The sequence below is a fragment of the Lathamus discolor genome, chromosome 3, assembly GCF_037157495.1.
Source record: "Lathamus discolor isolate bLatDis1 chromosome 3, bLatDis1.hap1, whole genome shotgun sequence".
NCBI classification, from domain to species: Eukaryota; Metazoa; Chordata; class Aves; order Psittaciformes; family Psittacidae; genus Lathamus; species Lathamus discolor.
Window position 1 is genome coordinate 79,135,920 of NC_088886.1, and position 265,607 is coordinate 79,401,526.

The following is a 265,607-nucleotide window of genomic DNA, read 5'->3' on the forward strand; positions in this document are numbered from 1 at the left end:
GCAAACTGATGCAGCGGGGTTATGTATGGCTGCTGTAGTGTGACCAGGAACCTCCTAGTAAAGGAAACATTCCTCTGAAGGGACCCAATTCTTCTGCCAGCTACTGCAGCATCCTAGCTCAAAATATATTTAAATATATTTAAAACCATACGGGTTTACTAGTTTTAAAAGTCTTTAGTTGGAAATTGAAGAATACTTGTCATGGAAGGTGTTCTGAACAAGATTGTATTTAAACATCTTTGAATTTTGGGACTGTCCACATTAGATTTTGCATTTTAACATACAAGTGGCTGTTGTGTCAGGACTGAGGCACACTGGATATGAGAGCACTGGTGGGGTATGGGTTCTGTGGCATAGGTGGAAAGCGTTGATGGAGTAAGTGATTTATGGTTGCAAAGGATAAAGTATTTCAGGATCTTTTGGCAGAATACAATACATGATATTGCAGACCAAATGAAGTTTTGGATGGAGCTCCAAACATCCCAATCTAGTTGATGTCCCAGGTCATTGCTGGGGAGTTAGACTAGATGACTTTTAAAGGTCCCTTCCAACCCAAACTGTTCTGATTCTATATCTGAAAAATTTTGTTCTAAATCTTTTGAACTTTTTAAATAAGTCTACTTTAAATTGGAAAATGCTGTTTTGAACAAAGCTATATTCAAATTTGAAACATTTCTTGTAAACCCCCCTACTTTCTTTGACTGAAATTATTTGCCAGATTTGCAAATACTTTTAGCTTCCTAAAATGATAATGAGTGACAAATTTCCTGCTCAGCAAATACAAAATTTTGCCTATCTCTTTGCCAAATACCTTGAAACTCAGCAGAAAAGATAGATAATTACGCTTCCTGCAAGCTCATCTTTGCAATTAATTAGGTAGTAAAGATGGGCATGACTCCCGGGCCTGAATTAAGGCAGCCTGGATTTTTTAGCACATTTTAGTACCATGACAGAGATGCCTTCTGGCTTTCCGGATTTTTTTCTCTTTTTTTTTTTTTTTTAATTAAAGGCTAGAAATACTGTCTTGTTTTCCTATTTCCAAACTTGAGATTCTCATGTAATCATGCTACTGGCTGCAGGTGCTGGTTTTGAAGGCTTCAGTATGTTCTGCTTATCTGGTTCTGACAGCAGCCAAGATAAGTTATCCAGTTGAATATTTTGTGCAACTGTCTGGTATGGTTACTTCTACTCTACAAATGAGCAGGCATGTGGAATTTACGTTCCACCGGATCAGCTCCTCCCCACTGCCCGGCCTTACAATGTACAGCAGCAGGGGGGGTTGGAACTTGATGATCTTAAGGTCTTTTCCAACCCTAACTCTTCTGTGATTCTAACCGGTGGTTTGGAGCTGTGTAGCAAAGCTGATATCCACACTTGAATACATTAATGCAGAGAGACTGGGAGTGGAAATCAAGCTGAAAGGATGGGCCCTGACCGGAGGAAGGTTTGTAAAAGTACAGCTCAGAACTCTTTTTTCCAAGATAGTTTTGTACTCTCTTGGCTTGGCAGGTGACAGAGGGAGAGCATAGGGAATTATTCCTCTCCCTGGGCTTTACCGCTTAGTTAACCGCTTGCAACAGCACTGTTGTGTTTTCCATAACAAAGGGAAACCGCATATTTTTGATCTAGCTTTTATTAACACTGTGAAAGAAACAGGATTTGAGGTTCCCATGAGGAAGCGTTGCATGCACAAACGCAGTGAACCACAGTCAGTACAAAACTGTTCTCCTCGGTGGAAGAACAGCTGCTCATAGAAACTTCAGATTCAAGTTCATGGAATAGAAAGAAATCCCAGTTCACATTTACTGAATGCCACAGTAGCTATATTTATATGAAAGCTTGTTCAACTCATCAACCCCATAAGCTTCCATGTCCAATAAGGGTGGAAGGACTGACATATGATAAGGAAGACATACCTTTATTACAGGAACACTTAAAAATGTGAACTAATTACTACTAGGCTGAAACTTCCAAAGGCACTGGCTGAAAACACATGGGAATATAATATGTACTGCAACCGGATACACCTATCCAGCCATGTTGCCGTGCACATCAATCTTCCTTCTTCTTTCGGCTGCATGTATGGGAGAGAACAACTCCAGCCTGTGTTTCAGTGGCAGTTCTCCGGGTGAGGGGGAAATGCTGTGGGAAGTGCTGAGTTTGTGGATAATAGTCCTGTAAGGTGGCAAATTGTGGTTTCCAAAATCAAAGAATAGTTTTGAAAGTTTGCTGCTACAAACTTTAATGAGACCCTGGCTGAAGCCAGAACCACTGGTACTTTTGGACGCACTCATTCTTTGGGCTGAGCATACATGCTGTCACACTGAAAATCTCTGTCTTCCCTTCTCTGTGTGCTCTTGGGGTGAAGGGAGAGTGGGGGCCCAAAGTCACGTACTGCTGCCTTCCAAAAATAACAAAGTGTCCTGTTTAGAAAAATGTGATTACAGGGGGTCAGTGGGGGAGGACTGATTTTCTGATTTTAGTTTAAAAACGAGGTGTTGGTCAAATTTAAAATTCTAAAGCACAGTCCTGAACCACTGTGCTAAACAGGAGATAAATGGGAAAATAGGATAAGCATATGCTCTGTAAAAGACTGCCATTTTGATGAGATGCAACTAATTGCTTTTAACCCTCTGGCAAACTGAAGAAAATAGCTGCCTCCAAAATTTATGACATTTCTTCCTGTTCCATGAAGGTATCCAACAGAACTGTAACCTGCAGGCAGTGTTAACATGCAAGCTGTGTTATCTGCGCAGCAGGATGCAGTGTTGCTGATAAAGTGAAACTTTCTTAACACTAATCTGATTTGTAAAGAGATAAAAAAAGGAGTCAAGACAAGAACAAACACTTGGGTGTATCAGAGCTGGAGTAATGGAAAAGGGAGTTTGGATTGAGTGTTCTCGCTGTACAAACAGCATTTCTTTTTCTTTTTTATGGAGTAAAAGTATAGAAATGAGTAATTACACTAATGTGCTTGGTATTGTTCATAAAAGGTCCCACAAAATTAAACATCTCTGAAGAGTTAAGCATTCTTCCATTAAACAAATTCAACAGCAGAGTAGTGGAAGTCTTCATGTATTAAAACACATCTGTGCAAAAGGCCATGCCTGCTTTAGGCATTTCAGGTGTGTTTTAGTAATGGACTTGCTTTTCCCCAAACCATCTCAGGACTTAAGTCCCTCTTCATCAGGAAAATATATTACTGGTTATAAAATCTTCAGAAATTGTGTTGTCATTACAAAAACCATTTGGCCTGTACAAGCTCAGATGCATGTAATCTGAGCACCCACAAAGCCTCTCCTGTCTTTGCATAGTTAATCACCAGGCAGAGTTTGTTAGAAAGCCCTTGGGCTTCTCTGGATGCTGTCTTTAATACCCAACTAAATGGGATCAGAACAGTATCAAAAAAAGACCAAATAAAATCCAAATCATTACCAGCATATTTAGCTGTGTTACATGCATTCTTGCTTCATGAATACACTGTTATCTGACATCAGCAGTGTTATTTTATCCCCAGAGCTGTCCTTTTTTGAGACGGCTACTCTGAAATGCTACTTGGAATATATCAGATTTATTGGTGTCTGGCTGATGCCTTCCCATGCAAAGAAATGCACCTTGAATGAGATTGTGTCTGCTCTAGTATTAAGAAAAGCAGACAACTTAGGTGATTCATGATTCATTCTCTTTCTGCATTTGACTCTACTAGTAAACCAGCCTGTCAGTAAGGAACAAAACAAGTATCCCAAATTTCAATGCTGAGTTTGATATATCAGATACATGTCCACAATCGGAGGATTTATAAAAAGTCAGTGAGAAATGAAGGTAACTATTTCACTGAGAAAGGTTACAAAATGGACAGAAACCACATGGAAACTTTGGTTCAGCGTTTTATCTCAGGTGAGAGGCAACAGGTAACTAATGATTTTATGGAGTGCTCACAGCCGAAGTACAAACTGAAGGGAACCTTCCTTTGTTTCTGAATTTACCCTCCCACAAGAGGCCACGTATTTAAAGAAAGACACATTTACCAGTTGTCTCTATATGAAAAATATAATAGTGCAAAAAAAAGAGTGGAATACTAAAAGCCAGACTAAGTAAACCTGCGATGATTTTATAGCAAAGGATTCCAGTGGAGCCTCCAAAATACCAAAGTTGCAGAAGAATCATAAAAAGAAATTTAGGAGCTGTTCAGTGTAAACGCTTCTGATAGCATTCTTACTCACACAGCTGCACTATTTAAAAACAATTCTGTGAGAAACTAGGGTTTTTTTCACATGATTGGAATATTCATAAATCACTGACTAGTACAACTAGATCTCTTCTAAATGAAATCCTTATAGATTTACAATGGCTGTCTCTCTGAATGGAAGTTGCCATGGTTACAGCACAATTGTGCATGGAGCACACTTTCATCACAAATTGTTACACATTTATATACAAATAGTTGGAACACATTTTTCCAGCTTACTTTGAAGTGAGACCTACAAGGATAGTTGTCAAGTAAACTTCCATGTTTGAGCACGGGTACAGTGCCTGTCCAGATGTGCTCTGAGTCATTGGACACTTCAAGTTCGGGTGGAACCCAGGAGGTCTCTATTGGATCTCTTCCTCTGTGGCTATCACGGGTTACCTGGGGCTTTATCCAGTTGGATTTTGAAAGTTTTCAAGGTTGGAGACAGCACAACTTCCCTTACCAACAGCCTTGTGTGCAAGAGATGGTAGTGCTGCTTTGAAAACTCATATTCTTTCCTTCCTATGGGTAGGGTAAAAAGCACTTTTGTACAATCTGTCTCAGAAGAAAGACATTACTGATGTACAGTCAGTCAGCTTTGCTCTCCAAGCCTGCAGTAAGACTCTCCAATTTCTGCTGTCTTGCTTACAGTATGGAGTACAAACAGCAGAATCCTTGCTCCAGTCTGCTTTCCTGTAGTGGTCCTCAAAGGCAATTTTAAAAGCCTCTTTGTGTAAAGACAAACGTTCTCTGGGCAGCCAGTTGTCCTGCTGAGGAAATGTTATTAAAACATTTTTTTTCTTTATTACTCTGCTGCATTTTATTGCTCTGGCTGCATCAGAGCGTGCTGCGCTTACTGAACAGAATAGTAACTGCTGTATAATCTTGTCACAAAATGCCCAGCATTCTTCATCCACCCTTTCATGATATCCTTAACTCCTGTAAGGGATTTCTCCATTTGCATAGGCTCAGACATAGTTGTTTAGAATGTAATGTTTGACACAAGTCTGAAAATGAGGGAGGACTCTTTCTTTTAACCACTTTGAAAAACTGAGAAATAAACCAGCCTTTTGAACGACTTTGCCAATGATTCTCATGTGACTAATTTGGCTCAAGGCTTCTTGGCATGGTTTAGAAAGCAGGGTACAATCTTTTTTCTTCTTCCCCTCTCCCTTACGAGTGCCTGATAAGTAACATAAATTAGAAAAACCTGCAGGAGGCCTAAACTCTTCTTTGAATCTGAAACAAATTTTTGAATATATGATTCTTAATGTTTTAATGCAAATACAGATGCAGAGGCAAGACGGAAAACTAAGTTTCTCAACATACTGACTTGTAATGGAAATCATGCCCCAAGTGCTGTCTGTGCCTATTCCTAAATCTTCCTGTTGAAATTTTTGCCTATTTACAAATATGTCTATATACTGGGATATTTAATGCAAGGTTGTCTCACAGTAGTGCTGTGAGGAACCCTGATCTTAGTGATATGCTTGGAACCTAATATATCTCTCTTGAAAACTTAAGTTTCCCTTTTGCTCCTCTTTGGGGCTTGGGGGTTTGAAACAATTCTACAAACAAAAGCTGCTTATCACTTACTGCATCTGGCAAAAGCCGTAGCTGTAAAACATGTTATTTTATATGTGTGTGTCTACACAGCACACACAGCTCTTTCCTCATATTCATCAAAAAAGAAACATTGCCTTTGTTGTTTGATATGCAGGGTTTTCAAAATACTCTCTGGTCAGTAAATGACCATTTGAAAATAAATCTCTAAGCTTATTTAATGATCTGACTGTTGAACCTCTCATTCGTTGGCACCATTTCCACTACTTTAATAGTCTTTCAGAATCTTCCAGTAGGGAAGAGAGGATTTTAGTAGAGTTATTTTCTTTATCTTTTAGCAATTCAAAAATCTAATCAGTACTAAAAATCTTCTGGGCTTTTATTAAGTTAGCTCTGATTTATGTAATTTGCCATAAAGTTCATTAAAGATTTCATTAATTTTTCACCAATCTGTAAGAGTCTTATCACTGCTGTTTTTATTAGCTCAGATATAATTAACTAGGTTTGACTTTTTAAATTTGGGGGCAAGTCATTTACCTGCCCTATCACTACTTTTATAATAATTACATTTTCCTTCGTCAGATGTGAAATTGTTCTCTTCTTATCCATCAGTTCCAGTGATTAGGAGACCCTATTTCAGACTAAGTGCTTGCACTGACATTTTGATCTGAGCAGTTTATGTTCTCATTAGCTGACTGAATCTTTGGTCTTTCCCCTTTCCAGAAGAATCAAGGAGTTTGATACTTCCAACACTAAAAAAGACAAAGAAAATTCCCATTGACCTGTACCTCAACCATGAATCCTGAATGGATTGATGTCAACCTGGAATTCACTTGGTGTTTTTCCACTGCCTTCCTTAGTGGTCCTTCCTTGGAGCAAGGAAATATAATAACTCTGCAGAGTTATGTTGCATGTCAGACCTCAAGTCAGGGCACTGATCAGAAGTGTCTTGGAGAATATTATTCTTTAACAATATTCTGTCCTCTGGTAAGACTTTTGCACTCCATCTGTACTATACCATCATCTATTTGACTTTTAATCTCTACCAGTGATTTCCTAAGAGACTGTCATTCCAGTACTGTTGGGTGTACAGACCCACTCATGCCCTGGCAGATCAGCTGGACCATTCTGTTATGGACCAGTATCTACAAATTCTAATCGGCCATGTCTCAATGTATGGTAAACTATATACTCTTTTATAAATTTGTAGGAAGTAAATAATAAGGATAAGTAGATATTAAAGGTAGTATTGAGAGGTGAAGAGGGAGTGGAAAAGCGACAGTTCTGTGGTTTACTTCAAAGGTTATTGACGTTTTTCATCCAATAATCTAAAAATAGCCACAAGAAATTAATAGTAAGTGAATTTTCAAAGGAAAAATGAAGCTGGTACCCATTCTCTTTTTCTTTCAGAACTGGCACTTCATAGTAATTTCCTCTAATACTAATTAGTAGTCATTAGAGAAGAAACATGATCTTGCAAGAAAAACTGTTCTATTCAGAATTATAGTTTCAGATTTTCTTCCTTTGCCCCCTTCCATTTGTACTCATCCTTGATAAAGTAAAATGACTGTGTAAAAGATATCAGTGTGATTTGTATGATAACTCTGAGCCTTCTGTCACTGCAGTATTAGGAGCCTTTTGTAACAAAGGAATGTTTCAATACAGAAAGCAGAGCAATGCACTTGGTAAGCACAGAGGTTGTTTGACACATTGAAGGGAACTCCATTGCAGACACAGTAACCTGACAAATACGTATATTGTCTCCAGTACCTTAAATTCAGTGGGTTTACTCCCTACCTTTGACAGGATTTTGACAAACCCTTCATCTGAAGGACTTCTGGGATGCACAGGTGATGCTAGTTCACATAATGATTTCAAAGCTATGTTGCTTGTGTTTACTTTTTAATACAAAAGAGAATGCATTTTTGCATTTGATATCCGAATGCACATTTGATATCCGAAGCAGGAGTATGTTCTGATATTTCACTGAGAGTTTATTCAGAGATATGTCCTTTAAAGGTAAGCTTCATTTAGGAGCAAAAGAGTGAAAGCATCTCAGTTAACCATGCTCCTGACTTCTCCCTCTTGACAGATGGGAAACTATTAATATAGCTTATTTCTAATTCTCATGATTGTTACAAATAGTGCTTTCCTCCCATACAACATTTTTCATCTGAAGAGCTAGAACAACCTGTGTCAGCATGGGAAACAGAATCACCATCCTGCCTTTAGATCTTCTGATCATAGCCTCTGGAGATTATACAATCTAAAGGGCAAAAGCTTGAGTAGCTACTTATAATTTCCAGCACATGAAAATGAAATTAGACTTGATTGAATGTCTAAATTAAAATACTTTGCTCTATTTATGGTTCTTGATTAATCTTTTTAAAACTATTGTACCGGTCTTAAGGTTTTCTCTAAGTTAGCAGTATTTCCTCTTTAAATTGCTGCTAAGAGGCAAGTCCTGTATCTGCACCAAGCAATATTAGCTCCAGTGGGACCAGGAGCTTGCTCACACAGAATTCACAGCTTTGATGACAAAGATTTAACCTTCTGATAGCGTACATGTCAGATAAATTAACTTGCCTGCAAGGAAACTGCAGCACTAGGATTTCTTATTGTATACTTGAAACTCAAAATTCACAAAGATGAAAAGAAAACAAACAGAAAGCAAAGCTAAACAAATGACTTCCAAGAAATGCAGAAGAGAAGGAAGTGGGTATTTTGTCTGTTATTTCATGACTTTTTTTTTTTTCTAATTTGAAGGTAAAACAATAACATTATTGTTATAAATTTTTAATAAAAAAAGAAAATCTGTCAGTTTGCAATGAGAAAGAAGCAATCTCAGCCTTGAAGTTGAAAGATAATTGAGTTCTTTTTACATAAATACAACGTTAGGGAGATTTATTTGCAATTCCCTTTGAGACTGATTGGAGTTTCAAGGGCTGAGCACCTCCAAAATCAGAATTTAAAAGCTTTTTAATAGCCAGCATCTTTCAGGATCAGGAATGCTGAGAGCCTGAAAAGCTAGAGAGAGCTGCCTGTACTGTGTGTCAGTTTTTGCAAAGACATTCTCCAAAGCTCAGAACAGACATGAAAGCCACGGGGGAGGAAACATCCCTACTAATTCAGCAGCACTGTTCTTTGTTCTCTTTCTGATTTACCTGTGCAGCTCTGCATTGTTCTAGCCACTGAGCAGCTATGGTTTATCTTTTTTGATGGCCATAACAGGGCCTATCTTTGTAGCAACTGACCAGAGGTGGATGAAGTTATTTAACAGCAGCTAGTCCTTTCTGATGCATTTGGCTGTGTGCCTGTGACTCCTGATGCTGCTTTTTAACACATACTTCTCAAGCTCCAATGCAGTTGCTGCCCACTGTTCTCCTCCCAGCTGCTGCTGTCCGTGGGTTTACACTGTCTCATGCTACCCATAACTACCCCACCATTGCTATCTTAATCTGCTTCTTCCATCTGCTACTTCTGCACTTCAAAAGTCCGCTTCCCACTCTACACCTTCAGAAACATTAATCCTTACTGCCACTGTTGTTGAAAATAGAGGCATGCACACAACAAATCGGCACTTGTCAGCAAACACTAGCTTGGTTGTTACTCTTTTTATTGTCCTTTTCCTTAGTGGGCATTGTGCAGGTGGAGATTTGAGAGTGACCTGAACAAGTTTGTGTTGGAGGCTTTTTGCATGTCCTGCATTAATCTGTTATTGCAGCCTCACACTTGTTTTTCACACAGGCCACCAAATTGCTTGCTGATTTCACTCAGGCACACCCACATACAGGCAAAATCCTTTAGGGAATATAAAAAACTTACATTCTTTTGAAACAAGATATATAAAGTGTGGTCTTTAATGGGAGCAGCTGTGATGTTACTCGCTCTAGCTGTTGGCTTAAGAGTAACAGGCTCTTTCTCCAATGAACACTTCTCTTCATCCTCATGAAATTTTTGCTTAGCCTTCTTTGAAAGCCTTATGAATATTTTAAACTGTCTTCTACCAGCAGTACTCCTCTTATATACTATTTCCCCTAAGATCAGTTCTCAATTTATGCGCTACTCATTTGGCAAATGCTTGCTTGGAACAGTCATGCACTCTATAATTCAAATAAGCATTTCAAGAGGCGTAAGCTTTGAACATGTGCACAAGTATCTTGTGAATCAAGATGTAGTAAAGTAAGTGACCAAAGTCTGTCCTGTGTAGATGTGTGGGTTTTTTCCTCAGTATCTTCTGTATCACCTGTGTTTTCAATGTGTTTTGTGCTGGGACTTAAGAGCAGAAGAGCATGGAGCAAACTGCAGTGTGAGTTTGTAGCAGTTAGCTACTCCCTTATAAATATCAATGCATGATCAATGCATAGTAAATTATAATTTAGACATTTATCATGAGCCACTGTCTGTACATATATTTCATTGTAGCAGAGATGTATGCTATTTTTCCTCTTCTAATAGAATTCTGTCTCACTCAGCTTTACTGTCAATTCTCATTGTCTATAAACAGTAGCAGTCTGTAATATTAGACCATCTTTCATTGGAGGACCTTAGAAGTTAGTTACGATATATAGCACCCAAGAAAGTCAGTTAAGATATCTGTTCTCACAGGATTCTCTTCAACCATCACAGAACTGCATCTTCTTAAAGAGGGAGTTGCAAAATATACAAAAAAAGTCACAGCAGTATGCATAAAGGTTTCCAACAATATGAAAAGAAAAAAATTACACGGAATTGAAGCTGATACTGTCAATCTCTTTTTTTGTTTTCCAAATGATTCCCTGAGAATTTTTATGCATTCCTTCAAAAGCAATAAATCACCTCATGTTGTCTTCAGAATTTTCCTTGGAAATTAAAAACAATGAAAAAATGGTGAAGCCAGTACACAGTGCATTATACATTCATTGCCTGACCTACAAAAGCAGTAGGTTTATTACTGTTAGTCTCGTAAGCACTTCTGTTATTGTGTGCACTTTTTGTATATTTAAATCTGTTGTTAGATGTGAAAGCACTCATTTCACTTAATTTATAGGAAGAAAAGAAACTTGCATGTTTTTGACAGATCTACCTAGAAACAGCAGCACCAATGTATTTTTTAAATAGGGTGGAAGATAGAGGGGGGCCTTCGGACCAGTAGTAAAGGCATTTTTGTATTCAGTGTAATTTAATGAAAACGTCTGTCTCAACTTGTCACTAATTCTGGGCCTGTCATTAATTCTCTCGGGTTTTGATTAATCTGCTCCCTACTGGTTTGAGTGATGCATATTCATTGCTTAGAATTCAGAAATAACTACTTAGCTCAGAATTTTCAGTTATTAAAATTAACATTTTGCTAATGTTTTCTCATTCCTTTCTCAGTCCATAATATAGAGCTATAGTTAAAGCATTAGAACTAGCTTTTTGAAACAGCTGTATGTTGTGATTTTTTTGTTTCAAGGTGATTTTTAATCTTTATGTAAGGTGTTCAGTCTAAGAGACAGGCAGAAGAAGGCTTTGTTGCTCTGGTTCAGAAACAGTGTGCTCCCACTACCAGCTCAATGCATTTCTTTCCACTGTGAGTGTCAGAGAGACATAATGCTTCAATTTATGTACTGTGTTTAGACAGCAGTCAGATAAGGAGTCTGATATAGAGAGTATATTCTCCAACACTTGATCAGCCAGTAAAACCCTCAGGCTTTGGTGATTTCAAGTTACTAATTTATGACAGGGACACTGAGGGAAAGCAGCTTCGTGAGACTAAAAGAAGAAAAAACTTCCCTGACACATTTTGGAGGACAAAAAGGATATGGAGCCCTGATCTTAGTAAATTGTTTGGAAGGAACAACAAAAGTTACTTATATAGACATGATAACAGATGAGTTGCCAACTGGCCTCATGGAATTCTGATGAAAAGCTGGCAAAGCACTTGGACTACAAGTGGGAAGTAAGTGACAGTACAGCATAAACGGAGAACAAGTCTTTTTGTCTGTACATTCTGTCATCATTCAGGATCTGGATTGTGTTTCTTCTCCCGTCCTTATGCTGTCTTCTGGGTATCAGGTTGAAAAGATTACTTGGATTTCCTGTAAGAATTCCAGATTCAATCTTCCTTCTGCAGAGTGCTTTTCACAGGGCATTTTTTACATTAGAGATAATGAACTGAGTCTGGGGCTTTGTCTTTTTTAATTCTAATTGAGGAGAAAGAGAATATCAATATTTTTTAGATGATAACATCTGCAAAATGCTGAGTTGGCTTTTTTCAAGTGCTGTATATTTTAGCAAGACTATTTTTCATTTCAATTCAGGGTAAAAATAATCATTTAAATGCATGGTGTGACACAGACATTTTAACATCTAGTGCTTTATTTGTTGAAAAGCATGTAAAAAAGTTTTCTGCAGGTATTGCGGAAATAAAAAGTATTAAGAACATATATTTAAAAAAAGCTATGTTTTCTACTCCTGATTCATTAATATTTTGATATTTGGTGCTGTGCTCCCAGTTAAGTGGAACCTTAACTTCTCCTGAGTAAAGCGGTGATGAAATTCTGTGGATGGAACTCAGGATTACAAGATTCTTTTTAAGCTAATGAACTGATGCAATTTCCAAATATTTTGGGGAGTATTTTGCATGTTGCATATAGACATATGCCTGAGTTTATTCAGGTCCTGTAGTCCTGAAATATTCATGTCATGCAGAAACTTGTCTGAATATAAATGTCATCAAAATCTGGTGCATTCAAATCACAGCTTCTCAACTGACTGTTATTTCTGTAAAGAATATCAAAACTCAGATCTAAACACATTTAAGCTTAGTTTAGATCCAGACCTAAATTTCACAGTGGAAACTGATCTGTCCTATTCTTAGTGTATCCTGTCCTTATAGTGGATCAGTCTCAAATCTGCAAGAAAAAGGATTAATTTTAAGTAATCACGTCTAATAGTCCCCAGTGCTGCTGATTTTGAGAGCCTTTCTTTACATTTCAATCCTAAAAATCCAATTTTAAAATTTTGTGCTGTGATTAAATTGCTTCTCTGACTGAGCTGTGTTTGAATAATCAATCTGTTGTATTCAGTTCGCGAAGTTATAATTCCTGGCTTTCAAAAGTAATTTTTCCTCAAAAATTATGTAAATCCCAGTACAGACGTGACGTAAATCCAAATCAACTGGGATCCTGTCAGATTTATTTTTGAAATGTCTTCTCTTTGTTCTTCATAGCTGAAACGAGAAACATTTCTCTTTTCTGGTGTATCAGAATAAGCTGGCTTTTGTGTCCTCTAAGAGGGAACCTACTTCCAACATGTGAACCTCGCTGTGATTTTTTAAACAGGAAGAGGTGAAATGCTCAGTTCAAGTTACCAAAATGTGAATGAAAAGACAATTTTAGATTTTTTTTTACTGTAATATATAGTTATTGCAGTTGCTATATGCACGCATATATGGGAATAGCCAGTGAAACAGAGCAGAGATGCTGATGCATTTGCATGTAGCAGACCTTTACTGTTCACTCCCCACAGCTAGATTTCTTTGGGTTCTAATCTAGTGTCTTAAGCCCCTCAGCAATCTCAAGCAGCCAACAATTAAAGCTTTGTAAAAATATTTCCATTTCCCGTAAGTATGGAATTTCCCCTAATCTTGCATATGTTAGCATAGTGGGTGGCTTCCTCTTGGTGTGTCTTTAGAGCTAACACCTCAAAAGAATGGCGATCAAATTGTAAATAATGAAGCAACTTGTGGAAAAAAGTGGCAGCAGAAATATTCTGTTTCCCCATAACTGAAATCTAGAGCCCAGTTTCAGTTCCAGACAGTGGGAACTGAAATGTTGTCGGAGCTGTAACCCCATCTGCTCCATCCCCATTTCAAGCTTGCCTTCCCTGCCAGTCTGGTTGCACTTCTCTGTTCCTGGTCCTTGTTCAAATCGTGTTTAATGCTTCACCCAAGTTCTTCATGAGCTCCCATGTGCTCCTGCAGGACCTTGAGATCTGATTGCTTCAGCTCACCTCCAAATATTTGTCTGTTCCTTGTCTCTTGCCTTCTCATATGCCTGGACATTGCACATTAATGCCAAAGTAAGTAACTTAGAGACTACATGGCAGTGCACCTTACTGCTCATCAGCACCATGGCAACTATACTGTGAGACTCACTCACACAAAATAGAGGTAAGTTGCTATCTTTTCTTTGATAAAGGTTAAATGAGCAGCTATCCTGGATAAATCTTGGTCCATTTCTGAATTTCAGCATGACACAAAAGACTTGGCCATATAGGAAATGCAGCTCAAGATAGGAAATACAGCTTCTGTTGATTTAATGAACTGCAGAATTCTGGCAGAAAGCTATGAAATGGAATAGGAGGTTTCTCTTATAAAGCAGGCTATGAAAAGAAGATATAGAAGATTATTCCAGCTATACAGCAGATCCTGGATTTGAATTAAGCAGTGACAAGGGGCATATATTTCTTAAACTCATGACAGTTATTTAACAACATTTGCCCTCTGGTTGGATAAATCATGGAAAGCAATGCTTTGTCACAAAGGCAGTCCATGATTAACATTGAATAACTGCTTTACAAAGCACCTCTTGCTACTCCTAAGATAACAGAAGTAGCTGCTTACTCTCCATTATACAATTATCAGGTTCTAATCCCTTTATAGACCATAATCTAGCTTTAGGCCTTTTCCCATCCATAGCTATGCCTCTAATTAAGTTTACTTAGGAAGTGAATATGCACTTGTCAGTAACATAACTGGCAGACTCATTTTTCTACTTTTCAAAGAGCTAGCCATGCAAACAGTCACAATATCTGGTAAAACCTTGCTCTTTGTGAGCTAAATATTTCTTCTTCATTATATGTCTAAAATATCTTCTATCTCAAAAATAATTTGCGTGTTTCTATGGCTTCCCGAACGGTAGGAGAGTCTGTAAAGATGCTGTCATTGTGGTGTTCAACAACACAAACTGATCTAGTTAAGATATTACTCTGAGGGGTGGTTCTTAAAGGAACCTTATTTACCTAAAACAGTCTACCCAGAATCTAACAGGACTTGGAACTGTTATTCTGCCTCAGTTGAATTCAGAGAAATGGTGTAAGCAAATCAGAGGAAGACTACTCCTGCCTTTGAAGCCAGTGTTGAACCTGGAAATGGAGATAGAAAACACAATTTTTTCATTGATTCAAGTTGAAGTATTGCAGATCCAAAAGGCAGTTCCTGGTCTCAAGGAGCTTTCAAATGAAATAGCAAGAGGGAGCAGTTACATACAATGGCAGGATTATATCTTAGAGGAACCATTTAGAAAAACTAGCATGGTTTAGACATGGCTCTGAACCAGAAGTGCCTGGTTAATTACATGATTGATACAAAGGATGTTCACAGCACTGCTAATGGGTACACAGTCTTGCAGTGCCCTCTTCTTAGGTGGCAAAGAGGAGAATTAAGGTAACTCAGCCTACAGTTCAACAGAGGCTAGCAGTGATTGCCATCTTTAGTTTGCCTCTGGATGGACAGGGAGTTGCAGCCCTCTGGGAGGGTGTCCAAAAAGTGGTCATCAAAAGAAATAAGGGGTGGGATATTAAAATATAAAAGGTGAAAGTCAGACATGACACGTCATCATCTTTCCGATCCACATATCCCAATGCATCATCAATGGCACAGCCCAGAACTGATGAAGATCTCACAGTGAAGAAAAGTTAAGTAATGATTCAGAAGCTGACAGACTCACAGTGAGGCATGATGTGATACACAGAAAGAGAAGAAGAGATAATCCTTTTGATTTCTCTGAATTGCTACTTTGAAAGGCATTGTTCTTCTTTCAGGGTGGAAAGATCTTTTAATTTACCAGTATTATCATTTCAGATTGATACTGCCAGGGTTAAATTCATTATGTGCCTCAGATGGAAGTTTACAAATAAAGCCCAATGGATGTAGGCATACATTTCCTAGAAAATGCAGGTGTAATAAAACACAAGCCTCTCTCTGGTGTTTTCAATCTCAAGTGCTTGGTGTTGATGCCTCATACTCCAGTAAAGCTGAGGGAGGAGGATGAGAAGTACTGTAAGTGGCTGTATATCACTGATGCTGTGGCGATAACATTGTATTTGAATGGGGGAGCAGCTCAGATTTTAGTACCAGCACATTCGATACACAGCGTTTTGTCCATTGAGATTAAATAACGTGTTTGACCCTCATGCCCATGCAAAAGGAAGTCTTCCTCTGGGTGAAAGTTTATTGCAGTATAGGCCCAAGTTCTTCTCTGTTCAGAAAAAATCATGTTTCAGACTGCATTAACTTCCAGCAAGTGTTTATATTTTTGCTTGTATTGCAAAAGTGTAAAAACAATGTGAATTTCAATACTTACTTCATTGCTTTCCTGAATGGTGCCACAATGCCATTAAATAAAGCTGTTTTCACTGGGGTTTTAGCTTCTCTGAGATTAGTTTCACTGTATTTCATAACTGAGTTAAGAAGCATTTCCACAGAGTTATGGTATAACACAAAATCTCCTGTTCATCTAATCTAATCATTTCAAGTATGACTGGCACTCCTAACACTTGCCAGAATAATAATAACCTTTGTTTCCTGGGACACTGTTAGTGTCTAAAATGAGAAATCTCAGCTCCTGAAGAGTTTTCAAAACATTTTTTTTACTTACAAACTTTGAGAAACAACACAGCAAAAAAGGCTGTACTATAAAGTGTGTGTCTTTCTAAGTGGCAGTTTATCTGACTAGCCATGAATGGTAATTAAGCACACACCAATATTTTCCTCCTAATATCACCTCTATTCCCTTTTTAATTTCAAGTGGCTTTCCAGTGCAAGATAAATTTGCAAATACAAAAATCCCAGAAATTTCAAAGCATAATTGCTACAGACACTGAACTTTTCCAAATTTGTTTATTCTTATTACTGTAATTAATAATAATAGCAATAGATATGGTGTCCTTGTCATTGAAGTACAGAATTTCTTAAATAAAGCTCAGTGTATGTAAAATATTCCTTCATAGTCAGTACATGAAAGTATTCCTAATGAGTCGGAGAATAACCATTGCAGTTCATTTCACTTAATGATGCCACCGCTCAGAATTAGCTTACATTTCATTTAGACAGCTAAATGAGATTACCTCAATATAACTAAAATCAGAATTTAGTCTCACCCAAAACATGCAAAAGAGAAAGTTTTTTACCTAGGATATTACTTGTGTTTAGTTCGTGCCATTGAACTATTGCAGGCATCCAGGAGCACCCACTGAGCGCATAAGTACTTCTGAATATCAGTGGCTTGGGAGTACCAGAGAAATAGGACCTTCAGAGATATGGAAAACTTACTTAAACCAATAGCTTGTACAGGACTTTTTTATGTTACAGAACCACAGCAAACTGCAAATCTAGATACGAGTTTTATGTAATGATCAACATTAAAAATTCCATTATCGGAGCTAATAGTTAGTGGTGGATAAGGCATGATGAGAATATGCCATCTTTATTGTCTGTATTAATGTCACCATTCCATTTTCTGATCATACTAAAACCTTTTTTTATTAGGAGATTAGGCAGAAGTGGCTTGGAAGATATTACATACGCTCTGATACATATGACATTGTTGAAGGTGCTTTTTCCTCCTTAAGTTTAAAATGTGGTTTTCCCCAGTAAATTCCCTATGGTATATGCATTTTTGTTTGAAACATGTAGCTCCTTTTCTCCTCTGAGGCAAAATTGCTAGGATTTTTATTTTAATTTCCTTTTGGATAAAACTTTAATCTATACCTGCTGGAGGCACAAGAAGCTCTAAAGTGGGATTGCTGGAGAAAAATTCTTTTGGAATTATTTTTTTCCAGAATAAAGTTAACGTTTGGGGATCTTATGTAAGAGAAGAGGCACCCTACTACAGCAGATCTTCCTCCTGTTGCTTTATACAAGCATATCAAAGTAATATTCCTTTAACTTTGTTTTTTGTGTATATAAATGTTCAAGACACACCAAAGGCCAACATAATTTTTAACTCAGTTTTCCAGGGATAACAAGGACTGCATTATTCTTATTTTGATGAGTCTAGTATCTAACGCTATTCGCCTGATGAACCTCAAGCTTTTGTCAGAGAAAAATACAGAATACAGATAGATCAAACCTTTCATCTTTGAGCAGAAAACACTAGGAAAGCCAGCTGTTCCTCTTAGCCCTTCACAAAAGAAGTCCAGAGAGGTCCCGTTCTTTTCTTTCTCTAATTCACCTGTATGAAGCTATTGCTGGAAATGACTCTGAAAATGAGCAGCAATGAAGGGACACAAGGAAAGAGGATCACCTTAAAATACCATTGGCAAACTGAAATTTATTAGAACCCCATTGAAGAATGTGACTGAATTTGAACACAAAAAGAGAGCTGGTGGTACGAAATTGACATAAACACAGCTAAGCCACTGTACCAGAGGTATGCTGCCTCTGCTCACATAAGAAATGTGCTGCGTGAGATCTTTCCTGCTGCATCTGAACATCCACAGTTGTGGCTCCTAAAATGTCACCTTCTTTCTACAGAAGATTGTCCTTTCTTATCAGACCCTAATTTGGCAACAACGATGCACACACATAACTTCTAGGCCTGATTACTGCAATTCATTATAGCTAGGAATGAAGTCATTTGCCTTGAGACAGCTCCAGTTATATCAACCTACTCATACAGCAGCCAGAGCTGCCAGCTCCCTGCTATCAACTTTCCACTCGGTTCTCTGTCCCAGCTCCCTGTAGAACACGCAATCCAATTCCAGGGTCTGATCTTTCCTGATGGGCACGGGATAGCTAATCAGAAACCATCACTGAAGCTGGCACTGACTGGTGCCTGTGTTGGCACCAGCTGCTGAGCACTGGATGCGCCTGGAGATTGAGCTGACCTCTCCCTTACAGATGGGCTGTCTCCACCTATTTTCTAAGCCAGCTTCTGCGTTCTTTGCCTACACAAACCACCCACTGAAATGAGGATGTTTTGCATGCACTCACAATGAGCAGGATCCCAATCTCTTTCTTCTACTGAAGAATATTTAGTTAATTAAGGTGCCGAAATAGAACTGAGGCATTTACAGTTATTATCTAAATTATTGTTATATGTCAATGTTTTTATCTGAAAATAGTATGTTATTTGGGTTCATAAAAGACTGTGTAAGTGCTGCTTGCCATTGTTATTATACAAATATAGATTCTGTGATCAGAGACTGAGCTCTCACAGGATGGACCAAAAGTCTCTGACAACAGTTAGTGGGAGGTAGTTAGTGGGAGATAGTTAGTGGGAGATGTCTAAACAAAGAGCACTGAAACTGGGTAAGCACATGGGGACAATTCCCTTGACATTCCTTCCCAATTTCTTACCATCTTTTTTTTTTTTCAGAAATTCCTGAAAGGATTGTCTGTGTTTTTGTGTTTAATACATTTTTGCATGTTATATATAAATTATATATATTATGTAGAAAATGGTTATGAGCAAATAGTCATTTTCCTTGTCAAAGATGTGACAAGAGTGGATATAAGCATGAGACTAAATTAGTATTGTAGAAACAAATCTTAAAGGGTCATCTGGTCCACAGCAAGCCAAACAGAGATCAAAACTTCAATTTGTTTTCTTCATTCTGCAGTCTGTATATGTAAGCTATCTTAAGGAATGGAAGCTCTCTGACAATGTCCAAATTCTCTCCTAGGAAGGAACAGCAGCAAGTATATTGATCCTGGTTAGACACACAGTTCAATCATGCTGAAGCCAAAGAGAGACCAAGGTAAGTATTGCTTATAGATACAGCAAGCCCAATTGTGTTAGTAATTAGAAGAGGAATTTCAGTCATAGTTCTGTCACTATTCTTTATGTGCCCCATATACAAATATCCTGTCTCTACATATTGATGAAAAGAGGAATGTAGCATGGCTGTACTAGGTCACAACAAAGTGATTTCTCTTCTGTCTGTGATGCCAAGGGAAGAATGCAGGAATAAGTAGAGTGTATGCATATGTACAAGTGGTATTTCCCGGCCTGCAGTCATTTGCAGTCCTGGGGCATTTTTAGGTTATCATAGTTCTGTCAAGTGTTTTCCACTTCTAGAGTTCTCTTTTGGATATGAAGGCACTAGAAGAGCACCTTCATTCAGTTTGTCTTTCTGACTGCTACTGAGCACTGTTGTCTTTTTCATGCAGCTGTCATAACACCGAGATTTCTGAGTCAATGTTCAGCTGGGAGCTCATCATTTCATGCATGATTATTGTGCATCATTTATTTATATTCAATTTCACCTGCCATTTTATTTGCCTACTCAATCTTGAAGGATCTTTTGCAATTCTGGCTGTATTTTTGCCAACTATGAATCTCAGAACAGATAGGAAGTATTGTATGGACACTGAAAATGGCAAAACAAAAGCCACAGCAGAAATGTCCTGCAATGAAAAAAAAAAAAAAAAAAAAAAAGAAAGAAAATATGTCTTTGCATTTTGTGAAATAAATGGAGATCATTAAACAGCACCAAAAAAAAAAAAAAAAAAAACCAACAGATTTTGCCTGATTAAATCAGAGCAGATGGTTTACCATGCAGCATTGCAGGAAGAGTAAATGTGATCCACTGTGTTTGGATCAACTTTTTAAAGGGTAGTATAAGTAGTTAAGAATCTGGTAAGTCCATATTCTGATCACATTATAGGAAGAAGGACTGGAAATCTGGTGAATGACCTGTCCCATTTTACCCACTCCACGGCCATTTAGCTTTAGATGGTTTATCTCCAAACCTTTGGAAATTCTTCTATTACTAATTTTCATACTGGTTATAGAAGAAATAAGCTTTCGTATTTTAAACCCAACTCTTTAATATCCTAAAGGACAAAGGATCTTCTTTAAAGCAGTTAGTACCCTGTAAATAACTCCTTGGAAATGTGGCCATTGAAGGCAACTCCCTGTCACAAAGCTTGGACAAAACACAGTTCTAGGAATATTGCTTGTTTTTTCACCGCACAATTGGCATTTCTCAGAGCAAGGATTTTGAATCAGTGACTAAGCGGCACCAACCTCCTCAGGTACCTAAATATAACTACAGATGCTCAAGTGAAACGTGAGTTATATTTCTCCTTTGATTGCCCAGGTGTTATAGCACACAAGCAGGTTAAAGGTCTCTTCTGCTGTTTGGCCCAATTTCAGCAATTGCTGGGCCTTCTTTAGTGCAGCTTCCTGGCAAAATCCTGTGCAGCTTTCTCCCAAAGTCCTGCACTGAGGCTCTAATAACCAAAACTAGGCTAGGCGTGAGCTCAAATGATAAGATTGCGGCTATGGAAAAGCAGCTGTTTCATCATTACTTTCCTCAGTGGCTAACATGGAAAGGAAAAGAGTGCGGGATGTTGACTGCAGTAACAATGGTCACTTTAAAGGAAAGCTGAAAAATGTCAAGTGTGACTGTAAAGTAGCTAGAGAAAATAAAAGTGCACTTTGAAATGTTAAATCATAGAATCATAGAATAGTTAGGGTTGGAAAGGACCTTAAGATCATCTAGGTCCAACCCCCCTGCCATGGGCAGGGACACCTCACACTAAACCATGTCATCCAAGGCTCTGTCCAGCCTGGCCTTGAACACCGCCAGGGATGGAGCATTCACAGCTTCCCTGGGCAACCCATTCCAGTGCCTCACCACCCTTACAGTAAAGAACTTCTTCCTTATGTCTAATCATGCACACTTGCATATTGAGCTGAATTTCCTGCTGAATGCTTTGTGGAGATACTGGACCACAAGATTTCTTGGTTCATCATAATTTCTGGTGTAATTTATTAAGTTGTCATCTGTGTTTCTAGTGCTAGAAGCAGGATTGAATCTGGAAGCAATTTTCCTTTAAATACATATTAGAAATCAATATCCAGAAGACTTTTCAAGGCTAGAATATGATGTGGTTGTAGAGCAAACAAAGGAGCAATTTTATGAATGACAGCTTTACTAAAACATTAGGCTTCACCTAAGGCCAAAATCATGCGTAAGTGGAATAAAATTGCCACTAATGATCTTAGTCGTTAATGTTTAATTATGCATCTCATTACGTAAAGTTCTTATTGTAAAGGAGTTCATTGTAACAATTAAGAGTGCCTCTCTTCTAATTTATGGGCACCTGTTCTTTATTACCATGGTATTGAAATCAATACTGAAAAATGCTTAGGTACTTTGCATGCTACATAATGTGCTGTATACAACTAGGATTACACCACCTTCACTGAGCTCTGCTGTCACTGAAGATACCTTCTGCTGTTCAACACCATACAGTTATTAGCTGCAGATCAAGTTGACATCTACTAAAATATATTCTTCTGTTCTAAACTGAGGTCAAATCATTCTTCCTGTAAAATCAAGTTTCATAGTGAAGGCAGAAGTTATCTGAATTAGTATGGAATTGATCTTTGTAATCCATTTTAAAATGATATTTTCTGGTTTCTATATTTTTAACTTCTCCATTCCAAAATCTCTGTCGCTGTTATATACCACTGCTATATATAGTATACATAACATAACTGTTAAGTCAGCTTTCATGGCATTCATTACCATAAGATGTCGTGACAGAAATAGTTGCTAGGGATAGTAACTGTGTGCCAACAGCAAGAAAGCTAGCCTCAGACATTTCATGTGAGATGACAGACTAAAAGCCCATTATCAATGCACAGCACACACATGCCAGTTTGACCCTAATCTTATTCTTTGTAGTTTTTCATACATAGCCATATAATCTGTATAGAAAGTCCAGTTTATGTAATATTTAACTTCAAATGAGCCATGGTGCTTTCTTGTGTAATTACTAAAAATTTTTCTTGATATGTATTGGTGATTATGTTTAACAAGCAACCCTTCTACAAATATGCAATGCTTAAAATAGTAACCCTTTTAACTTCAGCAAAGCATCAGTGAGGTTAGAGAGCTCTGCCCTACAATTGCTCAGACCCAGCAACAAACACAGGAGTAGAATGAGAACCCTCCCATGTTCTCTTATTCCTCTAGCACCTTGGCTTTGAAACCATCCATCCCACTGAGATTTCAAGCATGTTGCTACTTACAGCTATTAAAGCTAAGAAATGGTTTGCGGTAAGTTGAACTTCAAGCGTACTGGGCACCTGTAGGAAGCCAGGCGTGGCTTTCTAGATTCTATCTGATTCCTCAACTGTCAGGCAGATATTAGGCATGCCTCAGGCATAATGTGGCTTAAGGTGTCCTTCCAGGGACTAGGCCTGTTCTGGTTTAGTCTTAGAGGTACTCGAGTCAGACCAGACACACTGCCTTTCTCTCTTTCTAGGCCATCCTCACATTTATTCAACCTACAGCAGCATTAGAGCAATGGCTCTATGCAATAAATGGACTTTAAACCACTTAAATCTCTGATCTGCCCCTTGTGGTCACTCATGTTCTAAGCAAAAGGATTTTAACACATGCTGTCTTGCACCTATCCCAGAATTCACAGTACTCTCTTCCATTGTAAAAACGAAAACAAGGAAAGAGGGGAAATATTGCAGCACCAATATGGTAACAGGAAATATTAGTTAACAGTCCATGCAGACTTTTTAGCACAACAAAGAAAACTGGCCCACGATACACTAATACACAGGAATAGCAGAATCAACCTACTTATCATAGGAACCCAAATGAAAGTTCATTCCCAGTTACTGCTTAAAGGTATGATATGCCCATAATAAACTATAGCATCTTTTTTTACATGAGAATGGAGTTCTCAGACACATTCTCTTACGCAAATTAATGCTTTTCAGTGCATCCTGTACTAGATGTACTAAATATTTGCTGGTATCTCGAAACAATGCCACAAATATTGCCCCTGAGATTCAGAAGAAGGCGAAAGAGGGCGAAACTGTCTTCATAAAATGAGTCTAGCAGGAGGAACCTTCAGAGAAAATCTGACTAATGTAGCAAATACACTGAAAGCATAAGAACAAAGAAATACTCTCAACTGTGGAGACGTTAGGATTTGGATCTGAGCATTTCAGACTCAAGAAAACACTAACAGCTAGGGCTTGCTTCTAGTGCAAATTAAAGGCTATTCTTTAGTAGGTTTTTTTTCTGAATATGATTTACAGATGCTACATATGCAAGCCATATCTTAATTACATTGCTCTGATGGTCTGACTTTAATGTACTTTTTTAAACATGAAGTTTGACAACCCAATAGCACTCATTGAAAATGTTTATTTAAATTACTATTTTGCATCCATCTATTTATTTATTTATTTTAACTTAAAATAGCCATTCAAATGAACAGTCCTGAAAGATTGCTTTGTTCAGAAGGATAATACCAACAGTGCAGAAATGTCTGCAACACTGTCAATCTATTTTAAATTATGCAGATAATTACAGTTTATCTTCACAGAAAAATACTCTGGACTAAAATAATTGTCAGATGTAATCACAGAATCTCCTTAATTCACTTGCTCAAATGTGGCAACTGTTTTAGGGCTTGGTTTAGGCTAGGGAAGAGAAGCGAGTAACATCTTTGCTTTGGACAAGCATTGCTGCTTTATTCTCTAGTTCAGTAGAGACTGGTTGTTTCTATTTCTGTGCCTTTTCTGTGTAAAGTGCTAGTTATATCGACCTGTGTAGCAATTTTGTGACATGCACAAATTATGTATCAGTCTCTCTTTGTACAGAATCCCAGCTTTGTGTTGCAGTACAAGGCTTTTGTCTGGTTTGGGATCAATCACTGAGATTCTGCTGCTGTAAAGCAACTGGAATTGTTCATCAATCTTCCAGTCCAATAGCTTTGTCTTTCATGAGGTAAAATTGATTTCTTATGTAAGCTTGTGAAGAACTGGAATGTGCACCTCTCTTGATTCATAGCTCATGATGGGCAGTAACGGAGAAAGTATGAAAGCAGCAGCTTTTAGGACATCAGAAATGAGAGTTTTAAATGCAAAAGTCTGACATTTACACATGGGTGGACTGCATACTGCACAGTAACTATATAGCACTTTGAAAATAGGATATTTAGATTCTGAGAGATGAGATCCTTGGGGAGCATTATGTGTTTTGCAGGTTTGGTTTGTTTATTCTGTGCTGGAGAGCTTCACGACAGTTTATATACTTCAGTTCCAAGAAGGATAAATTTATTCGACTCTGTTTGAATCAGCTGCAAAAATTAGAAGAAACTTTGAGTTGAACTACTGACTGAATTACAGCATCTTTTCCAAGGACCAAAAAGGACTCCAAAACCAAGTCAAATCTTGGTTCTCCTCTTTGAGAGAAGACTTCTTTAACTGAAGTTCTGTGACAGTCTTCTACCTAGCAACTAACATTTGAGGAGCTGTATTGTTTCCCATTCCTTTTGAATGTAGTCCAGGGGTGGCTGTACAATCCTTGCATAGCCACCAACACAAATTCTTGAATCAAAGCCTGAAAACGAGGGTCCGTACTACTGTGAATTTAGTCTACACTGAGTCCGCCATCCTCATCTACTTTGCAATAAAAATGCAAATTATTTAAGCCTAGAATACAAATAATATTCCAGACCTAGATCCCAGTTCCATATGGCTGCTCTTTCACTAAGCTCTTATTTTGTCCAGTTTCTTTCCACTGAGAAGATAATCAAAACACTGCATTAATGTTCTGTAGACAGAAGAGAAACAGGGATAAACCAGCCAACTATATCACAATTATTCCCTGGTCTGCAAAACAATTGCCTTGATAGCCATTTTTCTTACTGTTTGCTCTGACTTTCAGAACTCTTTGCATTAATAATGAGGCTGTGCATCTAGATACTAACTATAGTAGGGCATAAGCTCTGCTAAAGGGAAGTCTAATAGTCACTGTCTGTGCGAAGATCATCTTATCTATGGGTTCTACCCACATGGTTAGTTAGGGGTATAGAAATGAGTGCGCTTGCATCTGTATTGTATCAATAAACAGGGCAGGGAATTTGTACCACTAATGACAAAATATCACACCCACAAAAGGGGAAAATGTAACACAGACCTTTGATGGTTCTAGTTTCTACTCCTTACTCATGTTATGTAGTCCTTTATCCCATATAAATACTTGTGACTATGAAAGACAAACATTTTACAGAGGTGTTACCCACCAGATGGTGGTGTCACTGTGTATGATTGTTTCCAGCAGCTGGAATCAATATCTGAAATGTAAGTCAGACACCGGAAAACTTTAAAAGTGTTTTTTACTGTGACTTGGAATTGCAACACTGGAATCTCTGACCCTTGGACACTTGCAATTTAGGGTCTCCCAATGTCTTGGTGCTTCTGTAATTTCATATAGCATCAGCAGAACTTAGCTATGCATGCAAGGAAAGAGCTTGAAATAAATACCCTTCATGTTCAACACAGGCAGAGTATCAAGGTCACCTTAGGGAAAAGAAAATCAATATATGCCGAGAACAAAGGGCCAACACAAAATATAATATACTGTTATTGCAATGCGCAGTGCTGTACACCGTTTACTGTCAACAAATGCTCAGATATAAGAAGAGACATAGTTGTTCAGAAAGCAAAGCAACTGGAAACAAACCCATTCCACAGGCACAAGTCTTGATCTCCTCCTATGAAATGGCTGGCAACTGAGTTGTCTTAGACCAGGGCACAGGAGGGGAACCATAGACAAGGTCTGCTGGTTTATACATTGCATAGTTATTTCTTTGAAATAAATGTTTTGCATTAGTTCTCTCAAGCTTCTTATTACCATGGGATTTAATACATGCGTATGGTTTATGTTATAAGCTAGTCGTGTGCTGGATGTAGTTTGAAGGATCCGTTAAAATGCCCCTACATGTAGAAGACCCGAACTAGATGAGGTTATAATAAGTAGTGTATTATTCTGGATCACTTTCATTTACCACATTCTTAACTGACTTTCAGACTGTGGTAGAACTGATTGCAGGCTAAGGTCCCTGAAGGGCAGATAGGGTAAACAGTTCATTCAACTCTGAGATATTGAAAGGATTAAGCAACTGTGCTATTCAGAAGGCATTACCCAAATTCCTCTCTGAGGAGAACTGCATGGCTAATGAACTACACAAAATCTACACGAGATTTCAGAGGGCTAACTTGCTTAAATTCAAAAAAACATGTTTTGTCCATCACTTCTGGAGGGATTAGTGAGAATGGGTGCTTTTGGAAGTACTTTTGAACAAAAGAACAGATTAGTTGAGAAAATAGAACTTTGGTGCTTTCCATTTGCTTTGTCATCTTAATGGAATCGAGCTAGAATGAGGTATTAAGTATCATTACTTTGAGGCTGAAGTGGAAGGCCTTTATTCTACAAATGCCTGCACTAAGAGTGAAGGGAAATCCAACTAGCAATGTGAGGTAAATTCATGCATAAGAGAAGAAAATCAATGAGCTATGGCAGTTGTCTGAAAGCCTTATTAGTTCAATGAATCACATTTATATAGACACTAATAATTATAATATAAATGAGGCAGTCAGAATAATGTAAAATAGCCCATCATATAATACTCTATATGTCAATGTTATTACCATAGTGTTACAATTACTGAAGTTTAATAGAGAAATGTAAGACACACAGAAAGTAATTGAGATAAAAGAGCACAGTAAATTGGTGGAGTACTGCAGAGAGTGATGAGCCACAGTTATTAATTTCAACAATTACAGACTTATAGAGCAAGTTCTGCTTCTCTTATCCCAATGAATGATTGTGTTAAAGCATAGTTCACACTCCTAATATAATCCCCCTACCTCATAAATCTGTAAGGTTTGTTAAACATCCCACCTGGATTTTCTGCTATGCTGCACTGCTTGTTCCGTAGAATGTCTCTGCTCTTTAAGGTACCTTTTCTGAATGTAGCAGACCTGCCATCAGCCTGCCTCAAAGCCAAGGACATTCGTGGATCTCAAACGAAATTAACTAATTCTTTTTTGCGCCTCCCCCTACGCTATGAAATAAGAAAATAATCCAGGAAGATTCAGTAGTGGTTGTTTCTACATTTCAGAGAGAAAAAGCAGGATCAATGTTTTGCATAGCCAAAGTAATTGCCATTTTAAGGAAAAAAGTTACATCCAGAGAAATACTAAAAGTCTAGGAAGCAAGTCAACCTGGCAGTGCCTTGGCACGATTTACATCACACATTTCCTGGAGAAGAATTTCCATTGGAGATGGGCAGGGAGAGGCTCTGCTTGTGGTTTAAGGAGTAAAGGATACTGTCTGCCTCAGTTGGCTTTGGAAATCAGCTGTATGAGATTTTATGATCAATCAGAAAATGCACATAGCGAAGTGCTTATAGGGCAGGATATCCAGCAAAAACCTTGCTGAGCTTCTCCTAGTTGAGCTCACACATCCTGTGAGCTCTCACACTTGTTCAGATATCAAAACTCTCTGGCCTTATCACACTACTGGCTTGTGAATAGTTGTCTGGTCTTAAAATAGCCTGAAAAATTAGGGTGACCCAATTTTCCACACACCCGCAACATCCAACAGTTAATTCTTTTATCCCCAAAACAGTCTTCCCTCCTCCTAGTTGCACGTGTTCCTTCTGCAGCTTCTTCCTCATGCCACCTTCTAATCCCAGAGGGTTGCAGAGAACCCTCACCTTGACTGCCTTGCAGATTAGGAAAAAGAAGAGAGCATAAGATTTACTGTGTCGGCTGCGGGGAGGGAATGCGGGTATCCTGAGACACTTCAATGCTTTGAATGGATGAAATTGCACTGTGGATGAAATGCTTTCAAAGAGAAGGAAACCATTTTCTGAATGTTTGCAAGTTCAATTTAGTAATTAATGTTTTGCATAGCTATTAATAGGGGAACAACTAAGGCTGGATGAGACTGAAAATACCTGTTCTGAATTTGAATTTTTTGCAGGCAATCAGGACAATTAAAAACGATACTGTGCAAATAAAAAGGGAAGATAACAGCTTGAAAATTCATTAAAGGAGAGGCTCAAGAATTTTTGATTTGCAGAACCCCTTCAATGTAAGTTCTGCATCATTCCTAGGATTTACACTTGGAAATATTTAGACTGGGAAAGATCAGAGGTTTGTGCCTGTTTAACAGTATCACCTATGAGTCTGAATATAAGGAAAAAACATGTAAAGCTGTGAATGGGAATTACTGCTGGGACACACTTACGAGTTTTCATGCCACCATAGGAAAGCAGAGATTATAAATCTGGGTCACTTTGTCTCTGGAAGAAACTCAAGAATTCATCCATAGACCTTGTTTTTCCAGCTGCTTTTCTTCAAAGGCATCTAAGTGAGCTCTGCCAGCATAAATCCTTACATGAAAGAGCAGCTTCTACATCAGTCCCCATACTATGCACACCCATTTCAGTCTGCTTCATGGGAGGTGTCATGTCTGATGAGGGGAAGGAGCCGTGTCAATTTTATGGCTCCTATGGAAAAGGTATTTCACAAACACCAGAGTAACTTCTTCCTGTTGCGTAGATGTCTACGTTTCTCTGCGTCAGCTTAACTACAATGTGGTAGCGCTAGTTGCTATTCATATGAAGAACTATTAAGAGCTATTCCAAGTGTATACTTCCATCTCCTTTGATACAGACCAGTTAATAGGATTTAGTAGAGTAAAATGAAAAGTTGAAATATACTTTCTATTAAAACAGACTCAAAGTCAAGAAAAAGCATTACAGTTTCTCAAATGAGCTATTTCAAGTTTGAGGGCATTTTCAGAATTGCGTTTCAGATACAGAAAGTCCAAATCTTAACTTTTTACACTGGTTTATATTCAAAGGGATGTAGAAACTTTGAAATGTTTCCTATGATGGAAATCCTTTTCCTTCACTAGATATACTTTAATCTTTTACTTCTCCTCCTGCTGCCCTCCCCCGTTTCACTCCCCAAAAAAAAAGAGGAATTAATAACGTTGGTCTTTGAGGTACTTGTATAAAAATCAAAAGAACCTCAAGCTTTTCTAATATAATGTGTATGCATTCACTTTAAAGTCTGATCAAGTATCCACTGACATCAATGACTAGACCTCTTTTGGATAAGACTAGTCACTGATGAGATTGGATGATATTAGTCACTGAAATGAAGATGCTGTGTTACCAAACTCTCTGCCCATATTATGAATCTTAGGTAAAGACCCCATTATTAGTTTGTGCTTGCATCAAGCTTTACAAATCACCACAGTATTACTCATTTTCAGTGGTATATTTTGTCTTTAATGTTCAGACCTCTTCACAATTCTCTCTTTTGTTATTAAGAGCTATGTGTAAAAATACTGTTAGCTCATAATCAGGCTGAAAAATTTATATATAGAAAAAATGAGTAGAAAAAAAAAAAAAACAACCAAAATCTGTTTACCCATAAAATTAACACATGAAACTTTATGATTCTAAAGAAAATGTCATAAATATAGAAACTTAAATAATTTGCATAACTCAGACAACAAATTTCTGTAACCTAATGCTTTTATCAGTATTATCAGTATTACGTTAAATGATCTTTTCCTGCATTTGCTTCAGTGAGCCCTGATAACATTTGTCTGTCTTTCTGAATTGAAATCATGTTAGCATGACAAACACTAGAAGAGGAATCCACTGGGAATGATTTCTAAGGAGCTTGGTAGAGCAGCTTATAACGATACCTAATCCTAGAACCTTAGCTATGGCCTTTATTAACCAGAGAAATATTTCCAGTTATTAAAAAGATGAACTTCAAGCACCAAATTTTACTTAAAAGCACTAAAAGTAAAACCAAAGCCAAAGAAAAGCAGGTTTGGGAAAAGGAAACAGGAAATCTGCTTATGGGGGAGAGAAAAGAAGCAAGTTTCCAAACCAGCACTGAGTAATTATCTAAGGCCAAACTCTGGATGCCAAAGCCGAGACAAAAAACCCCAATGTGACATGACAGGCAGTTCCCCAGAGGTCACATCACCAACAGTGCCACTGTGCCTTGTCAGTCATATAGCCTTCCCCACGGAGCACCGAAGTCAGGAGACATCAAGTGGATCAGAAGCATTCCGTCCTGCATTCCCTGGCTGAGACAAATTTTTACACTATCATATATTTGCTGTGTTTGGTTGTTTGCCTTCTGTCAAAAGAAAGATGTTCCAAAACTGTTTAGAGTACAAATGAATCCATACTCCATATGTTGCTATTTATATTTATATACTCTTAGGGCACCCAGTGGACCTGGTTATGGAGCAGGTCCTTGTTGTGTTCAGTTACTATTCTGCTCATAAACATTTAAGTGGAAACAACTAGATATTGCCATGTCTGCACTTAAATTGCGCATTGTAATTTCACATCAGCTTCTATTCCGTCTCAATTTTCTGTGCAAAATATCAGTATCTGCTCATGTATTTTGTGCAGACTGTGTAGCAAGAAGTTTAATGTAAAACATCTGCAGCAAGACAAGATGATCTCATAAACATTATTTCTTGCAGAGGTTCTGACTATAAACTACACTGAAGTATGTTTCCACTGCATCAGCACAATCCTACCTTTGCATTTACCTTTTATCATCCAAATGGAGAACAGAGGAAAATAAAACACACAGGGGAAAGTCAAATTTCCAGGCACATAATCAGTGTGCTCAGACAGAACCTGACAAAGCTCTGAAAATTATGTCCCTAATCTGTAAACCTATTCAGTAAACTGCATTAAATATCACTGCTGAGTATCTGTTTATGTGCCTAAATTCCCAGTAAGCCATATTGAAAATTGCTTTCTAATGTGGAATCACTAGAGCTTTTTGATAGTGAAAACTCTACACACATGCTAAACTGTTCCAGAGTAATTCATGTAGTCAGCGATTTGCAATTTTCAGAGCCTAATGGCTACAGTAGACACTTAAGGGATGTCTCCACTTCAGCAGCAGCATTGTGCTCCATCACATTACCCTGCAATAAAAGCAACAGCACACAACACAGTCTCGTAAAAACCAGTATAAATTATCCTTGGAGTTGAGATTTAACCTTGAAGGCTGGTATCCATACCCAAGTAATTTCTCTTCAATCATGCCTGTTAGGCATTTTCCAACGGATAGGAAAGTTGCTCAGTATCAGACATGTTTAAGCTCCAAAGGTACTTACATACAGTCTCATCTGTGTATAAAATATAATAAGGATGCTGCTTGCCATCAACACACAAATGGCTTTTGTCAGCAAACATGCTAATTACAAAAATTTGTGTTCCAAGACTTTCTGTGTTACTGCTTTAATGGACTAAGCACATTAGCTGTATTCTCATTACCTCATTTTGGATATGAGGAGGAATGCAAGTCCCAACATAGGTTTCAGGCACTAAGGAGTGCAGATTATGAAGATTCACCTAATAGATGATAAATTTCACAAACAAAAGAGCCATTTTTAGGCAGGAAAATGCTCTGAATGGAGTATCTATTAAACACTTAATGCGTGTCATTTGGAATTCAGTGGAGCACATGGATCCCCCCTTACCTTGTGAGATTTTATCAATAAAATCTGGGCAGTTTGCGTGATTTGTAGCCTCCTATTTGATCATTCTAGTTCAGAATGTTCAGCATCCTCAGTGGACATAAGTAAGTAAGCAGATAACTTATATATTTGTTCTTCTTAGATGCTTACAAGGATTTTTCCCTTTTATTATGATCAACCAAAATGGAGTAGGATTCAATTAATAAAATATGCTCTTAACTCCAACTGACCTATAATATGACAAATCAGAATACCAGAGCCACTGCTGTATATGCAAACATGACAAAACCTGAATGTCTAGTGACAAGTAGTTCTTTGGCTTGTGTAACTTTAACCAAAGTAAATTAATTTTGGGGGGACAATTTACTAAGATTTTCCTAGCAAACTATAAGAAAAAAGCTACCCTGGCTTCTGCTGCTGAAGTAGCAAAAGGAATAAAAGCACCATTTATCAAACAGGAAGTAAAATCGTGGGAAGAGGGCTCATTTTCAAGCCTCGAAACTTGGTTTTATGTACATAAGTAAATTGAGGAATACAATACTGTTAGGTACTGGTGAGTTCTCCTCTTTAGACTTTAGTAAATCTAGGGATTAAATAACAATAAAAATCCATGGATGGCGGGATAGTCTTTGTTTCAGATGGTAATGCAGGAGAAACACAGCCCTGTGGTACTGAGTTCAATCCCAACTCACAGTGCAATCAACACTCCTGTACTTAGTGCCCAGGCAGAGCCTTACTGACAAGGAGAGGTTCCTACATGCACAGGCACAGACACGTCAGCAGATCACAGGTATAATCACTGCCTCTTCAGTGGGGGGAGGAAAGAGCTGTGAGAAAAAAACTTGAGGCCAAAAACTGCCTAGAGCCTAAACACTGGCAATGACTTCACTTCTCTATTTAGGACTGAAAGGAAGGTAGGAAGTCCTATCATGTGCAGGGAAGGAAAAAGATCTTGAGGCTCACAGGTAAAGTGTACGAATTGAAAAGTACTAATTTAATGCATGAGTAGTAAATGGAATGATGGCATCTCTTCAAATGAATTCATAAATTAAAAGGTATTTCACATTAAGGGAGCATTTTTGTTGGTCATAAAGAAATTAAGAAAACTTAAAACCTCTGAGTAATACATTGTAATTGGATCCACAGGTTATCACTGAACACTTGTGTTAAATGAGGAAAATAACATCTACAAAGGTTTTGAGCTTAACATGAAAACTGTAGCAAGTCATTCTCAAACACAGTTTAGTTCTTGGCAGCTCTTCTAAGAACACATTGACTGATCTCTGCCCACATAAAAGAAGAGCCTATACTTAGTGCATTCAATAAATTGAAGGTTTGGTTATTCTGAAAGGGTTCGGAGAACATGGGGAAAGGTAGACTTTCAAAATAGACTTTTAAAAAATCACAGGTATTTCCTTCTGTGCAGTTACTGTGCTCAATACAGTGAAAGTTGGTTGAAATACACTGCATATGGGAGTCAGATTAGGTGAGCCCTTCTGACCTTAAAATGGAGACATAACAGTTTTATGGGGCTCAGTAACATAGGCATTTGGCCAAAACGAGCTTTGTGAGAGTATTCCTTTGCATTATAGTTGTGTATTTAATCAGACTTCATACTTTTACTGTGAATTAGTATCTGAATCAAATGACTTTATTTACCTGGCTGTTTCCCCATCTGCTTCTTGTTCTTTTTTGCTGCAAGTTTCTCTTCCTTCATATCCTTTCTGCCAATTGTTTGTCCTTTTCCACTTTACTGTCCCCTACTACATACATTTTTGAGTTTTTACTGGCATATCACAATTCCTGCTTCTTTCTCTTCCTGCTTCTTTCCATCATCATCATCAAAAAATAGATAATGTGGCATTTTGCTGCTTTGCCTGCATCACTAAACATATTTTACAGCTGGGAGATTGACACGGGTTGTAAATAATTCACTAGTTTACTGCCTTTAAATTATGTGTTAGTGCTAAAAAGAGAACAGAAATTTTCTGCATTACTAGACAAAGCCCTAACTTAACATTTTTCTTCCCTTATACAAAACTGAAAGCAACTTTATTACAATTATAAATACAGCATCCTCTTTCAGAGATATACATACCATTTCATCTGTGAGAAATCTGGTAGAACAGTTTTTGAAGGGCCTTTCTCTCATTCCCCATCTCTGCTTTCAAGGGGCAGTCACATTAGATACTCTGCCAGTGTTCAGGTTAGTCACTAAGCACATCAGCACCACTGCCATTAAATAAAAGTTCTTTTACAAAGCTACTACGCTTCTAAACCCACTCCCACCTTTTTCGTACATCAGTTAAGTTTCACTTCTGTGGTTTTGTCCTCTGCATTAACTTGTCATGTCATGCCCCAAATTACACATCAGACTGGCTTCCAGTGCACTCTCTACAGAGGATGCAGAAAACACAGAAGTGTCTCACAGAACTCACTGATCATGCTGTGATTTATGAAGAAATAATGAAGAAACAGATTGGCATTAGTTTCAAAGCTTTGAATCAGGCCCTTTGAGAATGGATGAAATTGGCTTGTACGATATTATAAGCTAGCAGATTTAAAGAATCCTTTAAGTTTGGGTTGTATTACAGAAGATCCTAAAAAGATCCTAGCTAGCTTCCTCATCTATTTTGTAGCTAATTAAATAATTGTTTATACATGTGACATTCTCACTACAGGATTAAATCCATAATTATTCATTGTACAGCAATTCAAAGTAGAAACACTCATGGAAAATACGAAGGCTCTAATCGAAACTATTTATAAATAATTCGTACTAAAGTAATTTTTCTGTAACAAAAATTTACCAATGGGAAAAAGGAAACTCTCTAAAATATTTATAACAACATGATTAACTAGTTAAGCAAACAATAATTAATTTGCTTCTTTTGTAACTTTAATTGCTAAGAATTAAAATGCACAGATATTAAGCAGGGTCTTGGTTTATGGCAGTCACAGATTTTATAGGGCATGAGAAACTGACTTGTCTTTAATTTAAACTTTCATGGCATCCAACTTTTCACTTCAGCCTGTACAGGATCAGCATTTCCTTTTTTTTGTACACCTCTATGAAATTACAAAAAGAAAGCCATTTTATCTCACAAATGAGCATTAATTCATCTGAAAGCAAATGGTTGAGGGTACACCTTGTTCATTAGCACTATTACTGACCTAACCAGAATTAAGTGAACTCTGCATTTAAACTCATATGATCTCAACAGCAATGAATAAGAGTACCTAAACAGCAATTTAAATGCATCCATTTCAGTGGAATGAGTACTATAAAAAAGCGACTTAGTTCGTATTAGAAATAATTTCCTGCCCAACTCAGCATCTTTATATTATCTCCTGTGTTTATTTACGTTCCATATCATTACCACTTTTGCTTTGCCAGATATGTTTTTTTAATTATAACATCAGTTTCTCTCAACCAAGAATCTTATTTTCCATATTTGCTTCTCATCTGAGAACTCTGCAGAAATTAATGGCAATTTGGCATTAGTTGTTGAGGTGATGCTGAGGACTTTCTAGACATTCAGAGCTAAAAACACCCTTCCAGAAGAGGTAGTGGGAAGTAGTCCCACTGCCAAATATAGGTTCCTAATTCAGCTGGTGACACTGACCTACACTAAGCCAGTAAATCCATTCAAGGCACCTCTGAATTCAGTGGGCTTAGAAAGGTTTGGTTCACTATTGTCCTCTGTGTGTAATTTAGGCATTCTTTCTCCCTGGTGAGACACTTGTGTGCTGCTCATTAGGATTCTCTCTCTTTGATTTCAATGTGCATATGATGACTCTTAAAAAAGTTAGGTATCTTGTTGTAAAACGTAAATGACAGTATTGTTAGAATTACATAATGCAGAGTGTAAATAAGGATTTCCCAGAATGGCATTCATAACACTTTTGCACTAAGAACTGACTTTTCAGAGAAGAAATCAGTTTAAGGCCAGATGAGGTAAGAAACATTTTACTCTTTTACAATCATTGTAGTCAATTCTGCTTTTTTTATACTCTGAGCAGTCAGAATTCTGTGATAAATGCAATCACTTTTTTTAGATGTTTAGCTTAGCCTGTCATTTACTTTGTGTAAGACAGATTTCTTCGTAGTTAGAATGGGACAGATGAGAGTTATACAACTGCCACAAGAGTAATTACAGATTCAGAAAGCTGATGATGAAAAGACATTGTAGATGTGGTAAGTAATCCTACCATCTTCTCAGAGCTGTGGAAGCCTCAGAGTAGCCCTACAGGTGGACTGGGACACTATATTCATTGTACCAATTTAGCCATCTCCTCTCCTGACCCTCCCCAGATCTCTTCCACCTAGAAATATCCATAAAGACTATAGTAGGTATTTGTGCTGGTTTTGGCTGGGATAGAGTTAACTTTCTTCACAGTAACTAGTATGGAGCTGTGGTTTGGATTTGTACTGAAAACAGAGTTGATAACACAGGGATATTTTCATTACCGCTGAGCAATGGTTACACAGAGTCAAGGCCTTTTCTACTCCTTACTCCACCCCAGCAGCAAGCAGGCTGTTGGGAGAGGACACAGCTGGGACAGCTGACCCCCACTGACCAAAGGGATATCCCATACTGTATGGTGTCATGCTCAGCACATAGAGCTGGGGAAGAACAAGGAAGGGGGGGATGTTCGGAGTGATGGCGTTTGTCTTCCCAAGTAACCATTAACATGTGCTGGAGCCCTGCTTGCCTGAAGATGGCTGAACACCTGCCTGCTGATGGGAAGTGGTGAATGAATTCACCTATTAATCTGTCTTTATCTCAACCCACGTGTTTTCTCACTTTTATCCTTCTGATTCTCTTCTTCGTCCCACTGGGGGGAAGTGAGCAAATGTCTCTGTGGTGCTCAGTTGCCTGATGGAGTTAAACTACGATGGTATCTTATCGGTTCTCCTCTGAATGAGGTGCCAATGGGCAAGTTGAAGCAACTGAACTAATATGACCAAACACCATTTAATTTTCCATGGCAGTGCCTTGAACCCAGTTCTGTACTCGATTATACCTGTATAAAGCCAGAGAAGTTCTGCTTACAAGAATGTGACCGAATGCAGAATTTGATTGGTTGTTTTTCACATCAAGTTAGTAGGAAATGGCACACATGTGACGTTCTAAATCAGTGTCTCCCAGCAATCCTTTTTGCACAGTGTTTCCTTACAAACTTACAAAATCAATATTTATGTCCTATTGGGCATGTATAAACTGTAGGTTTCTGGAATAAAAGGTGGTGAAGAAAGTTCAGCAACTATTTAGAAGCCCTAAGAAACAACAAATGCTGAATGAAAATATTATTATAATAGTGAAATGTATGGGGGACAAACTGGTCATCCTCAGACCTACTGCAGTATAGTTCGATGAGTATGCTGCTTATCATACAGTCCGTACGTTCTCTCTTACAACATCCACTGGCCAGTGTCAGGATGAGAGAGTACCCCTTCCTGGAGAAGAACTTGGCATCATGCGCTACAGGGAAGATGAGTTTTGTGCAGCTTCAGTTCAGGCTGCTGCTGGAGCAATGTGGAATTGAGGTCCTGAAAAACAGCTGCTGTACATCCAGTATCAAGGATATGCGGACTCGTGTTTGGTTTCTGTCATCAATCAAAGTGTAGCCTAAGTAGTTTTGAGAATAGCCAAATATGTGTGGGACTACTGAGACATTAAAATCACCCTTCTTAATTTAATTTTTATTAAAGAAATTAATTTAATATAAATTAATGAAAATTAATTTAGAGTAGCATAAGATCAATCAGATCAAAGTCTAACCCAGAGATTCTCTCTGGGAAGGCTTCCCCTGTGATTTCACTTCATGTTTAGGTCTGTTGAGCTATGCTAGAGAAATTGCATAATTGTATTTTGGACTTTAACAAGTGATCCACATTCCCTCACAGCTCAGATGTGGATTTTATAAAGTTATTCACATACTTTAGACATTTTGATGAGAAACCCAAACGCAGGGGCTAGTGTTCTTAGGCTATCTATAAATGTTGGCAGAGGGTGAGGGCTATTACAGGACGTGTTTCAGAATAACATCTAAATTAGCATTCATATCCCCTCTTCCTTTGTGCCTCACAAATTGCAATTTAGATGTCACAGTCCAATACTTAGGGAGGACAAAGTCAGCCTAATATTAACTTTCATGGATGCTCTAGGGACTAAAATCATAGAATCACAGAATCATAGGATAGTTGGGTTGGAAGGGGTCTTCAAAGGTCACCTAGTCCCACCCCCCTGCAATGAGCAGGGACATCTCTAACTATACCAGGTTGCTCAGAACCACATCCAACATGGCCTCGAGTGTATCTGAGGATGGTGCATCCACCACTTCTCTGGGCAACCTGTGCCAGTATTTTACCACCCCGATCTTCACATCCAGCCTGAATTTCCCCTCGTTTAGCTTATAACCAGTACACCTTGTCCCATCACAACAGGCCCTGCTAAGAAGTCTCTCCCCATTTTTCTTACAGGTGCCTTTTAAAAACTGGAAGGCTGCAATAAGGTCTCCATGCAGCCTTCTCTTCTCCAGGCTGAACAACCCCAACTCTCTCAGCCTGTCTTCATACGGGAGGTGCTCCAGCCCTCGGAGTGTGCTAATGGCAATACTTGTGTAAGCCTGTCTCATTTTATCCAGTATTGAGAAAGAGCCTACTATATTTCCTGGCACTGTGTGGTTTAATTGTATGTGTCTTTTTTTCCTCTGACGCTTTCAAAATGAAGAATGTTATTTCCATACATCCTTACAGGCTATATGCCATTAATGATCATCCAGGCTGTATGTTTATTTCTGTGCATGATTTCACACTGGTTTTCTGAAGTCTTTAGTTTTCAAGTCATTCAGTCTTCTCTTGCAAATGTGAATAAGAGCTTATTTGTTCCCAAAGATAATCAAACTCTGCAAGAAGTGCCTGTGCCAGTTTTTATACACTACTCTTGCTCTTCTAAGCACAGAAGTACTTCTTAAATAGAAGTGTTAAAGCAAGTCAAAGGCAGGAAGGTGAATCGACTAGGCATTCACATTTAGGATGATATAAGTCAATGCTATTTCACGATCTTTTGATTGCAAAGGGGAACAGCAGTTGTGCTTAAATGTGGCTTTATCTGTGCTCTTTGTAAGCATCACTTGGTGCAGATGCCGGTGCGATATGGCTAGGTTTTGAATGCTTGTGCTTAAAAGACTTGTATCTTTAAGGCCAGTTCCTTATGTGGATTCTCTCCTAATTAAGAGCACCTGCAGAGGCCTGACCAGAACCTGTGGTTCAGCAGCAAACTGCCGAAGGGCTCCAAAAAAGGCAGAAACTTTGTGTTGTCTTTTAGACTAAATTATAGCAGGGTTCAAGCCTGTGCCAAGCAGAGTAAAGCTGTATAATTTATGAGCTATGAGGGCAGCTCTGGGGCCCTCCGAGGTGATTTTTATCAGTGTAGTAGCATAAACAGCGCTACTTGACTTGAACGTTGGGAACGGGGAGCACTGGAAGGCCTGCCATATAAAGGGGATCCAGCCTGTGCAAGTATCTGTGTAACCCACGGATATTCAGGTGAGTGTGTTTGAATTCCTGTTCTTTTGTGAGCAACAGCTGAGAAAAAGGTTATGCTGAGCTCTTCTGCAGTGTGCTAGGGATGAAGCATGGGCTGTATGTTGTACGTAAGGTGCAGTTTGAGGACAACAGTTTGGTTTTTGCTGTTAAAGCTTTAAGCCTGTTAGAGAGGATCTCTTCTACTTCATTTGATTCATTGTCTGCCTTTTCTTTCGGAAGGTCAGTTGTGCCAAACCTCACTAGTGGTGTAATGGGACTCCCCACAGTCATACAAACTGTGTTCGGCAGTAATGATGGGTTTGTGCCCTTGCTCTGTCTTGTGTTTTGAAGTAGTCTTATTCCTATGCACAAACAGGTGTAATTTAAGGACTCGTCCTTGAGTTCAGTGGAAAACTATTAGCTATAAGCAGAACTTGTAAAGAATTACTTTATTTGCTTGCTATATATTACTAATGTAGTTAAAGCATGAAAGATGGTTTGTAATAAACTGAGAATGATTGTATAGGACGGAACTCAACCTGTCACATTTTTTCTGTCAGGGTTTGAGGGGCTTTGGGAGACTTAAATAATAAGCTGTTACTGCAGCTGCATGCTCTTCTCAGCAAATACTAGGCAGGAGGTGAGAATACCCTAAAAATATTAGCTAACTAGAAACAGAACTAATGCAATGTCCAGTTGACCCACCTCCAGAAACAACAGATAGGTTCCAGGAGCATCTGGCTTCTGTTTGTGTCTCAGAAGATTGTGTTTTTGTGGTGCAGAGGTTTTAAACCCCTCCTTGGGAAGGGTTTAAACTGTTATTTTGACTCTAATCATTACAGGAAAAGGGATGCCTTGAAAATCTGAGTGCTATGCTTCCCTATTGCATATCTCCAGCAAAAAAAATTAAATGTAAAATGACTTTAAAAGCCTTGTTGGGATTGGTTCTTGATGGTTACTCTGAAAACAGCTGCAACAGTTGATGTCTTAATTTAAATATATATGTGTATAAAAAGAAAAGGAAGACAGAAACCACTTTGAAGTTGCCCTATTTCTTATTTTCCTTGTAATGTTATGTGCTGACTGCTGCAGAGAGAGGGATGGGGAGATAACATTTCAGGCTCAGCTCACAGTAGAGGGGGACGTGTTATTTAAAAGCTTCTTCTTGATGGAAAGCTGCAGCCCTGCCCCAGTTAAGCACCTTCAGCTGACATAACTCTCTTGTGCTGCCCAGTTGTGCCCCATAAGTCTGGGATAAGAAGCACATTTTGCTAAATGAGACTTTCAGAACTGTTTTACAACATTATGTAAGAATTGAGTCAAGTTGTAGGTTGTCCTTGGACTTGAAACAACCAGGGCCACGGTTCCAGCCCAAACATGAGCTAGATGCTCTCATCTTGGAGTTCTTCAAAATTTTAAGCCATTATGGTCTATGACTAAGTCTGCCACTTAGATTGGCACTGTCTCAAAGGGAAGGTATTTCCCTGCATCTGGAAAAAAAGTGGATGCAGTTAATGGTCTTTTAAAGCAGACTGCAAGAGAACTATACAACAGCTAGAGGCGTCATGTAGTTCCTTTAATTTCTTCAGAATCATTATCCTTTTAATAGGTATATGTGTGTGCAAGTACCATAATTCTCCTTTCAGAAATCCAATAGAAGACTAAATGCTTCACTAGTTCAGGCCAATGACTGTTATGGGATCTGCACTGTTCTTTGTTGTATATTTGATGCAACGGGTTCTTTCTGTAAACAGAATATCAAAGTCTTGTAGAATCTGAGCATCAAGAAAAGTTAAAGTATCTTTTGATTAAAAACTTTTAATATGTGAAGGATCCTATCTAATGTCGATGTGGTTGTTCTTGGTGATTGATTAACAGTACAACTTCATACGAACAACACCTTCAAAATATACGAGTGTATAAAACACATGTGGGTTTAGTTTCATTGGGTGATTATGCAGTTTGTAACATCCACTGCGGCTCATACTTCGCTTTTGTTGTACCCTTCTGCTCATTGTGAGTCTGTTTAGCTTTGGAAGAAATATTATCAAAGTCAGTTTGAAAGCTTCCCTTTCTCCTGGTCCCTAAGACTAAATCTGAGATTGATATTCTCCTTTGGTTGAAAGGAGAAACAGAAAGCTGTGCCTTTGAGCAATTTAATGCTCCATCAGACATGATTTGTCCCTAAAATAAGGTGTGCAAGTTATAATAGTTGAGGTGGTCATGCTGTTTCTCACTGTGAACAGTTACAGGATACTGGTCAGATGAACCAGGACCATTCTCCTTAGATATTTGAAATTATGTTGCTACCTGTAGTGGATTTTTTTGTAATACCTCATGGGATGTCTCCCAGAAATAGAAGAATGTGGAATCTAACTCTTTTTTTCCTATGTTGTCCATACTTAGCCTTCTGACAGATAACAACAGATCGTGTATAGGTTTTTTGTTGCTTTGTTGCAGGTCTTCATGAACTACTTGTTCTTAGTCAGATTACTGTGTGAAACAGTTCTTGTCATAGGTCTGAACAGAGGAAGTCTGCCAGAATCCTTCAGTTTCTTCAAAAGCTTCTGTTGGAGATCCTCTGTCTTGTCTTGATGCTGGGGGCACAGCGTGCGCATCTTGTTGGTCATTGTATTGCTCTGACTCCTCCGGATCAGACAGAATAAATAGCTCACCAAACTGAACAAGCAAGCTCAGAAACACTAAGCAGACCTCACACTGCAATATGCACTATAGAGAATATGCATTCTGCAATGTGAATGATGGACAGCACTTACATGAGAAGGTAATATCCAAGTGCAGTGTGTTGGTGAATACAGAGGTAAGCCCACCCTGGAACAAAGCAGTGCATGGTGGGGCAGCTGCTGAAAGAATGCTGATGGCAGACATCAGGAATGTGTCTTCATGCCAACAAAATCCCTGCAAGTGAAAGTAATGCCATGACCTAAAAGGCCAACAAGTCATGTTGAAAAAAACATAAATCTGGAAATCATCAACCTGAATCAGCCTGCACTTTGAGTCAGGAAGGGCAGCAGGCTTGGGAAGTGTGAGCATTGCGCTCCTTGTGCTGTAAGGCCTTCAGGGAAGGGAATCACTTTCAGTGATGGTGGAAGATTACTCAATAATAATCACATGTGAAGCTTTAGCAGTCAGTGTGCAACACCTTGCAAATGGTCCAGCTGTGCTCCAGTCAGTGCAAATGCCATCACAGATGGGAACAGCACACAGGGAGTTTGCCTGGTGGTGATGCTGCTGCTGACTGGGCAGCTGCCTCTGCAAGGAAAAGGGAAATCTTAACTCGGTGGATGAATGGGATTATACATGTTCCTATCAAACCTGACAAAAAAAGGGCAGGAAGTATCTGGGGATATGGAGGGAGGCAAACTTTTCCAACCCAAACCATTCTACGATGTTGCACCAAAACAGCATATTTAAAGAGCAAGGATAAAGTGGGTGTTGTCAGGCAGGGCCATACCTGCATAAGGTATGGACTGTGCAGTGTGAGGAGGCACAGCTTCATACAGCACTGTGTGGTCTGGGGTTTTCTTCAGAAGAAAAAAATAGACAGCTGCCTCCTGGGTAACTGAGTTAAAGAGAGAGGAAATGGTGCCACCATGACTACAATGAAGCAAATCCAAAGCATGCACACTTTCTGGCTGTGCACATTGAACTCCCAGTAAGCCAGAAAGAAAATATGGTTCAGGTTGGCAACATCTTTTAGAAGACAGGGATTACTGTGTTGTTACAATTGACTTCAAATGGAGTTTGGTTGATTGTAATGGAAAGACTAGGAAAACTGGGAAAAACTAACTGTATTCTCTGTCAGATTTCTGTCATACTCAAGACAAATATTTCAATTTTGATTAAAATCTACAGATTCCTTCCCTCCTTTACTCAGGCACTTATTTTATAAAGTTCTACAACCCTTTTTCTTTATCCGTGTAGAAGTCTAACCCTGCAAGCTTGCCAGAGAATTGCTTTACCCACTCTCCCTTTCAACTAAATCCTAGAATTACATGTGCATGAAGCAGCTTGTGTATTTTACAGAAGAGCCATACCATGCTGAACTTTAATCTCACAAACTCTTTGGTACTGCCAGTCTTGTCTTCCTTGGATGTTTCCATTGATGAGCATTGCTCATTCACAGTAAGCTTCAGCACAGTTCAGCCAGAGCTGCTCTAGTTTTGATCCATTATGCAACAAGAAATGCCAGTGCACTTCCCTAAATGTTAGCTTTGATTTATGATTTCTTTTTAATCTGTGCTAATTTTGGGGCTACTTGGCAGTAATGCATAGCTTGAAAAAGAGCATTAGTGACTCAAATGTTGTTGCCAGGTTTCTGTGGTTTACATTTGCCCATACCCGGCATTAAGCAATTAATCTCAAGGTCTTAGGCATGGCAAAACAAAACAAGCTCTCAGATGTGGTTTACTGTCAGTTTCAGAAAGCTTTCATTGGCAAGGAGGAATCTGAAAGAAAGAAGAACAGAATATTTATAAACAATAACTCTACGGCAAAATGCTTCTGTAAGCAGAAACTAAACAGCGTTTGCAGGAGTTCTACCTGTTTGCTGAGTGTTTTGAAGCACAGGTAAATTGTTTGGTAGATCAAACAACAGATCTTGTATAAGTTGTCTACAGTGCTACACATACATTTTTATAACATCTTCCTGAAAACTACATGTTTATTTTTTCCTTTTAAATCTTTTTCTTCATTTGAGGTTGTTAGACACAGCTCAGGTGAAAAGTTGTCTTTGCACAGATGAACTAAATTGCTTGGAGCAAATGTTGAGTAAATAATAGGTATACAGTTTATGGCTATCAACACTTAATCAAAGTCAATTCTCCTTTAGTGGGTACAGATAGCCACATACCACCTTCAACATTGGGAACATCTAATGACCTATATCATGCTGCATAGTTAATCACTTTATTGAATAGGCTTTTTCATGCTATAAAATGGGACCAACTCACTGGAAAACACTAAAGACCACAAGATTTTACTTGTTTCTTTTCCTTGCTCCTCACCATCTTGAGATGTTGCATGTTTTCTAGTTATGTTAAGCCAGAATAAACCAACTACAGAACCATGTTCAAAGTGTTGGGTGACACAGGACAGTAACTACTTGCATATCTGGGCCAGGTGTGAGCTTTCCGTCACTGCTGCATGACTTGCCTAGCTTGTTTAAAGCCAGGCTAAACTGTGGGTCTCAGTAGTTCCTGGGTCCATTAACTAACTGTGCACTGTGCTGAGCTCTGACACTGAGGACACAAGTGTGTGTGCATGCTGAGGAATGAGTGAAGAGCTGCTTAATCCTGACAAGCCTTTGAACTGCTTGCTGTCAGCTGGAGTTGGCCTGGAGCCTGACTGCACATGGATGCCTGGCACTTGGGACACAGCACCTCTCACCTGGGACACATAAACCACATAAAGGGTTAAGGATGGCTCATGTAGTCAGATTCCAGCCTCAGCTACAAATCACTGCCCTGCGGGTGCAGTGTGTGCCAGCTACCTGTGCTCTGGCCTCAAATCCGTCAAACAGCTCAGCTGCGACCACAGGTGGACTGGGTTGGAGCACATCAGACTGTCTCCATGAGGAGCAGTGGATGCTGCAGCCTCTGCCCTTTAGCTGAAAGTTGCACTTCTTTGGCAATGGTTAAAGACAGTGGCAGCCACTCAGGAAACAACCTCATCTCTTCCGTGTTTGCTGCTGAAATAAGTCTTTTCAGCCTTCATTTTGGGTGCTTTTAGGCTTCCTCCCCTTCTTTAGTGAAATCCCAGAACTCTTCCTCAGGCCATGCTAGGCATGAAGTGTGAATGCTGCAAATCTTCATGAGCCAAACTGCATCAGCATCAAGTGGGTTTTTCTAATGGGTCAAGATGATAAAGAGTATGTAGAACCTTACAGATAGATAGGTCAATAACCAGTGCAAAATCACAAGGCTGGGCAACCAGTCAACTGCTCTGGAAAAGCAGTTCTGTCTGCTTGATATCATATCCTGAGACCCAGGATAAACTGTGTTTGGGTTGATGACAACATATAAAACAGAGGGTATTTAAACCACCAAATTAGTTGAGCAAAGATTTTGATGATGCTGGTTGCTTTAAAAGTATAGCTGTATCTTCAGCATAAGTACAAACCAGCTCTAATATTTCTTGTTCCCATCTGTTTAGGTATATATTCTGACTTCATGGGGGATCCAGAGGGTTTTTCTTCTGAGACATGGGTGGCAGTTCAGGAAAAATGTTTGAACTATATACTGTTGTTACTGAAAGTGTCTTAATAATGATAGTTCAGAGAAAGCAGAGTGTTAGCAAAAGCATAAAACAGGTAAAAATGGCTTTTGCAGAGACTTTGGGTTTCTTGTCATGAGACATGCTTTTGAGGTCTTGTATGGGGAATTCAAGCAGACTGAGAGGAAACAAACATTTGCCAACTACTTTTAGTATTTCTAACAGGTGTGCAGGAGGAACATAATTTCTACTACAGCTTTTGAAAGCTTTATTAGAATGCAAAGTTAAGTACCTAAAATAAGCAAGTTTTCTAGGATTGTTGTCTCATTTTCCCCTGACAGCTTTGGACATGTCCACTTTCAGCCAAATTTGACACGCAGATTTTTAAAGATAGTGAAGTTCACCAAAGTTTCATGACAGCTGTTGTGTGAGCAGTGAAGAGAGTTCCTATAGCAAGTGCTAGAGAAGTTGCCCATGCTGGTCCTGCTAAGATTGGAGACTTGCAGCAGTGTCCTTTCCCAATAATGATGGTGTGACACAAGAAGCATGGGGAAGTAGAGTAGGACAAGAGTGTGGGTCTGAGGGTAAGAGTATGGCTTCTGTTTCTCCAACAGAATTGTTCTGTGCTGCTAATGAAGTAATTTTAAACCAGCTTTTCATAACAGCTCACTAATGTGCCCTGTAAACGCCTGAATTAACATGTTGGAAGCTGTGAGGATCTGGGGTTGTTACTAAGGGGAATTCCTAGCTGGAGACAAGCCTTCTTTCCAAAAAGCAAGCAGTATACTTGCTTTGCTGGGGAAAGAGCTGTTCTCTCCTCCTAACTCAGCTGCTACTGTTTACAAAGCAGAAATCCCACTTTACTCCTCCTGTATAAAGCAGTGAACCCTTCTTTCTTACAGGCTGCCTACAATGCCACTTTCCTACTTACTAGATGTAACCCAAACAAAGGTCAGCTATGTTGTTCCCCAGAACCCCTTCACCTATCTTCATGTTACCTATTGTCATCATCCCATTCATTTTAAACAGTTGGTCTCTGTAGTTAGCTATCTTTATCCCCTCAGGGATTCTATCTGTCCTACACTTGTAGGGCCATTTCCTATTCTCATGAGCCTTGGGAGTCCTTTATTCCTTTCCATGTAACTGTTTACAAGCTACTTTTGAGGGTCCAGCTAAAAGGGCTCAAGGCCGAATTCAAAATTAACTAAATATATCTGTTCCACAGGGAAGCATATTAACTGATAAGGCCATCAAATTACAGGAAAAAATAAAGATGTAGAACATGAGTCCTGTACAGCCAAGAGCAATTAATAATATTCAAGCAATGGCTAAACCAGCTGGGTAACAAAACAAGGTTGAATATAGCCAGGAAAAAAAAAACCCAACAGTACAGCAAATTACTTTAAGTAGTGCTGTTCAGGCAACTGAAATGTAGCCTGTGTTTTTGCCTGCTGCCCAAAAGGCATTATTATTGTGGGGGGTCCTTCAAGGCAGAAAGCCAGCACTGTTGATGATGTTCTAGCAAACCTACAATGATGGTGGGTACCTGCTACAGTCAAGGAAGGACAGGATAGCTGGTTCAGGAGTCCTTAAAACCTCCCCAAGCATGGAGATCCTGCAGTCTCTTTGGATAACTTGTTCTAGTGCTGTACAGCTATTCTCCTTGTGAAGCTTTTTTTAATAGCTTGCAGGGTCTTGCAGACATTTCTTTGACTGTTTCATTTGATTCCTCTTCAAAATGCTTTCTGGCCTCCTACCTTAAAACTGAAAGTCTTTTTCCTGCACTTCCTGAATGTCCATAGAAAGACAATCTTTGAGAGTTTAGGAAAAACTGAGAGGGTGCTCCTGCTTTCAGTGCCTGCCCTGGGCCAATGTTGGCATCATTAAGAAAGTCCAGCTTTGCCTCTTGAATTAGGGATATGCTTTCTAGGCTGAAGAACTACGTGCTAGGAATTACAAGGAATCTGGACATAATCATCAAGTGTAAACCTACACCACTGTCAGACACTAAGATGCTGCAGAGGGGTCTCCATGTGGCACTTGTATATATAAGTCGAAAGCTTGTAACTTGGCTGAACTCAAAGGGATTTTATCCCCCCTGTCCTTGGAACAACACAGGATCCCTCCCTGACATGTGTTCCTCTCATTCTGTTCTCATAGTCTGCTGCATGATGCATAGGAAAAAATGTTACCATGATTCTTGCTGAATTGATAGAGCTTTACACACACACACGTTTTTAAAAAGGGGCACAAAAAAGAAACCCCACCAAAAGAAAAACCCCACCAAACTCATCCATGTACTGGGCCTGAAATATTTAAGCCCAAATGATATGCAATTGGTATATCTTATGTGAAAGAAGTGATGAGCAAGTATACTAATATGTATTAATGTTACAAGCTTGGCCATTAACCCGTTCAGGTTATACTTTATCTGTTGTGTTCTCTTACCTGTTATGAGACTGGTTAAGTAAGAAAGACAAATGAGATTTGATTCTTGGAGGGTTTAAATCTTAACATCTGAAGTGCAGGATGGTTTCTAAAGAGTGATTAGTACACGTTGGAAAACATTATGAACTGCTATCTGCTCCTCTGTAATTCACGTCAGATGTGATTAATCTCATAAAATAGTAATAATAAGGTTTTCTTTTAAGTGTTAAGCTTGAACTCAGTCTCAGAGTTGGAAGCCAAGATATTTCTCCATTCTGGTTCATTGTCAATAATAAAATGTATGTAGGCCAAACTGTATTTTCATTGACAATTGCATAACCTTATGAAGCTGCTGCTGGCTGAAAATAAGTAATTATCCTCCCAGCCTTCATTTTTCTTTTGTTGTTTGTTTTTGTTTGTTCTAATGAAGAACAAGGAAAAAGCAATTCTTCAGCATGTATTTGGCTGGACCTGTAAAGCTGACAATAAAACCAGCAGAACTCCTGTGTTAGTAAAGGAAGCTATTAATCTACCAGGATACAGAATTCATCAAACGCGTGAGCTGAATATAACCGCGCAAGGAAGTAAGATGGAGTACCAGACACTCTGAAATGTGATATTGCTATTGATTGGTGTTGTTGGAACTGCCTACACCAAATGGTGTAAAGGTAGTGGAGATGGTAAGCAACTAGGCATCAGCAAGGTCTAATCTCTTCATGTTTCAGAATTGATAGCATAAAGGCCAGGAACTCCACTGGAAGTAATGTACTAGCTATATTTTTCTTTGTAGGTAAATCAATAAACAACAGGATTTTTCTTAATAAACTCTGCAAAGGTAATCCTACTGGTCTGCGTACCTACACTGTGCACAGTAACAACAAGACTCAAGAAGGTCAATGCGCCTCGTGTAGATTTCAAGCCAGTTATGATTTGTGTTGCTCAAAGAACACAACTTCTTATACAGCCTGTCAAATCAAGAGATTACAAAATCTCTAACCATCATTGTTTAGGAGGTAAACTTTCATCTGTAGGAATGCAAACAGGACATAAACTAGCACACATCCTGCAGCACAAAATGTGCTTACAGTAAAGATCCCCTGTGGAACTGTACACAGCTTTGGGCTAGAGGAAGTTTGATAGATGGAGCAATTAGTTTCCCTTTCTCTTGCCAGTTTCTCTGTAGGGGGACAAAGCTTTGAGTGGTTATATACCATGTCAGAGATATGCACTGGGGAGGAGAGGAGATGTGGCATAGACGTTTATTGTAAGAACTGAGTGTAGTTATGTTTGTTAATCTCTAGCGGTACACTATCTCTATGTGCTGTATTCAGATATTTATTAATATTTTACAACTGATCCACAGATGTTTGGTTTAAAATTGGCTTAAGGAAATTAGGGGCTGGAGTCAAAAAGTTTCCAATTCACAAGTTTTAAGAAAATAAATAAGGGATAGTGAAGAATGAAGACAAAATTAGGCCAGTAAGATAGGGAGTACAGAAATCTCAGCACACAAACAACACTCTAGGAATGTCATGCAGAGCATGAAATTACCTTAAGCTGTTAGGGCTCTCTGTGCTCTACTGAAGTAATGGAAATGGACGTAGGAAATGTAGTTGACCTCCTTGACCGGCAGGTGGTTTAGCCTTGCTACTACTTCAGCTAGTTGTGATCTGGTGACATGAAGCTTGCAGGTGATGTAGTAACATAATTGTGGTTCAGAGAGGAAACAGGCTTCTGGAACAGAAATATTAAGTTCTTAAGGGGTGGCAGTTGATGGTCAAGAAAAGGACAGGCAGCAAAAAACAAGACAGGTGAAGAAGACAGCATACTTATAAAGCGTCCTGATGAAGGGAAAGGCAGCGCTCTAAGTTGTCATTAAAGAATCTAAATAAGTAAATACACCAGTGAAAGAAATCTTATCAGCTCCCCAATGAAGAAGCAAAAGCTTTAATCAGAGGCTGAAAAAACTTCAAGAAATGAAGCAGTCAGAAGGGAAAGGTTGGCATATGTGAAATCTTTAACTGTTCCCTCATTTTCCACCCTCTGATTGTTTTTCTTCTGGTTTTGCTTACCCTCTCTCCCTTTCCCAGTGAAATTCTCGTGTGGTCACAAATGATTGGTCAAGTTTCCTTAGTATCGGTTCTCTCATCATCTGATCTTCTTTTAATCTCATTACTGAGAAATATTAACATGGTAGGACCTCAAACATGTTTAAAAACAAAACAAAACAAAACCCACCAACAATGTACACGCAGGCTATCCTATCTCACATTAGTTCTGCTTGGACCAAACCAAAATATTCATCACTATATAGTGGTGTGATCTAAATACCGTTTTATTCAATTTGCTTTTGATTGTCTCAATGTACTGACAGTAGAACCAGCTCTTCTCTGTTGATGCATTTTTTTTGTATCATTAGCATCTAAACAAGCTAGCTGAGATCAGAACCCTGTTTTTCTAAACACTGTGCCCTACACAAAACAAGCCTGTAAAACCTTTGCAATACTAAGGTTAATCAACCCTTAAATAACAGTCTGCTGGGGAGGAGGCTGCTAGTTCAGAATGTGAAATAAGTGAAAGCAAGTCTTTGTTCACAGACTGAACTGTGGTTTCAGCACGCTGTAAAATTACAGTATTTTACAAATAGCTGTGTGCCAAATGAATCACAGTAATAGTCTACATGGACACTCTTTATCTGGCCCCTTTGTGAGGTAATGCAGCTTAGACAGAGCTTCCATGGAAAAAAATATGCTGTGTCTCTGGAAGCAATCAGTACAAACACTGACAGTATCAAGGAAGCTGAACAGACAACATACCATTTTATTGCCTCTTCAATATAAAACTCAGAGAGTCTTAGTGCATCAGAGAAATAAATTCTGGTGGTCTTTGGACTAAAACATAAGACAAATATTGTGGCAGCCACCCCCAAGAGCAAGTTCTGAAGCTTCCAAAGATACGGTATGAATTTTAGGATCAGAAGATGTGTACAATGAAACTGAAAGTCATCTTTTAAGCTGAAAATTCCAAACTAAGCGAAGTTAATTTTCCTGCTTCTCTCCCTAGTGAACAAAGAACATACTATTTGACACTTTGTGTGATGAATTTGGGGTCTTCAAAGCACTGAAGTGTGCAAGGGACTGAGTAGTGAAAACCTTGCTTAGTTGGGGAACAGATCGGTAAAAACTTGGGTCTATAACCTTTCAAGACTTCCATGTATTCTTATCTCATGCAGATAAATCATCTTTTTTATTTCAAGTTACATACCACATATGTAAAGCGAAGTAAGCCCGTGTGTGCAAGTAAAAGGCCTTCTGATGATCCTGCAAGGACTGATTGACTGGTAGAGCAGAACTTCTTGTAAGCATGTATTACTGTGTTCAATGCTCTGTGTGTATGTGCACAGTTATGTGACAGTGTTGCATCCCTGTAAGCATTCCGAAGCATTAATCCATTTCTGAGGACACTTATTACTGACCTAATGGCAAGCATGCAGAAATGTGGAGAAATGAAATGTGGAGAAACAAGCTGCTGATTTACAGGTTAAAAGATTTATTAAACAGGAATTTTCACAGTCAAGCTGCAATACATATTGTGGGACTTTAGTAACAGCAGATTCATCTTATGCTGGTGTGAAGTCTAACCGTAGAGTATTTTATCAGTATCATGAGCTATTATCAGCAACCATTTTTGCTAGAGTTGCACTGAAAAAGGTGAATAAACTTCAGTAATTGGGCTTTTACTTGAAATGCAAACATATGATTTAACAGATTGCTGGAACAGATTATGTGTTAAAATGAAACTGAATTGGGTTACTTCTTTAGAATACTAGCTGAGGTTAACAAATAGTGTATAAGAAAAAGAAATTTCCCAGAATTCCACTGTCAGAAGTTTTAAATTCCTTCAGCACTAATCATACGTAACAAGCACAGAAACAACTAACCCCAGTTGGAACACATTTAGAAGATAAGTTCTTGATTCTGTTGGCATTGTGATTGTTTTAAACTGAATTCTGAGCCCATCTCTCTGGTGTTGCCATGCTACTATAAAAGTAAGGGCAATTATATCAGGAATATTATAGGAATTTCTAGAGCATCTGTGGATGCCCCATCCCTGGAAGTGTTCAACGCCAGGCTGAAAAGGACTTTGGCCAACCTGCTCTAGTGGAAGGTGTCCCTGCTCCTGGCAGGGGTTGGAACTGGATGATCTTCAAGGTCCCTTCTACCCCAAACCATTTTATGATTTGTCATTCCCAAAACGTTAAAGAATTTTAGAAAGTGATGTGACTTATAGCTTATGACTTCAGGATGAACAAGGTATGAACTTGGGAAGCAATAAATTTAGAAGTACCTTCTAGCTCTTTGATGCCAAAGGACTTTAAGCAACAATAGCAGAAGATGTAACAACCTATTTTGTTTAGTGCCAATAGCCATTACCATTCCTTCAGCCTTTCTGTCTGTGTTACCAGCTGTGCTAATGATTAAGTAAGCCAAAGATGAGGGCAGTATTTAGAATCTCTGTGGTTCAGCCCTTAATACAGATGTTTAATGATAAGTCTGTTCTGCACACCAGTTTGTCCGCTGGAAGCAGCGTTGATAACCAGATCTTGCTTTTCCTTGTTGTCCTTTTCTCTTTCTTTATTATATATATAAGTAGTTTTGGTTTTCTTTTTGAATAGTGATTCTTTACGGGTATGGGTTTTAAAGTAGAATAAATTTTAAACGTGAGGCAGAAACATTTAATTCAAGTAACCGAATTTGCAAACTTAAATAGTGGTAAAGGTTTTGTTTATGCTTGGTGTGGTTTCTTGTTGTTGTTGTTGTATTGTTGTTGTAAGTATTAAAATGCTCAGTAATCTTTAGTTTGTTTTTCTCTTTCACAGGTAATATTTTACTGAGAAAACTTTAAAAGAAATCCAGTAGCTTACAAAACTATAATGCCCAACTGCATTTAGAATTGCTTGTATCCGTATAACAAAATGGGAAACTCAGAGGGGCTACGTTTTAAATTAGCTACCTGAGCCATGTGATCTAGCAAAGCTTCCAAAGAATGAAAAGCATGTTTAATCTGGTAATGACTCATTTGATCTCTTCCTACCAAAGCAATGTAACCGGTGTTGATTTCTCAAGAGTTTCTCTCTCAAATCCACTTAACTTTATTCTTAATAACTTGGAAATAATCTCCTTTACACTTCTAAAGCAAAAATTTAAGGCTGAGATTTTCAGGAGTCCAGTGAAGTCCAGGGGTGCAATGCCTACTGAATTCTAGTGGAAACAAAACAGACCTCCACAAGTGGCTCAGCCCAAAATGTTGCTTTGCAGTGGTTTCATTTGAAAACACATTTGACTTTACTGTGGCTGTAAATGCCATGACAGAAAGCTCTGACGTTTAAAATGGATCTCAACAATCTTAGTTATTCTTACTGTTGCATCTTTCTGCCTCCTTGATGCTCCTCTTCTTCCCCACACCCTCATCTGCTGCAGCATCTGGAAGAAGAGCCAGGAGGATATATGCAATGGACTGGCACTTCCAGCCTATGCCCCATCTCCATGCAAGTGAGCATAATTCAGCTCTTCTCAAGCTGTAGGGAGCTTTGCAGGGAGCAATCTTACAGGCACACACTTCTCCTCATGCTGTACCATATTTCTGTCTGAGGTTTGAGGGTTTTTTGGTTTGCAGTGGGGTTTTTTTTGCTACATAAGAAACTTGCAGCCGGTTCTCAGCTTGGCAGTTGGAGTGTGTTATCATTGGTAGTGCAGTCTGTCCTGCAGAGAATGGATAACCATGGTTAGTCAGTGTTTGAACACATCACTCATGTCAGTAATTCACTGAAGAAGTGGAGAGGGAGAGGTAGTTTTCTTTGTACTCCTTTTACAGCCTCTGTTTTGGAAGTTACTACGTATTGTAATTGCTAGTGGTTGTGGTGTTGATGCCTTCTGCATCATAACTTGTTCTGCCAGGGAAGGGATCTCATTTTTAGTTATTCTATGGTGGGTGCTGCTGGCTTGCTTTGTGTTATTTCTGGCCTGTAATTCACTCTGTATTTTCAGTAGCTTTATATGGACCTAGCTTGGACTCTTTTAGCATCATAATTCAGTGTTCCATCCTTTGCTCTCCTACTAGTTTGTCCAAAATGAGTTTATATATATAGATGTTATTTCATAATTATATATAATATATATTCTGTAAAGCCTGTCATATAGCCACTAGCTCTTCTTGATTCTTCATTGAAAATAGATCTATTCTTTGTAGTTTAGGGGTTGTGGTTTGGAGGTTTTGAATTTTTGGGGGTTTTCTTTCCCTCCCTTCCCTCCCCCCACTTATGATCAAAAGAATGCAAAAACTTCTAAACTCTCTCCTGCTATTGGTCCTGGTCAGGTTTGAAATATGATATGCAGCCATCATCATAGTAGGGGGCTTTTTTATGTAAGGAAATGAAAGGGCGGTATTCCACACCCACTTGAACACTCCCACACACGCACTTTCAGTTGCCATTTCATATGCCAGTAAAGGCCAACATGAATCAGAAACATGATTTGTTGTCAAATAATGATAAAAAAAGCCCCTGAGTTCCTATTCTTTCCAATCTATACTACATACAGCCTCATTTCAGTTCTTTGTACACCCTCCTTACATGGAGCTGTTAGAACATTTGTCATGAGGATTTTGCTGTCTTCTGTTCTGGAGAACTGCTCAAACTCCAGCTCTCAGTAGAAATATTGGTAATGGCACAGGTTTTTCTTCATAAAATTAATACAGCAAGAGGTCCCTTAGAATAGGACATTCCTGGTGAAAATAAGGTGATAGAGCAATCATTTTTTCCTTTCCCCCCACCCCCCGCCCCAGCTCTCTGGGAATAGTAATAACATCTACAGCTAGGCAGCAGCAACCAACATCAGGATGTAGCTCAAGGCAGAGTTGGCTTCTCTTCTACAGTAGATGAGAAAATGTTGCAAAGTGATGGAGTAATCATTTTCCTACCTTTTGACTGCATGAGATAAACCTGCATTTCGCTCCTTTCTTGCACACAGTGGCCTCATCTGCAAAATGAGGAGGAAAAGGGAGAGAATGAGATTTGTCGTCATTATCCATGTCCTTTATCAGCACTCCATACCATGCTGTAACCTTTGTACTCCCTTGCATCTGTTCTCAATTGATAAGTTCATTAGCATTGTAATAAAGTTCAGTAGTCACTGATGTAAACAATTAACATAATGACTCTGATATTTTCAAATATGTAGCTTGATGCACATCACGGGTGACTTCCCACATAAGTAATATGGTAAATGGTGCCCAGCTCTGTGTAGAGCACTTGTCTTAAACCCATTGCTTGGGGCAACTGTCTTCTTTCGGTAGAGGAAGCTTTACCATTCAAATCAAGTGAACGTGTGTGCTTGTTTGCTGTCTTGGCAACACACGCCTATGCTGTATCGCATCTTTTTGTTGTTGTTTAAACATAGTACATGAGTCTCACAGTTGACAATGGTCATGAACTGCAGAGCTCCAATCCATAGCTAAGATTAGCACACCCCATAGCTGAAATGTTGCTTAGATTTTGACTGGGCCCATCTCAAGTAACTCCAAACTAATAGCAATTTTCTACCTTTTTTTCTGCTGCCACTCCCCCAAATCATTTACAATACTTGCTTACCTTGGGGCTTGGGAGGGAAGCAGTCTTTCCAGCCAAACTGCTATGTTGGCTTTTAATCAGTTGGCAGGAGGAGCCAAAGTTAAAACTTTTTTTCCTAGATTGATGACTTCCTGGCTTTCCTGCATTCTTTGGTTCTTGCTTATAATCCCAAACCATAGCTTTTAGATCCACTAAGCCCAGTTGGACTTTGGAGGCCCATGCAGCAAAGACTGTACCTTTTCATCTTAGGAGGTAGAGCAAACAGCAAAGGCTAATCAGGAGCCCTGCTGTGGGATTAGACTGCTTTCATCAAAATGTTTCTAATCTAATTGTAGTGGAGAAAGTCTAAAACGTATAAATCGATCAATAGATTTAACAGCCTGATGGACTCTCTTTCTTTGAAACTTAAGAAGGAAAACAGGATAACTTTGAAAGTGGCAGACATGCTCCCTTCAGGCTTGCTAGAGCTCCATGCAGTCTGCAGCAGAGCTAGGACTTGTGCTGTTTCTATCTTCTTTCTATTTTGGACATGCTAGAAAGGAGAGTGAGAGTGTAAAGATGTGGCATCTCAGTAGAATTGTCAGCAAATATTCCTGTGCTCTGATAGGGCTCTTCCACTACCTCTGAAACTGCCTCTCTGTGAGAGTGACTCTTTTAGCTCCAGCTTTCTCTTAGTAGCATGGCAGGTGTGACCTTCCTATTGACAGGCTTAGCATAAGAAATTATATATGCCATAAAACAAAGGTGATAGTTATAAACTTGTGGAAACATCTCAGGGAGGAGGCAGGGAGAGAGCTCTAAATTTCCAATTTTCAAATTTTCAAGGTAATTTTCAATTTTGCCAGGAAACACCTCTCTATTCTTAATCATTAACCAGAGTACCCACAACTAAAATCCATTCCCTGCACCATCCTCTCTATGTCAGACATCCAGTCACCACTAAAAGCAGCTGCGAATTCCAGTCCTGTTGAGCCGTGTTTCCCAGCTATACTGTTTTCAGTTCTGGTACTGGCCTCAGGATCTTTGCACTATGTTATTATCATACTGCCTCATCTTAAACAGGAGGCTTTTCCCAATTCAGGATCTTTGATTTCTTTGTCCTGAATCTCTCATTCATAGACTGCTCCCTTGTTTCCTAACTCAGAAGTTGGAAATGTTGCGAGTATATTACTGCAGAGAAGGACAGAGTAAGGTAACATATAAAGCCAGTAAACCTAGTGGCCTCTGTGAACTTCTTATAAACATATGCAGTTTGCAGTGACTGCTTTTCAATTCAGCTGATTAAAGAGTATGCAAATGTGTAACACTTAAACCGTGTGTGTGTGTGTGTGTATATGTATGTGTGTGTGTGTGTGTATATACACACACATATATACACATGGGTGTCAATTTTAAGGATGGAAAAGAGCCTAGAAAATTCTTAAACTATACAAGCTTTTACTAGGCTTCGCAAAACTACTTTCCCTTTGGCCTTGGGCCCAGCATATCCATATTATAATCTCTTGGCATGAAGCTGTGACTCTGGTTTAATTCTTCTGAGAATAACTAACACTTCACCAGAAACTTTATTTAGGCACAGAAGAATGTGTGACCTTCAAACAAATCCTTTTTCTCTTACCTGAGAACCTGGCTGGGAAGCATGTGAAGCTGGGCATTGTACCATAAGCACCGCTGCTGCCTCTTATCTTGCACTTCACATTCCTAGACCTTCTTTGATTGGTGGCATTGCAGTGAAGTATCTCTAGCTTATTCTTTGTGAGAACAAAGGGCTTCACAAGCTGGTTGCAAACCAGCTTACTTCTTGCAGAAGTGGTTCACCAGCTGGTAGTTTTCTTGCCAAAAGGGAGGCTAAGCTCAGCTCTTGGGTTCCTGTTGACTTCCATTCTCACCACAAACTGGGCGATGCTGGATGCCTTCCGAGTTCTGAGTAAAGCAGGAAGATGCAACCTTCGTCACCAAACATTTATTATCTACCACTACCCTTTAGCTGCTCACTGGTATAATAGGTAAATGGCTGTAATACTTGGGGGAATGCTGATCAGGAAGACAAACATTTCCACGTTCATGTGAGCTGTTTCCTTGCTCACAAAAGCCTAATTCCAAGTGATATACTTCTTACTGCATAGAAGTGAACTAGGTTTTGCATTACTATGGGAAACCATGTCTGGTCTGGAAAGGGAGGCAAAAGACATCAGCAGTAACACCTACACAGTTCAGAAACCCCATTTCCTCCAAACCATCAATAACCTTGCATGCTAGCAGTCTGTCAACAATATGAACTTTCACAGGGACAGCTACTGCCTGTCAGTCAGCTTAAACCAGAGAGCTGCTGGGTGAGAGAAGGTGGATATGGCATCCTGCTCTCCTAAAGATTACTTTGTCCCCAGAAAACAGTCCAGATTTCAATCACACTGTGTGAGTTGAGGCCATGGTGTTCCTAGTGAAAGTGATTAATATGGGACACTGCAGTCACCTTGGTGGGAGATGGTTCTCAGACCCCAACGTAAGCTTGGGATCTTACTGAACCTCAGTACTTCCACTGGTGGGTGTTGCCATGAAAAAACAGGGAACACTTACAATTTTGGGATCCCTCAACACTGGGTTTCCTGGGTTGTGAATGCAGATGTGTTGCAAAAGGCACTTTTGATAATAAGTATATTAACTACCAAATGCATACCCTGTAGCATGATATTCTCTCCAAGAAAACAGGCAGCAATGAAACCAGATTGCACTGGATAAGGAGGGCTCAACTGCCCAAACTGGATTTTGGCAGGAAGACCACCACAAACAGTAAAACTCCCTAGCTTTAAAGAAAGAAAAAAAAAAAAAGGAAAAAGAAAAATATTAAAAGGTCAGAAAAACACATAAAATTTTTAATGACCAAATATAATCAGAACCTTGATCTTGATTGCAAGGAAAGGCACCTCAAGCCGTTAGTTGGTATCTCAAAATCAGGCACAGGCATTAGTTTAATAATGGTACAGACTAAATGATGCTGTCTGCTGCTGGTTCTCCCATTTGGCTTAGGCTATGCTGACCTACTTAAGATACAAAATCTTAAGAGGCTGTTTGTTTTTTTTTGATAACCAGAGGCCCTTATGGTTTTTAAATGAATTATACAAAATGGATTATAACCCTCTGTTCTTCAAGAAAGGATGTTCATGGTAGTAGAGGCAGTATGGTTAAATCAGAGTGAATACTTGTTCTCAGTCCAATTTGATACTGTCTATATTAAATAATGCCTGTCAAACTTGGGTCTCAAAATTCCTATTGTGAGTATAAAATCCAGAAGTGATAAACAGGAGGCCATTGTTTTTAGTGAGTATTTAGCGTTCTATAAATAAACTGAGACCATATGTAAGAAGCTGCAGAGTATGAAACCAAATCATAGAATCATAGAATGGTTTGGGTTGGAAAGGACATTAAGATCATTAAATTCCAACCCCCCTGCCATGGGCAGGGACACCTCACACTAAACCATGCCACCCAAGGCTCTGTCCAACCTGGCCTTGAACACTGCCAGGGATGGGGCATTCACAGCCTCCCTGGGCAACCCATTCCAGTGCCTCACCACCCTCACAGTAAAGAATTTCCTCCTTGTATCCAATCTAAACTTCCCCTGTTTAAGTTTGAACCCGTTACCCCTTGTCCCGTCACTACAGTCCCTGACAAAGAGTCCCTCCCCAGCATCCCTATAGGCCCCCTTCAGATACTGGAAGGCTGCTATGAGGTCTCCACGCAGCCTTCTCTTCTCCAGGCTGAACAGCCCCAACTTCCTCAGCCTATCTTCATACAGGAGGTGCTCCAGTCCCCTGATCATCCTCGTGGCCCTCCTCTGGACTTGTTCCAGGAGTTCCATGTCCTTTTTACGTTGAGGACACCAGAACTGCACACAATACTCCAGGTGAGGTCTCACAAGAGCAGAGTAGAGGGGCAGGATCACCTCCTTCAAGCTGCTGGTCACGTTCTTTTTGATGCAGCCCAAAATCTAAACACTTATTGGTATATACATAAAACTAATATTTCACTGAGAACAACAATCCTAGTGAAGAACACAGAATGGCAGAGCAGTGGAATGGAGGGAAGGAGCAAATAGGCGTGTGGCCTTCTGAACAACAGAGATCATGCTGTAGAAGGGGCCATGGGCAGACAACCCCTCCCATATGAGTTACTAACACTACAAGACCTGATGGGCTGGTTTTGGTGTGTGTACAGCATTTGTAGTACTCCAGTCCTTTGAACTCTACTGCCTTTCAGCAGTGACCTATTGGATGCTCAGCGGCGTAGACCACTGGATCCCCACATATCCAGAGGATGACAAGCTTGGTACTACAGTAACTTTATACTGACAAGCACAGTAAGACAGATCAGATGTACAGCAATGTGTTATTAGCTGTGTGTAGTAAATCCAGAACATGGTCTAAGAGATCTCCAGCAGGCTTGCTGGACAACTTGCATTCACACAGGACACCTATCAGGTTTCCTGCACCCTGTACCTGAGCCTCTCCGTTATGGAGGAGACAAAGTTCAGCCAAACTGAACTAAGTACACAACCTAGATCAAGCACTCTAGCCAGAATTCTTGGTGAAGGCTGAAAAGCAAATGAATGTAAAGTGGCACAGACTTCTTTTCAAGGAAAGCTCAGAAGGAAAGAATAGTGGAAGTAGAAGGAACACTTTGGTCTTATAAATATGAATAGCTGTCACCAGCTAAGCCGTCCCTGGAGCAGCACAGAGCTCATGGGAATTGGTGGGGGAAAAAAAGGCAGGTATTACCGTATTCAAAGATCACGATCCTACTCAAGTTAATGAAAGCCGAATGGCTCATACTGCATCTGAAGAGTGAAAGCTTAAATGCCATCATAGCTATGTGTAAGATCTTGTCCTAGATCATCTAATCACATGATTAACCAACTGCTTCTGGCAATCCAAGACAGTAACTTGTATAGGAAAGCCATTTAACATTTTTATTCCATGCACACCAAACACATTCCATTTCCTACCGTCAAATATGCTGTATTTAGGGTGTGGGGAGGGTGTTTTGTATGTGTATTTTGGTTTTTATTTCCTAAGAAAATGATCAAGCTCTAGGCACTCCAATCTCCTGTAGTTTTCACCACTCTAAGGCAAATTGCTAGTGCTTTTATGAGTTAATTTTCTTCATTCTTTGTTTTGATCATAGGGCCTGTCCTGCTGATTTTTACAAGACACATGCTGTCTTCCTGCTCATTCGTTCCCTCTGGGGAACAAATCTAGCAATGTCCTCCTGCATCTTACCTATGGGAGGTATCCTTCAGGAATTACTCCCCATGCTTCCTAAGTATGATTATGTTAAAATCTGCTTTCAAATGAAGAAAGTAATGGTTAGCTCAGTTTCACACTGTGAGGGGTTTATTCTGTTGGTGACTTGTAACATGTCAATTCTGAATGTTCTAAGTATGACCTTCATGAAAACAAATTCTCTTGGTATTTCACAGTGGGGGAGAGGTGTGGTGGGTGTGAAACTGGAGATTCTCTAACCATCCTTCAGACAGCTAAACAACAGTTTCCAGGGCTGTGCTTTTAGGGCTTGTGGCTTTTCGCTAAACAACTTCTCCAGAACTCCTGTCAGCTGGCAAATGCAAGGTGAATTGACTAAATGACAAGGAAGGGAAAAAATCAACAGAAACAGAGTCATTGAAATGACTGGGATTGCAGCAAAAGTCAAGTACTATCTACTTACTACTAATTCTTCAGAATTTCTTCAGAATTGTACTACTACAAGTACTACTACTAATTCTTCAGAATTCAAGCCCTAAGTAACAGTTTTGTGTTTACTGTGAGGAATTTCTTGTAGAGCTGCTGGTTTTCTTCCAAAGCATTTTGAAACATATTTACATCTAAGGTCTGTTTTGTGTTGTATTTCAGACAAAGGGTTGTATTCAAGGGAGATCCAAAAGAGTATAAAATCAGACCAGTGCTGCTGCTGCTCATTACATACCTCATTACATAGTGATGTTCTCCCTAATCACTTTAGCCATTTTAGGTGTACTGTGAACGCAAGATGTGTCTCTCTTTATCTCCCCTGCATTCACATCTATGTGTTTCTTTCTTATCAGCAAATATCTATTCATTGGTCTTTTTTCTGCATTTATCTGCATTAAAATGTGTGTCGCTCATTACCTCAGGGTTTGTACATAAAGTCTCCTGCATCTAGCAGTCCTATTCTTCCTAGCTATTGCATCACCTAGAAACGAAACTACTGTTTATAGCAGATACTTGCATTTTTCTGCCTTATCCATTTCTTAGTTCAGTCAGTCAATTTTTGCAATTAGATTGTGCTGAAGCCCTGTGAGTTTGACAGAGTAATTGTAATCACCCTTAGAAAAACAAGTATTTTTTGTGCAAGAAAGAAAAAGTTTCTGACCCTTTTCAGAAAAGAGCTTTGAGAGTTATTTAGACAGAAAATTTATAGGTCTGCAAGCTTCAGCTACATCAGCTTTAGCCTGAAATAAAAGTCCAGCACCTAGGAGGCAGCTCATGTAAAATGTGGATTTCTAGTGAGCTTCTTATTATTTTCTGTCTTATGAGTGTACTTAGGAGGACTACTCAAAAGATTTTTCTCTCAACTGCTCTGTAGTCATAATGATACTTTTTACTCCTCAGAGTACTAAACTGCTCTGTACGTAGGTATGTTCACATTAATTTTTCACATAATTTAAAAAATTCTACCATAGATAATATAATTTCTTGTAATGATGTTAAGATGTTCATGGCAAGATGTTAAACTATACAGAGAATGCAGTGGAGCAATAATGAAAGGTAAATTTGATTATCTAAATGAGGTCTTGATAATTAATGCTGATCTGTTATCTTTGCCTTGTAGATATGTAATAAGCCCTCCCAAAACAGTTGCATCAGATTTCTAGTATTTTATCCAGCTAGGGGAATGAAATGTTACTATTATTTAACTCTATAATTACATGATAGGACAAGGGGTGATGGGTTCAAACTTAAACAGGGGAAGTTCAGGTTAGGTATAAGGAATAAGTTCTTCACTGTGAGGGTGGTGAGGCACTGGAATGGGCTGCCCAAGGAAGCTGTGAATGCTCCATCCCTGGCGGTGTTCAAGCCCAGGCTGGACAGAGGCTTTGGTGACATGGTTTAGTGTGAGGTGTCTCTGCCCATGGCAGGGGGGTTGGAACTTGATCTTAAGGTCCTTTCCAACCGTAACTATTCTACGATTCTGTGACCATAAAACTCAAAAGCACACTGATGCCCTTAGAAGGGCTTGGATAGGCAAGGCTCTCACATGTAGTACTGAGACTCTCCTGGGTGGAGGATCATTCTTTCCTAAGTGCCTCTCTTCTGACTAGCAGAACATGATCCCTTTTGCCAACTGCAGCTACTGTTCCTCCAGACTGACCTTCTGCCCAGTGGCTACATTGCTTTCCACTGGATGCAGCTAATCTGGCAGGTATAGAGGCCAAGGGGGTTTATTGCTGGTGTGAAGAAAGTGCTGCTTCATGCTTGGATGGTAACAGCTTCTGAGAATAATGCAAATGTAATGGTGAAAACTTAAAACTAGATTAAGAACATCTGAAAACAGACTTTGAAACATGGCACAGAATAGCCTGACTTTAGTTTCCAACCATGTCACTTTTCAGCTGTGTAACTCTATCCCAGTTGAACGATACGGCTTTGTAATGAGGAGAGTTTGTTTGTTACCTGTACAAATAACTGTAATCTACAGATCAGTTGCCCTCGTTTGAATGTTGCTGTGTTAAACTGCAAACACACTTATCTAAACTTCCCTTGCAATGATGAAGCAGCTTATTAAGAAAGATATTTGACAAGTTTGGTCTCTTAGATATATACAGCTGATAACTAAAGTTTATCATAATAATTCCATTTAGTTAAATATGCAGTTTTTCCAGCAGAAACACAGGTAATATTAGTATCGTGTCCGAACAAACTACCTGTAATTGCTTCCTGTCAGAACTGATGTAAAAGCCCTGGGAAACAAGTCAACTCTTGATTATTTGATACTGGATGTTCTATTGTCTGATGCTAGAAAAAAAAAGGGGGGGAAGCCATTTACTACTATCATAATCTTATTTCTGTAGCGCAGAAGTTACTTCACAATTACATAACCCATAACCATGTCCTTTGCAGCTTTGGTGTCTTTTGTTTGTTAAGTATTCCAAGGAAATCCACAAAGCTGCTACAAGCAATCAGAGAGGCAGTTTTTGGGACAAGCCTTTTCCCAAATATGGTGTGTTTCATGGCCAGTTCCTGGTAGCAATCTCATTTAATAAGCATTCTCCATGTGGTTTGGACCTCCTTGTCCCTAAGATGTTACCCCAGTAGTCTTCAGTGGCAATGCTGTGGATAAGAGGCTTACGGAATCCTTTGCATATAATTAGAGTAAAATCTCTAGTCCCTCTTCTCCCCCTGTGAAGACAAGAGTCCAGTCATCTCCAGGACAGCCAGTAAGTGTAACAGGATGTTTCATTTCTTTCTGTTTATCCTAGCCAAGCAGACAGAATGCTATCAGTGACATGGTGAAATAATAGAATAGACTTCTACAGAACTGTTAAGAAAATTGCAGATGCAGAGCAAGAATCTGAGTCTGTGCCAAACTCCCTAACTCTAAGCCTGTAGGTGTAAACCTGAGGGCAGAATTTGGTTACTTTGTTGAATCAGGAGTTATAGGAAGTCAGTTAGCTTTTCCTGTCCCACAGACTGTTTACGAAGCATCAGGTGGAGCAAAGAGAGAGTATTCCTTCAGCTTGTGAGCAGAGGCAATAAACTGGAAATTTAGCTTTGTATTTTCAGATTAAAACGTGGGCATAAAATATTCTCCCAGGAAGTTGGTTGGTTCATAAGTGAGAACTGTGATATCAGATGTAATAAACACATTGGACCATCTCCTGTATTAATTCAGAAGTGTTGCAAGTTTTGTAGCTTTTTCATACAGAAGGGTTGAGTATTAGCTCTAAACGTCGTAGAGGTGGTACGAAAGCCTGTTGCATGCTGAATGCACTCAGCAGCTTGTATTGTCTACTTTGTAAAATACACAGTTTGGTAAGTATAAGACCTGCTGGATGATCAGGAAAAAAAAAAAGAGAAGACACATACAAAATAAGTGAAGAATATACCTGAATCAGGTGCGTTAATCAGTAATGAATGAGAAACTTCCTGTTAGTGTGTTCAGTCACCGGTCTTTAATGACACGTCCTAACTACTTTCCCACTATTCATGTACAGTGTTAATAGTGTAGACTCAGAAGCTCAAACAGAAACAATTGCATTACATCATTTCCTCTAGAACTGTTCTTGTTATAGATGTTAAACAACAGATAGTGATGTGAATGTGGTAGAGCAGAAGATAACTTAGCTGTCCAAATAGATTCATCAAACACCTGCATCTAAAAAGGGTTATGGTAAATTTGTTGCACTCTTATCAAGCAATAAATGTAACACAGTGTGCTTAAAAGTGTGTATCTGTGTTTAAGAAATGTGTTAGATAATTGAAAATTTAATTTGCCAGTGATGGATCATAAATAGCTAAAGCCATGCAAGGCTGAGGGGTGCCACCTCAAGTTAGATATCAAATCTAGGGGTTGCAAGATCATACTGTCCCCAAAAACAATTTCTGGAGGGAAAGTGTTTGGGGGCAGAAGGAGTAGTCTTCCCAAACCCACTTTGACAAAATGCTGCAGCGTTTGATTTCAGATAAGGCCTTGGATAAACTGCAAGTGAACTGGATTATGAAATTACATCAAATCAGACTGGCAGGTTGCATAGCACATGAAATATCAGGTTGTATGTTTAGCTCTGTGGTAAAGAAACATCAGCCTGGGTCTTGAATTGCTTGGGGGAAAAAAAAGGTGTTTTACATTACAGCAAGTTAAAACTCCTCTGGAGTACCATTAGCCTAACCTGTTTACTGTCTAGGCAGGTGATGATTGCTCCTAGATAGGCCTAAAGGAAATGAACACTTTGAAAGCATAAAGGGGTGCTCAGTGACAAAGAGGGAGGAATTCCGAAGTTACCTGGAACTGAATGAATACTATGAAATCCTTCTCATCAGGGTGGAGTGAGGAAGAAGCCTTGATTCTTAACTCCCCAAGCGGTGTGTTGGTAGTACAAAAGAGGGTTCACAATACTAGGCTCCTTGATTCCCTCAGGACAAAAGTTATGCAAATGAACCAGATCTCTGAATATCTGTGTTAAGAATCTAACAGTACATTGGCTGTTAGCTAATTGCTACTGGATAGAAGGGAAGCAGAAGGAACTTCTGGTCTTGCAATAAGATTTTGTATCGTCCCTCTTATTTCTGTCCGCTGTCTGTAAGTGCTTTGTATGTAATCCAGTTATCTATTTTGGATTTTGTATGAACAACCTTGCTACTTGTTCTTAAACTGAATTTAATAACCTGGATTTTAATGACTTGAAGATACCTAACTAGTATCAAGGTATTCACCCTCTACAGGCATAGTAAACTTTAAACCGGGATGCTGGACTATTTTCATAATGTGCCCTCCCTACTCCCCTCCAGTATCACTCTCAGGTATCCAAAGGATAGCCAAGTGTACCACTGCACTCAAGTGGACTACTGTAAAGATGACAATTCAGAGATGTGGGTCAAAGCAACATCTTTGGATTGGCAGTATTTGCCAAGAAGCATCTTCATATACATTAAGATAGTGGGGGCAGTGCAACTAATAATAGTTAATGATTCCTGTCACTGAATTTTGGCAGCTTCCTGCTCAGTGTGTCAGCTGCTATGCATGGTATTCCAGAAGATACAAGAACATGCATTCTATTTCAGGGAGATAATCCATTGACTTAAGTTATTGAAGCATTCACCATGTGTACTTTGACAGCCTAGTGCTAGGCAATACAGAAGCTTTCAGGAGTGTCATTACCTTGCTTAGACTGTGCCTGCATGAATGATTTTTACACATTTACTTCTAACCGATGGAATATACAGGCTCCTAACCGAAACTGATAAACTAATACTGTAAAAATTCTACCTACAATACCAAAGGTATTGGTATCAAAGGTACCAATTATCAACAATATCTTTCAGGGGATTCAGGAGTGAAGTCATAATTACACGAGTTCAGAGTTTATTTTTCCCGAGCTGCAACTGTACAAACTGAAATCCTCATCAAAATTGATTCTGATAAATTTCAAGGTGTGTCTTCCCTGTTAAAATGTCTCCTAAGGTTTCAAGTACTACTTAAGTCTTTCACTCTGTCAAACTTGTTCTTTTACAGTCACTGTACTTGTTCAGTCAACAAAACTTCCCCACGATTTTTTCACCAACCACTTTTGCTTTGTCCTTCTCCGTTCCCTTTTTCTTTTTACCTCATATTTGCGTTTTTAAAATCTGTACCTATTCATCCAATTTACTCCCTCATCTGTATTCCAGAATATCCATTGCTTTTATGATTTCTTACTTGGCCCAACAGACAACTCTCTCTCCCCTCCGTCTGATTATCATCCTCCCTCTTTCCCCATCATTTGCTCTATTCTCATTATTATTCTCCGTAACTCATTTTATTAAGCTCCCATTTAAACACTAACATATCATTCCAGGTGTGGCTGCATTAAAGTAGTACCGGCCATTAAATTATTTTAAATTAATAGGCATGAGTTGTACTCCTTTTGTACTAAAGAAAATTAGGCTTTATTGGCAAGGAGACAGCATGAAACTGACTGTCAGAAATTCTATATTGCTTTTCCAGTTGTTCATCTGACCTGGTATGTAACTTACTGGGATTTTCTTGTGCTTCTAATTTCAACCTCTAAGCCTAGGTATTACAATGCTCATCTTAATACTTGCTAGCATACTTTAATTATCTGCATTCTTCTACAAGTCTTGTTGCTCAGACCAGCTGAAACTATAATGCTAATTCAGCATGTCTAACTTCGAAGCACAAAGTGCACATTTTGGTCCAGGAAAACTACTAAAAATCAAGACCAGTAAATCTTTTTATAATAGCAGATATATCAAATGGCTTCTAGGTTTTGTCTCTCCTTCCTCATCAGGAGTTTTAAGTCACTTTCGCTGCCTTTTCATAGAGCTGCAGTAGCGTCAGAAATGACAATGTGCTGCTTGTTTTTTTCATGCCATCATTTATCGCTGAGTTAATATCAAATTGAAATATCAAGTTTATGTTCACTGTCCAGAACAAGATCATCTAGATACCACTGGAAGGGAACTCAAGAAAATATTTTTCCTTTATGTTCCTGTTAGTTAAGACTTAATTTTCCATTCCAATTAGGCTGAAAAGACATAATCTCTGAGGTTTTATGTAGGATGAAGGGCCTGTCTGTTCAAAGCTGACTCTAAGAGGAAGACTTGAAGTCACTTCCTCTTGTCTTGGGAGAAGTGGCCTATATGGAAACTCTGTCATAGTTCAGGGTTACTGTCTGCCAACACAGGATGTCTGTAAGGACAGTATTGCAAGGGCACCCTTTGCTATGTCACACAATAAATGTGATGTGTAAGGAACATCAGACTTCATATTATATCACAGAATTGTTTGGATTGGAAGGGACCTTAAAGCTCATCCAGTTCCAACCCCCCTACCATAGGCAGGAACACCTTCCACTAGACCAGGTTGCTTAAAGCCCCATCCTACCTGGCCTTGAACACTGCCAGGGATGGGGCAGCCACAGCTTCCCTGGGCAACCTGTGCCAGAGTCTCAACACCCTCACAGCAAAGAATGTCTTCTTAATATCTAATCTAAATCTGCACTCTTTGGGTTTAAAGCCATTCCCTCTCTTCCTACCGCTACACATCCTTGTAAAAAGTTCCTCTCCAGATTTCCTGTATGTCCCCTGCAAGTACCGGAAGACTGTTATAAAGTCTCCCCAGAGCCTTCTCATCTCCAGGCTGAACAAGCCCAACTCTCTCAGGCTGTCTTCATACGAGGGGTGGTCCAGTCCTTGGACCATCTTTGTGGCCCTCCTGTGGACTTGCCTCAACAGGTCCATGTCCTCCTTATGTTGGGAGCCCCTGCACTTAAGCTGCAATAAGGATGCCTGCTCGGTGAATGCCACAGATTTCCAGGTAAAATCCAACCATGGTTTAAAAAAGATCATGCGCTTGTGTCTATCTGCAGTAATTGCACATGAGAAGGAGCTTTGAATTCTTTCACTGAGAATGGCACCAATATACCAAAGCTGTTGGTTAACTCAAAGATTCTATCTAGGAGCTGAAGACTGGAAAGGATAGAAGTATCACTGGGCTGATCATCTTGCACCAGTAGATCTTCCAGGGGATTTCCATATATGTAATGCTTGAATATTAGGAGTGTTCAAGAGTTTACCCTTGCAGAGGTAATTCTCTATTGCTATAGCAATTTCTCTAACTTTTTCCCAGGCACACAACAGTGAGGGAAATCTAGGAGCAGGACTATTAATCTAGTCAGAGTCTGAATATTGGGAAGAGGGATGTATGAATGACAAATAGCTAGAGCTTTTTTCCAAGACATTTCAGGTACATTATTGTACAATATGAAAATTGCCATAGCTGAAGATAAAAAGAATCTCTTATAACCTATGTCACTATGAAAATTGGTTAAATGTGTCAAATTGAACTACTTTAATGTTCTCAGAAACTTCCTTTCAGGCATTCTCCTAGCTCATACCTTCTGAATTTTCCCTAAAACACTGCTTCAACCTATCTGCCATCCATTTTTGCAAAGGAGGAGGTGGGAGCAGAAAGCTTTTTGACACTGCCAATTCCTTCAGGCACCTGACTCAAGTGACACTTGTCTGTTTCAGATGAGTTTCCATTTTGCTTCTCTTCAGGTCAAACCCTTTATTTTCTTCTATTAAAGCAGTGAACATATAATCATGTGCATTTTCCACCTCTTTAATTTTGTCTGAAAATGATTCTGATCCTTTGGTCTTAATTACCCTGAAACAATCTTGAACTACATTTTAAACCACTCTGTGATGCAAGCCCATGCTCTACATCTTAATTGTATTTTTCAAATTGAGGATTCCTTCCATCCTTCTGATATATTTGAACTGCACCCTGAAATAGAAGTTTGTAGCTAAAACTCTTTCTGTAGAGCAGTATCTCCAGTTAATAAGAGCCCAATTCCAGTCCAGATGTAGCTAACCCTTCAACTGTCTCAAGAAAGAAGTGAGGGCAAGACAGTGCAAGGTTAAAAACATCAGTTGCTCACTTTGTGCCTTTCTTCTATTATGATTTTCAAATATATATGCATCAGCATAACCAAATTGGGCTCACAAGAGCAATTAGATTAGCAGAATTTCAAAAGTTGTGGCTTTTTATAGCTGTATCTGTCCTGTCTTGTCCAAGAAGAATCATTATTGTAATTCCATCTGGATAAAGGATGCTCATCACCTCAAGGATTGGTTCACTCTTGTCTCTATTGGTACGCACTCTGATACCCTTCTCCAATGTCTTGCTACTTGTTGCTAGCTCTGGAGGAAAACAGTGAGAGACAGGACTAATTGAAGAGTTAAATTAGCCCAATTCCACACACCATCTTCAGTAAATCTCCACCTGAATAAAGGGCTTCAGTAGCCAGAAGAAAGAATAGAAGGTAAAAACTGTAGCGCACAAGAAAGGCAAATCTGTGACTGACCCCTCAGAGCATCACTGCAAGGAATACCTGCAGTGTCCTTCAGGTCCATTCAATCTCTTACTGTAGCGCTATGTCAGACCTAATGCTACTTGATCCATACCTTGTTGCCTTAACCTTAGACCATCCTCTCTCATATGGAGAAGAAAGCACTTTGGCTTTGCATAGATGGGGTGTCTATCCTCTAAAGTGTGTCTGTGTGTTTCTTAAAGTAATTCTAAATACTTAAAGGGTATTTTGGAGGAAGTTTAACATTGCAATTTGAAATTTGCAGTCTCTCTGGTGTGCAGTTTAGACTTGAATGTACAAATCAATGTTCTAAGTAAGGAACTATAAGAAAATACCATTGTTGATTTTAGTTAATGTGCAACCATTGAGAGGAATCCTGAAACAAAGCAGTCCCACAACAGATATCCCACTCTGGAAAGAGCATGGTAACTTATGCTTGACAATACAAAGTGAAATGCATGTATTTTTCAGATTTATACCAGGTAAACTGCGAGGTTATAATTTATTTTCAGGTTATTGACCATTAATCTATCTGGTAAAACCACCAACATTGTAATAAAACATCTTGATCATATGAGAAGTGTCAATCAATAGAGACAGATTCTATTAACAAACTGAATGTTGTGTACCCAATAGGCTTGTCTGTGCTAACTGCTCCATGAACATGTCTTCCTATTCCACTAGAAGGCCATCCTCAGGGCACACCTTGTTTTCTATTCCTGTTCTGCAGCCTTAATCTAATAAACTTCCACCTCTGAACTCATTAGAAGATTTTATTTCCTTAATTAAAAGATGCTTGCTCCTTTCTTCTGCAAGATGATCTATCCTGATTCCATCTCTGCGTTAAATGTTTTTAGACATATCTAAATGTTTTGGCATATCTAAACATTAGAGAAAAAGAATCTGAATCTGTTTTGACTGTGGTTGAAAAGATCTGACCCCTGGAAAAGGAGCTGTACTAGTTTGAGTAAAGTTAATAAGACTTTTTCTAAGTCTTAAGACATTGCTGGAGTAGTGATGACTTAGATATTGAAAACGTGTCTGACCAGATTAATAGTTTTTCCTGAAAGGATTAATGTCAACTGCCTTGAAGACATCAAGCATTGAATCACAACAGTGAGACCCAGTTCTTTTTTTTTTTTTAATCCAAAATCAAAGCAGCATCAGTTTTTGGGTTTAGCTAACACTGTAGCTAGGGAGAGTGGCACTGGGCTTTGGTGTCAGCATTCTTTAGGTAACATAATCTTGGTGGTTTTGTGTTCTGTAAATGGTCATGACAGCTTTCTGTGCTGCATAACTTGATTTAAAATGCATTTTAAAGATTCACAGAAAAACTGGCAAAGGTCAGACTATACTGGCATAGTCAGTCCAATGTGAGGCAGCTTCAAATATTCTGCAGTCCAACTTTAAGACTACTGTCATGGCTCAAGAACCATGGTCATGTTTTTGTATGAAACCAGTGTCAATGGTTTGTGTTTAGTGTGCTGCACTACTAGTTCAAGCAAGAAAACCAAGTAGCTGAAAACTAAATAGTTATCTAATGCTTTCAGAATTAAAAATTGGGAGGGAAAAATGACCAGAAGAACTGGCTTAAACAGTGTTGTATTTAGTCTTGCAACAATCAAGAACAGAGTGCTGCTACTCCTTTTGGCACATTCTCATGAGATCTCAGATTTGACTCATTGCTGGATCAAGCTTCCTGTGTCTTGGGGAAAACAAAGAAAGAAAAAGAAGTTGAGTTTTTAAGTAGTGTTTTGTTTGTAAAACAAAGTGCCTTTTCTGGTAATAGGCATTAGTCCAATTCCAGGACTATAGCACTGGAGCTGAAATGACGTGTGTTACAAATACAATTTGTCATAAACTTAGAGTGCTAGTCAGCAGCTTTAAATGTAGGCTTGCTTCCTATAAATCTAGAATGAAGATACTCTGGTGGGTTTGAAATTTAGACTATTGTTAACATTAACAGAGTAATTGTAAGAAAATTATCTAAACTTCTTCAAAAATACAAGTACCCATGCTTTTGATCATCTTATGGATGTCACAATCTCCCTCTGTATTTAGTTTGTATTATTTGTTCTCTTTTATGTATCCTTTTACTTATAATTAATTTATTTGTAGAGAATAGGCTAGTACATGTGGCTCAGTGTGTTCAGAGGCTCAACCCCTGCTATCTTGACAAATACGTATGGTAGAAGCTTCATTCACATGCTACCCTTGCTGATTCCAGTTAGACTTCTCCTACAGTTGATCTACAGGAGTGGGCTTCAAAGCAGCAAAGGAAAGATTTTTGTGAAGTGGCAAAACAAGAATAACTTACTCTTCAATTTAATATTTTAATAGATCCCCTCAGCACAGACAGAGAAAGGTTATTCTTAATGCAGAACTGTCATTATGAGTAAACTGGACTTAGTAATTATAGGCTAATAATATGATCATGAGCAAATGAAGGCAAGTGGAGAGACAGTACATAGTTTCTGGAATATGGTTCCTGCTGTATTCTCTTCTGCATCTACTTCTGGCAGTTGAAAGCAACAAAACACATTGCTGTTTACAATGAAATATACTCATTTTCTACAGTGGCTCAACGAAACTAAAAGCTAAAACAATTTTCTTGAAGGGGTGAGAGGGAAGGTGCCTTTTTTCATATATAAAGATCTCTATGGGAAGGAAAGCAAGCCGTGCCATTTAATGATAGCTGCGCATTACTACTTAATTGCAGATGTGGTTTTATCTTTTATATTTTTCTCTTCCACTGTCATTACAGAAATCTCTATTGAAACTGAAACTTCAGAAACAAAACTGACTTTGAAGTTTAATCCAGAGCTTACTGAAGTGAGCATATTAATTTTAGTAGATTTTGCATCAACTAGCACACACACTGCATACTAGAGGCCTAAATACTACTATCAAATGGAGAAAGACATTATGTCATCTGGGTTCATACTGAATTCAGTATGTACGAAGCACTCCATTAAAAAACAGATTTGTTATGTTGCTGTGGTGGTTATGTGGTTATGCCATCATGTACCTGGCAGAAATCAAGATTTTGTGTGTATGCGTGCAGTGTACCTGAAGAAATAACACTGCTTTCAAAATACATGGCTTCCAGCACCTAGTATGCCTCCAGAAATGGCAGAATCTGTAAGAGGTCTAAATGCTTGGCAGTCCTTCCCCACCCTGCCATTCACATGCACAGCAGCTTCATGGACTACCATACTCTACCTTCCATAACAAATGCTCTTGCCCTAACTCGGTGTACGGTCACAACCACATTTTTCAGTAATGATTGTGACATGCAAAGGACATGACTCAGCAGGACCCTAAAGCATGTGCCTCACTCATAGCACATTTATATTCCTGCTGATATGGAAGGCACTATTAAGCAACTGAGTGCAGGTGTCGAGGAATACTTGCCTGCGTAAAGTCAAGAATATGTTTTAAACTCCTGAATTTGAGCCTGATGAAGGGTAAGTACCATGTTCCTTTATTAACTTGTTTTATCATCATTTTCAGGGAAAAAATTAAAGCAAGCAGACTTCCTTCAAGCTCACTAGGTGGCTACTGGAAATGATTGCTTCAGGGCCATAGAAACCAAATAATCTTTTTTCCACATTCTCTTGGAACTCCACCAGCAACAAGCACAATGGGGGGTGGAGGGAGGAAAGTCTTATGTCCCATTGTCTCCACAGGACTCGGTGTTCCCTACTGAACATCAGTGTCAATTTTTCCAGCAGCTCACAGATTTGTCAGAGGGAAAGCATCTTTCTGCCAAAGATAATGTCTGTGTTTTAAAAGGACGGGTAAAGAAGACAATTGTGTCATCACTTACATATGGCTTGCTTGTTTAAGCACTTCAGTAATCATTACTGCCTTGTAGTTTGCTGGTGCTTTGCAGTACTTAAAACTAAATTGTATTAAATCCTAGCTTCAAACAGCTCACCCAAGTTCTACTGTTACAAGAATCTCCAAATTATTATTACACTTTTTATATGTATATTTTTAAAGATTAGTGTTGAAATAAGTTCTCTAAAAAAGCTCTAGTGGCCCGCTTTTTTTTTTTTTTTTTTTTTTTTTGTGGGAGGTTTCTGCTGTTTAGTACTGTTCCTCCTAGAACATGACAAAATGAAACTAAAGGAAAACACCTTTTGACTCCTCTCTGAACTTAACAACGTGCTTTTTTTTCCAAAAACAAGAGAGTTCAAGACCATACAAATATTATTGCTAAAATTTCAGTCCCCTGAGGATAAAGTCAGGGTAAAGCAAACAAAGTCCATTGAGGAGAAGCTGCTTTTATTAGGGCATTAATTTCAGCAATGCTGTGAAAGGCCATTCCAGTGTACGTTCATTATGCAAGCATCAAATAGGAAAGCATCCTCAAGCTGCCTCTTCCTGAATGATATTGAAGGAAAACTGGTTTAAAACTTAATCCTGGGAAGACTATTCTTCATCATTATCTCAGGAACAGAGTACCTATATATTCCATGTACTCTACATCACCAGGGTATGACTGTGTGACAGGGATGATATATAATTAACAGTCAGTGATTACAGACTTCAAAGGTCTGCAGTGAGGAGAGTGACTGGGTGGTGAACAGAGAGACAGCTTATGTTTTACATGAGCCCATATCAGCAACAGATTTGTTTTTCTTATTGATTCCTCTCTACTTGTCACTATTCTGTTACCATTCCAACGTGGCAAGTGCTGCCACTGAGGAACCATCAGCACTAGTTTAAGTACTATGTTTCCTGACCTTCAAATTAATACTTCACATGACAATTTGGCAGTGTCCTAATACAGACATGACTTTTCTAGAGCTGCATTGGTAATAGCAGTAGGAGGAACCTGAGGAGAGAACAAAGTCAGGTGGAAGACCACTTCAGTGGAGGAAATCTGTTTTACAGCATGTCCCAGATTGAGTATGTTTGGACTTGTAGCATTTCAAGGCAGTGGTCCGTTGTGAACATGACCATCCCTACAGCTGGAAATTCAACAGATTAGGCTCTCTTTAAGTATATGCTGAGAAAAGGACATGGCAGTGCTGTGCCCAGAAGGAACAGAATTGCTGGTCTGGTTTCCTGCAACTGGAAACCATATCTGTCTCTCTGAGGCTTCTATATAGATGAGACCATAGATTTATGTTGGGAAAAAGAAGGTGGGCTTCTTTTGCTGAGATTCTTGAAAGTACAAACTACTGCTTTGTGAAGACTGAATCATCTCTGAAAAGGTTTCTATGGCCAAGATATTTTCTCTTTATCAGTCAGAGTTTAGGAAAGCCAATTTTATGAGGACAAGAGAGCAGAGCTGAGTGTTGTCTTTATTTAGATGGCACTATATAAGCTAAAATTGCTGGGTGACCTCACTGGTGGTTCCAGCCAAAGGGCTGAACATGAGCCATAGGAAGACAGAAAGCTGTGGGATACGTGTAGAAGACAGAACTGGGTGCAACACCCAGACAAGTGTTTTGGGGCACTTCTATCTGCCTCTGCCAGATTCCTGAAGTCTAGTTATTTCCTTCTCACTTGGCTTTCTGAACAACTGCTGATCAGGTCATATTAGCATTAAGGCTGCTGTCTCTTCCTCTCGGGAGATCATTAACTTCTGAAATGAACGCTGTTTCTGTGCTAGTTTGCACTGCAATACAAGCGGCAGTAATTTTGATCCACCCTGCCCTCCCCTGCAAAAATCACTGTTCTGAGTTTTAACTGTAACCCAAAACCTAATGATCAGCAATAACCTCTGAAAAATAGCCTTCTGCTGCTTTGCTGCTCAGAGTAACTGGGGCTTTGTGCTCTGCACACATCTCAGTGCTCAACAGTTAGAAGTTTCGTGCAGCAATTTGAAGTGTCCTGTGAAAACATCAGCTCTGGTTTTAGAACTAGAGCACTACCATAATATTGTTCTTACTAGCTCAAGGTTTGGTTTCAATATAACAATAAATAAAAGCCCCCTGTTCAAACAGTTCCTTAAAAATACGGTAGTTTAAAAAGGAAACTGCAAAGATAGCAACTATTGCTGTTGAGGGAAGCAACTATAGGTCATGCAGGCTTTCCCTCCTGTAAATGAGGAAGAGAAGAATTACAAGAATCAAACACTGCTGTCCTGAATGATGAAGGTGTCACTTAACATCATGTAAGTGGACTGATCTGTTCTGCAATGTGTGTGTGCTACTCTCAGGAAGGGGGTACATGAAATAGTTTCTGGTGCATCATTGGCTGGTAGTTAATTTTCTGATTCACTGCTGTTTAGAAGCTTCATAACCAAGTCTATTGTTGTCTAATGAGTCATAGTTTTGATATTGTTAATATCTTCTGAGATAGGGCCAAAATTTGTATACTTAGGGTAAGAAGTGTAGAAGATATGAAAACTGAAGCCCCCTTGGGAAAAACGGCAGTGAATGCTTGTCATTCTTATGCTATGAATTTGAAACACCTTGAAATATAATGTTATCCCAGAATCACACTGTCCAAATGAAGTACTTTGCAGTTATTTCAGATAAACATAAATAAAACCCCATGAGCTGTTTTGGGGATGAGAATTTCCCAGAATCTCTGCTTCCCTCTGCTTCACATGGGAATCTGGCAATGAGTCAGCCCAGCTCCAGGTACCTGCAAGCTGGAGAGCCCCAAGCAGTCTCTTTTAATGTAACTGGCTTGCCTAAAGTATTCTTATTCCAAGCATCCTTGCAAATTATTAATAAGTATTGACTTTAGGTTTAGCTTCTATTTAGGTTTAAGAAACAATGCCTTGAAGCTCCTGTGTACAGTTTCCTTCTTTTCATTATGTATATTGATTTGCCAAAGGATATTATGCTGTGCTTCAGAAACTTATTCTCAGAATTTTAGTGAGCTAAAAATGGGATAGATTACAGGCTTTCGAACTTCAGATTTGCAATTAGTCCTGTGGATTTGTCTCTCATATATTTTAACTTCAAATTAATAGAAAAGTAATTCTGAAAATGTGAATGAAATTAGTGTTTACCCAGCTACAAAGACTTAGACTAAACTACCTGCAAAAAAATACAGAGAAAGATGATTATCTTAAGTAATTACTTTTCAAAGGCTATGATTCAAACTACTGTGTTAAGGTACTAGGTTTAGTAACTACTAAGTGGTCTGATAACCAAAACCTACTGTAAGACTGCTTTTGGTGAGAAACACCAGCCACTCACTTTAATATATGAACAGGGTGAAGCACCATGATTTCTTCTAAGAAACAGCTAAGAAACCTCAGCAGTAATTTATACAGGAAACCTGTTCAAGTAGGTATACAGATACTCTTCATATGCTTAAAGAAAGCCGCCTATTGGAAGCAGTTCCACAAGCAGACAGATTTATTGAGAGATGGCACCATGATGGAAGTGAAAAAATAATGGTTCACCTTAAAGAGCTCAAATTCTGCCCCTACCTGTCCAGAAGGCAGTAATATTTGTTTGCTTTTTAGATTAATTTTCAGCTTTGAAGTACATCACTGCGAACTTGTGGAGCATTTTGGTATACATTCAGTAACGTAAACGTTATAGAGAACAGCTTTCGCTGTTCAATCTTTCTCAGAATGTTCTGCTTTACCAGCTAAAGGTGCGAACTCAAATTTGTGTGTTTTTGTTGGAGAAGCCTACAGTAACTTCATTACAGCTACCGTTAGAGGTTCATCTGAGTTTGCCCTTTGTGCATATAGGACTGCATTAAGTTTGTCTCAGACTGGTTTGCTTCCCCATTAGTTTTCTAGTCCATTAGTTATCTCAGCAATGTTAGTCCAACACAGTCATTGCAGAAATGGCTTTATCTTTTCTCTGCTTGTTTCTTTCTCAGAGGTCTCTCAATGCTCTAATACATGCCAAATACACAGACAAGAAAAACACATGACAGCATCCCTTCTTTCACAAGCAGTGCCACTAGTCCCATGCTTACTTGAGGAAATGCTTCAAAACTTCTCTCCCTTTTCTTCCTTTCCTTTGATAATGAGCTTCATTCATCACTGTATTACTCCATTCTGCTGCTCAGTGGAATTACTACTGGTTTACAGCAACAGGCATCAAGTGAGTTTGCCAAGTCATGCAGCTGAAAAACAGCAATGAAATGGGCCTCCCCAACGCTCTTTTCAGTTTGTAGCTCGGCAACATCCCTGTGGCCTGTCTCCCCATGTAATTTCATGGGTGTTCATCTCTGATTTTTCACATTTCTTGTCAGACCATATTCTGCATCCTTTCTTCATGCTTTATCTCTTTGTATATCAGCTAAAGTTAACTCTCTCCTTTGTAGCTGTTTATGCTCAAGTTCACACTCCTACTTGTATCATTAAACTGTAATTAACATCCAACTGTGCAAAGCATTCTGGGGCAGCAACACAGAAAATAAAGCTGCAGCACCTAGCAGTACTGCCAAATGAAATCACGGTGTTTCCTAATGTCATTCATACACTTCCTGGTGCCCCCTTACTTGCTTTCTGTAGAAATGGGGGATTTTACCATGCTTTTACATTATGGAATACAGGCGGAACAAATACAAAAATATAAATTATGGGGGGGGGGGGAAAACCAACTACTTCAGTGCATGCCAGCATTTCAAAGCCACGGTGATGCATTTCAACACTGATGTCACCCTGAAGGCCAGCATCCTACTGCTCCCTCCAATTCCCATTTATGTAATTATCAGGCATGGAAGTAAGTTTTAGGCAACTATTTCCCTACACCGTGGACCAGTCATCAATAACTCGGTGAGCCTCTCTGTTGATTTTAGATTTTGCTACTGGTACACAGATTTAAAAGCAAACAAAAACACCCATTTCATAATTTGTTTTATTTCTGCCAGCAGTATCTTTGTTTTCCTTGCCAGTGCATGTTCTTGTCTTCTGTCATCTCTGTAGGTGTCCCTTTGAGGCTTTGGATCTTTGGTAAAGAAGGGATGAGGCTGTATGACACCCTTGCCCATTCATTCAAGCTTAGATTACTGAAGCATATCCACACTATTTCATATTGGTTCCCCTTTCCACTGTTGAAATTCCAGAGACGATTAGTTCCTTCTGAGATATTCAAAACAGGTAGCCAGTAACTTAAGGATGTCCTGGCTTCCTGGTTCTGCCTGCTGATAGTGGAGGAACTGCAGTCCGGCTTTAGAAGAGATATACTTGTATTACTCAGTTAAGTCTAGGTCACACAAAAAGACTCACTCCCAATCACCAAACTAGTAGTTAAAAATTGGCAGGTTCTGGCATAGAAGCTACTGACTTTCATTTTCTGCATTTAATCTGCACACTGATTCTTTCCAATAATGTTAGGGACAATACCACTAAATTTTTACACTCTGTTTGAGAAAAGGGCGTAAAACAAATTCCTCAGCATGTAAAGAGAGTGTATTAAAGTCAATATTTTCCCCTTTGATCAGGTGGGCCAGTTTTGGAATTGATCCAGTTTGCTTTCCTAAGTGTAAGCCTTCAGAGGAATTTTCAGTTAACTCCACCCAGCCAGCAAGAACAGCTTTGTTTAATGTTTTGAACCCTGCCTAGCTCCAGCAAAGAGTATCCCATATTTATTGATACAGAGCTCTCCCATGGATATGATCATAAGTTCTCTGTGCTCCGGACTCTCACCCTGCTCATGTGGTAAAGGAAGCAGTTGACTGGCCTTTCCCTCCCATTATACCCTTTGGCATGAAGACAGTATCTTTCTGCAACCAGTGTGTAGAGAAAAGATGCCACAAGCAAGCAGGTGTTCTCAACAGGCAGGAAGGAAAGGAGAAAAACAAATAAACCCAAGTCTGCAAGAGATGAACAAAGCTGTGACACACTGTCCTCTCTTTTTAGTATCTTATATTTTGAATCTTATCCTGACCCTGCTACCAGAAAAAAATGTGTCTCAAATCCAATGAAAGGGCTATGAGCTGCTTTAGAGAGTAGGGCTGGCAAGTTACGTTTCAAACAAATAATAACAAAACAAAGGGAGAGTCATTTAATAAAGTAAAGTTTGCCCAGCAGGCGTTTTCCTGTGGATAAGCTACACTGGTGTTTGCCAGCTTTGCAAACTTAACCAATGGTCTGCGAGTCATACTGGCTTTTTTCTATATTGCAGAAAAAGGCTTTGTGTGGAACAAACACTTGGGTTGCTGCTGCAGCATCACAACCTTTTACATATGTCCTTTGATGTTTATGTAACCTTAAATAATAGTATTTTTCATTGGCTCTAAACTTATTTTTCATTAAAAATGTCAGGTTATGTTTAAAAACAAAAACCAGAAAGCCTAGCCCTTTCCCCGTGGCTGCATGGTACTTAGTTGCCAGCTGGGGTTAAATTGCAACACCCACAAAGAGGCAAACTAAAATACTTCTAAAAGAGAGATCTGTAAAGTATGTATCTTGATTTGACATGTTAAAAGAAGTAATAAAAATCATGGGCTTCTGTTTAAACTAATTTCCTGCCAGTATTTACAATAGTACCATATTTAAAATTGCACAGACTCTGTCACTGACATTCACACATTTGCTTAGAAACCTACATATATGCCCATACACATTTATATACAGTCTGAACAGGGGGGTATGTACACGTTGTTGTAGGACAATGTTGTTGTAAGAGAATGTTAAGAATTGTTTTTAAAAAACAGAACAAAAAAGATGGATTTCCCTTTCTGTCCCCTCTCATGAGTAAAGAAACTTTCAAATTATACTTTCCAGATACTGCAATGCTAGCCAGATCTACTTTGAATTATTACTGGAATTTATACAGTTCAAACCAATTAAAACTAAACAAATCTGCCAAGCAAATGCTTAAACAAGATCATCCAGTTTAGCAGGAATGTAGAAAAAAGCCTATACAGTCTCTACAAAAAGTACCATTTTTATCTACGGCCTTGGAGTTAAACAAACTTGGGCTTTAAATTCACCACAAATAAGCCAAGTAGCCCTGAGGCAGTGAAATCCCCCAGAGGACATCACTGCCTACTTCCAAGCATGACTTTAATCACCAAATCACTACTTGCTTTTAGGGATACTTAAGCTCACCCTGATGATTAAACTTCTTCACTTAAGTCCTTGCCATAAGCAAAGATTTTGCTGCTTCAGTACCCAATCTCAGCACACTCTTATACAGCCTGGGAATGAATACATATCAAACTACTGAATAGTGGAAGTACAAGTAAGTCTGTACAATTTAACTGATCACATGCAGTAAGTACATTAGTAAATTCAAAGCAGAATAGATTACTTTCAACAGGTCATATTTAAAGATCCAGATCAAGAAATTATGCAACTGAGGAAAGAAAATGTCTTCTGTATGATGCCCTGGTATTTCACTTCAGCAGATCTTGTCAGTGCGCTTCTGAGCAAAGCCTTCTGTAGTAAAGCTCTTTCAGTTCTAAGGAATTTGGTAAAATCTCTTTGGTAGGCATGTCAGCATTGACAATAGCTGTGCCCTGTGAACCGTTCTCTATCTCCTTATGATTAATTCTACTGCTAGCTACCTCCATTAGTATCTTCAGCAAGCTGAATACTACTTGTTGGCCATTGTTAAGTAAGAAATGGCATTTCTGACTTTGATTCAGGTTCTCGGAATGAACAAAGAGCAAGGACAGAAGCTAGAAAGGAACAGGAAATAAAACACGCATGTAATACATACCACAAACCCAGCTGTGTTGGCATTCAAAGTGCCCTAAATTCTGATTAAATCTTTGAATGATTCCAAATAAAGGAGGAAATTGACATTTCAAGCTGTTATCTTGGCTTTTTCTTGAGACATCAGTATTTCAAAAGTAAGAAAATTAAGTTGTGTTCTTCAGCCAAAGAAGTTAAACTTGCCAGAGGGGTACAAAATTTCATCTTGGCAAGAAATAGTAACATTTTCCCCAGTTAAATAGCAGCAGAAACATACACCTTCAGCTGCTAGCTTTCTGAATGAATTTCTCCCAGTTAAAATCTTTTTCAACATACTGTTTCCAATTTCCACAGAAAGCTCACAAGACTCTTTTTTCTGCTTACAGTCAGAGGCAGTATGAGGATTTAAGAATTAAACCCATGTGCACAATTACTAACTGGGTGTCCTGAAGCTCCTCTGCACGGCAGCAGGCTGCCTGGCAGTGATCTCCCCTTGTGCATGGGTGCCTCTCAAGGCTCTTCAGGCTGAAAGTCCCTTTTCCTGCCATCATATAGTACTGAATATCCTTTTAGGTGGTTTGGGTCAGGTGTACTGTCTCTGCTCCCTCCTAGCTGGGCCCTTCCGTCCTGGCAGAGGATGAGAGACTGAGAAGTCCTTGATCGGGGTAAGTGCTACTGAGCAACAACTAAAACATCCGTGTGTTATCAGCATTATTATCAGACGGAAGCCAAAACACAGCACTGCACCAGCTACTAGGAAGAAAATTAACTCTATTCCAGCCAAAACCAGGACACTGGGTGTAAGAATACAAGTGGAAGCAAAATCTAAATTCTATTTTTTTTTATTAATAGAAAAATGTTGCTTCTAAACTAGCTACCGCTTCCGTGCATATGTGTATATATGTCAGCATTTTATCCCTCACATGCAAAACTGGGCTGTTACAAGGAAGAGAAATCAGCATTATGAGATCTGTCAGACTGTCCAATTTCACACATCTTCTCCTTAGGCCTGCATCTCACAACTGAAGCATGACACTACGTTCTGTCACTTCCTTTACAATCTTTTATGCCAACACAGCTGGCTGACCCAAAACTGGGGTCTGCTGACCAGATGCATGAGGTCCACAGGGTACTGGAAAGGTCATAGCACTCTACTGAAGCTGGAGATGTGTCTCTAGACAGGACCCCATCTTGAGGCAAGCCCTGCTAGAATCCACAGTCTGCTTTTGCAGCATTATACACCAAGCCCTTCTATATTACTTGATAGGATACATTACTTTCCTACAGACCAATGTACCAGCATGTACCATGCAGTGTTACTCAGCAAGTACACACCCTGTGAAAGGAGGAAAAAAATACAGTTCTGTTCTAAAAGTATAGTAAGGTAGTTTCCTGTTTGAAGCTTGAAAAGTCAATGTGGATTTGTTGCATGGATTTGTGTGACCTTGAGCTATCAGCGATGCTGGCTACCCTGTTCTGTTGTACCAGCTCCCTGCAGCATAGAATGTTGTTCCACATGCTTTACAGGGAAGCATATTCTCTGCTTCTCGTAGTAATGCCTGATTTAAGTTTTTTGGTCTGGGTTTCTGAAGCTGAGGTATAGAAACTCGTACTTGATTTTACTGATGCATAGGCAGTTCTCGTATTAGAATATATAGTTAAAACTAGGGAGAAATAACCCAGTTGCAAGATAGTGTACAACTATAGGGAAAATATTCTGAATGCAAACAACTTTTTCAATGCATCAGATGAAAGCCCAGAGCAGACTAACCAGGATGATTACAGCCTAAATCAAAATACAAACGAGACTCACATTTCTTAACAGGAAATGATATTCTCGTCCTCATAGTGCTGGCAGGCCTACTAATGGTCCCTTCTGGCTTTAAAACACACAGCTGCACGTCAGAACGTGTAACAGCTGAAGAGGAGGAAGGCTTCTGCAGAGATAAACCACCAATATAGAGATACATTTTTTTATTGGTATACCCTGTTTGGGTGAACCTCTGGAAAGTAACTACATAGCATCAGTACCTCCACAATAAGGTAAAGCTGCCTTCAGAAAAGCTTCTTTACCCCCCTATATATGTAACTTTTCTAAATACAGTAAAACTAGTACAAAGTCAACCAAGCCTGAAATCTTAAAGGGCATTTCTGTAGTAAACACCTTAATTTCAATTAATTCTATGATTGTAGTGCTCTTCCTGGAGTTTTGGATTTTGGGGTTTTATGGTATTATTCACATTTGGAAAAGCTAACAAACCCCATATGCTCTGTTTTGTTACTGTGTACAGTTCACTCAGTTTGACCACTGAAGGAAGAAGATACAAAACTTTACATTTTTTATATTCTTTGCACTCAGCGCATTTGTACTCTAGACCAAAGAGCAGCAGAATTCAGTCACGCTGTCATCAGTAATGGGTATTGTGGTGTCTAATGACCAGCGTCAGAAGCAGCTCTGTATTTTATTTGCTGTGTGAAAATTCTGAGAGATAAAAGACCTGCTTTGAAATCAGGAAGCATTCAAATCCATGTGCAAATGATCTGATGTAACAGTTTGGTTTAGAACCTCATAATCGGTTTCACAGTCCCTGAAACCTGACCTGAGCAGAGGTTGTCAAATTCTTGACTAGGATGGTTTGTATTCTTGTGATTGATTCCATAAGGCATTGGGGGAAAAAGGAGGGAGGGAATGCAGGTGTTATTTTTTTTTCCCTCCAAATAAATACTAAAGAGAGGAAAAGGTGCTGGAGGAGATTTGAAATTAGAAAGTCTATCCCTTGGATATGAGATTTATGGAGAGAAAAAACCAACAAATGAGTAATTGGAGAAGGTCAGTGAAGATTCAGCATCACATGACTGAAAGATTGGTGTAGCATAGCCCACAGAACTGATGTGGTCTTAGGTCCTGTTTGATAGGTTACATGTCTTTCAATCAGTTTATTACATTATCTGTGTTTTAATGACTATTCAGCTTATTAAGGAAGGATTACTCTGTGTTTCCTTTGCACTGTGACTTCAGTGTTATGTGGGATTTTTTGAGTCTTACAGATATCAAACTTTGTTTGGTTTGTAAGCAAGTACTATCAATCCTTTACATTTTTGGTATCCTGTACTCGTTTTGTGTTCTAGGGACGTATCACCAAGCAAAAATTCACATGATGACTTTGGGAGGATGTCAGGGTGGCTAAAGATTGGCTGTCTCAGTCCAAGGCTTGGACTGAGACAGGACTATGGAAAGGATTGCTCTCTGGATCTGCCAGGCCAGATTTAGGTTGTGCTGGTGTGAATCATCTGGTTTAACAAAGGGTTAAGTTTAGAAAGGTGAATTAGTTCAATTTGGTGATATTAAGAGTCTAAATACATGTGTCCTTAACAAATGGAGAGGTGATGTTGGTTTGCTTGCAGACTGAAGCCTGCTATGGAATCATCAGTTATTTTTGGAGTAAACTGTGCTGAAAACTGTGTGCAAACTCCTCAGAAAGAAAAATGGAACAGTCTAAAACTTATCTGAGGTGTCTCTGTAACAGCATTTCAGCCTCTGAACATAATTTCTATAAATAACCATTACAGCGTAAGCTGGTCTATTTTGAAATAGTATTTGATGTGAAGGACTCCTATATTCTGTAGGTGTTCTGTTGTAAACCAAGACGCTTTCGGTGTTGTTCTGGAAAGGGTTTTAATTTACATACGGTATTATTTTTAGTTCTGTAGCTGTTGCCTAGGAATCTAATGCATCGTGATGAGGGGCTCCTCCTCCAACAGGGGGAATGTTTATCATCTACATAAACACGGTTTTCCAGAGTTAAATAAATGGCGGGTAATACGTATCCCGTTCTCCGAGAGGTATCTCTGCACGAACGCCAAGCTCCAGCCATGAAATACCCCTTCGCTCCTGAAAGATCCCTTCCTCCCCCTGCCACCGAGAGCACAGACAGCTCCGCGGCTGCAGACGAAGGCCATACCCCGACCCCAGCGGCAGGCCCGGCTCTCTCCGAGTTGCCGGCGTTCGCCGCCGGGGTAGCGGCCACCGGCGCCTCACAGTACGGCCGGCGGCTCCGCTCCCGCCTCCGCCACCCGGCCAGAGCGGGCCGCAAGGCTCTAGGCCGGAGGCTCTCCCGGGCCCCACGGCCGTTGTGCGGCCACACGAGGTGGTGCAGCCGGCAAAACCACGGCCGGCGCTGCCCCGGCTCCGCGGCCTCCTGCCCCGGGGCTGCGTCCGGCCCCGGCCGCCTCCCCGCTCGCATCGCTTGAGTGATGAGCGCAAGCCGCCGCAGGGAGGGGGGGAGGGCACAACCAGCGCTACGCCATTTTCGTAGTCGGTAGTGGAGCAGGGGAGGGGGGAGCGGGGTGCATCGGCGCGGGGGAGGGGAGGAAATGGCTCCGTATTGGGCGAAGCGGACTGCGGGGACGCGTGTGTAGAACGGGCCGCATGGTGCGTAGTGGTGAGTGTGGGGCCTGGCGTAGCCGCGGTTAGTGAATAGCGTGGCCGCAGCAAGAGCTGCAGGAGGAGGAGGAGGAGGCGCCGCGGCGGTTTGGTACCGAGCGGAGAGGGAGATGCACACGGCACTCGAGTGAGGTAGCTATAAAACCCCATTTGTTTACATTCCCTCCCCCACAACCGGCCGGCGCGGCGGTGCGGGTGGCGGCCGGCCCTGGGCTGGCGGCGGGGTGGGGGCTGAGGGGCGCGCAGGGCTTGCGGAACAGGAGAAGGAGCCGGTGACGGTCGGCAGTAACGGACACCAGCTTCCCCGGGATGCGGAGCGGGGGACACGGCGGCGCGGCCGCCTCATCACGTGTCGGCGGCGAGACCCGCCGGGGGGCTGCGCGGGTGGGCGAGGGAGGCCGGCGGGGAGCCGGGGGGGCGGTGGTTGGAGGGGGTATGGGGAGCCGTGCCCGGCCTCCCCCCTGAGGCAGCGGAACGTGAGTCGCCGCCGTAGTCCTGGCGCATCTCCCCCCACCCCTTTCTTCCTCCAGCTCTCGAGTCGACCATGCGGCAGGTAAATCCTCCCCGCCCCCCTTTCCCTCATGAGGGGTCGGGGACGTGGCGGCGGTTACGGGGCCGTAACTGCCCTCGCCGTTTTGGGCGGAGAGAGAAAGGGGGGGGGGGGGAGCGGCAGGATGCGGCGGTTGGCTGGGGGCGGGGGGTGCCGCGGGCTCCCGCTGGGTCCGGGGCGGCGGGTAGCGCTCTTTCTCCTTGGCTCCTGTGGTTTCCTTACCGTCCGGTCCCCGTCCCGAGTGCGATTTGGGGAGTGGCCGTCCGTGCGGGGCCACGTGGAGTCCCTGGTTGCGGGCAGACGGTGCTGGTGCTGTCCTTCACGGTTCGGCACAGGGTACCGCTGCAAGGAGAGGGTCGCTGCCAGCGGGTGCGCGGGAGGGGGGTAGCCTTAGTGCTGTGTCTCTGTAGGGCTCTCTCGTACGTTGTATCTGTTGAGGGACAACATAGTGATGATGGATGATGAGGAAGCCACATGATTAGATTTTACTTGGCCTGACGTTTCTAGTTAGAGTTAAAACTTAAGAAGTAGCACTTGGGGCTGTAACCTGCATGTAACCTTAAAGTTACAAGCGGGTCTGGGGGTTTTGTCGCTGCCTGTAGTGTACCTTAAGCAGAAAGGAGTGAAAGGGATTGATTTACTGATCTCAACTGTACTGCTTATGCTGCATCCATTGGAAACATACCTAACGTCGAAACTTTGGAATAAAATTACTCTTCAAAACGTTTAGTTATCTTTGTGTTTTTTGGGGGGCTCTTTTGTAGAAGTGTTGATACCTGCTGGCTCTTCAACTCTTGCCTCTGAGCAAGACCTGCCTGACTTAGAAACAGTTCTGGTTTCTAGCACTCTAAAAACGGTATGCCTTTAAGCAGCAATCACAATTTGTTTTTCTAAGTGAAGATAAGATGTCATACCATGCCTCAGTATGATAGTACTGAGGGAAACTGTGATACGTGGAGGCTGATGCACTGTTGAGAAATGTACACTGGAAGGCCTGGTTAAATTTTCAGAAACATAGAAGCAATTGCCATTTAGTTACCAAATGTAATTCCTGGAGTGTTCCAGCTGGTATGTTCTAGTGTCACAGTGTAGTAACTGATACCCTGACATAAAAGAGTATTTTTGTGTAAAACAGGTATCCTATTTTAGAAATTATTTTAACAGAACACGAGTTTCTGTCAGGGATGAATGTGTTTTCCATTAGATGCATAGGGGAATGGGCGTTCTGTGTGGACTGGTGGAGCATATGACTCAACTTCAAAGCAAGAGTCAGACTTATTAATAGTAACTTCTTAGGCTAATGCTCAGTAGAAGAAAATAATGTGGAAAAAATTCTCAAGAACTCTTGAGACTGACTATTGACTTTACTAACTACATTTTTGCTGTAAACTTAGAACTGGTGGCACTGTCCTGCAGTGCTGCTTTCTAAACTGCTTTCAACACTTACATACTTGTGACGAAGAAAGTACGTGCCCATGCTATCCACTTCTGAAAGAGAATGTGGCCTGCATATAGTCTGTGAATTAATTGTGTATGCTTTATGAGATTACTGTGGCAGTTCTGTGTGGGTATGTGTCCTAGTGTCCACAAGAAGGCAGATGTGGAAGGATCGTATGCAGTTGTGTATCTGGAATGGACAACATGAAAAGTGATTCCGCCTAGGTAAAAACTCCAAAACAGCAAGGTTTATTTTAATTAACATTCTTTGCTTTCGTGTAGGTCTTCTTGCCTTTTCCAGGTTGGCAAGTTTGGAGCGTGTATCCAGTCAGTCATAAAATTTGCAGTTACAGAAAAGTCGTTTACAGTGACGCAAATATGTTCATAGGCTTGTTTGCCTTAGCATTCGTTTCTCCCATTACAAAAAAATCAAGTGAAATTGGATCATCAGGGTAATTCAAGTATATTGCAGAAAGTTCATGTGAAAAAGCTGAGATCCTGGTGCTGACCTCTGTGTACTGTGGTGCTTGGAAATACTCCCTTTTTAATTAGTGATCTCAGGCTAAGATCTATGTGGCACTGTAACAGTATCCATGTTCTGGAGTTAGATGTGAAAAGTCAGGAGGAGAGTATTGGGTGCATTTAGTACTTAGGCCTCACGTGTTAATAAACAATCATTTTGAGTGTTCAGTAGGAAGCCTTCGTAAGTTACATACTTTTTGTGTAGTTTGACTTACAAAAATAAGGTACAAATGTACGCACATAGAAAAATTACTATATCCAACCGGCATAGATTTCCTTGGTGGTCTTCACTAAGTCAAGCAACTGTAATTTAGATAATTATATCCATAAAACATTTTCAGCAAAACATTGGTTGATTTAGCTGGGAAGAAGCTTTAGGTAGTGCCCAGATCACATGGACCTCAAACTTGGGTGTGTATAGTCCCAAAGGAAGTAAGTATGTTTAGACTTGTTTGCTTTGACTGTTTGATTTTCATGTTGTTTGATCATGATTGTACCTATTGTAATGACTCTTATTCCTGTCTCTTGTCACAGTTTTTACAGAAGTGGAAGTTTATTTTGAATGTGCGATGGGCACTTGATAAATCGGTCTGGATTTGAAACAAGTGTTTCCATCAGACGGAATTACTGAATTAAAATTGCACAAGCTACTTAAAAGCTGAGCTCCATGAAAGTTTTTTCTGCAAGTCAAGATTTGGTCCTTAACTCTGATGAAACTTAATGAAAAGATCATGGCACCTTTACAAATCAGGAATGGACAGGCATAACTCTGTGTGTCAATAAAAATTAGAACAAGAAAACCTCATTCCATTTTCTTAACAGTTTGGCTATCAGCTGTCAGAGCATTTGCTATTTTATAGCATGTTGTAACATGTTTTCAGAATTGTCAAAATGAATGTATCCTGGCTCTTCTCAACACAATGGAAAATATTAGTCGAAGTTTCAAAGAAGGAAAGCTTAATCAGAGTTCCTCTGTTCCTGGTGTAGGTATACTTTTCACAGAATTAGCTTTAGGTGCAGGGAGAGTTCTCTGAATACTAAGAATCGCCTTTAGGGAAGCAATTTCTGTCCTAATGTGAAGAGAGTAAGCATCACTTCCTGTTTTTTTGTGGGAGTCCAACTTAATTTAGAGAGTAATTATTTAAAACAATTTTATCATATGACAAGATCTCATCTTTGGGGATGGGCCGCTGAAGTTACCTTAAATGAGAACTAGTAATTTTAGTTTGATAAAGGCCTGAAGTAATGCTTGATGCAGAAAGAATTTAGATTGGTTTTAGGTCATTCTTAAATTACAACTGAGATATTACTTGAAATGCACCCAATAAAGTCTGAAAACGAAATGTATACCCATTAGGCAAAGCTATATGAAAACTGGTTTTTAAGTTTCAAAAACTGATTGAAATGCTGGAAACTGTCTCCTGCCTACATTGTAATCTAAAGAAAAGGTATGGGCTATATCAGTCCACCTGTTCATAATACTTTGTGTGCTATTGCATCAGTGCCATTGCTCCTTTTATTTCTCCCTTTTTTATGTAATAGAAATCTGACGGGTAAAGAAGTTAAAAAATAGTGGGTTGAAGTCACTTGTGTTTTGTTACCTGTTGTGATAATTCAAATCCTGTACAGGTTTTAATGCCCAAAAAGCTGGAAGCCAGCATGAAAGACAGGGAAGATGGTGGTTTCCTGGTGTTCATCTCAAAAGCTTATGAGAAGAAGGGATGCTGAAATTGTATGTAGGGTGTTGTACTCATGCTGGGGGACACAGTTCATTACACTGGAAACATCCTCATCTTCTGGGTATCACATTGTGCTGCCTCATCTTCTTCTTTCAGTTGTCTGACTTTGTTGCTGCAGAGGAGGAATGACTCAGCTGTTGTCTGTTCTTTCTCAGCTTCTGACGACCTATGAGCTTCATTCTCATCTGGCTGTCACCTTTTCTATAGCTTGATGCTTTCCAAAGCAGAAGCACGAGTGAAGAAAATCTGGCTGGTTGTTCTACTGCAGAATTAGATTGCTACTAAAAATGTATGGACCCGTTACAAAACTTACACTGCACTGTCTATTGGAGAGTCTGAATTTAGGTGTATTTGTCTGTTACTGTGGCTCTGTGAACAACATGAATAGAATAAGAAATATTCTTAAATGGATCTTGAACCTGAGCAAAATTAACCTAGATCAGTTAGGTTGTGTTTATTAGAGATTTTTGGCAGTGCAAATTAATAAAACTGATCTCCAGGTTTGATTTTCGGGGGGGGGGGGGCAGCAGATATTTGGGTTTGGCTAAGGTTTTTTTTGAAGAACAGTTCTAAAATCTCATTTTCACTTACGAGGAACATATCTGTCTGTAGTCTTATGATGAAGTTTGCTGTGGAAACCTACTCCTGTTTTTCTTCAGTGTTGACAATCACATCATCTCAGTATTAAACAAGGTATCAAGTATGTACAAAATGTGGAATGCTAGCTAGAGAGGAGCTAGAGCTCTAACTGTTAAATGGTACAGAAAATGGTACTTGTAAGCATTTGATGCTTAAGTAGCAGACTTTCTGAAGTCATTGATACTAGGTAGCTAAACCAATCTAGAACTGAGATAAAGTCTGCATAGTGCTGAAAGTCAGTGAATAACTATGATCACATCTGAAACTTACTAATCAAATTAAGTCCTGTAAAAATATTCCTGTGGTTAGTCTTTTTGTAAATGCATACATGAGATAAAAAACTCTTCAGATTAAGAATGTATGAAGGATGTTTTATGCAAGACTGCAGAATTTCCATAGAATCATGATCAACAGAGGCTTTGTGCCATATTCCTGCATGTAGGTCGTAAACACTTTCAAAATAGTTTCCAATCACAGCTCGAAGTAATAAAAAGTGAATTCCAGATAGGTGCTGTCATAAACTTTCTATATAAAGATAGATGTCTCAAGATTACCTGACTTGTAACACATTAATAAACCAATCTTTGTATGTTTTTATTGCAGCAACATTTTTATCACTGCAGTGTGATGATTATTAATGGACAAAAATGATATCTTGAATTCTGAAAGATAACTAAATTGTAACTGACTTACAGCTGGTGATTGGTACCTATAAATAGTTCCTCTTTTAAGCAAGCTTATTGCTGATGATAGCTTGCAGCCATACTTAGGTTTGAGTATCAAAGCCAAACAAAGAAAAAATACAGCTAATACCCAAGGTACTAGTTGATTTGCATTTTAAGTAGGACTGAGTAGCACTGTATACCTGGATGACTGGTTCTGAAGTTGTTCATGATAGTAACCATATGTCATTTCTACAGCTGTAAGTTGAGTTTAACTCACCTTTCACAATTACTAATAATACTACAACTGAGTGTTTCCTGCAAGGGCAATAGTGAGCAGGTACTCATCTGGGTTGAAGTCTTATTTTGCCACCATAGGCACTACTTTATATCTTATACAGAGCAGTCCAGAAGAGCTTCTATACTGTCAAGTGGAATATTGTAGTCTATGTTATAACTGATTATATTACTTCTCAAGGCTCTGTGCAATTTCCGTGATCCATTCCTGTAAAGAAAGAACTCTTAAAGTCAGGGCTCTGCTGCCTTTGGTAAGTACTGTCACTCCATGAAATGCAAACCATCTAATTTAGGCTATGTTTATCTGATAGTTCTGTTTGCAGAGCATAGAAGCATTTTATTTATTGCTGACCTGAATATATATGCCTATAAAAGACAATATCTCAGCTGAAAAGTACAATTCTAACTTGTGCTAGCTTACATTAAAACTTTAGGGATATGCTACATGACTGCAGTTTAAATAATGTGGTAGCCTTGCATTGCTCCATATTTGGTGTTTGTGGGTTTTTTGTTTGTTTGGGGTTTTTTAATAAAAATAAACTATTCTTGTTTATTTGATGTCTGATATAGTACATAAACAGGGTGGACTTGCCATCATTCCCGTTCTGAACTGCGTATTGAGGCAAGTGTGTAGCAGAGGCATTGTATTAGGTAATGGTGCTTGAATTGTCCAGCTGCTCTCAAGACTTGTACCATATATTCAGTTAACTATACAGTAGTTGCAGCAGGATGTATAACAAAATTTAGCTTATTGTAATGTGCCCATAGGTAATTTATTAATGCTTGTAATATATTCTAGACTTTTATTTTATTTGCTTGTTCTCAAACAGCCAAAATTTTCTCCCGTGATCAAATGACTTTTTGACAGAGTTACTGTTTTTATACTACAGGGAAGTGATTGAGTTGTGTAAGGTGTGTAGTCCAAATTTATGCATCTTCATCTTGCAGGGTAAGGTACAGAGAATCCCAGGAGAATTTCAGTTTTAGTGGCTCTGGGCAAAAATTCTCATGCTGGACTTTGCTGACTATGTATATTAAGTAGTAGGGAGAGGAATGCAAGGGGCTTATGATGACTTCTAAAAGAATGGATTAAGATGAGATGGTTTAATGATGTTGCAACTGTAACAAATTATTATGACTCACTTCTGTTTCTTTGTATCAAACTTTGTGGCTCAAATTAATTGCAGTAAGCAGTCATACTTTCACTGCCTTTGAAGACCTACCTGGTCTTGTATTCCCCACAGGAACTACTGTTTCGTCAGTGCTAAGTGGCTGCATTTGTCTAATGAAAGAGTGCATTATTTTTGTACTTTTTAGCCTTTAATGCATAGGAACACCTCTCATAGTTTAATTGCGGTGTAGTTTAAGCTAAAAGCCCTTAAAATGTATGGATTTAATATTTTAATGGGTTTTTATTGATTGGACTGTGGACAAATCAAAATAGTGTTTTAGAATAAGCATAATTCTTGTTGAGTTCCTCATTAAAAAAAAATGAAAAAGGCAAATTTTCACTTCAGGGAAAATTCCGAGTGCTTCTACAAATAAATTAATGTACTGGAATTTTCTGTTTTACCACAGCTTAATTGTTAAAAAATTCAGAATGTGGACATGAAAAGCAAAGTATTAATTATATTGTCATAAACAAAATATTCTCAAAATGAAACATTTAGAGAAGTACATTCTTCAAATAAAAAGAATGTGTTTTAACTATGAAAAAAAATACATTTTTCCTGACTTTTTGCCCTTATCTTATCAAAAACATAACACAGTAGTTCCAGGAAGAGATTGAATAATAATCTGAAATAATATGCGCTCTGCTGTTTTCTCTTCTGTACATGCAGTTATGATTTGCTTTGGTTTTACTTGACAACAAACAGAGGAAGATCCTTAACTTTACCTTACAGTCCTTTTACCAGTAATAGACTTATTAAATATTACATTTACAGTATTAAAGTTTAAGCTAAAAACTTGAAAGTAGATGTAGTTTAATCAGAAATGTGTAAACAGTGAGCTTAGCTTACCAGACAAGAAAATACTTTTTAGTATCTCTGTTTATTTGTTGTGCTTTGCTTTGAGGATACAGTTATGCTGGCCAAAGATAAGATCCATTGTTAGCCTTGCTAAATTTCTAAAATGGTATCTAAAGAATTTGGGCATCAGGTTATAAGATTTCCCCCTATGTTGAAAACTTCTGGTCAGGGACTGTGGTAGAGTACTAGCTAGATACGGATGCCAAATACGCATTTGGGTGCCAAATAGTGAACCTATTTATTGAAGTATTTAAACTTCTTAACCTGGAAGTTAGGTGGCCTGCTATGTTACGCTAGTGAGGAGATATCATAAGAACTTAAATGACTGCTAAGAGCATCAGAGGATTCACAAGCAACTGTTGTGCATCTAGAAAAAAGAAAAGTAAAACTTCAGACTCTTCTAACAGCACCCAAGTGCTTAGGTGTCTTCAGGTGTTGATGGCTGGAATGAAAAACTTGTTCTCAGGATTAAATTCTCATACTGTTTATGCTTAATGATATTTTAAACTGAGCTATTTTAGATATTAAAATAAGTTTAGAGGTGTGGATGGACTGTAACTGTCTTGATTCGTAACTGGTTCTTCCAGTAGATTTTAATTTTGCTGATGCCTATCAATTTGATAGATTTCTGTCGGTTTAGCCTGGCGGTTTAAGCTGCTTTCTACCACAAGTCTGTTTTGCAGTCTCTTAATTAGTTAAACATGTAATTTGAAATAGCATAGTTCTAATTGGCTAGATTTTGTAGAAAAGATGGGCAGCCCTGATCACATAATGCATTTACTTTCAATAGCTTTAATCTGATCACAGTCAGGTATTTTGTAATACAGCTTTGATGCGCTCAGCAGACTTGGGAAGGGGGTGATGTACTGGCAATTACAATAGCAAAAGGAGAGGGAGGGAGGATCGTTTAACAGAAAATGCTATCCATGTAGAATAATAAAGCATTTGTTACAGAAACTCATGTTTACATTCTGTGAATCTCTAAATGTTTTTGACATTGAACCTGTGAAATAATGGTCACAACTGACTATTGACCCTTTGATTTTGGAGTTAGAGCCCAGTTTTCATATGGATTCAGCTATTAGTGCCAAAGAGCATAAACATCTTTCTCTAAGACATTCAATAACCCATAATTTCAGTGGTAGGCTGCCAAGCCATTTCTCTTCATCAAAAGAGAAAAACCTGCAAGTATTTTACATCACCCTTTGTGGAATGTGCCTCTTGATTAGTCAGGATGGTTGTGTTCTTCCAAAAGAATGGATTTGGTTTGAGATACACTTACTGATCACAGGTGTTAAATGTAGAGACAGCAAGTAGCTTTTCAAGTAACTTTTAACTGTTTCTTGTACTACAGTTAAACAGTAGAAAGTTTTAATGATAGAAAAAATAATTTGATTCACTTGCTTACTAACTGAAATTGACAGATTTTGTGTAATTAGGGGGATGTATCAAAGTAGTAAGTTCCTGATGAAAAGTGTTCTTTTTTTACTGAAATGGGTTACAGAAATTACACAGAGCCTTAAGAAGTAATAGAGTCATGTACAATGATGACAGCCCAATAGCAAGGCAACGCAGTAATAAAGATGGAAGGTATCAGTGATCTAGGAGTGGCATAGAAAACATTAATGTCCTAGTGATCCCACTGGGAAAGATGGTGACCTCAATAGTTATTGAACCAAATCAGCAGTTAGTTCAGAAAATCCTTAAAGTAATAATAAAAAGAAGAAGACATGGTGATACTCAAGGGAAACGACGGGAACATCTGCATTTCAGGACAGGTATAAAAGAAGAATGTACCAAATTGTAGTTACCTTAAAAGCCGGGAACTGATACTAGATCAAATTACAACATAGCCTAGGTTAGATATATCCGATTGTAATATAGTTTTAGAAAAACTGGTAGTGCAGTCTCACTTTCCTGTCCTTGCTTGTCTGTGTTGGTACTAGAATGTACCTGTACTTGCATGGTGATTGACACAGGGAAGTACATATACGTAATGTTATTTTTAAGTTTTAGCCCATCAGTGTTTTTAATTGTATTGGCTTAGAAGATATCTCTGTTTGCATTTTAGATTAAGGTTCTTAAGGGCTGTGCTTCCTTTCCCCTTTTCTGCCTCTAATCCTGCAGTAAGAGTAATGCTGCAAGTACATTTTCATTCTTTTGCCTCAAAGTTATGTCCCTTCAAAGTTGCTTTAATACTTTGTTAAGAAAGGCTAGTAGTTCAAAGTAGGTGATTTTTGAAGCCAGTCAGTATTTGTGTCATTTTGAATGGTTGCCTCGATCATCATGCCAGCCCTGTAATGGGTAGCCATGTAGATCTTTAACAATAATCTTGGCTAAAATAAATGAGAGCTAGGCAGTGAATTCTGTTGATGTCTTACTTGCAATGTGATGGAAATTACACATTTTTGTTCAGCATTTTCTTGGTGGATCTGCCGGTTGAAATACGTATGGATATTTTAGGTCACACGTCAGCCTGGTTCGGTGTTACTTCTCAATCAGCCAAGATGTCCTTACGAACACTTTTGTCTCCCATATTTATTGAACAAAGACATCTTTGGAAGCCCACTAACTCCAGGTATGAGGGGTTCCAGCAGCTGCCTGTGTCTCCCAAATTGCCTGTACATCCATATGAAAAGAAAGCTCTGTCTTTCTTAAGAAGAGTAGTATTTCTCTTGATTTGTATTCTTGACAGAATGAACTTGCTAAGAAGAATTTGAATGGCACATTGACAGAGGGCCTTATAAAAGTCTGTGACAGTGCATCATTAACTTTATTAAAAAAAAAAAAGACATCTTTCAATCAGTGGTATATGTTGTCAAGTAAAAAAATTTGCAGCCCCTAAATTCTAGACATAGACTTTAATAATTATAGTCCTCCAGGCACTTATTTGGCATAGCACTTGTAACAGAAACATGCCTTAGTCCTGGGTTTTAATGGACTTTTGTACTTGATAGCTTTAATAGTCATCAGCTTTATAGTAGACATGCATCATCCCTTTTGGACTGTAGCTGTGATAGGAGGGTTTTTTAAATTCTAGTAGTAGGAATTAAACCCGTACCAAAGCCATGCCTTTAATTCCTTTAAGCATAATTCAAGTATTTTAACATAGCACAAGGATGAAATAGGTATATTGAAATAGTGGTTTAAGTTACAGGAAGAAGAAAAATACTGCAACTGGTTTTAACAACTTTATTGCAAACATTCTTATTCTGTATTGAAGAGAAAATTGGATAAATCATTCTCAAGTAGCTTTCAATAGGAAATTTGTCTACTGATGGTTTTTCAGTGTTATTTGAATACATTTTGAGGTGGCCAGTTGTTTCATTTGTGCTAAGGCCAAAATACTGTAAGGCTGCAGATCAACCAAATCTGTAAGCTGGTGCTGCCACCAAAAGCAAGACTAATCTTTTTTTTGTGGACTGTGATGTTTGTGCAGCTGCACAGTGAACCAGATAGGAAAAGTGATCTGTCTTGAAAATAATCTTTTTTATTATTTTTCTAGGCTGTTTTTTTCAGCAGAATCTAGTTGTACAGCTGCACAGTGAACAGATCAGCAAACAAATGTGATGCTATACAAAAATGGTTTGTGGGAATGAGTGAATGAAGCAGTGGAGGAGGGCAGGACTGCTGCTTTTAAGTACACCACCGTCTTAAAATGTTTGTTGAACTTCAGCCTTAGTTCTAACAAAAACATTTGCTTACTCTCGGTAGAAAAATAAGATATTAAAATGCAGGTGTAACTGGTTCATCTTTTTAAGTATTTAATTCTTCCCAGCACTGGTATCTTGAAAGAACCTCATTAAACAGTAGAATGCTGGCACGAAATCAAACCAGCTCAGTTACAAATTTTGTGCATTAATAGATGTTTTATGGACTACGTACAGTTTATATATGAAAGACTGAAAACTAATTCTTGGTAAGCAAAACTAATACTTACACAATTTCCAACTGTTTTGATGGGTTTATATTCTTTCAAGCTTTGAGAAGGATCATGTACTCAGCAGTTTCATACAAATAACTGTTTTTTTTTTTTTTAAGAAGGCTCTCCATTTTTCTTCTGTTCAAAATAAAATAAATGCCTCTTTCTGGATAACTGAGCTAGTAGATTGCTACTGCATTAGTTTAGAATCATTTTCTAGCATGCTTAGGATTTAGCAATTCAAATATTTAACATTTCAGATTTTTAAAGGTTTCCTGGGGTGTTCAGTTATGCATAAATGCTGTCTGTGCTACTTAAGACTTCTCTGGTATTAACGAAATATGGCTTGGATCAATTAGTTAAAGGTCTCTTCTTACAAAGTGCCCCTCCTACCACGCTGTAGATTTTCAAATGAATGAGTTTTACTTAAATCCACAAACCTGTTTCACTGAAATTGAAGAGGGAAGAAAATACAGATGGGTGAGAACTAAAGTTAGAAGTGGTTAATTGTAACTTTTTAGCTCTGTAGCATGTTTTCCTATTGCATATCCAGAAACTAATGTCATCTTAAAACTGATAAAACAAAAAGTGATTATTATTGAAATGATTTTATGGCTTTCTTAAGGTATCGTTCAGTAACGGCAATATATTAATTTCACATTAATATTTTAAAACACGATTTACCTTTAAAATGTGTGCTAAATTAATAGGACTTTATATTCCTGCATTTGTTAAAAACTTGGAATTTGGAAAATAAACTGTGGGTTCATTTGCATTTTCAGATTCCAGCCTTTTTCCGGACTGAGTATTAGTATGAAATACTCTGCAGTTGCTGGGTGGAAGTGGCTGTGGGCTGCAGGCATCTCTCCTGCATATACATTGGTGTAAATACCTGCAGTATAGGAAATAATTTAAATTTTCCGGAATTGTAAGAAAAGCTGTCATCATGTGGTCACTGGCTTTATTGCAAGACTTATTTCTCTTTAAGAAAAAAACCAACCATTTCTCACAGAGCTGTTGTTCTGAGCAGTTCTTAATAGAAATTAATGATACGAACACTTTTCAGTCCTGAAGAAGGGAGGTACTTTGGTAAGGATTTTGCTTTGTCTTTATTTTTAACACCTTTTGTGTTTCTCAGTTCTCTGAAACTTCCGGTTGCCTGTGAGGTGTTACTGAGGCACTTTACTTATTGTGGTTAGAGGAGTCAGAGATACTCTTCAAAGATCTCTTCACCATATATAAAAAAAAAAAGAGGGCAGAACATTCCTAAGAGAAAAGAAAGAGTTAAAAAGGGGGAGAAACTAAAACAGCCTGGAATGGCGCACGGGAATGGGAGAACATTTATGTTACAAATATTTCAGGTTATTAAGATTGTTGGGAGCAAACGGGAAGAGGGGGAGAAAACTGGGCACTTCAGAATATTCTGGTTGATGCTTTACACTAACAAAAAACAGTAGATGTGACTTTCAGTTGAGTTTGAATTTTGTTTGACCACATTACTTGAACCAAAGTTTGTTGTTTCAAGTAAAGCCTAACTATCAAACTAGTTTTCTAGTTTCAGTGAAGCAGTTTGTGATAAACAAAATATCTCCCAAAATCATTTTTATGTTCCAGGCTTTAAATGGAGTCTTCTGAACAAAGCTATGAAATAACAGTTGAAATAGAAGGCATTGTGGAGAAGTTTTAGGAATCCAAGGGAAACTGAATGAAAAAGGCTGTAAAAAAAATACCAACTTTTGTCAGAGGTGATTTAGTTTAATAGATGAAACACCAAAGGCAGACAGTGATGTCGTGCAGAAATACTGTGAATTTTCCATACAGAAAAGAGAACTCTGCTGATGTGTTGCTTAGGTACTTTGACTTCAAACCTTTGATTTAAAACCTTGTATATGCATATGCAGTCAGTACTGCATTTAGTATGAATGATTTGCTTGCATTGATAAATGAGGAGGTGAGGGGGTGCATTTGGCAGCACTCTATGTGGTTTGTGCTATGTCAGCTGGTGTGGCCAAACTGTTTATCTTATCTACTGTAAATTTACACATTTGTTCTAACTTTGCAGCTTGACTTAGGTGCAGGTGTCCCACTGCCTGTGTGAATCCTGCAATACTTGTTCTTGTTTGCAGTTTAACAAACTGGAGTAGGTGCTGCTATTTCCAGCTCTGGCCCACGGGTGCTGTAGTTTCTTACCTGACAGCTAGCTAGGAGAGGTTTCCCCCATGTCTCCCAGATTGGGTGCCCAACCATTACTGAGCTGGGGAGGCAGAAGGGAGTCAAATGAGTGAATAAAATAAGGCAAAGGCTGACAGCAATAATAGGCAGAATCTTTTTCAACTTTGTTGTAGCCTTGTCTTAGGGCTGCCCTTCCATATTCTTTTGGAAGGATTCAAGAGTCTTAATGTTCCTATATTGAGATCAGCTATATACAATTCTGTGCCACCGAAATGTATAGGATTTAAACTTCAGCTTTCTGGTATTCTACACATATGAATACTGCCTGACAGGTTAAAGATGACAGCTATTTGTAATTGCCTAGAGAATAACGAAGCTTGTTTAAAAAGAAACAAATAATCAACTCTTAATAGTTCTTCTGTTTGAGACTTTTTTTATGATGGGTATGTTTGTTTTGTAAGCGTCTCTGTTCTGTATCTTCTATTGTAATTCTTGTTACAAAGGTTTGTATAATAGAAGAGTAAAAATATTGTGCTAGGGGTATTACTGTTTAAACTGAAAATAGACATCTAATTGATCTTGAAATTGGTCTGATAATGCTCAGCTCTTGTATTTCAGCAGTGAATCGTGGTCATTGGTTACAAATGATTTTAACCAACAGGGCATGGAGAAAAGGTAACATTCAAAGCTAAACACTAGAATTAGGGATGCATGACTAAATTTTCAAAGTAATGTATTCCTAGTATTGTGTGAGACTGTCACATGAAAAAGATCATGAGGTTGTGAAAAGGATTATGATCATGCTTAAGTCATGAATTTCCTGGTAGAGATATTTTAGTCTGAATCCATGCTTGTTTGAGAATAATTTGGCTTGTTCTGGTTATATTACCATTATGTGGCAGAGTGAGAAAAGGTGTCTTACCTACAGAAGTAGTATCCTTTGAGTAACTGAAATTTATTTAAACTTGAGAAGCTGTTTTCACTAGTGAGAAAGTGAAGTTAAAAAGGTACTGAACGATTTGCTAGAGCATTACAGTACACTGCGTGTACTTACCTGCTGCTGCCATCTTCTGTGCCAGCATATTTAAGTTCAGCTTTCTCCCCGGGCTTTCATTTGTCTTGTGTGTATCTTAACTGCTTATTCCAGATCCTGAACCTGTTCTTCACATTCAGTAACATTCAACATTGTAAAACCCATTGATGGAGATCTGCATAGAAATGTGGAGCTCTGTTGATCAGTCACCAGCCATACTCCTGACCCAGTACCTTTACTTACTGCCAGAATGTTTCTGCTTCCTGGGATGATGTAAGTCATAGAGCCCAGGTTCTCAGACCGTGTGAGAAAGAGCGTATGTTCTTTATTTAAAGGTTATGGAGTGAGTTTCCAGACAATCATACAGTCTGAGATTTGACTCAGTCCAGTGACTTTTGGATAAAGATTTGCAACCAGTTACATTGTACTCCACCAGTAACAACTCTGTACTTACCTGTTCCCTGAAAGGAGAATTCAGAAAGCTTCTGGAAGGTGCTCTGAGATGCTTTCAGTGTTTCTGTTTGAATGTCAGTGATGTATTTATACAAACATTAGGGATGCCTTACATGGAACCCATGAGTGAAAATGACTATATGAAAATAACATCTCAGTAAATTCTGGGGAGGAACTAATTTACTTGAAAAGATGGTCACAGCCATTAAAATAGTAATTGCAATGTAGGTGACTGAACTGGAGACAAACTGGGGTCATTCCAGACTGATGGTTGAGCTGGTGCTCATAAAAATAAAACAGTAGTATACAGTGATTACCCATTGAGCTGTCTGGTGTCCCTAGAATCAGTTTTGTTGCAGGTGCTCCATTTGACAGTTACTCTTCTGATCTTATATTTGCAGAGGGTCAGTATTGCAAAAGAGAGTTCTGTTGTGGTTATTAATCTTCCAAGCAGTTGAAGCTTCAGTGAAAACTCAGTTTTCATCTTCTGTGAAGGTTAACAGGAAAAATTTTTCCCTCAGTCTTCTTTGTTAACACATTTATTTTCTATATAGTCATTAAAAGGTATCCCTTCTTTACCTTTGATTCCTTTCCTCTGTCAACCTATTGCACGTATAGGAGCTTCCAAGAGGATTTATTTGCGGGTTTTTTTTGTGCATTAGTTTTGGAAGTTCTTAAGCACAAAACCCACTCTGATATTTTAGGAAATTCAAATGGACTTTTAAATGTTTGCAGTTTGCTGCAAAGCATTTTCATGACCAATTTCACGAAGCGTGTTTTGGTTCACAGCTAGGGTGGGCTTGAGAAAGGCAACTAAATTTACCATTTCCTGTCTGAAAGACAGGATCGTGTTCGGATGCATGGATGGGGTCATTTGCATCTTTGTGAATGTAGGATCAGTCACAGCTCTACTACTCAAAGTGCACTTAAGGAACTAAAACTGCTTTCAGTGTAAGAAGAGTGTTCCAAACTTCACCTGTTTTCCTGTTAGTTTGCATCCTTGCATTTGCTGTAGTGTTGCGGTAGAATTTGGGTATGCAGAAAGCAGGGTGGATGGAACTTCTGTCCTTACCCTTTCTCTCAGCTCTCATTTTTCAGTCATGTTTTAAATTTAACTAGTTACATGTAAAAAGCCCTACTGTACTTGTTTCCTTGTCTATTTTAACCTTGTTAAGCTGTTCAAACTAGTCATTCAACTGTTCAGATTGATTGGGAAGCTCCATGCTGCTTTCTTTTTATTGTTTGCTCCTTTGCTGATAGGAGGGCTTGACTATCTACTGCGTGTATGTAGCAGAACTGTTGCAAATGTTCCACATTTTGTTTGGCTTGGTAACCAGCAGAACAAATTAAGTCTTGCTAGAAAACCCTGGCAGTCTGTACATGATTTATTTTTTCTTTTAAAACTCCATGTATTTTAGAGGTTATTCTCTTCCCAAAATTAAGTCTGTAGAAAATAGAATTCATAAAATACAGTTCTTGGCGTATCTTTAGCTTTCCAATTCATTGACATTTTTACATAAGCTTGGATTGTTTTTTTCTTTAAAGTTTTTCTTGGAATAATTATTCTGGCTTTACATGTATTTTTACTAGCAGATGTAGGCAAAAGAACACTGTCATACTTTGTAACATACTGAATTGTTTCCAGCTGTCAACACAAGATCGACTTCTGCAGTGTCCTCTTGTTATCTGATGTTGAATAGTAAGTTTCTCGCATTTAATACTAAGTTGAAAACCACGTGTAGATGATACAATCAAGCTCAAATAAGCAGTACCAGTTTTTAGAGATTCTATCAGCATTAACAGCACTTTGAGTTGCATAAACAGATGTTTGCCATATAACCTTGTTTTTAAATGAACATCCACTTAGATCTTTGAAATCAGTAAGTAAAAAATACTAAAAATACAAACACTTCAGCAATATATTGAAGTTCATTAATGACAATTTATTTTTAAATCACTAATTACCAATCGAAATTGACCTTAACTATTCTGTGATTCTGTGAAATAGGGAATTGTGCAGTGTGTGTCTTTAGCTGGGGTACTTTAGCATTACATAAGAGAACAAATGATCTGTGGGTTTTCAACTGTATTATCTGCCTGTCATCCTCATAAATAAGAAAATACTGTATGGTTGGTTTAAAATAATGTTTATTCTTTTGCAACTTGTATTTTAACAAGATTTTCAATATTATACGGTATTGTAAGCTCAGATGCCTCTGAAAATATACACAAAAAATGCTCTGATATGACTGACTGTAAATGCTGATCTTTTTACTGTAACTGCCTCCTGTAAGTATGGTATGCAAGACTGCATCTGTAAAATACACAGAGCCTATCTTACTGTTGGATAAGTATATTAATACAATTTCTGCAGTAAAAATACTGTGATTGCTATTCTGTGAATGATGGTATCTAAAATGATTTGTGAGTCATTCAGTTGGTACAAAGAAGCACCAAACTGATAATCATGTAGTACAAACATTGAGATTGCTCTTACACCTAAGTGCTTCCCCTTGTGTTTCTTGTAGGAAACAGAGATGAAGGTACACATGCACACAAAATTTTGCATCATTTGTTTGCTGACATTTACCTTTCATCAGTGCAATCATTGCCATAAAGATGGACATCACCGTGGTCCCAAAGGGAAATGTGGACACTACCATAATGACTGTCAGATCTCAAATGATTCCTACTTCCAGAATGGAGGAACAGAATCTATGCCGAGTAAATTTTCAACATTGGAAGCTGAAAATGAACAAAAATACTACATTGAAAAGATTTTTGATCGTTACGGTGAAAATGGAAGATTATCCTTTTTTGGCCTGGAAAAGCTGTTAATAAGCCTTGGTTTAGGAGAGGTAAAAGTAGTGATGATAAATCATGATGATATTGGCCATGATCATGTTTCTCATTTATATGCTTTAGAAGTCCAGGAAGGAAAACATTCTCACTCTCATAACCATCCTCATAGCCACTCAGATTCAGAAAACCAAACCATGGCTGTAAAGAGAAATCATAAATGTGACCCTGAAAGAGAGACAGTAGCACTATCAGTAAAAGATGATGGCAAACACAGTCATGACCAGAGTCGTCATCATCGTCATCACCACCCTCGTCTACATCATCATGACCATAATGGTACACATCATTCTCGTAATGATTCAGTTAGTCATAGTGAACATGGAGAACAGAACCATGAACCTTCAACAGAGACAAACACAACTCAAGATCAGCCAGAAAGAAAACAGCGCAAACAGAAGAAGAAGCAAAAGAAGATCAGTGAGACTTCAGGAGATTATGCCCCAGATCATGATTCGGGTGATCAGCATGAGCACAATCGTGTTCATAAACTTGATCATGCACATGATGCGTCTCACTTGCATGTACGCCGTCATGAACACGGTAGTGATCGTTCTACTAGTCGTGGACATCAGGATTCCAGTTTAGGTAATGAGGATGGGCACCACCATACCAGCAAACGAGAGGCACCTCGTAAACAGAGTAGTGTAAGAAAACGTGCTCTTTTTCCATCTCATAGTCATAAGGATCATAATGAAGATGAACATGGTCGTGAAGAGGTGAGTATTAAATGAAGAACCGGTAAGTTGACTTTCACTGTTGTTACATAACAATTGAAGGTACATACCCACAAATCAGTGCAGAAGCACTGAGACCATTGCATAACATAGGTTGCAGAGTGAAAAGGTGAGAGGTTACTGCTACAGTTTTGACTTTACTGTCGAGGTGTTCATTTCTGTCTGCCTGTCTTTTCTCAGAGATCTATCTTCATGCATATTTACCTCTATAAAAGAGCTCCTTAAACTTTCTGAGATACCCTGCCTACATGTGGGGTTGTTTCTCTTCCCAGTATTCATTAATACTTCACTCATAACCCTCTTCCCTTTATTTTGGACTTCTTTCTGAATCTAAGATGATTAACATATTTGGGAACTGCATGGAGACTCTTTTGAAAAGAAACAACTGCATCTTTTTTTTCAACATGCTTCTAATTCCTTTGTCCTAAGAGATTGCAAAGCAGTGTAAACGAAGCTTCAGTAGCACTGTGGTCAGTGTAAGCTCTTCCATTTCTCCCTTCAGCATCCATTATTTCTGTCTGGACCGTAAATATACTTTCCTTTCCCCCTTGCAATTAACTACTGAAGCAGGACAATTTTGCTGTGTCATGGTTTTAAGCAAGAAGTCAGGATAGGAAAGGATGGAGTGAGTGCTGTGGTTGAGGTTTTAATCTGAATTAAAAAGTGAAACTCCTAACAGAGAAGGTTGATAAAGAGAAGTGTTAGAAAACAGGATTTGGATTTATGTTCTTGCACTCCTTTCCTGTTGCTCTTTTTTCATTGCTTGTACTTTGTAATGGTAAGACTATGGAAACTCATTTTCACTGACATCTATCAAAAATTATATTGGTGTCTGAATTTATAGTGCAGATACTTTTACTGTTTCTTCATAAACCACTTAGATCAACTAAGACATGTTCTAGCACTGGTGAAATGTTGTGGGCCAGTGTTTCCACTTTCTGTTTGTGTTCTCAAATTATATGCTAAATTTTCCATAACTGTAGTTTTTAATGAAATAGTTGCTTTCATACTTAATTTGTTTGTACAATTTGCTTGCAGTGCTTAAATGTTACCCAGCTGCTACGGTACTATGGTCTGGAAACCAGCTCTCCAATATCTCCTGAGTTGTTTGTATACATGTGTCCTGCTTTGCTATACCAGATTGAGAGAAGGCTTTGTATTGTACATTATGATGAGCTTGAAGATGTTATGAAAAGTAAAAATGCATCAATTGAGAATAAAGATAAAACAGGTGCATCAGGTAGGTATTTAACATCTAAAGCCTTCAAAATCATTTTGCATTGTAAGTATTAACTTGAAAGCTTAAAATGTCATACAACTTAGTATTGACTGTAAAGGGATGGTTACAATTTAACATACTTATTAGAAGAAATTTGAGACAGCATGCTCCTTTAAGTCAGGAAACAGCATCCTGTTTGGCAGTATAATGGCTTTTAAATGACGGTGGCTCAGGGAGGCATACCTTTCTTTCTTGTAACTTTTTTATCCTTTTTCATTAGTTTTGCTTCTTATTTTATGTTTCCTTATTTTTACTTCCTTTTATTGGTCTTCTGTCATTGAGGCCTAATAGCCTATCTTTGGGCCTGTGGCCCAGGAATTTTGGCCTGGGTTTGTCCCACATATCTTTGGATGTTGGACTCTTACAGGAACATAGGCAAGGTACAGAATCTTTGGGGATGAAAGGACCTATAAGGGTGACCAAGTCTACCCACAGTTTCAATAATTTTCTTAAACTGTTACATACTTTGTCTCTTAGTGTGATTGAGGTGGTCTGTGTCACTGTCTCCAAGTTGGAAAGTTGCAGCATTAGTTTGGCATAAATTTTCTTAATGAATTTGATCTGGATCTCTGAATTCAGGAATCAAGAACAGCACCTTCATCACAGCTCATTCACTGCAAAATACTAGTTTAGCTGTTGCTGGTTTTATGTTCTAGCAGTAATGCAAATTTGTAGAATTGCCACCCAGAATTTTTTGTGAACTGAAGAGATACAAAGACTTAGGCAAGACACAAGAACATTCAAATTGCCATTTCTGACAACACTTCCCTTTTCTGACTTCCAGTATCAGTTCTTCTATACTGCTGTTCTCTTAAGCATATGAGAAGTATTCAGTCAGAATCCTATGTTGGCAGTTTTAAGGCGGTTTGCCCTGAGTTAAAATCAGTAGACTTTTGTTTCTTCTTACCATAGTTTTAAGCTAAAAATATTTTTACTCCTGTTAAAGCAGTTAATGTAAGGGTGGCATCCACTGTGGTTTCATAATTGAGTGTGCTTACTCCTGCTGTCTTTCTGAAGTTATAATGGAACTGTTGACATGTTTAGCTGTGGTGTAGTATTAAAAATCTAAAAAGTCTTGGGTACAATGTCCATGTTTTGAGAATAACGATACTGGTCATTATGAGTATTTATTAGGACATAGGTGCTTATTAGTACCATTCAAAATAAAGCATGAAGTACATTCTCATAGATGATGACTGTTGGAAAGAATGCATTGCTGCTAATTTTTCTTAACAATGCTGGAGTCATTAAAATATTTGACTTTTTACACATGAATCTCCTACAGTGACACAGCTACTATCTTGTTAACTGTTCAAAGGTGGTAAGCCAAATATAGCTTGTGTTTTATATGGCAGCAGATTGTTTTGTGGGGTAGTTTCTCTGTAGTAAGGGTTGACCCCTGCCTTATTACCAAGAGGATTTCTAGAGTAGTTCTAAGCATTTCTGCCAATTAAAAGGTGGAAACCATGTACAAAACCGCCATGTTGCACATACTTTGAGCCAGTTTAATTAGGAAGTTTCTACAGATGAGTGCTTCTATTTAGAAGAATGCATTTTCTTTCTCTGTAATGAGAAAGGCAGTAGATGAATAACTTGGCTTGATGACCTTGAACATTTTAAGGGACTTAATTTGCAAAATCAGTGAAGCTTATTGTGAACATTTAACATGCTTTATGGCAACTGGGATCTTAAGTATAAATAGCATGTTTGCCAGTTAATTGTAAAAAATTGGGTTTTAAGTTATGGATTGTGAAAACACAATAACCTCTAAAACAGCTCAGCTTGGTTAGATAATGATAAATCTTTCTTCATAACCATTTTCTGTATACTCTTGTGTTAACTACAGTGAGATTTCAGTTTTTGTAATAATTATCTTCCTTTCTTAAGGAAGTGAATCACAAAATAACAAATCTTAACTGCTGTATGGGGATTGTAGGAGGTGTAGGATGAATGTCAGTCATGGAGTAACTTAACCTGCAGGTTGTAGGATGCTACGAAATTGAAAATGTGTGCTTACCTGAGCTAAGGTAAACCTTTTTAGATAGGAGTATTTGCCAAAGTTATGAGGATGCAGACATTTTTAAACACTCGTTTTCTCTGATTTTCTTTAGTTCTAATTAAAGTTTTCAAAAAACCTAGAGCAGTGCTGCTCCTATTCATTGATACTAACCTGTAAGGTTTCCATTAGTTCTGATAGTGCAGTTTTCTAAAGCAAGCTAATTTAGTTAACTGATGACCAAAAACTGAGGAAGACATGCTGGGTTTTCTTCCTGTAATTTACAGATAGTTCTGCAATTAGTTCTACTAACAGGTTTTTAAAGGGCTTATACATACAGCTGAGCTTTCACAGTGTATCTTGCTGGGAGAGGTGGCATTGAAATCATCAAGGGCTTCTAAATAATTTTACTTAAAAGGAAAGGTACACCCTACTATGAATCAAGCTAATAGAAGTGATACAAGTGAAGAGTAACAGGTTTTTTTATAGTGGAGATCAGTTAGAGCTATCGATTAAAAGAGTTTTACCAATACCTTGTAAATCTGCTTGTGCAGATACCAGTGTTCCTGAACCCAGGAAGGCTTTGTTTCAGTGGAGTCCTTCTGTTATCTGCAAGCTTCAACAAGAAAGCAAGCTACCTAACTCTTGTTGGCCTTCCAAGGAGTCTGCCTTACTACCTTATTAGTCTGTTCTAATTTACAGGTAGTTGTCCAAATCCAGGTTGAGAAGCCGTCTGCTGTTTGTTACCCACTGTTGGAACAGAGGGCCCTTACTGAAGAAATTGTTCAGTCACAAACCTCGTGTTTTTTTGCACAGGGATATTTTATAAGCACCTGCACAATAACTTTACCTACATTGACAAGGCTTTATATAATATTCCTAGGAGTGCTATACACCAAGCTTTTGTAACTTAAGAGCTCTTGCAGTGTTCATAATATCGCATATTAGTTCCACTTCTATAATATTTTAGTGTTTTGAACACTACAGATCAATGAAATCTTTCCACAAATTTATTTTACTGGAATTTTGTTAAAAGTCTTCCTTAGTAGTCCTTTTTATATGAGGAGTGTTGATACACAGATGTAACTGTGGGGCCATGTACAGCTTCTGTATATATTTCTTTAATCATTGATTTGAGATAAACCTTTCAACCTTTTGCTGATAATTTTGGTTTAAACAGAGACAGAAGCTGATGACCAACATCTGAGAGATGCACAGATGCCATATTCTAGTTCTGATGTGCCGTATCTTAATCATGGTGCCATGTTTGGATACTGTATAATTCATAAGAGTATGTAAGACTTTCCAAGATGAATTTGCCAGATCTGTGCTATGATATATGAAACTGAAGACATAATCTCTTTCCAATTTTTCTCCATGTAAGGCTCTTGGTCATCTTACCTGGCACTTAACATCATAATGTCTGTGTCCATTTTGGAGATCCAAAGTCCTACCGAATGACCATATAATATTTATTTGGGCTACTTGTGCATGGTTGCATGATTCAGCATTGAATTACACGGCCATGTATGCTGTTTGTTTCAGCAGAGCCTGTTAATCCAGACTACATGACTGAAGTGCTCTGGGGATGAATTGAGGCTTGTGTAGTGGCAGCATTTTGGTTAGCAGCGACCTCCTTCTACTCTAGACTTACTTTTGTATTTTCATTTTCCAGCCTTGGTTTCTTAGTTCCTCATCTGCTGGCAGGCTTTGCCTTTTCACCAGCTCTCATGTTTTCCACTTGGTATCAATATGCATTTCAGTGTACACTGTATACTATAAAGATTTTCCCAGTTTCTCATGGTGAATGTGCTCTTGTACCCTTTCATTTGAATTGGATTGTTTCCTTTTCTGCACTGTCGTGGAATGACAGCTACAGATTTCATAAGAACTGATATCCCAAAATAAGATGTAAACCAGCAGATGTTGTAAGTCTTGGTGTTGGACAGACCAGGCCTGCAGCAGCCACAGTTTGAATGGCAAAGTCTTGTCAAATCTGATCTGTAGCATTTTTGATACAGACAGAACTCTTGGAACATTTGACTGCTAAATCACAGAATTCACTGAGCAGCTACAACATATTCATTCCTCTTTTCTTCTCCTCTTCCCTCCATCCCCCCCATTTCCGAGGGTGTTTTTATCCCAGTTGATCAAAAATGAATGGACCTTTAAGGAAAATTCATGCACCAAAGTATGGAAATGCTGATGATTTCAAATGATTGTTAACTTCCATGAAAGTTGGCAAACTATGTCAACATTTTTGCTTAAGAGTGAAGCTAGCAAAAAACTTGGAAAAAAAACTGAAGCATTTAGGCTAAAATAACAAAAGAAGAGTTCAGACTGAGGAAGTCATGTTCATGAAAGATCTCAGCCCATACAGTTAATGTTTGTAAAACAGGAGCACCAACTATTGCTGTCTTTGGGTCTGTGAGTCTTTTGAATTGTATTGTTATAATTGAACAGTTTTTACTTACTGTTGTTTGAAGTTCTGTGATGGAAAGAAACGAGAAGTGATAGGCAAAGAGAGAAGAGGAAAAACCCATCAGTTTTAATTCATAGCCCTACTGATGACTTGAAGGTAGAAGAGAAAATATTTTATTAGGGTGTGATGCTGACTGCAAGAGCCATATTTCTTTGCTGATAGGATTACGTTGGGTCACCATATTCCTATTATCACATAATGCCTTATGTTGGTAATGAGTTAATTTCAGCTCTTCAAGACATAGCATTTTAAGTTCCTCTGTCAAAGACTGAGTCTTCTCCAAAATAAAAACTTGTGTTTCAAAGCACCAGGTGAAACAAATGGTGCCTAACTGAACATGCACCTCCTAACAAAGGAGAAGAAATACTGAATACAGTTAAATTTGGCAGCAGAATCGTTTTAAAAACAAGTGTTAAATATGAGTCAGTCCTCATAGACATCTCTTAAGTAGCAGAGGCTGATTTGTTCCAACACAAAATCTTTTGCTTTTTGTGTTTCATGAAGGGCTATAGAGGGAAGCCTGGTACAGCCAGGAAGAATTGCTCAGCTCCTTTTAGGGGATTGTCCTCTGGTGTCTTTCCCTATATTGTACTGTACTGCAAATAAGCCTGTGTGTGTTTTGCTGTGGGCTTCAGTATTGCCTTCATATTTTTTGGCATTTTGTGAATGAGCAGTCACAATTAGGTTAAACAAAGGTGATATTCTTGAGAGAGTTGAAATTCATTAACCAGCCTTAAAAGTCTTACGGGTATTGTTCTGATAATCTTTCTGTGTTCATTTCTTTCCCACAGCCTGGTTTTGTGGTATCATCTCTATCACCGTCATTAGCCTGCTTTCCTTACTAGGTGTGATCTTGGTTCCCATCATTAACCAATGGTGCTTCAAATTTCTTCTAACTTTCTTGGTAGCTCTGGCTGTAGGAACAATGAGTGGAGATGCACTACTCCATCTCTTGCCACATGTAAGTATGATTTCCTTACCTTCTTTTCCTCCCTCCTTAATTGTAACTAGATACAGCATTTTCAAATAACTGTTTGACAAGTATCAACACATAAATGTTCACTATTGCAGATGCAGATTGACTTAACTGTGAGGGACAGCCTGAAACTGTTTGAGACTTTCTGTTAACAAAAAGAAAGAAAATGTGGATTAAAGTAGTTGTGTATTCATAGTTTTAACTTCTGTCACGGTACTTTAAAACATCCAGTGAGACCAACAAGAGTATTTAAAGTTGGCAATGTTATGATTTCTTGTGTATCAGTACAACCTAAAAGTATTTCAGGGGGGTTAAACTTCCTCATTACTAGTCTTTAGGGGAGAAAGTAACTTCTAACTTACTGAACCAGGAAGTTGTCCCAGTTCCTGGGAAGGTAAGCAGGTTTTAGTTTGTGGTGGGGTACTGTAATTCTAAATGTTGTTATCTTAATTCTTTCAGCATAAAGTCTAATGTTTGGATGTTTCCTTTCTGTAAATTTTAATACAAATTTCTGGGCATTTCAAACATTTTCAAAGTTTGGATTTCATATCAGAAGTAAGGCTGTAACTGGCTGTAACTGTTAAATCATCTTTGGTTGCTAACGGGAGTGTGGGAATGGTAGTTCCTTGTGACATTATGAGTGCTAGTCTTGTTAGCTGTAGCATTGTGACAACCTCATTATGTTCAGCATTGTGACAGGAAAAAAGATGAAACTAGATTATCTCCCATTCACCCCTAAAATATTTCCCAGAGGAATATTCTTTTATTCATTAGGGTAATGAATGGTGTAGTGAGAAGTTTCCATAGTAAAATGCATTTGTGTTTTAAAAACAAACAAACAAAACCCAACAACCAACCAAAACCACACAAATACACAACCCAACCAACTTGTAAAGTCTTTTTCTGCTACTTTCCTGGCAATGTTACGTTTTGTCATCTGAGCTTGGATCCATTTCAGTCTCCTGATTGCACCAGGTCATGCTGTTTTATTGTTTTCTCTCCTAAGTCACATGGAGGCCACAACCACAGTCACCACCATGGCCAAGGTCATGTACATGAACACAAGCGTTCTCATCGACATGCCCACGGACATGGAGTGCAGACAGAAGGCTTTCTGGAAGAAAATGATCCAGTGCTGAAAGGTCTTGTGGCACTTGGAGGCATTTATGTTTTGTTCATTATTGAACATTGTTTAAGAATGTACAAGCATTACAATAAACAGAAGGTATGTGCTAAAATTGCATGTTATGTTAAAATATATTACCTGAAGTTCTCTTCTGCCTTTTGAGGAATTGCCTTTGTGATGATTCATTATATTGTGAAGATGAATGAGTGCTGCTTATCTGCATTCTGTTTGATTTAATGGGAGGAAACCCTTTTGTGAAAGAGGTAATTTAGGAAGATAGAGTAGAAATCTGATGGGGAAGATTGCAGCTTTTTGGCCAGATATATTTGGAGGTAGGTCTGAGTAAAAGAGATGACAGCTCTTTCTCCAAAGCACCATGACTTTTGTTTTGCAAAATAGGAAAGGCAATGTGTAGGAAAGAACTGGGAATAGAGCAGGACAGTTGTCAGACAATTTAACTGTATGTTGCTAGCTGATGAGGCCAGCGTAAAGAGCTGTTCAGTTTTTCTACATGAGAAAATGCTAAAATTTGCAGACCTCCTGCTTCCTATAAATTGCCAGTCAAATTTTAACTTGATTCCCTGAAAATGATTGGATTTTTAGGGCTGGGAGCATGTGGTCTAAAAGGAGAGGAAGAACCTCAGGGCACTTGAATGACAGTGGGTTGAGATTCAAGCAACCAAAGAGCCATATTCTTCCAACAGTCAGTATAGGATCATAGAATGGTTTGGGTTAGAAAGGACCTTAAGATCATCTAGTTCCAACCCCTGCCATAAATACACTTTCAGCTTTTGCCTCCATCATTCAACTTTGAGGAGTAAATTATTTTGGTGAAGCTGTACCTGCTTCACCCAGATGAGCATGGAAACTTTTGAAGTTCTCTGTTTTCACGTCAGACCTGCTGCCTCAGCTGGACAGGCAGCAACAGGAGGTATTTCCTAGATCTTCTGATAAAAAGATAAAAGCTGTCACATTGGGCATATCTTCTTTGAGGTTAATTAAGTAATATAATCCCCTCGCTGCTTTGCCAAAAGTATGATCTGTGTTCTATGGGCCTCAGATAGGAAAGTAGCAAGCTTTTCTCCAAAGGGAAATACAAGGAAGTTATGGGAGTATAAAAAAAACGGAAGTTGAACAAAATAGAGGAGCTGTTCTTGCTGTATGTTTGCTTTGTTGAGCAAAAAAAGTATATATAATAATTGCCTCCATGTGTTTCTGGGCTGTTAGTGCTTTCCTTGCCATTATGTACTCTGTTATTGAAATGAACTACCATCTGTGTGTGAGTGAGATTCTATGGTGGGCAGCTAAGAATTTCCACTGGGATAGATATTGTTGCTGAGCCTTAAAGAGATTAATACTCTGTAAGTCCCATACTTCTGTGGGATGTATCAAGAGAGAGTAACTTAAGCCTGTTTTGAAGAGATTTTTGGACAACCTTTCAGTTTCTTTTATTTCCACTGATGCCCTTTTAAAAAGCAGATGTTATTTGTTTTCTGTTGCAGAGTAAGCAGAAATGGTGCAAAAAACCCCAGACTGAAGAATCACCAATTGGAAGGAAACTTTCCGATCACAAGTTGAATAATAGACCAGATGCTGACTGGCTTCAGCTCAAACCCCTTGCAGGTAGGCATTCATTTTCAGCATCTTCTCTGAGTATGAGATTCAAAGTAATGGCACGTAACCTATGGCGTGTAGCATGTAACCTCTTGTACAGTTTTGCTGCTGTTATGCAAATCATCGTTAATAAGACTTAATAGGCTTTCCCTATTAAATCTTTCTTTATTTTGTTTTCCTTAGATCTGAGAACACTCCAAATGCTTCCTAATATGCTATACAAATGGTTCTCAGACTTCTGAAGCAGTGAGGTTTTGGGTGGCTGTGGTTCTTTGGAGGGGGGGGATTATTTGTTTGGCTTTGAGGTGTTTTCTGGTTAGGCTGTGCCTGACTAGCTCAGCCCTGGCAAAAATGAGATCAAAAACGAACACACACAATCTGAAAGGGGTTGCCCGTTTCACTTTGAAGGTTCCAGCCTCTGACCAATTATAGTTTGGCTAAGAGGGCTAAACAAAATTAATGTATTTTCATAAATACAACTGAGTACTCTGAATATTACTCAAGTATCCAAAACAACTTTCAGATGCTGTTCCTTCATGGCAGTTTGGATGCTCATGTGGTGTGTACCCAGAAGGAATCGCCCTTCTCAAAAGGATGAGGGAACGGCTTTGCTTCATAACCTTCCCTTCCTGTTGCCTTTGTGGTTGTTGAATTGTGATGAAGAATCCATAGGCTATATTTATACCAATGCAATTTTGTTAATTTGAATGGTCTGTGAAAGGGGGAGCTAGGACTGTAGTCTTCTCAAACAACTTAAAATGAGATTTGGGACACTGACGTAGAACATAGAAAGGCTTTCAGGTTTCAGATGGTGGTATGTGTCTTCATTTCTTTTAATGTCTTCGTTTTCTTTCAATGGGCGATCAGCAGAATTTTGCTTCTAATAACATGGAGCACATACTGGTTTCATTACACTGCCTCTAAAACTCTGCACTCTTCTGCAGACGAGTAAATCATTCATGCTACAGGCACTAGAAGCCCATGCTGAATTTGAATGTTGAATTGCAGCACCACTACCACTGACCTGAATGGCCATGCCATTTCTTTTCAGACAGCTTCCAAATGACGGTGGTTAGAAGCCTGTTTATCTAGGACTCTTTGAACTCTTTGCTGCTTAGGCACTCTGTGCTTATTTTTGACTCTGAAATATTTCTGTTGAATTACTGTGGGCTAATAATTTCATTGTCCAGAACTGCCTTTTTTTCCCACAGCTGGTTTTGTTTCCTGGAGCACATATTGCCGGTTTCATTTATTTATTAATACCTTAGAAATATTAGTAGACTTAAAATTAATGCGCGTCTGCCTTCTGCATAGTTTTCACTTTGTATTTCTTTGTAAAAGGAGCTTTGATTGCTAGCAGGGGTAATAAGCCACATTGAAGGAGCTCACCGTATGACACAAGTGTCTGACACAAAGATGCATGCAGTACAGAAACTATTTGAAGACCTGTTTTATCAGTGGCAGATGCTGGAATGCTTCAATGAAGGCTAAGTTGTGACCCATATGGGTGTGCTTTGAGTAGCCAGTTAAGGTTTCCTGAGCCATTCGGATTCCATCTACAATGCGTAAGACATTATCATTCTGTCAACTGTCCTTTTCTAATACTGAACCACAACCTTTGTCACTAGCAAAATTATAGGCTAAACTGAACGTTGACAACAGAGTTGCTGGATTGGGATGTGTTAAAATACTCATTTTGCTTTCGCAAAGCAGTTAAATTCTTAACTCAGTGATGCTCAGTAGTTGCTGGTGGTATTTTAAATAAGAATTAATGCCATGTCTCTCCCAACTGGCTTCAATGTAGGAGCAGACGACTCAGTTTTGTCTGAAGATCGACTCAATGAGACTGAACTAACTGATTTAGATGGCCAGCTGGAATCCCCTCCCAAAAACTTCTTGTCTGTGGAAGAGGACAACAATATGCACCATTCTCACAATGATATCTCACACGCTGCTCAAGAGCATGATCTCCATGATTCAGAGTATGACAGCCATGGTGAAGATAAAATGATAGCTAGAAAGCACAGTCACCACTGGCATCACAAACATTCACATCATTCCCATGGCCACTGTCATTCTGGAAAAGACCTGAAAGATACTGGGATAGCTAATATTGCGTGGATGGTAATTATGGGAGATGGCATTCACAACTTTAGTGATGGCTTAGCAATCGGTAAGCAAAAAGCACTGAGTATTTCTCAAGTTTCTTCTTATCTTTAGTAACTTTGGTAATATTTTCATTATCAGTGATCACAGGTAAGGTTTTCACTTAGCTCCTGTGATTGCTGGCATTGTTTTATCCCCTTCAGAGCAGAAATTAAAAGGCCATCAATTGCAGTAGTCTTCCCTATGTTAATATTCTGTGACCAGCTTCTATCATTACAGTAGTCTTGATGTAGTGACAGTTGCAGTCTCTGCCAAATGAAGATAGGTGCAGACAAACCTCCTTATGAATTACGGAGCACATGTAACGCACATTTGGTTTTTGGGTCTTAATATGTCCCTTTGAATAATAAAATGGGCCTTTCAGTCTTACTTATAATAATGATACTTGTTAGTAATACTAATACTATTTCTATTATTATTATTAATACATATAATTGTACAGTAATGATTAAACAGTAATAAGTAATAAATGTACTATGATTAGGTTACTGAAATAGTTCTTTTTAAAGTACTACTTATTTTTTTGTTTGAGCGAAGTATTTTGTTGGCATATGGTCAGTATATATTTATTTCTAACTAAACATAGAAGAGATTGAAGTACCAAGCAGGTCTTACTATAGTGAGTTTTTTTAATCAACTTTGATTCACATAGACTTCTAAATGTGATTTGAACTGTAAAAAACACATTAATTTGAATATTTATTTGTCATGCAAATCAAAATGCCGGTGAGAGTACTGAACTGCATGTTTTTTACTAAGGGAGCAACTAGGAGTGCACAGGGTTCCAAATTACTAGCAGAAGGAACATACTCACTTTGAAGGATGTGGGATAAGCTATGTATGTGGGTCCTCAGTTAACAATTGAATCTACTACAATTTCTCCACTTTCTCCAGACAATTTCTAAAGAAACTAAACTCCATAAAAATAAACTTTTTTCTTCATTGTCACATTAAATAGGTTAAGACATTCAGACAGTGGCTTCTAAAGCCAAAAAGGGTTTGTACACTAAATTTGATTGAATTAAATTAGCTTACACAAAAGTTACTGGAAGAGATTTATGGCAGTGTTTTTCGTCTTTTTATTTTCCACATCTGGCTTTTATTAATATTGCTGATACATGCTCTACAAATAAGCATAAAGGATATAGGGAGGTTGTGGTTAAATATCAGCTTGGATTTCCAACCTGGAAAGGAGAGAGCTAGGCTGTTGCTCATGTCGACTGTCCTAGTGTACTTGAGAGTTCCTAAAACCGTAAAAGTGGTGCTTTTTATTAGCTTGTTGCATTTACGTCTCTGTTTTGCTCAGTGTGTTCGCCTCTCACAGGATTTGCCTTTCAGATAAACTGAGTAATAAAGCCTGCAGTGGCAATGCATGTAATTCAGTTTATATACAGACAGGGCACAGACATAATGATAAACCACACATTCATGAGAGCGTGCATTCTAAGAGGAGAGCGTCACCTCTGGAAAAGGCTGTTGATTACATTTTCTGACTTGAAAATAGTAAAATATAATTTGAATCTTTCCTTTTTTCATCTTTTTTTTTTTTTTTCTTCTCCTTCCCCAGGAGCAGCTTTTAGTGCTGGACTTACAGGAGGAATTAGTACCTCTATAGCAGTGTTCTGTCACGAGCTTCCCCATGAATTAGGTAACTAATTTAATATACTCAATGTGTTCAGTCTTTTCATCTCTACAAAACAGTTACCTAAAAGCTGTTGTGATACTCATCCTAATAAGCATAATGCAATGCAGATGCTGCAGGGGTGACCAGAACTTCAAAGAGTAGTGGTGCCATATTGCTTCAGAGTAAGTACATAATGAGAATGTTAAGCAGGCTTATACTGCAGTTTAGCTAGCTACAGCAGTTCTATGAGGCTTTTTGAACATGTTTTTAAGTGTTCTTAGGTGCACACAGATTAGTTTTGATGTTACACCTCTGTGGCATTGTGTTACAAAGATAAGTAAAATCACATAAGCAAACACAAGTTTACAAAAGTAGAATTCTGTGTAGAGGTCTTCAGAAGATGCTTTGTACCAGTTGTTGCTGAGTCCAGTAGGTGTGGGTGACTGTTTAGGGTGAAACCTGTAGACGTAGTTGCCAGTGCCATTGACGCACTGATCCTTCCCCTGTAATTGAAGCATTTCTTGTTGGGGTTAGCTAACCAAGATGAAAGCTGTTGTTTTACTGTGAGCCATAAGGCACATTGCATGCACCCTGAGACTTAAGAGCCACTAGAGAGAGGAGGAGTCATCTTTATTGTCAGCAGCATGAAACTTGTACTAGATTAAACTCTGTGCAGTTTATGTACTCATAATAAATACAGACTAATTTATCTACTACTTACTCTCCTGAGAAGCACTGAAACTAAACCCCTGTGTTCTGTCTCCATTTTAGGTGACTTTGCTGTGCTTCTTAAAGCAGGTATGACAGTAAAGCAAGCTATTGTGTACAACCTCCTGTCTGCCATGATGGCTTACATAGGGATGCTGATAGGCACAGCGGTGGGACAGTATGCTAATAACATCACCTTGTGGATCTTTGCAATCACTGCAGGCATGTTCCTCTATGTGGCATTGGTTGACATGGTAAGATTGTTATGTCATTTTTGCATGCTGTGCATAAAACCTAGGATGTGAAGTGGCACCTGCAACAGAACTTTCTTTGTTACAACACATAAAATATCTGTGGACAGTAGATGGGTGTTTCTGTTACATGACTTTAAAATGTTAAAGATACTTTGGGAGGTGTAGTGAAGTTTTACAGTTGTCTGCTTGTTTGGGTTTCTGCTACCAAAGTCTGCCAGTGACTCCTTTTAAAATACAAAAAGTACAGAGAGGCTGGGAAAGACACTCACACTTCCCACTAATAAACCAATAAAGTTAATAATTTCCCAATAATAAAAGTAGGACAGTTCTCTGGTTTCATGGATGGGCCTTTACATGGTGGAGATCAATCCAGTATTTAGAATTGTTCTTCATTAAAATTTAATCTTCACAGATTTGGAAAGCTTAATCTGAACTCTTGGCATGAGCAGCTGGTAATAGATGGCCTTTATGGTGAATAGCTTTTTAAAAACTTACCTGGTGGAATACCTGGCATCTGTCACTATCCATAGCTAAGACTTCACTTCTACTCATCATACTCTCAGTTTTCATGGCCAAGGAAACCTTGGAAGTTATGGAGACAGAGGCACTATGCTCTTCCTAGGTTTTGAAACAGTTGCCACAATATTCTTGAATTACTCTTAAAAGCATCTTTAGATTTGGCACAGCAATATTTATTATGTCTCTGTAGAGGTCAGTTACAAAATCTGAATTACATGCAGATCTTCCATAAAAAAACATGGAGGTGAGAATTGACAGCAACAGGTCAAGCACAATTCCCTGATTAGGTTTGCTATTACTTGGTGAATAGAACTGTGATTAAAAAGAAAACAGTTCTGCAACAACTCTTGCCTGCCAACATGACAGCTATATAGCAATCTTCTCTAGTGATTACTTCTGTTATTCTTAATGACTTACCTAACAGTACTTTGAAATCTAGCATACTGCTTGCTGTTAAACTGTCTGTTGTAGAGGTGATAAATATTCTGCACACCAGTATATATTTTTATATTTAAATAGTGGGTGGAATCAATTGTCAGCTTTATGTATCATTTTGAAATACAGTAATACAAGAACAGATGGGTATTACGCATTTGATTCTCTGATCATTTGTCATTGTTGTACAGTATTCAGGTACTTGGAATAACAAACTATTCTAGCCTATCCAGTGAAGAGCAGTACATAGACTTCTGCTGTGTACCACCTGAAGTTTCCACTTTGTACTGTATTACGTTTTTCTGAACTAAGTTTTTTTTGAAGGAATTCCTTCATTTACCTCATGCTTTCTTGAATTAATTTCTTTGTAAAACTCAGTATTTCTCTTCTCTGTGGGTGGTTTTGTAAGACACTTCAGAAGATTTATTTTTACATATTCCAAGTCCACTATTATTTATGTGTTGCCTTTGTCAGTACTGTTTGACTTTTCTTCGTAGGTGAGGAATGTAAGGAATATACAGAGTTTTTTATAGTGTCACATATAATTTCTTTTGAATTACTTGTAGCTATTGTTCCTGTATTTAAAAGGGACACGTATGTGCACATGTGTGAGCATGTAACATGACAAATGAATGGCTAAGTTAATCAGCAAAGACATTATAAAGGGTATATTTATAGCAGTGTAATTACTGTAGAAATAGTCAAAACTTTTTATTATGTTTATTTGAACATGATAATTTTAAACAAGTAAAAACTCAGAAGAGCAGAGCTGGAAGAATGCTGGGCTTGTCCTTATCTTGAGGAACTTTGAGTAGATGTTTGCTCCAGTAGAAGCTAAATAAAAAAAGTGGAAAGGCAAGGCATTTTTAGTTTGTTTTTTAAATACATGATGTGATCATGTTTTTATCAGATGTAGTGGTTAGGTAGAGTTTAATCTGTGTCTTAGTGTATTGTTTATGTAATGGAATCCTGGTGTGTTTATTCTCTACAGTATCATCTTGTAAACTTGTGTATAAATAGAGTAGAGGGTGAAATAACTTCCTAAATTGCTGTTTGTTTTAGCTTCCAGAAATGCTTCATGGAGATGGAGATAATGAAGAGCATGGTTATTGTCCTGTGGGGCAGTTCATCCTTCAGAATCTAGGCCTGCTGCTTGGGTTTGCTATCATGCTGGTGATTGCCCTCTATGAAGATAAAATTGTACTTGACATCCAGTTTTGACCTAATTCTGGTAATCACTGTGGTTACAATAATGTTACTGTATGGCTTTGAGTCTGCACTGTTTCACTGTATGCACATTGCTCAGAGGAAAAGCAGTGGCTTGCACTACTTACACAACAAGTACAGTATATTCATTTCTGCGTAGATTAACTTCTGCTTTTTTTTCTGATTCAAATCAGACGAGATTACCCAATGCATCTTCTAAACTCGAGTGACAACTAGGAAATACTAAATATGAGAAATAAATGCCAAGTTCATGTACTAGATAGGAAGCACTGCTTGTTTAAGAAAGAAAAAGTGCAGTGAATGATCTACACATGTGGGAAAATGCCATTTCATTAGTACATTTGAACAGAACCCAGAAAATGTTACAGCTGAAGTTCATACCTCTGCAAGGAACCCGAGTAAGCTTTTAGTGCCACATAAGTCTTAAGTAGCTCATATATATATATATATATATTTGTATGTATATATAGATATATATAGAGATGGATATATAGATATATACAGATGTGCATGCCATGTACATGTGCGTGCGTGTGTGTGTATATATTCATTCTGTGCTGATTCTTCTGCATAGTGGTGACTTAAAGTATTAAATCTCACAACAGCACGACTGGAAACCACTATGCTGGTTTAAATTCTAAAAAAGAAACCAAAAACCTCTAAACACTGTTTAAATTCTTAGAATATGTGTTAAGCTGCACTCCATTATTATAAACTTCATGTGTAAGAAGGCAGGCTGTTGCAATATATTCTGCAAAGTGCTATGTTCTGTCGAGGATCAGTTTGACGATGTTTTTCCTGACTAAGATTTATTTGATGTTTGTTCCTTGATATTAGTAGGAAAATGCAAAATGCAGTAGAATTAGTGTTAGCTTGGGGAAATCCCTGATGTTGGAGTTATTGAGCTATTTCTGGTTCTTTTTTACAGATGCTAAACATGTATTGTGTGCCACTTGCAGCATAAACTACTGAAGATTTGTGGCTGTGAATTTGTGCAAACTCTTTTAACAGAGAATCCATATGGGAATTTTCTCCATTTTTAGTAACAGTTGTTTTGGTCTGTTTTCTCCTCCTCATGTTCAAACAATCCAAAGTGTAAGAAAGACACTAGGTTACTGAACCTGGGCACAAAGGTTAAATTATGGTCTGTGTATGTAGTACTGATAGGTTATTTACAATACTGTAATACCAGATCAAAATCTGTTTCTACAACGCCTTTGATATCAGACACTGTAGCACCAGCCATTTCTGGCAGTAGAGAGTATGTAAGAGGATTTCTACTTCCAGCATAAACAAGTTAGTTAATTTCTAAGATATTTCTTACACTTTTGGTATTAATTACATTATTAAAAAGCAGATATGATAGACCCATGGTATGTGTAATTTGGAAAGATAGACTGAAAATTTGGGCCTTAACTTCTCGGATCAGCTGTCCTAGATTGGATTGTGCTGATATTCTTACATTGCCAGACATGAGTTAGTTCTTGTACCCATCTCCTTAAAAACATTATGAGTTTGTGAGGAGTGCAAGTTGATTCTGTAGTACCAGCCCTAAGCATGGTAGCAGCCTTTTTTAAAACATACAGTTCATCTTCTTTTATGCGTATGCCAGGTAAAAGCTGTATTTTGACTATGTGCCGTAAGTTTTGTTTAGGTCTGCTTGGTGCCAGTGTAACTGCTAAGAACACTGATTCTAACGCCTTTAATGAGAGCCAGTTGGTATCTTCATTCCATTTCAAGTTAATGTGTTTCCTGTGGCCCTTTACTTTTTCAAGCTTCATTGGTCAATTTAATTTTTACTGAGAGCAGCTCATGTATGTTAAAGATATCGGTTGGTTCTTGCCAGTATTTCTTTGAATGCAGTATCAAGAAACAGTATTAAGGGTCCATTTCAAAGATGGGCACAGTTTCTTCAGTGAAGAAGCCAAAAGCCCAGAGTTCAGGCATGCAGCCATTTGATGCTCTGAATTCAAGTTTTCTTTTTTCGTCTTTAAACACGTTTACTGTTGGACCCTAATTAGCAAACACACTGTCGTTAGCTTCAGATGACTGAATTTCTGCAGTGTAAAGATCCTGGGTGACATTTTTTATAGTGCCCATGTCAGGTCACTGAGTACCATTTTCAAAGAGACTTAACTCACTGCATACCTTCTGAGGATCTAATTTTAAACAACCTGTTTCTTAGGTATTAAACTGACCCTTTTCTGTTAATTCTGTTGAGTATAAGGGGGTTATTATGTGGTTGAACTGATACTTTGTCAAATAATTTTTCAAAGGTTATTCCTTTTAAATCTGTTCAAATGAAGATTTCTGTATTTCAGGTAGTATATTTACTTGTGTATTAGTTGGAGTAGGGTTATAGCTTAATACACTGCCTCTATAGAAAAATAATTCACTTCCTTCCAAGACCATCTTCAGACAAGGGAAAAACCTGGTCCTTGAAGGTAGGTACTGTATTTTTCATGAAATATGGGTTATTTCCTTTTATTTTCTAGTATTTATTACAAGTTATGAAGAGCAGTGTAACAGCTGTGACTTCTGTATGTTTCCACCAGTATTGAGTTCCAGATGATTCTAGTATATGCTTCTGAGTCATGTTACAGACAATCTGAATTCCACTACATTTCTACTTGGCTTCAACATTCCATTCTGCTTGAATCCAGAGTCTCATTTAACTTGTATTTGTTGGAGGGCATAAATGTTACTTGTATATTACAATGCTGTCACTGTGTGACATCCCATGTGAATTTTGATGTAGATCACATTGCACTCAATCAGCTGTGATTATGCTTCGAAAATACTGTAGTTGCTAGATGCAGTGTGATTTTAATTTTTTTATCTTTTTGTTTTTCTTTCCCTTCCCCATTAACAATTAAGTCTATGGTTTAAAATGTGATTCTGGTCCTATAAGATATAACTTGCTGAGCTGTCAGTCTTTTTGTTAAAACTAAATAGGTTTTTTAAATTTTATAAAGCTGGAAATGATCAAATGCTGTTTTGTTCATTGTCAACAGTGTTGTGTTCATTTTATGTATGTTCCTTATAAATAAGGAGCTTCCAGAAAATAAAATTATTCAAGGAGCAGAGATTTTTCGTTGGCTTTTATACAGTTTTATTGTGCATCTTTGTATTTTAGTATTTGTATTTCAAATCCCATGAAAGGCACAAATGCAACATTGTAAACAAATTCATTGTGATTTCTCTTTTAACGTGGCCTTTCAGGACCAACATGCATCCTTTATAAGTGATCTGGAAAATGCACCTACCTCCCAAAATGGGGGCAGGTTTATGCGTTAAGCTGACATAGTAACGCCACGCCCCTTCTGATCCAGTGCTCTTCGGGTTTGTCTGAAGCAAGAGTTACTGCGATGACGAAGTTGGTGGAATGGCCTGTTGTTGACAGAGTCCCTCTTCTCTCGCTGGTCTTGTACAATGGGGCCAGGTAACTCGGTCGCTTTGGAATCTCTGATCTCTTACACGGCTTTAGCCATATCTGCAGTGAAGAATAAAATAATCTTCCTCATCTCAGTTAAAAAAAGAAACAGGGAACAGTCTCAACTCTGCCAAAGTATTGGGACATTGTTTGTTAGGTTTTTAGTTTGTTTGCTTTATAAGAGATAGCCCTGACACCCTGTTTCTTGTTACAAGATAGCTTCCTCTCCCAAAATATGCAACACCAAACTTCCTGTTGCTGTCATTAATCGCAGATAATCTTAGCTCCTCTCAGACAATTTATTTCAACACAAAATATATCAATTAAATCGTTTTATAAGAATTACCCTGTTAATTCCTTGAAGACTAGAAATTCAAGAGTACTAATTCTACAGCATCTGTTAGTATATAATACTATAAAATGTCACTGAACAGGAAATACTGACCACAGGCACTATATCATAGAGGACTTTCGGATGAGATTCTCCAAGCATCTTAGTTTGCCTGTTCCAGCGTGCTCCATCCAAGAACAACCCCCGAACGTAGACACCTGAATCAGTTGGAAAGGATAGCATGTTACCCAAAACCTGCAAATGTCTGCTAGCTGAGACCAGCAGCTAGTGCAGTGCACTTTGCTGTCAGTTAACTGAGTGTGTGGGACTTTTGTGTGTTCTAAGTGATGATCAAATAACCTTGAGTGTAACAAACACAATGGTATACTTTATAGCTACAGCTCTGTAAGGCTTTATAGAGTTACAATGTCTAGTGATATCACAGTGTATCCAGCCTCTTCTGAATGGTCAGTGACAGCTGAAGAATGATTCTGCAGTACAGGACACTATTTTTAAACTTGTCATTATTATAAAGTTTTCTGTACATACTACATATTGTCAGCTTTAATGTTTCCAAACTTGGAGGTTTTATCATATAAACAGTCTTTCACTATTTAGTCTTCAAGTTGTTTCATTGCCTATGTTTAAAGTTGCTGTTTGCTTATACTTTTCTAAGGCTGTTCATTAAAGAAGTAAATGTTTAAAAACCACAAATATCTTTATTTTACATGTCACAATGACATGATATGATATTCCCTCAGAATTCCAGAAGAAAAAAAGGATAACAGCATCTGGTTTTCATGAGATTTGCACCCTCTTGCTCTGTAGACTGAAAACTGTAACTTCCAAAACAAAAACTAAACATGCCCCAACAGAAAATGACTTGAACTGACTGGATGTGGCTCTCCCAGGGAACATGCTAAGCCCTTCTTTTTTATACAACTTCCAGTCAAACTGATCCTCAGAAAGGTATTAAAAAGAGCACTAAGAACAGTTCTGTTTAATCTCTTTTTTTTTTTTCTGAGGAAGGGTAAGCTAACAAATGTATCTGCAACTGAAACCTAAGGTAAGTAGTATATGATAAGGCAGTGTGATAAAAAAATAGAGCTTTTCCCTTCTTAGAGTGGTCCCCTGTTGCCCATTGTGATCATGTCTATAAGATATTTGTCTAGGGATAGTAAAGGTAGCATACGTAACTTCTCTAATGAATGCCTGGTTTTCCTTGGCTTAGGAAAATAAGCATTTGCAGACACATATGCTAGCAGAGTAAAATGGGGGGGGGGGGGGCAGGATAAAAGTCAAGCTGGGTATTGCTTGGAAGTTTGATCTCTTGTGGGAAGTTTGGGTCGAGGAGTGTCCTCTGTTGGTGTTATTTTGTATCTACATGCTAATCCAAGACTTAAAATTGGTTCTTTGCTTCTTGTGCATCTTGTGGGGAGCACTGCAGATGTGCATGTTTGCCAGCTGAATTCATGAACTTAATTGCATAACTGAGCCTGCACATTAATGTTACCTTCTAAATACATCAGCAAAGGCAGATAATTCTGTGATGCATTTGCTTACCATCTTCAGGAGCAGTGTCATATTCCTTATCTTCCAGCACTTCATAATCAAATTCTAGTTGGTCTATTGGAATGGTGTATTTTCTGGCATAGTTCTGCTGGGCACCTGTTAAGAATGCTTGAGTGAAGAAGAATCCTGAAATCCAGAAGACTGGTGGAGCTCCATTTTCATACCACAACTGCAGCAGCAGAAGAGAGAGGAGGGAAAATAACCAAACAAATCTGCCTTTGATTTTATTAGTACTTAGGAAAGCAAATATCTTTTAGAATAACAGCAGAAGTAATTTCTTGCTTTGTGAATCCAGGACTGTCCTTGGGGCTCCTGGTTCTTTTCTGAAAGCAGTGGAACTTTGGATGGCTGAGCACAACCAAACAAAAAAATCACATACAGTAAGATTAGTTTCAATAAGTCCATTAAATATGAATCATCCCTCTAAGTTCATCAAATCCTCCCTCTCTCCCCTCTTATGTATCTTTGTTTCTCTGTGCAAATGACAGATCTCTTTTGCAGGCTGCTTTCTCTTTCAAAGAATCATATTTCCCTTCCAGGGTCAAAGTCAGGTGTTGTGTGTACACCAAGTTGAAGGTGAGGAGGGACAATATGTTTTATAATTAATCTGGTTGTAGGGGGCTGTGTTTGGAGGGTTGTGTTTGGTTAATTTCTTGTTCTGTTTTTAATAACTTACACTGTGGAGGCATCTATAGAAAAATGATTTTAAAAAATTACATTTGTTGGACTGGGTTATAATACATGTGAGGTCTGTTGCAATGGTGAATATTTACTGGTGCAACAAGACCTTTTCTGATTGCTGCAAACACCAGTTTTGAATAATGTCTGAAAAAATTTCCTACACTGCAGAGAATTACAGTGCAGAAACTACACCGTTTGTCTCTGCTAGTAAGGAGTTTTCTTCCCAAGAAATAAAAAATCACCGTCATAGCTACTGTCAGGCTTCCTACAGATAAAAGTGGGAGTTACCGAGGCATGGGGACTGCGTGATGTGTCCCCAACACATAAAATTGAGGTTCTCTGGAAATGCAGAATTTTGTGAATATCCTGCTAGACCCAAAACTGGGTGCTGCTTTTGCTATTATATTTTAATTTCATTTTAATTTACTTTTGATTTTAGTTCTATCTTGCGACCTGTTTTTACAACAGGTATGGAGGAGGGTGACCTGCTGTAAGTTTGGTTTTCTTAAGTTGATAGCGATTACTAAGCCATAGAATGGTGCTGAAACTCTAGCTGTTACTCATTTAAAGTCAAGTTTTGGGAATGCATTCTTATAGGTGAAAGAGCCCCACTGCTTGATTAACTTTTCCAGCTTGTTTCAGCATTTTACTGAAAGCTTGGTACTTGAACATAAAGATTTTGTGTTCAAATGTTTTTAAGGTCGCACACTGGAAAAGAAACTCAGCAGTATTTTACTAAGTTCTGTTTGAATTAAATTAATTACCATCACCAGATCTGTAGGAAGAGGCCCTTAGTAAATTTACATCAGAAGGCCAGTTCTGTCATACAGTATTACTGACACACAGGAGCTCGCTCTTTGTGAGGTGAAGGGTATGTGGCAAAATGTAGTGCTTAATTAGATGCTGTGATGGGTAAAGGGCTGTACAAAATGGATGCACAGATGAACTGACCCTGTCAGTCATTCAGTGGAAGTAAATGGTATGTGTATGTTCACTGGTGGAGATGTCACCTGCCATCAACAGACAAAAATAATAAACAGCACTGAACAAAACCGTGTGTAAATAAATGGAGTGTGCTCACCTGCAAAAACTTCAGTCTTTGAAGGAAGTCAGTCACATAGCTGCCCAAAGGCTTGAGGCTTGGGTAAGACTTACTCATCCATAGTTCTGGAATTCTGCCTTTCAGAATGCTATCCACCACTTTTTCCAGTTCAGCAGACATCACTACTAGCCCCTGAAGTAAATTTTGGAAATGAAGATATCAAAATATGTTGCCTAAGCAGATTGTTTTAATGATAATTAACGTAGTGCTCTGTCCACCACATGTATGAACTGAACCACATAACTGTGGTCTGCAAACTTGCTAAGGGTGCACTCAAGCCCACTGGTCTTCTCCGAGTTTACTAACTGTAAATGCTCTTATTTATCATTACTTAAAGTTTCCTGAAAACTCTGTGACACTGCTGCCAAGTGCCTTATTCTGAAGTGGCAGACTTTTTAGCTTGTAGTTTGGCTTTAATGGGGAGAGAAGTAGTGGTTTTGGGGATCAGTAAAAATTGCTTAAATTTTTTTCCCGTGTTTTTTGTGGAGTTTTGGTGTTGTTTTTTTTTTACCCTTGTATTTTGCACAGCTGTAGCTTCTTACTCCTTTTGATCCTGAGAATGAACATTGACTTTAGACTGTGATATCTTAACTGGAATCCTCCCTGGCAGTAAGTTGCTATTTGAGGTGTTGAGAAGATCTGCTTTCATCTGTAAGAAATTGTGTGAGGTGCTTCAAGTCTTTCATACCAGTGAGGCAGAAAAACAGATGTGCACTTAGGTACTGCTTGTCTTGCTAGAACAGCTGTAGTTGAAAACCTTCTGATTTGGTTTCTGTACAGTAGGCACAGTAGTACTGTTATAGTCCATTGTACTTCTACCAGATTTTATGATACAGATCAATCTGTTTCAAATTTGGATTCTTTAAAGTATTTGACTGACCTGAATCCAACTTCAAGGTCAGTTTTGCTGGGCACTTGCATTGACAGAGATGAAGCCTAGGTTCTAGGTAAATGCCTTTAAAGGTTGTCTTCAGCTCACCTTTATTGCTTTCTGGATGTTAATACAGGAGTCTCTTATCGTCTGCAATAACTTGTTAAAGCGTCCCATCTCTTGTACAAGCACAGTATTCATGCTTTGGGTATAAATAGTTGGATATCGTCTCATTGCTGCTTCAGTGTCGAAATTTGGAGGAAGTTTGCTCAGGATGTCATTTGTGACTTCATGGACAACTTCATCGGTGGATTTTGCACCACCACCAGATGCCTGGGACTATCAGAGAGCCAAAAAATCACATTTATTTTAAGAAAGAGGACTTAGGAGAGTAATTAGAATGCAGGAAAATGGAGCTTTTACAAAGGCATTGTTTAAAAGACCATTACAGTTCCAACCCTCTTTCCCCGTGATTGATTGAAATAAATTCGTTTCAGAATTTCCTGTATTATTGCAATAAGTAATTAGATTAGAACTAACAAAATCTGGTTTCCTACATCTTTGTGCCCTCCTCTTTTTGTGGAAATCCTGCTTCCATTGTAAACTAATCTTTCTATCCCCATCTCCAATGTACCCGTCAGCACAGTAGCTGGCCAGGTACTGTGAAATGGCACAGAACACAACCAAGTTCTGTCTCGCTGTCCCCCTTGTTCTTGGTATTCTCTGTTCTTCATTTTCCTCATGAAGCTTACAGGAACTATAATATTCCTTGATTGTACCTGACTTTCAAACTGAACTGAAAATGGCCAAGAAGTCGAAAGTTATTAAAAGCTGGGAAGTGTAGAAGGTACATTTCCTTGGGAATACAGGAAAAAAATACAAAGCTGAAAAAGCCTTAGAAGCTTCTTAAGTAGAACAGTAATTTCACCAGAACTGAGACACAACACAATAAGGTACAGTAAAAACTGGAAAAAAAAAAAAGGTGTACGTACTAATGTGGAGATAGAGTAGAATATTATGGCAAGATGGTGTGTGATTTCTGCACCTTACATACCAGTGTAAGAAGAATGCTGTCAAATAACAGTTGTGTTTCTGACTGATCCTTGGTAATATCTGCATTTGCGTTCATTCCAAATATCTCTGGGGAAGGATTCAGTGGAAGTGTCTTTGTGTAGTCAATATAGCTTTGGTACTGAAAAATGGAAAAAATACAAACACAAACCCTATAGACCCACACAAACCCTATAGACCCACACCCACAGTCTCCTGTGTGATAAATTAAGCTGATTACTATGTCTTTTTTTACCTACAGCAGGTATGATCAACTAATTCTCTTATGCCTATTCTGTAGTGCTTTTAACTTCAGCAGGCTCTTTCTCTTACCATCCCCTAAGCATTGCTGGCTCACACAGAACAAAGGCAGTGTAGTGGGTAGGAGTTGGGGTGGGTTTTTCACACCATTTCCATTTCTTAGAAGTCAATGAAACAAATTCTAGTAGAACATGAGATTAAGCCGCAAAAGCAAGCAGTGACAGCAGTAAGCTCTGAGGCTCATGTCAACGTCACTAAAGAGAGATCTATTTTTGCAAAAGATAAGCAGTTGATATTCCTGTTGTTCTGGGATACTTACATCTCCTTCAGGAGGAGCAAAATAAAGGCCGCTTGAATCAAATTTATAATCTACATTTGTAATGATTTCTGAGGAAAAGAATATGTTTAGAACACTACGGAGCGTACGCCGATCCCAGTCATCGGTGACTCTGCCACCATAATTACATTCTCCAGTCATATAGCGAAGAGCATCGTATGGCACCTCCTGAAAAAAAAGCAAGACAATGATCTGAACTGCAGCCTAAAGCACTTCTCTGGGCAGCCGTATTGGTGTGACTGTAGTTTGAAAGTCATCCAGAATTCTCACTGGGAAGTTTAAAAAGTGTTAGTTACTTCTGCTAGTTCATGCTTGTAGCATTGATCTGATCTTCAGCTGCTTTAATAATCATCCATCAAGTCGCCCAGCATTGCATCTTTTGAAGAACAGTAGCCGCAAAAGTTTCTGTACTAGTCCAGCCAGAACTTCCTGAATATATGTTTTTGGAAAACGTTACCAAAATCTCCTTGTTTCTCTATACATACTTCTCTCACTGTCCCCAACACATCCCCCAACACATCCCCTTAACTCTTCTGCAGGGAAAGAAACACACACCTTGAAGTTACTTTCTCATGCTGAATCACAATTTACCTATTAACCACACTGATAACCGAAACCACTCTAGGCTGACAGTGGTGTAAAACTAACACCCCTTTCCTGTCCCCAGCCACAACTTTTAACAGATTCTGGCTATAGTGGGTTGCCTAGAAAGCTGGAACATAAGGAAGTGTCATGTATTGCTAGCAAATTCCACAGCAGCTTTGAAACACTGCCTAGCTCTGCAAACAGGGAAGGAAATGTCACCTGCCAAGTTTACACAAATAGATTAAGGTTGTTATTAATCTGCAACAGGCCAGGGTCTAATATTACCCTTATCATTGAATTAATCATAGTTAGCAATAAGTATTTTAGTACACTATTTTACAGTTTGCAGTAACATCACTATCAGCTGAATCCACAGCTCCTGTCTAAAGACAGGATAAGATTCCAATGAATAAGGCAACTGTATGGAACAAGCAAACGCTGCTCTATTTTGCATGGCAGAACTTCTAAATTGTAATTTGAAAGTAAGTTTCCCACATTAGTTATATACCGATCATGGTGCGCTAACCACTTAAAATGCTTGTGGTTAGTACCTTGCAAGTAGACCTTGCTTTCTAATTCAATGCTCCCCGTTTGCCATGGCAGCACCCAGCCTGCCTTGGTACATGCACTAACAGCCCAAGAGAGTGCAAGCAAAGACTGGTGACCGCAGTGAGAGGTTGCTGTACCTGGTACTGGTTGAGGAAGGTGTGAAGCTGCTGCACGCTGATGCGCAAGTCGGTCTCGTTGAAACTGTATGGAATGTTCCAGCCCAATGGTCCGAAATTCCGCCTTTCTTGCACGAGCGCATGGAAGAAGCAAAGGCCATACAGCAATGTCTTGAACTCAGCCTTAAAACCAATGCAACAACATTAATTAATCATGGCTGGTTTAAACCATTTAATTTTTAATCACATCCTGTATAACTGTGCTGTCTTTGAGTCACACAAATGCCAGCCTCTCCTGCTCTGCTAACATACTGTTTGTAAGTCAGGAGTGGCTCATTCTTGACATACAAAAGCATAAACATCAGTTCTCATAAACATCAATTCTAAATACTCAGTTAAAACTGTGTGAACCCTCAAAGCAATTTCATTTTAAAGCTATATATCCACGTATATCTAATATACATGTCACATACAACTATATGTATGAGCCCACAGACCTCCGAATTTTTTTTCACACCACTGTATTATTAAACACTGTTCATTCATACAGTATCTCTGTTGTGTCTTGGGGTTTGGTTTTCTCTTTATCAAGAATGAGGCCTGTAAAGAAAAACTTCACTAACAACTTTTGATTTGTTTTTCAATTGAGACTATTCAGAAAGCGAATTACCTCATTTAGAACTATATTAATTATAGAAAAATAATGTAAAATAATATGCTTCCAGACATCTAATTATGAAAAGACTGGTTTTTTCACCAGTCTTTCTTACTGTGTTGGGTGTTTCTTTAACTGGAGAGCTGTATTATTAATGCCCCACCGCGATTTCACTTGAAGAAGTAGGAGAAAAGCAATAAAATTAAAAAACCAAATCACTATTGCCAGTAACCAAAAGTGTTTAGTTGCAGTGAAGACAACTATTTAATCTGGGAGGTTCTTTTCCCCCAGAGCACACAGAGTCATCAGGGTCTGCTTTAACTGATTTGCAAAGTTACAGGATGACATTACTAACTGGTCTGCTGCAGCTGTTGAAAAATTCAGGATCAGATATTGGATCCATCATGTACGAACTAATTATATTGGCTCGTAAACCTTTGGGTGCTTCATTAGTCATCTTCACTCCATTCTGAAGTACAGACACCGGGAACGTGGCAGATGGGTAACTGGTGAGCCAAAGTCGGAAATCTGGATGTGTTGTATCAGGGTTTAGCTCCTATAATAAACACATATAAATACAGGCAATTGGAAGACACGCTAAATTAATATACACCACAAGTTTTATTATTAAAGCCATTTTTTTTTAACTGGGAAAATATACCATTTATACTTTTAATTTCTTAGATACTTATATGAGATTATAGTGAAAGTCAAGGTTATAAATGACAACTTCCCTTCCACAGCTGGTGTATTTTTATTGAAGCCTTTCAGTATTTTTCACTAAAATTTGTCCTCTCTGTGCATGTTTGTGGAATATGTGACCAAAATGCAGTTAGTGTCATACAGGTGTTCTGAGAAGGGCTATAGTAATATTATCACATCAGAAATGTGTTAAGTTTACTAAGGGGGAAAGAAAAGAAAGAAACATACACTAGTACCTCTCTGGAAACCTATAGCTGTTCAAGAGTAAAATTCCTTAGCATACTGCATTTCTGCAGCGATAGACATTTGACATATGTCTATTGCTATATATGATATGTCATATCTACGTATGACATGATGCCCTGAAGAGATTGTTGTAGCAGCTGGGATTTACCATTCAGGGAATGGGCCAGACCCATCATGCTTGTGAGCACTTTCTATTCCAGCAGGCAGAAAGAAAAAGTCAGAATCAGTATGTGACGATTACCCTTCTATGATAGAAATCATCACAAAGTATGGCTTTTCAGTCACCTGAATGAACCAGACATGCCTTCAAAAGTATTTATAAGAAGGAAATACTTATTTTTACCTCACAGACTTTTTCCAGTGTTGGCATCCATGAACTTGCGAGATGGCAGTTTTGCAGAACTACCCATGTTCCTTCCTTTACTGCATTCTGTATCATTTTCATGGCTATTGGGCCTTGGCCTTGACCAAGTGACAGAGAACTAAGCTTTGCATCACCATATCCCTGAATACAGAAAGTATGTTAAAGAATAATATTGCATAAATATAATAAAATTTCTGGCATGAGAGTTCACATCTATATGTATTCCTTAAATATTTAATGTACACCATATATAAAAATACAGTTTAAATCTTATTTTTCGTGTCATTCCAGTTGACTAAAAACCTCTAATCTATCTAAAGTTCTTTACTTCCTGCAAACATACGCAATGACACACACACACGCACCAGCTACATTAAAAAAGCCTGAGATATTAAAATACCTGATCATCAGCAAACTTGACAAGGGCTGCCATGGGGTCTGCACCAGGGGAAAGTACAAAGATCAGCGGTGCACAAGCATGACTGTCAGAAAATGCTTTTGACAAATCAAATGGAGGTGGCTCAATGAATGGACGGCCCAGGTTGTGAGTGATAAATTCCTGCACCATTGGTATTATCTAAAAGAAAAGGAAAAATAGAATTAAATGTCCCATTTTTGCGTAAGCATTAGCACGCATTAAATATTTTCATATAAATTTCAAGGACAGCATTCTTGCATGTAAAATCAGATACAGTCCCAGAGGAATCAATGATTTAGCAGGTGAAAATCTAGGCAAAAAAAATAAAAATAAGATGCTCTAAGAGGGTTGAAATTGGAAGTCCTATGCAAATGATCTTTAATCTCATTTCTGTCACCACATCAGAACAGACTAATGTGCTGGTATAGGAAAAAAGATTTTTTCCTGCACTTACTTGATCTGCTTATGGAAAGGATTTCAATTTTCAAATCTCATAATGCAACACCTTTCAAAGGTGTTAAAATCTTGGCTTAGAAAACTGCTGTGTACAGCCCTGTTGTACACACTAGTGTTTAAACTTCCTACTGAAGTCAACTGGGCTCTGCACCAAATTGAGAGACAATTTATAATATGTCAGCTTACTGCTTTCATCCTGCAAACTCTTATTATAGTTCTTCTAAATATCACCATTCATTCTACCTCGGGACACACTCTAGAGTACTGTACCATAACCACCTCCCCTTTAAAGGAATGCAGTATTATTCACAAATGTGATACTGAGATTTAATATCTGAACACTAAATTCAAGAAATGCTAAAGGTTTCAAACAGCAATGTTAATTCACTTTGGTAATTTTCATACTGCGTTAGCATAGGTGTTTTCAGTTAATAAATATATAATGTAAAGTACACAGAATGTGACGTAAGGGAAAAAGCTACAATAGCATTATTTCTCTTGATAGTCCTGCTCCCAAACTCACCTGTGTTTTTATTTACTTTAAAACTAACCCTGCTTTACAGCTGCATTGTGTCACCAATTAGTATAATGCCTTAAATTTGGGAGCAGCAGGGAGGCTGTAGGCTATACCAGTTACAGGCTTTAAAGATGGAGATGCTCTTGAAAGAATATGGCTCGGCTTCTAAGCTTTTGACTGATTTTAAGGATATGTATGAATATGAGAACCGTTTGAAAACCTTCACAAACTGGCCTTTTAGAGAGAACTGCAAGTGCACTCCAGATAATGTAAGTCTGAAATTGGTTATTTTGGCTATGCCTTATTTTTTTTATATTGTGCATGAATGTAAAGCTTTGCTAAGTATATTCATATCCAAGAAGAGTTGTGAACTTCCGCTAAGCCTGTTCCCTGCTCAGAAATACTGTAGTAATATGACTGGTTTCTGCATATCTAGCTACAGAACTGAATATAAGCTACTGCTCTTGTTTTTACTCGTTTTATGTTCTTATTGCTTAAAAGTTAATTCTTATATTATGTAGTCTTTCTGATTGCAAGTTTTCATTCATAAAAAAGAACCCTACATTAGAAGAAGCAAGCAGACATCCAGCAGGATGAAGTAGCAGAATGATCAATACTTCAAATTCAGAAATTGAAATAACTTAAATTGCAGAAAACTTGATGTTTATGTCCCTGCAACCTTTGGCTTGAGCATTAAAAATAAATAAATAAATAAATAGAAATCCATTTGACTTGTACTTTGGCTCATACATAAAACTTCTAGGCTGGATCTCAGATGAGTCGCACTGCAAGAGTTCCCTGAGAATGTGTGAAGTTTGATAACTGAAACAAATGTACTTTATTTTCAGTTTTCTGACCAGATGTGCTCCCTCTGTGGCCAGTTAAAGATGTAGTGTTCTACGTGCATAACTTACTGATTCTGTATGCCCATGGTCTTGTGCTATTTTTTCTCTAAAAATATTCTCTATAGTCCTGGCTATGGCAGATCTCATGCACTGCTACTGAAATGCATGTGTAGCATGACTACCTGTTTTCTGGTAGAGCAAAATTACTCTGGCAGCCTGCACATGCCGCAGTTGTGCAGAAATCTGTTTGCTACTTGCAGCCTGTTCATTTACTAGTTGCTTATCTGCCTGCTTGCAGCCCTTGCACTTAATATGTACTTTTCACTCTGATCTGTGCTGATAGACATTGTGGGGAAAGGCATTATTTGTGAGCTTTCAGAGTTTACTGATGTGAAGATGAGCCGTGTGTTGGATGAGGCTCTAAACTTCCAAACTGTCACCTACAGATGGCAAAGGCGGGCTTTATCCACTGTCCGGATGAAAATGAACCAGATGTAGTAAAATGTTTCTTTTGCTTGATAGAACTGGAAGGCTGGGAACCAAATGATGACCCATGGTAAGCACAGATGTGACAATGTTCTTGAAGTATTCCTCCAAACTTCTTTGATAACATCCCCTTACTCATTATAAAATTACCAGTTTCCTCTGTAGCAGTTCACGGAACTGAAGCCTATTGAAAGTTTATCTTATCCAGTAACTCTGAAATAGTTTGTCTAGCTGTTATCTGAGATAAAGTTAGATTTATTTCTGTATGTTTTCTGTATGATACTTTTTCTGCTGAGAGATGGCAGAAGTACTGAAGAGAAGTGTGTGCTCAAGTATCTTTATTGTTTGAAATGGGACTTGCATGGGTTTAATATCTTCTTATTCTGTCTTTTCATTGCAGGAAAGAACACATGAAATATTACAACTGTGGCTTTTTATCCCTTGCTAAGCCCTTCGATGACCTGACCATGGAGGAGTACTACATGTTGGAGATGACACGGCTGAGAACCTTCCTTGTAAGTGTTAACCAAATAATCTTAATATAAGCTAGAATGAAAACAAGAACTTTCATCTCTAGTATTTCTTGCATTAGCAAGGAGTGATTGGGTAAGACTAGAACATAACTTACTTTGAAGTAATGATTTAGGTGCATTATTGGCTAAGAAATCTGCACCTGAACACTTCTAGTATACTTTAAAAGTATACTAGACATACCCGAAAGTGGTCACTGAGCCCTACTGGCAAGAGTAGTTGAGAAGTTTCTGAATCAAATGTGACTATGCATATGAAATAGCTGGCAAACTGCATCATTCAGGTAGCAGTATTAACTATAGGCTAAAAGTAGACTTGTAAGCTAGAATTAGTGGGAGATTAGTAGGTTTCTGAGGATCTCATTTTTGAAGGTACCTGAACTACACAGTTAAATTGCTCAACTGAAAGTCTCAATCTTTTGCTTTGTTTTAAGTGCAAAACTGGCAGAAGCATAATAAACGCTTTTGAAGAAGAAGTCGCTGCAACTAGGCAGCGTCTTCTGGATAACTTTGTCTCCAAGCATCAGTATACACCACTGCCACCAGTGCCTCTCCATGCTGAGCAATCTGCCCAACATTCTAAAAGCTCATACCGCCAGTCAAAAAAAACCCAACAGTGAAGTGTAAAGTCTGAAGGTTTCTCTTCCTCATATGGTACAAACAGCCATATTTTTATCTGAATACTACTGTAAAGCTAAATGGTTGTGTGAGGAAGTGTAGTGAATTCCTTTCACAGGCTTTCTGGAATATAAGTCCTAAATGTTTATACTACCTCTTATCTTTCATAGTATGCTTTGTCATTATGGCTAGGTGTAGACTAATAATAGTCCCTTCAACCTGTGTATATATGTTAAGTGTCCAAGCAAATACTTGTATTCCAGCTTTTAGTGGGTTGACTTTTTTGGAATAAAGATTCATAACTCTGAGCACCTTTTGTGACCTGTGCCATGTTCAAGCCTTACAGCTAGGCAGACTAAATCAGAACAGTTCTGCTTTGAAACACCTTCCATAGAACAAAATGGATCACTGTGTCTGCAGTAATCACCACCTTTAAAGCACCTACGTTATCTTCTCAGATCAGGCAAAATTCACCATAATGACATCCATCAACAAAGATGTGTAAGCAAATGCAGTAAGTGTACTGAAAAAGGAAAGTCACAAGGTTTGTAATACAGCCTAAAGGAAGAAGAGCTCTAGGGATTTTGGTTATGAACATGAAACTTAACAAAACCTAAAGGCCTACCTTCTGTTTTAAATATCTTTTTTTAATTACAATTTTAAACTTGCTGATTTTTTTTTTTTAAATCTCATTAATTCCCATTTTCCTTTATGACAGACTGTTGTAGACAACACAATTACAATTCATGGTTATAAATACTTTTAGCTTCCAAGATGGACAGACCTTTTTGAATAAAAGTTTCATACGTACTTTATCAGGCCTCAGGCAGCGAATGACAAGCATCCTTTGGAACTCCCCCAATTTGTCTTGCCACTCTGCAGGAAAATGTTCATTCTGAGGATTCTAAAAACACACATTTCAACATTATTTAAAGCATTTGTGAATTACCTGTAGTGAGGGTAAATTATCTTTTAATATACCACAGTAATACATGATGCATTTTTCTTAATCTACAGAAACGAATGGGGTTGACATTCTTTAAATAAAAACCCAACCCCAAAACCAAAAAGCAAAAGACACAAACTTTAAATATATGTATAGCTAAGAAGCATCTCTTATAGCAGACAAGTTACAGTAATCTCTAAGTGTTTAGAAGATAATAAACCAGATTTTTTCTCTAGGAAGCAGAGAAGGAATGAGGTGGAAGAAACCTGAAAATGCAGTTCACCTCTTTCTGTTAGAACTGAATTATAGTGTCAGTCTTCAGTATTACAACGGTAGCCATATAATCAATGACAATCATTACAGCATTACATGATAACTATTGAGTTAGGTTACATCTGAATGCAGAAAATGAGTGCAGAAAAACAAGAACTGGAAAATTAAGTCAAACAATGCACCAGGGAACTTAGTTTGCAAATGGCCTATGAATAATCCAACCGTTGTTATTGCAGTTACCAGATTAGGAACAGCAGTCATTGTGTGCCATGTTAACTTTTTGTTAGACAGAAGTACATTATGCCTTTCTGGAAACATTTTGTCTGCTTGTGAGCTCCTTGCACTTGCCAAGGAGGGCTGGCCATAGAGGTAGGTAGACAAATGCACACAAACTGCATTCTGAGCAACACTGATTTAGCAAATCAAATCATAATGGAGCTCACATTCTGCTAACGATCTGCAGCATGGCTCCTGCCTTCCCCAGTTTCTAGGCACTTGGTTTCAGACTGGAATCCAGAATACTGCATTATTTTTATGTTAAGATATGGAAAAAAACAGGTACCTCAGGATGACATTTATAATGGTTGCTGAAGATTAACTAAAAATTTGCAAGCTTCATAGAAACCTGAGTGAATTGAGAAACGCTGAGGACTCTACTGAGTATTGCAACTGTGCTGAAAACTCTTAATTTCTCCATGAGAAGGAATGCATCAGTAGCTTCAAGATCAAGTCAGCCAGCTAGCAGAGAAGTGAGTTTTGGTCCCTACTCCAAAATGATATGCAGTATAACTTTAGATGAAATACATGGAATCCTTGAACTGGGGAGTTGAAGTCAGGAATTCCCTACTTTTGGAAGTGACCTGGTCTATAACAATAGAAGAAAAGTGTATTTCAAACTCCTTTGAAAAAGTCCTATTCTGCATAGGGTTGCTGATGACAAAGTGGCTCAAGCAACACTGATTTGTGTGTTCTCTAATGCAAATGGATACATGCATGAAACTGCCAATTTAAAAAGATTCATGTATCACTAACAATGCAGGAAAAAGAGTGGGTTGCACATTACTGCGGATACTGGCAATTAAAAGCAAATAAATGCAACTGTTGAAAAGGAATTTTTCCCAAGACCATTAACTGGCATTTTTGAAAATTACAGTGCATTCACATGACAGTACTAGTAGTAAAGCTAGATAGGTAATGAAAATGTTTTTACTTAACAGGTAAAAGGCATAGTGACTCTCCTATATTAGAACAGTGATAGATAATACTATTCCTAGCACTACAGGTTCAATAACTGAATGTTCTTGGCTTCAGGATTACTATTTATCAGATTGTTTATCAGTTAACTAACTGATGACCTGATTCCACAGGTCTCATTTTATTGAACACCACTTAAATGAAGAAATTTCTAGTTATTTCCGTTTGCCTATGTGAATGACCACATAGCCATTACACACTTTTGAATCTTTACTTCTGAAAGTCAGCACCTTTCATTTACATTGGGCATTGCTTTAAAAAGCTAGAATTCCAAAGGGGACATAGTCATCCTCTCCCTCAGTCTCTTTTTCAAATGCCATAATTTCTTTTTTCATTTTCCAAGCAACTATTTCCCAAAGAACTGAAGTCCTCAAGTTGCTTTATGTTTAAGCCCATATTTAAATAGGCAGGATTTCAAAATCCTTGACATTTACAATGAATAAAATACATGGTGTGTTAAATGGGTGTAAGAAGTCCTGGGTCATTTGACTGAATATTGCTGATAAATTTTCACCATTTAAGTTAACAGTAACAAAAGCGGTTCAATGGACTAGCACAAATGGACAGCATTATCTGAAAATGGAAGTGATTATGGTCAGATATAGTGCAAGTAGGAAATAAGGATAACTTTTTAATCATTTGTCCAGGAAGTATGTGTACAATGAGCATTTTGCCTATCAAGAAGCAGATGGGAGGAGTATAATAAAATAAGGACTTAATACTAAGACTAAAGTGCCCGTATTTAGATTCTAAGGAATCAGTGACGAAGTCAGAGACAAAGTCATTAATGCATACATCAGGTCACTGTGAGAATAAGGAATCACAGGTCTCCTAAACTCCATTCTAATGTCTCTACATGATAGTAATAGGGTTTTTTTACACTTTTTCAGGAAAGCAGCATACTATGTAATAGCAGGAAAAGGTATCTTCAAAGCTTGGTAAACAAATGTATAAACTGACAAGGGAAAATGGTTGCCTTAATTTAGCAAATTAAGTTTCACCTTCCAGCTCCAGGTTTTGTTGCCTTTTTTCCATCCAAATTCAGTTCAAATCCTGACTTGCTATTCAGAAGCCACCTGACAAATTGGCAATGATCTACTACACACTATTTGCTTAAATATTTACATTAATATATGTAAGAACATACCGTGTAAAATGACAGCACTTTCTTTTCCCTGTATAAATATTTTTAGTACGTTAATTGGCTTATGAATGCAAGCAATCAGGAATGTTAACATACCAAACTGTCATATACTGATTTCCATCCATCCTTCAGTCGTGCAAAATCCTTACTAATGTTTGTGAAGCATGGCAAATTTTCTAGTCGACAAATTTCATCCCATGATTTTTGAGGAAGCCAGGAACATGGATTAAAAAAGGGATTCTCCAAACCTATGCCTCCAGTCAACAGAAAGTGCCACTCATTCTCATTAATCTACAATAAAAAACAATATTCTCAGGACTAAATAAATAAAATCTAACGGTTTTAGTATCTTATGAAAGAAATAAATACATTTATCTGAATTCTTGCATTAGTTGAAACAGCTTCTATACAACCACTAAAAGCTTATATATGGTTAAAATACATGTGCTTCATTATGAATTTTAAAAGTCCAGGTAAGAAACATTTTGTAAAGAATTCCTAGAAATTAATAGAATTCAGTTGGCAGAGTGCATGATTTTGAGGAATTCTATACAAAAATAAACACATTTAGCACCTTCAGTGAGAAAGAGGAGTTTCTCAAATCAATGGTTACAATTCATTTTGATATTCCCTTAGAACTCAGAATTACATTACAGTAAAATTTTACAAAATGTTTTCTGTAAGGACAACATAGGCTGGGCTTTAATTTAAACAATGTTTAGAAAAACTGTTATCATCTAGCACAAAATTCAGGCTTAAGTGATCTAGTTATTTATAAACTTATTTTTCTGTTTTTTTACTACAAATTATTTTTAATTACCAATTTTTCATATTTCATGAGATTCACAGTTAGACAAAAAGAGAAGAGTAGCTTGTCCTTTTCAAAGATGGAGCGACAGATATTGACGTAGAGTGAGTAAGTAAAATGATCCTTGAGAGTCTTCAACCTGTAGGTGTCAGAAAAAGAACAACCTTCCATTAATACCACTCTAAAGACTCTGCAGCTCTGGAAACCTACTACAAATCATTGCATTTTCTTTGTTCTAATATATTCTCTGGTCAGTTACTCCCAATCAATCACTAAATGCATGTACTATTTTGTGAGTAAATAACATAAAAAAAAAAAAAATGAAGTGCAATTACATCTTAGTAACACGTGATTTTCAGAGGAAGTGAGAGGTCCCTTTTGGGACAGGCAGAAAAGAGCAGCAATTTAAAAACTCAATATGAATACCAGGGGCAAAACCAAAACAGTCCATCTTTAAAGGTTATCCAAAATAAGTACTATATTACAAATATATTTACACTTCTGTGATTTATTATAAATATTTTTCTTTAAATACAAAACAAGGAGGCCATCTATTGTTTTATAAAGGTTTGAGTTCCTAGTCTAAAAAAGGAAAAGCCCATTTAGTTGGTTAGAAATGCAATATCTGAATTTTCACAAGTATTTCAAATACTTCTCTCAAGGTAGCAACAAAGATGTGAAACTTTGCTTTTTTTTTGTACTATGGCTGTTTTTTCAACTACATAGGTCACCAGTCCCTTGACAGGGAGCAACCGAGGGGGTATTCCTGCAGTTCAAAGATAGTTATCATTCAGAAACCTAAGTGTGATCAATCATAATTGAAAAGAGGAAGACTTTTGATAGAAGATCAAGACTGATGAAGAGACAAATAGCTAAGTAACAGAAGCAATGCTCTGTGATTCGAAGATCAAATAAAGCCACTAGAGTTTAGTAACTGATGTGATAGAACACTGAAAAACTTTCTTTAAGCAATCTCTGTGTAGACAATTCACTTCAAGGATATATTTTGAACATTCCTAATGTAATTATAATAGTGAGGTTCATCACATGTAAAATAAATTCAGATCATTAAAAATTGCAATTTCTCCTGTTCTCACAAACAATCTGGAAGACGGAGGGACACCTTCTTATAAAAAAATAAATAATGAAACAACTAAATAAAAATTGGTTGGGTTGATAATTAGTGCCTTGCACACTCTACAGCCAAAACCCCAACCACAAGACTTCATTCTCTCTCACCAGTGGTGTGAAAAAGTTTCTTATCTGTTTCTTGAAGACATACAAAGTCACTAGATGAAATATTAAATCAAAGCAAGTGGGCCATTTTTATCTGATACTTTGTAATTTCACACACGGCTTGAGGTAGCAATTACTAAATAGAAGTAGTGGAATACATTACACTTGTAATATATTTTACTGTTTTGTTCCTATGAATAAATCATTTTCCCTGAAAATATCTGACATAGGTATGTACAAAATATATTTCAAAATGCAGTGCTTGAGACAATACACTTTGAGGAAATGACAGTAACTTTTCTGGAGTAACTAGAGATACATCACTAACTACAAATGGTGAATTATCACTCTTACCTTGTTGGTAAATCTTCTGATTGCTCTGAATTATCTATAGACATGATGAAAAGATTAATAAACCACGTGAGTGAATACTGGTACATTGGCTCAATGTTGGCTAGATCAGCAATAGAAAAAAACAAGACTGTCGAATAAACAGCAATAGGACAATAGCCCATACGGGCAGCATCAATCTTCTTTTCTGTCTCTTCAGCTACAGCTTGCTTTTCAGAAATCTCATTAGCCAGAACTTTTGAAGAAGATAATATCTGGATAGCAGTTTCATCCTCCAAAATATTTCCTTCTGAGGCTGAAAGAACTTCTAAAATCTTGTCTTCTATTTCTTTCAGCTGCCTAAAATAATATATGAGATTTTTTACATACCAAAATTACAGCTGTTTTCTGTTAGTTTCTATAAAATAAAACAATGTGTAAATTCTATTCTTGGTATGAAACTCACATTAAAAACATTTTTTCTTATTAAACATTACCGTAAATATGTTAAAAGTATATCCACTTAGGCTAAAAAAGTATGGCTAAAGGAGGAAATGACAAACAGCTTTGAATACTGCACATTTCATGCTTTGACCCATGGGGAAACATGCCCTTTGCCATATAAAATCAGTGCAAATCTAGCACACAGTGAAAAGTTTTTTAAAAGGCAACCTTTAATAACGAAGATTTGTGAGTATGACAAATCATGCGCCAACATCATTGAAGGGATGCATAAAACCAGAGGACAGGATCAAGAGTTACATTTTGCAATGACACAACAATTAAGTTCTTTAATGTTTTTCAGTAATCCCACAAATAGGAAACCATATCAGAAGAAAGAAGGCACAGCCAGTAGGAATATAAATAAGAGTATGCATCCAAATCCACCTAAAAAACCCAAACAGAAGCCTAAGTTTGGGCTCTCAAAAATAGCAGTCTTGAATTTCCTGTTAAATCAAACAATAACAACAAAAAAAGGGTCTCTCAAATACATTTCCCATGACTGTAGTTCCTTAAACAGAAATCTGCTTCTGTCTCTAACAAGGGAAGTTATCTTGATACCTTTTATTCTCAGCCCCTCGAACAATGAGAGCTTGTTTTTCTTCTTCAAGATCTGGCCTTTCTTTTGCAACTACAATTCCAAGAAGCTGATCTTGCATTCCTTCCGAAGTTATCATGAAGTTCAATAATGTTACCTGTTCAAAGAAATATTTTTGAGAGATAGAACAGTTATGGCCAGATACAATTTAAAATGCTTCTTTGTTTACAAGATGAGGTTTATATAATGTCATGTATTATGCTCAACCAAACTTTGAGAGTAAATGGATTGCAGCTGAGGGTTTAAGATTATGTGTTAGAAAGCTAACTTCAGGACTAACCCAGAAAGTTAACCAGAAGAGCGATGTGAAAAGAATTTACAGAACTTCATTCTGTTCCTGAAAATTACACTGAATATTTGAATATCAGTTCAAGAACGATCTACCCATTTCATGCCTGTCTATATCAAGCAGCCTTCACAGGGAAAGAAACAAAATATTTCTATGAATGGAAGATTCAGTTTAATGGACAGATTTTGTAAGTAAATGTGATTATCATTTGTTTTCCAAAATTATTCCATCTGAACATCCCAGTGCAAATGGGATGCTGGCACAGTATATTGCAAAAATATAAAGACCAGGTAGACCACATTTTCTGGTGTTCAGAAACATTTCCCCCATGAAATTTTTGCTGTTTTCATAGAGGAAGTGGTAACATACATGCTGGGGTTGTACTTCAAACTATTATTGTCTCTGCCACATGTTTTCTCTCTATTGGCCTTGTTCACATACAATTTGTGGTGGTGTTATTACAGGGTTATTTGTATCCTAGAATTAGGATAGCAACATGTTTTCTTTTTCTCATGAGAAAATAAGTGACCGGAAAAAATCATTATTGTTTAAAATAATTCCCATCCTATGACATATTTATAATGGATCCAGAAAAACCCACATAATCTTGCTGAAGAAGTCGCAAAACCATACAGTATTTACATGAGAAAGGGATGGAATATATTGCCAGCAGAAGGGTAGAAAACAGTTTGATGCATGTAGTCCAAAACCAAGAAAATAATCTACTTATCAGTCATCAAGATTGATGATAGTATTGGTTTTAATTCATTGAGTAGGTAATAGTAACTACAGATTCTCTACGCTTTTTTGGGGGATACAGATACCATTGACTTATATTTACAAAAAACATTCATCTTGAGCATAATGATCAGTTACAATATGGGATATCCGTGAAGTTAACTTTTCTTGATCTGCTTCTGCCACTAATATCTGAAAGCTGTCCAAATATTGAGGCTTGTTTCACGAGTTGTTTGTGAAGTTAGGAGGGTACTGTTTTAACTTTCTTAAAATACACCACTAATAGTTTTTTGTTACAGCCTCAACTGAAAAAAACAATTTAGGAGTGCAGATAGCACATCACACCATTCTTTCACACAGGAATTTTGCGAGGAGGTTCAGATCTCTATGACATTAAGAATCAGTAAGATCTTCACAAACAGCATGGCCTATTTCTTCCACACCTAATTTAACAATTTTAGTAATTGGAAATACAAGAGGGACCTGTTTCAAAACTTCAAGAGTTTTCTATAACCTCAATTTCTCTTCTTCAAAGTAAAAGGCTAGCTACAATGTTATGAGTTATCTTTTAATCACAGCTGCCACGCTCTAAAGGGTTGGCTGGCTCAGCCATCAGAACCTCTGATGTCCAAGCACAAACTACATTCTACATTTCTCCTTGGTCCCTGAGGGACAGGCTGGTGTTTCGTATAGATGTGAATAAGTCACCTTTCCCTCAGCAGTCCTGAAAATTATCTGACTTTTTTTAGTGGTTTTTACTGCATTTAATTAATAGTTCTAGAAGCAGGAAAAAGCTACTCCAAATGGCTAATAACTGCAAATACATATATGTTCAGGTACTTGTAAATCCATGACCTATGTCTCTTTGCAGGCTTCACTATGTAAGTCATATTAGAATTCAGTAGCCTTTTTCTGTGAGATATGAAAGCCGTATCAATAACCCTTTTCCATGGACTCATTTCATTACCTAGCTCCTGAATAAACCTCATGGCAAATTCACCAGTCGATGCTGAAATTGGCTTCAGACCAAGCTATTGAGATACTACTTTTCTGTCTCCTGCTCCCTGTATGTGAGCCACCGTAAGTCAGATAGCTCAGCAGTGTGTGGTGTAGCTGGGAGTATACTCAACCACAGCATGAAGGAACTGCTCCTTATTAGAGCAATTAACAGCTGATGTCTGGCTGCATGCTGCATGGAACCCAACTAGACAAGATTCATATAGCTTTAAAACATGTATGTACGTTTTTTTTCTGCATCAGTACTTCTTCATTGTCAAAACAGCTTAAATGTCGTAACAGTTTAAAAAGTTTGATTTCAAGGATTTGGGTTAAAGCATAATCTATGTTTAACCAAACTGTAAATTTGCAATACTTTTCTATAAACAGTTCTTCATAAATAATAATAATAAATGAAAGGGGGAATACATCTCCCAAGCAACTTCAAAAAGACTCGAACACCAATTTTTCAAAGCAGGAAACAACCTTTTTTTCTCCTAAGACAGAAAAATAAAGAGTACCTATAGTTATATAAATCTGTAAATATATTTTCTATCTGATATAAACAAGGCACAATTCCAGGAATTCCTCAGACTCCTGTCCCTAATCATACTACAGATAAAAACCACAAATATGCAGGCCTAATGCCGAGTTTGAATGTGAGCTGACTATTCTATTAAACTCTTGAAAATATATTTATAATAAAAGATTACTAAATAGCATCAGGAGATACAGACTGGGAACAGCAATAAAATTACTCAATTAAAGAAATGACAGTATGAAAGAATGACAGCATTGCAAGGTGAAGTATTAGATATGAGAAATGTCAACACTTCTAAGATGACACCAGTCTTCAAGCAGTGTAAAATAAAAAAAGGCAATGTTGGCAGGGAAGGGGGAAAAAAAAATTGCCAAAAATCCTTCCCTGGCTTTAGCCAAGGAGTCGTTTTAAAATTGAAACAGAGTCGCACATTCATTTACAAAATTCTCACCTTAACAGATGTTTCAGGAAGATAATGTGGATTTCTCAGCTTAGTTGTAATATAAAAGCGGAATTCAGGAGCATACTCGATAATGGCATCTCCAAGGCAAATGCATATACTCCCTGACTGCTTAAATGTCTGTTTCAGCAAAAGCGGCTCTAGGATAGGATCAAGTTCTTCCCCAACATTCTCCAGTAGCACTTCAGAATAACACAAGAATTAGTAGAACATTCTTGGCATTTATATTACTGATTGACTGTTCTTTACAATACGTATGTATAAGGTGTATTTACAGTGTGCAAACAATAAAAATATCAGTCGATATCTAGAGATAAGGTTAAGTTTCTTCCAATATTCAGCTGACTAAAAAATGAATTACAGAAATGTACTTTTAATTTCTTTTTCTAATATCATATCAACTTGCAAGAAAAAAAAAAGGAACTAAAATGCTATCACTATTACTGCTGCAAATGGCTTAGAAGAGCATTTTAGGTCTGTCATTCTTAAAAAAGGAAATAACAACAAACTAAACACCACATGCCACAGAAATATTTGGGGGTTACTATTTATGCTTTGATTTTCACTGTAAAAATATGAGGCTGTCAAAATCGAGAAAGAAGGAATGGAGCATAAACATTTTCTTCATTTGTATGTGAAGAAATTTTCAGTCAGCCACTGAAAAATTGCTGGAGTTATAACTGTGTTTCTTTCATTAATTTATTCCTATTTGAGGGTAATAAGACTAATTGCAACAACGGTACTACAGAGAATACAAAAATCGTTAATGATCGCAACTTAGCAATCCAGTATTTATAGTCTTGAAGAGCCAAATAAAACTAATGTTACTCTTTAGAAATAAAATTATTGTAACATGAAAACAAAGAAATTACAAATCTCATAAGGCAATTAAAAGATACAAATTAAACTGAGTATTATATTGTGCTAAGAAGTATCTTATAACCTGAGGTGAGGACTGCAATTACTTTAGTACTAATTTGACTCAAAATGAGAAAAAAAATATTCTCTTTTCCTTAATTATGAGAACATTCGATACTCACCAGTTTCATTTCTTAGCTAATTGTGCCCCCTCCAGGTTCTTCTGGAATTTACACTTCCATTAATCAACTTACCCGGACTGCCAAACTGAATGCAGTTTTCCAGGGTTGTAACAAATTCAGAGTCGCTGAGTTTGATTATATGCAAATTATTGGCTTTTTCCATGTTCTTTATCCATTTATTTGCTTGACCCTGAGGATCTATCATCAGAGGCCATCTTCTTGCATTACTTAAGAGAAAAATAAAAACTTTCAAAATTGAAATACAAGCTTTTCAGTACCTTAAAGTACTTCATAAGGTATTTATTCCTTTTTGTCATTAAAACAAAAGTATGTCACTATGAGATCATAGTAGGCACATACCCAGTTATAATCCTTAATGAATTTAAGAGCAGACAGATTGAAGTTCTTTGTTCAAAAAACCCCACAATTTTCCTGTCAAAAAAGTACTTAGAACGACTTCTTACTTCCTAGAAAGTCTAATCACATTTAATTTTATAACACTTTCAAAATAAAAATAGCATGCTTAGTTCTGAAATTCTGAACAGTTTTAATACAGTCATATACATAAGTGAGCATTTTTCAAGTGAAAATGAATGGAAATTTCCACTAAAGAACCGTTTTAGAGCTAGTGTAAAGGAAAACGTGTAAGCAGATTCAAAGACCTTTTAATCCCTAATCTTTAAGCAGATATGGACACAAAGAGCTTCTTCTTGTCAGACTTAGTAACTACTTCACAGGTATTTTTATAGCTCTCTACCACATGTAGTTACATTACCAAGACATCTAAAACTAGTAAAACATTTTAATGGCCAATTGCAATTACAACAATGACCACCTAAATTAGAAACCATCTAAACAGGCAGAAGTGAGAATTCCAAAATAAATGTAGTCCTAAGAAACTGGATCAAGAGGCCCAGTCAGATCCCATTTCATTAGGAGATACAATATAGTGTACTACTGGAAGGTAAAAAGTGGTAATAGCTTTTTTTTCCAAATTAAAAAAATCTTTCAGACTACTTCTACAGCCTCTACCATTATTACAAGTTACCTTACACAGAGTGATGATAGTAAATTATTTAATATATTTTTAAAAATTGAACTTCTCTCTCTTGAAAAAATCTGATTCACAAATAAAACTTGTCATGTAAACATGTCTGCTCCATATTCTTAGTTTCCTTAAAAATTCTAAGATTAAATGTATTGCAGTTAAGTAAAACACAATCTCGGGTTTTGTCTGATCTTCATTTATACCTTTTTCTTAGAAAGAGTGATGTTTAATGAAAGGTTTCCATAAATTGTCAAAAGAAAGTAATAAGTCTTGAATTAGAAAAAGGTACAGAGGAAATAATTGCAGATACAGTGAAAGTTCTAAAAGACAGTGCTCAGACAAGTTTAGTTCAATGCAATCGAAGTTCTTGCAGGCTTATTATTAGTTTCAAAGTTGCTGGCAGGCAAAACTGTGTACACATTATACACCTTGATCCTCTTTAAGAGAACAATTTTAAAATAGGTAAAGCACAGTTTAAGACAGAAAAATCCTTGATGTTCTCTATTACAATCTCTGTTCCATAAACTTATTAAGGACCAAGCATAGTTGTAAGGCCTATTTATACATGTGTAAATACTACAGTACACAATAACGTGCATGTAACACTTATTCTGAGGGTTCAGCTGTAACTCAGGCACAGTTCTGTGGGGCACAGCTGTGTGACTAGATTATCGTTACTGAATTTTTCATTTTAAGCTCTGAGAGACCAGATAAGCAAAACTATGCAAGATAGAAAAAGTGAAAACAAAGCTGAAAGGGAAGTTGGTTGCTTAGCAACTCACAAGAAGGTATGGAACTTTGCAAAGAAGAAGAAAGCAGAAACTGGTTTTTATTTTTTTGGCAACTGATGTCAGATTTGGCAGCTCAGCAAGATCAACAACCAATCCTTTGCCAAGATGCAACAGAGGCAAATGTTTCCTCACCTTGATATCAACCTTCTGGGTAACGTACAAATTGTTCTTGATGCAGTTATGAGCAAATGGATGTTTAGCTTAGTTGTGTTAGTCCTAATTATCATGCATGCGTATTAGTGAAAAAGTACTACTCAGAAATTGTGACTGATGCTGCTTGCAGAATCCCTGCACAGTAAAATGTGAACAAATGAATGTGACTGTGCATATATATATGTATATATATATATGTAGAGCTAGAGAGCAGAAGCAGCTTGAGGTTCTTTGGACTGAAAATGGACATCATGGAAGCAAGATAGCAGAAGTTTAGGAGCAAAAGTTTTGGAAGAGAAATCTACCATGTGTGGCAGTAGCCTGAGATTATACACGGTACGCTATACAGAGGTTCCTTCTGTGTTATGGGTCACAAACTGGACTTGGCAGTGACCCTTTACCAGCTGAAGGGGGATGGCTTTCTTCCCCCTTACAGAATAATTTAGCAAAATGGGTCATCTAGAAGGAACCATGCCCAGCCTACCTATAAGGGAAGAAGTTTTCACAAGTAAAATGCATTGAGAGATTCAGGAAATGCATTAGTAATCCACCAGGACAGCGTGGTTCTAAGCAGATATTAAGAAAGTTAAAATGTGGGCTTTGTAAAGTTACAAGTATTTTGAATAATTTGGTAAACACAGATAAGGGAAAATTTGGTACCACAGTAGGTCTAGAGAAGTAAACAGAGAATTTGAAATCTGAACATCTGTCAGATGAGGAAGTAGCATCAGCAGTATTAGAAGACAAACTCACAGCAGGTAAGTGTTCACCAATGGATCCCAAGTGTACTGCTGAGCTCCCGAACTGCTAGGTAGTTCAGTTGCTTATGAGAACCCGAAGGGAGACCCAAGGGATATATGGCCAGGTGATTTTAAGAATAAGATGATACAGGGTGATATAGCAATTGGAAACTGTAAACTGAACATAGTGAACTTGCATGTTAGGCATATTCTAAACCAGGCACAATTTATGTCATTTGCTTGTAATGATTTTGCTTGCTTTTATTTTAAATTTGAGAAAACCTCAGCCAAAACCTACAGAATGTGCCTCTTTCCCTAACTACTTCACATATTGTTTTCAGCATATCCCAGTTCAGACCTATTGTGTAATAGACATAAAATACTTAAGACTGAATAACTAAAGAGTAATTCTCTAATAACAGCCAAACACACAGCTTTCATTAATGATAAAATCCTCTTCATTGATGGGAATGCATAAGCAGTCACTCTGTATGTTTGCAAATTATCCCTGAATAGCTCTCCCATTCTGTCTTTTGACAAATCTGTTATAAAAAGCTTCACTTGCATTTTATATGGTTCCTGGGGTCTTTATATAAAATTAATCTAGCCATAAATTCATAACTACAGGCATAATGTGTATCATCAATTTGAAGTAGAATCTATCTCACATTTCAAAATTAAAAGCTATCATTATTTACTTTTAAAATGCTAACCATCTCTCCATTAGTTTGAAGAGAATTTCGATCAAAGCTTTATAAAAAGTGAAGTGCTAGGATGTACTGTAGAAGTGTTGAATCCATTAACATTTGTCAACTGTTTAGCCTGAGTGATTGCATTATTAAAAGAGTAATTGCCTAAAAAAGTAACATATGCAGTCATAATCCCAGCTTATATCCTCTAACTTCAATGAGTAGTTTTGCTTCCAGAAGTACAATCAATGCCAATTTTGAAGTCAAATGAAAGTACATTAAGATTCTTTAGATAGTGCATTATTTTGTCCTGTTTCATTTTGCCCTTTGCCACATATCCCGTTGCCAAAGCTGAAGTGTTATCCATGCATCTATGCTTCCACAGGTTAACCCTATAATATGCAATTTCAGTTATGTGTGAAAACCTAACATTCACTCCACAGTAAAAGAAGTATTCATTCACCAGTACTGTACATTAGACTCCTCAATCTGTAGAATTTTCAGTCTAAGAATTTTCATATAAACCATAGTAAAAATAAAAGATATTAGTAAGTTTCCGCAGTAGCACACTGTATAAAAGATGCATAAATATTAGCTACCTATTACCATAGATGTGACAACAATTAACCTGGCTATGGAAAAGAATTGTAAGAATTACTTATTCATCATCCAGAAAAGAGAACCAACAGACATGACATAAATGGGTAGCAATCATAAACAGAAAAGCAGTTAAAACAGTGTTGTTCCACAGTCAGTTCAGCTTCAGCTGCACTAAGAACAAAACCTGAAAACTGAAAGTCAGTACCAAGGCATTAGCAAGCAGACTGGGCAGGACTGAGAGGTTTTTTTGTTTCACAAAGTCCAAATGAAAATCATAACTGCTTATGCAAGGTCACAAAGCTCAGTCTATTGCAAGCACCTGCTCTGTATTTAACAAAAGTGTCAGTGCCATACATACTTCAATCATCAGTAGACTCATTAATCTAAAGCTAATCGCTAGTGAGCTACACATTGTCAAAGAAATCACTGATGTTTGCACTGATTGTGATGTTGATATATACCAGATGAACTCTGCCCAGACAAACAAATTTCTGGTGACTAATGTGAGACAGATGTGCATGTATTAGAACACCACATACAAATGTAGAATCATCTTAAAAGTGAAAGGCAATAATATTAAGATTTAGAGTTTATGGGATCTGTATTTTCTTTCCATCAGTAATATTGCGATTTCAGAATTTGTTCCACCTTACAAAGAAGAATGAGAATATCTTTAAAGACGCAGAATTTTAAAAATGCTTTAGATCGAACAATGTATTGTTACATAAATTCAAAGGATTTTATTTGGATGTAGCTGAAGATAAATTCAAAAGGGAAAATTCAGAAACAAAAAGGGGATTTCAAAATGAAAAATAAATCCTTCTTTCCTTATCAGAACTTTCTTCAACTTGTGATGAGCCTATTGTAATTCTAACAATACAGTAGGAAGCTGCAATTGCAACTGCCATGCTTTTAACCATACATAGTATTTAGTAAATTCCAGTGCTCCAAAGTTGTAATCAAGTTCCTGTTATGAATTCACTTATTTTTTAAAGTTGAGGACTGCAACGGGTGCAAAGAAGACTTTGTGGTGCCCCATTTGTAATTCCTGCTAAAGAGGTCCCTACACTAACCCAAAACCCAAAGCTCTCTTAGCTGTTGTCTAGGAATATGCTGGCTTGTTCTGCTCCAGAAGGGATCCTAGGAATTACTAGTCTGTATGAAGTACTGGTAGGGAAATGAGGCCCTGTCACTGCAGATGATACACCTCTTCACCTTTCATCAAATATCTAAAACTATGATATGGATGAGAAAGACCAATATCTAACCCCCAGCTGCCTGACAGGATGTGGAAGCCCGCATTTGTGAAATCAGAAGTTATTGCAGGAAAGCTCAATCTCATACCTTTTCTTTCTGAAGCAGTTTAGAAGTACACAGAATAAAAGGCAAGAGGCAGAGGAAGAAACTGGCAAGACCACATGGTTAGGATCATCTTCTGTAAGAAAGACTAGAAAGTCTCTCCATTCTAGCTTTTTGCACCTCCTTTACTGCCTTCAGTAAAAGACACACATGGGCCTTTTTTCACTGTTCTGTTACTGTGCCCTAGCAAAATAAATATCTAGTTCCCAGTGCGCAAACGAACACTTCCAAAGTGTCAGGGCTTTATATACAAAATATGTTACAAGCCTGGATGTTGATCTCCTACCAGTTGGCAACATAAACTGGAAAACTGTTTATACAGAGCTAATCAAGACACTGTCTATACTTCCAGTGCCATTTTAGGGGAAAAGTGTGTGACTCTCATAGAAAGATGAGCAGAATAATCTTCAGTACCTCTGCAGAGACACCTCTTCGCAGCAACTGATGGTAGCACATTTCTTTAAAAATAAAGTGCTTTTCGAAGGAGAATTATTTCTGTATCTACTGATTACACTACAAGAATATTAGTCAAAATTTTACTCCTGGAGCACTTGAGGATGTCTTAAACTGAATCCAGCGTGCAGCATGTTTGTAATAAAAAGTGGGGGGAAGGAGTTATCATTTTATCAATCCATAGGGGTTAAAAAGGAGGGGAGTGAATTCACAGATTTGAAAAATTTACCTTATAAAGTTAAAAAATATTATTTGTGGCTTTTTATAAATTTGAGCATTACAGTCATTTTACAACTCTGATTGTTAAACTGGATATACAGTAGAAAACTGTCTATAAAATTAGAAAAGCACGTTGTGAGAAGCTACTTAATGAATATTTTTCCTTTTTTTAATGTGTTTACTTACGAGATAATGATGCCATTATCGATAGAAAACATGTCATAAGGTAGTCCAGCAATATTCCAAGCTCTGATCTTTACTGGTTCTCCCAGGGTATTTGTTAAGGAAAAATCATCAGAACAAGGAATGTTTTTTGTTTTACATAGCAATACCCACTCTTTAGTTTGCATCTAGGTAAAAAGAAAATAAATATTAACTGAAGTTCTGCCTATTCCCAAATTTTTCAAAACATTAAAAAAATGTAGTTTTCAACCCATTTCCCATAACATATGCTACATGAATGATCATTAGATCTTCAAATGGAAAAAAAATCATCTTTCTGTATAAAATGTATAAAATGTCTAAAAATGTCTTTAAAAAATGCCTTTGTATGTGACTTTTATGTATGAAATACAAGTTTATTTGGTCAAAGCCTTGGTATGATTTCATTTACCATTTCAGTATAGTTAATAATATAATTTATTCATATTTGTTTGAAACAACAGTACAAAATTTTCTAATAAAAAATGGACAAAGGAAGTACATTGAAGGAAAATTTGAAATAAGGATTACATCCAAATTCTATGTCAAAATGAGGTACATTGATTTCTTTTCTCTCTTCATTTTTAGCAATTTTTATATCCTGGACTTGATTTTCGAAAGAAATGGAGATTAATTTATATGGCTGAATTCAGTGGCAGGTTTTGGTGTTCAGGTTTGCTGTTCAAAAACTTTCAAAGTCAGGGTAATCTTGACATCCAACATTTGTTATAGCTAAAATCAGCTTCCATGTCAAAATCTTTTTGTATTCAGAATTCACTAAGAGTTACAAGCACAAGTCTGCTATAATACTGAGCTATTTTATCTTTTGTCTTTTTGCACAGAATTAGACCACTTTCAGAACTTGCTTAATTTTGATGCTGCTGAAATAGAACCTCATTCTGTTTTCTTTCAAGTTAAAGAGAATTTAGCCACTGAATGAGAGTAACCAGAGCCATCAGGTATAAAGTTACCAGCAATTGCTTCAAAGAAAAAGCAACCAAAGAACTCCATGCTTTACATTGCAATAAGTAGAACAAAGGAAGAATTTCCCCTGAAAGTCTTAAAAACAAAACTCAAAATCCTACAATAGTTTTGGTTCCACTTATGAACTCTATTAAAACATAAATAAAAAATATAAATTTTGTAATAGAAGAAAAATTAATTAAATTTAATTATTACCAAAAAAAATTACAAAACACAGGGACAAAATCCCTGTACATATTACTTGTCTGTAGCTGGATGTAAAGGCTCCTAGGTAAGCTACAATTCCTGATGAAATAAGTATATCTCCAGTCAAATTGGTGTACTTCTGTCCCAGGTCCAAAGCAGTGTCATGCCAACGAACTGTCTCACCCCCAAGGCCACTAATCAATTGCTCTGCTCGCTGTAGTTTTTTGCTGCATAAGTCAACCTCAGAATGAAAAAAATGGCTGATTACATGATGACTTTAAAGACATTTTACAAATATTAGAAGCATTCAAGGATTATTTTCCTGCGCAGATATTTTCTTAAATAATTTAATCAAATAGAAAGCACTTTTGTATTATAATAAAAATTTTAAAGAACAAAACCAATCTCAGTACCAGAACAATAAAATCTATTCAGTTACATTTTCATCCAAATAAAGGAAAAAGACCAGTATAAATCATACAATTCAAAATAGCTCTGTATGCAATACAGAAGATATTCATAGTCAAGGAAATTATCTGTATGTCATAAAAGAAACAAAAAACCTCCAAAGACATCACTGTCTCATGAAAGTAGGTATGTTTCTGCAAAAGAACCAACCAATCAAAAACCCCTAACCACACCCCATCCTTATGAATACATATTCTGCGTTTCTGTTGTTGGTTTTTAATTAAGCCATCTTTCCAGGCATATTTATAACCTAACAGGAATTTAATTCAGCTGTGTTAGAATTCTTTACTATTAAGGAGAGACACATTTCAGCCACAGGATAGGAGGAAAATTGTCAACTCTTGCTGCTGTTACAATCCTGTCTCTCTTGTGGTAACCATAGCAGCCAATTTACACCACAGTAACAAAATGCTTGTGTAGTTTATCCCTCCCTTCTACTTCCAAACCATATCAGCATGCAGGAGAAACACACAAAGAACTGACTTTAACTACAGACAAGAATTAAGATTCCATTTCAAATTCCAAAACTATTTCTGTAAAAAAGTTCTAGATGATGTACTTCAAATCTTAAAAAATAGTCTTCTAAATATTGTCTATTTCTCCACATGTGACAGCTACTTCCCAGTCAGGAGCAGAGTTTACCAAAAACATTCTCAAAATTGCATTAGTAGAAAAGGCATAAACAAACTTTCAAAACTTTAAATGTATTCACTTGCAAGTTAATAGATGAATCAAATTCTTAGTGCAATCATTGAAAAATTATCAAAAGCAGATATAAGTGAGAGTGTAGGAGAGGGGTATCGGTAAATTCATAACATCCATATTTCCCATTACTTTAAAGCATTTATTCCCCATGCTTTGCCCATTTATAAGTTCAGGACCATTACACCAAAATAAAAAGACAGTTATCTGAAATTACAACATATTGGCAGTTAAAAGGAAGAATCATTTGACAAAGAAGCAAATTTTAAAGAACTTTACTCTATATCCATCATATACCTGATTTTCCAAGTCTGCCTTCTCCTGTTTGTTGGATTCCAATGTATCCCGGAGTACAGCCAATTTATCTTGAACCTCCTTCAGGTCTGCTTGTTTCTGCCTTAGACTATCCATAGCAATCTTCAATTCTCCTTCAGCTTGATTCAACTTTAGCTTTTTGGGTGCAACATTTTTTGCCACTCTAAATAAAGTAAGAATAAATTAAACAACCGACAGCTACACTCTTGCTCCAGGGTTACTATTTTAAAAATTAACATAATGCAAGGTCCTGCACCTGGGTCGGAGCAATCCCAGGCACAGCTACAGGTTGGGCAGAAAAGAGATTCAGAGCAGCCCTGCGGAGAAGGACTTGGGGGTCTTGGTTGATGAGAAAACGAACATGAGCTTGCTTCAGTGTGCACTTGCAACCCAGAAAGCCAGCCGTATCCTGGGCTGCATCAAAAGGAGCATGACCAGCAGGTCGAAGGAGGTGATCCTGCCCCTCTACTCTGCTCTTGTGAGACCTCACTTGGAGTATTGTGTGCAGTTCTGGTGTCCTCAACATAAAAAGGACATGGAACTGTTGGAACAAGTCCAGAGAAGGACCACGAGGATGATCAGGGGACTGGAGAACCTCCTGTATGAAGACAGGCTGAGAAAGCTGGGGCTGTTCAGCCTGGAGAAGAGAAGGCTGCATGGAGACCTCATAGCAGCCTTCCAGTATCTGAAGGGGGCCTATAAGGATGCTGGAGAGGGAACTCTTCATCAGGAACTGCAGTGGTAGGACAAGGGGTAATGGGTTAAAATATAAACGGGAAGTTTAGATTGGGTATAAGGAAGAAGTTCATTACTGTGAGGGTGGTGAGGCACTGGAATGGGTTGTCCAAGGAAGCTGTGAATGCTCCATCCCTGGCGATGTTCAAGGCCAGGTTGGACAGAGCCTTGGGTGACATGGTTTAGTGTGAGGTGTGCCTGCCATGGCAAGGAGGTTGGACCTAGATGATCTTAAGGTCCTTTCCAACCCAAACCATTCTATGACGCTGAAAAATGAAGTAAGACCTTTGCAACACAGTAGCTCATGCAATATTCCATTTCATATCAATCTCATGATACCTGAAGATAATCGGGTTTTGCTTAATATTAGAATCATAGAATACTTGGTTGGAAAGGACATTAAGATCATCTAGTTCAAAATCCCTGCCATGGCCAGGGACACCTCACACTAGACCATGTCACCCAAAACTCCATCCAACCTGGCCTTGAACACCTCCAGGGATGGAGCATTCACCACTTAAGCAGTTTCTGCAATTTTTCCTTTAATAACAGGTAACAATTAAAAGCAAAAAGGATTATGCTTCCAAACTGTCATATCTGGACACAATTTAGAATCCATTATGGATTTGTGCCGTTAGAAATACATAAATAATCATACATATTAAGTAACATTCACAGACACTGTACACACATATACAGCCAACTCTGTACAAAAATAAAATAAAATACAAAACACAGCAAAAAAAACCCAGCTTTTCACATCCAAGAATCTATTTTCCAGTTTTCAGGATTTCAGTCTTTTACACAGATACTTTTGTGAGGAAACTATTGGAAGTAACATATTATTTATCTATCCAAAAACAACAAGCAATAAAATGTGTTAGAATGTCCCTATGCTCAACTGAAATAGCATTTCACAAGTATTAACCTCATAATTAATTAATCCACTCTCATACTCAAGTTGTAGATCTGCTTCAAAGTCAACTTTCTCTCTATCAGTTGGTACTTGTAATGTTAACAGTTATTCTCAATTTGAGAAGTCCCTCAAGTATGCATTTACTAATCTTTTGCTAATGTAACACAATACCCTCTCAAATGAAGGCATGCATTACCTACCATCACTTAACATTCAAACTACAGGTTGACTTTAGTCACCCAGTGCTGATTTACTGTTAAATGTGAGTTCCAGACGTTTGAAATTAGGAAGTATCACAAAAAATAAGCACACTTTTTCAGTGCATTGAATAGGATGTGTAACAAAAAATATCCTTTTGTCGTGATACGATTACCAGAAACTTCCAAAGACATTTCAATAATGCCTTTAACTATTTTCTGAGCACACTGTTGCTCTCATGCCTTCTTAGAAAAATTCAGAACTGAAAATCAGGCTCTATACCTTAACATCGAAATAAACTGATCTCTTTAATCAAATATATTTTAAACTTTCAAAAATTATCTTTATACATACTTACGTATCATAAAACTCCATGGCTATGACCCATTTGCACAGACCCTCTGCTGCTGTGGAAGCATTTCGAACCTTCTCTGGTACAAATTCAGGATTTGTAAGATAGTGTTTTCTTATGATAGCCATGTAAGCTGCGGGAATGTTATCCTTGTCATATTCATGAAGAGACTGAAGAAATCTTATGTCACCCAGAAGTCTCTTAGCAGGACCCCAGAAATCCTCGATTTTTTTCCCAGAACCTGATGGATCTGGAATCCTATCTGCTTTGATGCCTTTAAGGATGCATATAGCTTCCATTACAAGCTTGACACCAGAAGGAGGACTCTTCATGGACTTAACCACTGTAATATCCTTAAAATTATAGTAAAAAAAAAAACACCTTTAGAGCTCTGAACACAAGTGTATTGATTCTTCTGTTACAACAGAAATAATACTAAACTGTCTTATGTCAAGATAATATTTTTCCATAAACATTTGCTGTTCTCATACTTGACAATTTTAAACACCATGTATGATCTCAATTTCATAGCACAAGCCTGCATTGTCCATGCATATTTATCATTTTTGTTTGCTTGGGGGGGGATGTTCAAACTTTTTATTTAATTTTTTTCCATTCTTTCTGGTCTTTAAGGTACTATGCACGTTAAACTAACACTGACTTATAAACAAATATATCTGAAATCTAATCAACAATCAGTTCAGACAAGACAACAAACTCTTATGTGTAATTTGTTTTTAGCTGCACATTTTTTCTGCTTCTAATTCAGTACTGGGCATGGCAGCTCAGTTATGGAGTACAGATGTTCCAGTGTTATGCCCTACCCTTCACTTCAGACTCTAACACAATACTTCCAAGCTTACAGGATCACAGCAGCAGTGGATTAGTAGATTTAAGATAACAAGGCAAAAGCTGCCTTCAACCCAGAACTAATGATCTATGCTCTTCAAGTACAGCAAATAAATCAATTAGTATTCTGGTCAGTTACTGAACTCCCAGAGTGAGACGAAGGAGAGAAGAGGCAGCTAAAAGGAAGACAATTACTGGGTAAAAAGTACTGACATTACAAAAAATAGCAGGAAATTAATAAGTAAAGTTTTAACTCCAAATATAGAAAAATAAAAGAATTAAATACTTCTACTCATATGTGTACAATTAATTAAGCAAGGGGTTTGTAATCTAAGGATTTATGGAGAATAATCTCTCTTCCCAAAGAATAATTCTGCATAGAAATACAAATATTCTTTCTAAGAGCTTTTCTCAGAGAACACATACTTCAGTGAATTAAAGGATTCTTAGATTCTCATGTTTATTTTGCCAACTAGTTTTAGACTTTGAGAGCTTGCATATATATGCATATAGGATTCATATACGATCATATTCATATATAGGATCCATATAGGATTGCATATATATGCAATTTGGATAGAAAGAGCACCTGAAGTGAGTATGGAAAAGTCCAGAAAGAATAACCAGGAAAGCAAATTCGATTTATGAGAAAAGACTAAAAGCATAGTAATTACTTAGTTTATAGAAAAGAAAACTGGAAGTGCTGAGATAAATAAGTACAGTCTTTAACTGCATAAAAGATAAAGAACCATGTTCACAGGGAGCAGGACAGAAACATGGTTAAGTTGTAATGAGTAAAATTAAACACCAGGAAAATCTTCTTAATGATAAATGTGTAAAGTGAAACAGATTACCAAGATTACAGGTTGAAGAAGACAACTTCCAGAGGTCCCTTTCTAATTCTAAATTTCAGTGTCTTTCTATATGCATTGCTAAAAACTTAGATGGTCAACAATAAATAACATTTAAGACTGTTATACTGTCTCTAATCTTTTCAGAACAAAGAACCATATGAGGTACACAGTTTTTTTGACTTCAGAAACTCATGTCAGCAGTACTGAATTATGTGTAGATCTGTTTCTCCAATCAAAGCATTTAATCTGCACATTTATGTATGTAGATTTACGGGCACAACTTGCAACATGTGTCCTGCTCTGTTTTCCATCAGTGGCGGCCAGGGTGAAGGGTGAATCAAAAACAAGAGCCCTGTACAGATACTCAAAGCTCTCCCTGCACACAGAGTTTTTTGAGTTCACTATGCTATTTAAATATATTCTGAGGAAAAACTCGGGGTTTTTTTCCCTTGGAAGTTCCTACTACATTTTTTTTTCCTCTTGTATTACAATCCTCCCTTCTTGGAGACACTGAGCACTGACAGCAGCTGAAGTATTACTTCATTAGCCTTCAAAGCCTCGTTCGTACCTTGTTATGCCAAGTAGAACGCAATTGCCTTGAAGGGACTAAGTAGCCATTTGCTATTTTAACAAAGCATTCCAATGATTTGACAATGCCAGAATTTAAAACTTTTGATACCAAGCAATAGTTATAAATAATAAAAACCTCGATTCTTCTGTTTCCTTGAACGTTTTTGAAAATCTTGTTTTCGGCAACTATAGCTGGAGTATATAGTCCATCCATTATCCAGGCAAAGGAAACCTAAATACCCATAAAACCAGAGGCGGCTGCCTCCACTGTCATACTCTTACAGGGAAGCACAGAATTTCAACATCAGTTTCTAGACTCTGAAGAACTGGATATGAAAATATTAGTTGAAAGGCTGGCAGGTTCTGAGTAAGGAAGTTAAACGCATACATTTTCTAACTTCCCATTGTTGAGTCAAAATATTTTTGTAACTATGAATTTTGAAGTGCCCAGAATATTTGGTCTTGTAATCCATAAAAAATTTATTACAGCTTTTTCACTAGAAAATAGACACAGTAACATTTTGCTTTTTTAAATTGAAAGATTTCAAGAAGTTTCTAAATTATAAAACTGTGTAAGCAAATGTAAAATCTGAAAAGGCAGATATTCCATACTTTTGATATCTAAATACCTCTCCAGTGTGTAAATCCGTACTGTTAACCATACCTGTGAAGTGAGAGTGTCCAGGGCAGCCAGAGCATTTTCTAAAAAAGGCATGGCTTGTGCTAAATCAGCATCACATTCATCTTTGATGGCTTTTGCAGCCATAGCCTGCTCATTTGCCACTTCCTCATCAGCTTTCACGACTTTTTCAGTTTGGGCTACTTCCAAAGATTCTTTTTCAATAACAGCCATCATCTCATCAACCTGCTTGCTAGCTACCCGTAACTGAGGTTGCAGAGCCTCCAGCTCAGCCTGCATGGAGGCTACTTGAGATGCAGCAGAGTTCAGTTTCTCCAAGCCAACTTCATATCTTCTTTTCAATTTCATCACCCTACTGAAAATAAATAATACTTTATTATAAAGGTATTTTATCAGTATTTGATCACTTAATTCATTGGGATCCATTCCCCAAATTTTGCGCTACTCTGAATAATCAAATGCTCTGCCAATCTTGTTTGATTTGCTCAACAAGTAGTAAACATAGCAGGGATTACTTGGGCCAGTCTTGAACTGTTCTTTCATGTGTACTCAGAGATTAGTGTATAGGCAAATAAGTGATCACTTTTAGGTGAATAAATGATTGTTAAGCTTCTGCCCCTTTGTTGGCAGGAGCTACAAAGTCAAGATGACATGGTAGTAACAGACCAGAAAAGAAGGAGATGGGGATACGCCTGTTATATTAGTTACCTGTTAGATTATTAGTTGAGGTGAGGCTGAAATAGAATTAATATCATTTGGAAAATCATTTTAGCAGAAGTGAATGGCTCTGGGGACAACCAGTAGTGTCAGAATCAAGAAATTCCAAGGGCACTGGATCACTACATTCAAAACAGTGTTCCTTTTTTCCTGGAATTTCTTGCTGCATGCAGTGTTTCATACAGTGTGTTGATCAAATTAAGCACTTGTCTTAATTGTTATGGTAGTGTCTTATCAATGGGTAGGAAAGGAAATAAAAAGGAGCTTTCCCTCACCAGCCATGAGAATAGAACAGATGTGCACATGCATACAGAGGTCCTTTCTGCACAGAAACAGCACAGCTGAACCCTGCTAGCAAGCCACTGACACCTATCAAATTGAAAGCCAGTTTCCCAGATAATATCTTCCCTACATCCCCCAGAGAAGCATGGAGTAAGCAGACTGCATTAATTACTCTGGTAGCATAATACACATAATCAACATATAGCAATGTCACCAGGGATGTTAGAAGTGGTCTAATGCAAGTATGTTTTGAGAGCATCAAGTCAGACCTTTTGTCCAGTGAGAAAGCATGTGTCCTACGAGTCCATTTTATCCATTCTGTCAATTTAAATTAACTATAAACAATTCACTTGTTTTGTTCCAAATAGCTATAAGAGATAGAAAATATTTTTAATGAACTTGAGCTCCTCTTAAAAAGTTCACATTATAAATCCTTACGTGCGTTTCTTTTCAAGTAGACTTTTAAAAGTGTAGATTAATTCCAAGTATGAAGTAGGTGTAACATAGTTGTGTCTTTGAAGCTCTGCACAGTATAAGTCTGATAAATCAATGGTAGATGTATGAAAGCTTTTACACATATCAATACATCCACTTCGAGTTTCTTCTGACATTTCGACATCTTCCAAGAAACGAGAGGCAACAGCTTCTAATGCATCTTCAGGCCATGACTAAAACAAATTAATAAATGCGTTTCTCTTATTCAGTATTTCACACTCATAAATCTTAAAACATTTTTCAAAAAAGCATTCTTACCTCATTTCATAGGTAAAGTTACCAAGGCACACAGAAATTACTTCAGAATGAAAAGATCAGCAAATAGGACAATAAAAGAACTGGAAAGAACCAAACTCCTTGGGGATTCCGTTCAAGCCCACTTTTCATTCCATCCAGTAGAAATACTGTTACTAAAAGGAATATTTTGCATTTTCATTATGTCCATATGCGTGTGTGTGTGTGACTGTCTCCACTCTTCCTCTTCAAAATAACCTTCAAAGATACAGCACTACATTTTAAGACTTGATGAAACTTAAGTTCCTCAGATTCTCTATATGATTAAATTCTACATCTTATATATTCGAAGTTCTTTTGCACAGTCAGAATACAGTTTTATTGCAAAGTAGTGGGGAAAAATCTGTATCAAAAGTTCTGTCTTTGACAGGCATATCAGTTTCAAACATTTTTGGCACCCTAGATTCTGCCAGTCAGAGTAATAAATGAAAACACTACATATTTAAATCTGTAATGTCTACAGTTCTATGTTCATTCAGGTATAGTCTTATACCACAGGTATTTCCTCAATGATTTTGCATTCAGCCTATACTGGCTTTTATTACACTCAGAATGGTTCTAATGGTGTAAATAATTTAAAACATGACACTAAGAATATTCAAAATATTTTCCACCGCTAACTTGACCAAAGAGAATTACTTGTTATGAAAAGGCTTGAAGTCATGTTTCTATGGCATTTCCAGTGGAATACCAACAAAAGCTTTGTATTTACCTGAAACCAGTCCAGTGTGCAGCAGTTAACAAGGGCCGGAAATTTACGAAGGCGATTACGAAAAGCATCTCCAATGGGACTCATTGCTAGTACTATATGTAGCTGATCTCGACAGCGAGCAACAAACATGTTAAAAAGAGCTATAGGACTGCCATCTGTCTGTTTTGACCTGTCCTGTTGGCGATCTATTTGACGCATTTGGTCACAAATTTCTTGTTTCTCATCTACTGCAAAGAGGTTTGGCACTTCACCTGCATTTAGTAAATTATTAATGTCTTCTAAGAATGATTCCTTTTTAATCTGTGTATCTGTGAACAAGAAAACTCCCTGTGTTTCTCCTTCAGCAGATTTTCTTAATATGACTTTTAAGTCTTTATGCCACTCATTGTTACCATAACTTTTAGTTATTTCAACCTGAAAAAGGTTGTATTCAGCCATATGGGCTGCTAATCGAGTAAGAGACTGCCGGCCACTACCACCAACACCAACAAGGAGGGCATGGCTGCGAGGCTGTTTCAAAATGCGGGAAATTCTACAAATATGCTCGATAGCAAATCGGAACAGGACAAGCTGCATTGGCTTTTTGCTAATGTTATTAAATTCTTCAAGGTGACTCTCTACAACTAATCTCAACTGATCCACATTATTAATCTCTCTGTATGTAGTGTCCTCTCTCTTAGGGTCATAAAAATCACAAAACATTAGGCTACGCAAGTCATCTTCTTCAACTCGGCCATCACTGTTGAAGTCCAGATTTTGGAAAAGTTCATTAAAGTCTTCATTTAAGTCATTTTTCACTACTTCTTGGATAAATCCAACAAGCCAAGCCCGGTCAGGATTATCCACCAAGCGATCATAATATACTCTAAGAACCTGTATAATAAAAAAGTAATTCTTTGAATAGCTGCTTCTGCTCTTGTACCTGTACTTCTTTTAAACAAGTTAAAACAAATACAATTCTGCCAAAGACTTCAAAATATAAACTTAAACTTCGTTATGCAGAAAACACTACACAGATATTTAGAATTAATTTGAACAGTTAAGCCCAGTAATAATGCTTCTGAAATGGAAATCCAGATGGAAAATACATACACACACACATATACTTATAAATGTTATTACATAAATGCATAAAAGGCTGCTGCAAAGAGGATGGGAACATGTTGATCTTTCCAATACAGCTAGATAGGACAAGTTATAGAATTGTATTTCAAGAAGGAAGACTGCAACTGGATATCAGAGTAAAAGATAGTGAAGAACTTGAACAGATTGCCTGGAAGTCTGAATATTTTTCATCCTTACTTAGAGAACTGTAAGAAATTTTTAGGAGGGGAAAAAAAAGTAATCCAAAAGTTACTGCTGTTCCTCTCTTTAGGTGATCCTGCTTTGGGGAAGGATGATGGATGATCACTTCCATAGTTCATCACTTTCATGCATTCTAATGATCACTTACATAGTAACTTTATGCTGATTCGATTCTATGAACTATAGTTAAATACTTAAAAGCAACATTTTTCAATAACAGAATTAAGAAAAACAAGACAAATAATAATTAAAAAAATAATCTCACTGTTGATTTGGCTTTTTTTGGAGGAAAGAGAGAAGAGAAAACACTGTGCAGGCATTAAAAGCAGCAAACAGAGTCTACATAATCACATGAAAGTGAAGGTTTAAACGATTAACTTAACTACTGAGCTACAATTCGTATTTCTTAAAATGTCTGATTTCCTCTGCTTAAAAATAAATCCCTTCTCATGAGTGTGATACTAATTCACAGCTATTAGCCAACAGGAGATGGAATTACAAAATACACAAATTCACATTTTTCTTACTTGAAACAAATATAATTCCTTACTATTGGGTGATTTACCTCATGAACCCAGAGACGTTTTATCATGCTGTCAGATTCTGTTGTTTCAGGCCTTGACAGACAAACACCTTGAATAACACGTGAAAAGTCACGGAGATTGAACAAATAATGAGATTTGGCTGGAGTAGGCAGCAGATTCTTCATAGCTTCCTTATGTATATTCATGGTTCCATTAATAATTTGTGGAGTCAGTTCTACATATTCTGATGGAAAGCTATAACTGACAAGTTATAAAAGGTGGTAAGAATCAAATGATTCTCACAATCCCATCATATTAGCATATGACTTAATAAATAAAATTTTACATGTACACAGATTTACTTATAAGTTCATGGCAATTTTTAATTTCTATGATTATACTTCCTCACATGTAGCTTTAAAAAAAATCTTAGCTCTGTCACTAGATTAACAGATTAACTCTGCAAATCCAACCTATTAACTATGGAACACACTGACAAATTCTGCTATATTATATAGATAATTATACCCTTCTCATTTTTATGACTAACAATGGAGAAGACAGGTCAACTAGCTCTTGCTGTCTCCTGGGACTTCTTTCCCTCAAAGGATCAGAAACTGTCACAAACTTGGTCTAGAAACAGGGTATGATCACCTTTTGAGGCTCAGATGTCAGAATGGATAGATAACAAAAGCTGAAGTCCATTCCTAATAATGCGATTAAAAATTATGTAGTGGTGAAAGGCCAAAGAAAGAGTAAGCCTTTTTGAACCACAGGAAATTTATAATAATAATGACTAAAAATGTATAATATAATGACTAACCAAATTATATTCTTAGTTACTATACATGAAAGAATTCTGTATTACAGAAATACCTCAACTAACTGAATTCGCCCTAGCTAATATAAACCTCTGTTAGAGACATCAGAACAAGAACTTTACTATCGGAGTATTTTAAGATGAGCCCTGTTTCTGTGGAGTAATGAATAACTCAAAAGGCACAGGATATAAGAGATCATAATTTCTTTTCAAGAGCAGTGTCTTACAAACATATCTTGGAGACTTCCTAATTTAAACACTGAGTTTGATTTTTCCCAGTACAAAGAGATTACTTACCATATTGTTAGGTGCCAGTCTAAGATTCTAGAAAAAATTGTGTACATGGATTCATCATCAAAGTCATTAATAGTAACTGTATTGAAGTGTCGCAAGAATCGTGGTGTTACTGGGTTTCGACCTCCACCTAAATATTAGAAAGCATTAATGCTATAACAGATAAAAAGATTAAAATAAAGCAGTAAAAGCTTAACATTTTTTGCCTAAGCTTTGATTCAGCTAGCAGGCTCGCATTAAAAAGCACCACACTTTGTCATAAGTCTAATAAAAGCAACATGTGACAATCAGTTCTGCTGTAACCAATAGTCTGCAAAATACAGATTGAAATCTCAAGTTATAGATAGATTTGACACGATTTTAACTATGCTTCTGTTATAAGAAAACTTTTGTGATAAAACTCCAAAACCATGTGCTTGATTTTCAAAGCATCCTAATGACAGAAGACTCTGCAAGTAATGTATACTTTATTCATTTAAAATTTTAATCTCAGTTCTAGAGTTAGGATTTTTTATGACTAAATTGCGATTGGAACAATGAAGTTATTTACAGAAATAAGGGGGTGTAAACCAGAAATGTATTGGATACTTGCCCCTTTTGTTTAGAATTCAGCGTTAAGTTGCTGCACAATGTGTTCAACCTTCTTATAGCAGCCAATCAGAAAAAAACCTAGCTGAAAAGTGGGCAATCTACCATCTCTAACACTGGGAGCATAGATAAGGGCAACCAAATTAGCATGGTAAGTTCTTTCAAAACACGTGACTTTGGACCTAAGGCACGACCCTGCACTAATAAAACTAATACACCTGGCCTGGAGCTGTCTCACATTCGGCCACCTGAGTCTGCAAGCAGAATTAGTGATTGTCTATATTTAGCTGTGTATGCATTACTAGTATCTGCTGAGGAATCGTATTTTTTGTGAAATAGGCCAGTTATTTATCCTGCTTCCTTCTACCCTAACTAAGGTCATCTCTCAGCCACAGCAGATTACAACGCTTCTCAAAGTTTACATGTGCACTGATGGCAAAATTACACAAGCTATTGAGATATAAGTAAGACTTTCACACAAAAAATAATCCTTTCCAAATAGAAAAATAAAAAAATACATACATAAATATAAATATGAATATAAATATAAATATAAATCTATTTAACCAAGTAGCTTTAAATGTTCTTTAAATAGCTTTGTATTTGTTTCAATAGCAATACACGCACAGATTTCCAACTTTAATTTCCTATTAGAAGAAAAACAAACACAGGATAGAAAGGAGTATATAAGTTTGCAAGTTATGGAAGTAGCTCCCTGTACAAAACTACTAAATAAAATATTCAGCCTTGAAGTCAGTTGAATTGTAATATTTGACACAAATAGTTAAGACCATAACTTGTACATTTGTTCAGTCCATTTTTTTCACCATTTGACCAGAAAAGTACTGAAACAAAATTAGCTACAAGCTTTCATGAGAAAGGGAAATTAGAGCCAATTTCAGAGCAGCTGAAAATCACACCATCATGCTGGAAGAGGAATATAATATGAAAGGATAATTTACAGAAAAAAACTTTACAAAAATGAACACGTAAAATTTCAAAATTCTTTCACAGTTTCCTTTTGCTCAGTTATTCCACACATTGATAGTTTAAACCGTGTAGATGAACACTGCCTCTAATTGAAAATGACTGAAAGAGCAGGTGTGCTTCTTTAGGAAACCAGACAGGTGAAACAGCAGTGGACCCTTACTAGGTTGGGCATTCATCACCAAACACAAAATCAGTCTCAGCAAAGAACTGTCATGTTCTTTTGTGTGTTTGTGTGTGTAAATAACTCTACAAAATAAAGGAGGAAGGTCTAAGGAGGCTGAAGCAGACAAGAGAAGGAAAGCACCAGTCATAGCCTGGCTTAATACTGTAAATGTGCTCATGGTATGTTAGAGGCACGGCTGTGAAACATTCTGTAATAAAGAAATTGTTATACGATTAATGCAGTAGTGAAGGAAATAGATTGTATAGCTTCTATAAAACCAAATACAACAGAATCAAGTAAACATTAATTCCTCATTTTAACTGATAAAATATGCCAGATTCTTCTTTTTGTTTTTTTTAATTTTTTTACTAAATAGGTCATATAGTAAATGTGTATGCAGGCTATCAGAAAAGTAATGACCTCTTTACATCATATGTTTTATTTCTTTTTGGACAAATAAAGTAAGGTTCATGTGCTTAAGAATAACACCTAGTCCTATTTAGACAAGTTTTGAAGAATAAAATTTTCTGAAGGCCAGTGGAGGGTCTCATTAAACTACAGGGATTTCATAAATACTTTGTAGATACATTCTTGGTTTCCTGAGAAGAAATATTTCTTTCTGTCAGAGACTACTACTAGTCTTTGCTGCTCCTCAACCACTCTAGTATGACTTATGCTCATGTTTCTTGAAAGGAAAGGGTTCCTCGAGTCCTATCATAAAGACCTAAGGTGCAAAATTATGCATCAATAAGCATTCAGTCTTTGGAAACCAAAGAATCATGAAAAAGCATATAGGACACATCTCTTACCTGGTGGTCCCATTGCACACACAATTTGAATATCTGTAAGTTTAATCTTTGAGCAGTCTTTAAGGTCATACCAATTCCAGTGATCTAACCACTGCCGTAGTAATTCAACAGGTGGCTGAGCACCATAGACCTCTCGTGCTGGCATATTAACATCATCTACAAATACAACCTGAAAAGAAAAACAGAAAGGATGTTGCATTTATTCATTTTACTGAATATATGCCACTATTCTGCTTGATTCTGAAAACACTGCACATCAATTCTCTCCCATTAAAATTAATGGCAGTAATAAATATAAATATGGTTTTGAAAAGTGGTGCTAAGCAAATATTGGAGTTTCTGCTGTGATAAATAAAAATCAAACTTAAGAAGTAATTGTGCCATTCTAAAGCCATTACAAGACATACCTACCAGGGAAAGAAAAACTGTGCTTCTAATTTCTGAGTGTATTTAATGAAAGATAGTAAACTGATACTACTTAAACCTTACTCTGCTACATACATGGCTTTTCTTGGGAAAAAAGATGGAGTGAAGACAACCCACAAAAATCTCAAAAGGTTGTGATAGATACGTATGCTTAAATACTGGTACTTTCAGGATGCCTGTAGAATTCTTGTATATGCAGCTTTGTTTTTTCTTTCTTTTCAGTATTTCCTAGCAATTTTGTTTGTATTTAAAGCTTATTTACATACAGAAATGTATCAGTTACCAATTTTTTCCCAAAAGGTGGTCCAAAAATTCCTTTTCTCCTTTTGTCCAGCTTGGACATTATAATATTCTGAGTCTGAGCTGCTGTAGTTTGTGCTGAAAAGTTAACGAGCAGTGGTGCGTAGACATCTTTGTTCAAATTATTTAAAAGAAAATTCTGGAAGGATTGTGAAAAGGAGAAAGTTAAATATGTATATACACAGATGAATAAATTTTATAGCACTTTAGAAAATTTAGAAATTTAAAAATTTAGAAACATTTTTGAACCATTTTTATATCATTTAATATTATTCATTATTTATCTCTAAGAGAGCTTTAATAACTATTTAATCAGATAAAGCAATATTCTTGAATAATTGAAAACATAATAAACTTAACTTCTCAGGGAAAATTTTCTACCTCCAGTATAGACATTTTCACATTTTCTCAAGAAAAAAATAAATATACATATATATACCTAGTGTATTATATAAAACCAGTATGTTAATATTTTGCACTTCATACTACTACATACTACAATTACAATTGATAAATATTGCCTGTACTAATCCACACCCAAATCTGCAATAGTACCCACAGGTCGTAATACTCATGCCTAGTTTTGAAGATTTTCCAGGAGTATTTAATTTGAAGGGCATAGCAAGAATATCTAATGATAAGCTTTAAAATACTACCATCAAGACTGGCAGCATTTTATAATGCTAACTGTCTTCTGAAGACCCTTACATTACCTGCAATTTAACCTCTGTGAGAAACCTGGATCAAAGTCAGCATTTCATGTAGGACTGAATGGGACTAATTTCTTACCCACATGGTGAGCAAAAAATACAGGTGCAAGAAATCCTCCCATCCCTCCCAGCAGTTGCCACAGAGCATTATTGCAGATAAAGTAATGTCTCTAATGACTAGTCTAATCTCTGTCAACAGCTGTTGAGACCTTCCAGGGTATATAGGAGTTTTTCAGCAGAAAAAATGTTTAATCTCTATCCTTGAAGGAAAAAATCTGAGCTGCTTCACAAAAATATAATAATGCCAATTTATGGAAACCACAGAGCAATGGAACTTAATGGCCATATTTATTTTATTTCTTTGATCAGTTCTGAACTCCCAAGAAATATCACATTCTTAACAACCCTCCCAGGAATTAACTGGGCAGTAGAGACTAGTTAAGTTCTTCATTAAACAAAATGTTTTACTTTTATTATATTTCTGACAATATTCTAGAACAGTCCTATATGAACAGATCTCCTTCTAGTCTTAATATTTATTTTGTTCAAAATTATTTCAGAAAATTAACTTAAAACCAAAAATAAGTTAAAATAATCCTTAGTAACTTCACAGTTAATTTTTATCACAGAAAAGGAATGAAAGATAATAGGTTCAAGACCATGAAGCCGAATATATTTTATCTCCTTACATAACTTTTAAATTTTGTTCCCTCTTCAAAACAACTGGGTGTACACAGGCTTCATGCTGATTGCATTGGAGCAATCAACGGTAACAAAATCCTCTACTAAGGACACACTGGTGGAAAAAAAGTACAAATAATATAAAATTTGTGCCACTCAGCTTCTACCTCCTCTCTTAGGATTTTCTTGAAGAATCTCAGTAGCTAAAAATGCAATAATGGCTTTCCCTATCTCCACTTACATATCCCCTTTTTGCCTCCAAAGTATACTTCCCCATGGATATAGATGGAACCCTGTGAAAAATGCTGAATTTGGAAATTTCTGTAAGTGAACCTCAACACCATGAACATTCTGTCGGCATAGTTCCATTGCCTGTCAGGCTTTAATAGTTTCCCAGAAAGAGATGCCATCAGTATTTAAGCCCCAGCATCTGGAAGATCTGCCTGAAGAATTAAAACTCACATTTTTAATCTTGACTACTAAAATGATTTTCTGTATTACCTATATTGTTATTTTAGTAGCCACATGACAAAATTACAATTAACAAAGCATCACTTGGTGACTTAAGATGAAAAAAAAAGGAAACACTACCCCAAAATAACTATGACTCAATTATGTCAAAAAGATAATAAAATCTGCTTTCAATCATACAGTCTGACTTACTCCTCTGGACAGAAAAAGTAATATTTGTAGACATGGTAAAAGAACCCAAAACCTTTATCTTGAATTCTTATTCTAATACCTGAAGTTAAAATACTTTTTACAAGGTTGTAATTCCCTTTGACTAGAATTTCACAAGGTCTGAGAAATAGATTGCATTTGGCTGTACTAAGTCATTACTTACATTAAATGCTTTCTTTATGTATTGTCATGTGTTTTGATTATTGTTAGGCCCAATCAGAACTAGGTATATCTTGACACTTTCAATGTAAAACTTAAACTTAAAAAACAGCTGTCAATAATATGTTTTCTCTTCAGTGCTCATCTTATTTATTAAACAGAATTCAAATCATATTCAAAGTCAAAATTAATAAGCTTCTCTATGGTACGCACCAGTACAAAGATATGGGAAGGTAATGGGCAAAATATTATCCAGTTAGATCTAACTTAGATAACAACCACTTGATTTTTTAAGAACAGCACTTCTGCAAATCAGACTACATGGATTCAAATCAGACCTCCAGAAAATGAGGAACATAGTGTGAAAATGTGTCTGGCCTGTGAAAAGTTTGACACAGGTGACTTGTCTACTGTTACAAAATCCTATGGGGGGTGGGGGCATGGAAGTGTGTCATCATGCAATTCACGAGTTTATCATAATGAATATACAAGAAATGTCTAATTATTGTATAATATTATATGATATCTTTTTACTTACACATATTTCATTTCATAATATACAAAAATTAATCTCTCATTTTCCTGTTTTTCTAAAAAAAGTCATATTCTCATCTTACCCTTTTCATAGCTAGTCTAGCATCAGAACTGGAAGTACTTACAGTAATATAGGTACTTTTCCCAGTTCCTGTTGGCCCCACAAATATAGAAGGTTTTTGATGTAATGTCAGCAATTCCATCAATGCCATGTATCGAACAGTATCCAGAGTTGGTACAATTATTTCATTAAACATCATATCATCACGTATAGGAGGAGCTGATTTGAGTGCTTCTACCCAGGGCTCCCAAATTCCTGGTCCCTATTTTAATGTATTCAAAAGTCATGTGTTAATAATTAACAGGAAAAAAGAGCACAGAATCAATGGAAATAGAAAAATCAAAGTTCTATGACTTAACAGATGAGGTTATGAATCAATTTTTAAAAAATAATTTCATACTTTGTTCTGTTTGTTTCAAAATTCAGTGTTTTCAATTCAAGAGTACTCAAAAAACCATAACACCTCTGCCTGAAGCATGCATGTACTGAAAAAGAATGTACCTTACTTTTTAGATCTGTACACATTTTTTATATATACATACACAAAATGAGATAATTCATATACTTCTTTACACATTATATACAGTACATATATAAATACATTATATACATATACACATACATAGACATATAGATTATATACATATATAAATACATTAAATACAGTACATATATGAACGTGTACTAAATTAGGAAATTACTGTATAAAAATTTAACCACTAAAGCTAAAAGAGCATAGTCAGCCTTTTCACAGACTCCAATAATAAACACCCCCAAACTAGCTGCCAATTTGAGGGCAGATTAATTTTAGCACTGAATCTCCATAGCACAGATTTCTCTTTTAGATCAGGCTAGTAGAGGAGTCCTAAAAGATGTCAAAACTCTCCAGCAGTAAATGAATATAAGGAGATCTTTAAAAATTGTAAATAGCCCTGAAACAACTGCATGTTCTATTATATCCCCCCAAAAAATTCCATCTTGAGATAAAATATGAAACTCCTAGAGATCATTCTCTCTTTCTGTCTTTCTTAGAGGGGCCATATTCTCACCTCTGTACATAAAAATCCCTTTACTGTAAGTACATGTTTTTATGGATTACGATCAGAAGAAACAAAGCCTTTACTGATGATTGAAACCTCAGCCACTTGGCAAGATGCAAGAATCATCCATGAGCTGAAATCTAGACAAAAGTAATTCTTATACTTCTACACAGGAATCACAAACTCAAAAAAAGAGGTACATTGGTTTTATCTTGGAGTCTCTGGAGTATATTAGATGCAGAGTGTGAATTTTGCCTCTCCACTGGGAGAGTGGAGGATCAAGGATTCACATCTTTATCCCAGGAAAAAAAGGCAGAGAAGAGGCAGAGAAGTAGCCTACCACAGCAATGAAACCTGAGAAAAGGGCTGAATTCCAAAATAAAATTATTTTGCAAGAAATCAAGAATGAAAAAATTACAGAAACAAAGTAACTGGTCAAGTTTTGCTGCAAACTTGTTCTGCCACAACAGACAAATATTCTGGTAGCCAAGAAGACAAGTTTTGGTGCTACACATCCCAACCAGAACATTAGACCATCACTACCTTGCAAGGATGGATGTCTGCCCTATTCAGTCATAAAAGAAGTAGGTAGCAGAAGCAAATTTGCAGTAATAACACACACCTTGTAGGATTCATTGACTATTACAAACTGGAAGCCCACATTATATTTTGCAATCCTCACCTCTTTGACAAACCGATAATCATAAATTGTTCCCTCTTTTGGAAATGGAACTGTGAAAGCTTTTGAAGCCTGTTCAAACTTGGTCAACAATTTGTATTGTTTGGTTGTCTCCTCACTAAGTGATCCGTTAAGCATTTCTCGCAGGATTATGTCAAATTTAAGTCGACCATCGTCCCTACAGCTGGCTCCTATGGACCATATCAGTGAAAACAGAAAAATACCCTGGAGATAGAAAAAACCAAAATGTAACTGCAATACCTGCATAGTACAAAGTTATTATTCATTGACATCAAAGAAACCTTTGACACAAATCACAGCAAAATTACACTAGACCAACTTGATTTTATGTATATAGTATGAAACCATACTGCTACTAAAATAGAACACCGTTAACTATCAGTATCCAATCACTTCTGTTGTAGAGCAAAATGCTTGACATGCTCAGTGCAGAGCTGTTATTTTGAGAAAGTTCAAGCATAAGCTGCTTTTTATTCCAGACCAGTTTAGGTTATCTTTCTCTTATTCAAAGGCCAATCTCATGCAGCAATAGCTATGTCTTGCTGTGGAGGATTGGCTTGTCGAAAAAGGTCAAAAGGTCATGCTCCCATCAACAAGCTGAAACAAGACATCTGTGTAGAAGATGGTGCAAACCTCTCACGCCAGATAATGAGGAAATGAAGGACACCGGCAAACAGCAACATACTATGACCAATCACAGCCAAGGCCACTAAGTGATAAGTGCATGAGAAGGAGGATGGTGGGGGGGTGTACGGTGTAGCTGCAAAAATGTAGAAGCTACAAACCAATGATCTTGTAACATGTAAAAGCTGTAAGCCAATGATCTCTCTGTAACCAAACTATAAACATGCAAGCAAGGTATATAAGTATCCATCTGCTTAGCAATAGATGAGACTTGTTGGTCATCATCTGATGAGCTCGTCTCCCGGCGATTCCCACATCTTGCTCACAGGGCTTTCCTTGAATTGCAATCCTTACATAGCATTGTTCTAACTAGCAATAAACTGAGATACCATAAACTGGAGAATCATTTACAATTTTGGCTGGTTTGTGTAAAATACATTAAATTGTTATAAAGATATCAAAGACATCAGACTCAACTATGTATCAATTATGAAAAAATACAATAATATTCTCCTCAATGGAAACTACAAAATACGTAATTCTAATTACAGAATACAGGTTTTATTGCTTGTGAATTCCATTTCACTAAAGCCTGGTTAAAAATTACCTATTCTATATGTTTAACAAACTGACTACCTCAAGCCAAGAGAAAATGTCTTGGTCATTCATTTCTTTAACTTTGTCTTCATCAGCAAATTCATCCATCATGCAGTCCATCAGATTCATTAGTGATTGAATTAAGTTTGTATCTGAAGTAGGAGACAGTTCCTGAAAAGAAAGAAGTCACCTCAGTTACATGTGTGTTTTACTCATTTAAAAGAGACTGCTAAATACTAGGGGTTTTTTTCCTCACTGTGAAGATAAAAAACCCAGTAGCATAAATGCCTAAAATACATTCAGAATTAAGTTAAACAAGACACAGAAACCTTGCTCACAGCCTTCATCTTAACAGCTGTTCTTAAAAATCAATAAATTAATATGGTCCAAATAAAACAATTTGTTCCTTTGGCACTTGGAAGTGAAAACAATTCATACAGTCTTAATTTCTGAGAGAAGTTATTCATCCTACCTTTGTATACTTCCTAATAAACTCAAGGCAGAGCGGAGCCATGCTGTCAAACAGGCTTCTTATAAATTCTTTATGCACAGAGCTGATTCCTGAATGCAATGTATTTAGCCAAGACATCATTAATGGTCTCCATCCTAACAACTGGGGTTCCATATAGATCATACCACACCTTGAAACCTAAAAACAAAAGAACAAACAGGTGCATAACGGGGCTACAGAACAGATGGATGGGGCAAAGGCTGCATCAAAAGGAGCATGACCAGCAGGTCCAAGGAGGTGATCCTGCCCCTCTACTCTGCTCTTGTGAGATCTCACCTGGAGTATTGTGTGCAGTTCTGGTGTCCTCAACATAAAAAGGACATGGAACTGTTGGAACAAGTCCAGAGGAGGGCCACGAGGATGATCAGGGGACTGCAGCACCTCCCATATGAAGACAGGCTGAGAAAGTTGGGGCCGTTCAGCCTGGAGAAGAGAAGGCTGTGTGGAAACCTCAGAGCAGCCTTCCAGTATCTGAAGGGGTCCAAGGATGCTGGAGAGGGACTCTCCATATGGGGTTGTAGTGATATGACAAGGGGAATGGATTTAAACTTCAACGGCTGAAGTTCAGGTTAGACACAAGGAAGAAGTTCTTTGCTGTGAGGGTGATGAGGCACTGGAATGGGTTTGCCCAAAGTGGTAAATGCTCCATCCCTGGCATTGTTCAATGCCAGGTTAAGCAAAGCCTTGGGTGACATAGTCTAGAGTGAGGTGTCCCTGCCCATGGCAGGGGGGTTGTAACTAGATGATGTTAAGGCTCTTTCCAACTCCAACTATTCTATGATTCTACAATTCTGTGTCATCTTAAGCTATTTTCAAAGGGTTTTTTTCTATCTACAGGAACATAACATAACATTCCATGTTAAAACACACAGCTTCTGGGAGTATTAGAAGCTGGTATAAAGTGTACAGTGGGACCCCGTGAACTCTGAGACACACAAGGTTCAAACTTTGCTTTATTATTTCAGCCAACAGAAGACCTAATGTCAAAGACAGATTTTCTTCTTACATAGAATTAGTCTCCAACATTAAAATCACAAAAGATAATAAGCTAACTACTAGTGTGCCTAAAAATTGTTTTTTAATTGTTTTATGTAACTTTGAAGTAAAAAGTGCTTCCCAGGATGACTGTGCAGTGTCCTGGGTTCAGCAATAGCAGTCATTTTTCTCCTTCTTAGTAGCTGGTGCCGTGCTATGTTTTTGACTTTCAGCCTGGGAACAACGCTGATAACACCAATGCAATGTTTTTAGTTGTTGCTCAGTAATGTTTACTCTGACCAAGGACTTTCTGAATCTCATGCTCTGCCAGGGAGGAGAGGAAGCCAGGAGGAAGCAGAAGAGGAGCCAAAGAGGTATTCCATACCACAGCATGTCATGCCCAGTATATAAACCAGGGGCAGTTATCTGGAAGGGCTAGATCACTGCTCGGGTAGGGCTGGGTATTGGTCAGCTGTTGGTGAGCGGTTGTATTCTCTTCCCTTGTTATTTCCCTTATCATTATTATTATTGGTGGTAGCAGCAGTGATTTGTGTTATACCTTAGTTACTGGACTGTTCTTATCTCAACCCGTGGGAGTTACATTCTTTCAGTTCTCCGTCCCATCCCTCTGGGAGTGGGGGGAGGAAGAAGGCAGGGGGTGGGAGTGAGCGAGCAGCTGTGTGGTTCTGAGTGTGGTTCTGAGCTACTGGCTGGGCTTCAACCACAACATGCAGATATTTGCTCTGTTCATATTATTATGAACCTTTTTTCATATTAAAGGGGTTTTTTTGTTATTTTTTTAAAGCAATTGTTGGGTTTACCAGAATTTTTCTGGGATGTAAATGATTTTATTTTTCTTGTCAGGCACATGCCAAACTGAACAGTTACAGGGTCTTCTGTATATGTAATTTACATTACATATGTAAATATGTAATTTGTCACATTATATTGTAAGATTATTAAAAACTTAAACAAGTAAACCATGTTAAAATGGGCAAGAATGCCTCACACTAGACCATTATCAAAGACAAATACTTACAGTAGCAGGAGAAGCAACTTCTAAATCCATTGGCTCAAAAATAAGACTCATCTGATCTGACATTTTGATGATCTCTCCACTCATAAGGCACAACTTTTTATTATCATCAAGCACAGTATTCATATTCTCAATCCATACTGCATCCACTGGCCCATCAAAAATCAGCCATTTTCTATCTGGAGTCTGGTTAACAGAAAATATTTTTAAACAAATATCTGCAATTTATTTGAATATGCTTACTGTAAAATAAATAGTTCTAAAGTTGTTTTCTACAAAAAATAATTCAAAATTTCAGTTTCTGAAATTACAATCTATATTCACAATTTAGTTCTATAATGTTAAAGCATATACTGTATTTAACTATAGAAAGTTAATATCTTTGGCTTCTTTCAGTTATACTCGCAATACAGTACATTGCTTCTGTCAAACTGCAACACAGACAAATAATTTGACTTACAACACAGTGAGAATGTTAATACAAGTTACTACTACTTAGTAATACCTATTACAGACTTACCATGGAAGTCAATAGGACTAATTTAAGGAATATGGCAATATCTAAATGGAATATATAGGATTTGTTACAAAATAATCAAATAGTCATAGGTGCTTATTATACTTCTTACAGAAAAATACAAGGAAGTTACTCAGTTCTGCAAATGTTATTAGAGATGGTAAACTCTGCACTGATCAACTTCAATATACTATTTAGATTTATAGTCGAAGAGTTTGATAATACAATCACCAACAAAGGTCAAAGTATCAGTCAGAAAGATACGTCTTGTATTATACTCGCTGAAAATATTTCAACGGACTTTAATGGAAGGTCAGCCAAAAGCCATACACAGACAGCATTTTATTCCAAAATAAACATCGAAATGCCATTATACATTAATAGCACAGATCTGAGCCAAATCGGACAAAATATGGGATGACAATATAGTAGAAAATTTAAATATTCATTTATTTATAACATACAAAAAACCAACCCCTGGCCCTTTACCTTCACATAAGGATTTCTGAAACACAAATCTTAATTCACCAGCACCCAGAAACCACTTTGCATGGCACTTGCTACAATTCAGTCAAGCCAAACTGCAGTCTCTGCATTCAAATGATTAAGCACATGAATCCTAGAATTAAAATCTAAAAAGTATAAATTGAAAAGTAATTTCCCAAAACGCTCTAAGCCCGATAAGCTCTTACTTGAGAAGCAGCAAATGCTCTGAAGTTCACTGCCAGGACACCGTCTGACCATTCATGTGATACTGGATCAAATTGTCCATACAGCTGACCCATAGTTATGGATTTGGGATTTAAAACAGCGATTTGAACTTTGTTTTCTTCCATCAGCCCCTGAAGACACAAAAGTCATAAAATCTTTTAACCCCAAACATGTGATTTATTATGCCATTTGTTTTGGTTTTATTTTTACAGTTATATATTATTAAATATTCATAAAAATAAAAATAAAAATTGATTGAAAATAGTTTTCATCAAAAATATTTATAAAACTATTTAGATACCTTCTTACATATGTCTCCCAATGCTCCTGCCAGAACTTTATATGCACATGTTTTTCCTCCAAAAGGCTCACCAACTATCATAAAGCCATGACGCACAATCATCATCTCATATATCTGCAGGATCTTCATAGTAAATGCATCAGTCATTTGCAAATTCATAGCTTCACAGTTTGTTTTGATGGCTTCTAATAGGTGATTGTAGTCTGGTTTTGGTAGCTTCACACCAGGAAACAAATCAGAAGTAATACCCTATCCAAACAATTAATTAAAAGTATACTTAATTTCACAGTAATTTGGTTTGAAACTCATGCAATCAAACCTTTGCTGACACTAAGCAAACTAATACCTATTTTGATTAAAATTAAATAGTTATTAATTTCATGTCACCCTTGCATCAGCCAAAATTCTGAGTTTTAATTTATTATTGATATTTATTTCATGCATCTTTTTCATGTTTACCTGGGCACATAGAGAAGCAATTAACTGCCTAAGTATATTCTTTCCTGATAAGCATTAGCTTTTATTAAAATAGTTTATAAAACTTGCAGGTAGAAATTGGAGAAAATGTTATCTTTTTTCCCTAAATAACTGAATGTGTTAAAAATCTAGAATAAAAAAAAAACCTGGACAGATCATAAATAATTTAAAAAAAAGTGAAGGAGGGTTTTGAGCAAAACAAGACTTGGAAAGCATGTTATCATTTGCATGCTCCTACATAAACACAGAAGAGTTATATGTATCTCAAGCCAGATGCACCTGGCTACACTGGACACCTGAACAAAGGCAAAACCAGCAAAATTAAAACGAATTACAGAGGATATGGGGATTTCCCATTTCTTTCAAGCAAGATATATAAATTGAGGGAAGAAATAACTATTTTTCATAGTAAAAATATAAATAATTCTTAAAATTTAATTCAGTATTTTAAATTACATTACTACTGCTGAACTCTTTATAATTCTGTCTGTATCTGATAAGAATTTTAAACAAAGCTATTGCATTCTAGAACTAACAGAATTAAGCTATTACAATAGCCACATAGTGTAGGCCTAATTTACTGTTGAGTCTTAAATCTGTCCCCCAGTGGATAACTAATTCCAGTGACATTGTGGTGTCATGCTCATTCATCGGTGTTTTAGCTTGTAACATGTATCTGTTCTGTACTGCCACAATCATCTACTTTAATTCTATAAGCTTCACATTCCTTAGCCTTCTTTTGCTGTTTCCAAGTCAATAATGTGATACTCCCTAGTTTCAACTTAGAGTATTTTGCCTATTTGGGGGATATGCCAAGAAGCAAAATATTAGTATGTGCAAGGCTATTTTATCTCTAAACCATTTCTTAATTTATGACAATGAAAAACATACATCTGAAGTATTACTTCTTAAATATACTTGATTTCTGTACACTAAATTGTTAACATTGCTATTCTTATTTTTAAAGACTGAAACAATTAGTGAAGATGCTTCAGCTTTCCCAGACCTCTCCTAAGTTTATCTCCGCTATTTCCAAACTTACAAGAATATGAATTCTCCCTTCATCTCATGACTTGTTTTCAGGAACAAGTGTTCAATTTAGGCAAACTCTTCTTTAGATTAGAGTAACAATGTCCAGAAACATAGGTTCAGTTTTTAATTCATGATATTTTCATATAATTTTGGGCAAGGCAATTATCTTCTATAGATTTCTAGGATTTTCTTCAGATTTCTAAAGCTTTTCCTTAAAATTCCTAAAGGAAAGAGTTTCCACACTACTTTCATGCACCCATGCATGTTTTCTTATGGAAATTGCCTCATTTTTTTCCATAATAGAATTACACAAAAAAAGTATTACACACTGCACACACAAAGGATAAGGCTTTTAGTTCCCAAGCATTTATATATACCAACATAGGTCCTTTCTTCTTTTTCTAACAGAGCACAGAAATCTTACAGCTACTGAGGAAGATTCCAGACTTTTCCTCATTAAGTTCACAACTCACATCTGTGTTGGAAATGTCTAGATAGATCAGAGGTATATTAAACATGCCTATCCTGTGGTAACAGATTAGAAATCCAATCTAAATGGAACATATTTGGACACAGGCTGTTAGCGCATTCTGTAAATCAGGTGAGTGAGTTACAGATCATTTTCTTCAGCTCAGTTCTACAGTGAGATCAACTCATGACAAGAATGAATGTGGATCACTTAGTCTATTTATTATTTGATTTGAGTCTATTTACTATTTAGATTTTTCTCTTATAAGAGAAATTATAAAGAGAAAATAGAAGACTACTAGTACCCAACTATTTCATAAGAACACTTATAAGGCATTCTGAAATCTTGACTATATGACATAAAAAATAGTAAGTTACCATTTCAAGTGGCAGACATAGCAGAAACTTTTATTGGTCTAACCCCTCAAAAACCAAATGCTTGCTATATTTGCAAGGAAGGAACAGTTAAGGCTAAGTTTTAAACTAATTACAAGCTACATTAAAAAAGTCTTTGGACCATCTCTCTAACAAACCTTGTACTTTTATCAACTAGTATTTTTAGCAAGCACTTTACATTATTGAAAATCTGTATGTTTTCTACCTCAAAAAGTGGTATATCATGAGACAAGAATTTCGGCAGGTTGACATCTGTAATGGATCTAAGGAGTAAAATTTCTTCATCTTCCGATGGATATTTCAGCTAAAGGATGCAAAAAATAGTGTTAGTTGATTTTTATAATTTCAAAACCCAGATGTTACACTTGTTTGTTTTAAAGAACACTTCCTGATTTGCAATTACTTTGGCAGGTTCAGGTCCATTTGATAACCTCTTTTGCCCCTGTAGATAGTTTTGTTACTGATTCTGAATTCTGTAGGGGGGGTTGTAATATTAGAATTATAGGTTGCAAAAAAAGAATGGAAGAGAATTATAAATTATATCTGTCTGTCTAAATAAAAGGTACTGAATTAATAAAACAACAGCTTACGTTTTTGTAAAATGTATGCACTCATCTACAATGTAAGCCAAATCAAAATACTACATCCTACACCGTAAGAGTGTTGAAAGTCACTTGGCGGATATTAGCCAGCATGTTACTGCAAAGTGTTCACATACTATGGCAAAGGAACCTGGTAAGAAAGGCAGCACAAAGCAATAGCCAACATGCCAAACAACTCAGTATATCTGCATTTAACACAAATTCTGGAAAGATAATCAGCACGCTTAATAGGCACATCATTCAGTGACAAGTGGTGTGGTGAACGGCCATAGAGGTGTGGTGAATGGCCCAGCAGCTTTACCTCTTCTTGACTTTCTACAGCTTATGCCCTAAGATATACCCTTTTCATTTGCATAGGTACCACCGGATGAAATTTTAAACAAGTACTTGCCATTATGTAGAATGTAACAGTATATTCTGTTACAAAAGAGACAGGTTACTAAAATGCCATTTACCTTCAGGTTGCCAGCAGCAGTGAGTACTGATTTCACAGCTCTCATTCCATAATCATAATGGTGCTGAGAAGACAGCTGCTCTGAACACAGACGATATGTGGCTACAATTTTTATAGATAAAGGTCGAGCAGTAACAAACCCACAAGAATAAAGAACAATCTCTGCAATCATGGCGTAATCAGGAACCATCATAGCTACCGTTCTAAAGAGAGCCTATTTAACATACATACAAAAAAAAATCACATCAGAAAAACCCCACATACTACATTATTATATACGACTTTTTTACACAGCTTAAACTTTCCCTATTTTTCATATTTAACCAGAAAGTTTTTTGAATTATCCTCTTTCATCTATAGAAGTAGTATTTCTGAATCTTCTATTCATGCAATTACATCAAATATTATTTTCTTTCATTATTTCATTAATACAGTCACAGCCAATTAAATTCAACTATCACAATTATGACTGCAATATATTTAATGGCTTTTCATAGATGATTAGAAATACTTTCTTTTCCATTGTGACAGCTCATGGCTGTAGGTCTTCATTCAAGGAAAAAAACACATAAAACACCACAAGCTCTGTAAACAGACAGGGGAGTGCAATACAACTACCACAAATATGGTGATGCTGTCACACTCTTACTAGCATTGTTTAGCTGCAGCCCATGCTTCAATTTCACCATTGCTCTACCACACAAGCATCAGAAGATTTTTAAACAGCTAAAACTTTCACTACTTTCCATATCTACCAGAAAGTTTTTTGAATTATCCTCTTTCATTTATACAAGTAGTGTTTCTGAATCTTCTCTTTATACTGTGTTAGTGAGTAAACTTCCCATACAGTTCTGAGAAATATTTATAAAGACTGCATTTTTCTATGGTTTTATTGATTTACCAAGGTATTTGGCACAGCTTTCCTTTTCTTTCCATGGAGACAGGACAGATTTATTTAAAAGGGTAAGAAAGGATGTAGCACTCTTGTAACAATCACTTAAACAGAATAGAAATCTCTGACATTCAAAACACCATAAGTCTCATCAGATCCAACCAAAATATCAGAAAAACCAGAAACGAATAACAGCCCCCCCCCCCATTTTTATTCAATATTAAGATATTATTCACTGCTTGTACACTACAAAGCATTGGTGCTTAGCTAAGAAACACATTCGAGTAGGGGTTTTTTAAACTTACTTTCTTTTGTCCTGACAGTCAGACCTTGAATCAAGCAGCCTGACATTTTAAAATTCACTTTATTCCTATTTTCAGGCTAGTCACTCTTTTAAATTTATTTTTCCTCTAAGATTATTTTTTTTGCTAGTATGGTCAAAAAATGAAGGTAACCAATGTTAAGCACTCAATAGTTTCTATATTAGACAAAAGTTTATTTCTTGTTTTACTTTCTGCAATAGCTATTAAAAGAAATAAAATTACAAGTGTTATAATACCTTAAGATTATCAGGAAGCTCTGAACGCCCAGCATAACCAGGATTCATCGTAATGAAGACTGCACATGTAGGGTTCAGCTTCAGTTCAGTTCCTTCAAATACTATTATCTCAGCTCCTGAGTTAATGCCTATGGAGAAATAAAAACTAATGTCATTGCTGGGCAGGTTTTGTTGCATCTTTATTCTTTGTCATATGTAAGTGAAAATTATGACTAAAATAACAGGTTACCTCTTTGGATAGTAAAAATCTGCTGAGCAACCACAGAGAGTACCTCCAAATCAATCCTGTTGAATTCATCAAAGCAAGCCCATGCCCCACAAGTCAATAAACCCTAGAAAAAACAGACATATGACTAATTACTAGGAAACTACTTATTTTGGACATACTGATCAAAACAATTCTGCAACAAGAAAAAGCTTTAATGTGCAAAGAAAGGACTTATATCCATGATCCAGAGCACTAACTTCTAAACAAAATCACTCTGGAATGTTTCAAAAAGAATTACAAAAATTTAGAAACACAGTTTGCTTGTAAAAAAGCCCAAAATAATTAAGACAAAAAAACCTGTACAAACTAATATAAAATCCTTATTCTTCTGTCATATGCAAAGTGCCTATCAAACACATGCATTTTGTGTGTTTTACCTTTATAGATAACACTGCGCAACACTAAACAAGCCTGCAAACAACCCTCTCTTATTTTGTCTATGCTAACAGGGCTTAAAGTGACAAAAAGCAATGTAAGGACTTCTGCAGAGCTCAAATGCACCGTTTGGTTATAAATCTCACGGTATACCATGTTATCTAAAGTGCAATTAAAGAATAATTCTCTTTTCCTACAGTTCTGGTTAATTTATAGGGTTTTTTTCTCAGATAAGCTCCCCAAATACTACTGTACTGTCTCTGCAGCACTGGTAAGTAGCCTTTAACAGTATCTCATGCTTTGCTACAAGTAATTCTAAAATTCCCATTTAAGACACAGAATTTTGCTTTCATAATTCTAAATAAAAACTCTTCATTTAGCTTATTTTAGTGAACTTTCATCATGCTGAATTTTGAAGTCACATCATACTAATGCTACCTCTGACTCCGAAGGTAAGAATAATGCCAGGGAGGAAAGCATGCTTGCTCTATTTTTGTAACATTCTGTTCCAAAACGGGACACTGGGCTATAAGACACATGTCTCCATTCAGAATAGTTTTTCATAATACAGAGGTATTTACTAAGGCTAATATTGAAATGAATATGTGCTTGATTTGTATAATACAATGACTCTTTAAAGTCCCCTAAAATTTGCAACCAGGTATGAAAAATGCACCTATTGAAATAGCATCTATGTTGCCTATTAAAATAAAATTGCTATGGTATATTTCACTTTCAAAGCACATAAAAAAATTCTGGTATCTATCTCGGTTGGATTCTTACTTACAATAAGATCTATATGCACAATACTAGCATTATATAGTAGCCTGGAAATGGCTAAAGGTACATTTAAAATACCTTAAGACAACTACAAAAGCTAGAATAATAAATGGCTTTTATATAACTGAGAATACAACCATCACCATTTATCCAAACCTTAAAAAATTTTCCTAGCTCAAGGTAATCCAATCCATCAGAACAATTGAAAACCACACACTGTTTAGCTACAGCTTTTGCTAAATCTTTTGTAGTTTCTGTTTTTCCAGTCCCAGCAGGACCTTCAGGGGCACCTCCAAGATGCAGGTGTAGTGCACCAAATAGGGTTCTGGAAACGAAACAATACAATAATTGGAGGGTGAGAGGGGTGAGGGAGGCAAGTACAAATTTTTATGCCATTTTTCCAGCTGCTCTACCTTTTATAGAAACTTTACAAACTTTGTTTCATGTCTCCATTTTCCTATGATAGTACAGGTTACTTGCTTCTGGCCAGCTACAGTTTACAAATGTGTAGCAATGTATGAAGTTTACAACAGAGAATAGCTTTCCACTATCTATATCGTCTTGTAATTTATCACTAATTATAGCTTCACAAAAGATTTAATTTTATCACAAATTTAAATTAAAATGTTCATATAGCACCAAAGTTATTCCACCAGAAGAAATGCAGCCTATTCTAATTATGCATATTAGAACATAAAAAATACAATCCTGTAGTAATCTATTCTCTGAACTAATTAAAATATCTCCATTAAATAAATTCTTGCATTCAGTACATTCACTAACTTGTGGGTTTACCTGTAGCATCTGTCTGTAAGTGGAGTAATAACCAGCCGAGGGGTATTGCCAAGATATTCATATCCATACCTCAGTCCAGCATTAATCATCTTTGTTTCTAGATGCCCTTCCTAAGAAACAAGGCATTCATTTTATAGAAGAATTATCCCCCCCCCCCCCAAAAGAAAAGCCAACAACAAAACAAAATAAGATGCCCCCGCATACCCACAATTCAATACAATTTCTCAAGTTCCTTATCAGGCCTGATGCTCTTGAAACATCCGCTTGCTTTAGGACACTAGTTTCAATGTGACTTTTATAATAAAGACCCCCATAACAATTAACAGATACTAAAGTATCAAACATAAGACCATTTTTTACATTAACCATTATCCATAAGAAAGTCCTACTAACCATATAGCAGAGTAGAACTGTCTTATTAGCTACTTAAAAGGTTAATGACTTTCTAAATGGGTAATCAGAAATAATCGTCACCAGCAGCTACAGTTACAGTCAGTCTGATGACTGATACGGCAACATACAATCTCTACATATAAATTTTTTAATGTCACATGCAATTTCCTCTCTAGTATGGGAAATCTTATCCTGATGCTTGTAAAAATACCATATTCTACCACTATCCAGTATAAAGAATTATTTTCTCAATAAATGTAATGCTCAAAATAATATTGACAATGTCACATGAAAAACTCGGACTGAAAATTGTCATCTCTATAGCATTCTCTGTCCTGCAGAATCAGACAACCAAAATAGTCTTTGACTGAACAAATTCTGCCTGTAACCCCCCTGCAAATTCAGCAAATGTGCTGAGACTCAGAAGTGATGAAAAAAGTAGTTTTAATTAAAAACTGTGTCTGGCTACTGGCCATTCTACTTAGCAATCCATAAAATGATTGGTTACAGGCATTATCTTATCAGCAGAAATTCCAACAGTAGGTTAACCATTCTCAGTGTAAGCAAGCAAGCAGAAATTGAAAAGCTGTGAATAGAAATTACCTTCTAATAGGATTGAGAGTTATCACTTACCTCCCAGTAGTACCTAAGCTGACTTAACCATTCAAAGTCATCCTCATCTTTGACTTTCTTGCTTACTAGAGATGCAATAACATCCCTAGCATGAACATCAAGCACAACAAGTGCTCCTAAAGTCACTCGATTCTGCTGAGACAGCTCTCCTCGCACCAAGGTGACAATGTCCTCAATTTGTTTATTATTCTGTTTCAGATAATCCTCTAGTGCCTGCAAAAACGTTTACAAGTTACGAAGTTGCATGGATAGTCATAAGGCATGATTATTTTTTCTTAGTATTACTTTTATCTCTCTGTATTAAAAGTTCCTTCTCACTGTAGTTCAACAATCTTCATTCAAGTTCAATAGGGTTTTGGATTTGGGTTTTGCGGGGGTTTATTTCCTACTTTTAAAGAGCCATATGTAAAGCATCAATGATATGTACCTGGAAACGAAACAGCATACACTTTTTTCTTCCCAGAACACAGGAAATAGTCCTTAACTTTTTATACATTTCACATTATCATAAACAAAATGCCATGTATGTTTTAAATATCTATATATACAATATCCTGCCTATGATTAGGGGGCACTGCCACCTCAGAAACACCTTTATGTCCCACTACAGTCAGAAAAAAAACCCAGTTCTAGAATTCAAAGAAGTTAACAAGAAAATGCATTTTCTTGTTAGTTTTTTAGTTTATTTTCTTCTGGTTATAGTCTGGGTTCCGTTAGTTTAATCATTTCTTTTACACTGTAATTGATAGTTTCTTTCATGCTAATAAGTTCCTGGTAAAGGAAAGGGCTTGTATTGTGACAGTACTTAGATGCGATTTAAGTGCTTTACTGAACTGAAATTAAAAAGTGGGAATAACCTTAGCAATGCATTCACACCAAAGCATGTTCCTATAGAAGCATAGCTTCTACTTGTCTGGAGAAAAACTCATCTAGGCCTGTTTTAGATTTTTCTCCCTGCTAGCCTGCTTAGTCTCCAAACACAGGCACTGGTAGCCCTCAACAGACTATGAGGTTTTGAGATCTCTCAGCTAGTTATTTTCCAAACATTAAGTATCAAAAATCATCTGCTTAATATGACTTCTTTCTATACATGAGAATGAAGCAACAAACACAGAGCTCAAAAGCAGATCAATTTCTAGTGTTGCATTAGAAGTCCTGACAAGCACAAAATCTGAACTATCTCTCTCAAGTCAGAGATAACAACCCACCTGCTTACCACCAAGCTTTCCCCAGCAAACATGAGATATTACTTATTGTACAGATTATGTCCTCAACTCCTATATTAGTAACATTCCTCAGTGCTATCCTTCTGACCATATGATTGTATATCACTGAGAATGCTCATGTCCAGCAGGACAATGATTTCAAAATTTATGAAACCCCTCTGGTTTTATACAGCATCTTATTTCATTATTTGGTGTGAATAAGAAATTTGCACCTGTGATTTATGTACAAAAGTTACTTGTTGGAAACAATTCAAAAATGTTGAAAAGCGAGCATGAGTGTTTACATGTGCATGTATGTGTGAACACGCAGAAACATAGAATGGTTCGGGTGGGAAGGGACCTAAAATTAATCAAACAGCTACAGATTGGGTGGAAAAGTGATCCAGAGCAGCCCTGCAGAGAAGGACTTGGGGGTGTTGGTCAATGAGAAAATGAACATGAGCCGTCAGCATGAGCTCACAGCCCAGAAAGCCAACCGTATCCTGGGCTGCATCAAAAGGAGCATGACCAGCAGGTCCAAGGAGGTGATCCTGCCCCTCTACTCTGCTCTCGTGAGACCTCACTTGGAGTAGTGTGTACAGTTCTGGTGTCCTCAACATAAAAAGGACATGGAACTGTTGGAGCAAGTCTAGAGGAGGGCCATGAGGACAATAAGGGGGCTAGAGCATGATCTCATACAAAGACAGGCTGAGAAAGTTGGGGCTGTTCAGCCTGGAGAAGAAAAGGCTACTTAGAGACCTCATAGCAGCCTTCCAGTGTCTGAAGGGGACCTAGAAGGATGCCAAAGAGGGACTCTTCATAAGGGATTGTATTGATAGGACAAGGGATAATGGATTTGAACTTAAAGGGTGAAGTTCAGGTTAGATATAAGGAAGACGTTCTTTACAGCGAGGGTGGTGAGGCCCTGGAAGAGGTTGCCCAAAGAAATGGTAAATGCTCCATCCCTGACAGATTTGGAACAGATTGTCAGGAGATGCAAATGCCTCTCCACCACTTCACTAAATACAAGTCCCTTTTCACAGCAGAACGAAGATTCTGGGCTGAAGCCAGATGAGCAGAATTCCCACTACAAGAGAATTTGATTGAAAGCTACAGGAAGGACAGGTTTCATTGCATGCCCATGTACAGAGAAGACTTGATACAGACCAGCACAAGAACTTTTGTCTAGGCTAAGAATTCTATAACAAACATTCCCAAAAGCACATTAATTAATTTAACCATTGCTTAACTTCCTCTAAAAATCTCTAAGATTAGCTGCCTCATCTGATGGTGGCAATTCTGGAACACTTCCAAATACAATACGGGAAAACATTAAGCCTTAGTGATAAACAGTAGAAAGGTTCTACAAAACACATATCCTGAATCTTAATTCAGTGCCTTAAGTACCTTTATTCTCAGTAGCATTACTAGTAGATAATAAATTCTGTACCAGTCAAGCATATATATTCATTATTTGACAATGGTGAGGATGTTATGTATCTTCTAATGCTAGTCCTAGTCCATCTGCATAAAAAGCTCTTAATATTAATGAAGATAAGTTAGACTTCTGAACCAGAGATGAACAGACAAGCTATGCTAGTCCATACCGCCTGAATACCCCACTGGGCTGCTTTCACAGAAACACGTCATCTACATGTTGTCAGAATGCACTCGGACATAGTGCAGAAGCATCAGTGCCTATATCCAAAAGCAAACACTCACATCAAAATCTTCAAGGATCACATGTCGGGTAGATCTTTAAAGAAAATACTCAAAAGATTTAACCATTACATTGTACACCTATCCATCCAAAAAGGTTATTACCAAAGGTCTTATTTACTACTCCATTATATCAATTTGACATTAATTTTAACAATTCTTACCACTTGGCCATTTCTAATAGACGTCTGTACTTCCAGGGTCCAGAAAGTCTGGGATACGCAAAGAACTGTTTGTCCAGGCCACTCTCTTACCCAATTAATACGTGCAGTTTTTGGATAAGCTTCAAGTGCCTCCCCAATGACCTAGACAGCAAAAGGTACACTATAACTACATATGAAAGCAGGTAATATTCAGATTTAGAATTTAGGTTAGGTTGTGTTGAATAATCTGGATTCAGACTCAAAAAATCATCTCTATAATAGTGATAATTTTGCAAGCAAATCTGTCAATAAAGCTCAAAAGCCCCAAATGTCAAAGTATCAACGAGTGGTCACACAGAATTTCTGAGAATTTCTCTACACATTCTAAAATGATTCTTGCCTTCAGATACATAAATTTTATACATCCATCTACAATGAAACTAGAAAACAAGCACAAACACAATTTAGTTAGAAGTAGCATCCCACACTGAAAGTATTCTCATCTATTAATCCTAATAAAAACCCAGAGCTTTTCATTTTGCAGATGATATTATTTAAACTTGTATCTAACCTCAAGTGTATTTTCTAATAACAGAATGATTAACCTGGTTCTAGTGCCACTCAAAGATAATCACGATGAAATCAAAACTTGCACTGGAAAAAACCTTCCAGTCTATACCAACAGGTCATTTTCCTCTCATTAACAACACCCAAGAAAGAACAGTCTTATTATCAACAAACTCCTCAACAAATTTAGATGGCTCCTCAAACAGTGAAAACAACCCAAGTGACTATCTACCACTCGTTTTGCAGCTCCGAGCCTTTTTGCTTTTAGCAAATCTATATACACAATAACGTTTCTTAGTCATGCACCTCAGTTTGTCCATGTATGCATCAGACAGATCAGGTTATTCACTTTATTCTGTACTGCTATGCCACTACAATAATTAAACTCTTGTAACTGTAAGAAAGCATGTGCACATTCAATTACATCCCCTGACATTTAAAAGGACTATAAAAAAGACAACAATAGAGATGGTTAAATATAAGACACAGCAATGAGACACTGTAAACACTAGAACAATAAAATCTGAAGAGTTAATGGTCTTGATTAGCCATAATTAAGAGAAACAGTAGAACAAAAAAGAGAAAAAACCCAAACTCCGGGCAAACTTTCAGTTTAATCTTGTCCCTTAACGTGACACCAAGTGGCATCAACCATCTCTGGCAAAGTGACATCAAGTGACATCAACTGACATCAGCAATCTCTGGCAAATAGATCCTTGGCACATGTGTTTTGTACTATTTAAGTTTAAAGAATTTTAGATAATTTTATGACCAGTAATTGACACCAGAACTAAAAAACTATGTAACCTTTAAAGACTGAATTCATTGGTTTAATGTTGAGGCTAGGTGCAAAAGAATAAAAAGTGATTCCAGTATAAGTTAATGCTTACTGAAGAAATCACTAGCCTAGAAAAGAAGACGTTGGGACTTGTTACCCTGTGGATAGACTTCAGCATAGCTTTCTCCAGTTCAACCAGCCATCTTTCAACCTGCCCTCTAGCTGCCGATGTCGAGATTGTCTCTATGAGTTCCACAGTCTCTCCTTCATGACTTTTAATGTGTGTAATATCTAATGCATCAGTAAATTGAACTTTTGCAATTCCTTCAAAACACTTTTTCAAGTGAGGTTGTACTCTAGAAAACAAAAATAGTATTAAACAGCTACTGACAACATTTTCTTGCCAATACTACCAAAGAGCTAACTAAACAAACAGCCAAAAAAATCCTGAACCATTTTCTTAAATGATCATTCCAACTTTGTTAAAATGTTTATTCTCACCAATAATTCTTGTGTACTACCCCTGCAAGATGCTTACCACAATTTTGGAAGATGATTTTAAATATGTTAAATATTAACTTTTGATCCCTGTAATATATAAACTGGTGAAGATAAACAAATATCCTTTAACTGCTAACCCACATACAGTACACAAAATGCCATTATTTATACCTTCCCCGCAAACTAGAGTAATTGTCAAGGAATTTGAGTAAAGCAACCAGGTATGACCTTAACACAATACCTTTTCCCCACAAGATCTCTTGCCCTGTTCATTGCACTGTATGAGTATTTCTCTGTGACTGAGTTGGCATTTTGTTTCCATTTTCCTCCTTATTTTTGCATGACCTTGCACTGAATTCACTAAACGCTATCAAGTCTGCACACTGGGAATCAAACCCAAGTTTCTCCACATACAGCAAAGGCTCTAAGTGTAAGATCACTTCTGCAGGAATCATCATAGTTAATTTCAGTCAATATAAGAAAGACTTATACCGAGTTAAACTCTTTTTTTTATACACTCATTCAGTATAATCCTGAATGTGGTTGGGGAGTAGAAATCCCAGCAAGAGTTAAAACTTGGCAAAAAACTTCTGAAATACTTTAATTAGGACTGCTCCTAAAAAGAAAAAGCTCAGGTCAGCAGTTCCATTTGATATTCAATTTTCTAGTGGGAAAAATCAGGCATGTTCATTTTACCATGAATTAATACACGGATTTCTGATTCTGAAAACCAGTGTATGGAAGGGTTACTAGTTCAGAAAACAGAACTGAATTTAATTACCCATATTAAAAATTACTCAGCGTTCACCTGTCACAAAATCTAACGAGCAGATACGTAATGCCACAACTCTCAGTGAGAAAAAAGTCAGGTCTGGGCTCAGAAAAACAGTATGACAAGACTATCTGCATGCACCATGAGTTGCAAACGTAACTATTATAAATTACTATACCGAGTAGGGTCTTTGGTCTCTGAAAGGATCTCAAGGAGTTCATCATTAGATAAGAAAAAGAATCTTGGGAAAAACAGACGCTTCTTCTCTAGGTATTCATTAAGTCCCTTGAGAATTAGCTCCATAAATTCATTGCACTTTCTCAGTTTTTCCAACATACTGTCTATTTCTGCTACTGCCAGAACGTGCTTGTCCTGGAAAAGAAATTATTCCAGATAAAAATGTTAATGCCTTCTTAAGTAAGTCAAAAAGCACTGCACCAATTCTTAAGCAAAAAGAACCTCTATTTCAAATTCTGCTTTACTCAAACCATTGCCAGGTTTACGATTTACTAGCCGCCTTCATTGCAGGGTGCACTGGAAAACTAGTTTGGCAGTTGGTATTGCAATAATTTTTTGTAAAACATAAACTCGTATTGTTGAAAATTATTTTCAAAACAGAATCAATTAAAACAACAGAATTCCCATCATTCTGTTGGAGCAACATTAATTTACACTGATTGGATTACAATTGGGTTATGTAATTAAGTAGCATGAACAATTGAAAGGTTTTGAAAGATGTTTAAAAGTGTACTTGCATGACAACAATGCAGCCACATCTTTTAAGTGGTAATCATCTCTCAGAGTTCAATGCAAAAAAAACCCAAAAGGGCTTTCCTTCCATATAAAGTATATAAATATAAATTTGAAATTGTAAGTATTGAAATGACAAAGTTGTACATAGGCAACACTGACACTTCAGTACTAACAACTAGTAATCTGGTCTGAAAAAAAGATATTTTCCGATCCTAATTAATTTACTTGCATACATTTTCACTAGCAAAATGAGGAAAGTTATACTTGCTTTAAGAACATCAATTATATTTTTATTTCTTTTTACAGTAACACCTGGCAATATACACTATTGGATAAGCACTGGGCTTCTTTTCTTTACACACTGTGCAGATGACAAAATGTATATTGACATATTGTTCATTCCAAATGCTTTCTACTGCTTTCCATATTAGCCTCTCAAATTAAATGAAAGCTACTGCATAAGATGAAAGTTTTCTGTTAATACAGATAAAAAAATGATTTTGCAAAAGACCTAAAGGCTTCCAAGCTAAGTGGCTTTAAAGCAATACAGCTGTCTGACCACCAGGTACTAGCATTTAATATACCTTATGACCAATTTATAGCATAATCATCACTGCATTTTTTAATCTTGCTTACCAAGTATGGGGTTTGGGAAGCAAAACACTACACACACTGAAAATGAGGATATTATGCAGATTTATGATGGTGGAAGCCAAACCAAGCTAATGCTTCTACTCAGTTCCAGTACGGGCTTGGTTTCACCTGTGACTGAATTTATTCAGTTCTGGTTCTGGCCTGTACCAATACATTAACTGAGTTGTTAACTGTGAACTGATTCAAACCCATTCATGTTGCAATACGTAACGTTTTACAATTACAATCTTCTGGCAAAGAAATGGGGAGAGATTAACCCCAATACCCTGTTCAACTTCTGAAATTCTGGGAGCACACCTTCTGCCGTATCAGCACCTAAATCACACTGCATTTCCCCAGAATTTGAATGGGGCCAGAATAACCATAGGTGAGATGGAAACAGAGCTAACTAGAACTCCTAGATCCCCTCTGTTCTGCCCAGTGAGTCTGCACCTGTAAGCACACATCATAGAAGGTGGTATCCAGGATTAAAAAAACACAGGTATATTCAATGATAAGAAACACCAAAGAGATTGGTAGGGAGAATTTCAGACTAGTCAGTGTACTGAAGGCTTGTAAGAACTGCTGACAAAGACTACTCCAAACAATGGACTACAGAAATCAAAGATGTATCCAGATTATTTCCATTTTGAACAGTTTTGTCAGAGACCATTACAATATAGAATGCCCCACTGAGAAAAGTCCCTGATGGGGTTTGCAGAACAAGAGTCTCACAGAATAGAAGTATGGGTGGCTCATGTTGCAAAGGACGAGAGACAGGCTAGACTGTTGTGCAAAGCCCAGAAGGTGCAAAAGGTATCTATCTGTAAGTAAGAAACTCTTCGCAGGGTGACAATGCAGATCTGACCCAACAACCTGACTACTGTTCAGCTTCAGTCTGGAGAATTTAATAATAAATTCCAAGTTCAGCTTCAGTTCAAAAACTCATAAAATTTTGAATTATTCACAATGGGCTTCCAGCATTGGTTCAATTCCCTGCTCATGTTACACATATACTTCCAACCTACTGAAAAAAACCCAGAATTGCATGTTTATCTAATTGATCATCATGAGGGTGCACCACCCTAATACAACAATCGCAGTGCTCCTTTGTACTACATTCACCTTCTGTCACTTGCCTCTTGCATCACACCAAACCCAAACAAACTCAATAACTACATACACTTTTCACCTGTACATAGACAATTAAGCTGTCAGTATACAAACACAGTTCGTAATTGGTTTTCTAAAACAGTTTTTTATGCACAAACAACTGTGTAACTACATGTTGTCACCAGAAAGAGGTTTTTTCCCTTTCTTAGTGTTATTTATCATCAACAAATAGAATTAAGTGCAACCGGTAAAGCACATCAAAGCTGTGTTGCCAGTTTTATAAATGGGAGCCTCCCTGCTTGTTTTCTCTTTCATATGAGAAAAAATCAAGCAAAAAAATAATTTATGCCCCAACATAGATTTCCTATTTACAGTTCTGCTAAGGCATGAAGAAAAAAAAAGGTAATGCCGTCATTCTCAGTCTTATGAAACATCAGTGTTACTTACTTTGTCTGTGATACTGTGAATGTCAATTAAGGAAAAAAAACTATCAGGAAAATAGTAGAAATCAAGTGCATAAAAGTAATTTGAGTACGCTATTAAGAGACCATCACAAACTCTAGTTTCCAAATATAATTTTTAACATATCATAGGTTGCAGGCTCTATTTTTTTTTTCTTTCTTACTTCCCAACAAAAACAGTAAAGCTTCAGTATCCTAGATTTTTTTAAATGTATGTGAATCACTAAGTAACTTAGTCCTCATTAATGTGCATTGCTTAAACTAGGCATTTAAAATTAAGCAATAACGTATGATTGTTCAAATTTGTGATGAAAAGCTAAGCAAATAGAGGAATTTTATAATACACAGCAATTTTATAGTACAATGCAAAAAAGGACAGACAGACTCAAGTTAGCTATATAAGAAAGGCCATTCATATAGATTGGGGAAGAGCATTCTTTTAAACCATGAAATTAAACACTACATTTGTGGAAACAGACTGCCATCTTCTGGAAAACAATGCCTGCTTGTTTAGCCAAAATCAGCTTGAGATTATTAAACTTGCAGTCTGGCATTTATAGTCTCCTGTACTAAAAAGAGATTTATCTTTTTTCTGCAGTGATAACACATATCACATTTAAAAAATACTCTGTATTCAATTAGCACTGAATATTTGAAGATTTTCTCAAAAGAGATCATTCAGCATACAATATCCAGAAATATAAATCTAACTCTACCGAAACAAGAATACAATCGCATGAATTGATCCTAATAAATATGCTAACTTCTGGAAAGTGTCAAAGCAGACTGATGAGACTAACATTTGAACTGCCAAGCATGTGCAGTGATAGCATCTGACAACTGCCTTATGTATGGATTTATAGTAGATGAGAATAGTACTTTTGAAGCAAGTTAAATATCTAAACAGTTTAAAGTTACAGAGGCATCTCTACCATTCAATATGCAAATAAACCACATTTTTCAAAAGGAACAATCAGTAGTGGACACAGTGCTCTAGACGTGGCCTCACCAGGGCAGGGTAGAGGGAGGACCACCTCTCTCAACCTGCTGGCAATGCTCTTCCTAATGCAGTCCAGGATATCATTGGCCTTCTTAGCCACAAGGGCAGGCTGCTGACTCATGGACAACTTCTTGTCCACCAACACCCTCTCCACAGAGCCACTTCCCAGAAGGTCAGCCCTTATCTGTACTGATGTATGGGGTTATGCCTTCCCAGATGCAAGACCATGCACCCTGTGAGAAGACATTGGGAGAGTTGGACTTGTTCAGCTTGGTGAAGTGAACAGGTTGCCCAAAGTGGTAAATGCTCCATCCCTGGCAGTGTTCAACGCCAGGCTGGACAGAGCCTTGTGCGACATCATCTAGGGTGAGGTGTCCCTGCCCATGACAGAGGGGTTGGAACTGCGTATCTTAAGGTCCTTTCCAACCCAAACTGTTCTATGATTCCAAGTTGAAAGTGAAGAGCCAAATTCTCAGCAGTGCAACAAGGGGCAATAGGTACGAATCTTTGCCTGGGAGGTTCAGCGTGGACATTAGGAAAAAAGTATTCACTGGGAAGGTACTGCAGCACTGAATTCTCTGGAGGTAATTCCAAGAAATGTCTGTCCTTGGAGATTTTGAAATTTGGCTACACAATGCTGTGGCTGACCTAATGTAGTGCTGGCAAAAGTTCTGCTTTTAGAAACAAGTCAAACTAACAGTGGTGGCCCCTCCCAATCAGTGTTTCTATGGTTCTATGTGAAACAGTTCTGCAAAATCATTTTTTAAAGAACCTAAGAAAAGGAGGCTAAGATGAAACAGAAAGCAGATTACTCTGTTATCAGAACATATAACAAATTCACTCCATATTCTTAGGACAGCAGTACTTACCTCTAAAACAGATTTCATTATTTCTTTCCATGTCTTAACCACAGTAGTGAATCGTCTACTTTCTTCAGGCATCTGAGCCATGATGTCGGGAGAACTGAAAATTGGCTCCAAATAAAGCCAAGTAGCCTGTACCTTCAGCCATTCATCCAGAATATCCTGTACCAACAACAGCTTTCCCTCCCATTCCCTATAAAATAGTATTAGTTTAAATGCATGAATTGATACTTCCTGTAAAATATTTCCAGTTGTCCTGGTTTCATCCAGGATAGTTAATTTTCTTTCTAGTAGCTGATGCAGTGCTGTGTTTTGTCTTCACTCTGAGAACAATGCTGGTAACACACCAATGTTTTACTTGTTCTCAGTAGCACTTACTTGATCAAGGTCTTTTCAGTCTCATGCTCTGCCAGTGAGGAGGGGCACTGGAAGCCAGGAAGAAGCAGAGACAACATCTGACCCGAACTATTCCATACCACAGCATGCCCAGTATATGAACTGGGGGGAGCTACCCGGAAGCCTGAATTGCTGCTCAGGGTGGGCTGGGTATCCTTCAGCAGTTGGTGAGCAACTGTATTATGCATCACAGTTGTTTGTTGTTGTTTGGGTTTTGGTTTATCTCTCTCTCTTTTTGTTATTTCCCTTTTCATTATTATTATTGGTAGTAGCAGTATATTATACCTTATTTTAATTATTAAACTGTTCTTAACTCATGGGTTTTACCTTTTTTCTGATTCTCCTCCCCATCCCATTGAGGAACAGGGTGAAGTGAGCAAGTGGTTGCATGGTAATTGTTAGCTAGTGTTAAGTCACACCAGCAGACTGCTATAGTCCTTTTGGAAATTTGTATATTCAGAAAGTGCAACAGGTATGTTATAAGATATCAACAGAAATTATATTCACCTAGCCTGATTTTCTGTGTAAGAAGTCCACAGTAATCACTTCTGTTGATTTTGCTTTTACCAAGAGGTAGAGAAAAATGCAGCTTTCCAAGAGGTAAGTTAGGCAGCTCAGTTAATTTGCTTCCACCAAAAATACACCATAATGAAGATGAGGAATTTGGAATAATCTCTGGCAGCAAACCAGAATTCTGCCTGCTTTGTTGGGTTATTGAGAAAAGCAACCATTCTGTTATTGCCTAGATCTCCTAGATTGCCTAGATCAAGTCCAAATTAACAGTAATAGCTTGCATTATTAAAAATGCTGTCAGCTGCCAAACAACTCTTGATGAAATTACTGTGGTCTGCTTCCTCTTTTTCATAGGCAAAACCTACCATTTTACAATAAGGAAGGAAGTCTTACACTATTGTAGAGTAGTAATTAGAGAATTAATGCTTTGCATTCACTTAATAATGCTATTGGAAAGTACATGTCTATATATGTACATATATATTCATATTTATTGACACGTGCTAAAATCTGAAATAGCTTTTCTGCAGGTTAATAGGAGTTTGGAGGTACCTATATAACTAAATAACTATAGCCCAACTTCAGGTGAAAGAGATAAAACCAGATTAAAATCTATGCTCAAAGATAGAAGTGTGGAAATTTTAACATGCAATGCTAAGTTTTAGAATTTAATTTTCTGCATTAGAAAAAAATAATAATCTTTCATCACTCCCTCGGTATTTGTCTTCATTTTCTTTATCTCCTTACATAAGACCTAATATTTTTAATGAAGAGCTAAAAGATTCAGCAGTTTTATAATTTAGGTAGGAAGCTTAGACTATATTCTCTTAGTCTACAACCCTTCCCTTTATACCTCACTTATCTTTCACCTGGTAAAACAAATATAATGGTATGATGCACGTAGCACCTTAAGTACCAGAGCATGTTAAAAATATTTAGTAACCTCTCCAATACATTAGCATTTCCCATATTGCTAATTAAAAGACTTTTTTTCCAAAATCATCTTTATGGGATTAAACAGCATGTAGCTGACTAAAGCTTTACCCTTTTAAAATGAGATTAACTCATTGCTTAAGGGGATAAATAAAAGCAACAGAAGCCCCTCCAGATGAAGCAGAAAAGATTTCTTATTTTGTAACATTACTTGGTGACTTTCTATTAGAAAAACAAAAAAAAATACCTTATTCTCATTTCATAAGGCTTAACAAATGGAGAACCTCTCATAGTCTGAGTTTTGACAATGTGATCATCCAGTAACAGCTGAATATCATCCACAGATGACAAAATATAGCTTCCTGTGTCGCGATAGATATGGAGACTGAACTCCACCTCACCCCACTCAGAAATCATTTTCACTAAAGCCTTCTCAAGTGAATGCTCTTTGCTGGCTGTTTCACTGATGGTCTCAAACTTTTCCAGGTATGGTGCAAGATTCATGTTAATATATGACAAGAGATTTGAGTCTTCAGAAGGACACAGTGGTAAACCAACAATTTTTGACATCTCTTTCCAGTGCCTTTCTTGCAAACCAGGATTACAAATCACCTGGATTAGAGGAATATGGTGTTTGAATTCCTCTACTTTTGATCTAACCTGTCTTGTTATTGCTAATGCATTTGGAGAATTTTGGAAGGATTTTTCCAGTTTATACAGTCCCTGCCAGTAGCTTCCTACATCTGCTTCTACTTTGTCTGCATCCACTTCTGCAAATGATCCCTCTGTCCAGCCTTCATGTTTTTTGTTGAATTCAACAGCCATATCGTAGAGACGAAGATATGGAGCAAGAGTATTCCGGATGCTTCCATGCTGAGGGAACCGAGATACTGGCCATCCAAAGGCCTCTTCTTCTAAATTAAACTGATCCATCTGTTGAAATATAAATGAGGGGTGAAATACAAAGCTGTCTGTGATATCAGGTTGTTACAACAGGGATTAGGGAGGTTTTCTGGTGTCTTCAATAAGCTCCAAATTAAGTTTTGAGTTACTAAACCAGCAACTATAATTGCTGCCACTGAGTGCAGTCAAAGCAACTAACAGTAACAGCTCAACATTCATGCTAGTCAATAGAGGAATATGCTTAGAGATTAAAAAGGGTACCTGGCTATTCCGCTAGAATTTGCATTACCATGAAGGCTTTAACAGATGGGAGGTAATATTGGGTATCAGGAATTGCACTTCCAAGCACATGAAATTATGATTTCTACGCAAACCCATGTAAACTTAATCCACTCTTTCATTATGCAAAGTGCTGCCATATTAATGCAAGACCACACAGTAACAAATCACTGTGCTCAGTAAATTTGCAGTTTAAATCATAAAGCACGTAAAAAATATTTCATAACTGAATTAAGAATTATTTTGCCACATCTCAGTAACTGCATTACTAAGCAAACTGATGATTCTGATAACACAAATATTAAGATTTATAATTTATACTATTGGACTAGATTCGACTATAACATGTACCTTTTCACCAGCAACATCCAATTTCTCATTTAATGCTTGAGCTTTCTTCAAATACTTGTCGAGTTCCTGAACGTCTCCAAATGTGCTAAATTCTTCAACCTGCTTAGCGTAGCTTTCTAGCTCCTCAGCAAATTGCTGACAGTGCATCTAGTTAAACATCAAGCACACATAAACTCATTTTTTAAAAAAATCACAATAAATTCTTTAAAAAAAGGAATAACTATTCTGATTTGCTACAGTAGGACAATTTATACTTAAAGAATATCCAAGCTATCCAACATATTTGCATGAGTATCTATTCCACCCAAATTACAGAATTTGCCCTGTCTCCTACTGTTACCTACAGTGACTTATCAGGCTGACAGAGGGTTCTGTGTCATAGGATATAGTTGGCCATAAAAATTTCTACTTTCTGGGATCAGAAAGTAGATCAGTAGTCAGCAGACTAATAATAGAAAGCTGAATTCAAATTTTTAGTATATCTCAAATTAAAATTGAATAATAGGATTAACCAATTTACAGATGAAGCCAAACATTTTCACAAGACAGAGGTGTTTCTTGCCTTGAAACCATACAGTTCAAGGACAGCCTTTTCCTCTTACATACAACTCCACAATACATATTTCACATTGAGTATCAGTAGTGGTCAGTGTCTGAAACTAAGTATCAAGCCATACAAAGCAATAAGGTGTTTTAAGATAAGAGTCTATGCTGCACATTTATTCATAATACAGTAACACCAGCTTCTTCTTTAAATGTACTGCATAAACAGAGAAGCTCACTATCTCAAAATATGTATGATCTAAGACAAAATGACGAGGAGACTAAGGAGCACAAGAAAACCAAAGTGGACAGCTCTGCTGGTAATTAGCAACCCTCGTGGAGAGACCTCATCACCCAGATAATATAACAAACTGTACTGTAGAAGGCTAGTGAATAGAATGAAAAATGCTAACAGAGATAAAATGCAGGTAAAGTCTAACAGATTAAAAAATAAAAACATATAAACCAGATCTGGATCAAGATGCACTTATGTTACAAAACTACCTTATTTGACGTTATCCTAACAGCAAAATCACCGTCACAAATAAAAGCAAGATTTGTTTGGGAGTTTTCTGAGCTATCACAAAAACTTCATATTCTGACACTGACTTTAAAGGGACTGCTTATACGTGGCTTGATTTAAGCCATATGTCTTTATGTATCTGAATTTTACTATCTCATATACAGACAACTTTCATCAACATTGCTGGAAGTTCTGTCACCAAAGAGCTTCCAGAGTATAAAATGTGGCTTGTCTTGCTGTACTCATGGATATGTGAAAAAGAAACGAGTAGCAAGCAGGGAAAATTAGTTAGTACCAAGAATAATACAAAACCATCTACTTCAAACTTCTTTTAAAAACATATGGGAAAATAAAAGTGGTTATTCAACCCATTACGCCGTGTCCTATACGCCATCCAAAATTAGGAGCTCAAGGACTTTTAAAATATTGTCATTACAAACCTTAAGCTCTTCTTGAAATTGCACAGTTTTTTCTTCAATTATCTTCCTGTGGTCTTCAAAGATATCTGGTATTCGATCATGCCACTGAAAAACGCTACTGTTTAGTCGAAAGTCTGCTGGTGAAAAGCTGACACAATCTACCAGGAAAACAATGTACTTTACAGCATCCGCTAATTTCTGCTCCAATTCAATTATGTCACACGTTTGTATGTTCTTTACAGCGTCCTGGGAAATATAAATTAAAAATCAAGACTTTTTTTGTATCCTTTAATGCCAAAATAATGCGTGAAGTCGTTAATAATTAAACATTAAAAGCCAATTTTTTACAAGGAAAATGAAATAAAGTTGGAAACACATGACCTGAAAAGTTCCTTATTTGGAACAGCATGGTATTAGCCATTTTAAAAGCATCTAGATTTTTAATACAACTGCCCTACTAGCTATTTTATTGAATAAAACTCCAAAGAATGGGTGAAGCTGCATGCACAAAAGTTTGGAGTAATGGAAGCCAATCCAGACAGCATGTTGTAAGTGCTGCAGGTTTGGGAAAGAAAACATTTTGCTACTGACAAAAAGTAAGTATAATAACCACAAGAGAAAAGAAGGACACACTTTAGAAAGGGAAGCACCACATGGCCCAGCGTAAAATTAGGTCTTCCCTACCAGTAAGAATGCAAGGAATATAGGCATCCACTGTACTGCTCAGTATAATTAAAATAAAAATTGCACTGTTCTTTCAGATCTCAAGAGATGGTAGTAAACTGCACTGATACACATAGCGTTCTGTGTGGTACTCTTAGAACAGCAACACAGACCAGTTTAAACAATAATACTTTACGAAGCACCCTGAAACCTTCTTAACAAGAGCTGTATTAGTAAAAATGTTGGCCAATTGTACAGATCAATAGCATACCAGTATATGTAAATATTACTTGATATCCATCAATTGAACATATAGAAAATTTTAAAATGATGACAACATGACATCACTGGAAAGACATTTTAGGTAGGGATAAATTGTCCAGCAAATCTACACTTTTGCTCTTGTAACAGCAGTTTCCATGCTTCAGAATATACTTATTGCTATAGATCAAGAGAATATTTGGCTACTAAAAGAATCCCCAAAGACAATTAAAACTTTTCAGCAATCAGATGGAAAAACTATTAGAAAGGGTTTCACGCTGGTACAATTATTATATACTACCCATGATTACATGCAATTTGTTTATTCTCCAACACAAAATTACAGCATAGTGACATATTCTCAGATAGCACAAAGTTCAACATCCAGAGATTTTACTTTTTACTTGAAAAAGTTACTTCAGTTATATTCCATGACAAACTTGCAGCAAAAGTTCAAATCACTCAAACACAAATTTATCCAACCACTCAGAGACTCGATTTATTTTAAGCACATCTCTACATTCCACACATTTAATAGCGGGCACATACATCAGAACATTGCTGAACAGCAACAGACTAAGTCACATTAGCTTTCAAGTGTGAATATAAGTGCTTTGCTGATCTGAAGTTAGAATACATCAAAGAAACAGCAGGGTTTTGATTACAAAAGTAGTATTTGTAAGTGAGATGGGATTTTACAGTTATCAAACTGCAAAGCCTACACCTGCTAAATTTTAAATCATCATTTAACAAAGGATGTAAAGGTAAAATTACTTAGCACAACTTGCCAATGACTGTCTTTTAAAGTTTTCTCATGAAGAATTAAATACATACTAAAGTTCCATGCACCTCAGGTTTCAACTCTTTAATTAGTTTAGAATATTGGGAATGAATATTTGGAGTGTTCCACATCTAATTTAATTACTTGAATTTAATTTAGGAGAACTAAGGGGTATTCGCTGTTTGACTATGCTATCTGTTCAAGAAGCCTGAAAAACACACGGTCTTAATTTAATTCTATTGGCATGTTGCCCGCACTACAGAAATTATTTGCTAGCTGGTTGCAATAGGTAGATGGAGATAGAAATACAACCATGCACTTATTCCGAGCCATCATTTACGAACGCATTGCTTCCTGAAAATCAGTGAAAAAACTTCCAGGTAATAGCTATATTACTAACTAAATATGTATATTACTAACAGGCTCAATCACTGTTCCAGCCAGCCACACTGCTTGCTAGCATGCTCCCCCACAGCAATGGTCTCCAATGTTCTTGATCACACATTCTTGCCAGCCACACTGCTTGCTAGCATGCTCCCCCAACATATGCGTATTTATTTACAGGTTATACACACATACTATAGTGCAGTGAAAAGCTCACTTGTTCTATCAGGAAAGCAATGTATATATGATACATATATATATATATTATAAACATGCTTTTAGCAAACATCACTTGAGAACCACCACTGAAAAATTGTAGTGGTTTCTCTTCATGAGCCAGATGCTTAGTTTTTACTGTACTAACTTATTGTGTACACAAAAAAGCATGCACAATAGAAATTAAATAAGGATTACATGAAGATGAAAGGAATACATTGAATATTTATTAATTTTACAGAAATCTTTCTGCTTTCACTATTATTAAGAATATATCTATTGAAAGCAATATGATCAAATGTGCTTTATCTAATACTTTGAGATTCAGAGATTCAAAGGTCTCGTTCTAAGTTCAATTTATTTCAATATGTTTTAGTAGCTGTCATAGTAAAAAAACCCCCAAAGATACATGGATCCAAATGGAAGAATTGCATCATTGGCTGCACTTAATAAATCATGATCCCATCCACCAATTATGCAAAGGTTTTTGTTGAAATTAATCTAGTAATTTCCATCTTCCCTGCCGTCACTCAGTTGCTCTTGCAAACTAACTGTAAACTGTTGCATTTTTAACAAATGTATTCAAAACGCACTAAAACAGCTCAGAAAATTGTGTTACCAAGCTTTTAAAGTGTACAGATATGGGTGGTGGAGGAGTGGCACAGTTTTCAGCAATACAATCACATGACAATGGAAGCATTTCCAAACATCCGTTTTCAAAAGTCTCTCTCTAAAGTGGGATTTTCTTTTGAAAAGCAGTTAATTTCTCAATCATTCTGAAAGATGTCACCTACACCCCGAATGACAGATTGTCATTATTTTACCAAAATATCTGCAAGGTAACATGTTACTGACAGCCACTTGTCAGTAGGTCAGCAAAATTAGGAACACTTGTATTTTGTTAAAGAAAAACTCGTAACTAATCTTTAAGTGGCTCAGAAAAGGGTAGTTCTTCATGTATGTCATTATTGAAACAGAATCTAGCAAATAGCATAAACTGACACATAATAAACCTCTGTACTTTCACCCAGATGTACAGCAAATCTCCACACTGCATAATTTGTTCAAATACTTGTTTCTACAAATCTTCAGCAATGTTTTCTATGTGCCTTCCAACAGAAATGCACTTGAGTTTGTCATCACATTGTTTTTCATATATTATTTTAGCCACTCAGATAGCAAGAAGAACAAATGTTTCCCCAGTGGTATGTGCTTTTTTCTTTCACCATTGAGTAAGAAGAGGCTTCTGAGTCTTCTAGCATGGATCGTTACATTTTGTAGAGTACTGGATTAAGTATCACATGACTTAAAACATCACTGAAAAATTGTAGAGGTTTCTTTTCATGAGCCAGATGCTTAGTTTTTACATGTTTCGCTAAGTGTGATGATTTCATACTATCATTAACCAACATCTCAAGGCACAAGAAGCATTTTAGGTGAAGTTCATCATTAACAATATTGAATGTGAACTCATGCTTCAAATACTCTTACTGATAATTCCAATTTGGTTTTCGGGGTTTTTTTGCCAACTAGTTAAATCTGATTGGAATCATCATTTTTACTTTGTAATGTGGACAATGCAGGGCTCATATTAGGGGTAGAAACATCAGCTCTGCCACTTTCTTGACCACTTGTGCTCACATTATTAGTATTATCTTCAATCTACAGTTTCTTTGAGGGCATTTTACTGTGAGGATGGTGAGGCACAGGAAGAGGTTGCCCAGAGAAGCTGTGGCTGCCCCATCCCTGGAAGTTCAAGGCCAGGCTGAACGGGGCTGTGAACAACCTGGTCTAGCAGGAGGTGTCCCTGCCCATGGCAGGGGGGTTGGAACTAGATGATCTTTGAGGTCCCTTCCAACCCAAACCATTCTATGATTCTATGATGATCTTTTTAAGCCAGTTGCCCATTTTGTGAGAGTTAGGTTAATTAAAACTAGGTAACATAATCCACAAATCTATTTAACTGGGCACACAAACTGTAATACATAGTAATACATTGACAGCAAGTGAAGAACTGAGGGTGCTACTGTGAATCCCCCTTCATTGTGGAACACCCACTCTTTCCTCAGGAAACCTTACATATGTATGTGGCACAGGACCCTCTGACACATAGATGAGATCAAATATTGGTAAAGCTTAATTTCTTTCTCACTTTTTTTTTAGATAAGAAGTAAATACTATTAAGTCATATACTTCAATGGATCACCTTGTGCACCTCTTGGGCTGCACACCCCCTGCTTTGGAGACAGCCACCCTCCAGGGCTTTGGTCCATGCTAACTGGCATTCTTGCCAATAATACCACTGTATAGGGTAAGTGACAGCACAGACAGTGAACTACTCCAAATTGGCAGTCTGATCACAGCCGCGGTGTTTCGGTGGGGAAAAACTAGTTCAACTGCATGTATAAGGGCCAGGATATGACATTCAGCCTCATGGCCAAAGACCTGTCCTTTTCTATTTTACAATAAAAGACACAGCACCAGTGACTTTAACAAGGCCAGAATCATACCTATAAAGGGGGTAACCTGCGTATCTTACTGCTCAAGGCCAGAGCAAAAGTATTGGTACCTACTCGTATCTTGGACTCACGAAAAAAGAAGAGTACCTTAAGCTCCATTAGTTCCTGCGTGTTAGCCGGAAGAGAAAGGGCTTTTTCTGATATTCTCTCATACTCATCACATAGCCTGAAAAATACATCAAAAAAACCAAGTCTGGCACTTGTGTTTTGTTTTAATCATCCTTGGACCAATCACATACATTTATAACAGCAGAAACAAGATCAACACATCCTTTGAAGATTAAAAAGATTCAACAATGTAAACAAAATTGAATACATTTCAATAGACATTTTCCATTTGGGAGTTACCTCATATTTATGTCTTGAAGATCGTCAAGCATTTTGGAAATCACTTTTTCACAAATATTTTCTGCTCGCCTTCCCAAGGTATTTATTAAATCATCACAATGCAATTCAAACAATCCTAGACGGAGGCGCTGCAATACAAATATAACAGGTGTCAGAACACTGAAGAGATTTTACCTGTTTTCTCTCACTGTCATAAGCAGAATGTCAGGGATCTCATCTATTAATTTAGTTAAACCATAAAATACTTTTCAAACTTTCAAGTGAAGAAGGGAAAGAAAAAGCCACAGTTGCAAGTAACTGTTCTGTATTTATACATCAAACTTCATCTAAATCTTACCTCTATTGCTTTTGACCTTGACAAGAAAAATCTACTTCCTCAAAAATGAAGGGCATCTACATAAATGAAGGGCAGGGACTGTTGTCTGGTGAAATTACAGAGTTTGAGATACGTCTAAAATATGGTAATCTTGTGTTACTGTTAGAAGCACATGACATTCCTTAGGATTAAAAAGGGACTCTGCCTCCCAGTGGGTCCCTGAATCCAATGGTTTCTTTGACTAGTGGGCAAGTAACCTTTACTTCCACATACAGACGCCCTCATGACAGGCCTGTAAGTACTAGTTTCTCCATAAGTGAGGTTTGCAGTTGTCCTGGGTTCAGCAGTAGCAGTCATTTTTCTCCTTCTTAGTAGCTGGCGCAGTGCTGTGTTTTTGACTTTCAGCCTGGGAACAACGCTGATAACACCGATGGTTTTAGTTGTTGCTAAGTGATGTTTACTCTGACCAAGGACTTTCTGAATCTCATGCTCTGTCAGGGAGGAGGGGAAGCCAGGAGGAAGCAGAGACAGGACACCTGACCCAAACTAGCCAAAGAGGTATTCCATACCACAGCAAGTCATGTTCAGGATGTAAACTGGGAGTTACTTGGAAGGGCTAGTTCACTGCTGGGTCGGGCTAGTTATTGGTCAGTGGGTGGTATTGTATTTTCTTCCCTTGTTATTTCCTTTATCATTATTATTATTGGTGGCAGCAATAGTGATTTGTGTTATACCTTAGTTACTAAACTGGTCTTATTCTCAACCCATGGGAGTTACATTCTTTCGATTCTCTTCTCCATCACTCCAGGAGTGGGGCGGGGAGGAAGGGGGGAGAGTGAGCAAGCAAAACTGTGTGGCTGACTGAGTTTAAACCACGACAGCACTGAGTGTTACAAGAGAAACCACATAAGGGAAACCATTTTAGCCTTCCAAGTTCTTTTTCAGAAAGCATGCACAAAAGGATTCTTACCACAGAATATCCTTACAGGGACAAAAAAAAAAAGTGTGGTTCATCTTAAAGATCCTCTCTCTGCCTTGGATGCTTAGAAGGAATTTGTAGGTGGCTGGACCCACACTTTATCTTACTCCTTTGCATCTAAGAGGAACATACTCTGAATGCCTTCAGAAACCCCAAAACAATTTCTAGCAAAAATAACTCTTGTTTAATATGACAAATACGCCCCAGAAATGCTAAAAAAATAAATATTCTATTTCACTTTAATAATCTCACAGCTAATTATCAGTACCCTTGACGACATTCATAAGCACAAAATCAACATTCAAATTATATCCATATCTCTTTTTGAATATTTTTATCATTTACCTTCCCAGAAGTACATTTTATTTCCTTTGCAAGTTTCTGGTACTTTATAATTTCCGCTTTCATTTCTTCAAAGGTATATTTCCCTGACAGGAATTGATCAGTATCTTGTTCAGCTTGTTTGTTTATCAGGAAGCTGTACTTATCATACAGCTTGAGATGTTCCACAGGTGCAACACTCTCTTTGATAATTTCTTCTCTGATCCTTTTCTTATGCTCATCCAAGATCTCATCCAGGATAATGGGCTTCAAGACAGTTGATGAAAACTCACCTTTTGGCTTTGAAAAAAAAAAAACACAAAAGCATTAGAGAGACCTTGACACGCTTGTGAGGTGGGCTGATGCCAACCTTATGAAGTTCAACCATGACAAGTGCAAGGTCCTACACCTGGGTCGGAGCAATCCCAGGCACAGCTACAGGTTGGGCAGAGAAGAGATCCAGAGCAGCCCTGTGGAGAAGGACTTGGGGGTGCTGCTCGATGAGAAAATGAACATGAGCCGGCTTCAGTGTGCACTTGCAGCCCAGAAAGCCAACCATATCCTGGGCTGCATCAAAAGGAGCGTGACCAGCAGGTCCAAGGAGGTGATCCTGCCCCTCTACACTGCTCTTGTGAGACCTCACCTGGAGTACTGTGTGCAGTTCTGGTGTCCTCAACATAAAAAGGACATGGAACTGTTGGAACACGTCCAGAGGAGAGCCACAGGGATGCTCAGGGGACTGGAGCACGTCCCATATGAAGACAGGCTGAGGAAGTAGGGGCTGTTCAGCCTGGAGAAAAGAAGGCTGCGTGGAGACCTCATAGCAGCCTTCCAGTATCTGAAGGGGGCCTATAGGGATGCTCGGGAGGGACTCTTCCTCAGGGACTGTAGTGACAGGATAAGGGGTAATGGGTTAAAACTTAAACAGGGGAAGTTTAGATTGGATATAAGGAGGAAATTCTTTCCTGTTAGGGTGGTGAGGCACTGGAATCGGTTGCCCAGGGAGGTTGTGAGTGCTCCATCCCTGGCAGTGTTCAAGGCCAGGTTGGATGAAGCCTTGGGTGACATGTTTTAGTGTGAGGCGTTCCTGCCCATGGCAGGGGGGTTGGAACTAGATGATCTTGAGGTCCTTTCCAACCCTAACTATTCTATGATTCTATGATTGTCAAATTACAGTTATGTCTGTAGCTCACTTATGTCATGGATGTTAAACATAGACAAAAAAAAATCAACTGTTACTTTAAAATCTTTCTAATTAGAGTCCAACTAAAAGCCTAACTAACACTGCTATACTGAAAACAACACACAATCCTAAAACAAGTAGATACATTATCATCATCATTATTTCACAGTATGTTTTTACTTAACTTGGATTGTTTCCTGTTTGAATTATTATTTTAACCTGGCTGAATACATAAACCAACTAAAATATCAACAACTTAAAAATTATAGTGTATTATCTGTAAGGCTAATCTGCTCAAAAGTTTCCATATTTAAAAGACATCTGCCTTTCCAGTACCAAAATAGAAGGCATTTTCCAGAATACTGCAGAAATATGTTTAAACTTTAAATACATCCATTTTGTTTGTAGTACATTTGTAGCAGCTGCTGCAGACAATAGCTCATAGGAGAAAACAGCATTCATGGCTTTTTATTTGTTAGAGAACACTTACTAGGCTTTTTGTTAATAAAATTAAGATTATTTCAAATTGTTCCAAATATCCTGAAAGAGTATTGTATTCATTAAAATACCTAGGAAGTAAATGCAGCAACAATATAATGATAAAACAAAACTTATGAGTATTGTAATTTCTTACCCACTTAGAAAATAACTTGGTCTCAATTCTTGGTATATCACTGACAGCTTGAATCATAATAGTGTAAATATTAAGTAATGTATCCTCATAGTCGCAAAAGTCAGGTTCAAATTTAATATTGTCATTCTGAAGGACTGGCTTTAGGATTAAACCTGGCTGTTTGTAGGCTTGGAATGATTTCTGAAACACACACACAAACACACACACACACAAAATAAGAAAGAAAGAAAGGAAATTATTAGTTAACCTAACTCATGCAGGAAAACTCAAAGGATCATTAAGAATTACTCCACCATATGCATTTCAAATTGCCAGACTTTCAATTGCAAATGACATAACTGTAAGAAAAATACTCATGTAAGTAGGAAATATGTCTCTGATGCAATTCACATAATCTTATGTTCATATTATTTTTAGTAGGCACTAGAGGCATCCTCTATATGCTAGCCAACAACTGTTATAAATTGGTTTGCATACACTGAGACACGGTAGCCTTACAGCAGTAGCCCTCACAAAGGTAGCAATATATACAATTATTATATGTACAGTAGTACATGTATTCATCATTTCATGCAGTCACCATGAAACTACTAATAAAAATGTGTTACATCCAATCATACTTGCTTATCAAGAATCTGATCCACAAAACTGAGTATTATGAGGGTTATATTTGCAGTATGGATTCCCATGTATTCCAGTATGAAAATTTGTATATGCTTTTGTCCTTGGTGGTATGTCTTGATTTTCTATAGTATCTTTAATCTGATTCAGGCATCCCTTAACTTTCCTACATCTGCTAACATCTTCTAACTACCTAAAAAATTGGCAAACATGAGGAAACATTTTATCACTACTAGGTAGCATAGGATCATCATTGGGAAGGATAACAACATATGCACTTAGAAATAATGATAGCAGAAAATAGCACTGTATACAGCAAAGTTCACTTATCTCAGAAGTATTAAAAACAACTACAAGGGAGTAGGAATAAAAAAGTAAATACTCTGCTTCCACAACATGAGTCCTTACTTATATTCTCTGCATATTGTTTCATCAATATTATTTGGAGCCAGAGTTCTGTGGATATTTGATGGCAAGTCTGTACCAACAAAAAGCTGAACAAAGATCCAGTTGCACTCCGAGACATAAAATATCAACAAGAAATATTTATCCCTACAATAGAAGTTATGTGACTGCAAAAGAGAAACTTCTTTTTGTTACTTTTCCCCAAGAACTGGACTGCCAAAGCATGCAGCAGACACCTACTAGTAGCAGAGAGGATAAGACTTCTCTGCAGATAGGTATTACAGAGAGACCACTTACACAAGATGCAAACAGCCTTCATATTAATGAATTTCTACTGTATGTCTAACTGACTGCAACATATTCTTGAGGATATCAGATTTAAAATATGTTGATATTTCCCATCCTATATGAGGGGGGGGAAAAAGTTATTTTAACTCTACTTACTAAAAATGCATTCCTAAAATATTACTCCTTTTTTTCCAGAAAGTACATGCCACTAAAGTTTATACTTATTTTTCTATTATTTTTCCAAAAGAAGCAAAATAAAGAGGAAACAAACTGTATATATATGGATAAACGATGCTGCTAGTATGCATATGAAAGACTACTTACTGCAGGTTGAGCAATTAAATCTGTAAAGTCTTGAATTGAATGTAAAAGTAAATGTTGTAGTTGAAGGGTCATTAAAGTGGCAGCAGAACCGAAGAAAGACTCTAATTTCCTGGTGCTGGCACCGCTGGGTACTTGTTTCCGTTTATTTCCCTGGTAAAAGATTTTCTGCACTTCTGGAAGCCAACTTAAAAGAATACAGTATCTTTAAGTTTTTCAAGTGACGAGCATTAATAAACTTGTGGTTTTACATTAACTGCTTATATTACATGCAGTCAAAAGATGCTGCAGTATGCTTGGGAAACCATATAACGCAAGTATGTCATATGGGAGCATCTTTGAAATCTACAGAATCATGTCTCTGAAAATGTTATTTACTATTATGGAACCATATTTAAAATAAAAGATAGTATGATAGTCAAGTATGCTATCTTGCTTTGGTCTCTTATTTATCAGGTGAGAAAGGCTTTGCAGGCAGCAAGCTTAAGTGCCAGGGTTATACAGTTCATTATACAGCCTTGCAACCTCAGTAGCTGTTAAAATGTGAGTACAATCCAAAGGGAATTCTTCCCACTTGCCCTTAACAAAAGTGAAATTGGCTCTTGTATTGCTGGGAAATAGGAAGAAAGCACAGAAGTGCACAGCTTTCAGTTAACAGCAGAAAGGCTCTTCAGAGCCAGGAAGAAATACATCTGAAAACAGTAAAGGCAATACATAGCAAAATCATGGGCAAGTATGGAAACAAAAACCTTCAAGGCTAATAGCATGAAAAAACAGCTTATTTGAGACTATAGTGGTCTCAACTGTTATTAAAAGCTGAGATAGTAAAAAATGCAGTAATATATAACTGCAGGAATCAAGCATTATTGATTAAAGAAAGATCAGATGCATACAAGCAATGCCTGGTCTGGTAGAGTGTGTCCCCGTCTGTGGCAGGGGTAGCTGGGGCTGGATGAGCTTTAAGGTTCCTTCCAACCCAAACCACTCATTGGTTCTAAGAAAAGGGTATGAAATTCCAGCAGTCTGTGCTTGCAGGGCCTGGGGTGAACTCAGCACTGCTGGATGTGTGGCTGGGAGCCCAAGGCAATTGCGTGACTTCAGCATCTGGGAAGGTTTTAAGTGACCATGGAACTTGGTAGAAGTGCTGTGGGTTTCTGGGGTTCCTCAAGCCCATCATTACTTGAAACAGCAAAATTTGTACTCTGGTTGGACCTGATGATCTTAAAGGTCTTTGCCAACCTAGCTGATTCTGTATTTCTGTGAATGCAGTCTGGCCACAAACATCAAAAAAAGACCTAGCAATTTTGATGCTTTATTTGACAACTTAACTGCAGCACACTGAGAGCACCACCAGGAAAACTGCCTGTTGTCTTTTAAAACATCTTGGACTGAACAAACAAATGTTATGGGTGAGGCACTTGACTGGGCTGCCCAAGGAAGTTGTGAATGTTCCGTCCCTGGCAGAGTTCAAGGCCAGGTTGGATAGAATCTTGGGTGACATGGTTTAGTGTGAGGTGTCCCTGACAATGGCAGGGGGGCTGGAATTTGATGATCTTAAGGTCCTTTCCAACCCTAACTATTCTATGATTCTGTGAAATTATTAATAGTAGCAACATTTTATTTTCTCACTTATCCAACACAAATCAGTCCACAAAACAAAAGCTTTTGTCATAACAGACTGAAATACATTGCTGTTGATCTCTAAGAAGTGAGCAAAATACATGCCACCAAAAGTTAGAATAAGTGCACAAATTGTGATACCATGCTCAACACTCACACAACAGCTTTTGTTCAAAGGCCTCAAATAATTTCACAACACTATAACTCATTTTTCAATATGGATGATTAAAATGGGACATTTCTTCTCCCTCCAGAAAATTCAGAGTTTCAGAAACAGCTGAAGGAAAAGTTAAATCTTTAATTCTAACTTAAAAAATATGGATACACTGGAACATACTTCTTAGACAGAACCGCTCTGGCTTTTTCAATTTCCTTCATGATTTTATTCTGGAATCCTGAGAGGTCCTCAGCTTCTGGTTGATTGTGAAATATTTTTGTATCAAGAAGGCGGAAATTTCTGAAACAATATAACATGAATATTTTAGGAGCATATTCACTCTAACTTGGTTTTTAATCTTTTTTCAATAAAACCCTTTTCATTTTTCACAAAGCTTAAAGGATTTTTAAACATTTAAAAATAATGTTCATTTCAGAAATTAGCATTTATTGCTTCAGAACAACCACACAAAAGCATTGCAGTACTGCCTGTATGCATGGTCTTAAATTGAAGTAGTAGTTATTACATTTGAGCATATTAATAACTAATTTCAGAGGCAGAATTTGTGTATATATTATATAGCATTCCTTTCCAGGACTGGATGGCTTCTTACAAATACTGCAAAGCAGCATAAAAATAAATAAATTACCACCTAAATCTAGCTTCAAAATCATTTTCAGGTTTTAGATTTTTTAAAGACATTGGCTAAATTTTGTCTCCTACTCAACAGATACAACAAAAACAGAACAAAACCCACAAAGGAAACAAAAAAACCCCAAACCAACCAACAAACCCAACCAAAACCAAAACCCTGTCCCTGCAACTTGTTCTGGCTTCTGGCCTGGACAGGTCAGTTCATTCTCTTTTGTTTCATCAGTCAAGAAATAAGCAAGCAGTTTGGTCTACTCTGGAAAGCAGAAAATAATAGCCCATCTAATGCCTTTTGCCCTTGCTAACCAGATAAGGGGGGGGGGGGGGGGGGGGGAAATGTATGTGCCCCCCTAGGCAAGATAGCAACTCTTCTCTTGGGAGACAGACTGTTTTGAATGTTCCTGACCTGAGAAAGACCAAGCTCTAAAGAAAACTAAATATGAAATGGCTAAACTATTCAATTTTCATGTGTAGCTTCTTGCTTAAAACTGCCTAGATACCAAAGGAAATGAAGATAGTAAAGTGTTCCATGTGATTTCTGGGGAAGTACAGATAGGAAACTTGATCACTATGGAGGAACAGTTGGCAGAAATTATTCACAGAATAAAGTTACAGAGACCACACAACACATCTGGGATAATAGCTTTTGAACAAAGCCATCAGAACCATGATCAGATGCATATATTGTAGCAGTGCAAAATTCAATAGAGCAAACTGGAAATCTTAAGATATCACCATCCATTATTTCCCTATACAGATTCTGAAATCACTGAGCAGCTGAAACCTAAGAGATGTAGTTAACACTTACTTAAATGAGGTCTCCCATAAGTTCAGAACAGCAAGCATTGTAGGATTTATTGCATGCAAATTTGCTTTCATGTAACTGCATGCTGACAAGAAAGACTTGTTCCAAGGCTTTGGCACTACTGCTATTCTAAAAAAAAGAAATAGAAAATCAACCACAAAGCCATCAAGATACAGTAAGATGAATGTAGATGTGCGAAAAACCAATATATATATACATTTAAGATAATTGTTCTGCATCCCAGAAAGCACAAAATTCAGGAGATAAATCTAGCTTTCTCCTCATTATCCAGATACCAAAAAAAAAAGTCTTAAAAAATTGACCAGTGTATGATAAAGAATAATATGAGAGAAATACTGGCCAGAGCCTAAGAAATCTGTAGCCTATTCATGGTGTCTTATATTTAGCATGTAAGAAAATTGTTATACATACATAATGTGTATAGTCAACAAATTTTTCTACAATAAGTTGTATCTCTGTTTATGCTTATCACATCAAATCTATAAAAGCTCATAAATTTAGTGCCTTTCATAAACTCAGTCTGCTTTCAATTTTTTTAAAACATCAAGCTATTTTGGTGGAGGTTTTTTATATACTCATAGCCTTTATTTTCTTTAAAAACAACTGTCAACTTCTACAGACAGTCTGATTTTACTATTAAAATACTAAGCACTGCAACTTAAGTAGTATATATTGCAATCTTTAGGTTGCAAGGGAAAAGCAAAAACACTCCTGACAACTTTGCCATATAACACTGTTCTCATTTCCTTAATGAACGCCTATTAAAGAAAATGATAATTCTGATATCAAACCTTCATCCATTTCTCAGTAAACCTGCATTCTATAATGAACAGAATTAGCAGTCACAGGAAGTTAAAAAGTTTTTCCACATCTATCCTACGTATTTCTTTAGACGAAAATTTCACATTTCAAATACAGTTAATGGAATTAAACTGTTACCAATTATTATCCTGCTAGAAGAATTTTGTAGGTTTGGATTTGCACCTAAATGAGATACATAAGCCCATATACCAACTATTGTGATGTCCTACACAGTTCCTAGAGGATACTAGGTGCTAGTCGATGAGAAAATGAACATGAGCCGGCTGCAGTGTGCACTCACAGCCCAGAAAGCCAACCGCATCCTGGGCTGCATCAAAAGAAGCGTGACCAGCAAGTCCAAGGAGGTGATCCTGCCCCTCTACTCTGCTCTTGTGAGACCTTACCTGGAGTATTGTGTGCAGTTCTGGTGTCCTCAACATAAAAAGGACATGGAACTGTTGGAACAAGTCCAGAGGAGGGCCACGAGGATGATCAGGGGACTGGAGCACCTCCCGTATGAAGACAGGCTGAGGAAGTTGGGGCTGTTCAGCCTGGAGAAGAGAAGGCTGCGTGGAGACCTAATAGCAGCCTTCCAGTACCTGAAGGGGGCCTATAGGGATGCTGGGGAAGGACTCTGTCAGGGACTGTAGTGACAGGACAGGGGGTAACCGGTTAAAACTTAAACAGGGGAAGTTTAAATTGGATATAAGGAGGAAATTCTTTCCTGTTAGGGTAGTGAGACACTGGAATCGGTTGCCCAGGGAGGTTGTGAGTGCTCCATCACTGGCGGTGTTCAAGGCCAGGTTGGATGAAGCCTTGTGTGGGATGGTTTAGTGTGAGGTGTCCCTGCCCATGGCAGGGGGGTTGGAACTAGATATCTTGAGGTCCTTTCCAACCCTAACTATTCTATGATTCTATGATTCTATGATACAGAATATCTACAAAGAATCCAATGTAAAAGGCGTAAAAAGTTCCTCGTGTATTACTTTCCTTTTTAAGATGCAAATTGCTTAAGTAACAACTGTCACAGCCACCCCTTTTACTATAATCTAACCTAATTTACCATTTGATATCTAAAAGCATCTACCTTAAACCACAGGCCAGAAATTATTTACAATGAAACTACTCAGTAATGCTATCATCAGTACAGAGCCTGATTAATACTGGTGGAAATGTTTTGTTTCTGCACAATTCATAAGATTTGATTCCTCTACTAGGCAAACATATCGCACCATTTTTGGCTACACTTACGAATGAGGTACCTCTTCACCTTCACGTGTCAGGAAGAATTAAAGTATGCTCTACGAAAGTTGATTCTTGGTAGGCTGATTTACACTGGACAGATGTGTGATCCTGGGAGTAGCACTACACTCTTTTTCAGTGGACTGCTGACTTTTTAAGACAAGTATAAATGGGACTGAAATACTCCACTACTCCAAGCTGGAAGTTGCTACACATTAGAAAACCCAACGTCTATCACTGTTTACACTTCATATTGCTGAATTGTTCTGAGGAACAAGTCAGTCTATATTTATTACATTCTTATATCTGTGTATATACTGAGCCAAACCATCACAATCTGTAAACAAGATAGAGCTTCAGTGAAATCTATGTAAACATGACATTCTTCCATAGCTTACAACAGCTGAGACATAAGCATTTGGCCACCTATACCAATGCTGCGGAGTTAATTGTTAGACTTTTTACCAGTTAAGTACTGCTAAACAAAACTAATTCCAAACGACCTTTCAAGATAAACACATATTTTACAGGGATTTTCCAAAGAAGCTGTATAATGATATTATCTGAATTTACACAATGAATAACTAAGCCTTATTTACAGCTGACACTGACTACTGAGCATGAAGATTGTTCATTATACATACTATTCTACCCCACTGTTCTGCCATTAGTGTTTTCGAATAAATGTATTTTCTTACTCTGCACGATGAGGGAGATCATCTTTCTTGTCTTCATCTTTTTCCCTGGTGTCTCTTAAAACAAAGTCAACTGAAAAAAAGTATTAAAAAAAAGGGGGGGGGGGGGGAAGAAAAGCCAAAATAAGCTCAGCAAATAAACAGAATCATAGAATCATTTAGGCTGGAAAAGACCCTTAAGATCATAGTGTCCAACCATTAACCTAGCACTGCCAAGTCCACCACTTAACCATGTTCTTAAGTGCCACATATACATCTTTCAAATACCTCCAGGCATGGGGACTCCACCACTTCCCTGGGCAGCCTGTTCCAATGCCTGACCACCCTTTCAGTGAAAAAATTCACCTTTTTGGTGAAGAGAATGATAGCCACCTCGCTACAGCCTCCTTTCAGGTAGCTGCAGGCAGCAGTAAGGATTCCCCTGAGCCTCCTTTTCTCCAGGCTAAACAACCCCAGTTTCCTCAGCTGCTCCTCACAGGACTTGTTCTCTAGACCCTTCACCAGTTTGATTGCTCTTCTTTGGACATGCTCCAGCACCTTAATGTCCCAACCAAAACACTCAAACACATAACTCATTGAAATGAATGGTTTTACCTAAATATACATGAAAAGAGATTTAGGAGAAAGCATTATTAATAACATAATGCTTTTAAAAACTATTGACAGATCAATAATAATGAATATTATCATATTTGGTTATAACAAAGATAAGAAAACCTACGTATTCTTTTTTATTAAAATGTGCCTCTAACACCCAAGAGAGCACTTTTATATAACAATTCCACAATGGCAGCTCTCAGCAGCAAACAACACTCAGTGAACACTCTTTAATATTAGCAACTTAGGAGAAAATGCAAGTAAACTTCTGGAAATCTACCTATAGCCTTTTTTACACTCAGAAGATAATCTTCTTTTATTTCATCAGTCAGTGAACGTATACTTTCACTGTGTACTTTCAGATGTTGTGGAATTAAAGCTAAGATGTGGTCTATCCAAGACTGATCCACTGGGGACACATTTGCTGTATCAATTCCATGGCGAACGTAGTAGTAGTATTTCTGCAGGATAAAAGAGTAAGATGTATCAGCTAAGTCAATTATTAGACAGTCATTGCTACTACAGGTTTAACTAGAGATACGGGCTTATTTAGTAAAAATAAATGTAATTAATATTATGTTTTTAATTACATCATTAAATCTGATCTCAATACCTTCATCAGCCTGTCAAACACTAGTGGGTAGAATAATGATAAAAAGCCTCAAGATAGAAAAACAGGGTATAGTGGCATAAGCCCCATTTCATTTCTCTGATAAGAGCAAAATAACAAAAATTTTATTGAAGAATGGACATAACTCATAGAAATCTGGCTTCTGTTTGGTTTTTCCTTTTCCAATTCTATAATTCTGATGAGATGCCTCTCCTTTGCACTGCCCCAGTACCAACCTTTCCTTTAAATAGATTTCCAATATATATTCATCCACCTCGTAATTCCAGTGCTGCCATTATTATTCATTAGATCTGGGGCTAGTCCATATATTCAAAAAGCAAGCCATACATTCTGGTGAGTTTTGTTTAGATATGCAACATACAGCTCAGAATATGAATGCATAACACAAATAAGTACATTTGCTTGTATGCCAGCATTTAAACAGGCATATGAAATGTGATTAACAAAAAGCACTAAAGGAAAGCACTAAAAAACACTAAAGGAGCACTAAAGGAAACCCAGATGAAGAAATGAAGAATGGACTACCAACTGGAAGCTTACCAACATTAATCTATTTCAATCCATTTATCCCAAAAAGAACTTGACCTATATTAAAGATACATAAACTACAAAATTCTGTATACAATCGTGTCATAGAAGGTATCTTAAACCAGAATGAGAATGAAGAACAACCCAGCCTTTATATAAGGGTAACCCAAAGAGAACTGCTCAATTGCTCAAAGCAGTGCACCCTCCCTTGCAAATTATTCTCGCCTTCAGTAAGTGTAGAAAAGATTAATTTATTACTTCCTGACATCAGTTATCCTCCAGTTGTTATTCCATTCTGAAATTCTTTGATTCATCCATCCATTCCTAATGCTCCATTCTCAGCAATAACACTATGGTGTGAAACTAATAGTATAAGAGTATATCACTGTCAGTCATCTCTCATTGTATCAACCATCTTGTCAAAATTTACAATAAGTGACTGGCACTGCATTTCATTTAATACTCTAGAAAACTGTCTTTAGCTACCAAAATGTCCTTCTCTACTGGTGTAGAAGAATCTGCTTCTGACGGCTGGGTTCCATCAGGGGACAGAAGCTGTTCTTCAGGAAGGTCTTGGTGCCTGAGACAAAAAAAACACAGTAAAATAAAGAATATGCATGACATTCTTCAGATACATTTTACTGGTGTAAGTAACATATAGTCATTCTACATGTCAGTTGTGAACAAACAGAACAAAAAAGGGAACTGGCAAAACTTGACAATGAGCATATGACATTCTGATTCAAAAAGAACACTGAAGCATGTGACCAAATTTGTATTTTACTTGCTAAGGTATCTTTTCAAATTGGTGATATAGTTCATGCTCATATACATACTTTTTGGTTCATTTATCAAAAGGGAAAAACACATTATTCAAAGATAAGGGAACTCACAATATAAAGTCAACAAGTGCACTTCTGAATCGTTCTTGTTTTTTCAGATGGCTGGTGCTCTGCAGTGTAGAAGTTGATGGTCCAGCGCCTCCTTTATTACCTGTAGAATCCTGTATCTTCCGTCTCTTGGATCTCACCTCGAAATATTCTTGCAGAAAACACATTTTGAAATTAAGTTTAAAAAAAAGGTTCAAATGCACCACACATATGTTTATGTTTCCAAGAGGTTTTGTTTATTAGGACTAAAAATATTAACCTTACCAGATGAACATTCATTTTTTACAGTAAACTCATCTGACTCATCATCTTTCTGTTCTTTGCTCAGACGGAATGAAGGACAAGTCTGCTGCCATAGTGGTTTAGACCTTATCTGGAATGAGTATTTTATATTTTAATTTTTTGTAAGTGCTACTTATACACACTTCAAGACTTCTTAAATATAGCAAATCAACGATACTGTAGCCTCATACATAGCAGGAATAAGCCATCATAAAAATTGTCCAATAAACAACTAATAAGTTGCCCTCCAATTCTAAATATTCAGACTATGGATAAGATACAAGCATGTTATATATGATATTTGTAAACTTTCTAGTTATATGCCTTACTTAAATATTTTCAAACTGGGTCAAATATTGTACTTTCAATGTTTACCAAGTATCGAAATATCAACAATGCTCCATATGCAGATATAACAAAAATATATAGTGCAGAAAGAGAATATACATCTCAGCATATACCTGAATGAGAACTATGGTCTTCATAAAACCATGCTGTGAAATATATTTCAAACGAAAGCTTAAAAAAAATGCCAACAAAACTACCTGAGGCAACTGTGGTAGTACTAAGTTCTCTGTCTTCTTTGTCGACTTCCTTCTGACACTTGGACCGGGCTTGGAAAGGAAAACAAAAGAAGGAAAATCACAACTAGAAATTTAAAATTACCACTAATATTAACTTTGTGACCAGTTAAAATTGTAAACTAGCTCTAATTCCATTTTTATCTCTTAAATAGTAACATTTACACCTACAGTTTTATATCACTTCCCCTATTCTTGCTAGAATGTTTCCACATAGAATACAACCTTCTCAAATGACTTTGAAAAATCAGAGCTCTATGTCCTGGGTTCAGCAGTAGCAGTCATTTCTCTCCTTCTCAGTAGCTGGTGCAGCGCTGCGTTTTGACTTTCGGCCTGAGAACAGAGCTGATAACACAAATGTTTCAGTCTGACCAAGGACTTTCTGAGCCTCATGCTCTGCCAGGGAGGAGGGAAAGCTGGGAAGAAGCAGAGACAGGACACCTGACCCAAACTCACCAAAGAGGTATTCCATACCACAGCACGTCATGCCCAGGATGTAACGGGGTGTTACCCAGAAGGGCTTGAACTGGAGGGTTGGACGAGGTATCGGTCAGTGCTTGGTCGGGAGGGTCAAACTCGTTCGGCAGTGGTATTGTATTCTTTTCCCTTGTTATTTTCTCTTATCAATATTATCATCAGTGGCAGCAGCAGTGGTTTGTGTTATACCTTAGTTACTGGGCTGTTCTTATCTCAACCCGTGGGAGTTACATTCTCTCAATTCTCCTCCCCATCCCTCCGGGAGTGGGGGGGAAGGGGATGAAGGAAAGGAAGAGGGAGAAAAGGCGGGGGAGTGAGTGAATGAGCTGTGTGGCTCAGTTTAAACCACGACAGTTCTTTTTGGCGCCAAACCTGGGGCACGAAGAGCTGAGATAACGACAGATCTGACCAGATTAATAGTCACTCGTCACAATGCTGATTTATTGGCTCTCAAAGTTGTTTCTCTTGATCTCGCAGTTTCAGAATGCTGTACATTACTTAGAGCCGGTATTTGCTGTGTTAATCAAGTGTGGGGCTTGGGCTAAGGTTCTTGTTTCACTGTATTTTATGGCAATGACTTGGAATACGGTTGGGCTCCAGCAGCAGGGTGGGATGGCCGTGGTCGTGGACTCGTACCCGGCCGTCCCGCTGCTCTTCACCGTCCTGGCCCTTGTCCTCGCCTCCGTTCTTGTGAGGCTGCGGGGAGCCGAGGGGGAGCGGCCCCGGGAGCCGGCGGCGGCGGAAGGGGCCCGGGAGAGCGGCCCCGGGGACCAGGCGGCGGCGGGAGCGGGGCCGGAGGCCGGGAAGGAGGCGGCTGCTGAGCAGCGGGAGGGGGCGGCGGAGGAGCCGAGCCCGGCGGAGGAGCCGAGCCCCGCGGCCGAGCCCAGCCCCGCGGCGGCCGAGGGCATCCCCCGGCAGCCGCCCGCCGAGCCCAGGAGGATGCAGGAGCCCAGGCAGCATTTCCCAGCACGGCAGAGGAGGAAGAGCTGCACCCAGGGAAAGAGAAGCCGGTGGTGGGAGAGCCGGCAAGCACAGCAGCTGCACCAGCCCCAGGGACAAGCACAGCAGCAGCATTCGAGAGTTCTGAAGGGTTCGAATGGCCTTTGGGTACCCTTGGTACCTGCCTGCTGGTTGTGATGGGGATCAGCATGTTGGCACACACACACGACCAGGTTGTCTGATCTGAGAAGTCCAGCAGAGTCGGGTTTGGGTCTTGTCTAGAGTTAGACGATGATACAGGAGGTGCAGGAGATTTTCCCCAAGGCTGGACAGTCGCGAGTGGCAGAGTGTGTGGGACAGTATGAGCGAGTATCTAGTCCACTGGGCCCCTCCAGTGCTTTGGAAGCATTGGAGATGGAAGGCAGCTGTATGGAATCCCCAGCAACAAGCTGCAGAAACTGCTGAAGGGAATGGTGAATTATTTTGAGCCTGGTGGGCCCATGGCACTTCGGGTCATCAGGGCAGAGACGCAACATAGAGACGGACTCATGATCGAGGGGTGGACTTAGCAATGGACACTATTGCCCAGGTTATTCACGAGTGTGAACACTGCACACAGCCTCTCCTGCTCTGAGAGACTGTAACAAGAGATGGAGCCTAACATCACGGACCAGATGGACTCAGCAGCTTTATAGCGACTGGTCCATGCACTAAGAGTGCACTGAGATAAGAGTGATGGTATATTGAAAATGTGGGATCTGAGCATGATGTGAATGGTATGGAATAAGGAGTGGATACTGTCCTGGGTTCAGCAGTAGCAGTCATTTTTCTCCTTCTTAGTAGCTGGTGCAGTGTTGCGTTTTGACTGTCGGCCTGGGAACAACACTGATAACACAAATGTTTTAGTCTGACCAAGGACTTTCTGAGCCTCATGCTCTACCAGGGAGGAGGGAAAGCTGGGAGGAAGCAGAGACAGGACACCTGACCCAAACTCACCAAAGGGGTATTCCATACCACAGCACGTCATGCCCAGGATGTAACAGGGAGATACCCGGAAGGGCTTGAACTGGAGGGTTGGACAAGGTATCGGTCGGTGTTCGGTCAGGGGGGGTCAAACTCGTTCAGCGGTGGTTTTGTATTCTTTTCCCTTGTTATTTTCTCTTATCAATATTATCATCAGTGGCAGCAGCAGTGATTTGTGTTATACCTTAGTTACTGGGCTGTTCTTATCTCAACCCGTGGGAGTTACATTCTCTCAATTCTCCTCCCCATCCCTCCAGGAGCGGGGGGACAGGGTGGAGGGAGAGGGTGGAAGGTGGAGAGAAGGAATGAAAGAGGGAGAAAAGGGGGGCGAGTGAGTGAACGAGCTGTGTGGCTCGGTTTAAACCACAACACTCTGACAAATTAATTTTAGGCTGGGAAGCCTGTATGTTACCTTTCTGCTAAGCTATACACTAAAACATTACAAGATACTATTAAATAATACAAATAAACAATTTTCTTATTGCCATTCTTCAGTCACCATTTTAAAAATACAAAATGGTCCTTTTTTTTCTAATCTATAAGCTTTCATTCAAAAGTGTCCAGTATTTTCCGCTTTTCCATACTTCTGATCCCTCAGCATCAGACATCAAAGCTGGCTGTCCAAAAGCACTCCCTGACCATGCCCAGGACTCTGTCTAGCACAAAGTACAGCACCTTCCAATAAACAAACGAGACAATCTAGTTGTAAAAATATTTAAAGTTGGTGCTAATACAACTGCCTTTGGCTATTCTATTTCTCCTCTGGTTTACACTAACACCTCCACCCCACCACTGCCCACACCACCTCCCTCCATGCAGCTGCATTTGCAGTAATATTGCATGTCTATGCTACAGCCATTCTCTTTCTGCTTTGTGTCCTATTTAAAGGTTGTAACGGAGGAAAGACAGCGCAGAAAGTTTGTGTAGACATACCCAAGCTACCCTTAACTAAGTTGGGTTGGCCATCATTTGTAATGCAGCTGCTCTGGAGTAGAACTGGAGTAAGTTTTAGGCACTTAACTATTCACATGAATTTTGCAGTCAAGGATAAACTCTGGCAATTCCCAAGTGAGCCAAAAATCAGATCAGGCTCCAAAGATAACCTCTTTCAAAATAATGACAGCGATAAAATACATACAGACCGACATTATCAGTTAGAATCATAGAATAGTTAGGGTTGGAAAAGACCTTAAGCTCATCTAGATCCAACCCCCTGCCACAGGCAAGGGCACCTCACACTAAACCATGTCACCCAAGGCTCTGTCCAACCTGGCCTTGAACACCGCCAGGGATGGAACATTCACAGCTTCCCTGAACAACCCATTCCAGTGTCTCACCACCCTTACAGTAAAGAATTTCTTCTTTGTATCCAATCTAAACTTCCCCTGTTTAAGTTTTAACCCATTACCCCTTGTCCTGTCACTACAGTCCCTGATGAAAAGTCCCTCCCCAGCATCCTTATAGGCCCCCTTCAGATACTGGAAGGCTGCTAAGAGGTCTCCATGCAGCCTTCTCTTCTCCAGGCTGAACAGCCCCAACTTCCTCAGCCTGTCTTCATACGGGAGGTGCTCCAGTCCCCTGATCATCCTCGTCGCCCTCCTCTGGACTTGTTCCAACAGTTCCATGTCCTTTTTATGTTGAGGACACCAGAACTGCACACAATACTCCAGGTGAGGTCTCACAAGAGCAGAGTAGAGGGGCAGGATCACCTCCTTGGACCTGCTGGTCACGTTCCTTTTGATGCAGCCCAGGATACGGTTGGCTTTCTGGGCTGCGAGCACACACTGCTGGCTCATGTTAGGTTTCTCATCAGCCAACACCCCCAAGTCCTTCTCTGTGGAGACGTGGCTAACAGAGAAAGGTCACGTTCCCATCAACGAGCTGAAATAGAACATTTGTTTAGAGAATGGTGCAGACTTACTAGCACCAGATAATGAGGAACTGAGGGACATCTGGAGGGAAGCGCCATGCTCTGGCCAATTACAGACAAGGACACTAACGAATAAACAAGATAAGCACATAAAAATAGAGGATCTAAAAGTACACAGTTTATCCGCAAAAATAAGGAGCTTACGCAATGCCTTACTTATGCCAGAACCAATCAAGCGCCTAGTATTTGCATATTCATGTATTACTGTTGCTATATTAACCTGAGGTAGAAGCCCAATAAACGAATCACGCTTATGGATCACAATGGTCATGTCCTGATTCCTCCCTGCTGTTACACTTCTCCACAGGGCCGTTCTGAACCTCTTCTTTGCCCAGTCTGTAGCTGTGCCTGGGATTGCTCTGACCCAGGTGTAGGACCCTGCACTTGTCATGGTTAAACTTCATGAGGTTGGCATCTGCCCACCTCACAAGCGTGTCAAGGTCCCTCTGGATGGCATCCCTTCCCTCCAGCTATCAACCAAACCACACAGCCTGGTGTCATCAGCAAACTTGCTGAGGGCGCACTCAATCCCAATGTCCATGTCACCAACAAAGATGTTGAACAGGACCGGTCCCAACACCGATCCCTGAGGGACACCACTCGTTACCGGTCTCCAGCCGGACATCGAGCCATTGACCACAACTCTTTGTGCGCGGCCGTCCAGCCAGTTCTTTATCCACCAAGTGGTCCATCCATCAAATTGCTATCTCTCCAATTTAGAGACAAGGATGTCGTGTGGGACAGTGTCAAATGCTTTGCACAAGCCAAGGTAGATGACATCAACTGCTCTACCCCGTCCATCAGTTCCGTAGCCCCATCATAGAAGGCCACCAAACTGGTCAGGCAGGATTTCCCCCTAGTGAAGCCATGCTGGCTGTCACCAAGCACCTTGTTGTTTTTCATGTGCCTTAGCATGCCTTCCAGGAGAACCTGCTCCAAGATTTTGCCAGGCACAGAGGTGAGACTGACTGGTTTGTAATTCCCTGGGTCACCCATTTTCCCCTTCTTGAAAATGGGGGTTATACTTCCCCTTTTCCAGTCATCGGGAACTTCACCTGACTGCCATGATTTTTCAAATATGATGGACAATAGCGGTTGTTAGCAAACTCATTCCAGCTCTAGGGAGTTCTTCCCTGAAGGCAATGGGGACAAATTCCTTGGCTACCACTAGCTGCAAGAGGGAGTCACACAACAGAATGTTTTAAGTATCTTGTTTCAAAATCAACAGCACTACTCTTTTAATGAACCATAGTTCTGTATTCCCCTTAACTCTGAGATTAGACACATCCCTTTGAATAGAGATCAAAATGTCTCGTGAATTTAAGTGCACTAAACACCAAGCAGGCCAATTTTAATATTTTTAACCTAGCTTTTGGCAAACACAGGAAAAGTGAGTGAAGACTTTTCCACAATAACCACAGATCTCTTTCAGTCCATTATTTAATGCTCTGGCCAGTCTATCTTCCAGCTAGGCACGGCCCACATTCAAGATTCTGCACACCTCAAAACTAATGCCCATACCAGTATCAGTCTGCAGTGACACAGATGAGTAACTTGTTTCAGCATAAATGAGGGAAAAGCAGTATTGTAACTGATAATACAGAAAGATTTACATGACAAGCCTGCTTTTGTCTGGTAAGCTGAGCAGTTGTAACTTTACTGAAAAAGCCATTTGTTTCTCTGTAGTCTAAATGTTCAGCTACAGAAAGATTCTTACCACAAACCATGTAACAGCTACCAGTCTCTTCTAATACTAGCAGGAATGCATCTCCCAACAGTGGATCCACACAGCATCATAAAACTACTTCTCAAGCCAGTAAGCCTACAGGATGCAGTATAGCCTGCGGACAGTTTGGATTGGTTTGGACACAGCTCTATACAAACATGCTATGACAGAATTATAGACAAAATTAGGCTGAAAAGGGTTTCTGATTATCCAGTCTCCTTCTCAAAGCAGTTCTAGGTAGAAAAAGTTAGGTCAGATTGCACAGGGCCTTGTCTGTTTGGGATCTGACATTCTCTAAAGCCATGGGGAACGTTCTCTGGGCAACCTTCTCCCCTACTTAATCATGTCACTGTGAAGAACATCATCCTTATGCTTACTTCGAATTTCCCTCCTGGCAACTTGAGAGCATTGCCTCTCCTCCTTCTGCTGCACAGCACCAAGCAGAACCAGGCACCATTTTCTCTCTAGTTGAGGCAATGAAGAGAATGAAACTACATTCCCCTGCCCCTTTCTGTTCTCCAAGCTAAACACACACAGTCCCCTCAGACTCTCTTCATACACCAAGTGCTCCAGCTCCCTAACCATCCCTGATGGACTCTGGTTTATCAACAGCTTTAGAGCGGCTGGACCAGAGCTGGCTTAGGGAAATGTCACCTTAGGTGCTTCTGAACTGTGAGTTAGAGACACTTCGTTCTCCACGTCTTGCACAATGAGGCTGAAATATAAAGCTCACTGTTTGTCTGGTTCAGATTTCAAAGCAGAGAACAGATGGCGTCTACTACCCTCTGAAGGGAGTGGAGGGGGAAAAATAAAACAAGAATTAAAATAAATCTTTTCTATGGAAAAAATGGGTTTGAATTCCTAAAAGAGAATGATCAACTTCTCCCTGTGACAAGGTCCACAGTCATAATTCTTAGATTCCTGGTTAGGAACAAGTAACAGAAACCTGGGTATTTTTACAAATAACAGGGCTATAAAAGTGACCACGACTACCTGGTATTTATACAAAACATTACGCAGTTTTGTACAGGTTTTCTTCTGTTGGAAACCAGAATCCAGCACCACAACTTACACCTCTGAGCTGCTGGTACTGATAAACTCCATGTTGAAAGTAGTTCTGCTCAAAACAGTGCCAATGTTTTAACATTCTATACTGCAAACTTACTGCTGGCAAGAAGAGATACTAAAAAGAGAGTCCTGGGCAGTGAGGACTAGCTCAGGCAGTTACAAGCAGCCAACTCACTCCCTCAGGTACGCACCTCAAGGAAAGACACACCAGAGGAAAACTGGCGAGCTTTTAACTCACGGGAGGAAGTTACTGACTGATTTCACTTTCAGAAGTCTCAAAGATTTCATTAGAGGGAAACAAATCTGAAGGAGGACAAACTCAAAACAGACTGAAAGAGCAGGACTGACGCACTAACCAAGAACAGCAATAAGTACATTAACCAAGTACAACCCAATCTGCCCACTAGAAGAATACCACAAATTAGTGTCTGTTAATGCCCAGCGATCTAAAACCACATTCATGGCTAAAAGCTTCTACTGGCTTTCGGCTTCAGCATTTGAGCTTGCTGCAATTCTGGAAACAAACTGAACTAATTAAACTCTCATCACGGTTCATGTTTAAAACCCGCCCCCCCCATTTAAAGGGAATCCGGGCAGCCGCAAGAAGGACCATGTTGTTGCTACAGATCTCACTTAAGGAGTTCACAGCACGGACACCACAGCTGAGTTTTTCTGGAAAGTACCAGGCACAACCAGCCCACAACTCATGGAGGAGCCTACAACTGAAGCTCGGCTGCCCCCCGGGAGGTCTCAGCTTACACAGCGCAAGCATTTAATTAACCGTCAGTGATTTCAGACGCTTAATTCACAAGAGTTATTTAAGGTTTAAAGGCAAAACCCCACTTTTCAGATGAGAACCAACCCCGCCGGTACCAAGTGCACCCGAACGTTCTGCCCTGTGCCCCGCAGGCAGCGAGCGCTGCCCAGGCCCTTGCCCTCAGCCAGCGCGGCCCGCAGGCCCGCCACGGGACCCTCAGCCTCCTCCCGCCGCTGCCTGCGGGCTGGGCTGCCCTCTCTCCCCTCACCCCGTACCTGCTCGGTGCCCATGTCCGCGCCGCCGAGGCAGCGCTGCCCGGACGCCGTCACCTAGCAGCGCCGGGCCGCCGTTGGCCAACGGCCCGGGGCGAGGCGAGGCGAGGCGCGGGGGGGCAGCGGCCGCCGCTCTCAACCGTCGCTCCAGGCAACCCGCAGCGGGCCACAGCGCGGAAGGTGGCGGCTGCTTCGCTGCTCCTCCGGCCCGCCCCGCGTTACCACACAGCAGAAAACGTGCGGAGCTGCTGCAGGGAAGAACGTCCCGCACCTGAATCCAAGGTACGGCTTGTTCCCTGCCGCCGGGGGAGCGCACCCGGCCCCGGCTCCATGTGGTGGAGTAGCCCGAGGCTGCCTGACCTGGTGGGGCTGATGGAGCCTGTTTTGCTGTGTACAAGCTCATAAGCAATAATGGATTGCACGTGTGATGTTTGCTTTTAAGCTACGGCAATGTATTCACAGCTATGTCAAGCTGAATTTCATCTTTGCTGCACTTTCATCTGAGAGCATCTTCCAGTAGAAAATACTTATAAAATCACAGAATCATAGAGTCAGCTAGGTTGGAAAAGACCTTTAAAATCATCATTTTCAACCATTGCCCCAGGACGGCCAAGACCGCCACTAAACCGTATAACTCGGGGCCTCATCTACACAGTTTGTGAACACTTCCAGGGACAGTGATTCCACCGCTGCCTTGGGCAGCCTGTTCCGATGCCTCATCACCTTTCAGTGAAGAAATTGTTCCTAATATCCAGTCTAAACCTCCCCTTGATGCAGCTTGAGGCCATTACCTCTTGTCCTACAGCTTGTTACTTGGGAGACCACCCACCTCCTCTCTTCATCCTCATTTCAGGTAGTTGCAGAGAATGATAAAGTCTCTTCTCCAGACTAAACAACAGCATTTCCCTCAGCCATTCCTCATCACACATGTTCTCCACACCCTTCACTAGCTTCAACGCCCTTCTCTGGACCTGCTCTACCACCTCAGTGTCCCTCTTGTAGTGAAGGCCCTTCTACGGCCTGCCAAGTTCAGGTAAGTAAGGATAGTTACAATTGGTTTGAGTAGGAGGTACCATTCACTGCTGTTCAGGCAGGTGTTCCTTCTTGCCTTTTAAATTAAGTGATGTGTATCAATAAGTGAATGCAGGTGCTTATCTTTAGGCAAGGCACTGAGACGTGCTCCAACTGAACACGCAAAAGAACTCAGCTGTGCTTGCAAAATCATCAGCTCTAATGGCTGGACTGGGGTGTCAAAACCACAACAGCAAACAAATATTTCTTCAGGTGCTGCACCATGCATCAGGCCACCATGTGCAAAATCAACTTGGGACTTAAAGAGCCTGTTCCCCTCAGTAAATTAAAGAGTACAAGAAAATAAAATCTTTTTCAGTTTCATTGGTAGTTAATGGGTGTTCCTCACATTATGAATGCTTTGACCTATCTAAATGGGTATGGTCTGTATGGCTTCTAACACTTCACTGGGACCAGGTCTGCATTTCAATAGGATCTGAAAGAGTTGTTGCTATGTTATGTAGCTTGTGAATTTCAAATGAGAGGTTTTGTTACATTTTTCACAGCAATACAAAAAAGGTAGCATTACAGTTTACAGTGGAGTTAGCTTACTAGGAAAATCCCTATAAATGATTCAGGCCTGTAACCAACCTCGTGAACTGTACATAGAGCTTTATGAGTCCATATATCAAGTTTTAATCATAAAAGTACCTTTGTTAAAATACCACAGGCAAAGAACAGTAGGGTATTTCTGCTTTGTCCAGCTGTAGAAAATCCAACATCACTTGGAATTCCCAGTCATTTTCTGAAAGAGTACCAAAGCCTGGTTTTGATTTTGAAATGAGAAATGCCCTCATACTCAACATATCTTAGGGAGATTCAAACAAGCTGTACACTGTACTGGCTATAATACGTAACAGTCTAGCTGGAAAACATGCAAAGGGAAATCTTTGCTATTTCTATTTAATACTGAATCATTCAACTACTATCTAGTGTATCTACAGAAGGCAGTAGCATGTTTAGAGCACATCACTGCATACTGTTGGATGTTGTGACTCCTTTTCCTAGGAAGTGACATTTTGGTTTTTCATCATTTGATTAGGAAACTGGAAATAGCTCACATACTTATACACTTTAGAAGAAGAAAGGCACAGTTAAGTTGCTAACAGTAAGAATGTTACAGAGAAAATCGTATTTGTATATAGAGTATTTTTCATTAACAGAACATTCTTACAGAGAACTACAACTATCTGTGTTGCTATTCATTCTTCCCCCCCCCCCATTTCATTCTTTTCCTGCAGTGACCAGTTAAACCCATTTGACTAACACAAATGCAATACCAGCTGATTTTAATCAGCATTTCCAAGGCCACAGGAGGACACAGCAGAAAATAATGGTTTAAAGCTAATTTTTTTGCCTTCCTGTGGTTAACATGACTTTCATCTGAAATCCCACAGTCATACCTAACAAAACAATCTAAACAATCTAAATCTAACTTCAGCAATAAAAATAAGATCAAAAGAATAAAATAGTGAAAGGATGAAGAATAAAAGGATCAGTGACAGTAAAATTAAACCCAGGAAGGAGAAGCCATAGGTGATTTTTTTATCGCTAAGTTTTCATTTTCTGGAACATTCAGTGATGCTGGGGTTTTATTCACCTTGATGCCTCAGTTAAATTCCGGGGTATTCAAGAATACATTTCTTTCTCTCTTTAAGCAGAGGCAAAAGTATTCAAAAAAGTATTCAAAACATAAGCCAAAATACTACACACAGTGAAGTGTTTTCCTGACCAGATGTTTTCTCTTTAAAGTGAAAAAAGTGATCCTTTAATTTTGAACCAAAGTACTGGCATGCTTTGTATGTTATGATTGGAGCAAATAAATAATGTCTGAAAGTACAACAAATGTAATAACTCCTGCGTGCACAAAAATTAAAGTTCTCAGATTTGGGTATTTCCTTAAAAATAGTTTCAGGAAGGGATTTTTTCTTCCCCAGAGGTTTCACATGGCAGACTGCAAAACATTAACTAGCATGAAAATGGAACAAGATGTTTGAATGCAATGGAATCTCATTTCTGAGATGCCTTCAACTTGTGTCTCAAAGTTGTATTCCTCAATCACTACATGGGCTAACCACGTAGGAATTCTTATGTACCTGCTTTTAGTTAAGAAATTTCCTTATACTCTCACACAGTAGTAGGGGACTCAGCAGTTCAGCTTTATGATGCCACCATTCATTTGGTAGACTTCCTACACACTGACTCATTATGTATCTCACTTCTCCAGTGCTCAGTGGTCCAAACAGTATTTTCAAATCTGTCAGCTGCCAGGTTAAGGCACAGGATGATTGCTTTCTGAAACAAATATGTAATTGCACACTTCTACTGTGCACCAATTTTAAAATATTTTTTCTGGCAATAACTTACCTTACTTGGCAAGAGTACAAGCACAACTGTCCTGATAAGATGCTCAGCTGTTACCTAGATGATGCATTTTTCTAATGTCTCCTTCCTTCGAAGACTTCCTGAGAAGGCAGAAATATCAAGCTGTCTCATATCACTACTAAACAGAGAAGTTTCGTAGATGCCTTAGAACAAGAGAAAAAGCAGGCGGTATACTGGTAAGAACCTGCAATACAGGGAATATAAATATTCAGACAATTTTGAACTTAATGCAGCAAACCAAGCACATGAATACACTATTGCTTTCATTAAAAATAAAGCCCATTTATGCATTTCTAACCATGAGAAAGCTTTCATTTCATCAACAAAACATGCCTTTGTAGGAAATGCATTATCCAGGCCACAAAAGGTTACCACCTCTTTTGAGTGTAATTCCTTTTCTGAGTCTGAAGAAACGAAAACACAGAAGTTTTGAAAAACAGGCAAATTTATTTATTTTTTTTGTTATAGAAAAAGGTCATGAACTGCACAGAGATGACTTCAATCATCTTAGAAATATTATTCATCACTCGTTTATACTTGGTAACTCCCAGTAATATGGCAGAAAGCAAGATGGAAGCAGTTGTCTACAATGTATATATTTACATTCAGCTGAAGTTTGCATGAACAATAATACTTTTAAATAAATGCTCTGATCCAAAGAAAATCTGATTCAAGGTATATTTTAAGTACAAATAAAGTCTTCAAAACTTCAGTTCCTTGGATAAGACAAATTTTCATTTATTTTAATGTACAGATAAGTTAGCTCCAAAAGTCGTAAGAAATGTAAACATGAGATACCAGGATAAAAATCTTAAGAACAACAACTTTGTCATAAAGTGCTGGCATGTTTTCAGCTTCATTTTCCAGATGTTAAAAATAGAATACCAATGTACGAAGACTTTCACAAGCTTCCCAGTTGCAATTCCAGATCAGTAATGTATTTCAAAATGTAACAATTTTATAAACACCTTTCTACCTTTACCTGCCACAGCTTTTGATATTTTCTTCCTTACATGAAATTTAACTTCTCAATATGGATAAAAGTTTGTATTTTTAATTTATCCAGTTCAAACTGGACTCCATGCTGGTGGAAAAAACAAAAGGTTAAGACTCCACTAGAAAAAAGCCAAGGCCTTTGAAAAGTAAGGGTATAAGGTACCTGAAAACAATTCAGCAACCGCCTCCAGCAAAGTCAGTTTATATATATTATCAGTATTACTGATAAAAAGTTACATGAGGAGTAATACAGAGGAGACTCAGTGTGGTTCATTTATACCTAGGCACCTGAGCTTCGTATGTGCTGAATATATTTTTTACTTCCTTTCACACGAGATTAAGTCTTGGAAGACTTCTTCTGACAAAGTAAGCTGGAATAGTCTTACATGCCTTACACCTTAGTAAACTTCTCACTTGTCAACATGAGGGTCACCCCAAATAAAGACAACAGTCCTGAATTTTCCCCTGTTTTATGGCGGTACCTTACATTGAAATCTCTTTGTAAAAAAAACCCTGTTCCTTCCTTGTGTGAAGAGAAGTAAAACACAACCTTTTACCATTCATTATGTTCACCTCAATCCTATGTTGTTCCAGAACCTCAACCTGCCTATTGACAAGCCCACAGGCGCACTTCAGGTTGCGATACTTTATTATACAAAACAACGCAAATCCAAATCAAAGACAATTAAGTCTAAGCTCTAAGGAGTGGAAAATCCCAGAAGTATTTTAAAGTGCTGTTTACTTTTAAACTATTTACAAGAGTTTTAATACATTCCCTACACAAAAAGACTTCCAGCCTCAGTGTTACGATTAAGATTTTATCTTGTCAGTATTAGTTTCAGGCTGTTAAGGCATGACTGGTATTTGCTTAAAACTGGCATAGGCATTATTTCCTCAGAGCCTAGAAACAGGAAGTGAAAAGGATACAATTAAAAACAAAAAACCCTCACAAAACACAATAAAACCAATAAACAAACCAAATATAAAGGCTTCAAACAATTATTAAGTAGTTTGTCTTTAAACACTAACACACTGCAGTCCATTTCTTAGAGCAGGCATGAAGCTAAATTATTATGGAGAACAATACGTGACTGAAAGATGCACTGCACTTCTACATTACAGGGGCATAATGAAAAGCTTTTAATTGCAGCTTCACTGGCAAAACCAGTTATTTTCAGTTTATTCAGTTGATACTTTTAACTCTTCAAGAGGCTTTTTGGCTTGTTTGGGGTTAGGTTTTTTTTTCTTCAGTTTTTTTTTGTCTGTTTGCTTGGCTGGGGGTTTTGTTTAAGATGAGGAATAGGTCAATATAGGTAGATGATGCTATTTCAGAGGTTTTATGAAAGCAAACTAGTTTATCAAATATTCAGATCAGCATGGGACCCTCATCCTCTCCAAATATAACTTACTGATAAGAAGCAACGGACCACTAGCACAAGGACTGACAATCTACCCATTTTCTATTCACCACTGAAGAAATACAACTCATTTTCCTGTTAGGAAACACACAGAGTATGCATTATAATTCCTAAGTGGACCAGATCAGTAAGGCAGAAACATTTCCTTAACTACTAATGATCCTAGACAGAAAGTGGTTTTGAAAATGGCCCCAACAGATGTACTGTATTCCCAAAACATGCCAACTTCAGCTCCCATTTAAAGTGACAAGAATGGTCACAAGTAAGCCCAGTAGGACAGCTAGATTCGGTTTCCCTGCTTAGACCAATTTCTTAAGGCTAGTCATAAAAGCGTGCATGTATTCAACCACTGTTTGGCAAAGCTCAAGCTGAAACAAACTCATCTTCAGGTTTTAGTTTGTTCACACTGGCATGATTTTTGGACTAAAACTTGGAAAGTGCAAAAATATTTATTTAAATCTTCTTAAAAAAAAATAATTCATTTTACTGGCGCAACCAACCCCAGTTTTTCAGGAGTTAAATCCATTGCCAGCAACGGACAGAAAAGGAAGCACCAGCATAAAAGAATCAAAGTGCATTTCTAGTATGCCAATGCTGCACAAATTGGCAAGCTATAATCTTATATTCGCCACTGGAACAGATTATGCTAAATCCATTTTATTAAAGTCTATATTACACATTAACATATGAAGTCTGTCATGAAGTCTTGGGGATACTGCAACGAATCATCAAAACGGAAACGTTTGGAGACCATACTGCTGTCCTCTGGAATGTTCTCTTTGTCTTCCTTGTTGCTGCAGGTACCATTACAACTAGATTTTACATTCCGCTCTTCTGACCATTTTGTGGTGTGTCCTGGCATTAGAGAAGGGCAGCAAGTTTCTTCAGGGCTACACAAGAGTATGAACTCCCCTTGCTGCAACCACAGATGAGAAAGACAGGCCTCTGCTGTGGGTCTTTGCCTTTTAAAGAGAAAAGGGTAAAGTTCCTTAAGTTCATTTCAGAAATACTAAAAACATATTTAAATAGCTCTGGCACTATGGAGTTAATACTCCTGCTTTTCCACCAGTACCACAGCTACTACAAAACACATTAGACCCCACCATAGTTATGTATTGGCAACATGCATCTAAATTTTAGTTGACAGCCTTCTCTACTGCTGAATGCCAGAACTGGTAACTTTTCATCAGAACAAGGAGCAGGCATTTCTCAGCTGGTATTCATAGTCCCTTGGAATGTTTTCAACATTGTCTATATAAATGTGCCTGAGCTTATGCTTTTGAAGTCCTATGTTTTATACAGACCATTGTAAATAGGTTAATGAATATTCAGTCATTAAGTTTTCAAGGAGAGCCAAATAACATGGCGTCATCAACACTATCCAACTTTAGCAGTGTTTTACTCTTGCAATTTATGTGGTGTAAGCCCTTCCAAAGCGTAGTTACTACCAAACAAAACTTGTTCCTTTGGATAACCTAGTATAGCACTACTACAGTTTTCATCATGTTCTGCATTGTTAAATTCCACAGAACTTGCTAGAAACGCAGCAGTCTGCTACTTGTCCTTAACGTTACCAGAACATGTGAATATTTTTTGGTCAGAGACCTTTAACTTTACAGAGCTGACTATCTCAGGACACATTTTTCCTCTTAAGATTCAAGAAGTTACTGTCATCAAGAATCAGAATGGGGAGGAAGGTTATTGAGGATATAATGAAGACATCAAGATGGCCAGAAGCAAGAAAGCCAGTAGTGACTGTGACAATGTCAAACATCCTGTAGGTCCACACTAACATTTATCAAATCAGGCTCTCCATAATTGTTTCCCTCATGATACTATGGTTCTCAAGAATTATTCTAGATGTTGACAAACCCTCTATATGAGATGCCAAAACAGAAAGGACTCTTCTATATAGAGTTCTTATTTCAAAGTAGGCACTTTATAGATACCACTGTCCCCTCTCACCAAAGAGCCTCTTTCTCAACTAGACAACAGGAACACTCCTGCTTGCCACAGGCTCTCTGAAGCAGAGGGACTACTGTCTCACCACAAATGACAATACTGAGCACTGTAACTGGTAGTGCCTGACCATGCCTAGTAGAACATGACTAACTGACTCCACTAAATACTGTTCCCCCATATATATCTTTCAGGGTGGTGGTTTTGGGTGGTTTGATTTTATGGGTTCAGGTTGGGGGGTTTTTTTGGCATGTGGCAGTGGGGGTTTTTTGGTTGGCTGCTTTTTACTACATTTGCTGCTGCAACAGCTAAAAAAAAAAAATAATCCAAATTCAACACTATGCAGCAAGTGCAGACATGGTTAATGTCTATAAAGTTACATAAGTGTGCCTTACAAACCAAACCTTTGTACTTTTTATCAAGAACATTTTTTAAGAGACTGAACATGGCAGAACTATGTATTCTTGAAGACTGTTTGCTCAGTCAGAAGACTGCCAAGTTGGGTTTTTTTTTATATAAAATGTATTAAAATAGAAAGATGCATTAAAGATAAGTCAGGAAACAAGAAAGCACAGCAAAGAGATTGCATTTTGTCTCTCCAAGTTGCACAATAAAAGGTTAAATTATAGCCAAGAATGTGACCTTTCTAGAATATATTTTATCAGATTTGTTAGTAAGCTGTCCTTTGAATGAAAATATAAAGAAACTCAAATTATGAAGCTCAAAGCACAAGCCTGACTATAAGAAAAGCCAGACAGTGAACCAGAGATCATTTCCATACATTATGGAAAGGCATAAACCTACAGATAATCACCAATGCATTGTGAAATGCTTGCCTGATCCTATCAGTGGTATTAAGCTCCCAAATTAACATTCACTTTTTCTAGGTGCTCCACAAACATAAAAGGTAAGATTCTTGCCCAGGGGGGTTTGTCACTTACTCTGGATTTTTTATGAGGAGTTTTTGAATGAAGTCTTTGGCAGGCTGTGAAACTGATGAAAACGTTTCTTCTGAATAATCCACATTAACTTGAGATATATTAAGGTAAGTTTCTTGATTATCAGCTCCAACAAATGGAGATTCTTGCGTCAGCAGCATGTATGAAATTACACCTATGTTCCTGAGACAAAGAAAAAACATAATGAATAATCCTACTAGGATACCTAAACAGTATACCCTATATATTTATTGTCCTGCAGATCTAACTTCCTGATGTTTCTAATTCTCTGAGTGTGGCATACATCACGCAACACCTCAGTTTTCTGTGTTTCAAGGACATACACACACAAGGAAAGCTATGTATGTATCTCAATAAAAGGATTTCTGAAAATTGCTTGCTTTTAATACAACTTTTTCCTCCCATTGAGATTGCTAGGAAACTGAAATATACTGCTTTTACACAGCCCAGTCTTATGGGCAATTCTAGACATTAGAACTGCAACAAGATAGACTTTCTAATTCACATGTAAATAAAACCCATCTTGCACTACAATTCTGGATGAAGTAACAATCACTGAGACTTAGTCAACCTTTCTGTATCACTGACATCACAGTTGTGTAACAATATCCTCGTGCTGAAATCTTTTTCCCCAAGAACATGAGCATGAATACCACATCATCATGTGATTTATTACAAATCTTAGTTTCTTGATGAGTAATAAAAATGGGTTTGTGATCTGACAGATCAAACTTTAGTCCTCATTTGTGGGGAAACATGCACCCTGAGTGTGTCATTCTGAGTACAGCACCAATAGTTTGGTTGTGTGTTTTTCCAAAAAGCAAGCAAATAAATAAAAAACCCCATTCACAAACAGATATAATTGCTGTTATGAACAGAGAATTTCAAGGAGTTAATTTTAGATCACAGCAACTTTTAAAACTTCATTATTTAGATGCTCAAAAATGTTTTAAGGAAAGATCTCAAAGGTAGCTTTACACTAACAGCTCATGAAATTAATAGGCTACAAAAGTATACTTAATGAAGTTGTGGATCAGTTTAAGACATTTGTCTCATTTTTTATGACACATTCTGCAGATACTGCTCTAAAGGTAAGAGGTAGAAAGTTAAAACACTTCTCATTTGTCTAATAAAATTATTTAATGATACAAAAATGGGGAGGGAGGAGTGTCCAAGAGTAGTTGCTACCTGAAACAATTCATCCAAGAGCAGCTAATGCCTAAAGTATACTATCCAATCAGTTATTGTTCCCTTAGAACAAATACCTATACTCTGCATGCTTACAAGCCACCTGTATTCCCTACTAGGTGTGCAACAGACCCATATACAGTAATTCCTGTAAGCCCCAAGTTACATCCTGAGGGCTCCTTCCCCTCCCAGCTTGACCTCTTCTGGTCAACCCACCAGAAGTAACTCAGATAGAACTCCAGAGTCTGGATCTGGCTCCAGTCTGGATTGTTAAATGGTCATGACTACCTGAATAAAATGAATTATGTACAACCTACCACATATCTGTAGCTGTGGTAATGGGATCGTAGTTTAAGATTTCTGGAGCTAGACAAAGAGATGAAGAGGATAAAAACACTTTAATGTATTTATTCAAGTGGCCTTGAATTTTCATACACCACATTTCTGGCAGGTATTCGGCCAACCATTATGAATCTAACCATGCAGTTTCAATAATCAAGTTTACTATTTTCAAGCCACAAAGGTGGAAAAATGTTATTTCCATTTGATTAGACACACTGATGCTTAACTGGTTCACGCTAATAGGCACACTTTAGGCATTATATGGCCTAAAGTCTATTCTGTGCATATTCCAAATCCCAAGATATTTTGTAATCAGATGCACGCACATAATACAGTCTTCTAACTGGTTTTCAAGTGTATAGCTTTTCAAGGGGAAGGCATAGACTTCAGCAGGCTAACGCTGCAAAGCCAGATGACCAAGCCAATTTTAGGCTTGGTGGCTGTTAGCATATAGAATCATAGAATAGTTAGGGTTGGAAAGGACCTTAAGATCATCAAGTTCCAACCCCCCTGCCATGGGCAGGGACACCTCACACTAAACCATGCCACCCAATGCTTTGTCCAACCTGGCCTTGAACACCACCAGGGATGGAGCATTCACAGCTTCCCTGGGCAACCCATTCCAGTGCCTCACCATCCTTACAGTAAAGAACTTCTTCCTTATATGCTAGGTAACAAGTTACTGACTACAGATTTAAGTGGTCTTGAGATTGGCGTAGGCAAATCGTTAAGGAAATCTGCCCCTCGGAGAGGGCCAAATGTTATTGGCAATCCTTCCCTTTCCAAGGATTATTTTTATCTCATTAAATCATCATACTGAACAGCATTCCTCATTCTGAGAACATTTCTTTGTGCATGCTAATGTTAAATTCTTTTGATTAGAGTTGAAATACAACAGCCAAAATTTCCTGTTGATTTAAGAGTGTGCATCACAGCAGCAGTAAATACTATAGCATGAAATTAGAGGTGTACTTGTTGATATAATTTGGTGGGGTTTTTCTAGTGGAAATATTTGTAGACTACTCTAAGAACAGCTCAGAACATGTTGCCTTGTCCTGTTGCTCTTTCTCCAGTAATGACTGATAAGTAGATAAACACACTATATGAAGTGTTTCTGCTTTCTCAAAACCACACATTACAGATTGCGAAGCAACTCTTCCATACCTAGATACTCTGTCGTTCCCATGATCTGCCGCAGTTCACCAGAATTCTCAAGCTTCCGAGACATACCAAAATCTACTATTTTGACATCACCAAGAGGATTGACACTGCTCAGCAAAATATTTTGAGGCTAGAACAGGAAAGATTTGATTCTCAATTAATAAAAACAAAAGCTGCAAAACTCACCAATGTACTAAATTACTTATCATTTTCTATTATGCAATACTTATTACTAAGTTTGAAAGAGTTAATCACTAGTATATTTTCTCATAATTTTCTGTTACGTATTTAACAAATTATCACAATATTAAATCAAATCAAATATAAAGTACTAAAATAAAAACTCTGCTGCAGCCTCACCTTTAAATCCAGATGAACAATGTTGTTTTCATGCAAGCAGCGAAGTCCTTCAAGTATCTGCCTTATAAGTCTTACAATATCCCTTTCCCCAATTCTGTCATCCAGATCTGGGACACACAAGTCAAATATTTCTCCTCCAGCAGCACTGAAACACATCCAAGAACACTTACATATCAAGTCTGAATTTTCAAGCTTAAGTGAGGAAAAATTTTATGCATAGTACCAATGTACATAACATATATTCATTTTCTCAGAAAGACTGGGATTATTACTTTTTTTCCTAAATACACACTTATGCCAAGACACACAATATAAGCACTTAGGGGGGAAAAAAAATCTGATTATGCTTTTCTGAGATAATGAAATGGAACTTCATGGCAGACAACCTCATAATGCTTTGGCACCCTCAAGCATACTTTCCTGTAAGCAAGTATGAAGATGCCGCAGGAAGGTTGGTTCTATCGTCACTCTGTACCAAAAGGAGCCTCTCTTTAAGTCAAATCTAAAATTTCTTCCATTTGATGAGTTCCATTAATAATTCAAAGCAAGAAAACCCAGCAGTAGTCTGAATTTGCAAGTAAAAACCATTATTTTTCATTATGTGGCTGTGGTGTAAATGCATGAACTACAATAAAATGAACAGTCAGAGTTGCTAAAGGTTATTTCTGGAGTAGGAGGGAACTGTATACTCGCCACCCTAGGTCCTGCCATTCTGATGGACGACTAAAAATTAGAGAGGTACCAGGAAGCACATCTAGCATGTTGCTGCTGATTAAAGGTGCAGTTGCCTGGTCAGTTAGTTCTTCCAGAACTCTGGCAGACACAGAATATTCAGAAATACAAGGACTCTTCTCCATCACATTGAAATCTACCATTGCCACACTAAGAAAGATGAGATTGACAAGCTCCATGTTTTTACACAGGATCTCAAATGTCTTCCTCAGAAAAAGGCTGTTGTTTGCTTATAAAACCCCCTACTATTACAGCATAAAGGAAGCATGGAAATAACCGTGTTGCATGTGGTTAGTTAGTTACAGTTCTATACTCTGCCACAGCGTCAGCTGTTTCCTTTCATGCTTGGTTTGACATAATTATTCAGCCTCCTCTAACTACCTGGAGATACTCTCTCTCAAAGATAAAGAGCCGCCTCAAAACTACCTACCAGTAAGCCTGAATTTTATTGTTCACAAAATGATAAGTGTATAAAAAAAGTTAGATAATGAATAACATGGATAAACACAGTCAGTGATCTGCTGGAGCTATGCAAGGTATCAGTAATGCCTCTCTGTTTGCCTTTATGACAAAATGTAGATGAGCAGTGGATGTCATTTACCTCAACTTTAACACTGTTTTCACCACTGTTTGCCACAGTATTCTTGTATCCAAGTTACTATGTTACAGACTGGATGGGTGGACACACAGATGACTAAAGAGCAGAACAGCTCAGCTGAATAGGATTTGGGAGTCCTAGCAGCCAGGAAGCTGAATGCAGCAAAGGTCAGCAGCACCTTGGGCTGTAGTAAGTGCAGCAGAGCCGGCAGGCTGAGGCAAGTGACTCCCGCTAGACCACAGCTAGAATGCAATACCCTGGTTTTGGCTCCCCAGTTCAGGGAAGATATTAACAAGCAAATTCAGCATCAACTGAGAAAGCGAATAAAAAGATCACCAGATGACTTGTAGCACACATAAATACATATCTTCAGAAAAATAACCTAATAGAATCCTACACAATTCAAAACTTTGAACCTGCAGGTACAGCTCAGGAACAACCCAACACCACCAGGGACCATATGTAAGAAGAGAAACACAGCTAGAAGGGATATACTTATTAACTATTTTATGAGCAAGAGACTCATTTCTTGCAATTCTTTTAAAGGACTGCTTCAGAGTTCTGATAATGAGAACACAAACAAAAATATGTATTCTGCTACAGATGACATAATTTAAAAGCATAATCAGCCCTTTGCTTATCCCAATAGAACTAGGAACACTTACTGCAAGACTTCTGAACACTACTATAAAATAGACCATTAACATCACTGCATGTGAGGAAGTTGTTTTACTACAGACCTTTAACAAGCAGGACAGTTAGCTGAGCTGAAACAGAAGCACAAAAACATCATGGCTACTATATGAACTTGTACTTGTTCTCAGCAAGAAGTTCAGAACTTGTCAGCTGGATTTTACTTCTACATTATTTAGTATTTTAGCCTTCTTGGAACAACAAACAGTATATTAGGGAACACCTAGTTTCAGGAAGAAAGAAAGCTAGATTCTGTGGCAGATTTGAAGGAATTTATCATGGTGCATTCAGACCACCATTAACAGTTCTCAAGTACTTTGTATGAGAAACTGAAATCCTAGAGAGAGACTTCCTGAATAGTTTCACGAACTGCATTTTTGTTCCTTACATTACACACAAAGATTTACACATACAGGAAGCATGATTGATAACTTGAATTCAAATTCAAACCCCCAATTAAACCTGTTTTCAGAGCCAATATCTTTACTCCTGCAGACTCTCCCCGAGGGCCCCAGATTTCTATAGCCCCAGAAGGAGTCAGGACAAAGGAGGAGTTTGCTTTGGTAGATGAGGATTGGGTTAGGGATCAGCTATGCAAACTGGACATCTGTAAATCGATGGGTCCGGATGGAATGCACCCACGGGTGCTGAGGGAGCTGGCGGAGGTCATTGCTAGGCCACTTTCCATCATCTTTGGTAAGTCATGGGAAACGGGCGAGGTGCCTGAGGATTGGCAGATGGCAAAGGTCACACCAGTCTATAAGAAGGGCAAGAAGGAGGACCCGGGTAATTATAGACCGGTCAGCCTTACCTCCATCCCTGGAAAGGTGATGGAACAACTTATTCTTGACTCCATCACTAGGCATATAAAGGATGAGGGGGTCATTAAGAGCAGCCAACATGGTTTTACCAAGGGAAAGTCATGTTTGACCAACCTTATAGCCTTCTATGAGGAAGTGACTAGGTGGAGGGATGATGGTAGAGCGGTAGATGTAGTTTTTCTTGATTTCAGTAAGGCATTTGATACTGTCTCCCACAGCATCCTCATAGATAAGCTAAAGAAGTGTGGGCTTGACGATCAAGTAGTGAGGTGGATCGAGAACTGGTTGAAAGGAAGAAGGCAGAGAGTTGTGGTCAATGGCGCAGAATCTAGCTGGAGGTCTGTGACTAGTGGAGTTCCTCAGGGGTCGGTGCTGGGACCGGTGCTGTTTAATATTTTCATCAATGACCTGGATGAGGGAACTGAGTGCACCCTCAGCAAGTTTGCTGATGACACAAAACTGGGAGGAGTGGCTGACACACCAGAGGACTGTGCTGCCATTCAGCGAGACCTGGACAGGCTGGAGAGTTGGGCGGGGAGAAACTTGATGAAATTTAACAAGGGCAAGTGTAGAGTCTTGCATCTGGGGAAGAACAACCCCATGTACCAGTACAGGTTGGGGGTTGACCTGCTGGAAAGTAGCGAAGGGGAAAGGGACCTGGGGGTCCTGGTGGATAGGAGGATGACCATGAGCCAGCAATGTGCTCTTGCGGCCAAGAAGGCAAATGGCATCTTAGGGTGCATTAGAAAGGGAGTGGTTAGTAGGTCAAGAGAGGTTCTCCTCCCCCTCTACTCAGCCTTGGTGAGGCCGCATCTGGAATATTGCGTCCAGTTCTGGGCCCCTCTGTTCAAGAAGGACAGGGAATTGCTTGAAGGAGTCCAGCGCAGAGCCACAAAGATGATTAAGGGAGTGGAACATCTCCCTTATGAGGAGAGGCTGAGGGAGCTGGGTCTCTTTAGCTTGGAGAAGAGGAGACTGAGGGGTGACCTCAGCAATGTTTACAAATATGTAAAGGGTAGGTGTCAGGATGATGGAGCTAGGCTTTTTTCAGTGATATCCAGTGATAGGACAAGGGGCAATGGGTGTAAACTGGAGCATAGGAAGTTCCACGTTAACATCAGGAAGAACTTCTTTACTGTAAGAGTGACAGAGCACTGGAACAGGTTGCCCAGGGGGGTTGTGGAGTCTCCTACACTGGAGATATTCAAGGCCTGCCTGGACAAGTTCCTGTGTGATGTACTGTAGGTTACCCTGCTCTTGTGGGGGGGTTGGACTACATGATCTTTTGAGGTCCCTTCCAACCCTTGGGATTCTGTGATTCTGTGATTCTGTGTCAGGGACATCTAAACAGATACAGAATTTTGGAGGAAAAAGCTCCAAAAGCCAAACCCTTTTAAGACAACAAAAGTACTACATTTAGAAGGTCAGAACCCACAAAAGAATTGTAATTTTTCAGTCACCAGACAGCCTCAAGTGGTGACTTGAGGTAAAATTCACAGAACATGGATGTGCTCAGCTCGTAGCTTCTCTGAAATCTGCGTATTTAGTACCAATGGCTACTTTTTGGGGGGAGAGAGTGGGGCAGTATGATTTAAGATGCATCAAAGCACTGTGCACTTTCTAGATTCAAGAACATCCTCTCTGGCCAGCTTGCATAAAAATCTTTAGGACTAAAGAGACAATTCCACCCTAGAGTTTGTATTCAGATTTTCTATCAGGTCAGCCTGACCTGAACATTGATCAGAGCTTTTTACAAAAATCCAGCTAACAGAAGAAAAAGTCTGCTCAAATTAAACAGGCAAGTTTCAATTAAAATTACCCACCTGAAGTATTTAAAGGCACAAAAACTATTCCAATTTGAAACAAAATGGAATTGTCTATGAAGGTTGTGCAGGAGGAAAATGACTCTTTTCATTTTTCAAAAGCTTTATGTAAAAAAAAAAAAAAAAACCCCAAAAAAAACCTAAACAAAACAAAACTGAAAATCTTTCAGTCCATTTTTTTAAATGTTTTGAGTGCAGAACTATGATATATTTTGGTCTATTTTTTTTTTTTAAACACCTTATTCCATATTGTTTGACATAATTCATTGGCTGTGGATGTAACATAACCAAAGATTCCAATTAACATCAATTGATTCAACTCTTCCATTTACATGAAAATAAGTTATACTAAAAAAGTCCCTAAGAGCTTATAAAGCTAACATAATGAAATATTAACACAATATTGTGCTGTTGTAATTCCTCCTAGGTGTTCAGGCAACTCATGCAAAAACTAGAGTATATTGCCAGATTTGTAACTACAAGCGTGCAACATGGATGAAGACATACTTACTATTCCAACACTAAGATGATTTCATTTGCTGTTTCATAGACTTCATGGAGATTAACTATGTGAGGATTAGACTTCATTAATTCAAGCACAGCAATTTCATGAAGAATCTCTGCTTTGCAGTCTTGACCTCTTCTTCTTTTCTTTAAAAACTTAGCTGCATACTCTTGGCCTGTGGATTTAGCTATACATTTTCTAACCACAGCACATCTTCCTCTACAAAATAAAAGGGAAAATGTTAAAAGATAAGAAGTATGTAAATTGCCATTAGGAATAAAGAAGCATGACAAATAACTGGAAACCAAGAAAAAAATTTACAGGGGAATGCCATGACTGGCCTGTTCTTATACTATTCCCTGAGCATTCACATTCAGCCACTGTAGGAGAAAGGATACTAAGCTAGATGAAGCTTTAACAAGACCCAGTACAATTCCCTTTATACAAACTAGCTAAGATTAAATCAGAGTATGAGGTTACATGGTTATTCTCAATGTAGGATCACTGAATCCTAGAACAACCCAGGTTAAAAGGGACTTCTTGACATCTCTAGCAAAACCTCCTGCTTAAAGCATGGCTAGATATGACACTCTGCCAGGCTGCCCACGACTTGCTTCAGACTGGAAATACTATATAAAAAACCATCTTTATCCACACTGTAGTACCTACAGGATACAGTAACAAGCTAAGCAAAACCTTGTGAAATGTAGAGGATGAACACAGAAAATAAAGCATATTTGTGTTGCTGCAGACAGGGGGGAAGGTCTTTAGTGCAGGAACTTTTAAAGAAAATTTACCCTCATGGACCATGCAATACTACTAAAAAAACCACCAGGCATCTACAAAATGCTTAGAAACATCTTAACAGAAAGACACCAGTACTTAGCATTCTCTTCCTCAATTACAGTTAGACAAAGTGTGCTGCTTTCTTTCCTAGCCAACTGTTTCAGTATGGAAACAAAAATGTATTTTGGCAAAGAAGTGTTTATAAGAGAAAAACCACACTCTGCAGTTAAAACACCAAGCTGACCTTTAAAGAAAAAAAAAAAGGGGGAGGGGAGGGGGGAAATGCAGTTTTTTAAGCCAAGTTATAAACTGAAGAAACAATGTTTTATAATCACAAATTCTGCATTCCCAGAAATGCCTAGATGGATACTTGCAAAGTGTTTTCAAATGATAAAACATGATTAAAAAAAAGCAACCAACCCAAAACAAACAAACAGAGCTTGAAGAGCTAAAATAAGTGGCATAAAGTTCTAAAAACAGTTCTAAAACTGCGTACAAAGAACAAGATCTACACTTCTGGGCTGTTTTTTTTAAAGGCTTTTCCATGCATACTTTTTGTTACCACAGCATAAAACCAGAAGAAGATCAGTATGAGCTATCTGAGCTGAGCTAATTTCAACTAAATTAGCTCCTTTAGTAGAAAGGTCTATGTTGCCCTGCAGGGCTTTGCCCTTCTGGTGCAAAAACACCCCAATCCCTAAAAGGAACATATTACAGAATCATAGAATGGTTGGGGTTGGAAAGGATCTTAAGATCATCCAGTTCCAACCTCCTGCCACAGGCAGGGACACCTCACTCTAGACCATGTCACCCAAGGCTCTGTCAAACTTAGCCTTGAAAACTGCCAGGGATGGAGCATTCACAACTTCCTTGGGCAACCCATTCCAGTGCCTCACCACCCTCATAGTAAAGAGCTTCTTTATATGCAACCTAAATTTCCCCTGTTTCAGCTTAAACCCACTTAAATCCTACTGCTATAGTTTCCGATAAAAAAAAAAAAAAAAAAAAAAAGTCATGCCTGGCTTTTTTAGAGAAAAATCTGTAGACTTCAGTATTTAATGAAAAAAAGGTAGGAGCATTTAATGAAAAATGAGATTTCCATTTGCAAATAACCATGTTAAATATCGTTTGTACAAACTGACACTTAATCTAGAAATATATTCAACAAAACAGCTTCTTGCTATCATTTCTTTCAGTCTCAATTATAGGATTTGTCCTTTTTTAAAGTACTGAATTTATAAAGTTAACTTCTAAAGTCAGAAGCAAAATTAATTTAAGAGATGAAAGCTATTTACTGCTTGGTACATACACACTCTTGATTTTAGCAACTATCTGTAAGCCTGGAAAGGCCAAGTTCTTTCTCAATTGTGAAAAATTGTTAAACCAGCTTATTATTGCTAACCATTTTAAGTTATTGAGCTGAATTTCGCAATATAGCCAAGTTTAAGATACTCCCCCACAGCTTACATTCTTGTTTTAACATCACATCACCCTATCAACCACAAAAGTTTCTCTAAAATTAAAAAAGGGGAACTGGTTGAGTTTCATGAGAACAGTGAGATCTTCCCTGATAAGTTTCTGCATATCTTCCTTCTAGCTGCTCTGAGTGTAACAGCTTTAAAGGGTCAGCAGTATCTTCAGATCAATCATGTAAGAATTTCCACTTCTTTGTACTGCATTTGTAGTGTGCCAATTACTAAGATAAATCAGACAAAAAAATATTACTTTAGAGTAGTGGAATTTCCCCAGAAATACAAAATGTCATATCTGAGGTGCTGCACTGAAGCATGCAAAGCAGGTCTCACTCCTCCTTGCCTGCAAAGTAACTCCTTAATCATCACACACTTTATAGCCCAATTTTATGAGATAAAAAACAATTTCAAGTTGTTTTGATATCCCAAGTTAGAAACCACAGAAATTCAACTACTTCAAAAGAAGCCAAGCCATCCACATACTGGGGACAAAAACTACTTAACCCACTAAACAGAACCTGCCTGCTTTATGAGTCAGTCTTAAATACCAAAGGACCTAAAAGATAAGGGTGTGGGAGGAAGAAATGGGACTTGGGAGGCTTAAGTAGAGAAGAACAAAAGAACCATTTACTAAGTAATATGAAGAGGAAAAAGAAAATTGCAAGTGAAAAGAAAAAGCATGTTAAATCTTTTGGGGAAGCTACAAAGGTGGATTTTACATCACTTAAACGGTTGTAAATACTTAAAACATTAAAAAAAAACCAGACATTTTTAGGCCAGGAAAAGTCAACAGTATGTTTGGAAAACATACTGCTCTGCTTTTGTTTCTTTAGATTTTGGCACTTATTTTGTTATGCTTGATTTTGCATGTACAGAAACTTTTAAAGACTCCATTTTGGAATCCACACAAAATCAATACTTCTGTTTGCTTTAGACATCATCTCACAGGTTGCATAATCTGAAAATCCAGCTGCTTGACAATACTGGAACACAGAGGATGGTGCATATAAACTGCTTCTGTAGCACCCACAACTTAGAACTAGAGCTGACAGAGGGGTAAGAAAATCGACAAGTTAAGGGCTGCAAGGTGCATTTTTATAGAAGTGTACCAGATAAACCACATGCTACAGGAAGGCAAACAAGCAAAACCTCAAGAGAGCAATGAAGGCTGAAGAGCTTACAAAATCATATACAGATGAGCATTTCTACTGACAAAATTATTTGCAGGTACCAAAGACTGCTATGTAGCACATCAAGGCACAAGAACTGTGAGATTGAGCCATGCCACTTCTGTTCAAGGAGCTTGGAAACACAACCATGGCATTATGTTTGCATGGCTTTTACCCAATTCAGTGAGTATTTTCAAGGTATGAATTATCCCAGTGACCTCAAAAACACATTGACTCAGATGTCTGAAACTGTACCATAAATACCAAAGGGTTTATTTCCTATTTTACTATTGCAAACATGAGCAAGGGAAATAGGCTGCAAAACCACTCTGAAACAGCAGGCTGTTACAAACTTAGACTAATTGCTTGATGGTGAAAGGGGGAGAGAGAAGGTGTTTGCTGGACTTCAAAAAAAAAAAAAAAAAAATCAACCTAACAACCAACTCAAAATCCCCATTCTTTTCTTGCAGTATTACCCTATATTATCCTTTCTTTAGTTTATGTACCTGGAATGCGATTTGTGACTAGACAGGGAAGAAAAGGAACATAATCCCACATCTACATTCCTATGAAAACAGGCTAAATCTGACATGGAAAAGGCTGGCAACTTACACCTCAGAGTATCTTTTCCTGGTCCCTAGAGAACCTGTTGAATACTGCAAAGAAGGGAATGAGGAAGAAGAGAGGCATACTTCATTCCCCATCTACTACCATAAAAGCTCGCCAGAAAAGGTCTCTCACTGGACAAACAGCTCTCTTGCAACAGAAACTCCTCTTAATAAAATAAACAGAATTAATCTCACCGTCCTAGCTCTTTCGATTCAAGCATATAAAAATTGTGGAAATTGTCCGTCTTGATCTGTGTGTGCAGAGACGTGGCTAACAAGCCAGGAAGGCTTTTATTCTCCAACTTTCTCCTTGACATGGTCAGGAGCAGGTCTCCCGCTTCTACCAGTCACCTGTTAAAGTAAAACAATTCAGTTTTGGGTGTTCCATAATTTCAGCACAGGAAAGTATACAGATATTAGAGTTTAGGTCTGGCAGACTAGAATAGCTTTAAGTTTGCCTAGTAGTGACCTAAAACCACCACATTTAACCTCTGTAAAAATAAAATCTGAAAGGAATACTAATCACGACATGCTAAGAAAATGGATTTGTATTTAATTATTTTAACTTTTCAGATGAGTCAGTTTCCCCCCCCTCCCTGGACCACATCCATAACATACTAGGCATAAGCTTCAGTTCTAGTAAAAATGCTAAGAACTATTTAACTATTAATGATATGTACTTTTTTTTTTAAGCTTCCTGAAAATAAGTTTTAAATCTCCCTTGGATTCTTGGTAACTTCCAGCAACTCCTTTAAGTTCACACTTTTAACTGGTATTGCTAGGGGACTTAACCAAAACTCCTTCCCTTTTGTTCTCTGTAACACAGCAAGAACAGCTAACCAAAGAGGGGAAAAAAAAAAAGGGTGGTTTTTTTTTTTCCCAGTGAGAAGATTCACATTCTTATTAAACTCACTCAGAGCTCATCTAAGCTTCATTTTAACACTAGATTATTTGTCAGAAAGCAGCATGAATGGACAACATCCTCTTTGCAAATTCAGATCATTTAGAACCAAATGATGTAGTACTCTTGATTAAATTACCTTAATAAACCAGTAGAACAGCACATTATGGAGATACACCCACCCACACTATTTCTACTACTGTTAAAAAAAGTAAGAATACTGGGGTTTGGCATTCAATTTTATAGGCCTAAGGCACTGCTTCAGGCAAAATGCAAAAGCAAGACAGAGAAGGGTTACTGAAGGATAACCAAAGTCTTAATTAATGATTTTGAGTTACTATGTAAATTTACCTTTATTAGTGATGGAAAAGAAAAAAAAAGAAATCACACACAAGTTACAGTTCAGATACAGTTAACAAGCTTACAGAAATACACTTTCAGTCTTCACATGACAAAAGTGCAGCATCAGAAACTTCTGGGAGAGCACTCAAACTAGTTATGATTCAAATATAATCCAGCATCCACCAAGCACTGTTCAAATTACCACTTCTTGGAACATGGACATTCATATTCGAACTATTTGGGATTTAAATCATGATTCATACTTTAGCAGGAGACCAAAAAGAAGCCAACCCACAAAAACCCCATGGAGTTTAAGAATATCTTCAAAGTAGCACATGAGAAGCATGAAACAGTTTCTTACAAACAAATATGCATTCCGTTTTCCCCAGTTATATGGCAGCTTAGCATTTAAGAGACTGATTCAGGTGCCTGAAATTTTACATGACTCTCCTCAGAGCTGTACTTACTGAACAGTTTATCAGTTAAAGTTATCTTGTTACTGCAGTACTTTAGCATAAAGAGATTTACGTATATTAGACACTGACCCAATCGATTAAGAGCTTGCTATTATCGAACGCACTATGTAAGATCTCACTTTCAGTCATTCTCCTTAAAGAGTGACTATTAAGGAGAACTACTGTCTTATGTTGACTTAAGTTTGTTTCTCTGGTAAGGCACACCATCTCCTCTTTATAGCTTGGTATCATCAATAATAAAGGAAAAACATATAGTCATAGCAGGCAGAAAACCACAATAAGGCACATAATCTATTCAAGAGAACTAGATCCAACTTCAAATCCGGTTAGCTATGAAAAATGGCACAAGCTCTAATACATTGACTATTTCCAAAATTGAAAGTGACACCTGCGCCGTTGCACACTGCACCGTGGAGTTGAGTAACAAACATCAGAAGCACGGATCTCACTGAAATTTGCAAGCTTCCCATTAAAGAGGAAGCCTCCCCCTGAACTACCTTTAACTGGGCAGAAAGTCACTTCACGTAACTATTTCAGAGGTCAAGTCCTAGCTCCGGACTAGCAACACGTGCAGCAAACGACGTCGGAAAGAGGAGCAGCACCGGGACACGACGCGCCGCTGCAGGGTCTGCGCCTCCCCGGGTGTGACGGGTGGCAGGCCCCCGGCACCACGCAACCCGCCGGGGCCGCCGAGCCCTGTGGCAACCTGCGCGGCCGCCCACCGGAGCGAGTCTGAAGGACGCGCAGCACGCCCTCGCCTCCGCCTTGCCCTACTCTGCTACCGCACAGAGAGCTCTGTGCGGACTGGCCGCGCCCGAGTGCGGGACGTCGGGCGGAACGCGGCCGGCGGTACCCCAACCCTACCCACAGGCACCCCCGCTAGCGCTGTCCGGGGCGAGAGAGCGGGCAGGAGAGGCAGCACGAAGCTCCGGCCGCCCACTGAGCGCACCGCCGGACCCACCCGCCCGCCCTCACCCTTGGCAGCCGAGGCCGGGAGCCGCAGCGCCGGCCGGGGCACACTCACCTCTCGCCACAGGGCCCCCAGAAGCCCCTCACGGAGCAGCGCCGCACCCCGCCCCGCGCCCCGCCAACCGCCGCACCCGCACTGCCGGCGTTTGAAAAGCGCAGCCCGGGAGATGTGGCTGCCCCGGCCAAGCCCGCCCATCTCTGCCGCAGAGAGCCAATCCGCGCCCGCCGGGGCCAGCCTTCTGCACGGCCATTGGTGGAGCGCCCTCCGACCGCTGAGCGCCCCCGTCCGGCTGCCCTCCCCCCTCGAAGGCAGCCGGGGCGGGGCGGGGCGGGGCGGGGCGGGGCGGGGGGGGAGCGGCGCTGCCGGCGGCGGCTGAGGCGAGGGGGAGCGGCAGGTGCCGCCGCTGCCTCCCCCAGCGCCGGCGCGGCCCAGCGCGGTTCCTGCCTCACCTCCCGCTGTGCTGGGTGCCGGGAGCCGGGGGCCGCGGCCTTGCATGACCTCGCTGAGGCAGACGGCTGCCTCCCGCCTCGCTCCCCAGGGTGCAGGGCCCCGCCGGCCGCTCGCCGGGGAGCCGGTGGGGGACCGCCGGCTGACGGCGCCTCCGGGGCAGCTGTGGCAGAGCCATTTTGTTTCGCCACCTCAGCGAGCGCAGGGTGCAGAGAGCCGCCGGGTTGGGCGAGGTGCAGCGATAGTATCTGCTAGTCCCAGCACTGCAGCGAGGGCTACCGGTGTGCGCTGCACAGGGAGCGCAGGGGCAAGCGCAAGGTGCATGCGGTGCGGTGGTGCTGAGGGCAGCTGCAGCTGAGGCGAAGTCTGCAGCGCTTCCTTTCGCTTCTGGTCTAGCGCAGCGGGGGATGTGACAAAGAGCCCGCAACCGCAATGACAAACCGTGTGTGCGCTCACCAGCAGTGACTGAGGCGGATGGGCTTTTTATGTTACGTTCGTGACGCAGCCTGCAAGGTCCCAAACGACCGTATCTCTGTGTGGGACCAGTGCACACAGATACACCAGCACCCGCATTTGTACATGCATGTTCAAACGGGAACAAACAAGCTTACTTTTTGGTGCTTTTTTACAAGTACAGAGCCTGGTTTTGACGATTTTCCATGCACTTAAGTGGCAACTGGGTGTTCAGAGCATCTAGCTTTAGGGAGCTGAAGGAAAAATAAGAAAGTTAAAAGACTTTAACTTGTGGTTGCAAAGACCCTTTTTGAGGATATAAAATAGCCTCAAGCATGATTTAGAAATAAGAAAATTAGAAAGAGTTCTAAAATAGCTGCAATTTGTTTGTCAAATTGCTTTCCTTCATGAAGCAATCCAACCAGCTGCCCTAGAAATTTGCAAACATCCGTTTTATTTGCCATATAGGCAGTAATAATAATGTAATGTAAGAGTTTAAGAGCGACAGATTTAATGTCAGCAGTGCATCATTAGAGTTACTGGGTTAGTTTTGTTTATGCCCTGGCACTGCCAGTGAAATGGGTAATTGCAGCGTGCACGGCGAATACGGTACCCAAGTCGTGCTGTCACAGCAATGCTTACATTAAGATTAGTTAAAGGAGTATAAATGAAGCTGAGACAGCTTGAGAAAACTGCAAGTAGCCTTTGGAATAGTTACACCTTGCTCCTGGCACAATAAAACTCACCTACTAAGAACCAGAGGTGATTTTCAAGTTTAACTCCTGCTGGCTTTCCCTTACACCTAGAGTTCTAGCATTCTGAGCTGTGGATATTTTTGACAGAACATGTCCAAAATCTCTACTCTCTCCCACAGAGTTCCACCATCTCTGCACAGTTCCAGCCTGTGCCCTTCTTCATTATAAGACAATTTCAAACACAAATACAACGTGTAGAAAAGACTGGTTTTGTTTTAAGGTGTTCTCTGAGCAGTATGAAAAGCAAGCAGCATTCCAAACATACCGAATGATCCACAGGAGTGAAATTAAATGATGACTACAATTAAAATGTCCTAGGTTATTATAACACATGGTGCCAAGAAGTAAATGACAGTGCTTACGTTTGCCTCCTTAGCTGCTTGTGTGTCTTCACCAATCCTTTTCAAGGCCAGGATTTGCTCTACTTTCCCTTTAAGTTTTGAAAGCCAAATAAATAGCAAAAATGCTCCGTGACATGGATGTTATTGTAGTTGTGGTTATCTGTTTATGTAATGCCATAGAAACATGTATGGCACTTACAGAAGGGTATAATTGACAGGACTCCACCCGGAGGACTTTGGAATTTTCCTTAGATACACCACCACAGAGAATGACAAACAAAGGGTGGAGAAGGGGGAATGGTAGGCTGAAGGTCACCACAGTAAAGGATCATGATCTATACTTATTACTAATGCATACATCTGGTCATTAATTGCTATGTTTTTAATTATCCCACAGGTGTTAGCATCACAATTCCCATTATTAGTAACTTCTTCTCTTGCTTTCCTCAATTACAAAGTTGTTTTTTAACAGTCTTTAAACAGAACTATTTCTTCTTGATCATTATCCATTTGGCAAGGCTGTGGTGTACAGCTCATGTTGATTAGAGCCATAGGTGTTTTAGGAAGCTAACGTTGTTGAAGAAGCTCAGTTCCCTCCAGAAGTGCTGATTTCACTCAAACCTGTCACAGGGCTGATGAAGTGTGGGCTGAATAGACAGCAACCTACCATCCTAAGCAGGTAACTACGGCACTCGAGTGGGGGACAAGTGTGCGACATTAAGAGCCTTATAGATGGAAATTGAGAATGTTTGAGCTGCCCACTCCAACTCACTCGTGTTAACTTCTTTGGCAAGACATTGGCTAGCCAAGACCCTGATACATAGGAAAAAAAAAGGCCTCAAAAAACACAAGGCAAAAGAGTAACTCCACCAGTATTTTAAGCCTCTTTGTAACATAGCTATTCCCCAGGGCTGTACATGCCCAAGTAATGCAACAACTCATTCAAAACAAGGCCTTACCTGAGCATCTTTAGAGTCCTGCAGTTCAAAAGCCATGGGCAAAGATCCATGTCTTCTAAATGTTGCCTCTGCTACTGCAGCCTTCAGGAAGCAAGAGCAAATCTGCCTGCAAAGTGGATGACTGTTGTTGTGCAAAGTACCCACAGCTATTTGCTTGGCAGAAGAGCGTGGGGATGGCACACCAGAACACCACACATAGTAGTAGGCTAGCTGAAAAATGTGCTGATTCAGTGCGTCTCAGTTCATAGCATAAAGCTGTGTGTCTTAGGGGTGATACTCCAGTACTCCCTGAGTGTTGTTTCTCTCACTCTGTGGGGATAAAATAAGCAACACCCCTTCCCCCCAAAATCACTACCCTATAGAGATTGCCCATACCCCAAACATCTATAAAAGCACTGTTAGCTGAAGCAACCTCTCTGATACCAAATGCCATCCTAAACCATGACATATTCAAAGCACACAATGACATTTTGCCACAAGCCCCCCAGAATCAGCCTACTGCCTCCTGCCATATCTGCAGTAATCAGTTCTGGCCATGACAGAGTCATTGAATACAGATACTCCCCTCATCCAAACAGACTTATCACGTTTAATTTAATACAAGTTGCTTAAAAAAAGGAATCTGACTTTTTTCTTTGCCCGTGCCAAGATCTCTGCAGAAATCCCACCACCTTTGTACAGGGAAATAAGAGCAGAAAGCAATCATCAATTCAATGGGCAAAGTCTCTGTACTTCACCCAGTCACTGCTTACCACAACTGCCTCAGTGTCACCCAGCACGAAATGATACAGACTCAGAAAAAATGAGTAATTGCTCAATACACGGCCTCAGTTATCAGTGATCTGGATAAACTCTTAGGAGTCTAACATCAAGAATGATGGCAGAGAGCAGAATCTGAAAGGGCTCAAGTCTCAAAGCCTCTTCTCTTCCCACAGCATTTTCCCTTCAATGATTTCAATGAACTTGCATCGCTTTGCTAGCAGCAAGGTAACACAAAATTACTTTCTACAAAAAGTTTTAAAGTAATAGAAATATCACTTCAATATTAGGTATCACAAAGAGTTTGTATAACACACAGGAGAAGTGACAATTGGCCATTTAACCATTCTAGAGCAAAGGTCTCTTTGGACTGTGTCTCGGTGGGGAGAACCCTTGCCTAAGTGCTGAAAGAAGACCAGTATCTCTTCACGGAACTAGCATTATCTGTTACAAAAGATGAAGGAAATCTTTGGTGTGGGCCACTGACTTGTATTAAAGACAGAAAGATGTATTTTTCCCTGAAGATGTTTCCCTGTGAAAATACAGTACTTCTCTGTGTTACTGCCAAAGTATGTCCTTGCCAGTTCTGATGCTCCATTCAAAAGCCAGACTCTCATGTGAAGCCTGGGCCTCTCCAACATGGTGACTGTCATATCTGCTGCTTTAACTCATTTAATTTGCCATCGTTTTTGTTCATACGCAGTTTTCATTCAAATTATGTTGTACATAGCCACAGAATCCTTACTTTCTCCGCTTCCAAAATTAGGGTTTGTAACATATGGAGCCAGACTCCATAGGCCACCAGAAGTCACTTAGAAAAGGTGATGTAAGCAAAGAGTACCCTGTTGTTTCTCTAAAGGCTTTAAAATACTGCAAAGGACACAGAACGATCTAGAGGTAAGAGCTACTCATTTAAAGAACAACGTTATGATATATTCAGAGGCTTAATAAAAGAGTTGATTTCCAAAGTGGATTTTGTAAGAAGATTTATTTTAATTAAGTGATTTCAAGATGAAACATGGTCTTAAACAAAATAGAGGTCAGTATGAAAATAAAATTATACACAGAAAAATCTTTTCCCCAAATTTTCTGAGTAACAGGAAATACAACACAACAGCCCTGTATTAAACTGAGAAGATAATTATGTAAATCTGTGAGCAGTCCAACGTTATAGTACATTCCTTGAAGGCAGGCACAACGAAACACATTGTGTGCCCCTGAAACACACTCACCACATTTTGTATCTGCTCTCTCTGCCTCAAAGGAAAAAAGAAGTGAAATGTAATGCAGTGTAAATGGAGAAAAGGACATACACCACCTTAATGCTTGAAGCACATATTCCCCATTTAGTGTTCTGTGAAAGACATATATATACCAAATTCAGATGAAACTTAAACTGGCTTGTAGAAAGATAGAAAAACTCGGTATTGTATTTGATATACAGTCTTGTGAACACTTAACTGAAACATATGGAAAGGATTAAAAAATACACCACGTGTTCTACTTAAAGCTTAGAAATAAATATGCACTCTGTATCCTCAGTGCTTGAAATTCTTTAAAAAGAAAGAACTTGTTACAAAATTATATCAAGTAATTGTCAAAAATGAGGGAGATGCACCCATATACCTGTTAGATTCCGGATGCCTGCATCCCCACTACAAAAACTTGTAAAACTGTATGAACTTTCAAACATGCTGAATAACCCAAACTATATCCTAGCAAGGGCAAGAATATCGACTGACGTGGGGGCAACAGTATTCCACACCACATCCCTCTTTAAAGTTTTCTCTTTCCATACTGTATCAGCCCTTACAAGCATTCAGTCACTTAGACAAAAAGCAGCCTTGCCGATCAGGATTCATAGATGCCTCCAAGGCTATGTCATTCCAAGGAAAAACAGTACAAAGAATAAGCATCCTCCTAAGATGATTTATGTACTTGTTATTATCTAATTCTTCTTCCTCCCTGCAATGCTGATAAGTAACAGCAGTCTCCTGAGTGTTGCAGACTCATTGCAGAAAAATGTCCTGCTGTATGGATCTACTGAACCATTATGGTCCAATGTACCAGTTGTCTTCTCGTTCAGGGCAAAGTTTATCTAAAGCTCTTACTGCCTCAGTTGCTATGTTGAAGAAGAATACTTGCAAGGAATTCTTCTTTAGGCTTTTACGCTGACTTACCCAATAGTCTTGACTTTCAGGTAAAGAACCAGGTCAGCTTTTAGGTAAAGAAACAGATCCTGGAATCTTCCAACCCACTTACACAGTATTTATTCTTATCAGAGTGTGAATGGAGTCAAAACATCAGTTTGGCCAAAGCTGACTAGCTCATCAAGAATACTTGAATTACCTTAAATAAGCTTTAGAAATGTCATTTCAATCCCTCTCTTGGTGGAAATTCATGGTTCTTCCACAACCAGAATGCAAACCTCAACCAGAAAAATCCCAAATAAAAACACCCCCTATTCCTCCCTCCCCTTACATTTTTACATTAAAAGTGCAAGTTACCCTTGGTAGTGATGATTTAACTTCTTACCATATGTTATTTCTCTTGCCAAATGCAGCTAGTAATAAACACAATTATTTGTACAAACAATAAGAGGGCTTCCAGACACCACCCTTATTTTATTTATAAGCCGTCATTTCCTAACAGTTGTCAAAATAAAATAAATAAAAAACTGAACAAACGAACAAAAAACCCCCACAAACACACCCAAACCCAACAGAACCAGAAAAAACAACAAGTTTTGTGATTGTGTACTTTGGATTGTCAAAACCTAATAATTAGGGAAAATGTCTTGCAGTTGCAGTAGCACTAATGTATTTCAGGATGCAAAGTCATTTTTCCTGGGTACATTATCATAGCCCAGTTTTCAAGCAAAAAGTATTGCCTTCTGTATACCCAGTGGTCAGCACAGCTCACTGTCCTGCTCCCTGTTTGCAAAGCGCAGTCCTTTTTCTGTCCCTACTCTTTTAGCCTTGTCTTCACTCCAGCACTATTCCATGGTTGCATTTTGTATGCTTTATCTGCTGTGTGGAACTGTCGTATCTTATAGCACCTACAATTACATTCCTTCCTTAGCATAATTAACAAAGCTTTAGAGAGTTATTTGCATACAGTAATCTATTATAAAATTACTCAGGTCCAATGTCCGACTGAAGTCAACATGGCAATCAAATATGATGTCTCAGCAAAATCTTCTTCTATTGAACCAATTTATACTTTCAGATGAGTATTTCTAAGTGTAAAAATTGTGAGAGATGCCAAATAGCCAATGGAGTATGTCATGACATGCTTGTGTTGCAATTAGCAGGCAATGCAGATACGAACGAGCTTTTGGAAGTAACCAGCTCAGGGTCTGTATTGACAAAGCCTCCATCTGTGGCAGGCACAGTCCTCACTAAGGTAATAAATCACGTGCTGACATGATTTCTGGATCGGCACTCACCTGCTTCACTGCAAGAGCTTCTCACCCTCTCAGCCAACAGCCTGAAGTGGCCCATGGGGGCTGACAAATTCTGGTACAGAAATCACTGCAAGAAAAAAACCCTGCCTCGCTATGAATTGTGCAAAACCAAACTCAAAGGACATTTTACCCTTTGATACCCGACCAACTGGGTCCCAAAGACCTTGTGACTATTTTTCTTAAACTACTCACAATCTAAATGTAACAGGGATCCTATAGACGTTCTGGGCTGAAGGGGGTTGCTTTTGTTGCAAAGGAGATCAGTTTAATTCTTGACAAAAAAAATAAGCAAACCCACAATCTTACTCTGCTACTACAGCTGCAATCAGGATAGGTGGTCAGCAATTGTCTCTGGGTGATTTTAGGATTATGTGCAATTAAACAGGAGAGGACAGGCAGCCTTTGGAAGGTAGCCCACAATAAGAGAGACCAGAGTCTTGTGGAGTTCTGTAGGTCTGTGCATTGAAAAGCTGATTACACTGATGTCAGCACGAAACTATGTTAAATTAGTGGAACAATGTACCTCCAGAGTGCTCAGCAAAAGCCCTCTAAGTAGACAAGGCTTTTTCTAGTAGGGCAATGACTGAAAAGTCTCTGAAAGTTCTGAAAAAGAAACAACTGGAAACCAAAATACAAGTTTCATTATTCAGAAGTTTAAGGTAGAGAGGATTGAAAGAAGCATCGCTTGGCTCCCTTTCAGATTCACCATAACTAAGAGACCTGTCAGACTACATCTGTAGTAAAATT

The 265,607-nt window shown here is 38.2% G+C and overlaps 4 protein-coding genes and 1 long non-coding RNA gene across 10 annotated transcripts; 2 read left to right on the plus strand and 3 right to left on the minus strand.

Moving 5' to 3' along the window:
• Window positions 1–51,831: 51,831 nt before the first annotated feature.
• LOC136009757 (uncharacterized) lies at window positions 51,832–87,558 on the minus strand. Its single transcript, XR_010610641.1, has 4 exons — window positions 87,377–87,558; window positions 57,572–57,876; window positions 55,305–55,363; window positions 51,832–54,088 (listed from the first exon to the last, which is right to left on the minus strand). It is a non-coding gene; the product is annotated as an uncharacterized LOC136009757 (long non-coding RNA).
• On the plus strand, window positions 74,026–125,148 carry SLC39A10 (solute carrier family 39 member 10). Of its 5 annotated transcripts, XM_065669952.1 has the most exons (11): window positions 86,512–87,157; window positions 104,589–105,638; window positions 106,695–106,896; window positions 112,205–112,374; window positions 113,396–113,614; window positions 115,018–115,138; window positions 116,934–117,302; window positions 118,863–118,943; window positions 119,691–119,881; window positions 121,898–122,066; window positions 122,991–125,148. In XM_065669952.1, exons 1-10 carry the CDS (start codon window positions 87,149–87,151, stop codon window positions 122,054–122,056), a joined length of 2,571 nt encoding a protein of 856 aa, XP_065526024.1. In that variant the 5' UTR covers window positions 86,512–87,148; the 3' UTR covers window positions 122,057–122,066; window positions 122,991–125,148. The 5 variants fall into 5 exon arrangements, with proteins under 5 accessions (XP_065526026.1, XP_065526024.1, XP_065526023.1 ...); XM_065669954.1 differs by lacking the exon at window positions 86,512–87,157 and adding an exon at window positions 74,026–74,046 and having other exon boundaries at window positions 121,898–125,148; XM_065669951.1 differs by having other exon boundaries at window positions 121,898–125,148.
• Window positions 125,149–125,156: 8 nt separating this feature from the next.
• Window positions 125,157–234,054, minus strand: DNAH7 (dynein axonemal heavy chain 7). Its single transcript, XM_065669959.1, has 64 exons — window positions 233,949–234,054; window positions 225,718–225,786; window positions 225,155–225,263; window positions 224,894–225,041; window positions 224,487–224,580; window positions 223,122–223,302; window positions 222,248–222,317; window positions 219,489–219,614; window positions 218,210–218,329; window positions 216,256–216,439; window positions 214,618–214,797; window positions 212,825–213,100; window positions 211,185–211,312; window positions 210,924–211,002; window positions 206,034–206,258; window positions 204,528–204,674; window positions 203,242–203,927; window positions 201,159–201,345; window positions 196,508–196,701; window positions 195,214–195,412; window positions 193,733–193,873; window positions 190,645–190,857; window positions 189,619–189,728; window positions 188,980–189,148; window positions 187,630–187,732; window positions 187,401–187,528; window positions 185,951–186,163; window positions 185,099–185,197; window positions 182,521–182,769; window positions 182,201–182,350; window positions 180,995–181,177; window positions 178,942–179,118; window positions 178,509–178,640; window positions 177,231–177,452; window positions 175,573–175,770; window positions 172,666–172,821; window positions 171,957–172,125; window positions 169,410–169,536; window positions 168,334–168,553; window positions 166,464–167,336; window positions 165,401–165,630; window positions 163,988–164,318; window positions 161,057–161,403; window positions 158,832–159,012; window positions 157,420–157,605; window positions 156,180–156,343; window positions 150,014–150,168; window positions 148,893–149,083; window positions 145,841–145,974; window positions 144,803–145,138; window positions 143,225–143,351; window positions 142,501–142,695; window positions 139,599–139,691; window positions 135,318–135,494; window positions 134,897–135,058; window positions 133,961–134,161; window positions 132,972–133,133; window positions 131,683–131,868; window positions 131,107–131,244; window positions 130,161–130,391; window positions 129,161–129,313; window positions 127,390–127,567; window positions 125,941–126,044; window positions 125,157–125,555 (listed from the first exon to the last, which is right to left on the minus strand). Exons 1-64 carry the CDS (start codon window positions 233,961–233,963, stop codon window positions 125,349–125,351), a joined length of 12,018 nt encoding a protein of 4,005 aa, XP_065526031.1. The 5' UTR covers window positions 233,964–234,054; the 3' UTR covers window positions 125,157–125,348.
• On the plus strand, window positions 136,426–144,387 carry LOC136009755 (baculoviral IAP repeat-containing protein 5.1-B-like). Of its 2 annotated transcripts, none has more exons than XM_065669957.1 (4): window positions 136,426–136,577; window positions 137,600–137,709; window positions 138,040–138,154; window positions 143,939–144,387. In XM_065669957.1, exons 1-4 carry the CDS (start codon window positions 136,440–136,442, stop codon window positions 143,993–143,995), a joined length of 420 nt encoding a protein of 139 aa, XP_065526029.1. In that variant the 5' UTR covers window positions 136,426–136,439; the 3' UTR covers window positions 143,996–144,387. The 2 variants fall into 2 exon arrangements, with proteins under 2 accessions (XP_065526029.1, XP_065526028.1); XM_065669956.1 differs by lacking the exon at window positions 143,939–144,387 and adding an exon at window positions 138,604–139,095.
• Window positions 234,055–237,828: 3,774 nt separating the features above from the next.
• Window positions 237,829–257,838, minus strand: STK17B (serine/threonine kinase 17b). Its single transcript, XM_065669960.1, has 8 exons — window positions 257,735–257,838; window positions 255,187–255,342; window positions 250,963–251,175; window positions 245,785–245,929; window positions 245,428–245,554; window positions 244,239–244,287; window positions 242,716–242,895; window positions 237,829–240,777 (listed from the first exon to the last, which is right to left on the minus strand). Exons 2-8 carry the CDS (start codon window positions 255,306–255,308, stop codon window positions 240,495–240,497), a joined length of 1,119 nt encoding a protein of 372 aa, XP_065526032.1. The 5' UTR covers window positions 255,309–255,342; window positions 257,735–257,838; the 3' UTR covers window positions 237,829–240,494.
• Between the last annotated feature and the right edge of the window lie 7,769 nt (window positions 257,839–265,607).

What these genes read in the sequence shown, in the direction of transcription:
- DNAH7 (XM_065669959.1), bottom strand. An exon ending in TAATGAAATCTGTTTTAGAG is followed by an intron (nt 196,702 to 201,158) that starts GTAAGTACTGCT and finishes TTTCTTTTCCAG; the next exon opens with GACAAGCACGTTCTGGCAGT. An exon ending in AACGTCTCTGGGTTCATGAG is followed by an intron (nt 167,337 to 168,333) that starts GTAAATCACCCA and finishes TTTATTATACAG; the next exon opens with GTTCTTAGAGTATATTATGA.
- STK17B (XM_065669960.1), bottom strand. Translation starts at nt 255,308, where the DNA reads ATGTCAAGGAGAAAGTTGGAGAATAAAAGCCTTCCTGGCTTGTTAGCC. An exon ending in ATCATCTTAGTGTTGGAATA is followed by an intron (nt 245,930 to 250,962) that starts GTAAGTATGTCT and finishes GATGTGTTTCAG; the next exon opens with TGCTGCTGGAGGAGAAATAT. An exon ending in ACCACAGCTACAGATATGTG is followed by an intron (nt 242,896 to 244,238) that starts GTAGGTTGTACA and finishes TCTTTGTCTCAG; the next exon opens with GAACATAGGTGTAATTTCAT.
- SLC39A10 (XM_065669951.1), top strand. An exon ending in AGATAAAACAGGTGCATCAG is followed by an intron (nt 106,897 to 112,204) that starts GTAGGTATTTAA and finishes TCTTTCCCACAG; the next exon opens with CCTGGTTTTGTGGTATCATC. An exon ending in CGAGCTTCCCCATGAATTAG is followed by an intron (nt 118,944 to 119,690) that starts GTAACTAATTTA and finishes TCTCCATTTTAG; the next exon opens with GTGACTTTGCTGTGCTTCTT.
- LOC136009755 (XM_065669956.1), top strand. Translation starts at nt 136,440, where the DNA reads ATGGAGATGCTCTTGAAAGAATATGGCTCGGCTTCTAAGCTTTTGACT. An exon ending in GCAAGTGCACTCCAGATAAT is followed by an intron (nt 136,578 to 137,599) that starts GTAAGTCTGAAA and finishes TGTCACCTACAG; the next exon opens with ATGGCAAAGGCGGGCTTTAT. An exon ending in GAACCAAATGATGACCCATG is followed by an intron (nt 137,710 to 138,039) that starts GTAAGCACAGAT and finishes TTTTCATTGCAG; the next exon opens with GAAAGAACACATGAAATATT.